Source organism: Eumetopias jubatus, unplaced genomic scaffold (assembly GCF_037043125.1).
Source record: "Eumetopias jubatus isolate StellerSeaLion01/CBP00866 unplaced genomic scaffold, mEumJub1_p1.0 scaffold_4, whole genome shotgun sequence".
NCBI classification, from domain to species: Eukaryota; Metazoa; Chordata; class Mammalia; order Carnivora; family Otariidae; genus Eumetopias; species Eumetopias jubatus.
Genome location: NW_028274810.1, coordinates 82642458 through 82859198, shown reverse-complemented (window position 1 = coordinate 82859198; position 216741 = coordinate 82642458). Strand labels below are relative to the sequence as shown.

General features: G+C 50.3%; 16 protein-coding genes across 26 annotated transcripts; 10 read left to right on the top strand and 6 right to left on the bottom strand.

Moving 5' to 3' along the window:
- The first annotated feature begins 1834 nt into the window (after positions 1-1834).
- Positions 1835-16690, top strand: TXLNA (taxilin alpha). 3 transcript variants are annotated; one of them, XM_028113810.2, is made up of 11 exons: positions 1835-1941; positions 2484-2693; positions 3559-3897; positions 5582-5673; positions 8037-8207; positions 9518-9712; positions 10344-10463; positions 10698-10772; positions 11478-11570; positions 11981-12076; positions 13207-16690. In XM_028113810.2, exons 2-11 carry the CDS (start codon positions 2516-2518, stop codon positions 13531-13533), a joined length of 1686 nt encoding a protein of 561 aa, XP_027969611.1. In that variant the 5' UTR covers positions 1835-1941; positions 2484-2515; the 3' UTR covers positions 13534-16690. The 3 variants fall into 3 exon arrangements, with proteins under 3 accessions (XP_027969611.1, XP_027969612.1, XP_027969613.1); XM_028113811.2 differs by having other exon boundaries at positions 1845-1981; XM_028113812.2 differs by lacking the exon at positions 2484-2693 and having other exon boundaries at positions 1847-1981.
- A 2823-nt stretch (positions 16691-19513) lies between these two features.
- On the top strand, positions 19514-24388 carry CCDC28B (coiled-coil domain containing 28B). Of its 6 annotated transcripts, none has more exons than XM_088022514.1 (6): positions 19514-19870; positions 21040-21230; positions 22386-22552; positions 22661-22869; positions 23071-23093; positions 24195-24388. In XM_088022514.1, the coding sequence occupies exons 2-6, from the start codon at positions 21067-21069 to the stop codon at positions 24247-24249; spliced, it is 618 nt and encodes a 205-aa protein (XP_087878640.1). In that variant the 5' UTR covers positions 19514-19870; positions 21040-21066; the 3' UTR covers positions 24250-24388. The 6 variants fall into 6 exon arrangements, with proteins under 6 accessions (XP_087878640.1, XP_087878643.1, XP_027969687.1 ...); XM_028113886.2 differs by having other exon boundaries at positions 19538-19870; positions 22676-22869; XM_088022518.1 differs by lacking the exon at positions 19514-19870 and adding an exon at positions 19969-20156 and having other exon boundaries at positions 22676-22869.
- Positions 24389-24525: 137 nt separating this feature from the next.
- TMEM234 (transmembrane protein 234) lies at positions 24526-36752 on the bottom strand. 2 transcript variants are annotated; one of them, XM_088022519.1, is made up of 5 exons: positions 36680-36752; positions 36238-36389; positions 35349-35415; positions 33452-33544; positions 24526-24782 (listed from the first exon to the last, which is right to left on the bottom strand). In XM_088022519.1, the coding sequence occupies exons 1-5, from the start codon at positions 36693-36695 to the stop codon at positions 24634-24636; spliced, it is 477 nt and encodes a 158-aa protein (XP_087878645.1). In that variant the 5' UTR covers positions 36696-36752; the 3' UTR covers positions 24526-24633. The 2 variants fall into 2 exon arrangements, with proteins under 2 accessions (XP_087878645.1, XP_027969691.1); XM_028113890.2 differs by lacking the exon at positions 24526-24782 and adding an exon at positions 32465-33178 and having other exon boundaries at positions 36680-36751.
- Positions 24622-27367, top strand: IQCC (IQ motif containing C). Its single transcript, XM_028113882.2, is given in 7 exon segments — positions 24622-24728; positions 25149-25292; positions 25516-25756; positions 26013-26122; positions 26241-26716; positions 26718-26804; positions 26806-27367. Coding segments are annotated over 7 exon segments (1368 nt in total). The 5' UTR covers positions 24622-24686; the 3' UTR covers positions 27074-27367.
- On the top strand, positions 27837-32439 carry DCDC2B (doublecortin domain containing 2B). The gene is made up of 9 exons (XM_028113891.2): positions 27837-28108; positions 29064-29115; positions 29553-29629; positions 29857-29988; positions 30282-30428; positions 30542-30581; positions 31193-31328; positions 31704-31807; positions 32064-32439. Exons 1-9 carry the CDS (start codon positions 27840-27842, stop codon positions 32157-32159), a joined length of 1053 nt encoding a protein of 350 aa, XP_027969692.1. The 5' UTR covers positions 27837-27839; the 3' UTR covers positions 32160-32439.
- Positions 36694-44546, top strand: EIF3I (eukaryotic translation initiation factor 3 subunit I). Its single transcript, XM_028113885.2, has 11 exons — positions 36694-36816; positions 36910-37002; positions 38322-38409; positions 38939-39004; positions 39915-40064; positions 40145-40272; positions 42444-42554; positions 42676-42765; positions 43337-43410; positions 44118-44210; positions 44371-44546. The coding sequence occupies exons 1-11, from the start codon at positions 36694-36696 to the stop codon at positions 44450-44452; spliced, it is 1098 nt and encodes a 365-aa protein (XP_027969686.1). The 3' UTR covers positions 44453-44546.
- Positions 44547-44619: 73 nt separating this feature from the next.
- Positions 44620-51124, bottom strand: LOC114217099 (myotubularin-related protein 9-like). The gene is made up of 11 exons (XM_028113883.2): positions 51037-51124; positions 50566-50886; positions 50280-50388; positions 49915-50040; positions 49627-49800; positions 48914-49140; positions 47296-47457; positions 46980-47121; positions 46677-46897; positions 45018-45169; positions 44620-44939 (listed from the first exon to the last, which is right to left on the bottom strand). Exons 2-11 carry the CDS (start codon positions 50748-50750, stop codon positions 44809-44811), a joined length of 1629 nt encoding a protein of 542 aa, XP_027969684.2. The 5' UTR covers positions 50751-50886; positions 51037-51124; the 3' UTR covers positions 44620-44808.
- A 2245-nt stretch (positions 51125-53369) lies between these two features.
- On the top strand, positions 53370-54661 carry FAM167B (family with sequence similarity 167 member B). The gene is made up of 2 exons (XM_028113889.2): positions 53370-53757; positions 54407-54661. The coding sequence occupies exons 1-2, from the start codon at positions 53497-53499 to the stop codon at positions 54635-54637; spliced, it is 492 nt and encodes a 163-aa protein (XP_027969690.1). The 5' UTR covers positions 53370-53496; the 3' UTR covers positions 54638-54661.
- A 2774-nt stretch (positions 54662-57435) lies between these two features.
- On the top strand, positions 57436-82741 carry LCK (LCK proto-oncogene, Src family tyrosine kinase). Its single transcript, XM_028113884.2, has 13 exons — positions 57436-57552; positions 73405-73514; positions 73792-73873; positions 74067-74157; positions 74390-74488; positions 74620-74723; positions 74877-75026; positions 75318-75470; positions 75618-75797; positions 78413-78489; positions 78582-78735; positions 78819-78950; positions 82087-82741. Exons 2-13 carry the CDS (start codon positions 73410-73412, stop codon positions 82287-82289), a joined length of 1530 nt encoding a protein of 509 aa, XP_027969685.1. The 5' UTR covers positions 57436-57552; positions 73405-73409; the 3' UTR covers positions 82290-82741.
- Positions 82742-86885: 4144 nt separating this feature from the next.
- HDAC1 (histone deacetylase 1) lies at positions 86886-118041 on the top strand. Its single transcript, XM_028113700.2, has 14 exons — positions 86886-87014; positions 92311-92423; positions 104577-104694; positions 110531-110605; positions 111966-112104; positions 112564-112705; positions 113730-113822; positions 115011-115119; positions 115202-115342; positions 115848-115956; positions 116051-116181; positions 116461-116613; positions 117106-117154; positions 117430-118041. The coding sequence occupies exons 1-14, from the start codon at positions 86966-86968 to the stop codon at positions 117455-117457; spliced, it is 1449 nt and encodes a 482-aa protein (XP_027969501.1). The 5' UTR covers positions 86886-86965; the 3' UTR covers positions 117458-118041.
- A 166-nt stretch (positions 118042-118207) lies between these two features.
- MARCKSL1 (MARCKS like 1) lies at positions 118208-120592 on the bottom strand. Its single transcript, XM_028113701.2, has 2 exons — positions 120320-120592; positions 118208-119484 (listed from the first exon to the last, which is right to left on the bottom strand). Exons 1-2 carry the CDS (start codon positions 120404-120406, stop codon positions 118972-118974), a joined length of 600 nt encoding a protein of 199 aa, XP_027969502.1. The 5' UTR covers positions 120407-120592; the 3' UTR covers positions 118208-118971.
- A 9479-nt stretch (positions 120593-130071) lies between these two features.
- On the bottom strand, positions 130072-133330 carry LOC114217113 (uncharacterized). Its single transcript, XM_088023020.1, has 4 exons — positions 133238-133330; positions 132778-133032; positions 132417-132501; positions 130072-130291 (listed from the first exon to the last, which is right to left on the bottom strand). The coding sequence occupies exons 1-3, from the start codon at positions 133285-133287 to the stop codon at positions 132423-132425; spliced, it is 384 nt and encodes a 127-aa protein (XP_087879146.1). The 5' UTR covers positions 133288-133330; the 3' UTR covers positions 130072-130291; positions 132417-132422.
- Positions 133331-141379: 8049 nt separating this feature from the next.
- On the bottom strand, positions 141380-143444 carry FAM229A (family with sequence similarity 229 member A). The gene is made up of 3 exons (XM_028113572.2): positions 142074-143444; positions 141846-141992; positions 141380-141645 (listed from the first exon to the last, which is right to left on the bottom strand). Exons 1-3 carry the CDS (start codon positions 142208-142210, stop codon positions 141543-141545), a joined length of 387 nt encoding a protein of 128 aa, XP_027969373.1. The 5' UTR covers positions 142211-143444; the 3' UTR covers positions 141380-141542.
- Positions 142373-144639, top strand: TSSK3 (testis specific serine kinase 3). The gene is made up of 2 exons (XM_028113573.2): positions 142373-142949; positions 143712-144639. The coding sequence occupies exons 1-2, from the start codon at positions 142805-142807 to the stop codon at positions 144371-144373; spliced, it is 807 nt and encodes a 268-aa protein (XP_027969374.1). The 5' UTR covers positions 142373-142804; the 3' UTR covers positions 144374-144639.
- BSDC1 (BSD domain containing 1) lies at positions 143532-170089 on the bottom strand. 3 transcript variants are annotated; one of them, XM_028113569.2, is made up of 11 exons: positions 170052-170089; positions 169729-169789; positions 164425-164541; positions 161886-162053; positions 159986-160040; positions 157133-157248; positions 156639-156707; positions 156392-156470; positions 154888-155367; positions 147988-148091; positions 143532-144326 (listed from the first exon to the last, which is right to left on the bottom strand). In XM_028113569.2, the coding sequence occupies exons 1-11, from the start codon at positions 170060-170062 to the stop codon at positions 144291-144293; spliced, it is 1296 nt and encodes a 431-aa protein (XP_027969370.1). In that variant the 5' UTR covers positions 170063-170089; the 3' UTR covers positions 143532-144290. The 3 variants fall into 3 exon arrangements, with proteins under 3 accessions (XP_027969370.1, XP_027969372.1, XP_027969371.1); XM_028113570.2 differs by lacking the exon at positions 143532-144326 and adding an exon at positions 145253-146554; XM_028113571.2 differs by lacking the exons at positions 164425-164541; positions 169729-169789; positions 170052-170089 and adding an exon at positions 163356-163581.
- An 18323-nt stretch (positions 170090-188412) lies between these two features.
- On the top strand, positions 188413-211800 carry ZBTB8B (zinc finger and BTB domain containing 8B). Its single transcript, XM_028113549.2, has 4 exons — positions 188413-188474; positions 194635-195629; positions 207094-207272; positions 210653-211800. Exons 1-4 carry the CDS (start codon positions 188413-188415, stop codon positions 210968-210970), a joined length of 1554 nt encoding a protein of 517 aa, XP_027969350.2. The 3' UTR covers positions 210971-211800.
- The last annotated feature ends 4941 nt before the right edge of the window (positions 211801-216741 follow it).

The window sequence follows — 216741 nt, the reverse complement described above, 5'->3', positions numbered from 1 at the left end:
TTTCTTTTACAGCAAATGAGAAAATAACCTTTAACCCATGTTTCCCAATTTTTCTTACTCCTCGCCTGCCTACTCTACCCAGCTGGCCCGTGTAGGCCACTGTTGATCTTTCTAGCTACACCATTCTACCCCCTTAACCCCACACATGCCTTGTTCTTATTATCTTCTTTATCTCTGCCTAGAACACCCTCTTCCCATGGGAACCCATCAAGGCCTGATTTATATGTTAACTCAAGAGATTTCCAACATGTTTTTCTGGAAATAATCAGGGCCTTAGTTGGGAGACACCTGGATTCCCAACATTTCTGGCTTGAGTTCCACCTTTATACTATTATACCATATTCTCAAGGTTACCTGGTAAACAGACTAAGGGATGAGGAAGAGCACTGCCCTTAAGTCTAACTGGGGAAAATACTGAACATCCTTAAAAGCCCCAAAACAGTGCTCGATTTGCACAATTTCATTCTCTGCCTTCGCTGCCCCGGACTGATGCTGGGCTTTAGGACTACAATTTAGCCAACAGTTCTTACAATGGTCATTGAATTGTAAGCAAATAATAACATCCATTACTAATGCTGTTACAGAGCTCTATCCAGACCTAGGGAGCAGGGACAGACTGCAGAGCACTGGGAAGGCTCTGAAGTGACCTCTGTGTTGGACCTCAAAATACTGTTTTTGTCAGAAGGGCATTTTGGAAGCTGGAATAGCACCTGCAAAAAAACTGGGAAATCCTGGAAATAGTAAAAGTATAGTGGGAGCAAAAAAGAGGGCATGGTCAGGATTGGCTGGAAACAAGCCAAACCATTTACACATTAAATTCCAGGCACATGGGTTGTTGGCTTTATATTCCATTATCTATAGGCAGCTGAATAAAGAACTGTGATCTCACATTTGGAAGAAGTTTGGGTTTTCCCCCTTTAGCTCCAAGTGCAGCTCGGATTTTGTCTGTAGAGGGTGGACCAGTCAGAGAAAAAGTTCAGGAATCTGCTGAAGCCAAACTTCTTGCAGAGCCCCCTCAGCTCCTTCCAAAGAGGGACTCAGGCTGGTAATGGAAAGTTGGGGGTGGGGAGTAAATAATTTCACCAAATTACCTTCACTCATCCTCAGGGAAAGGGTACCATGGTTATTCTGGGTAGGAGTCAGAGTAGTCCAGGAGTTAAAATGGGTACTGTCCGAGACTGGTTTTGAATCCCTGCTCACACCACTCAATAGCGATGGAACAAGTAACTTCTGCCTTACTGTCCTCAAATGCAAATAGGAATAACAAATAGTACTAATCTTAGTAAGTAGTTACGAGGATTGAGCTAGTAGATGGAAAAATGTACACTAAACGCTCAAAGAACTATTGTTATGAAAAGTTTTCATTTGAATACGGAAAATGAGGCCCTGGGAGAGAAAAGAATGCCCGGTCACACAGATTAGCGATGAGGTTAGGACTGGAATATAGGTCCGATTCCCAGCCCAATATTCTATCCCTTGTCCTCAGAGTTCCTAGTCATAGATGTTCACAGCAGACGGTAAGGGCCGGTGGGGGTGTGCAGTAAAGAATAGCCAGTCGCAGGGCTTTGGACCTGAATTATAACTTCACGATAGGAACGAGATGGACTCGAGTATTTGTGCAGAACGACTAGCTCCTTTCAGACCTCCTGGGCATCCGGCTCCCAGAACTAAAGTCCTTTCTACTGCACCTTGGGAGTTGCGGGGGGGAGGGGGGGGGGGTCAGCCCCGGTGCATGGCGGGAGGTGTAGTCCTTTCCCTCCCCCGCTTTCCCAACTCACCCGCCTCAGAGGCCGCCTTCGCTTCATCTTTCCCAGCAAGCCCCGCGAGAGCTCCGGCTATTGATTGGCTGCGGCAGGAGCAGGCGGCTCGGCCGGCAGCGGTTACCCAGGGTTTCCGGTGCGAGGCCAGAGCGGGCGAAGCTGTCGGGAGGTCGGCTGTGAGGTGTGTGTCGCGGAGGCTGGGCGGACTAGGCGACCAGAAGGTCTGTGGGCCTGAACGCTCTCGGCCACTGGGGGAAATCATGCCGATTCCGCGCAAGGGCGCGGGCCGGGGGGACCGGGTTGGGGCCTGTGCGCATGCGCGGGCGGGCGGGGCGCGCGGGGCGTGGGTGGCTGCGCGCGCGGGGGGGACCCACGTGGGGCCTGGGGGGCCGGGGGAGGGATGGGAATCGAGCGTCCCGCCACGTCAGTCTCCGGCCCTGAGCCTATCCCGCGCTCTGCCTGTGGTGAGGGGGCCGTGTAGTGCCGGGAAGCGGCTTCGAGAAAAAGGAGGCCTCGCCTGCCCTACTTCTGGAGCGGCGCCCCGACAACCTGCCTGGGCGCGCCGTGCTTCCCTGACCGGCCTGAGACAGAACCGTTGGCTCCCTCCGGTGAAAGCCAGCCAGTGTGTGCTAAGAAGCTTTGTGCACCCGGTATTGGGATTTCGGCTCCAAGCTGTGAAGAATTTCGAAGTCTGGAAAATAGCGAGTGTGCTTGTTTCTATAGGATCTGCTCCCAGCCTAGCATTGCAAACCACAATGAAGAACCAAGACAAAAAGAATGGGGCTGCTAAGCAGTCGGGCAACACTTCCAACCCAAAAACCAACCCAGGGCAAGCGGAAGCAGGACCAGAGGGAACCCAGGGGCGGCCCAGCCAGCCGGCTCCTGCGACAGAAGCCGAAGGTTCCTCCAGCCAGGCTCCGGGGAAGACTGAGGGTGTGTGCCAGCTCTGCTTTCCAGCGGGCAGGGGGAGGAGTTTGTGGTGCGCCAGGGTAGCTTCTGGAGTTGGAGGCCTCTGCCGCTGTTTACCCAGGAAGGAGGAAATGTAGAATGAGAGGGCGACCGCGCTGAGTCTGTGTCACCCCCAGATCCCCATTTCCCGAGGTTGGGGGGACGTTGATATAGCCTCCCACTCTAAGCACGGGAACAGAAGTCTTGAGAGAAGGCTTTGACAGGGTTAAATCAGGTGGCAATCAAATGAAACATTCAACCAGCCAGCCCAGGTTATAAATACTACACACACACACACACACACACACACACACACACACACACACACACTCACCAGTGGGTTACTGCTCTTCATATTGGAGGCCTTTCTGGAACTTTTTTTTTTTTAAGATTTTATTTATTTGTTTGACAGATAGCACAAGTAGGCAGAGAGGCAGGGAGAGGGAGAAGCAGGCTCCCCGCTGAGCAGGACTCGATCCCAGGACCCTGGGATCATGACCTAAGCCGAAGGCAGCCGCTTAACCAACTGAGCCACCCAGGCACCCCTGGAACTTTAATAGCCAGAAATAATTTTTGTGGGGAGGAGAAGGGGGATGGACTAGATGTTGAGCTTCAGGTACATGCCATCTCTATGTGCTGGTTGCTTTATTTCCTTGATTTCTTTCACACTCACAACAGACATGGTGGGCAGTAATGGGAAATAATTATATCATTTTATAGGTGAATAAACTGAGGCTTAAAGAAGGTAGGCAACGTTTAACCCAAACCAGTAAGTTTGGGCCTGAAAAATCCCAGCCAGTGGAATAACCATCTTGTTTCTCATTCTGCCCCTCATCCTGCCCTGCTGTAGGAGCACAAGCCAAAACTGCTCAGTCTGGGGCCCTCCGTGATGTCTCTGAGGAGCTGAGCCGCCAGTTGGAAGACATCCTGAGTACATACTGTGTGGACAACAATCAGGGGGGCCCAGGTGAGGATGGGGCACAGGGTGAGCCTGCTGAACCCGAAGATGCAGACAAGCCCCGGACCTATGCTTCGCGGAATGGGGAGCCTGAGCCAGAGACCCCGGTAGTCAATGGTGAGAAGGAGACCTCCAAGGGGGAGCCGGGCACAGATGAGATCCGGGCAAGTGACGAGGTCGGAGACCGAGATCACCGAAGGCCCCAGGAGAAGAAGAAAGCCAAGGGTCTGGGTGAGCAGAGGGCAGCTACTGGCGAGGCTGGTGAGGCGGGGGAGTTTGGACCTGACATTCCTTGGGCTAACCTGCTCTGCCAGGATTCAGAGGAAACTACTTTCCAGAGCAGCAAGTCACATTAGTTTGATCCAAGCCAGGCTTGCGGGCCATAGAACAGAGGCATGTAGGTTGTTCACTGCACAGGGGCTTCTGGCCTTGGGAGTAGATGAAAACCAAAATCTACCCTGCTCCATCTTTGAGAAAATGGAGAGCAGGAGGCCTGTGTGGGCTCTTGTGTCAGCCAGCACTATTTCTAACCTGCTCTGTGAACTTGGGCAAGACCTTTTCCTTTCTGGTGCTTAGTTTTCGCTTGTCTACAGTAAGATTTGGACTAGACCAGGGCTGAAAAATAAGCCAAGTTAGGGGCGCCTGGGTGGCTCAGTCGTTAAGCGTCTGCCTTCAGCTCAGGTCAGAATCCCAGGGTCTTGGGATCGAGCCCTGCATCGGGCTCCCTGCTCTGCGGGAAGCCTGCTTCTCCCTCTCCCACTCCCCCTGCTTGTGTCCTCTCTCGCTGTGTCTCTCTCTGTCAAATAAATAAAATCTTCAAAAAAAAGAAAAAGGAAAAGAAGCCAAGTTAGACAGGGGATCCTATGAGGACAATATGTTGCCTATTTCATCCAAAGGGGTGATTGCCCTCTGGTCCCAGCATGCTGACAGCATGTAACACTACAAGCTAAGTGTAGCCAGCCTTTTCTTTTCTTTTTTTTTTTTTTTCCCCTTTTATGCAGAGTTACTTGAAATCTCTCTGGATTTTTAACAATTGGCAACTAATATGCTAGGAGGCAAACAAAACCCACGTGTGGGTTGGATCTGGCCTGTGTGCCAATGCTTGCAGTCTCCACACTGATCTTTTGGGCCTCTTGGGGTTACACTTCAGGAGCTGGGTGCTGTGCTGTGCACAGCAGCCCTCCAGGGAGACAGAAGGAAGAGCCCTTGACTCAGGCACAGACAGTGAGAGAAAGTTTTGGGGGAGCAGGTAGTGTGAGTGTTAAAGAATCAAAGGTAAGTGATATACCCATGTCTTAGTCCTTACTTCCGCATTTTCTGCCTGTCATCCTAATTGAAAGATGGTTTTTTGTTTTTGTTGTTCCTTAATCTTGGGATCAAATATTGGAAGATGCATTCTTTTTAAAGTTCACTGTTTGGGAGGGAACAAATAAAGTTCACTGTTTGGCTGCCTCTGTTGACAAGAGTTTTAGTCGTTCCCAAGGAGAGACCTATTCCTTTTTTGCATCCATCCTTTTTCAGAAGGGCCTTCCCTGCGTCGACAAGTAGCACTTGGCCAGTGGGATGTCTTTTTCCCTCCTGCTGGTAGAGCAGGCAAGTTTTTTTCTCCCACCCCCAGTGTTCACCACGGAGTCTCCACATAGCCTCAGTCATTTGTCTGTCAAGCGGTTGTTGAGCACGTCCTCTGAGATGGGCACTAGGGACAGTACCAGTCAGCACTGGGGTGACAGGAATAGGCAGAAGTGAGTTAGCGGCCACCCTCATGAAGCACACGGTCTGACGGGATGGCAGCCAGTTCAACAAACAATATAAAGTATAATGGTGGAGGGCTGCCTCGAGGCCTAAGAGTGTAAGCGGGGGCCTGGGGAGAGCCCCAGAGAAAGGGGTCCATGCTTTCGCTCCCTGTGCTTTGCAGGGAAGGAGATCACGTTGCTGATGCAGACACTGAACACGCTGAGCACCCCAGAGGAGAAGCTCGCAGCTCTGTGCAAGAAGTATGCCGAACTGGTCAGTTCTCCCCCTTCTCCTTGCACCCGCCCTGTCTCGGAAAGTCAGCAGGCCACCTGGCATGGGGTTGAGGGTGCAGGGGCAAGTGGGTAGCTTAATTCCTGTTCAGCCTCTCTCTTGAGTCTTTTCCACATCTGTTAGTGGGGAGTCAAGTCCCAGCTGGCCTCTTCCAGGCCGACTGTGAGAGGAGACCCTTCACGTTCCAGTGGTAGAACCCTGGCTTCTGGCCCCAGTCCCAGATAGCACATCATCTCACACCTGTGTGCCTCAGTGTGCGTCTTCCCAAAATGTGGAAATGCACAGCGCCGTCCTCACACTTAGAATTAGCGCTGGTCATGTGATATTCTCTAATCCGAATCTTTCCCTGTTTGTTTAAAATGTCCATTTGATCAAATCAGGGTCTAGAGGAGGTCCATTTAATGCATTGGGTCCTTAAAACTGTTTTTCCTTTTACTCCAAAACAGGCTTCATCTTACTGCCAACCTTTTTCTCATGACATTGACATATTGCAGATCGGTTGTCCTGTAGGGTGCCTCACTTTCTCGCTTTGTGGTGGCAATTAATTTGTTCCTTTATCTCCTTAGTTCCTGTAGATAAAGTGGAAATTAGCTCTAGAAGCTTGATCCAATCCAAGTTCAACACTTTTGATAAGAGCTCTTCATAAGTGGTACTCTGTAGAGAAACACAGTGTGCTCCTCCCACTTTTAGTGATGGAAGCTTGCCCGCCGGGTTCAGGTGGGGCCACCCAGGTTTCTCCCTTGTTAGGTTGCCATCAGAATTTGAATGAATGGGTTCATCCGGGGTCATTTCCTGACTACTTATTTTTAACTTCTTTCACTTTATTCACATTTATTAGCTGGAATTCTCCTATAGGGAATTTTTCTCATTTGTAAAATTGGGAAAATCACACCTGCCTGGTGGGGTGATTATAACGATTAAATAAAGGACAGGATATGAAAAAGATACCACCCCTTCAGAGCGAGCCAGGGAAGGACTGTTGAAGGGAGGAGTAGCTGAGTCACTAGAGTGATGTTCTCAAGTAGACGAGGAGGGGAGGGCCAGAGCGGGAGGGCGGGCTGTGGTAGGAAGCGTGGCTGGGTCCTGGTGACTGGAGGAGAAGGCAGCTGGAGGTGGGTGGGCAGAGGTGGAGCTTCTGCCCCTGTGCCTCTGGTTGCTTCCATTCTCAGCGAGATGAGAAAGCTAGTTGTTGCTGGGGCGGAGGAGAGTTGAAAAAGGAGGTCGACGAAACACTTCTGTGGACTGACGTAAGGAATATCGTCGGGCCGCGTGGCGGACAAGGCTCTGCCCCAAAGGGGTGGTCGCGAACTTAAAGTGAGATTCTTCAGGCAAGGCTGCTTCAGTGCGGTGTAGAGGAATCAGAAGGCTGGTGTATCGGGGTTGGAGTTCTGCTACGACAAAGGGGCAAGAGAGTTGAGGGTATAAGAAATCAAGGACAGGTAAGAAGGTCAGTGATTATTTAAAGGAGAGTTCAAGGAAAGTTGGAGGACGATTGGGTCATTGGGTTGGAGGTCCACTATGGTAGACTTCCTGGGACCAAAGGCATTGGGAAGGAACTAGAACGATAGGTGATAGTGGTCCTGCCCTGGGATGAGATAAGGGAGGTGCATGTGCTTCTGGGTAACGACAAAGCCTGGATCTCACTGTCCAGGACAGGAACCGCGAGCTAATTGAAATGTGGCTAAGTCTGGATTTGAGTGTGCTGCGAGCGTAAGATACACATTGGATTTCAAACATCTGAGGAAAGGGGAAGAATAAAGTACGCAAATTTTTTACATTGGTTGCAGGTTGAATATTATAATAATAGATACTAGATTAAATAAATATTAATGTGGCCACTGGAAGGGTTGTCATTACATAATTGAGTCACACTGTATCCGCGTTGAATGGGCTCACAGGAGGGTAGCTGATCTGGGGGGGAGGACAGGGTCTGAGGAGGAGGTTAAGATCTGTCCATAATGAAAAGGCCAAAATGATAACAGCAATCACACTGAGGAGAGAAATGGTGCAGAGTCTCGGAGCAGTGAGAGGGAATGACGGGGGTCTGTTGAGTACAAGAAGGGGTGGTGGGGGTCTCATCGGAGGGCATGAGTGTCCCAAGAGGTGAGAGTCTTGAGAACTTTGTCTCTGGTCAGAGCAGGGAGAAGCTGGGGTCTGCAACCTCTGCAGCCCTGCTTTTCCCGAGGGCCCGTTTCTGTATCCCTGCCACGGGGCCCTCCGGGTTGTCGGAGAGATGCGAATCACCTGCACGGTGTCCAGCTGGAACCGTTAACTGGAGTCGGGAGAGGGCCGGGGTCCCCGGGGAAGAGCCCCACATGGCACTTCCTTGCCTTGCCTGTCCTCAGCTGGAGGAGCACCGGAACTCCCAGAAGCAGATGAAGCTGCTGCAGAAGAAGCAGAGCCAGCTGCTGCAGGAGAAGGACCACCTGCGTGGGGAGCACAGCAAGGCCGTCCTGGCCCGCAGCAAGCTGGAGAGCCTGTGCCGTGAGCTCCAGCGTCACAACCGCTCACTCAAGGTGGGCCGGCCCCTGAGACTCGGCTTCCCTTGACTTCCACTCTTCTTCGGTGGGCTTTCCCCCTTAAAAAGTAGCACGGGCTTTCCCCAGAGACATTGGTGTCCCCGGTAACGCCCCTACCTTAGCGGCAGCTTCTTAGAACCCCTTGACCCATACTCGTGTCCGGTAAATGAAGGCTGAGGTGCTGAGGGAGCCCGGGAGGCAGGCCTTCCGTATTGTCCAGTTTGCTGGCAGGCAGCTCCTCTCCCAGCCTTGGTCGGTCTGGAATACTGGGACTTTTCGTCCCGCTTCTCCGGGGGTGGGGTCAGTCTGGTTAAAGCCCAGTCACTGCTATGACCTCTGGATCCTTTGTCTATTTCTTACAAATTTGGATCAGCAAATATATGGTATTTTGCAATGTATTTTGCTCATTTTTAGTTTGACAGCATTTCAACTTTAAACTTGGTATGAGAGATTCAGAGGTGACGAAAGTCTAGCAGATTAAAAGTGACAGTTGCCCACCCTCCTCAGCCCCAGTGTCCATCAGAAACCACTGGGAAGTCCACCTACTTAAACACGAGTTCAAGTACAGCCTGCAGACTTGCCTGCGTCTGTACGTGCTCCCGCGTGGGGTTCTGTATAAACGGAGCGGTCGTACGTGTATCGTTTCACATCCCCTTCGGTCTTCTCGCTTCCCAGAGTGAGTGCGTAGCTCTCTTTTCTCAGTTTATTTAGGGCTGTCTCATTCTGTTTGACAGCATTGTTGTATGCATATACGGTATTTTATCAGTGCCCCAGTTAAGGAATTGCGTTCTAAGTTTACACTACTACATACATAGAGCTACAGTGGAAGTTCTAGTTATGTATATATCCGTGGCTCATTGTATACAATTTATCCACAAGATAAACCTCAGAAGTGAAATGTTTGGGTCAAAGATTGTGCACATTGTAAATTTTAATAGATTTTGCCAGATTGCCTTCCCACCAATAGTGTGTGCATGCCTAATTCTGCACAATCTTGCCAGCCCTGGGTACTACTGTCAGGAGTGGGGGTGAGAGGTGAGAAATGAAAGTGCAGAAGCAAGTCTCCTTAACCTGAGGTCTGGAAGAATGGGCTTTGGGAGATCCAGGTTCCTCTAGAATGCCTGCATCATTCTAGGGAGAGAACTTCTCCCTTGCTGTCACGATAGAGGGGTCCATTGGGAGCCCCATCGCAGGACATCTTGGAACCTGGCTGCTCCTCACTCTGAGAGCAGAGAGGGTTGTCAGTACAGACCATGGCTGGCTGGGGAGCTGTGGCTGATGGAGCTGGCGCTGACTTCTTTGCCCAGGAAGAAGGTGTGCAGCGGGCCCGGGAGGAAGAGGAGAAACGCAAGGAGGTGACCTCACACTTCCAGGTGACGCTGAACGACATTCAGCTGCAGATGGAACAGCACAATGAGCGTAACTCCAAGCTGCGCCAGGAGAACATGGAGCTGGCAGAGAGGCTCAAGAAGCTGATCGAGCAGTACGAGCTCCGGGAGGAGGTAAGGAGTCCTACACAGCCACCACCCACCTCCAGGCCATCTTTCCTTTCCTATTAGGAACGTAGGTGACGTCCCCACGTGCCTTTCCTCAGCTGCTTTGATCTTTGAAGCCACACTGAGTCCACCGCCTCTTGCTGTCTCACCTGCTCCCGGCCCCCAGGGCCCCTCCGGCAGTTAGGAGTGCCTTGGAATTCGCACATCTAGTCTGGGTCTATAGATGGGGCAGATCTTTGCCAACGGAGCTAAGCTGTTGTGTTGGTGGAGGTGTCGTTTTTGTCCTTTCTTCCCATTTACAAGGGAGTCGGGCTACAAAAGTGAGGGTTGTTAGCCCAGCGGAGTGATCTGGGGCCGGAGGTTTGAATGTATTTATTACTTGACTTCCTGGGAGCTGATTTCATCCCTCTGCCCACCCAGGACTGACTGGAGAGAAACAAGGTGAGATTGGGAAGTAGACCTCCCAGGGACGAGGGGCCCAAGTGCTGTGGAACATGAGGAGTCCAGCGTGTCAGAGTGAGATGGGAGGCTGGGCAGGGGACCGTGGTCTCTGCAGATGGAACGTCTCTGTAGCCGCCAGGCCTCCCTGAGAAAGGGAGCTGCTGACAGGTGGCCCTCCCACCATGCTTTCCTGCAGCATATCGACAAAGTCTTCAAACACAAGGACCTGCAGCAGCAGCTGGTGGATGCCAAGCTCCAGCAGGCCCAAGAGATGCTGAAAGAGGCAGAGGAGAGGCACCAGCGGGAGAAGGATTTTGTGAGGCTTGGGCCCTGAGGGTGGGGAGTCTGGGAGGAGGCAGGTTGGGTTCTGGCTCAGCGCATAGTCAGTTTTGTCAGGGAGAGGTTGCCGCCTGGCCAGACCAGGACGTTGCTTCCTCAGACAGCAGTCAGAGAGCAGGAAGCTTCAGTGGGTCCTGGGGCATATGGCTAAAAAAGACCAAACAGCCCCTAGGGGCTTCTGATAGGATCTGGGGTCCTGTCTTGGAAATAGCTCCTCAAAGAGGCAGTGGAGTCCCAGAGGATGTGCGAGCTGATGAAGCAGCAGGAGACCCACCTGAAGCAGCAGGTGAGACAGAGTGGGTCCTGATCCTGTGCCTCTTGAGGTCCCCTCACTGGGCCCCATCCTGGGGGAGGGAAATGAGACCCTCGTTCTAGGACCACCTTGACTGCTGTGTGACCTTGCTGAGCCTTTGTTCTCTCTGGACCCGCCCAGCACCTGTGGTGGTGACCAGGTGGCTAGGTGAGCTTGAAGGACTTCGTTCCTAGTTGGAAGTGTGCTGCTTTTGAGGAGGCAGGGACGGAGCGGTTGTTTTTAATTACATTAATTGTACTTAATTTCAGAAGAAAAGTTTGAAAACATACATAGAGGCAAAATATGTCACCCCAAATCCTGTTTTCTAGGCTTGACATTTTGGATTCTGTCCTTCTAAATACATAGTTTTTGTTTTGTTTTAAAGAAAAATGGTATCTCAAGTGCCTGAGTGGCTCAGTCGGTTAAGTGTCTGCCTTCAGCTCAGGTTGTGATCCCAAGGTGCTGGGATCGAGCCCCAAGTCTGACTCCCTGATCAGTGGGGAGCATGCTTCTCCCTCTCCCTCCACCGCTCCCCCTGCCTATGCTCTCTCGCTCTGTCAAATAAGTAAAATCGTTTAAAAAAAGAAAAAAATGGTATCTCAATAGAATTGTTGGGTCCGAGGTCCAAGGTTGGGTCTGTGTTAACCAGAAGTGCCCTCCAGAGAAGCCTAATCTTATCTCGGCTTCTTTCTCACCCAGCTGGCCCTATACACAGAGAAGTTTGAGGAATTCCAGAACACTCTTTCCAAAAGCAGTGAGGTGTTCACCACATTCAAACAGGAGATGGAGAAGGTAACAGTGTCCAGGCTGGGTGTGGCTGCAGGGGCACACTGGGCCTGTCTTCCAGAAGCCCCAGCCCCTGGGGTGCCTCCTGGGGAGCTGTTTACAGTAACAGTGTGATTGATACCAAGGGTGGGCTGTAAGGAGAGATCCGAGCCTTTGCCCACCTCTCGAGGAAGCATCACTGATACGTGCGTCCTCCAGGTTGTCCTAGAGAAGGGGCAGCCTTGTCATTCCTTGGTGGTGGTGGCGGCGGCATTTACCTTGAGATGTCCCAAGGTGGCACCAAAGGCACTGACTGCACCCGTAATACCTTGCCCTCTTGGGACTGTTCCCCACCTTGGAGACACAGATGCACAGATGATAGATGCACAGATGGTCTCGCCCCCTGACAATTTCCTTCTTTCTGTCCTATAACCCAGATGACCAAGAAGATCAAGAAGCTGGAGAAAGAAACCACCATGTACCGGTCCCGGTGGGAAAGCAGCAACAAGGCCCTGCTTGAGATGGCTGAGGAGGTGGGCTGCGTGTGCTCTGCAGCTGGAGGGGGGAGGGCAGTTTTTGAGTGTTGGGCCCTTTCCTCTGCATCCTACCAGTAAGTCATGCAGGTGGCCTGAGATGGCACTGGGACTTACGTGTCTGTCTGTCCAAAGGCACTGCCAACTGGGAAATGGTGAGCCCAGTGGTAGGTCTGCAGTAGAAGCAAAGAGAACAGATGGAAGAAAGAAATACAGGAACCGGAAAACCAAGGAGTATCAATGGTGCACACAGTTCATATGCAGAGTAGCTCAGCTAATTTGATTTCATGGTTTGAGATGGAGAAGAGAGGAACTAATTGCTAGAGTAGCTACTATATACTAGACCTTCCTAAATGTTTTAGGTAATGGCAGTTCATTGAACCTTCTCAAGATCTTTGAGGTTGATGTTAGCCTTTTTTTTTTTTTTTTTTTTAAAGATTTATCTATCTAGGGGCACCTAGGTGGCTCAGTTGGTAAAGCATCTGACATCTGACTTTGGCTTAGGTCATGATCTCAGGGTTCTGGGATCGCCCCAAGTTGAGCTCCCCATTCAGTGGGGAGTCAGCTTGTCTCTCTGCCCCTCAGCCCCTCCCCGCCCTTGTGTACATGTGCATGCACTCTCAAATAAATAAAACCTTAAAAAATATATTTATTTGAGAGAAAGCGTGTGTGCAGGTGCATGTGTGAGCAGAGGGGAGAGGCATAGGGTTGGGGAGAGGAGAGAATCTCAGGCAGGCTCCTTGCTGAGCACAGAACCTGATGTGGGGCTCCATCTTGCGACCCTGAGATCATGACCTGAGCCGAAATCAAGAGTCGGACGCTTAACCGATTGAGCCATCCAGGCACCCCAGTAGGCCATTTTAACAGATAAGGAAAAGGTCCTACTTTGTGTTATCTGGCAGATAAATGGAGAAATAAATTGTCTTCAAGCCACGCCCCTTCTCGGTGCCACACTGCCCCCCTACCAGCAGCCATGTCTTGGCACACACCAGGGCTGTTTCACTAGGAAGGGACCAGCTCTTGGCTCTGGTCTGCTCCCAGTATCATTCAAGTGTGAATGTTTTCTACCATGTGACTCTGTGGGGTGGGGGCTTGATGGTGTGGCACTGAGGCCCCATTTCTCTCCCTAGAAAACACTCCGGGACAAAGAGCTGGAGGGCCTACAGGTGAAAATCCAGCGGCTGGAGAAGCTGTGCCGGGCGCTGCAGACAGAGCGCAACGACCTGAACAAAAGGGTACAGGACCTGAGTGCTGGTGGCCAGGGCTCCCTCCCTGATGGCGGCCCTGAGCGAAGACCAGAGGCTGCAACCGCCTCCAGGGATCAGGGTTGTGAGGGTCCTGGGGCCCAGTCACCAAGCTCCCCGAGGGTCACAGAAGCTCTTTGCTGCCCTGGAGCAGCGAGCACAGAAATGCCCGGCCAAGCAGGGCCCCAGGAGTCCACCTCCACCACCGCCTAGGGAACCTGGCACGGGGGGCGTGCTGGGAACGGAGCAAGCAGCCCAGCCAGGCCTGGCCCAGGCAAGGCTCCCACCGCTAGGCAGTCCAGTGCTGAGGCCCAGGGTGCTCCGACCTGGCTGACATCTGACACTTTGCAGTTTTGGATTTTGTGGGTCAGTTTTCCATACGTATGGCATATGTGCAAGGCCTCCTACATTTCTATATCTAAGTGGAACATGGGCTTGCACTGGAGGTGGGGGTGTGCACGGGTGAAGTCACTGGCTCTTCTGTGAGCTGAAGAGTCTTAAAGAGGAGCTGCCATCTGTAACTGCTGTCACAGTGAGCTGGCAGGACAAGTGACTTGAGCATTCCCCTGTCTGACTTGAGGCTCAGATCCCCCCCCCTTCCTGCCCTTCAGGGCTTGTGACAAATGACACACTCAGGCCTTGACTGTGTTTCCCTCGTTAGCAGGGCTTGGGCAGCTCTGGCTTTCCTAGCTCCCCTGGAAGCTCCTTTGCTTCTCTTAACCTGGAGAAGGGGGTCCCTGGGCAGGGCCTGCAGAGCTGGGGATCCAGCTGCTGTCCTGCTTTGGACGGGGGACCTGGAGAAAGTTGCTGTGGGCTGGTACACGGTTAGGGAGCCCTCAGGTGATGCCAGGACCAGGCCGGCGATGCTTTTCAGTAGCCTTATCATTCACAGGTGCCTCTCTAGCCTGCACAAATGATTGACAAGACATCACCCAAAGGATGCTTTCTGAAGGTTTCTGTTTTTTGTTTTTGTTTTGCACATGACAGTGTGTGTATTGATCTGAGGAAGAAGGAGGGGTGCTGGCGCAGTTGGCCTCCAGTGCCCCCCACCCTCAACACCCCACCTGGTATCTTTGCCATGTTGGTGCTGAGCTTTCCTGTCGGTGAAATCAGATTGCGGTTAGGAGGAAGAGAAGGGCATCTGATGGTTTTGCCACAAGCTTGCCTATGTGTTTCAGTCCTGGGAGGCCACTGCTGATGCCCATCACCGCTGTCTCCATGTGGCAGTTGCTGGGCCCCGTGCCCAACTGTCCCCTTGGCTTTTAGGAGTCTGTTTCTGCTTCTAACCCCACCGTTAATGTGCAATCCTTGAGATTTGCCCTGGCCCCATTGCCTAAAGAATAAGCTGAAGTATGTCCTTGATATCTCAGTTCCTGTGTGGAAGCCCCCAGCTCTTTGTCTGACAGCTGAGGGACAGAGTGAGACTTGACAGTTGATGAGCCTCAGAAATCCGCAGGACGGCTGCAGATACTTGGGTCTGGTGCCCCCACACTCCCCCAGTACTTGCTGCTCTAGACTGAAAGTTTTGCCAGTTGCATATTCATCAGTCTGTACAGAGCAATTTTCTGGAACAACTGAATGAGGCACGGGTTGGGAAGCTGGGCTCTGGTGGGCTTGAGGTCCTACACCCGCCTCTAGCCAGGCCTCGGCTGCAGTGTAGCTGAGGGAGCTGTGGACCTACAGGCACAGGATGGTGGAGCTTTGGTTTCTTGCTGGATTTCCTTGAAGCTAGTTCATTATCCTGCAGGTCTGTTCATCTTCAACAACCAGCCTGCTCTCCATGCCTTTCACTTCAGTCCCTCACATAAACAGGTTCATGAAGGGTGCTAAGTGCGCGTGAAACATGTTAACGACTTAGACCAGAGATGGCACGGGAACGGCACACCGTTTTTCCTCTGCCCCCATGGCAGGAAGCAGTGCTTGGCCTCGGAGTGTTTCCCGCTAATCCCTGCTGTAGCCTGCTCTCAGGACCCCCCTGGCAGCCAGGAGGAGTGTTGAGACCTATTTGCCATCCCTGGCTGAGCTCCTGCTCTCCTGTGAACAAGTGTTTCCCTAAGATCTTGCCCTCTGAAATGGCTATATCTGGAATGGTCCCTGGATCTGCCGTGTCCTTCCCCAATAAGGCCTTCTTCCCCCCTCCCCCCCCCCCCGCCCCGGCCTTGTGTCAGGCTGAGACACACACAAACTGCCAACCACGTACAGGCTGTGCTGCACTCTGGAAGCGCAGGGAAGAGGCAAGCTTCTGCCTGCCCGGTTTCAAGAGCAGGAGGCCTGCAGTAGCCCACACGATTGCCTTGCTTGCTTCAGCTACCTCGTAGAGCCCATGGGGTTGAGGGGGACGACTGTGGGAGCCCAGGGTGGTGGTGTGGGGGACCACGGCATAGCCGCCCCTAGAGAGCCAGTGTAGTTACCGTGGGGCTGCAGTGAGCAAGGTGGCCCCAGCCAGGCTTCCTGCATCCAAAATCCAGGCCCTGGGCAAGTAGAACCTTTGCCCTCAGTTCCAGCCATGTCTAGGCGTACAGGCCAGGCTACAGTTAAGGCTCCCACTGTCCCTTTCCCTCTTCTCTCCATTGACCAAATCACACTAATCACTACAGCTGTTCTGCTTGTTCTGCTTTCCAAAGTCCGCCCAGGTACCTGGGGCCGCCCTCGCCAGCCATGAGCCCGGGCCAGATGCAGGGAAGGTGGCCTATCTGGATGAAGGCCAGTATCTTCCTCACCAGGGCAGGGCCCGAGCACATGACCTCAGTTTTAGGACCAAGAGCTGTGTTGGATTCTTAGGTTGCTAGCGTTTCCTCCAGGGGACCATTGCCGGTGAGGCTCACCGCCCAGAGCCCTTGGCCCTGCTGACGTAATGTGTGCCCCGGACGTTGCTGGGCTGAGAGCCTCATGTACACCAGGTTCCCGAGAGGTATCGGCAGCACTTAGCTTTCATTTGTTTTCCATGAGGTTTTTGGACCATGGGCTGAGCTCAGGCACTTTCTGTAAGAGGATGTTCTGTCTGTAAAGATGGTTATCTCCGCTCCCATTTCAGTGGCCCTGCTGAGGGCCGACCGAGAGGCCAGTGGAACTGCCCTGGTGGCTGTGGGGGAGGCCAAAGCCTACTGAGCTGATTCTCCAGCTGCTGCCCCAGGCCTCCCACCTGAGCAGCGCAGAGGCGGCCGCCCCAGGGACAGCCGGGCACCTGCCTGGGGGAGGGGTGCTGCCTTCTGTCCCTGTAACTGCTTCCCATATGGCCCGACCTGGCCACCCAGATTTGTTTTAAAGCTGTGCTGACAGCCTTTTTTGGTCTCCTTTTGGTATTCACAACAGCCAGGGACTTGATTTTGATGTATTTTAAACCACGTTAAATAAAGAGTCTGTTGCCTTACTTGTTTCCTGACCTTTGTGGTCATTTGGTGCTTCTGGATCCACCTAGCCATCGCTGACTTGTCTGGATCCGCTGCAGAGCCTTTGGCTGTGCCATATCGTGCATCTTCCAGAGTGCCCCCTGCCTGCCAAGTCACCACAGGCAAATTCATTTGAGCTGTCTGAGCAGAGCCCGGGGCAAATTTGCCAAGATGCTCAGATACATAGAAGCATCAGCTTTCTTTCATTCAATGAAAAGTTGCCCCTGCCCCATGAAGGGTCAGGATAGTGATGAAGAAAAGATACTTTTTTTTTGAGTGCTCCCTGTAGGGCGCCCAGGGGGCTCGGTCGGTTATGCTTGCTCTCTTTCTCTCAGAAACCTTTTTTTCTTAAAGATTTTATTTATTTGACAGCGAGAGAGGGAACACAAGCAGGGGGAGTGGGAGAGGGAGAAGCAGGCTTCCCGCCGAGCAGGGAGCCCGATGCGGGGCTTGATCCCAGGACCCTGGGATCATGACCTGAGCCGAAGGCAGACGCTTAACGACTGAGCCACCCAGGTGCCCCTTTGAAAAATCTTTAGAAAAAAAAAAATCTCTACACCCAGTGTGGGGCTTGAACTCATACCTAGATCATGCACTCACATGCTCTACTGATTGAGCCAGCAGGCGCCCTGGAGAAAGATACTTTTATTTATTTATTATTTTTTAATTTTTTTTTTTTAAGATTTTATTTGTCAGAGCGAGAGCGCACAAGCAGGGGGAGCGGCAGGCAGAGGGAGAAGTAGACTGTCCGCTGAGCAGGGAGCCTGATGCGGGACTCGATTCCAGGACCCTGGGACCATGACCTGAGCCAAAGGCAGATGCTTAACCAAATGAGCCACCGAGGCGTCCCGAAAGATAACTTTTTTTTTTTTTAAGATTTTATTTATTTATTTGAGAGAGCACAAGCAGGGGGAGAGACAGGGAGAGGGAGAAGCAGACTCCCCGCTGAGCTGGGAGGCCAAGATGGGACTCGATCCCAGGACCGGGAGATCACAACCTGAGCCATCATAGGCAGACGCTTAAGCATCTGAGCCCCCCAGACGCCCCCCGAAAGATAACTTTTAGATGAAGAAACAGTGGTGGTGCTGTGGAACCATAAAGGAAGCCCCTGTCCCCTTCAGCAAAGAGCTAGAGGTGGACACCTGGAAGGGCCTTATGACCCAAACAAAGGACAGGTAAAAGTCTGACAACTTGATTTAGTAGTGAAGTAGTTCACCTAGAAATGCAGGTGCACAGGAGGGTAGTGGCAGGAGGTCACCAGGGGTCTGTGTGACAGGTTAAGGAATCTGGGCTAGATCCAGAGGACAGGAGAAACCACTGAAGGTGTTTAAACAGGACATTGAGAAGATCCATGAGGAAGGCATAAGGTAAGGAGACCAGAGATGTAGGCATAGGCCAATTGAGGCCCAAAATCAGGTGGCTGGACACTGTCATCACTGCTGTTCAGGGCTGTCCGCCATGGGCAGTATCCTTTGGTATTGGCCTACCTGTGAATTCCTTTGATTTTGTACCTTCCTTGAAAAGACCACATCATGCAGTTCTGAAGAATGGGCTGGGTTTTTACACATTCCTGCTCACCCTGCCAACCTAGGTGCAAAAGTTGGGGCTCCTGTACCAGCACCCTATTCTCTCTGGAACCTGGGTTGGCCTGGCACAAAGGATGGTATGTGAATGCCCAACAAACAGCAGAGACAAGTAAAGGGCCCTTCCCTCCAGGCCTCCACAAGCAGATGTGTTCACACTGGCTGTGACTGTCCCCTCGGAGCCTCTGCCCCTTCTGATCAGAGTCCAAACAGGTTGATAGTTTTCTGGGCTGGCCACAGTCAAAGATGTTTGGAAGGAGTCCAGGGAGGCCGCCCCAACTCTTGAAGCTCCCATGCCAGCATCTCTGAGGATAGCTTCACCCTAGGGGGTGCTCCTGCACCTGCCACCACTTTCCTGGAGGAGCCCTGGTGCCCCTCTAGCAGCTGGAGGAGAGCAGCTTACCCCTTGTTCTCTCTGCCTTTGCAGACCCCTCCCTCCAGCCTCTGGTTATTGAAAAAGTCCTGAATTAATGTCTCCCCTTCTGAAACAGTCTTGGTGTTGGAAGCACCTGGGAAAGGTGCCTGCGTGGGTGCCTGTGGAAACAGAACCCATCCCTCCCTAACTTACCCGGAGGCCCAGGTCCCAGGAAGCTGCTCCTGCCCATGGGAGGGGAAAGGGGACCGGGGTGCTGTGAACATTGCCCTGGGGCAGTTATTTGGGACCGCAGGGCAACCGGGCCAAGGATAAGCCTGTCTCCTGTTGCATTAGATTGTTCTCTGGGGACCTGAGCTGGGAGCCTCTGCCAGGTCTTTAAATAGCTGCCCCATTGATCTGGCCTCCCAGGCAGCACGGCAGCGCTGGGTCAGCCTCCTGGGGGTTGGGGTCAAGTGCCAGGTAATCACACCAATTTCCCTCTGACCTGATGCTCCCCACACGTGTCTCTTAGACCTGGGGGTGGGGAGGGAGGAGGCTTGGTCCCATCACTTCATCAGGCGCTGAATATAGCCCCCACTGCTTACCAGCGAGAAGTGTCTGGGTATCGTGGGGTGAGTAGTATTACCCTCAAAAGACTATAGTTTACTTTTGGCAAATGGGATGATGACACTATCTTCCTGCAGGATTGTTATGAGGATTAAATGTACGTAAAGTGCTTAACAGGGGACCCAGACTCAATAGGTGGTTATCTTCTCTTGCAGTTTCTTCCTGCTGCTGCTGCTTACAGGCTTATGTATATATATCTTGTATGCTTATATATATCTTACATGCTTATGTACATTTTCTGCCCCCCATCCCTATCGCCCCACCCTGGCCTCCTGACAAAGCCACCACCATTTTGTAAGGGACTATAGCTTCTCCCCAAACTGAGGGGAAAGTGAGTTTTTTAGATTGCCAGCACACAACCAACGTTAGTCACCTTAGCTCAGCTGGGGAGGTAAAGTCAAGTGAGAGGGACAGCCTAGTAACTGTTGTAGGCTCCTCCCATCTTATGCATCCCAACCGCTAAAGAAGGTCACTTTCTCTTTAAATGCAAATTACCTCCTCCCAGCTCTACTTCCACCCGCTCGGCTCCCCAGGAGGAGAGCGCCGATCGCGGAGGGAACGGCCCCGAAGCCTCGCTCCCGACGCCACACCTCCAGGTCAGTTGCCCCCTTCCAGGGTGTGTGGGAGGGGATGCGGAACGTCTCGGGCCTGACGCTCCATTTTGGATCCTGGCTCCCCAGCTGAGCGATCCTTTTGGCACATGGCTTTGAAGACTCCCCATGGGAAATAGATCCCAGATGGCCCCCAGCCATTCCTGGGGAGCAGGGGCTCCTGCTCCAATTCTTCTATCAAGTCCTTAATTGGGCCAAGCTGCTTCAACGCAAGACGGAGGACGTGCTCCGGTCTCCCCTCCACCACACCCCCCTGGGGCTGGCCAGCCAGGTGCCAATTTCAATGCTGATGCCCCCAGTGGCGCCACCATCCCAGAGTCGGCAGCCTGGAGCGAGCAGCTTGGGAGAGCCCCTGGAAAGAGCCCCCGGGCCTCCTCCGGGAGGACCGCGGCCGACCTGAGGCTTAGGGGGTGGAGCTGGACCGGAGCTGAGCAGTTCCAGCCACAGGCCAGCCATTGTTGGAGGCCGAGACCGCCAGCTGCCCGACTACCCACCCCACCCTGGCCGCAGCGGCAGGGAGCCCGTCCCAGAGAACTTCTGGGAGTTGCCTAATGTTTCGGGTTGGGGGTGGGCGGAAGAGGAGGGATGCCAGTGTCCGAGTGGGCAGGGGGATCCCACAGTGAGTGCCCTCACCCATCCTCTGGAGGTGCCTGCCCGACACTGAGGTCTTCCCAGGCTCCCCCATCCACACCTTGGTCACCTCCCTTGCCGACAAAGTTTGTCAGCATCTGCCCGGACAGCTGATTAAATATATACAAGAGGACCTGGTGAAGACACCCCTAACCGTCCACTGGCCTCCTGCTGGCTCACAGCCTCACTGCCTCCCCCTCCGTTTCCTCTGCCAGCTTCCTGACAGGAAACCCCAGCAGCAGCGGGACAACAGTGTCTGGTCCAGCCCTTCCAGGCAGCGGCCAGGTTTTCAGGCCAGCGCTGGAGGGCGGGGGGTGCCTTGGGTAGGCCCTGGAAGGTCCTTCAAATACACATCCAAGACCCCAGCGGAAGGGCGCCGGCACCTGGGCCTGCCCATCCTGGACAGAGGAGGGGACCGAGGCCCTGGCAGTTATGAGGGGACAGGGGGAAGGTCCCAGGGCCCTTCCTGTGCAGCTCTCAGGGGTGGCTGGGTGAAGTGATGGCTTTGCCTCTCACTATCTCAGTGGGACCTGAGGCCCAGCCGGCATCCAATGGAGGACAAGAAGAAGAAAAGGAGTCCCAAGCCCTGCCTGACCCAGCCAGCCCAGGCCCCGGGAACACTACGAAGGGTCCCTGTGCCCACCAGCCACAGCGGCTCCTTGGCCCTGGGACTCCCTCATCTGCCGTCCCCCAAGCAGCGGGCCAAGTTCAAGAGGTGGGTACAGAAGGAAAGCAGGGCAAGGAGGGAGGGACCCCACCCCAATTCTGGGCTGAGCCCTGTGGGAAGGAAGGTAAAGACAGCCTTAGCTTAAGCCTTAGCCTTAGCAACAGTTAATGCCTTCCCTGGGGCTGAGAGAGAACTCAGAGATGCCTCAGCCCCAGTCTGTGCCCTCAGGTGCAGGGGAAAGGCTAGATGGGTGACTGGGATCTCACACCATGCTGATGCACCTCAGAGCAGGGAGTGAGCGATGCTGCCAGGAAGAGAGGCTGTAGGGCACACTGGAGACAGAGAGAGAGAATGTCTAAGCTGAGGGACTTGCCTGACATAAGTATGGAAGAAAAATATTGCCTGGGAGGTTCTCAGTACCTGGGTGGTTCCACAGCAACCACAGGTGGTTGGTGGCCCTCAAGTGTCATGGAGCAGGAGATGGTAAGGGGAGACTCAGATGTACAATATGAATTTTTGCTTAATTTTTCTTAATAATTGGGGATTTGTATCCTACCATACAATGTCTCCATGTTTGTTTCCCACGAAACACAAGGTGTTCTTTCTCCCGTGACTGTGCCCCTCTGTGGCTTTGCACACTACCTGCCTGAGAGATCTGCCTGGGGATGGCCACGGTGGGGTGTCGCTGAAGCTCAGGGCTGGAGCAAGAACAGTAGGAAATGCAACAGGAAAGGGGGAGCAGGCTGAGAAGGGTCCTTCAGTGTTATCCTGGGGACAATGGAAAATTCAAAACGGTTTTGAAGAGGAGAGGAGCAGAAAGACATTTTGGGAGAGGTTAAGATGGCTGTCGTGACAATAAGGAGTAACTGTCCCCAGGGAGGACAAGCGATTCCCCCAGGGCCGTGGAAGGAATGAGCGCAGGGCTCGGACAGGAACCCAAAAGCCCCCCTACAGGCCCAATTCTGGCTAGGAGCGTCATCTGAAGAAAAAAGACTTCCTTTGACCTCTTCTCCCTACCCCTGCTCACCCACTCCCTTCCCTTCCCAGTCCTGGTGCCCCAGGGCAGGGCTGCAAGAGCAAACATCCGTTTCTGTTCAGGAGTAGATAGGAAGATGAATTAGCGCAGAGACAGAGGGCATAAAAAAACCTCCGGGTACCTGGCCGCCCCCACCCTGTGACCATGGTCATGCCCACCCCACCCAGGGTAGGCAAGGAGAAATGCCGCCCGGCGCTGGCCGGAAGCGGGGGCGGCTCTGCAGGCACACCCCTGCAGCACTCCTTTCTGACCGAGGTGACGGACGTCTATGAGATGGAGGGGGGACTGCTGAACCTGCTCAATGATTTCCACTCGGGCCGGCTGCAGGCCTTTGGTGAGTTCCCACCAGGGGCTGCCTGAGAGGGGTATGTGGGTGGGGCTCGAGGGCCCGGTCTCTGGGCCATGGCTGGGGCCAGGGTCCCAAGGTGCTCCCGGGGCTCAGACGGGTCTTGTCCAGGGAAGGAATGCTCCTTTGAGCAGTTGGAGCATGTGCGGGAGATGCAGGAGAAGCTGGCCCGGCTGCACTTCAGCCTGGACGTGTGCGGGGAGGAGGAGGAGGAGGAGGAGGAGGAGGACGCGGTCACCGAGGGGCTGCCCGAGGAGCAGAAGAAGACGATGGCTGACCGAAACCTGGACCAGCTGCTCAGCAATGTGGGTCAGGGCTGGGTGCTTCTGTTCCCGGGGCCACTGGGGGCTGGGGGAGGTACATGATCCCAAAGCTGTTCCCGGCCCCTGGGTGAAAAGCTGGGGGTGCATGGAGCCCCAACCCCTACCAGAAGATAGCTTACAGAGCATCTGGGGCTGGGCCTGGTGCCTCTCCTGACAGGAACCTCCTTTTCTCTCTGTTGACAGCTGGAAGATCTTAGTAATTCTATGTATCCTTTCCAGGGGACCCTGCTGGTGTGTGTGTGTGTCCACACCTCCCACAGACAAAATCAGTTTCTTTCTCCCCACCACCCTCTAGGAGTATTTACAATATAACCAACGTCTCTCCTTTCTGTCCTACTGAAGCAGAATTAGTCACAAACTGCCCCCCAGGCAGAATTGTCCCAAATATCAGGAGAAAGAGAGTTACAGGGAATGTGATTTATCCACTTAGGAAGATCCTTGCAAGTGAGGCCCCTGGCTGGCTCAGTCGGTAGAGCTTTTGGGACTCTTGATCTCTAGGGTTGTGAATTCGATCCCCATGTTGGGTATAGAAACTACTTAAAAATAAAACCTTTTGGGGTGCCTGGGTGGCTCAGTCGTTAAGCGGCTGCCTTCGGCTCAGGCCATGATCCCGGGGTCCTGGGATCGAGCCCCCCATTGGGCTCCCTGCTCAGCGGGAAGCCTGCTTCTCCGTCTCCCACTCCCCCTGCTTGTGTTCCCTCTCTCGCTGTCGAATAAATAAATAAAATCTTTTAAAAAATGAAAATAGAACCTTTTAAGTCACACTAGTGAAAAAAAATAAAATCTTTTTTTTTCTTTTAAGAGAGGGAGAGGGGGTAGGCAGAGGGAGAGGGAGAGAATCCCCCTGCAGGGCTCGATCTCACAACCCCGAGATCATGACCTGAGCCAAAATCAAGAGTCGCACACTTCACTGACTGAGCCACCCAGGCGCCCCCAAAATGAAATCTTTAAAAGAAAGAAAATCTTTGCAAGTACTTTAGCTGACACCAATCCATGGCAAAGCTTGTCTGATGTCTTCCTACTCTTTCAACATTGAATAATTATTTTCACTGATTTAGATTATCTCCCCATCTAGTCTCAGCCAGAAACAGTGCGGGTGCACGTACCTGCAAGATCTAGACCAAAAGAGAAGGGAGTAAGCTACCTATAGCAAGAAGGGCGGGTGTGGGCTGCAACCTGGACCACGGATCACCCGAGTCCTCCGACCCCGCCTCTTTGTGCAGTTGGGGAAACTAAGCCGGTGCAGGATGGACAGACAGGGCTGGGAAGACTGGGGTCCAAAGCATCGCAATCCTTGACTGGCACAGACAGAAGTTGCACCTGGCCGAGAACGCCGAGCCTGAGGAGCAGTCAGCTGTGTAGGTGTCGGACCCAGGCCCAGACTGCCCCTCTCATTCCCTTCAAACTGTGACCTTTTATGGACTCGATCGGGTATTCCGCGGCTCCCCAGGTGCTACGGGGGAGGGGGGCACTGGATGGCATTAAACCAGAAAAAAAGAGACACCGGCTCCGTCTGCTTCCTTCCCTCCTTGCGCCTTCACTCGGCGAAGGCCCCCGGAACCCGGCCTCCGCAGAGACACCCCTCTGCGACACACCGTGGTTCGGGCGGTCCCGCTCGGTGTGGCGGGGGTGGGGGGTGGGTCTGGAAGTGGGTATTGGGAACCGGCCCCCCGAGGCTGGCCGCGGCCGCGGGAGGAGCTGAGTTGCCTTGGAGACGGCAGGGCGGGGCCTTGCGTGCGGCGCAGACTAGTGACGCAACTGGCAGGCGCCCGGCCAGCCGCGGGTCTGTTGGCGCCGGGATGGAGCGGGAGCGGTTGATGCGGAGGGTGTCGGTGCTGCAGGTACGGAGCGGGCGGGGGGCGCACGATTCCCACCACGGGATCTCGGATTGGGACCTTCGAACGAGATGAGGGTACCACGTTCAGTCACCTACCCTCGTGTCCGCCTCTGGAATTACCGTCCCACCCCCACCGCCCTGAAGAATGCTGGGACCACGGACCCTCACCGGCCTTCCACTCCCACCATACACGCTCCTGCGGGATCGAGGAAGTGGTGGGAAGGGCCTTAAATTCAAGAGAGGGATCCAGTCCGGCATCCTCCCTTGAACCCCCGGAGACTGTCCTGACGTACAGCATCACCCAGCCTTTTCCCGCGGCCAGAGCCCCTCTTTGTCCCTGGGACGACCTCTCCAGGAAACCCCCCCAAATGCCCCCACTTGTGCAGTGATAAGCATTTTCTTTCCCCCTTATTCTCCACGCCAGGCCTGCGTCCGGGGCTTCTTGGTCCGACGCCACTTCCAGAATCTGCGAGCTGAGTATGAAGCTATTGTACGAGAAATCGAGGGTGATCTGGGCACGCTTCAGTGGACAGAGGGCTGGATTCCCAGGCCCCAGTTTCTCCCAGCGGTAGTATACACCCCAGTTGAAGAAGCGAGGGGTAGGAGGGACCTGGAGAGGGGATTCAAGGAAATGGTAGAATCCACCCTTCCTGTTGACAAGCTTTTCTCGATGGAAGAGACTGCACTCCTCACATGCCAATCCTTAATCCTTACCACCTTGTATGCTAAATCTTGGCACCCAGATATTTGGAGGGTTTAGCTGTGAGGTTCTCATACTTCTGATTTCTCAGAAGGCAAAATCCCATCGGACCCAGAAACCCCAAGGGAGGGCACCAAATCCAGAGCAGGAACTGCGGAGCAGCTTCTCATGTAAAGAACCTGAGAGAGAAGCTGTCTTGGGGGAGGTGATGCTGAAGAAGTCAGGAGACAGCTCTGCAAACTCAGGAAGTCTTCTCTGCGGAGGTGACAGCCCTTGGCTTCGGGATGAGCACAGCAGGAAAGCCAGGAATCCCAGCCAAGGGGAGACCAGAGGTACGTCAAGGATGGAAAACCCAGGTACCTCTGTGCCTCAATTCAGGGCAAGCCCCTGACCTGCTCTGGGCCTCAGCTTTCCCATATGAAAAGTAGAAAGGCTTGTGCTCCATGAGCTGCATCCCTCTCTTTCTTCCCAGTGCCTCGTTAAGGGCAACTCGGGGGTGGGCAGGAGGAGAGTGCCAGGGCTTAAGGGTAGCCAGTAGCCAGTGTGTACCCCTAAAGCCTTCTCCCTTTTTTCTTCCCTCCTTCGCAGAAGCTGCAGGTCTAGGACTGCCCCGCAGCCAGACTGAGCTCCAGTACCACCACAACCACTTGGCCATGGAACTACTGTGGCTACAACAGGCCATCAATAGCCGTAAGGAGGTAGGCACTCCCTTGGAGCCCTGCACATTTAGGGCCAAGGGTGGGGGTTAGGGAAAAGCCTCCTGCTCTGTGCTCAAGCAGTCCTGCCTGGTACAGTGTCTGTTCTCTTTCCCAACAGTACCTAATTCTCAAACAAACACTGACATCCCCAGAGGCCAGCCAGCCTAGAGACGAGCCCAGCGTGTGCCCAGACCGCAGGGCACAGACCTATGAGAGGGCTGGGTCACAAACAAGCCCACCACTGAAAAACCAGTCCTACCGAGACAGGACTGCTAGGGAGCCAGACCACGTGGATGACTGCTGGAGGCTCAAATCACCACCCCGCAAGTCCCTGGAAAGACTGGCCACTACAGACAAAACCACTGCTGGGGTCAAGTACAGGGACCCATGCTACAGGAGGGCTGTGCCACAGCTGCCCACACCATCAGATAACCAGGCCTTAGAGGGCAGGCTCACCAAAGAGCCAGACCATGGGGAACAGACATTTGGACAGACCTGCCCGCAGCTAATGACCGTCCTGCATGACCACACCCCCAAAGGCCTCAAACCTAGGGGCTCCTGTTCCGAAAAGGCCTGGACCCGGATGCCCACACTGTGAAGTCCCAGATATTGAGGACAAGTCTCCCAGGAGGCCAGAACACAGAGACCCTGATGGCCAAAGAGCTAGGCCACGGAAGTTAGACCTCAGAGGACTGTGGCATCTGGGATGAGACCTCGGCAGAGCATGGTGGCCAGGGTATCTGGAAGACTAAACCAGCTAACGGCCAGCTCTCTAGTGAGAAAAGCTCCAGGGATAGAACCGCCAATGAACCTAGCCATGAGGAAGGGAAAAACCAGAGGACTGTACCATGGCGATCAAGGCCGTCTGAGAAACTGTCTTTGACAGGGTCAGCCCACATGGGAGAGGACCACTGGAGGGACAGGCCATGGAAAACAGGACCACCAGGCTAGGCCCTGGGGAGCCAGGGGAAGACCAGATTCCAAAGTGGGGTGCTATGAAAGGGTGATGAGGGAGGCAGGCTTCATCCTTGCTCCCTGGTACCAGCTCTTCCTTCTGCCCTTGACTGTTGGTGGCTAATGGGGCCAAGAGAAGCTGGAGCAAATAGCTGGCACCAGTAGGAGCAGAGGGAGAACATACTTTCATCCTCTGCCTGTGGTTTAATCCAGATTTGGGGATAGGGAGTTTCCTGGGGTAAGTAACGTGGGGAGCCTAATGGAGAATAAAGATTTCTCATGGATTCTGCACCTGGTTGCATTCATCTTCTGCCTCTGTCCAGGATAGACACTGGGCCCTCTTGTTCCTTTCCTGCTGGCATGGGGCCCCTTCCCCAGGGCTGGCTGGGAGCCACAGTCCAGGAGCAGATGGGCCATCCTTGGGAGCAGTCCCCAAAGCTGATCCTCTTTTGAGCTCAGCCCTTGGGCTGCAGAGTGGCAGGGAGCTTCTGCGGATTCTTCCCTCTATCCAGTATTAGAACATCTGTGCTTCGGTGTGTTCCCCACCACTGCCTCTCTCACAGGGTCTTCCTTCCAGTATAGTGATCAGACCCGCCCAGCTCTCGGGAGGCCCCACCAAGGGCCGGCCAGATGAGACCCTGAAGGCCCTGCAGTGTCTCCCGCCCTCCTGGTGAAGGGGCAGGATTCCACTTCTGACTGGCCCTGCTCCCAGCCTGCCTTAGTTGCCTGGCAACGGCTCTGCGTCTCTCGCTGAGGACACACCATGGCCGGTGGTGGCAATCCAGCAGCCAAGAGGGTGGTGGTATACCGGAACGGGGACCCCTTCTCCCCAGGCCGCCAGCTGGTGGTGAGCCAAAGCCGCTTTCCCACCCTGGAGACCTTCCTCTGTGAGGTGACCTCGACTGTGCAGGCCCCGGTGGCTGTGCGGGCCCTCTATACGCCTCGTGGTGGCCACCCTGTCACGGACCTGGCCGACTTGCAGAATGGAGGGCAGTATGTGGCTGCTGGCTTCGAAAGATTCCGCAAGCTACAGTGAGTGGGCCGGGGCTGGTTAGAGCCACGGGAGGGAGGGAGCGGCAAGAGCAATAGTATTCATGTTCAGGGCTTCCGGTGCATGTGCAGGCACCGTGTGTGTTCTCTCCTGGAATACAGCAGCCCGACTCGGGGGCGGTCTGCTCCCCGCTCTTTAGAATGGGGAATCAAGACAGGCTGAGTAACCTGCCTCAGAGTATACAGGTTACAGACAGCGAAGGCACAGCTGTAGGCCAAGTATGACACTGATGTTTATGCCCATCACAGTCAGGACCAGGCTTCGAGGAGAACGTTCTGCAGCTGGAGCCCCTTTTTCCAAAGGCTCTCCTTGATTGGATCCTCTACCACCACCATCACCAAATGCTAAATCCATCCATCGCTTCCTCCCTGTTGTGATTAGGCATCCTGTGCTCTCCATGGGCTGGGGCCATCCCCATTTGCAGGGTGGGGCCATGCCTTCCAAGATGGGAGAAGAATTTTGAGTATCTGAGTTCCCAACTCAGATCTGGCTTCTAGGTGCTACTCAGCTGTCCCCTGGGGTTGCTTATGGTAGCGTAAGGAGCAAGGGGTGGGAAGCCACACAGACTTAGAATCTGGGCTGTCACTTACTTCCGTGTTACTGTAGGTCACATAACTTTCTCTGTTACAGAAAATGAGATGAAAGCTCGTGAATGAGAAAATTTCTGAGACAGAGTATGATGCTTAATGAACTAGTTTCTCTTGACCTTTAACCTTAACAGTTTGCGTCTGAGCTCCCAGTCCAGATGGTCAGCCTGGTGCTGGGCCCTAGGGCAGGTTCAAGGGCCAGCATCTGTTTCTGGACAGATGTCTTGAGACTCTCCCGGTGGGGATGGACACCTGGTAAGCTGTAGCCCTAGACCCTCACTCTGGCAGCTACCAGGGTGTTGAGGTCTCAGGCTCCCCAAGATGAACTGTGACCCATCTGTCCTTTCAGCTATTTATCCCCCAGACGGAAGGATCCAGGTGGGAAGGGCAGCAGACTACCAGTGAGTCCTGGGGGAGGCTGGCCTCCAGCCCTGTCTTCTCACCCTTACTGGGATTGCCCCCAGTTTCATCTGGGAAATCAGGGGCTCTGGAAATAACAGGATCTGTCAGGTCCCTGGGGGCCACTCTCCACATCCACTCTGGAGCCAGCTGCTACCCTCCCTGGGGTACAGGGTTTCAAGACTATCCCTTGCTCCTCGCCCAGCCTTTATCGCCAGGCTGTGGTCCCCAACGGAAAGAGAAAGCTGTAAAACATACGGGGGCAAGGTGGTGGTTGGAATGTGACTACGGGGAGGTAGAATGTTCCTTTGGTGAAAGGTGTGACCCATCCCATCCCTCCTTGCCCTCTCCTTCACTCACCCTACCCACCTTGGACTGACCCACCCCTAGCCAAAGGCTTCAACTCTCTCCCGATCTGAGGGCCTGCCTTGGGTTTCAGGGTCCTCCTGTGACTCACCACCCAGGTGACGGGACCCTTAGACCGCGACCACCTGCAGGTTCCTCCCGCTACATCCAGTGAGTGCCGGTGTCGGGGAGCAGGAGCATAGATTTTGTTTCAGTGAGACCAAGAAAATGTGGGTGGGTTTGCTCCCAGAGCCCCTGGTCCCAACATGCCCGATGGGTGAAAACAGACCAATGCCCCGGTTCGTAAGACCATCTTCCGGCCCTGTGCTGCCCTTCTTCCTCTCAAGTGTGGGGTGTTCCGGGGACCCCACTCCTTACCAGACTGCTCTTTGTCCCAGTGTGTTCAGGAATGGGGACCTGGTAAGTCCCCCATTTAGCCTGAAGCTGTCCCAGGCTGCCAGCGAGGACTGGGAAACCGTGTTGAAGCTCCTGACTGAGAAGGCCAAACTGCAGGCCGGGGCTGTATGCAAGTGAGTGTGGGCCCCAGGGAGGGAGCCTCCCTGCTGGTCCTGGCTGTCCTTGCGGACAACAAGGTGAAAGGAAAGCACGTCTCCCCAAATGGGACTTCCTTCTGCGACACAGGAAGAGGCCCCCACAGCTGAGCCCCTGGAGCCAGGGCAGAGCCGAGGTGACTGGCCCGGGTGCTCGGAGGGTCAGCGGCCAACGCGTACCTTGGCATAGCCGCACCTACCCCATCATAGTCTGCCGAGTATGAAGAGGCATCTTGTCCACTGGCCTTTACCCACCTACCTCTCTCTCCCAGACTCTGCAGCCTGGAGGGGCTCCCACTGTCAGCAAGAGAGGCTCTGGTGAATGGCCATTATTATGTGGCGGTCGGAGAGGAGGAGTTCCAGGCCCTGCCTTATGTGGAGCTGCTGGTGCCTAGCCCCTCACTGCCCAGGGGCTGCTGGTACGGACGGGTCAGGCGGTGGGGTGGTGGGGCGGCAGGGTAGAGCAGAGGAAACGACCCTGATCCCATGCCTGCTCTGCCTACTTACTATAAACCCTTTGTTTTCATTGCAGGCACCCCCCAGACCCAAAGTCTAAGCCACACAAGCCGCGGGTAGGTGACAGGGGAGGCCATGGGAGGCAGGCAAGGAGGTGGGTGACTGGCTGACCTCTCCTCCAGCTCAGGCTCTCTCCACATCGCACTGCATCCTCTTGTGGAACACAGGTTACCCCTCCCATTTCCCAGAGGAGGCATTCAGGTTCCCCAGAGTGAAGTCAGCTGCCCAGGGGGACACAGGTCTTGAGTGGCAAGGGCCAGACCAGAAGCTGGGGACAGCTCAGCCTGGCTCGATGAACACCTGTGGACTCTGCTGGCCAGGCAGCCGCTGGGAGAGAGAACTGGCCTCTCTGGCATAGCGGGGTCCAGCTCCCCAGCTGATCCCAAGCCTGAGCCTTCCCAAGAGATGAGCCAGTGAGCACTCGGCGGGGGTCGGAGGACACGGCCTGGCTTCACTGGGCCTCTTGAGTGCCAGGCACCAGCGGCTCTGTCCCTGGATAAGGCAGCCTGATGGGAAGAGGGAGCCAGGAGGGAGGATGCAGGCTATGAAGACGGAGGGCATCTCTCCCCAGCTCCCACAGGCACCAGGGGCATTTAAGCTTGGCCTGGTGGGAGAGAAGGCAAGAACAACCATCACCCCCAGTCCAAGCCCAGTATGTCCTCTACAGGCCCAGGGCCACAGGGCACAGGCACCCCAGCCCTCTCCAAAGGAACCAAGCCACATTGAGCCATCTGCTTTCTATGCCAGACCCCAGCAGGCCATTCAGCCAAGCAACAGGCTCCCCACGCTCTCATTTCCCTCAGGTGAGGGGACCCTAGGCCCTTCTCACCCTCCCTCTGACAGTGACACAGAATGGTCCCTGTTGTGGGAGAGGTCCATGGGGGCAGAATGCCTGGGGACAGAGCTGGCCCTGACCTCAACACAGATCTTTCCCGCTGCCCCATGTGCACATGCAGTCCCTGGCTTCTTTGTGGGGAGCTGGCACTATGAAATGAGGCACAGGGAAACTTCAGGGGTGGGATCTGGAAGGGATGGGGGCCAATGGCCCGCCTCAGAGCTACCCTGCCAGCCTCCAAGGTAGTGGGGACTGTGGAGGGGACGGGGCTGGGAGGGAGGGGCAAGGAAAAGGCTCAGGGCTCCTCAGCACGGGCATCCGCCGACACCGCCTCCTTCGTCAGGAGTCAAGGGAGTGTACGAGACTCTCCACCCGAGGAAGGAGACAGCAGGGGCCCAGGAAGTGGCAGATGATGAAGACACCTGCACGGAGGAACCCTTGGATCAGGTGGGTGGGGGCTGCAAGCAGTATGTTGGTTCAGGAGCTCTGAGCTGGAATGGCAGCCTGGGGTCCCGGGAGAGCCCCCGCCTTGGGACTGTGAGCAGACCTAACTCTCCAAGCCCGACCTCCTACCTTGTTAAATCAGAGGGCAGAGCAAACCTGTGAAGTCTCTTCCTTTCCTGGGGTCAGAAACTTCAGCTGAGGGCTGGAGGCGACAAGGGACGCTAATGCTCCGTTCTCTATGGCCTTCCGCCTCCTCCAGAGGGCAGCGCAGATGGTGGGCGAGGCCCTGTGCCTGGAAAAGCAGCCTGGGGCTGGGGCAGCGGTCTCAGCCTCAACCCCGTCTCTGCCACCTTGAGAGCCGCTGTCCAGCCAGAACCTGGGGTGGCCACTCTGCAGCCACGTTTTATCCTTGTCTCCAACAGCCTGTTCCAGGGGACCCAGTGCTGCCCCTGGGCTCACAGGATACCCTGTAGCCCCCTCAGCCCAGCCCTACTCTTCTGCTCCTAAAACCACAGCCCAGAGCAGGGCAGCCCTAGCCATGGAGACCATGTTCCTATGGGGTTCTCTGGTCAGAGACAGGAGGAGCCAACCGAGCTTGGGGGGAGGCTACAAACTTGGGAGCAGGTGTGCTGCAATAAAGGAATACTTAACTGTCCTCCGTCTGTTCGGTGCAGATTTATTTGAGGCTACCCCTCGCCGGGCACTGCACCACGTGGCGGAAGGGATGCGGTGCCGGGGCCCCAGGCTGTCTAAGAAGGGCAGGCAGTTGAAGATTTCCACCCACCTTCTAGGTGGGCCAGGCAAGGCTCGTAGACTGCTCATCTCCTCTACACCTGCCATTCCGACGTCCCTTCTCCCCCTCAGGTCCCTGCCTCAGCCAGCCAAGGCCTCTGGCAGCCCTGAGGCCTCCTGTTTGCATCTCTGGCACAGGCGGCTGGCTGTCTCCATGCCGTCCGTGGACCCAGCTGCTGTGACAGTCTGGATGGGGCCATAGTGACGGCGGCTGGGCTAGGGGCCTGACATGACAGCACGAGGAGAGCTGCGGGGCAGAAAGGTTGCTGGGGAGGTATGAAGTCTCTTGTGCTAAATCTGAGCAGCTGAACAGATCTCTCACTGCGGTTCTCCTGTGAGAGCCACCACGAGGTAGCTATTCATCCCCTAAGAGGTGAGGACGCTGAGGCTCAGAGGGGGAAGTGCTAGGTCCGTGTGCTCACTGGCTGCGCCTCACGGCTCAGGGGCTTCCTGGACACAGAAGGGCTGGAGGGTGGCGTCGGCCCACTCAAAGGGCAGACAGCTGCCCCTGGGTCTTGCTCACGGAGCTCATGACGCAGAGTGCAATCCCCACCACGGTGAGCATCATGCCTGTGAATGCTCCTGGGAGAACGGGCAGAAATTGAGGGCCTGAGCCCAGCCAAGCTAGGAGGAGCTGGTGCAGGGCTGAGGGACCAGTGCAGATGGGGTCTGTCCCCAGAATGCCCAGGGGAAGGAAACTCTGATGGCCACAGGAAGCAGGAGAGCTGCTGAGGAAAGGGGAGGGATGGGGAAAGATCCTCTCCTTCCCACCCATGGAGCTAGCTCTGGGAAAGGACTAACTGGGGTGGCGAGGCCCAAGGAGTGGCTTCCCACGCTTGCAGTGGCCTGACTTACCTTTTCCACCTACATCTTCTCCGAGGACCTTCCCGACAATCAGTGTGAAGACGATGGCCAGAGAGTTACTGATGGGCACAGCTAGGGTCAGATCTGAGTGATCAGAATGAAAAAAAAAATCTCTGAGATGCCAAAAAATGCCTTTCTAGGCACAAAACACGTTTTATCAAGACAGCCTGTTAAAAAAAGGGGGGGGGCACCTGGGTGGCTCGGTCGGTGAGGTTTCTGTCTTCGGCTCAGGTCATGATCCCAGGGTCCTGGGATGGAGCCCCACATTGGGCTCTGTGCTCAGCAGGGAGCCTGCTTCTCCCTCTCTCTCTGCCTGCCTGTCTGCCTCCTTGTGCTCTCTCTCTCTCTCTCTTTCTCTGTCAAATAAATAAATAAAATCTTAAAAAAAAGGTATGTCATTTTCCTGATGAAATCGCAGCAAAGCTCAGGATTCAAACCAGGTTTCCCGACTCTAATTCGGTGCTCCCTCCACTCCAGCACGAAGACCCGAACTATAAGGTGGACTGGGACCACCCTGGTTCGCAGATAAGGATGAGGTCTTTGCACTCGAAGAGCTCCTGAGACCGCAAAGATATCGGGACAGATAGGCCCCAAAGCCAAAAGGAGGCAGTAGAATGAATGTAACAGCACAACCACCATTTATTAAGTGCCAACTGTGTACACATCTCCTTCGATCTTCACAACAGCACTGAGAGAAGAGCATTATCACTTTGTGTAAAGGAAACAAAAGCTCAAAGACGACACATATATTGAGGCAAACCGACGACTTAAACCAAGGTCTGCCGGACTCCAAAGCCTGTGCCCCGACTGAACTAAACGGAGATGGACAAACAAAACAGCTGGTGAAGCCCATCAGGCTCCCCGCGGAGCCCGATGTGGGACTCGATCCCAGGCCCCTGGGATCATGACCTGAGCCGAAGGCAGATGCTTAACTGACTGAGCCACCCAGGCTCAGTCTTTATTTTTATTTTTATCACCCTTTATTTTTATTTTTAATTTTATTTTTAAGCAAATGCTATGCTCGAACTTATCCTCCTGAGATCAATAGTGCATGCTCCACTGAATGAGCCAGCTAGGCGCCCCTAAACATAACTTTTATATGCACTAGGAAACCAAAAAATTCATCTGATCTGCTCTGCAACATTTGTTGTATTGCGGTAGTCCGGAACCAAACCTGCAATATCTTTGTAGTACGGCTGTAAAGTATCTTTTTTTTTTTTAACTTCATTTATTTTTTTGACAGCGAGAGAGGGAACACAAGCAGGGGGAGCAGGAGAGGGAGAAAGAAGCAGGCTACCCTCTGAGCAGGGAGCCCGATGCAGGGCTCGATCTTAGGACCCTGGGATCATAACCTGAGCTGAAGGCAGACGCTTAACGACTGAGCCACTCAGGCTAGTACAGTATCTGATGCAGCAGAGGACAGTCAACAATCAGGGGGAGGAAGGAAATACATACTTACTGAGCTCCTGCAGTGTGTACCAGCTACTCTGCTAGATGCTTCCCATACACTGAATTTAATCCTCTCAATGCTACAAAAACCATCATATAAAACCAACACTCAAATAAAAGACTTGCTCAAGGTCAGGCAGGTAGCACACCGTGGAATCAGGAGTGTCAAGGCCAGCCGCTGGCACAGCGAAATGAACCTCCCCTCTGACTCCACTGCTGCACAAGACCACCAGGCTTCAAACCAACCCAAGTGCCTGGCAGCATACTCATAATAGGCCCACTGCGCCCCAGCTGCTCAGAGAAGAGGGTGCAAAGAGGGAACCAGAGGTAGTGGGCTCTCCCTCACTCATGGCAACAGGGTGTTTCAGGCCCCCTCCCCAAGTGACTCTTCCAGGTGGCCTCCAGCACTGGGCATAGCAGTTCTAAGTCAGAGACCCACCTGTTGATGCCAGGGTGAGGTAGTAGAGAAGGGAGCCACACTGGTTGAGGAAAAAGGGCATCAAGTACTGGAAACAGAAGAAATCTGCAGTCAGTGTGATGCTCAACTGAGAAGCACTGCCTTCTTTGAGCTTCTAGATAATGCCCTTCCTTGGAGGAAGCTACAAGGAAGCTTCCTTACAGCTATAACGGTCCCAAGAGTGGTTAGCCCTCTGAAAAGGACCCTTCCAGAGCAGGCAGCAAGTTACTGACTGAACTCCATGCCTCTGCCTTGAATGCTTCTCCCTCAGCCCTGCTAGTTCCCATCCTCCCCATCCCTCAAGTCCCTGAATGCCAATGTCCCTCCCTCCAAGAAGCATTCCTAGAGGCTCCTAGCTCCAGCCTCCCTCCTGTGAACTCAGGAAGCACTTAATCAGTACCTCTCTCGTGGCCCTTAGTCCTGAGAGGTGGTTCTGTCTATGTCTTGTCTTTCCCACTAGCCTAGACTGGCAGCACTGGGGTCAGAGGTAGTTCTCCATATCCTTCCTTATCCTCCCTCCCCAGGGTCAATTTGAGCCCCAAGTCCTCCCATGGAAGGTCTGTTGGAGGGATCACCAATAAAATATTATTAATAGCACCCATAGATTGAACACTAATTACGTACTGGACCCAGTGTTAAGTGCTCTATGTGCCTCACCTCACTGAATCCTCACAACTGTCCAATAAGATGGTTACCATTAACATTCCCATTTTACAGACGATGAGACTGAGGCTCAAGGAGGACAAGTGACTCGTCCAAGAGCTTCTAGCAAGTAAGCTGGTGGGGGGCAGATTCTGACCCAGCCTTGTTTGACTCCAGAGACCAAATTTTTAGCAGCTATGCGCGAGAAAGGGTCCATTCACAGACACACCTCAGTATTCAAGAAGAGGGTCTTCATCTCCTGCAGCAACTGCCGGGCCCAGGTCCGCTCATGAACCTGCTGCAGGCGGGAGGAGGCCCGCTTCAGCAGCGGCTGTGTGCCACCCCACAAGGCGGCCACCAGCACCAGGGCCAGCACCTGTCCTGGATGGAGATGCGAGTGACCCTCCCCCCCCCCAAAACCGCTGCCCGCCGGCCCGGCCCTCCTCGGGCCTCCCCTCCCCAGCCAGCCACCCCCACATCCCTCCCTCGCTCTCCGATGCGCCGGGTGCGATTGGCGGGTAGGACAGGCCCCGGGAGGCCGGGGAGATGGGTCCGAGAGCCCGGAGTCTGGGGTTCGGGCAGGGGTGAAGGTCAGGTAGTGGAGGTGGGGTGGGAAATGAACTCCGGGCAAGGTTTGGGAAGCCCCTAGAGGGGCGGGGCCGCCTACCCACCAAGAGACGCCGCCATGGCAACGCCGCTCCCTCCACTTCCGGGACCGAAGGGGCGGAGACCCGTAATCCGGAAGTGGCGCCAAAGCCTCTTCCGGCCCTACTCACGTTGCTTCTTTCCTCGCGTCAGCGCCGGGATGGTGAGTTCCCCTGAGTTGGGGTGTTAGCGTGGGGGTCTGGGACTGGGGCAGGGGCCGATCCTGGGCGCTGACTCACCTGTCCTGTCCCCACAGAAGCCGATCCTGCTGCAGGGCCATGAGCGATCCATTACGCAGATTAAGTACAACCGTGAGGGAGACCTCCTCTTCACGGTGGCCAAGGACCCTGTGAGCGTCGGCAGCGGGCGGGCCGGCGGGATCTTGGGGCGGAGGGAAGGTGTCGGGAGGGGACGAGTTCATTCTGCCCGGGCGAGGGGTGGACAAGCCGTTTTTGCCGTGAGAAGGGAACCAAAGAGCTCCTCCCCATTAGGAGAGGTAGGGAGAGACCATCCCGGGGTAGGTGGGCGAGAGCATTATACTGGGAAAGAACACTGTTGGTGGTGGGAGGAGTGGCCGGGAGAAAAAGAGCAAGAGACATTATGGAAGGGAGATGGGGACAAGAGTGATTATTCTTCCAGGGTAGGGGAACGGACCACCTCTAGAAGGGGAAAGCAGATCCTTGGACAGTGAGGGACGACAGAGGACTACTTTACTGGAGGTGTCCCTGGTCTCATTTCAGTAGGTCCTTCTGGGCCCCATCCTGCTTTTCACTGAGTGCAAACAGTCCCTCACTTAACTGCCTTTTGAGACACCTCCGTATGGAAGACGTTAACTCTCTTGGCTAAAGGTGGGAGTTCGGAAGCCAGCCGACCCGATTTGAATCCTGAGCCCTGCATCCGAGTAGCAGTGTGACTTTGAGCATGTCATTTAACCTTTCTTAACTTGGTTTCCCTTTTTTTTTTTTTAAGATTTTATTTATTTATTTGATAGACAGCGAGAGAGGGAACACAAGCAGGGGGAGTGGGAGAGGGAGAAGCAGGCTTCCCGCCGAGCAGGGAGCCCGATGCGGGGCTCGATCCCAGGACCCTGGGATCATGACCTGAGCTGAAGGCAGACGCTTAACAACTGAGCCACCCAGGCGACCCTTGGTTTCCCTTTTTATAAATTATGGGTACTAACGGTAACGCCCTCCTGGGGTTGTCTTCAGGGTTAAATGAGATTATTCAAGTAAGAAGCTTACACAGTAAGTACGTTGTGCATATTAGTGGAGAATTGTTAGTCACTTATATTCTAAATTCCTTAGACATCATTTTATTGAAGCCTCACAGATACCCTTTGAAGAAGGCATTATTGTTGTGTCCATTTTACAGACAGGAAAATAAGCTCAGAGAAGAGAAACACTGTAGTGGGGGTTTCGGGAAGGACTGGGACAAGGGCATGTAGGTCTTTTTGCAAGCCCCCTGACTGCCCTGCCACTTACCTGCAGGAAGGAGGAAAGTCCAGGAGTTGGTCTTTTTACCAGGAACCTGCTCTTTCCCAAGAGATGAGCAAGAGAGGGCAAAATCTGGCCTGTCTAGAGGCTGCTGAGGGTTCCTGGGGAACCTCTTAAGTAGGAGGCCATTGCCTGGGATGCTTACCATCTGTCACACTGTCATTGACTCCTCCAGATTGTCAATGTGTGGTACTCTGTGAACGGTGAGAGGCTGGGCACTTACATGGGCCATACTGGAGCTGTGTGGTGTGTAGACGCTGACTGTATCCTTGTCTTCGCTCTGAGTCTGTGCTCCCAGGGTCTGCGAGCAACAGAGAGGCTGCCGACTTGGAGCTGGGAGTTTGGGATGCTATTGTGGGTCTAGGGAATGATACCTATTACCTAATCCCCAGTCCCTTCTTCACTGGTTGAGGGAACATTCAAGACGAGTTCTGGTTCTTTTTTTTTTTTTTTTTAAAGATCTTACTTATTTATTTGACGGAGAGAGAGAGAGCGAAAGCAGGAACACAAACAGGGGGAGTGGGAGAGGGAGAAGCAGGCTTCCCGCCGAGCAGGGAGCCCGATGCGGGGCTCGATCCCAGGACCCCGGGATCATGACCTGAGCTGAAGGCAGACGCTTACCAACTGAGCCCCCCAGGTGCCCACGAGTTCTGGTTCTAGATGAGGGGGTTCGAATGCTCTGAGGTAAGAGAGGAAGAAAGGCTGGGGCTGAATGGGGAGGTAATTCAGTTGGTTTTCCAGGAGGACGAGGGCTCAGGTGAACTCAGTCATGTTTCTTAACACCCTCTTCAGGGGACACCAAACATGTCCTCACCGGCTCAGCTGATAATAGCTGTCGTCTCTGGGACTGTGAAACAGGTAAGCCTGGATCATTTACTTTTTCACCAGACAGTGAGGATCTACAGCGTACCTATTTAGGTGAACAGGTTTTGGGGAAACAGAGATAAATCCAGAGATGGCTCCTGTTCTAAGGAACGAGAAGGAGACAAGGAGAAGACAGACAAGAAAAGAGGCGGTGCAGTAGGCTGTAAGGCACCTCAGAGAAAGCACAGAACATTGTGGAAGGCCAGAGTGGGGGCAGCTGACTGCCTGGAGTGGGGATGGGAGCAACCCGGCAAGGTTTCCCAAGGTAAATGTGAGAGCTGGGGCTTCACGGATGAGAAAGAGGTCATCACTTTAGCACATTCTGGAGTGAAAGCATGGCAAGTGTCCTGTCCAGGTCATCTGATCTGACGGGACCTCCTGCTTCTTGGGGGATGCGATAGTCAGGAGAGAAGAGGCGGCAGGCTAGGGTCAGAATAGACCTCGAATGCCAGACTCAGGAGCTTGGCTTTGTTCTGTAGGAGTTGGCATGCTGTGGAGGTCCTTGAGCAGGGAAGAGTATGTTTCATTTTGGCGAGCTCAGGTAGCAGCGGGGAGTATTGGAAGAACAGACCGAAGACACAGGAGCCTATTAAGCTGCTCCATCTAGTAAATATTTACTGGGCACCCGATTCTGTGCCAGGCTGATGCTAGGTTCTGGGGACATGCGGAGAAATTTGAGCAGATCCTTGTTCTGGAGGAAGGCATTCTGAGGAGAAGACAGATGTATTGCTACGCACTGCTCACGTAGCAGCAGGATGTCTGAGGAGAGATGGTGGGGAGGAGGTGGTGGCGGGCTGTAGTCACTAAAGCAGGAGACACAGCAGACAGGAGGACAGGCAGATGTAGAGTGTCCTCCCCTCGGTGGCATAGGGCAAGGGGTAGCCCAGACTCTGCCTGTCCCCAGGGAAGCAGCTGGCCCTACTCAAGACCAATTCAGCTGTCCGGACGTGTGGCTTTGACTTTGGGGGCAACATCATCATGTTCTCCACCGACAAGCAGATGGGCTACCAGTGCTTTGTGAGCTTCTTTGACCTGCGGGATCCAAGCCAGATCGGTGAGCCAGCGCTGGGGGTTTGGGACTGGGGCTGGGGTGAAGGGCGCAGCTCCAGAGCCCATCTCCCCCCCCCTCCACAGATAACAATGAGCCCTACATGAAGATCCCTTGCAACGACTCCAAGATCACCAGTGCTGTTTGGGGACCCCTGGGGGAGTGCATCATCGCAGGCCACGAAGGCGGAGAGCTCAACCAGTATAGCGCCAAGGTGAGGGGGAGGCTGGGGCCCATGCCCCACAGAGTGATTCCCTTCAAGAGGCAGAATAGCGCAGCAGTGAAGAGCAAGGGCTGGGTTCGAACACAGATTTCACCACTTTTTAGTTACATGAACCCAGGCAAGTTACTTCACTGAGCCTGTTTATCTGTAAAATGTTGCAAGGATCAAATGACATCAGGCGTTTGAAAAACTTGTCACAGAGTACTCTGGATACGTTCATAGTGATCACAGGGAAGCCCTTTCCTGCCGCCACTGAGTGCCAGGCCTCGTGCTGGGCTCTGAGGACAAGACCCTGCATCAGACGTGGGCCCTGCCCCCAGGGAGCCAGACTGGCAGCTAACACAGGAGTCGGGTTGTGAGTTGTGCCGCCGTAGAGGTCTCAGCCAAGTAGAGAAAGTGCCCTCTGTCACAGAGAAGGTGACCCGTACATTAACCCGTGAAGAATAAGTGGAGCTTCAAGCAAGAAGAGAAGGCCATTCCACGGAATGGCGGAGAAAACAGTGCACACAAAAGCACGGAGTTAAGGGAATGGGAGGTTTGTTCAGAAGAGAGTCTGGGGCTGTTGGGACACAGTGTTGGGGAAAGTGAATAGCGACTAGATTTTTTTTTTGAGTGTCAAGAGGTAAGGAAGAGTTTTTCTTTTGGGCAGTAGAGACTCTTTAAATGGTGACTGGTGATCAGATTTTTCTCTTTAGAAAGCTTTTGAAGGCTTAGTTCAGAGAATGGACCTGAATGAGGAAATAGCTCTGGGGACATGGAGCCCCTGACAGAGTCAAGAGATATTTAGGGGTGACTGATGAGATGGGGGTAAGGAGAGGGACAAGCCGGCCTGTCTTGGATTCTCATTTGGGTGCCCGGGTTCCTGGGCAATGCTGGCATGTACTACCATAAGGATTAGTCAGTCACTCAGCAAACACTGACTGTAGTCCACTAGGCCCCAGACCCACCTGCAGGAAAGGAATGGGAACCAAGGTCAAAGGCGTACATAATGCTTGGTGCCAGCACCTAGTGGAGCTGTTCTGTGCCTTCAGATAGGCCTGACTGCAAAGCTGGTGCTTACTCCCTGAAATACAGGAGCCAGATAGGTCCCTACCATGTGTCCACATTGATGGAAGAGACAAAAATACATCCTTCTCACAGAGTAGGTAAAAATCATTCAGGAAAGGGGCGCCTGGCTGGCTCAGTCAATAGAGCATGAGACTCTTGATCTCAGGGTCGTGAGTACAAGCCCCGCAGTGAGCGTAGAGCTTACTTAAAAACAACAACAAAAATAATTCAGGAAAGGAAAAGAAAGGTCTCTGAGGGTCTGCTGTGTGTGAGGCACAGTGCTCACAAGGCCTTTTAATCATCTAATAAATGTCTGCAGAACACAGGCCACGTTCCTGTCACAACAAAGTCAAATGAGACACAGTCCTGGTGTCCCTACCGTGACCCTGGGTGGTGGGCCTTTAGTCGTCTTGTTTTGTAGAGAGAGAAATTGAGGCAGCAACAGGTGCTTCTGAGGGCAGCCTCTCAAACTGTTCTTTGTACGGTACTGGCTAGCAGGTTGCTGTGTGGGAAGGGAAGTCAGGAGATGAAATGGCTCTTTGAGAAGATCTAGAAAAAGCTGGACATGCAGCAGTCCCAGTGGACTGTGACCCCCACCCTGGCTGGGCAGGGGGTGAGCTCAGGCTCTCTGCATCTTACAGGTTGCAGCGAGTCACATCACCCCTCTGAACCTTACTTTCTGCCTTTGAAAATGTCCTTTAAAAGACCCACTTCATGGGGTTGGTGTGAGGATGAACAAAGTCAGGTGTTGAGCGCGTGGCACAGTGCTCGGCAAATTGTGACTATTCACAATCCGGGGACTACAAGAAGGAAGTGAAAACGGCTCTCCCCTTGTGACGTGCTGATTAGTTCCTAGGTCCATAGATTTGTCACCAGAAACCCGTGTTTTCCTAGCCTGACTAGCAGTGTTGAAGTGTGTACATGTGGGACAGGTTGGGATGGGGGCTTGGGCTCGGGAGTGGGGGGTGAATGTTGGTTCAGGGGATACTTAGGCTCACCCGCCCTAGACCGCCCCCCACCCCCGGCCCGGACAGGGAGCAGTATAGAACCCCAGCAGAGCAGGGGGGCTGGTGGAGTTCAGGCCGCCTGGACCCTCACTCTTTTGCCTTCCCCAGTCTGGAGAGGTCCTGGTGAATGTTAAGGAGCACTCCCGGCAGATCAATGACATCCAGTTATCCAGGGACATGACCATGTTTGTCACCGCCTCTAAGGACAACACAGCCAAGGTGAGCCTGGGTGAGGAGTCTGGAAGGGCTGCTCCCACCCCCTGCAAAGCTTTCCCCTTGCCCAGCTTTCCCTCAGGAAGACTCCTGTTACAGATTTTCTTCCCCTGTCTTCTCTCTCTAGCTCTTTGACTCCACAACTCTTGAACACCAGAAGACTTTCCGGACAGAACGTCCAGTCAACTCAGCTGCCCTCTCTCCCAACTACGACCATGTAAGGGAACCCCACCTGGGCTTCCTGCTGACGCCTTGAATGCTTCCAGGACCTAGGTGTTCGTCTAGCAATTGAGATAGGAACTCTGTAGGAAATAGTGTCAGGTAGAGAGGAGATTACCAGAGCAATGAGAAGGCCGAATGATCGGGAAGCCCCAGAGGGCAGGGCAGGAGGTAACTGAAGGATCTTTTTGGGCCTGCCCTTAGCATCATCTCAGTCTGATGTGCTGAGTACTCATGTACTGAGTACTGATATACTCAGTCTGACGTACTAATATAAAAGCTTATGGGCGGGGCGCCTGGGTGGCTCAGTCGTTAAGCGTCTGCCTTCGGTTCGGGTCATGATCCCAGGGTCTTGGGATCGAGACCCGCATCGGGTTCCCTGCTCCCCGGGAAACCTGCTTCTCCCTCTCCCACTCCCTTCACTTGTGTTCCCTCTCTCGCTGTCTCTCTCTCTCTCAAATAAATAAATAAAATCTTAAAAAAAAAAAAAAACTTACGGGCTGAGAGTAAAAACGGAAAATGGACTTGCCTGCCCTTCGGGCCTGTCTAGAATTTCTTCTTCCCTTCAGGTGGTGCTGGGCGGTGGTCAGGAAGCCATGGATGTAACCACCACCTCCACCAGGATTGGCAAGTTTGAAGCCAGGTAAAGAGAGAGCTGACGGGGGCACCTGGGTGGCTGAGTTGGTTAAGCGTCTGCCTTCGGCTCAGGTCATGATCCCGGGGTCCTGAGATCCAGCCCCGTGTGGGGCTCCCTGCTCAGTGGGGAACCTGCTTCTCCGTCTCCCTCTGCCCGCCGCTCCCCCTGCTTGTGCTCTCTCTCTCTGTCAAATAAATAGATAAAATCTTAAAAAGGGGGGCTCTTCCAAATTGAAACCCCACAGAGTGTCTTTTGTGATGGACACAAACCATACACCTGAGGAGACTTCCTTGTTTCATTGCCTGCTAGGAGGTACAGCCAGATTTGTGGCCTTCCTGTGACAAGTGTGTAGCATAGCAGTTAGCGAGCATGACCATGGGCTCCCTCTGAGGCCCTGGACCCATCCTTGTGTCTCTCTGTGCCTGGTTTCCTCCCCTGTGTACTGGGGACAGCGATAACATACTTCCCTCATAAAACCGTGCAGATTAAATGCCCGAGTTAGTACTTGCTGCCCAGCACATAGTAACGAAGTGTTAGCCGCGATTGCAGGCAGACGCTTGGGTCCAGTCTTAACCCTTCTCTTATTTTGTTCCCATTCATTCTCCCTCATCCCTGTTTCCCCACTTTCTGCTTTGCATTTGGGGAGCGGTACATCCAACATGTCTTGGAAGGAGATGGAGAGTGACCTGTCTCTTCCCACCACCCTCCTCCAGGTTCTTTCACTTGGCCTTCGAAGAAGAGTTTGGAAGAGTCAAGGGTCACTTCGGGCCCATCAACAGTGTTGCCTTCCATCCCGATGGCAAGAGGTAGGGCTCCATGCAGGGAACTGAGCTCAGCCCTGCTCTGGCCTCTGGCCCTTTCCTGTACCCTGCCCCTCCTCCCCCCCCCCCCCCCCCCGGCCCCTGGGCCTGCCTTCCCCCAGACGGGACACTTGACTGGTCCCTGGCTCGCTCGCTCTCTCTGCAGCTACAGCAGCGGCGGTGAAGATGGTTATGTCCGCATCCACTACTTCGACCCACAGTACTTTGAATTTGAGTTTGAGGCTTAAGAAGCTTGGATCTCCATCAGGACCGGGGGACGTTTCTGGACCAGGGCTCACAGAAAGTTTTGGACTCTTGAGTAATAAATTCGTTTGGAAATAAGTGGTTTCTGGTCAGAAATTTTGTGGGGACTGTGTCATCCTTTTCCCTCCTCAGTGACACCCCAGCGAGCTGATACCAGTCATGGGGATCTTTATTAGTTATTAGTTAGACCTTCTCCCTACGCTATAGACACCTCAGACCTGGAGCTTCAGTATGTTTTGGACGAGGCTGGGTTGCAGGCACCCTCATCCAGGGTCCAAAGGTGCTAAGGGACCTGGAGGCATCTCTGGAACATCTCAGCCACCATCCAAGGAGCCAGCACTTAAAGTCGGGGCTCAGAGGCTGAAACTGTTGGCTCACAGCCCTCTGTCTTCTTATCTGTCACTATTTGCCACACCTTCTCCCACGCTACCTCTGAAGGTTCAGGCGGGCGGATCCAGCGCAGAAAGAGGCCTGAGGAGGAGGAGGGCAGATAAGGAAACTGAGCAGAGGGGCTGGCTCCCCAGGGAAGGAGGTGGGGTAGGGGGTCACCTTGCCACAGTCGCAGGGTCTGGAGCTCCACAGAGGGCCAGATGGCCAAGGGATTGGGGACGTAGAGCGGGTTCCGGAGTTTCCGTTGCTCTTTTGGCTGGTTGAGCCCAGACCACAAGGAGTGGGTTCGAGTCCTCACTTCACACAGGCATCTGTAGGGAGTGAGTTTCCAGACTCAAGCTACACCTTCTGGGATTCTGGACTGGGGACCCTGGTTAGGTGGGTGACAGCCACCCTGGGGGCAGTGATAATCTCTCCTTTTTCCTGCAAATGTTCTTGCCAGTCAGATCCTGTACTGAGCACTGGAATAAAGTAGAACAAGACAAAGTCCTAGTTGTTCAGGAGTTCATTGAGCTCTGCCTGGAAGCCTCAGGGGAGGTTACTGAGAATGTGCCACTTGGGCTGGTTCTGTCCGCAGAAGCTCACCAGATGTGCAAAAGCATAGAAATACTTAGGGGAGGGAAGACAACAGGGCCAAGAGCAAGAAAATGGGAGAGGGCCCAAGTGGGCGTTGGTGGGTTTTTGTCTTTTTCTTTTAAAAAGAGAGAAAAAGCACAAGCAGGGGGCGGGGGGGCAGAGGGAGAGAGAGAATCAAGCAGGCTCCACATCCAGTGCGGAGCCCACTGTGGAGGCCGACACGGGGCTTGATCTCATGACCCCGAGATCATGACCTGAACTGAAATCGAGTCGGACACTTAACCAACTGAGCCACCCAGGTGCCCCCTGTTGGTGAGTTTTTTAAACTGGTGATAGAACAGTGAGGCGGCTGTTCCCACAGCCCACATGGAAAGAGTCTGGACTGGGGTCAGTAGGAGGGGCCTTTGCCAGGAAAGGACAAGGTAAGAAAGCTTTAGGAGAAAGGCTGTATATGAAGGGCAGGGGAGAGGGAGATACATCGAGATAAGAGTTTCTAACCGGGGTGACCCAGTAATGGAGTCAGTGAAAACAACATTGGGGCGGGGGGTGGTTGAGCAACAAAAGTGAGAAGGGGAGTGAACCCTCCCCTCATGTCAGACGGATGAGAGAAAGATGGCTTTGGGGGGCTTGGGAGCATATGCACCAGGCGAACCAGACCGTAAGAACAGCCACAGCTGGGGTGCCCACGGGCCAGGCTCTGTGCCAAGCACTTCGCATGTTTTAACCCAGCTAATCCACACATAGCCCCAGCCCCCAGACATGCCCGCTGCTACTAGAAGCCTCCTTGCTACTAACAGGAAACAGGTTTCCTATGATCACCAGCAGGTGAGTGATGGAGCCGGAAGTTAAGCCCAAACAATCTGACTCCGTTTTCAACCTCTACTCCTTTGCTTCACTAGAATCAACTCTGCAAAGTGGTAGAGAGCCCCAGAAATGACTTATTCGGCAGGAACTTCCCCCTTCAGTCCTTGTTTTTAAGCTAGGGGTGTGTCTGCTCTTGGCTCTGAACAGAGTGGGTAGGTCTGAAGGACTGGCCGTGGACCCATTCAAATCTGGGTTTGCAGAAGTTAGGGGGAAGGGTGAGATTTGGAGGCAGGGGAGGAGAAAACACTGGAGTTTTCCCCAAAGAGAAACTCATCCAAAAGGGAAAGATGTCTTCTGGGACCTCGGTGCTGACACAGCAGGTATTTGACCCTGGCCTGTGCCCAGCCCCTGACCCACCTTGACACCCCCTTCGCTCACCTCTCCTTTTCGCTGCTGCAGAGGAAGGTGCCAAAAGGGGAGGCATAGGCGTGCTCAAACAGGGCCAACAGCAGCCCCTCCCCAAACTCCAGCGACAGCGGGAACTGGTGGCCCAGCTGCCACACGCAGTCCAGGAAGAGGAGAAAGGTGGGTGCCTCGTGCTTGGGGCGGGCATGGGAGAAGGCCGAGTGGGCACAGCGCAGCTGGAAGGGGTGGCCGGCCTGGGGAGGGGGCAGAGCGATGGGCACAAGGAAGCAGGGTCTCTGGATAGAGGGGCAGGGCTGGGGCTGAGCAGCCACTTACCTGGATCCACTCCCGCTCCACCAATTCCTGGAATCCAGCCATGGTCCGGCTCGAGGGGTCCAGGATGAGCTGGGCCAGCGAAGTCACCAGCAGGGTGCTGTCCGTGCCTTCAGCCCCATGCACCAGGACGCAGGCCCCTTCCCTGTGGGCCAGGGCTGTTAACAGTAGCCAGGCCTTCCCAGCCTGGGGTGGGCGGGCCAGGAGCCAAATGGGCCCATTTCTAGGCTGTCCGTGCTTACTGAGACATGGTTGTGTGCCCAGGGATTGAGGGCCCTGCCCGTCCGCCCTGTTCTTTGCCTCGTGGCAGGGGGCTTACCTCCCCACGCCCTGGGCTGCTAGGCAGGCGGTGCTCAGTGCCTCCTTCACATGTGCCAGCCAGTGGCAGGCCTCTAGTTGACTGAGCCATCGGTCCATGCTCTGCTCCAGGTCTCCACAGGCCTCCACCAGGCGCACGAAACTCTCCTGTAGGGGCCATCCCCTGCACAAGTGGGAATCTGGTCATCCCATCTCCACCCAAGCTCTGGTGAGCACAGCCTGGGAACAAGTGCTCCAGACCAACGAGGCAGACAAGGAACCCTCAGAGGAACCCATCTGATAAGAGGGACACAGGACCATTTGGGGAGCCCACCTAATCTGATGGAAATGGTTCAGGATCTTGGAGGATTCCCCAATCTGATGGAGGAGACCCCAGACCCCTTGGGGGAGACCTAGTCTGTTGGGGGGTACCTGGGGAGGGGTCACACAGCCCTCCTGGGAAACAATGCCCTGGGAAACCCCCACTTTGATGGAAGCATCCCAGTGCCCTTGAAGTAGCCCAATCTGATGGGAGCGACACCGTACTCCCCGGGGAGCCCCAGTCTGACAAGAGAAACACAACACTCTTACGATTCTGGTACCTGCTCCTGCTTCCCAGGAACTGCCCTGCTCAAGATCACCCATGTGACCTCCTGCCAGAAAATCTCATGGAGACTTTTCCAGCCCTGAGTAAAAGCCTTCAGTGGCTCCCCCCTGCCTTTGGGATGAAGTCTAAGCTCATAATGATGGCATTCAAGACCTTTGCTCTGGTCCCTGTCACCCCTTTAGCCCCATCTCTCTCTGCGTCTAGCCCACAGGCTACACGTCCACCATTCTGAAGTGCTTGCAGCTCCCCAAACAGGACAAATGACCAGGAGCTCTGCCCCTGGGCACCTGCCTTTCCTTCCACCTGGAATGTTCTGCTCTCTGGCCAACTCCTCTTCCAGGTGCCAGCTAACACCTCCAATTCTCAGGGAAACTTTCTTTGTACTCCCTACACACAGGAGAGGGGCGCCTGCTCTGTGCTGCCGCTCATCACCCTGAACCCTAACTGCCCATGTACTGCTGATCTCCCAACCCCGTCTGGGCTGGCCACCGTCCCAGCCTCTGTGCTCAATCAACATTGGTTGAATGAAGGAATAAACAGTTTTGTATTCTGGACAGGGGAGCAGTCCACTCTCCTCAAAGCACAAAAACTCCCTGAGGACCTGCTCTCCCTTGGTACTACCATCACCTGGATAGACACAGCTGTGCAGGTAGAGCCCTCAGGGGAGGGCTGGGACCAATGGGGAGAGAGGTGTGGGTGTGTGTGAGCGTGTGTGCATGTATGTGCATGTGTGTGTGTGGTGAGGTTGTTCGTGGAAGACAAATTCCAGTTTAATGTAAAGAGAGGCTTTTTCTTTCCAGGCAGGGTTGGGGGTGCCTAGAGAGAAATGAGCTCTGGGGGGGGGGGGTGTGTGTGCAAGTGGGGATGCTCACCGGATAGGATGGCTACTCAGAAATGCCTAACAGTCAGTCCCCAAGGTTCCTGGAAGACACCCCCTACTCCTGCTACCCTCCCCCTCCACCACACACACACACTCGTCTGCCCGAAGAGTCCGGTGGGAGAGCGCCCAGAAGAGGACAGAAAGGCCTCTCACCTCTCCAGGGGCCGGTGCAGCCGTTTCCAGCCCGGGTAGGCGGCTTTGGCCTCGGTGCCGCCGCCAGTCACGCGGGCCTGTTTGGCGGCCTGAGCCGAGCGCGTGTCCAAGATGAAACCCCGGGCTCCAGGGCGAGCCCCCGCCAGCGCAGCTCGCAGCAGCTCCTCGTCCTCAGCGCAGCGCCTTTTCTGGGGACCAGTCAGGGGCTGGCTGGAACGGAGCAGCACCTGCGGACGGGGACTCCACTCCGGAAGCCATAGCCACCCAGCCCCGGCCCGGGTACGTCGCTCGGGGAGCCCCTAGGGAGGGTCTACACACTAGGGCGGGTCCAAAGCCTGGCAGGGGCGGGCTGGAGCGCAGGGACCCTAGCAGCGGAACTTACAAGGCGCAGGGCCCGGGCTTGGGTGGGGTGTAGCCGGAGGGGAAAGGGACCTGAAGAGTAGACCTTGGGCGGATCCAGGGTTGACAAAGACTGGACTAGGCTCCAGGAACCCGAACGGCCGGGGACGGGGCCCAGATTGGCAAGACTCCGTATTGGGACAGAGGGGCGGGGTCAGAGTCCGGGGAGGGCGGAGGGAACGGAGGGGGCGGGGCCAGAAAGAGCAAGAGCCTGGGCGGCCCGCGCGCGGCGAATTGGCCGGGCCAGTGCAGAAAAGGGCCAAGAAAGGACGCAGTTGTTCCTAGTGGCGGAGTCTGGGGACGGGCGGGCTCACGGTTCCGCTGGGAGCGTGGTGGTAGCTGAGCACAGGGAAGCGGCCTCCCTGGCGGAAGCGGGCGCAGCGCGCCAGGGCATCGTCGTCTACCGCGCGAGGCACGATCACCGCGCGGGGGTAACTGGGGCACAAGCTGAAGTCCTCGTTCACCTCGCTCAGCCGCCACGCGTTGGTCTGCGGCGCACGGAGAGGCAAAGGCCAGGTTAGGGCACTCAGTGAGCGCCCGGTCCTCACGCCCCTCCCAGGCCCGGCGCTCGCACAACCGCGGGCCCCCACCACCGCACCCACCTCGCGAGCTACTCGCTTGTAGTAGCGTTCGGGTGGGTGGAAGTGCCAGGCGTCGCCCAGTCTCAAGCCCTTGGGACGGTAGAAGAACGGAAAGGAAGTGATGACCGATTCCAAGGACGACAGCGCCTGGGGAAGGAAGTCGGGGGATCGGGGCAAAGTCGAAATCTTCTCACCCGCGCGCTCCCGGCCCCTGCGCTCCGCAGCTTCCTCCTCTGCACGTACTCTAGACCTCCCTGCATCCCTTGCCATTAGCTGTGTTCCAGGATAACGCTGGATGCTGAGTCTCCCTGCGCAGTAGCCCCTGTTTACTCCCGTCGTTACGAAATAGGGGTAGCTTAAGGGCCTCGGGAGCACCGCTGGCGTACCTCGATGGAACGGGCGATGTCCAGCGTGGCTTCCACGCCCTCTATGTCCAGCTGCAACACTCGCAGGTCCTTACAGCGCAACGTGATGGTGCCGGAGTCACCCGAGACCCTGGGGATGGACGAGCTTAGGCTTAGTATCCCCCGCCCCCCACCAGCGGAGGAGAAACGAGTTTATTAGGATTGGACGCAGTGCAAGGGGGTACCAGTTCCAACCGCGCTTGCCCTTCCCCCTCCTCCGCGGAGCCGCAAGCTCCGCAACTACGGGGACGCCCCCGCCACGTCTCACCGCTTCTCGATGGAGTCTACCCTACGCAACAGCAGCAGCCACAGGTCTGAAGTCGCCTGGGGCCCCGGCGACAGCAGCAGGTGGTGGCCGGTGACGCATAGCGTGCCACGCAGTGGGGGCGCCTCCGGACCCCGCAGGAGCTTGGCTTGGGCCCGGCCGGTACGGATCAGCTCCGAGAACTCCATTCCGTCTGTGGTGGGCCTGGGGCCCAGAAGAAGGACAGACTCCCGGAGCGTCAGGCGGGGCGAGCGCGGGCTCCGAAAGGGACAGGAACTGGCTGGGCAGCTGGCGACGCCGGCAGGACAGCTGTTAAGGAGGCCCCTTGGAAGAAGGGATCGAACAGTTTCACAGGAATTTTCCCCTCCTACTGCCAGCACCTCTGAGCGAGGACCCCGGCCAGAACCTGTGAAGGAAACCTCAATTTCATCTATCTGTGAAATGGGGAGAATAATCTTGCTTAAAGCCCTTTACCTCGTGCCTTGGTCTCAGGTGGCAGTCAACATTTTTGTTTTGTTTTGTTTTTAACCTAGGTGCCGGCACTCTCACTGACTTAAAAAAGAAAAATTACCGTCTCTTCTTTTGTACCCTGGTGGCAGGGGTGGAAAGGGTGGGTGTGAAACTGGGAACTGAGTGCTTCCTCCCCCTACATCTGAGGCTGGGTGGGGGAAATCCCTTAGTCCACCTTAAATGCAAGCAGCTGTGTAGCTGGTGCCCCTCCCCCACCACAGCTGGAAGTCCCTGTCTGAGGGCGCCCTCTACGGGGGCCACTCCTGGTTTAGTCCTGCCCTCTCCTCTCACTATCACTCCATCCTTCAACCAAATATGAATTGCCCATTCACCGAGCTGGCCCCTGTATGGGGACACAAAGATGACTGAGGAAGGTTCTGTTCATTAGGATTTTCCGTCTGGCAAGAGACACACCCAAGCTGGTAAACTACAAGAGCTGAAAGGATTTACTGGAGGACCCATCCATCCATCTATCCATCCATCCAATTTTTCTTTCATTTCTTTTTTTTTTAATTCTTTGATTTCTTAAACACTGATGCCTATACTGTGTTAAGTGCTGATTACTAAGAAGAAGAAGACAGACATCTGCCTTCAAAGGGCCTTTTGGTGCACTAGGTTCTAGGTTTGTGTGGGTGTGGGTGTGGGTGTGTGCGCACACACGTATGCAAAACCCTTCTTTTAAAAAACACACAAAGAGGGTGCCTGGGTGGCTCAGTTGGTTAAGCGACTGCCTTCGGCTCAGGTCATGATCCTGGAGTCCCGGGATCGAGTCCCACATCGGGCTCCCTGCTCGGCGGGGAGTCTGCTTCTCCCTCTGACCCTCTTCCCTCTTGTGCTCTCTATCTCTCATTCTCTCTCTCTAATAAATAAATAAAATCTTTAAAAAAATAAAAAATAAAAAACACACAAAGAAAAGAAATCATAGGTGGACACCCATAACGTAAACATAAAATTGGAATGATCTGTGAAAGGAACCAGACAGAAAAGAGTACGAATTGGGGGCGCCTGGGTGGCTCAGTTGGTTAAGCGACTGCCTTTGGCTCGGGTCATGATTCTGGAGTCCTGGGATGGAGTCCAGCATCGGGGGTCCCTGCTCAGCGGGGAGTCTGCTTCTCCCTCTGACCCTCTGACCTTCTTCCCTCTGGTGCTCTCTATCTCTCATTCTCTCTCTCAAATAAATAAACAAAATCTTAAAAAAAAAAAAAGTACGAATTGTAAAATTCCAGAGCAGCTGGGATGGGAATTCATTAGAAATGCAAATTATCAACCCCACCCCCCCACCGCCACGTGTCTCCTTAAATACGTTTTCCAGGAGATTTCCATGCACGCTAAAGTTTGAGAACCAGGGCTCCTGGGTGGCTCAGTTGGTTAAGCGTCTGTCTTCTGTCTTCGGCTCAGATCATGATCCCAGGGTTGAGCCTTGCTCAGCAGGGAGTCTGCTTCTCCCTCCCTCTGCCTCTTCCCAGCTTGTGCACGTGCTCTCTCTCTGTCTCTCTCTCTCTCTCAAATAAATAAAATCTTAAAACCCCAAAACACATTTAAAAAAATAAAGTTTGAGAACCATTAGGAAGTACACAAAAAGGCAAACTAATCGTTGCTGTCAGAGATTGGGAGAGTAGTGACCGGCCAGGGGCATTCCTGGATGCCGGTAATGCTCAGTTGTTCCATCTGGGTGCTGGGTACACAAGTGGGTTTAGTTCGGGAGAATTCAGCAAGGCTTGTCATTACTTATGATGTGTGAAATTTTCTGTGTCTGTTATTTTTCAATACAAAGTTTAAAAAAGGGAACAGCTCTGGTTGAAGCCCTGGGAGGGGCAGGGAGAGGGAGGGTCTAGGAGCCCATCTACAGCTCTGCCCTTATCCCATACATAGTCCTTGAGGGATTTCCAAGGGAACCTAAAGGTCCTTAGAGTACAGCTTGAAATCATTGATCTGTCCCAACAGAGAGTCCATGACATGTCCAAATGTCATGAGGACAGAGGGCAGCTCATCAGCCTTCTATCCATTCCCCACCCCCATTAACTTGGGTCTTGGGAAGAAGGCCAAGACTCTAGTGTGGATGATGCTTTTCTCATCCTGGAGCAACTTCCTTTCTGGGAACAGGGTGTCTCCTTTTGGGCAAAGACAATAAAATTCATCCAAGGGGCCGGAGGAGCCCAGCTCCTCCGGCCCCCATCCGGATGGCATCACGTGAATCCCGGGTTAGCAGGCCAGGAAAATCCCAGCCCTTGCACACTCGGCTTCCCATACCTCTCTATTCACCCACCCTGACACACTCGGCCTCCCTGACCCACCTTGAACATTCACCATCACACACTCCCTGGCACAGTTCTGTCACCCTCGGCTCCTGCCGACACCCCCCAGCCATACTGCCAACCTTTCCCAGAGCTGTAGCCTTGCCCCGTCACTCACCCCAAACCCACCATGTCCCTGGGCCCACTGGAATTCCAGACAGTGGGTGAAGAAAATGAAGAGGATGAGGAGGAAGAGAGCCTGGACTCTGTGAAGGCACTGACGGCCAAGCTGCAGCTGCAGACACGGCGGCCCTCATATCTGGAGTGGACAGCCCGGGTCCAGAGCCAGACGTGGCACAGGGCCCAAACCAGACCTGGGCTGGGGGGCCCTGGCGCCCTCTGCGGCTTCGACTCAATGGACTCTGCCCTTGAGTGGCTCCGACGGGAGCTGGTGAGTCGGGTGGGGTGGGCAGTCATCCTTAGGACCCAAGAACCAACCGTGGGTGTGGGGAGGGGGTGAGGGTGGACCTCGCCTCCAGCAACTGCCCTACTCCTGTGGCTTTGCCCTGGGGCTAAGGAGCCGTGAATGAACTTGTCCAGCGATTTATTCAGGGAGACTTGCTGAAGCAGGATTCCATCCAACCTACCTACTACGGACTACTCCTGTGGCTCTGGGGACAGAGCCCTGCCCTTTGGGGCCACCAGTTATAGATGGGGAAGGCATGGTCTCCCCTACTCTGGGAATTGCTATAGCTCAAAGGGGCAGTGCAGGACAAAATGAGGCACTGACCACACTGTAGGCAGAATCTGAGAAGGCCAGCATTACGCAGGTGGCTCTTAACCCAATATGTGCAAACAAAAGGATGTCTAGCCTCTAAATTGGAGACTGCTGTTTAGTTGGCCTGCAGGCACCTGTATTTGTGTAACAATCGCTCCTTAGTTTTACAGCAAGATCTGAGCGATGCGGAGGGATCCAGCTGGGGCGAGAGGGGGTGGGGAGGACACAGCCGGGGCAAAGACCCAGGTGTTGGACAGGAAGGGAAGACTGACGCGAGTGGCGGAGGACCAGTGCGCAGTCTCACGCCCCCTCTCGGCCGCAGCGGGAGATGCAGGCTCAGGACCAGCAGCTGGCGGGGCAGTTGCTTCGGCTGCGGGCCCAGCTGCACCGGCTGAAGGTGGACCAAGCCTGTCACCTGCACCAAGAGCTGCTGGACGAGGCGGAGCTGGAGCTGGAGCTGGAGCCGGGGGCCGGCCTCGCCTTGGCCCCGCCGCTGCGGCACCTCGGCCTCACGCGCATGAACATCAGTGCCCGCCGCTTCACTCTCTGCTGAGGGCACCTGCGTGCCTCCTGAGACCTCCTGGGAAGGAGGAAGGGAGGGGTGCCTCAACGGCGCCAGCACCTGGCAAGGGGTGGTGGGAGGGTTGGGGGGTCACTCAGTTCTCTGGGAGTATAAAGCCCCAGCATCCTGTCACCCCTGCTGCCCTAGCTTGGGGAGAGGACGTTGGAGGAAGGGGAGAAGCTCACAGACCCCCCCCCGCCCCGCAAGCTCTTCAATAAAGGCCCACTCTGCTTCCATCAAGGTCTCTGCAGTCATTTTTTCAGGCCCAAGGTCGCTGTGTGTTTGTTATCTGTAGCTGGGGCCCGGGATTCCACTGCAGGAGAGAAGGCCTGGGTTGCTGTGGAGATGAACAGATGGATCCTCATCTCTCCCCCAGCTCCAGCACTGTATCCCTCTCTTACCAAGTTCAGAACTGGGCAAGAACTTGAAATTCTAAATCACCCCTATGGCAGGTGACAGGTCAAGGGGCAGCTGAAGAATGCAGGACCTGGTAGACCTGAGTTCCAAGCCAGCTCCACCATGCATTTCTTTTCTTTTTTCAGAATATTTTATTTATCTATTTGAGAGTCAGAGAGAGAAAGAGAGAGAGAGAAAAAAAGAGAAAGCCCAAGTAGGGAGAGGGACAGAGGGAGAAGCAGACTCCCTCTGAGCAGGGAGCTGGATGTGGGGCTCGATCTCAGGACTCTGAGATCAGGACCTGAGCTGAAGGCAGACAGGTTCACTGAGCCATCCAGGTGCCCCTCCACCACGCATTTCCATCAGACCTTGAGGAGGTCCCTGCAGCTGTTTGTTTACCTCTCAACGGGAAATGTTACTATGCTACTTCTACTCCACAAGTAGTTGGGGATGTCTTCAGTGAGACAATGCTTAATAACACTCAAAACCGGGGTGCCTGCGTGGCTCTGTCGGTTAAGCGTCTGCTTCTCCCTCTGCCCCTGCTGCTCCCCCTGCTTGTGCTCTCTCTCTCTAACAAATAAATAAATAAAATCTTAAGGGGCACCTGGGTGGCTCAAATGGTTGAGAGTCTGCCTTCAGCTCAGGACATGATCTCCAGGTCCTGCGGTCAAGCCCTGCATTGGGCTCCCTGCTCAGAGGGAGTCTGCTTCTCCCTCTGCCTCTGCCTCTCCCCCTGCTTGTGCTCTCTCCATCTCTCTCTACTGAACGAATGGAATCTTTAAAAAAAAAAATAATAGATAAATAAAATAAAATCTTAAAAACAAACCAACACTCAAAACCCACGAACTGCCTCTTCCTCATCCTTGCCCTCACCAGTGGTAGCAGTACGGCTGTGCAGAGGCCCAGAGACGGGCAGGGCAGGGCTCTGGGTCACTCTGTGGGTTTTTAACATTGTCTCTCCTCAGCCTTTGTTTCTCTAGTACCCGCTTTGTCTGACTTTCCAGCTCAGGCTTCCTCTTCCCCCCACCCATTTCCTGTCTCCCCCTTCCCTCTGCAGCTGAGGTGCACAGAACATCAGCTTCCACCTCACAAACCCCAACAATGCTCTGTGGGCTCCCCTCCCCCAACCTGCTCAATAAGTGTAGGCTCCAGTGGTGGTAACTGTGACACATTCATACTTTCCTGGGGCCGGCGGGGGGTGGGGTGGGGGGGTGGGCAGGGCCCAGCTCTGATGCCTCATAGAAGCCACCCAGGGTTCCTCATAACACTGGTGACCTGGCCCTTAGCCTATGATGGGTGCCACCCTCAGCCTGGCCCCAAGGGAAAGGGAGATTCTGGGCCTGCTTGCTGCCTGTGACTAGGTTCCTGTCTCCTGCCTCTAACAGAAAGGCCTACCAGTCAGCTGCCTGCACCTGGGTGCCCGGGCAGGAGTGTTTGTCTTGTCTCTCACCTGTTGCAGAAGATGGTGGCAGGGGCGCCTGGGTGGCTCAGTTGGTTAAGCGTCTGCCTTCGGCTCAGGTCATGATCCCAGGGTCCTGGGATCGAGCCCCCGCATCAGGCTCCCTGCTCCGCAGGAAGCCTGCTTCTCCCTCTCCCACTCCCCCTGCTTGTGTTCCCTCTCTCGCTGAGTCTCTCTCTGTCAAATAAATAAAAAAAAAGAAGAAGAAGAAGAAGATGGTGGCAGGCCCTACATTTCTCGCAGGGGCTGTGGCTCGCCTCTCCCTGAATTAGAAGTCTCGCTCTAATTAGTGGGTGTTGTCCTGCCCTCTGCCCACAGCAAGGGCTGTAACTCGGTAGTCTTGAACAGGCTTCAAAGGGGTTGTCCTGCCTGCTTCCTTAAACAGCTTGCTGTCTAGCATTCTGTCTCTAAGGAGGGTGTTAGCTACCCTCTGACTTTAAAAAAGTTACTGTCCCTTGCCCTGAGATGACATGACTGTCGTTAGGCCGCCATGTTAGCCTGACATCTGACTGTAACATACGGTGTTCGGCTCACCAACTATTTAGCAGGGAGAGTGTTCTCTCCTCTGACTGAAGTGGAGTTATCTTTGCCCTCTCTAGACTGTAACGAAAGGGTCACTCAGCTTTCAGACCGTGACGGCGGTGCCACTTGTCTTTCACCAAAAGCTGAGTGTATGTCTGCTTGCCCCTTGCTCACTGGGGTATAAAGGCTGCCCTTGAATCTCTCATCCAGGTACACCCTGGGGGGCAGGAGGGAGGTTCCATTAAAGGTCCTCTCTTCAGCTCCTCAGGAGAGATCTAGGACCCCCAGGGGCTGAGGAGTGGGGGGCTATGGCAGCAGGAAGCTTGGGGTACTGGAGGCTTGTGGTTGGGCTGCTGGGGCCCGGTTGGCTGCAGAGCCCTCAGGAGGAGGCAGGAAGTCAGGGTGGGACGTGGGCGCGCTGAGACAGGAGGTGGCTACCTCAGTGAAGGGAGCTGAAACTGTGTGTGAGCAGCCAGGCTAGGCCAGGAGGACCATGTGAACGGGGCCAGGGGGCTCCTGGGCTGGGCAGGTAAGGAGTACTGGAGCAGGGGTCTAGGGACTGCAGTGGGAGGCCCGGCAGCGGGGGCTGCATCTGGGCATGGGGCTGGGCCCCTGGGCATTCAGCAGCCCTACAGGCTGGGGGAGAGAAAAATCTTGCAGGAGGTCAGGTGGGTGGTAGGCAGTGCTGCTGGTAAGGAGTAGCCTTACCTGAGTAGCCATTGGTTCTGGCCCCTGCCACACTGACCACCACCGGTCCCTACCTCGCTGGGAGCCTTTTCTTGGAAATCTGGCACATGGACTGTCAGGTATTAAAAAGGCCTTCAGAAATCCCCAAGTCCAGGGGCGCCTGGGTGGCTCATTCTGTTAAGCGTCTGCCTTCAGCTCAGGCCATGATATCAGGGTCCTGGGATCGAGTCCCGCATCGGGCTCCCTGATCAGCAGGGACTCTGCTTCTCCCTCTCCCTCTGCTTCTGCCCTCCCTCCTAACCCCACTCGTGCTCTCTCTCTCTCTCTCTCTCAAATAAATAAATAAATAAAATCTTTAAAAAAAAAATCACCAAGTCCAGTCCTGATCCCATGATGGATGAGCCTCCTGAGGCCCAGAGAGGACAAGCCCTCCCTCCCCACAGTCACTCAGCAAGGCAGAGGTAGAGCCAGTCCCTGGGAGAAGGTGATGGCCTAGGCTGGGCCATCACCATCCATGGGGCAGGGTGATGGTCAGGCTTGAGTCCCGGGACCCAGGAATCCTACTGATTGCTGGGGCAGACGCCAGTGACAAGAATCTTCTGAGTGAGAGAGAGAGAGATTGAGAGAGAGAGGAATCACCCAGAACATCCAGATTGACACCTGAGAAGTGATTTTAGGCTCAGTGACCAGCAGTGCTGGAGAGGTGGAAGTGTCTTCTGTTGGAAGTGGATGGATATGTGAGGGCATGTTTATCATCTGGGTTGGGGCCTCCAGGGCGGAAGTATCTGACCGGAGGCTGGGTAGTTGAAGGACAGAGAATGGAAAGGGAAGGGCAGAGGAAGGGCTATTTTTAACCGAGACAGGGGTGCAGTTGGCCCTGGGCAAGGAACGTCTGCACTTCCATCTGGAAAGTTGCCATTCCTGCCCCTGCCAAGTGTCACAGGTTGTCCCCTCCACTTGGTTCTTCTGGCTTCCATACCCCCCCGCCAATGTGTGTGTAGGACCAACTGGTCTTGCTGATTGCTGCTTCAAACCCCAGGAAGGTGGAGGCCCAGGAAGGCATCGTCAGCTATCTGCCCATCCCCTCACTTTCTTCTGAGCCTTCAGTTTACGGGGGGCATCCCCATGTGAACCAGACTTTCCAGGTTTCCCTTGCCCTACCCTCTGCCATTGGAGTTTTTCTTGACATACAATTTCCACCTAGTCAGCATGTCCCAGCCTTTCTCTTGTCTCCAAGTCAAAGGCCTGCAGCCTTTTGTGGGGGCCGGAGAACACACTGTCTCTCCCTGTGCTTCAGGGGGGCTCATCTGCACCCTGAATCTGCACCCTTCTCATCCAGCATCTGCTGATAGATGACTCAGGGTCCATTGCCCTCGTGGCTCAGGGATGGAGGTTCTCCTCAAAGGGTAAAGGGCCAAATGATGGGGCAAGAGAATGAAATGAGGTTCTCAGAGAACAGAAGACTTCCCTCAGGTGATCTGGAAGGCTCCCTGGAAGAGTCAACACAGTTCTGGGAAGGACAAAGGCCCATTTTGGAAAGTACTTATGACATGAGCCCAGGTCACTGTCCCTAGTTTCTGTTTCTTGGGTACCATGAGGGCATAACAAGACCAAACGCCAGAGAGTTAATGGGTATGATGTAGGGCAAAGAACACAGGTTTCAGGGTCAGGCTGACCCAGGTACAATGCCGATTCTGCCATTTCCTTGAACAGTATTGACTTCACCTCTCCAGACTCCAAATTCCGTAAAGAGGCAAAAATAAATCTCTCCCTTACAGAATGCGTGTGTGGGGACTTTGTGATGTGCCGTGGGTTGTACCTGACACACAGTAGGTGCTTAACAGAGGTTAGGCAGCCTTCCTCCTATAAATGGGGCACCAAAGGGAAGGTTTTTCACACCCAGAATTATTATACCTACTCAGCACCTTGGCCGGCCAGCAGACCGCTCATTCCCTCACACTTGTGGTGTGGCTTTGCAAATGAGCTTGTTTCCTGTATATAGTGGGTGTGAGAGAATTCTAGACTGAGCCACAGGGTCTGCCTTAGAGGAGAGTCCCACACACATAACTTCATACACACACACACACACACACACACACACACACATCTTATCCCAAACACCAGACATATCATCAGAAAATGTCCGTGTGCAGGTATGGGCAGAAGCAGAGGCAGGTTCTACACACACAACACACACTGGATCTCACAAATCTGTACACACCCCCACAGGCTGATGACTTCAAGGTCAAGCTCAGTTCAGTGAAATCAATGCTGAGGGGAGCTGGGGGTGGGGGTGGGATGGGAATAGGCAAGACCAGGGTACCATCCAGGGAAGTGGCCTCCAACAACAAGCTTTGGCATTGGCTTTAAAGTAGCTGGTGCTGCATTTCCAATGCTTGTTCTAAAGAACACCAGTTCCATGAGGCACCTGGCAAGAGAACGGTTCTAGGGCCAAACCAACATGGCCTCAGCTCCAGACTGGCCCATATTAACTTCCTGGTCAATGTCAGCTTGTTAGCACTCTGAAAACTCCCCAAGAGATGGGACCTGATCAATTCTGTCTAACTCAGCATTTCCTAAACTTCCTTGGTCCCAGAAGCCTTTTTTCCTGGATGACCCATTCATTCCATGCCTACCTTTCCTGAGACAAGGAGAGGAACGGAAGGGTAGGCTCTGCAGCGAATCCTCCTCAAATGATTGTGTCTCTTGGCAGAGTTTCTGGGTCGGTGGTGGCTTGTTGTTTTTTGTTTTTCAACTACAAAATTAGCACATGGCCTGTCGTTAAAAATCCAAACAATACAGGGCGCCTGGGTGGCTCAGATGGTTAAGCGTCTGCCTTCGGCTCAGGTCACGATCCCAGGGTCCTGGGATCGAGTCCCACTTCGGGCTCCCTGCTCCTTGGGAGCCTGCTTCTCCCTCTGCCTCTCTCTCTCTGTCTCTTTCTCTGTCTCTCATGAATAGATAAATAAAATCTTAAAAAAATATATGTGTATATATAAATTTTTAAAAAATCCAGACAATACAGAGGCATAAAAAGAAATATAAGAAACACAGCCCCCTCTGGTCTCACTGCTGGGATGTGTTCACTGTGAACAATTTGGTGTGCATCTTTCCAGATTTTCCTACGGACGGCTGCAGCCGAGTGTAGTGGTTAAGAGCCCCATCTCTGGGGCGCCTGGGTGGCTCAGTTGGTTAAGCGACTGCCTTCGGCTCAGGTCATGATCCTGGAGTCCTGGGATCGAGTCCCGCATCGGGCTCCCTGCTCAGCAGGGAGTCTGCTTCTCCCTCTGACCCTCTTCCCTCTCGTGCTCTCTCTCTCATTCTCTCTCTCTCAAATAAATAAATAAAATCTTAAAAAAAAAAAAAAAAAAAGAGCCCCATCTCTGGAGGCAGACCAAGTTTCAACTCGCCACTCCGCCACTTATTTGTTTGTTATGAGGCCTTAGACAAATCGCTTCACCCTGTTTGTGCCTCAGTTTTTGCATGTGTAAAATGGGGATAAGAATAGCCTTTACGTCATAGGATTATTGTGAGAATTACATGAAAACATGCAAATAAAGGCTTAGCACAGAACCTGGCTGAAAAGAATCCCTAAATATACACATTTAAATGAAATAGGCTTCTATGCTACATTCTGTTCTGTAACTTCCTTGCCATGTTTTTTTGTTTTGTTTTGTTTTGTTTTGTTTTTTTGCTTGCCCTGTTATATCCGGGATGTCTTCCCGTGTCACTACATGGAGATCAACCTCATTTTTAGTGATTTTAGCTAAACGTCAACTTGGTAAATGGGTGGCGGTGGTGATTTTGCAAAGCTCCTTCCTGACAAGTACGGCTGTTTTGTGTTGCCAGTGTTGTTGTGAGTCACAGACAGTACCAGTCACTGAGCTGAAGACAGGTCTATGGCCTCCTGTGACATGGAGTATCCTGCCAGAGAGGGCAGGGCCCAACGGACAGGAACCTCTCTATCTGCTCACCTCTGTGTCCCCAGCACTAGATCAGAGCCTGGCACATAGAAGTACCCGTTAAATTTTTGTCAGTAGGCTGGCCAGTTAGGAAAATGGTGCCTCCTCTAACTCACCAACAGAGGTCTAAGCCCAAAGTTCCGTCTCACATTGCAGCATGTCCCGAAATAAGGCTTGTGCCTCTCTGGCGTGGAGTGATTTTAGGGGGTAATGAATGTGAATTTACATATGATATTATGTGTTTGTTTTAATGGATACTGATTTCTATCTATGGCTGGTGATACTGGTTTTCCATTTATGTATGGTAGCAAAGTTTCCATTTTAGGTAAATATATTAGGTGAAAAGGTGGTATTAAAGGTGAAAAGGTGGTCTGTGGAAGTGCCCAAAATCACAAAGGAGAATGAAAATGATTGATAACTGCTAATGTTAGCATTTAGACTGGAAAATGTTTAAGGCTGATGCAGTGAAATGCGCCTGCTAGCCTCAAATAGCAGTTAGAGTTGACCTTTAAACAACAGTGGGTTTGTGCTCTGACCACACGTAGTCGAAAATCCACATATAAACTTTGATTGCCCAAAAACTCAACGACAGTTGACCGTCGAATAATGCGAGAGTTTAGGGGCACTGACTACCAGCGCAGTCAAAAATCCACGTATAACTCTGATTCCCCAAAAAACTTTACTAATAGCGTACTGTTGACCAGAGCCTTACTGATAACATAAATAGTTGGTTAACGCATATTTTGTATGTTATATGTCTTATATACTGTATTCTTAAAATAAGCTAGAGAAAAGAAAATGTTATCAAGAAAATAATAAGGAAGGGGCGCCTGGGTGGCTCAGTCGTTAAGCATCTCGGGTCATAATCGGCTCAGGTCATAATCCCAGGGTCCTGGGATCGAGCCCCACATCAGGCTCCCTGCTCAGCAGGAAGCCTGGTTCTCCCTCTCCCACTCCCCCTGCTTGTGTCCCCTCTCTCGCTGTCTCTCTGTCAAATAAATAAAATCTTAGAAAAATATATATCTTTAAAAATAAGCTAGAGAAAAGAAAATGTTATTAAGAAAATCATAAGGAAGGGGCGCCTGGGTGGCTCAGATGGTTAAGCGTCTGCCTTCAGCTCAGGTTATGGTCTCAGGATCTCGGGGTCCCGGGATCCAACCCCGCATTGGGCTCCCTGCTCGGTGGGGAGTCTTCTTCTCTCTCTCCCTCTGCTCCTCCTTCTGGCTTGTTCTCTCTCTCTCTTGCTGTCTTCAAATGAATAAATAAAATCTTTAAAAATTTTTTAAAAATTAAAAAAAAAAGAAAATCATAAGGAAGGCAGAGCCCCTGGCTCAGTCGGTAGAGCACGTGCCTCTTGATCTCAGGGTTGTAGGCTCGAGCCCCATGTTGGTTGTAGAGATGACTTAAAAAGAAAATCTTTAAACAAAAAAAGAAAGAGGGGCGCCTGGGTGGCTCAGTTGGTTAAGCGACTGCCTTCGGCTTGGGTCATGATCCCGGAGTCCTGGGATCGAGTCCCACATTGGGCTCCCGGGTTGGCGCGGAGCCTGCTTCTCCCTCTGACCCTCTCCCTTCTCATGCTGTTCCTCTCTCTCTCTCTCTCAAATAAATAAAATCTTAAAAAAAAGAAAGAAAAAATTTCAAAAAAAAAGAAAAAGAAAATCATGAGGAAGAGAAAATACATTTATAGTATTCTGTAAAATATCCACAAGTAAGCAGAGCCATGTGGCACAAACCCATGTTGTTCAAGCGTCAACAGTGTTCTCATTTATTTAGTTCTTAGCATGTATCGAGCCCATGATAAGCACTTTATGGGATCATCTGTATCTCACAGGTAATACCTACAGCATCTCTACCTGCAGGTCCCACTTTATTTTTTTTCCCAAGGTTTTATTTCCTTATTTGTCAGAGAGACAGAGAGAGCAAGAGAGAGAGCGTGCAGGTAGAGAGAGCGGCAGGCAGAGGGAGAAGCAGACTCCTTGCTGAACAGAGAACTCGATGTGGGGCTCGGTCCCAGGACCCTGGAATCAAGACCCGAGCCAAAGGCAGATTCTTTTTTTTTTTTAATTTTTTATTGTTATGTTAATCACCATATATTACATCATTAGTTTTTGGTGCAGTGTTCCATGATTCATTGTTTGTTCATAACACCCAGTGCTCCATGCAGAACGTGCCCTCCTCAATACCCATCACCAGGCTAACCCATCCCCCTACTCCCCTCCCCTCTAGAACCCTCAGTTTGTTTTTCAGAGTCCATCATCTCTCATGGTTCGTCTCCCCCTCTGACATACTCCCCTTTTCTTCCTCTCCTGTTATCTTCTTCTTTTTCTTTTTTCTTAAAATATGTTGCGTTATTTGTTTCAGAAGTACAGAACTGTGATTCAACAGTCTTGCACAATTCACAGTGCTCACCGTAGCACATACCCTCCCCAATGTCTATCACCCAGCCACCCCATCCCTCCCACCCCCAACCACTCCAGTAACACTCAGTTTCTTTCCTGAGATTAAGAATTCCTCATATCAGTGAGGTCATGTGATACATGTCTTTCTCTGATTGACTTATTTCACTCAGCATAACACCCTCCAGTTCCATCCACGTCGTTGCAAATGGCAAGATCTCATTCCTTTTGATGGCTGCATAATATTCCATTGTGTATATATACCACATCTTCTTTATCCATTCATCTGTCGATGGGCATCTTGGCTCTTTCCACAGTTTGGCTATGGTGGACATTGCTGCTATAAACATTGGGGTACACGTACCCCTTCGGGTCCCTACATTTGTATCTTTGTGGTAAATACCCAGTAGTGCAATTGCTGGATCGAACGGTAGCTCTAATTTCAACTGTTTGAGGAACCTCCATACTGTTTTCCAGAGTGGCTGCACCAGCTTGCATTCCCACCAACAGTGTAGGAGGGTTCCCCTTTCTCCACATCCCCGCCAACATCTGTCGTTCCCTGACTTGTTAATTTTAGCCATTCTGACGGGTGTGAGGTGGTATCTCATTGAGGTTTTGATTTGGATTTCCCTGATGCTGAGCGATGTTGAGCACTTTTTCATGTCCAAAGGCAGATTCTTAACCGACTGAGTCACCCAGGTACCCCTGCTGGTCCCACTTTAATTCCCATTTTGCAGATGAAGGAATGGAGAGAGTCTCAGAGAGGTTTATTTTTATTTTTTCTTATAATTTTTTAAGAGATTTTATTTATTTATTTGATGGGGGGAGCACAACAAGGGGAGCAGTAGAGGGAGAGGGAGAAGCAGGCTCCCTGCTGAGCAGGGAGCCCGATGTGGGGCTCAATCCCAGGACCCTGGGACCATGACCTGAGCCTAAGGCAGAAGCCTAACCGACTGAGCCACCCAGGCAGCCCCCAGAGAGGTTTAGTAAACTGCTCTGAGGCCTTCTGCCAGTGAGTGCCTGGGAGGCCTTGGGATTGACCTTGTGTCACTCAGACATTGATATGGTGAGCTGAGACTCCATGACCTGCAGACTCCCAGAACCTTAAATAAAGCATCATGGCTTGCCAAGTTGTAAGTAAGGCTCCGTCCATCCTGATAAAACCCGCATGTCACAAAATGTGCACAGAAGTCCACAGGGAGCAGACTCACTAAAAGGGATTAGCAGTACATACAAGTTACTAGTTGGAGGGCCTCTACCAAAAATACCAGCTTTAGCATCACTGCTCTGTAGCCCATTTTTCTGGCGATAATTAACTAACAATCAGTTTTATGGTCAAGCCACTCAGATTTGTGAGAATAAATCCATCTTGTTTGCATTGAAGAGAAAGCTTAACTTTTTGTTCTCTATGGTTAAAAAAAAAAAGAGTTGTTATATCACAAAGGAACACATGAAAAAGGAGGGAACTCAGAACACATCCCTCTTTTACCCATTAGAAATCTTTTGCCATGCCTACCAACCCTGATTCTTGAGTACGAGGGACGAGGGACCCGTGTGGGTCACCTCCAAACCCAAGGCTCTTCATGGAACATATACAACTTTGCTAACAACCAAATCTCGGCCAAAGTAAAAGATCAAGAAAATGTTTTAGATGATTCCCGACCAATTTTGCCACAAAGTCGCCCAGGGCACCATGATGGTCTGCCACGCGATAGCCTACCTGCTCTTGGCTAAGAAACCCGGGCAAGAAGCTGGCACACATTATGGACAGAATGTTAGATAAATGAATAGCTTTTATCTAAAACGGGTTTAAAGGAGGAAAAGGGTTGCCTTTTTTTTTTTTTAAGGGGACACAACACATCCTAGGCCCAGCCAGCTGAGATAATGTCTATGGAGTTGATAAAGGTGAACGAATTGGCAAGAATTGGAACTCATGGTGATATGAACCCTAAACAGGTCTGGGTTCAGATGATCCAGGCCAGGAGCTGCACGTAGCCTGGGATTTTTGATCAGTTCTACCAAGTGATCAGGGCCACTGCGTGTATTGGGCACTATGCTGAGGGGCACGAAGGGGTGGGGACCGAGGTCCAGCCCTCACTCTACTCTCCAAGTGTAAAACCCCAGGGAGGGGTGGCTCTTTATAATTGGCACAAGGTGCTCTGTGGACCACGGGTAGCTCTGAATTTCACTGAGAACATAACAGACCCTGAGAGGAGGTCTAGATCTACAAAATCCCTGCTATTGACCTTGAATTCCTAAGTTGGGAGAAGAGAATGTCCTTTGTCATTCACCTCAGAATCCACCCTCATTGCTGGTTCTGAGAACCCTGAGGATTCTCTGGATCTGTTTTTTCTTCTTTTTTTTCTTTCTTTCAGACAATGAGACATTTGTTTATTATTTTTATAGATTTTATCTATCTAATTGAAAGAGAGAAAGAGAGAATGAGCAGGGAAGAGGAGCAGAGGAAAAGGGAAAAGCAGACTCCCTGCTGAGCAGGGAGCTTGATCCTAGGACCCCAAGATCATGACCTAAGTCAAATGAGTCAGTCGCTAAACCGACTGAGCCACCCAGGTACCCCTGACAATGAGACATTTATATTAAGATTTAATTTTGATTTTCTTTTTACTGACCTCATTTATTAACCTGGTTAGATCATTTTGGCTACCCAGTAATTTTTGTCAAACTAAGACGAGAAGGATGAGACCCACATTTTGTATAAATAGATGTATCCATATATGACCTCACAATTACACAGGGACAAGCGCAAACTATGCATCCCCCCATTCTGTGATACATCCATCTGCACACACAGCCTCAGACAAACCCACGGGCATGCACACAAAAGCATGATGCTCACTGAATCATATGCCTTCATATACACAGTCTTGCACTCACCAGTCAGGTAAATGTACATTCAGAAGCATGCATTCTAGGTGGAAGGAGAATTGCCTTGGAGAAAAAGGCCTTTGTTAACAGCACAATGATCAAATTTTTTTTAAAGATTTTATTTATTTATTTGAGAGAGAGCGAGAGAGATCACAGAGGGAGAGGAAGAAGCAGACCTGCCGCTGAGCAAAGAGCCCAATACGGCGCTCAATCCCGGAACCCTGAGATCATGACCTGAGCCAAAGGCAGACACTTAACCGACTGAGCCACCCAGGCGCCCCATGATAAAATTTTTGTTAAAGATTTTATTTATTTATTTGAGAGAGCGAGAATGAGAGAGAGAGAGAGAGAGCACATGAGAGGGGGGAGGGTCAGAGGGAGAAGCAGACTCCCCGCTGAGCAGGGAGCCCAATGCGGGACTCGATCCCGGAACTCCAGGATCATGACCTGAGCCGAAGGCAGTCGCTCAACCAACTGAGCCACCCAGGCGCCCCCCCATGATAAAATTTTGATGAAGAGTGGCTCCCCACCCTGTCAGACCTGCCTCCCTGCCCTGTTTCCTCCATGACCTCTCAGGATCCTCCACCCGCTTTGGTCTTCCCAGGGAGTGAAGAGTAGAGGAGGGTACCTTGATAAAAGGAGTAGGGACCTGATTTGAGTTTCGCCTCTGCCTAGAGTCCTCACGTGCTCTTGGGGAAATTATGTAACCTCTCTGATCCCCCAGCTTCTCCATCTTTTGTTTTTTAAGATTTTATTTATTTATTTGAGAGAGAGAGAATGAGAGATGGAGAGCGCGAGAGGGAAGAGGGTCAGAGGGAGAAGCAGACTCCCTGCTGAGCAGGGAGCCCCGATGTGGGACTCGATCCCGGGACTCCGGGATCATGACCTGAGCCGAAGGCAGTCGCTTAACCAACTGAGCCACCCAGGCACCCCCCAGCTTCTCCATCTTTTAAAACAAGGCTGGTAAAGTACACTAGTGCTTCTAAACTCTTCCCTCCCAGACTCCTTGGCCCCTTCCCCTGTTGTACTCCCCACCCTCCTGGGTCAGGGATCTTGTGATTTTGAAGTTTTTGCCTACTAAACTACTTCGTTTAAGTACTCACTTTCATGTTCTCTAATTCAAATTTTGATCAGAGACAATCAGCATGCACTGAAGAAAGAGTAATATAATTCGTCAAACTAAGAAACAAATTACAGTACAATTTAGGTTTTTGTTTGTTTGTTTGTTTTGTTTTTTTTTAAGATTTTATTTATTTGACATAGAAAGAGAGAAAGAGAGAGGGAGAGCCAGAGAGACAAGTGGGGGAAACAGCAGAGGGAGAGGGAGAAGCAGACATCCTCCCCCCACCCCCCAAGCAAGGAGCCTGATGCGGGGCTCAATCCCAGGACCCTGAGATCATGACCTGAGCCGAAGGCAGCCGTCTAACTGACCGTCTAACTGACTGAGCCACTCAGGCGCCCCTCCCTTTAGGTTTTTTAAAATACTGAAATAACCTGCAGGCCTCCCACATTATCCTGGGGCCTCCCAAGAGCATGGAGCTCCCAGTAGCTGGGAGCCACTCACCAAAATCATCTCTGGCATTGCCAGATCCTACGGTCTCATGCTTGCTGCCAGGCCCTACACTCCATAGTTCACACTTTTATAGAGGGCAGGATCTGCTCCCTGCAGCCCGAGAGCTCCAGGACCACACAGCAAGCCGTGGAGGAAACACTAGGGGTCAGCTTCCCAGAGGAGTTAGAGCTCCTTTTGGCTTAATCAAGACACAGCTTGACTTTTTCCTCATTCCTGGCCCCAGTCTTTGGGAACGTCAGGTCCTCTCTGGGAGGCCCAGATTTAGTCCAGGAAATAGGTCTTGTCTGCGTGCTGTCCTGGACCCTGGCCCGAGGCCTTGGGGCTCTTTTCCCCTTCTCCCCTCCCCGAATGACCAGGTACCAGCTTCCAGCCCTGTGGTTTGCAGTCTAGACTCCTGGCCCTTCACTGGCCTCTCCTCCCTGCTGAATCCAAACTCCTTCACTTACCTCAACCTCAAGCTTTTGTCCTCTCTCTCTTACTCTTCTCTGAAGCCTCTGAGAATGTCAGCCTGGAAGGGACCTTACAGATCTAAGTCCAACTCCAGCTAATGTTGGTGTTCTCTCTACAATATAACCAACCTGTGATCTTCCAAGGTCCGTTTGAGTGTCACAAAAACAGGATGCTCACGGCCTCACTCGATAGCTCAGCTCATCTTAGGCTGCTTCCAGATGGTTATCAGTGCTTCTCTGGAGGCTTTTGCTGCTCATTAGTTCCTAGCCATAATAGAATTAGGTTTCAAAAAAGCCATTGGCAGGGGCACCTGGGTGGTCAGTCATTAGGCGTATACCTTCAGCTCAGGTCATGGTCCCAGGGTCCTGGGATCAAGCCCCACATCGGGCTCCCTGCTGAGCGGGAAGCCTGCTTCTCCCTCTCCCACTCCCCCTGCTTGTGTTCCCTCTCTCTCTGGGTCTCTCTCTGTCAAATAAATAAATAATCAAATCTTATTATTTAAGGCAGACGCTTAATGACTGAGCCACCCAGGCGCCCCAATAATAAAATCTTTTTTTTTAAGATTTTATTTATTTCTTTGACAGATAGAGACATAGAGAGAGAGGGAACAGAAGCAGGGGGAGTAGGAGAGGGAGAAGCAGGCTTCCCCGTGGAGCAGGGAGCCCGATGTGGGGCTCGATCCCAGGACCCTGGGATCACGACCTGAGCCGAAGGCAGCCGCTTAACGACTGAGCCACCCAGGCGCCCCTCCCAATAATAAAATCTTTAAAAAATAATTTATTTGTCAGAGAGAGAGGGAGAGAGAGCACAAGCAGCGGGGGAACAGCAGGGAGAGAGAGAAGCTGGCTCCCTGCTGAGCAAGGAGCCTGATGCGGGGCTCGATCCCAGAACCCTGAGATCATGACCTGAACCAAAATCAAGTCAGGCGCTTAACCGACTGAGCCACCCAGGCGCCCCATAAATAAAATCTTAAAAAAAAAAGCCATTTGCAGTCATAGATGAATGGTTGAGCAGGACTTCTCAAATGTCTCTCCCCCACATTCCAGGACTCCTAACAGTAGAGGGGAGAGTGAATGTGTACCCTTTTCCTTGAAAGTCTCTTGATTTGGCTTAAAATTCCACGTACGTTTTGCATGTTCCTCCATAATAGATCTGTTTGTTTAACTATATGAATAAGATCAGATAACACTCATGTTCTAAGAAGATGTACACCCATGACTTCTGGTACCCATGACGGGTTCTGAGTATCTCAGTTTAAGAAACATGAGTTTCTAGTAAGGAGGATTATTTACCAATCCCATTCTCCCACCCTCCGAAGTAGGTGCTGGGAGGGCAGAATGAGCAGTGATGGAAGTCTTTCTAAGCCCTAAGCTAAGCTAACATTTGTGTAAGCTTATGAGAAAGGGATGATGATCCCCACTGGACAGGAAAAGAAAAGTGAAGCTTGGGAAGAACGATTTCAGCAAAGTCATATAGTAAATGTCAGAACTGGGGTTTGAACTTAGGTCTCTGACTCTGAGGCTTGTCCTTGAGTCTTTTTTTCTTTTTTAGTTGAAATGTAATTGACATGTGTCCTTCAGTCTTGCAAACCCCAAAATCTCCATTACTCCCCACTTCTGCTTGGTCCCAGCATGTATTAACATCTCTAGCTTTGTTCTGTCCCAAAGAGGTTGTGTGAGTTTAATTTTTTAAAAAAGATTTATTTATTTATTTATTTTTAGAGAGAGAGTGTGCCCAAGCCAGGGGAGGGGCAGAGGGAGAGAGAATTCCAAGCAGACTCCCCGCTGAGTGCAGAGCCCGAGGAGTGGAGGGGGGCTTGATCTCACAACCCTGAAACCATGACCTGAGTTGAAACCAAGAGTCAGAAACTCAACCGACTGAGCCACCCAGGTGCCCTGCGTGAGCTTAATTTTTTTTTTTTAGGATTTATTTATTTGAGGGAGTGGAAGGGGCTGAGGGAGAGGGAGAGAGAAACTTAAGCAGACTCTGCACTGAGTGGGGAGCCCGAGGTGGGGCTCAATCTCACAACCCCAAGATCAGACCTGAGTCAAAACCAAAAGTTGGACGCTCAACCAATTGCACCACCCAAGTGCCCCCACGTGAGTTTAATTTTAAGCAGGTCTCTCTGGGCCTCCGTTTGCTCATCTAAAATCAGAAGTTAGACTTGGTGATTTCTAAGACCCCTGTAGATGGGAGAGTCTGTGCATGAACCCTACACATACCAACATTTATTAATGACAAGTAGTTCTGGCTGCTGGGACATTCAGGCAAATAAAGCACAGCTTCTGTTCTGAATGAACCCCCCCATCTCATCAAGGGGGTGGGAAAGGCAGTGGGACTGGCACATCAATCCATCCAGTCATGGCACTCAGTGCTAACTGACGACTGTGTCTGAGTAGAGTGTTGTAGGAACAGGGTATTGGGAGGGCTTCACGGGGAGGTGATATTTGAGCTGAGCCCTAAAGGTTGAGTTAGCTCAGTAGGCAGACAAGAAAGCATTCATGGTAGGGGAACCACATGTGCAAAGGTATGGAGTAAGAAAATAGTAGGGGATGTTTGGGAAAGGCAGGGGTAGCTCAGAATGAAGGTTGTGTGAGTGTGTGTGTGTGTGTGTGTGTGTGTGTGTGTGTGTGTGTATCAGAATAGAGTGTGGAGGTGGATTTGATCTTGATATTAAAGGGTCATGGGGGAGGACCTGGGTGGCTCTGTCAGTTGAGTGTCCCGCTCTCGGTTTTGGCTCTGGTGGTGATCTCAGGGTCATGGTGTTGAGCCCTATCAGGCTCTGAGCTTGGCAGAGGGGTCTACTTGGGATTCTCTCTCTGCCACCTGCATGTGCTCTCTCTCTCTAGAATGAATAAATAAATCATTATTTTTATTTATTTATTTTTTTTATTTGACACAGAGAGAGCACAAGCAGGGGGAGCAGCAGGCAGAGGGAGAGGGAGAAGCAGGCTCACTGCTCGATCCCAGGACCCCAGGATCATGACCTGAAACGAAGGCAGACGTTTAACCGTCTGAGCCACCCAGGCGCCCCTATTATTTTTTATTTTTAAAGATTTTATTTATTTATTTATTTAAGAGGGAGCACGAGAGGGAGAAGCAGACTCCCTGATGAGCAGGGAGGCCAACCCGGGCCTTGATCCCAGAACCCTGAGATCATGACCTGAGCCGAAGGAAGACACTCAACAGACTGAGCCACCCAGGTGCCCCAATAATTTTTTTTAAAGGGTCATGGGGCTCTTGGGTGGCTCAGTCAGTTAAGCTTCGGACTCTTGATCTTGGCTCAGGGCTTGATCGCAAGACTGTGAATTTGAGCCCCGCTTGGAGCCTACTTAAAAAAAAAGGGTCTTGAATGGTAAATTGAATTTTACTGAGGACTAGTGCTTTCTAAGCCGTTCTGAGGAGCAGCCCTAGGGAAGGAGGTATCTCAGGACTCCTAGGGGCTTCACAATGACGTCTCTGCTCTGTTTCAGGCAGAACAGCCCCATTTTTACCTGCTTTATCTATGAGGTTCTGCTTGATTTCCATCTGACAAAAAGTTTGTCAGATTTACATATGACAAAAAGTTTCCACTGCTTAAGCAAACAAACAAATAAAAAAGTTATGGCCAATAGCAACACTGAAGGGTTTTCTGCTGGTGAGAATCAGAACCCTCTGAAGGAGGGGTTCCTGGGCGACTCTGTCGTTAAGCGTCTGCCTTCAGCTCAGGTCATAATCCCAGGGTCCTGGGATGGAGCCCCGCATCCGGCTCCCTGCTCTGTGGGAAGTCTGCTTCTCCCTCTCCCACTCCTCCTGCTTGTGTTCCCTCTCTCGCTGTGTCTCTCTCTGTCAAATAAATAAAATCTCTAAAAAAAAAAAAAAAGAACCCTCTGAAGGAGACTTGTTCTGGGGAAGGCTGGGGCCTGATCTCTGACATTAGGGAGCAGGAATCTCTTATTCAGCTTCCTGAGCCAGAGAGGGGAGTTGTAATTAGGAGGTGGGGCATACACGCCTCTCTGGTAGGGGAGGATCAAAATTTAGGGCTCCCCCAGGGCCTGGGGAAGTGTGTGTGATCTCTAGTAGGTAGTCCTCTAACATGGGGGATGGGAGGAAAGAGAGGGTTGGGGGAGAGGCAGGAAGTGGGCAACTAGGCTAACAAAGGTATCTGTGGCGGTTTGCCCATCCCAGGTGGGAGGGCGGGGCTTAGGGCTCAGTGGGGGCCCATGTGTGATTTTACTTGTGGCCCCGGGGCTCAGAGAGAGCACCAGTAGGGAGCTCCTTACCCGACCCACTCGACCCATTTCAGCTTTTCTGTGGCTGGTGAATGGGGATGGGGGCCTGACAATCTCAGGTACTTCCGGAAATTCCCAGGGCAAGGCCCTAGGATGTCTAATGTTGGGGAAGTAGATCTTAGGGGAGCCCCTTCAGCCCCCTCTCCATTGCCCCAGGGACCATGGGCTGTAGCTGCAGCTCAAACCCTGAAGATGACTGGATGGAAAACATCGATGTATGTGAGAACTGCCATTACCCCATAGTCCCACTGGACAGCAAGGCCACGGTAAGAGGCAAGACGGGGGACTTGGTGAGGGAGTTGGGTGGAGTATACAAGCCAGAAGGAAATGGACCACCACTGGAATAACAGAGTAGCCCTTTCTCCTTGGAAAACAGAAAGGAAAGGAGGTCCAGAGAGGGGAAGGGACTCTCCTGAGTAGTCGGCAAAAGCAGGGATAAGACCCAGCCAAGCTGGAGAAGTGAAAACAGGGCAGCGGGGAAGGGAGCCAGGATCTGACTCAGGTTCTTGCTCTCTGACCCCACTTTCACCCCCCACTCCACAGCTGCCCATGTGGAATGGCTCTGACGTGCGGGATCCACTGGTTACCTACGAAGGCTCCAACCCCCCAGCCTCACCATTGCAAGGTGACCTCACAACCAGCAGGGCCTGAAAGTTAAGGGCCATGGATCCTCGGCTGTGGGCCTCCATCTCCCTATTCACTCTCTACCCAGCCTTGCCTCTCTTGCCCCCGGTCTTCTCTGCTACCCTGTAATTCCTGAACTCTCTGCTCCCAGCCTAGTCCAGGCTGGTTCTCCCTGACGCCCTCTGTCTTTCCAGATAACCTGGTTATCGCTAAGTACAGCTATGAGCCCTCTCACGATGGAGACCTGGGCTTCGAGAAGGGTGAACAGCTCCGGATCCTGGAGCAGTGAGTGCCCCCTCCCCGCCACCCATCCTTGCCCTACCGGAGCATGGGAGGGAGCAGGGATTCCCTGTATCGCGGTCCCTGACTGGCTTGCAGCGGGGGGCCCTTGGGACAAAATAGGAGGCTCCAGAGTGCTGGGCTGGAGGGTGGGGTGGCATGGTGTAACGGGGGGCTCTGAAGGTTTCCAGCCCAATCCAAGTCCAAGGAGACCCCACCGACGGCCTCTGTCGCGCAGGAACGGCGAGTGGTGGAAGGCGCAGTCCCTGACCACGGGCGAGGAAGGCTTCATCCCCTTCAACTTCGTGGTCAAAGCGAACAGCCTGGAGCCGGAACCGTAAGTGGGGACTCCCGGGGACGAAGGGTGGGAGCAGAGGTGGGGTGCTAGGGCTGGTGGTGAATGCTTGAGGGCGATGGAGGAGGAACTGACGAACCACAGTCGACGGCCTTCCCTTCTGCCTTGTGCAGCTGGTTCTTCAAGAACCTGAGCCGCAAGGACGCTGAGCGGCAGCTCCTGGCGCCCGGGAACACGCACGGCTCCTTCCTGATCCGGGAGAGCGAGAGCACCGCGGGTGAGCCGCCGGGCGGGGCCGGGGCCGGGGGCGGGGCCGCAGCGCCGAGGTGTGGGCCGGGTGATCCCCGGGAAGGCGCGCGGGCCGGGGGCGCCCCTCGCAGGAGGCCACCCTCCGGCTCTTCTGCATTCGTTCACCGATTCTTTCATCCAGGATCGTTCTCACTGTCCGTGCGGGACTTCGACCAGAACCAGGGAGAGGTGGTGAAACATTACAAAATCCGTAACCTGGACAAAGGCGGCTTCTACATCACTCCCCGCATCACTTTTCCTGGCCTGCACGAGCTGGTCCGCCATTACACCAGTGAGCCCTAGCAGGGGCCCCTCAGACGTGCTCCTGAGGCTCCTTCACCTGTGCCCTACCAGCCTGCCTCCCCTAAGTCCCTCCCAGGGGTGCCCTCCCCCCATCTTAGTATGCTCCTTCATTCCCCGCAGTGGGCGAAGTGCGGTACCCGATAGCCCAGTGTCGGGTGACAACCCCACGCATCCCCTGCCAGTCCATTTCCCCTGGACGGGGACTTGGCCCGGTGGGGACTCACGGGGACACCCGAGTCCGCCGTATTGACGGCCCTAACCCCCTCCCTTGTGCTCGCAGATGCTTCGGACGGGCTGTGCACGCGGTTGAGTCGCCCCTGCCAGACCCAGAAGCCCCAGAAGCCTTGGTGGGAGGACGAGTGGGAGGTTCCCAGGGAGACGCTGAAGCTGGTGGAGCGGCTGGGGGCTGGCCAGTTCGGGGAGGTGTGGATGGGTGAGTGAGGCCCCCCGGGACTGCGGGGGAAGGGGGAAAGGGGAGTTGTCCGCTGAAGTCGTGAGACTCCTGAGACAGCATCCGGGCCAACTACCTGGCTCCGGGGGCTCGGGCTCCCAGTGATTCCCCAATCCCTCCCTGCCCCAGGGTACTACAAGGGGCACACAAAGGTGGCAGTGAAGAGCCTGAAGCAGGGCAGCATGTCCCCCGACGCCTTCCTGGCCGAGGCCAACCTCATGAAGCAGCTGCAACACCAGAGACTGGTCCGGCTCCACGCGGTGGTCACCCAGGAGCCCATCTACATCATCACGGAATACATGGAGAACGGTGGGTGCCGTCACTGTGATCAACTGCTGGGGGGCGCTGCCATCTCCTCTGCCCCTGATAGAAGATGGAGGAGATCTGCCTTTTCGCCTGGCTCAGCACCGAGGGCTTCTCGTTTTCCTGGGTCCCTAAAGACTCATCACTAGAGACGGGAAGAGGGTGTGATGTCTGCCTGTCTGGGAGCCCAGTCTAAGGTGGCAGGCAATCGAAGAGCTTTCACTTCTCATCTTCCCTGACCTGCAGTCCTACCTTGATCTTGGGATGCTTGTATTTTTCAAGTTTTTATTTACTTGTTTGAGAGAGAGAGAGCGAGAGCGAGAGAGAGAGCGAGAGCGAGAGAGAGAGAGAGAGAGAGAACAGGCAGTGGGGAGAGGCCGAAGCAGGTTCGCCACCCAGCAGGGAGCCCAGCTTGATCCCAAGACCCTGGGATCATGACCTGAGCCAAGGCAGATGCTTAACCCATGAGCCACCCAGGCGGGCCAAGATGCTTGATTTCAAATGAGTGGGTCTCTAGCCCTATTTCTCTCTTCCTTTTGTCCCTGACCCTTGGGAGGGCAGATCTGCCCCAAATCTCTCTTTTTCAGTTCTAGGTGAGCCCCTTGCCCTCCCTTGGACTGATTGAGAGCGCCCAGAAAGGTGGATAGAAGTTTCTAGCTCCCCCCAAAAAAAAGTTTCTAGGTCCAGCTTTGTCACCAGTTTGCCGTGACACAGGCCAAGTCCCTGTCCCATCTCTGGTGCTCATTTCCCCAGAGTATAACATCAGAAATCTGGACGGGCTTACCCAGAAATGATTTAGAGTAGTCATTAAGGGCTCTAGAATCACCTGCCTGTGTTAGAATCTTGCTTTCACGATTGTGTGGCCTTGGGCCAATCACTTCACTGCTCTGTGATATGGTTTCCTCATCTGTAAAATGGTGATAATAATGGTATAGTAACTTTCTCATAGGGCCTTTGTGAGGATGAAAGAGTCAGTGTATATAGAGCAGGTAGAATAGTGTCTGCAATATATTAACTGCTCAGTAAGTTTGTGTTGTCATCTGGCTCTGATTCTTTGGGCGTATAAGATCTGTCCACCTTCCAGGAAGGGAAAAAAGCTCTCTCTCTCTTTTTTTTAAAGATTTTATTTATTTGACACAGAGAGAGAGAGTGAGAGAGAGACAGCACAAGCAGGGGGAGCAGCAGGCAGGCAGAGGGAGAGGGAGAAGCAGGCTCTCTGCTGAGCAAGGACCCCGATGTAGGGCTCGATCCCAGGACCCTGGGATCATGACCTGAACCAAAGGCAGCCACTTAACCGACTGAGCCACCCAGGCACCCCGGGAAAAAAAGCTCTTAATTGGCTAATGGATTCTGGAAGTAGCAAATAGGTTTTACCCTGTGGGCCAACTTCAGTTGGTAGTTGCTTAGAGTTCTGTGTTGAGGAGGATTCTGAGGTTCATTGGAAACGAGTGCTGGGATTGATCAGCAGCATCTGCCATGGATCTGTTGTAGGGGTGGCAGTACATACCTCCATATTTGCTGTGTCTGGGGGAGCCTTTTATCTTTGGTGACTAATTCAGCGCCCGTAGTGGGGATACTTAGGTTGTTGCCATCTTTACACAGGGTTTTAATCTCTTGAGAAGGGCTAGCAGTCACTAGCTCCGTTCCAGCAACTCTCAACCCTGGTCTTCCCCTAGTCACCCTCTGCTCCCAGACGTGGTCCCTCAGCCCCCCAGGCACCTCTTTCTATACTCTATTCAATACCTTCAGCACACATTTATCACTGCTTACTTTGGACTGGGCACTGGGAACATGGACGGACAAAACAAGGCTCCTGCTTTCAGGGGAAGTTCATTTTCATTATGTGGCACAAACTCTAGGAAAACCAGAGTTTTGCCACAGGAGAGTTCCAGCATGTCACGGGGAATGTAGATAATGATGCAACTTATTAGGCCTGGTAGGGTCTAGAGAGGCTTCCTAGAGGAATAGTCTAGCTGAGCCATGAAAGAAAAGTAGAATTTTTAGCAGACAGAGATGGGACAAAGAGACTTTGAAGTGAGAGCCCAGTGGTCTATGTGAAAAAAATCTCAAAATTGTCTAGAGTAGGTGAAGTGAAAGAGGCAGGAGTGGGGGCGGGGCGCCTGGGTGGCTCAGTCGTTAAGCGGCTGCCTTCGGCTCAGGTCATGATCCCAGGGTCCTGAGATCGAGCCCCACATTGGGCTCCCTGCTTGGCAGAAGCTTGCTTCTCCCTCTCCCACTCCCCCTGCTTGTGTTCCCTCTCTTGCTGTGTCTTTCTCTGTCAAATAAATAAAATCTTAAAAAAAAAGGGGGGGGAGTGGGGGAGAGAAGAAACTACAGTATGGACCATGCAGGGCTTTGGACACCTAGCTAAGGAGTCTGGACTCTACCCCATTGGTGACAGGAAGCTTACAGACTTCTCCAAGCATGCTCCATCCTAGGCCCCAGGAAAAGACTTCATAGATCCTGGGTACCTTCACCCTGAACGCACACTTCTCCATTCTCACCCCTTATTCTTCTTTCCACATGTCAGATACTGCTTCTAGACAGCCAATTAGGGGAGAAGGGTCTGGGAGCTTTCTGCTGGGGCAACTTGAGTGAGCAACTTTTGCTTCTGCTCACAGGGAGCCTGGTGGATTTCCTCAAGACCCCCGCAGGCATCAAGCTGACCATCAACAAACTCTTGGACATGGCAGCCCAAGTAAGGAGACTGGGGAGGGGCTGGAGAGGCGCACAGCCCAGTGGGATAAGGATGTCTCGCCCAGGGCTGCTGACCTCCTACCTGGTCTGCAGATTGCAGAGGGCATGGCATTCATTGAAGAACGGAACTATATCCATCGTGACCTGAGGGCTGCCAACATCCTGGTATCTGACACCCTGAGCTGCAAGATTGCAGACTTTGGCCTAGCACGCCTCATCGAGGACAACGAGTACACAGCCAGGGAGGGTAGGTGTATGATATAAGGGAAGTCTGGGGCCTGCAGGGTCTGGCCAAGCAGACCCAGGTGACCTCACTCTGCCTCCCTCCAGGAGCCAAGTTTCCCATTAAGTGGACAGCACCAGAAGCCATTAACTACGGGACATTCACCATCAAGTCAGACGTGTGGTCTTTTGGGATCCTGCTGACGGAGATTGTCACCCACGGCCGCATCCCTTACCCAGGTCAGGGCCAAGGGCAGGAAGATGAAAGAGTGTTCGGGAAAAGCAGCAAATCCATGTCTGTCCACTCACTTCATCTGTCCCTGGTTCAAATTCTGAATCTTTCTAGCTGCTTTTTCCGTATTCACTCAGGACTCCAGCATGCCCAGTCAGGTGCCATGTCTCCCAGGGCTGGCTTCCATGTCTGTCTTGATTTCTCTCCTCCTTCAATAATCGCAGCTCTTTTCTTAAGTTCTGACTCGGGCAGCCTAGGATGGTAGAAGTGGATCTGGCTCAGGAGGGAAAAGGCCTGCCTTTATTACCAGATCTGCCACTGATGCTAACTTTCTGTTTGGGTTTGATCAGATCATTCTTTCTCTCTCCATCTGTAAATTATGAGGTTAGAATAGTACCTGGCCCATACTAAGCACTCAAGAGTGTTAGGTTTTATTATTATTTTTAAAGATTTATTTATTTATTTTAGAGAGTGAGCGAGCTGGGGGAGGGGTGAGGGAGAGGGAGAGAGAGAATCTCAAGCAGACTCCCCACTGAACACAGAGCCAACTCGGGGTTTGATCTCATGACCCTGAGATTAAGACCTGAGCCAAAATCAAGAGTCAGATGCTTAACCGACTGAGCCACCCAGGAGCCCCTAGGTTTTATTAATAATCATCATTTTGGGCAAGTGACTTCACCTCTCTGAGCCTCAGTTTCCTGATATGAACAACGGAGACTATTTGTGAAAGAGCTTGACTCCCAGTAGGTACTTACTAAACACTGACTTCCCTTCCCTCTGAAACTTTCCATCTAAAGAATGAGAGAGACATATAAATGACTAATTCCTACCCTCTCCCATCCCTTCCTCTAGCCTGCAGACAAAGTCCTTTACCCCTGAATTCAGCCAAGACAGATGGAATTTTTTGAAAGGAACTTGCTAGGAAATTCTGGGGAAAGGAAATGGAACACAAAGGGGAGAGAGGTCACAGAGTACAGTGGCCGGATATGCAGAAGCTTCCCACATCCCCAGAGCACTATGTACAGAATTTTCCTCCTAGAAAGGTAAAGGCACCTTAGAATCAGGTGAGAGCCTGAAGGACTACTATGCCCAGGATTGGCCCCATCACAGAGTCCAAGGGCAGCACGGGGGCTAGAACCACGTTGCAGTTATCCTGCCAAGCATCCTTACTGCTCCTCCACTGTGCCCACAGAGGTGGACCCATGGAGAATTTCTCTGTTAGAAGAAAAAAAAGCATGGGGCACCTGGCTGGCTCAGGTAGTATAGCATGCAACTCTTGATCTCAGGCTCATGAGTTCAAGCCCCATACTGGGCATGGAACCCACTTAAAAATCAATAAATCAATAAATCAATTAACTAATTAATTTTTAAAAAGATAAAAAAAGCATTGAAAGCATGGTGATAATTGGCAACTGACACATGGCTTCAGGGTCAGGGAGACAATGGGGAGTAATGGTGACCTGGGTGAACTTGCATCTGCTCCAGAAGATGGTTGCTACTAAGACATAGGGACCCCCAAAACAGATCTTTTCTTTTCTTTTTTTTTTTTAAGATTTTATTTATTTATCTGACAGATAGAGAGATAGCAAGAGAGGGAACACAAGCAGGGGGAGTGGGAGAGGGAGAAGCAGGCTTCCCGCTGAGCAGGGAGCCCGATGCAGGGCTTTATCCCAGGACTCTGGGATCGTGACCCGAGCCGAAGGCAGACTCTTAACGACTGAGCCACCCAGGCGCCCCCCCTTTTTTTTCAAGATTTTTAAAATATGTTCATTTGAGACAGACAGAGAGAGAAAGAGTGAGCATGAACAGGGGAGAGAAGCAGAGGGAGAGGGAGAAGCAGACTTCCTGCTGAGCCCGGAGCCTGATGCAGGGCTCCATCCCAGGACCTGAAGATCATGACCTGAGCCAAAGGCAGACGCTTAACCATCTGAGCCACCCAGGTTCCCCCAGATCTTTTCTTTTTCAAGGGAAGCCAAAACTTGGAATTTTAGGAAAATTTGCCTATATCCAAATATTGATGATTGATTCAAATTATTTAAAAACACAGCAGGGCGCCTGGGTGGCTCAGTCGATTAAGCATCCAACCCTTGATCTCAGCTGAGGTCTTGATCTCAAAGTCCTGAGTCCAAGCCCCACACTGGGGAGCCCACTTAAAAATAAAGAAATAAAAATAAAAATAAAAATACGACAGGGGTCAAACCAAAGTATGTCTGTGGGCTATATTTAGGCTGGGTGCAGACTATGTGTTTGCATCCTTGACTCTAGCCATGGGTATTTAATTCCCTGGTCCATGTCCTCTAATTTCCTGGTTTTAAGGGATGTGGCCCCCAAATTATTTAATCTGGGTCATTGAGGGGCCTGCTGAACCTCCCTTATGCAGAGTCTGCTTTGCTGGGGTCCAGGGCCCATCTGGCTTCCTGATGCAGCATGTCATGTGCCTGGCCCCAAAGCCAGAGAAGCCTCACCCTTGTGTTGTCTGTGGACTCCCATGCCCCTGGGCCCTGACCACCCCATCTTTCCCCACCAAATCATAATAATCACAGATATTCTTCATTCAGCATCTCCTCTCCAGGCCCTATATTTGGTGCCTTATATGCACTGTCTCATTCAATTTTTTTTAAAGATTTTATTTATTTTATTTGAGAGAAAGAATGAGAGAGAGAGAGAGTACATGAGAGGGGGGAGGCTCAGAGGGAGAAGCAGACTCCCTGCTGAGCAGGGAGCCCGATGCTGGACTCGATCCCAGAACTCCAGGATCATGACCTGAGCCAAAGGCAGTCGCTTAACCAACTGAGCCACCCAGGCACCCTCTCATTCAATTTTCATAACAGCTGTATGAGGTAGGAGCTACTCTTAGGTCCATTTCCCAGATGAGGAAACTGAGGCTCAAAGAGGGGAGATGGCTCACCCAAGGTCTCACAGTCAACATGTACATGTTATTGGGTGCTTAAGCCACAGCCGACACTCCAAGTGGCGTGACTGAGATTTGGCGGGTACCTGAAGCATATGGTCTTATTATTGGTGCAGACCGAGATCATTTTGGATTGGTGCTCACACTGTGCCAGTTAAATATTCTGAACATCACCCCTGCCGTGGGTGTCTAAAGCCTGGAGTCTTGATATTGTTTCTCCCATCAACTTCTAGGGATGACCAATCCTGAGGTGATTCAGAACCTGGAGCGAGGCTACCGCATGGTGCGACCTGACAACTGTCCCGAGGAGCTGTACCACCTCATGATGCTGTGCTGGAAGGAGCACCCAGAGGAACGGCCCACCTTTGACTACCTGCGCAGTGTGCTGGAGGACTTCTTCACAGCCACAGAGGGCCAGTACCAGCCCCAGCCCTGACAGACCTAGCTGGCCATGGCCCGGAGCCCTCCCTCCATCTAGCCAACCTGGCTGGGGGTGATGCAGTTCTTGTGTCATACCCATGTGGCCTATGCACATGTGGACTCTGCGTGTGAATCCCACCCACGTGTGGCACATCCACTTCTTGTGTGTTATACGGGGGTTCAATAGTTGTGTGGGCTTTGCACAGGTGTCTTGTGCATGTGTGGTATGTGTATATATGTCTTGGGCACCTGTTCAAGTCGTCCCTTTGCGGGCCGTTCTACTTCCCAAGACCACCAGAAAGAAGAGCGACGCCTGTGATTGACACCAGCTTCTGCCCACCCCCTTTTCCTTTCCCCTAGCCATCAAGAAGCTCCTTGAAGGCTGGGACCTTATCTAATACCTCTGTGTGCTCCTCCTTGGTGCCTGGCACACATCGGGAGCTCAATAAATGACTCTGTGTTGATGAAGATTGTACATCTCTCAGCTCCCCACTCCTATCTCCTCTTCCTTGGGAGGGAGGAATGGGGGTTCAGAAGATGGAAAATAAGTCACCCTGAATTGGGGTGAAAGATGGGATGAGGGGATGTCTGAACTTTTTCCAGCTCTGCTGATTTGGGGGGCTAAGAGAAAGTTCCTACACTTTGCTGTATGGGTTTTTTGAACTCCTTCAAACCCCCACCCCAAAGGATTAAGGGTGACCCCTACCCAGAACCTCCTAGGGAGTGGGTGTGTCCCAGGACCCTTCCCTCCTGTTATATAAGGGCAATAGCACTTTTTTACAGCTTCTGATTCTGGGACTATATTTGTACTCAGATACATTTTGTTTTGTTTTAAATCTTTTATTTTTAAAGATTTTATTTGACAGAGAGCACAAGTAGGGGGAGCGGGAGAGGGAGAAGCAGGCTCCCTGCTGAGTAGAAAGCCCAATGCAGGGCTCAATCCCAGGACCCTGGGATCATGACCTGAGCCTAAAGCAGAAGCTTAACCAACTGAGCCATCCATCCAGGTGCCCCCTCAGATATGCTTTGATTCACCTTCAAGATGTTTTTAAAGATTTTAGTTATTTATTTGTATTTATTTATTTTTAAGATTTTATTTATTCATTTGTGAGAGAGAGAGAACAAGCAGGGGGAGAGGCAGAGGGAGAGGGAGAAGCAGACTCCCCGCTGAGCAAGGAGCCCGATGTGGGACTCGATCCCAGGATCCTGGGATCATGACCCAAACCGAAGGCAGACACTCAACCAACTGAGCCACCCAGGCGCCCTAAAGATTTTATTTTTAAATAATCTCTATACCCAGCGTGGGGCTGGAACTCACAACCCTGAGATCAAGAGTCACATGGTCTACTGACCGAGCCAGCCAGGCGCCCCCAAGATGCTTTTAAGCATTGAATTAATTCACTCATCTGGCAAATATTTATTTACTTATTTATGATTTATTTATTTATTTGAGAGAGAGAGAGCATAAGTGGGGGGCAGGGAGAGGGAGAGAGATTCTCAAGCCGACTGGGCGCTGAGTGCCAAGCCCCACATGGGGCTCAATCTGAGAACCCTGAGATCATGACCTGAGTGGAAACCAAGAGTTGGACTCTTAACCAACTGTGCCACCTAGGCACGCCTTGGCAAATATTTATTGAACATCTGTGTGTTTGACATGGTTCTGGGTTCACAGAGTATACAGTAGATAAAGCAACCAAAATCTCTGTCCTTATGGAGCTTACATCCTAGTAAGGGAAGACAGACAATAAACATCGTAAAGAAGTAAATGATGTGGTATGCTACAAGGTGCGGAGTACTAAGGGGAAAATAAAGCAGGGTAAGGGGAATCAGGAATGTCATGTTTGGGGGAAGTGTGCAATTTTAAACAGGGTGGTCTGGGAAGGCCTCATTGAGAAGGTGACATTGAACAAATATTTGAAGGAGATGAGGAAGCAAGCCACGTGGCATGGGGGAGGAGAGGCCAGGATGAGGGAACAGCCTGAGGCAGAAGCTCCTTTGGCCAGCACAGAGACACAAGGTCCAGACAGGGGGCCTGAGGGGTAGAGATCCTATGGGGCCTTGTGGCCTTTGCAGGAACCATTTTAAGGAGACTTTGCGGGGATTTTTGCAGAGCCATGACATGACCTGACTTACATTTTATTATTTTTTAAGCTTTATTTTTTTTTTTGAGAAAGAGTGTGTGTGCGCATGAGCGCACGCACACACACGAGTCGGGGGAGGGGCAGAGGGCGAGGGAGAGAGAATCCTATGGTTCCATACCGAGCGTGGAGCCTACCAAGGGGTTCCATCTCACGACCCTGTGATCATGAGCTGAACCCAAATCGAGTCAGACGCTTAACTGACTGAGTCACCCCAGCGCCCCATGATCTGACTTACATTTTAAAAGAATGGCTGTTCCTACTGTCTTGAATGTTAACAGAATGAGTTAGCAGTCAATTTATAAAACTGGGGAGATTTTGCATAAAACTACAGATTTCTGCCTTCTCTTGAAAAAAAATAGCTTGAAGATTGGCTTCACTGGGCTTACCTGTCCTCGTAGAGCTGAGTAGTGGCCACCCCCTTCAGGTAGGGCTTGAGCTCTTCCTTTGCCAGAGTCCCTTTTCCAGACAGTGAAACTGAGTATTAGTGGTTATTTATCATCATGCTCGCACTGTTGTTCTTATAATGAAGAGGAAAATGAAATGTTTTTCACCTCTATTTCCATTAAAAAGTGAGGGAAAAAAAGATACCTGCAGATGGCAGTGTGTTTGAGGAAAGATGGAGAAAAGGCATTATTGCCTTATGAAAGTGAAAAAGAATCCAATTTTAGAAATATGCAAAGCACCTGAATCAAACTAATATAAATCCACTTATTTTTATACCACCTGCCTCACCTCTGGAAGGATCTGAGTTTCTGATTCCTGTTCTGCATTTTATAAAATGCTGCCACACCCATGACCTCTTCTGATCCCCACCCTCCTCTTTGTCTGGCTACTGTGTGCAACCATAGAGTTGGTGAACTTTGTATTCTTATCCTCTCCATTTTACAAAGAGGGAAGTGGGGGTCAGAAAGGTTATTAGCCAGGAAGCAGCAACACAGAGCTGGAAACAGGGTTTATTCCCTGGCCCTTTAGCTGTTTCTATAATAGAATTGCCCAGTCTTAGATATTCTGTTACTTTTATAATTAGTGGCCCAAATGCAGTTTTCAAGTGAGGAACACAAATGCCCAAGCACTCTTTAAATTGTAGAGGCATAGGGTACCTGGATGGCTCAGTAGATTAAGCATCCAACTCTTGATCTCAGCTCAGGTCTTAATCTCAGGGTTGTGAGTTCAAGCCTCCTATTGGACTCCACGCTGGGTGTGGAGCCTACTTTTAAAATAAATAAATAAATTGTAGAGGCATAAAAATGTATCTTATCAACTATAGGACCTGAGTTTGTAACTTACTTGGCACACAAATAGTAAGTACTCACTAAATATTAATGCTGTTGTATTTAATTGTTTTAATAGCTCATCACAGTGCTTTTCAGTCTTTCACCTTTCAATAATGAACAGTTGATGATTGATCAATTTAGTGCAGTGATTGTCAAGGGTAAGGTGGGAGCAATTTTACACACACACACACACACACACACCTTGCCCTGGGGACAGTTTTGCAAAGTCTGGAGACAATTTTGGTTATCGCAACTGGAGGTGGGAGTGGAGGGTGCTATTGGCATCTAATGAGTAAAGGCCAAGGATGCTGCTAAACATCCTACAATGCACAAGACAGCCCCCTACAGTAAGGAATTATCCAGCTCCAAATGCTAGCAGCTTCAATAGCTTGAGAAACCCTGCTCTATCTAGGGTAAGAGAACGATCAATTTCCTCTTGTATAAAGGCACTCTTCAGTCCTCCTGGGTGACTGCATCAGGGAGGCAGGCTTTGGAATAAGAAAGGCTGGGTTCTGCACCTTCGTTACAGTGTCTCTGTTGCACAGTAAGCGTTCAAAAAATCTATACTATTGAAGGTTGAATTTAATTACTAATTGTGTGACTCTGAGCAGGTCAAAAGATCTGAAGTTCATTATCCTTATCCATAAAAGGGGAATAAAAAGCCTCTTCCAAAGCTGTTGTGAGCAATCATTGAGATAAACGTCGATAAAGCTGTTGCACAGTACTTGGCCCACAGCGGTTTTCTTTCCTTTGTAGTTTATTTCTCCTTCTTCCAAACCCACGTTCTAATCCACGTTCAGCCCTGTCACTAGCTGAGTGACCTTGTGCAAGTCACTTCCCACACACACACCCCCCACCCCACCCCGTAGACCTCGGTTGAGTCTCTACAAAATTACAAAGTTGGCTTCTGATCTCCAAGCACGCTTCCAACACCGAAATGGGACCGTGAAGTGTACGGATCTGCTTTCTTCCCCCGGGACTAATGGTACGGTCCCCGGGCAGCTCCCCCACCCCCCTGTCGCAGACCTTGGTACAGGCCCAGGGGGCCCTCGGCTGCCTCTCGGGGCTGCCCTTGCCCCCTGCCGAGTTCCGGGCCGTCCCTGCACAAGCTGATTGGCTGGAGCCGTGCCCGGGCTGCGCGGCTATAGGTGAGTCCGGGAGGGGACGGGCGGAGCGGGCTGGAGGCCCGCCCCCTCCCCCCTGGGTCGGACGCTGCGCGGAGCCGCGGGCGGGAGGCCGGACGGACCGACTGACGGGAGGGACGGGAGGCGAGCAAGATGGCGCAGACTCAGGGCACCCGGAGGAAAGTCTGTTACTACTACGACGGTGAGCACCGTGCGCGCGGCGGGGGCGGGGCCGGGCCGGATTCGGGAGAGGGAGGCTGAGGAGATGCGAGCGGGGAGGCTGGGAGAGGCTGAGGCGTTGGGGAAAGGCTGAGAGAGGAGGCTGCGAGGAGGACGAGGCTGAGAGAGGAGGCTCAGAGGAAAGGAAAGCGAGGCAGAGGGAAGAGGCTGAGGGGAAGGAGGTCGAGACTGAGGGAGGAGGCTCAGAGGAAAGAGGTCAGGGTGAGGGAGGAGGCTGAGAGCAGGAGGTCGAGGCTGAGGGAGGAGGCGAAGAGAAAAGGAAAGGAAGTCGAGACTGAGGGAAGAGGCTGAGGCTGAGGCTGAGCGGGGGTCTTGTGGGGAAGCCTGGCGTAACTTGATGGGGGGGGATTCTCAGGAAGCCTGATGGGGAGAGTTTGAGTCGGACTCCTGGAGGGGAGGCTGAGTCTGAGGGGGGAGGCAGGATCTGGTGGAGAGGGGTGCAAGGATATGTTTTCCTGCCGAGAATACAAAGGTCTTCCTCTGCCCCTTTGCTTCCTCATCCTTTTTGGTGAGAGTCCTGCAGGAGTCACCACCTCCTGTCACCAGCCTCCCCTCCCCCAGTCTCTGAGCTGGGCCTGCAGTTGCTGCTGGGAAATGGGGCCCCTGGGCTTGGAAGGAGAAAGATGCAACCTGTTAAAACAGACTTTTTCATTTAACAGAAGCCTGTGGAGCAGCTTACTCTGTACTAGGGACGTTTAGGTGCTGGGGCCATGGGGCCGATCAGGTCACTTCTCATCTTCCTCTCAGTCTGGAGGGGGAGATGGGCAGTGACAGAATTGCTCTCCAGTATCAGGCTGGGATAAAGGAAAGCTCAGAGTGTTTTGGGAGCACAGAGGACAGGCACCCAGCCTAGCCTGCGGAGTCGGGGAGGGACGTGCCATCTCACTTAGGACCTGAAGAACAGGAGTTATTAGCCAGGCCCAGAGAAGGCAAAGATGACATTAAGTTTAGAGGTAAGAGAGAGGACAGCATTTTTGAAAGACAGCAGGTGTGTGTACAGTATGGCTGAGGCATAGGTTTGAGAGCAAGAGTGTAGAAGGTCAGAGGATAGGGTGGAGGGAAAGGTTGCAAGTGATGAGGCTGGAAAAGTAAATGGGGACCAGATCATGAAGGGCTGGAGACACTATCTTAAGGAAGTTGAACTTTATTCTGAGTGCACTTGTGAATCATTGAAGTTTTATGCAGGCCGGTGACATCATCACATTTATACCTTAGAACTGTTACTCTGAGACAGAAGTTAAGTACACAAATGTAGGGGTAAGGAAGAAGGCAAGGATCCCAAACTCCTGGGTTGGGCAGTTTGATGGGTTTGGACAAGCATATATCAGTTGATACTTTGGGTTTTGTATTTTTAAGAAATATTTGTTGAGGAGCACCTGGGTGGCTCAGTTGGTTAAGTGTCTTGCCTTCAGCTGGGGTCATGATCCCAGAGTCTTGGAGTCCCGGGATCTGAGCTCCCTGCTCAGTGGAAGGTCTGCTTCTCCCTGTCCTCCCTCTGCCCCTTCCCCCGCTTATGTTCTCTCTCACTCTCTCTCAAATAAATAAATAAAATCTTTTTTTTTTTTTTTTTAAAGAAAGATTCGTTGAGGGATATCCCTACTGGGGGATATCCAAGTAGAGGCATCCAATAGATAGTTGGCCATTCAGGTCTGCAGTTTAGAAGATAGAAATGAGAATATAGAGATTTTTGGTAGTTGTCAGCTTACAGATGATAATGTTAGTTACAGAAGAGGATGCGATCACCCAAGAAGTTGTACAGGGTGGAAAGAGAATTCCCAGGTGGAATTTTAAGGAAGTGGACTGAGAAAAGTCTAGTGCCCTTCATGCTCTGTACTCCCCTGTCATAGCGCTTGTCACTGTGTATTGGAATTGCCTGTTTACTTGTTCATTCTTCTTAGACAGTAATCTCCTTGGGGAATGGGATCGTGTCTTATCTAGCTCTGTGTGCTCAGCCCCCAGAACAGTGCCTCAGTCATAGTGGGCTCTCAATAAATACTTGCCGATTAAATTGTACAGAGGGAATGTAAGTGAACCAGAAAGTCTTTTCTTTGTTGTTGTTGTTTTTTTTTAAGTAGGCTCCATACTCAGCATGGAGCCCACCGCGGGGCTCAAACTCATGACTGACTGTGAGATCAAGAGTCGGACAGATGCTTAACCGACTGAGCCACCCAGGCACCCCATGAACCAGAAAGTCTTGAGTTAGAGTAGCCAAAAGAAGGAGGGAGTGGCCAGGTGTTGGCAAGAACTGTTTCTTGTGCACAGTTTGGAAGTGAAGCTAGATTGCAGTCTATTGAAGAATGAATGGATGGGTGAAGAGAAGATCTCAGATTGAACCCTTTTCAAAGGAAGCTTGGTTGGGGCAGAGAGAAAGGGTTGTTTATAAAAGGGGATGTAGTGGCTGAGGGTTGAGCATATTCAAAATCCGAATGGAAAGTAGCCAGAGGGAGTGGTTGAAGATACAGGAGAGGGGGGCTGGTAATGATGGAGGTTCCTGAGGAGGCCAGATGAGATGGAAACCAGGGCACAGGGAGGGACACTAGCCTTCAAGGGGAAGTTTCTTCATGTTGGGAGGAAAGGAAAAGTTCAAAATGCAGGTACGTTGGATCTGGAGAAAGTTGAGGGAGTCTTCCAAATGAAGTAAGCGAATATTCCTTTTCCTGTGAGTGGGGGAGGGCAGTTGGAAGAGTAGGCATCTCAAAGAGAGATAGCTGTTAAGTAGCTGTTGTGAAAGAGGGAGCTAGGAAAATAAATTTGGAAGGACTGCTGGGCAGTGGTGAGGGCCCATTCGAGGCTAGAGCCTATGCCTTTTTAACCATATCAGTTTGCACAGTTTTGTGATCTCTACACCGTAGTTTAAAGTGAGAAAAAGTGGAAAGACCTTAGTCTTTAGACAAAGGAGACTTCCTAATTTTTGAGAAACCGCTTGTGAGTTTTGCAATGAGGTCACCAGCTTGGGACCCAGACTTAGTTCTGCCCTTCAGAAGCTTTGCAGTATTGGGCAAGTCACTTTACCTTTGTAGGCCTCAGGTCACTCTCTTATAAAACTGAAAAACTGTGAAGAGTGGGAAAAGCTCTCCAAACTATAAAGGTAGTATCTAAATAGAAAAGATTATTTCTTTTAAAAAAGTCTCTCAGCAACCGGATTAGAAGCTGTTGAGAAAAGGATGGTGCCTCTGGGCCCCACCCTCAGGTACTCCCCTAGCCTTCTAGATAAGTTATCTTAGTTCCCCAAGTCTAAGCCTTGGCTGAATTCAGGTTTGATAGGCAGGGGAGTTGCTAGGGATTAAGGCCCAGGCCAGAGACATGGGTAAGCCAGGAATCCAATTACGTAATGGTAATAGTCATGTTACTGTCTGCCTTCAGATTGGGTCTGCATCTGGATGTCTCAGCCAATGCCTTGAGAAACCTATTCTGATAATCCCCATGTAAGGTGGTCTGAGGGTCTCTGGCAACAAAATTTCCTCCTGCCTTCTCTGCTACTGCATCTCAGTCTGTGTCTGTATGAGACAAGGGCCCCAACTGAATGCCACCAAATACTGTACTCTGGCTTGTGGTTCTGGCCGAGAGCACAGTTCTTGCCCTCAGAGGCCTCACTAAGATTAAGAGAAGAGGGTAAAAGGACGTTGAGTAAAAACTAAGGAAATTTGAATAAAGCATGGGCTTTTAGTCAGTGATACTGTGTCAGTGTTGCTTCATTAATTGTAACAAATACTTATTTTATCATGTAGAATGCTGATAATAGGGGAAACTGCCTGTGGGGTGTCTGAGAACTCTCCCGTACTATCTTTGCAATTTTTCTATAAATCTAAAATTGTTCTAAAAAGTAAAGTCTATTAAAAAGACAGAGAAGAGGGTGAGATCCTAAACATCCAGCTGTTTAGAAGTTTCCCGTTGTCCCCAGCCATGTCTATGACAAAGAGCATTGGAGCGTGCTTTGGATGCTCTTGGTAGCATTCCCCACAGTGCTTTGCTCCCTGGAATGAAGATTGTTGCTGACACCACCAAACCACGATGCATAAGGGGTTGGGACCTTCTTTTCACTGGTGCTCAAAGATCTGCCTCATCCTGATGGACTTCTAAGGAGAACCTTGGGTGTGCAGTTCTCTCAATTTTTGTTTTGTTTTGTTTTTTTAAGTAAGCTCTCTGCCCAAAGTGAGGCTTGAACTCATGGCCCTGAGATCAAGAGTCGCATGCTCTAGTGACTGAGCAGCCAGGCACCCCCACTTGATTTTTGTAATATTTGTTTGTTTGGCTTTTTTAAAGATTTTATTTATTTGAGAGAGAGAGAATGAGAGATAGAGAGCACGAGAGGGAAGATGGTCAGAGGGAGAAGCAGGCTCCCTGCCGAGCAGGGAGCCCAATGTGGGACTCGATCCTGGGACTCCAGGATCATGACCTGAGCTGAAGGCAGTCACTTAACCAACTGAGCCACCCAGGCGCCCTATTTTTGGAATATTTGTGCCAGGAACTTTGTGCCAAGGAGATTCACAGAGCCTTCTAGATTAAGTGCAAACTGAAGTAGATACCTGGGAAACCCAATGCAGCTTTTACAATACTGGATTTGGAGTCAGATGAGTTGACCCCTGCATCACTTGTTAGTTGTGTGATCTTAAATAGGCACTTAACGGGGCGCCTGGGTGGCTCAGTCGGTTAGGCGACTGCCTCCGGCTCAGGTCACGATCCTGGAGTCCTGGGATCAAGTCCTGCATCGGGCTCCCTGCTCGGCAGGGAGTCTGCTTCGCCCTCTGACCCTCCCCCTTCTCATGTGCTCTCTCTCTCTATCAAATAAATAAATAAAATCTTTAAAAAAAAAAAAAAGAAAATGAATGTAAATGTGCTTTAACTCCATAAAGTGTTACAATGTGAAAGAGGTGAACTGTGACTTATAATAATTCTGAGTGGTAGTGGTTATTTTTCTGTTGTGGGAGTGAATCCTTTGGAGCTACAGTGAGGTGAGTCACCTCACTGCCTGCTCTTCTCCAGTAAGCTTTGGAATGAACCTTTTACACTGTCTAGTGCCTGTGGGCTAGACTTACATCCTTAAGTGCTGACCTCCCCAGAGCCCCCTGCTTTTTTTGTTTGTCTGTTTCTGTTTTGTGTTTTTTATTTTGGAGTTACCCTTCCTTGATGTGGGTAAGGATCTTGGAGACTAGAAAGAAAGAGAAAGAATTTGACTAGGAGATGGTTATAAAAATTCCTGGATTCTCCTGGGAGTGTGTCTAACTGTGTCACTGAAATTGTCACTCTTTCTTCTTCAGGGGATGTTGGAAATTACTATTATGGACAAGGCCACCCAATGAAGCCTCACCGAATCCGCATGACTCACAATTTGCTACTTAACTATGGTCTCTACCGAAAAATGGAAATCTATGTGAGTTACTGGGAGCCCCACCACTCCCTAATCCCATCAACTCTGGTCATATGTTATTCATCTCATTTTCTCAACTGCTCATTCATCAAATGTGTCAAGTGGCTGTTATGTGGCAGACACTGTAAATGATAGAGATTTCTGTTTTTATTTTTTATTTTTTTTAATTTTTAAAAGAGTTTATTTATTTATTTATTTATTTATTTATTTATTTATTTGACAGACACAGCGAGACAGGGAACACAAGCAGGGGAAGTGGGGGAGGGAGAAGCAGGCCCCCCGTTGAGCAGGGAGCCCGATGACACGGAGCTCGATCCCAGGACCCCGGGTTCATGACCTGAGCCGAAGGCAGACACTTAATGATTGAGCCACCCAGGCACCCCAAGAGATTTCTGTTTTTAAAGGGTTCAGTCCAGTGCTAGAGACTGACAGTTACACAAGTAAATTGTACTACAGTCTGTAAGTGCAACAATTAAAGAATGTACAAGATGCAGAGATAATGGGAAGTGAAGGAGGAAGGGAGCCTTGGAAAGTTTCCTGGAGGTTCTATCTGAGCAGAAATTTAAATACTGAATAGAATTTAGCCTGGAGTTCAGGAGGGGACTGACATTCTAGACCAAGGGAAGAGTGTAGACAAAAAGGCGAAGAGGTGAGAACAGTGTGGTGTGTTTGGGGAAACTATAAGTAGTTTGGTGTTCAGGTAGTGCTATAGTGTAAAGGTCACAGGTGTGAGTGGGGGAACCTAGAGCTGGAGAGGTCAGCAAGGATGAGATGTGCTGTACTATGTAATAAGCAATTCTGATGGGCCAGGATCAAAAAAATCCAATGCCTAAAAAAAAAGAGTGGTCAGGACTGTGTTGAATTAGACAAGTCTCCAATTACTAGAGAGCATAGACTGTAACTGCCTAACTCTCTCTGTTCCAGCTGATTTTTGCCCACCTACCAGTTTTTAATTAATTGAGATTTCATTTATTTATTTGAGAGAGAAAGAGAGCACGAGCAGGGGGAGAGGGAGAAGCAGACTCCACACTGAGCAGGGAGCCCGATGTGGGGCTCCATCCCAGGGCCCTAGGATCATGACCTGAGCCAAAGGCATACACTTAACTGACTGAGCCAAAGGCATACATTTAACTGACTGAGCCACCCAGGTGCCCCCACCTACTGGTTTTTAAAGAGAAGCTAGAAATCCACATTATTATGTAATGTGGGGCCTGATCTCAAGACCCTGAGATCACATCCTTAGCTGAAACCAAGAGTTGGATGTTTAACCGACTGTGCCACCCAGGTGCCCCAAAGATTTTTTTTTTTTTTTAAGTAATCTCTACACCCACTGTGGGGCTGGAACTTACAACCCCAAGATCAAGAGTCACCTGCTCTACTGACTGAGCCAGCCAGGCGTCTCCAGGTAATGGATTTTAAATCAAAGAGAGATAAAAACAGGCATGCATTTTATTTTTATTTATTTGTTTATTTTTAAAATATTTTATTTATTTATTAGGGAGGAGAGAGATAGTGAGTGGGAGGGAGAGGGAGAAATAATCTGTATACCCAGTGTGGGGCTAAAATTCACAACCCTGAGATCAAGAGTTGCATTGCTCCACCAACTGAGCCAGTCAGGGGCCCCCAGGCATGCATTTTAGAAGCAGGGAAGCCAGTTAGGAGGCTGTTGCAAAGGTCCAAATGAGAAAATAAAGAAGGGCTGAGGGCCCATGTCGCCTTATGGTTAGAGCCTAAGAGTCTGGTTAAAGTCTGTGCCGGCAGCTTAAGTAACTTAGCAACAGCAGTATCCTTCCTTACCATTCCAGAGACTGAAAGGAGATGAGTCTTCTGTCTCAGATGGCCCTGTTATGTCTCTAGAGCTACTGGAGGCAGCTGGGGAAGCAAGGAGGGAAGGTAGAGGAGCAGACAGACGTTGGGACCAGAGAGCTTTTTCAGGTGTGAAAGGCATCTGGGAATGAAAAACATAAAAGGTAGCGGACAGAGGTTTTGAGGGACTTTAGGGAGCAGACTAGCATTTAGATAAAGAGAGGATACCTGAATGTGGAATAGTGAGCACCAAGACCTTCTAGAGCTGCCTCATACACATCTTTACCATGCTAATCTGGCCCCAGCCTGCCTCCCTTCCTGCCACTCCCCTCTCAGAATCCTCGTAAGTCGGCCAGATCAGATTCTGCCTCTGTCCACCCTGTCCTGACTGAGAGGATTTACTCTGCCCAGTCCTATTTTACTCATCTTTAAAAGTTACCTCAAGGGGCGCCTGGGTGGCTCAATCATTAAGTGTCTGCCTTCGGCTCAGGTCATAATCCCAAGGTCCTGGGATCAAGCCCCGCGTCAGGCTCCCTGCTCGGCGGGAAGCCGGCTTCTCCCTCTCCCACTCCCCACTGCTTGTGTTCCCTCTTTCGTTGTCTCTCTTTCAAGTAAATAAGTAAAATCTTTAAAAATTAAAAAAAAAAGTTACCTCAAGCCCTCTTTCTTTCTTTCATTCAATAGATTTTTATTGAATACTTTCCTACCCCAGGGACTATATTAACCTCCATGAGTGATATTAAGATATTAAAAAATGGATCCTATCTTCAAGTAATAGGAAAAATAGACTAACATTTATTGAAGATTGCTTAGGTGGTAGGCCAGGGCTACCTGTTATTTCATGTAATCCTTATTGCAACCCTAATTTATAGATGAGAAAACAAGGTCAGAGAGGATAATTAATGTGTTCAACATCACATAGCTATTAACAGATGAGGTAAGACTCCAACCCGGATCTCTCTGGTTCCAGGGTCTTTATGTGTCCATTTGTCCTCTCCCTGTTCCTAAGCAATATATATATAGGCTTCATGCCCAGTGTGGAGCCCAGTGCGGGGCTTGAATTCATAACCCTGAAATCAAGATCTGAGCTGAGATCAAGAGTTGGACGCTTAACCAACTGAGCCACCCAGGTGCCCACCTAAGCAATATTTTAACAAGAAGCCTAGAAGTAGATGGTCCCCGTTTTTTTTTTTGATGATGTCATAAGGGACCCAGGCTTATTCTACCCTGCTCAGCCATCCTTACCTTACTGATTTTTTTTTAAAGATTTTAGAGAGAGAGCAAGCGATAGAGGGAAGAGGCAAAGGGAGAGGGAGAGAGAGAGTCTCAAGCAGATGCCCCACATAGCGTGGAACCTGATGCAGGGCCCGTCTCATGACCCATAAGATCATGACCTGAGCCGAAATCAAGAGCTGGACGCTTAACTAACTGAGCCACCCAGACACCCCAGCTTATTTGATTTTATCCTTTTTTTTTTTTTTTGCCTTGAAATCCCATGATAGCTGTCTCAGCTCCAAGTATCATGTGTTTGTACAACAGAATACAAAGAGGAAGGGAACTGGAGGCAAATGGATCATTCTCCACTATTCCTACCCCACACTCCCCCCCTTTTTTTTTTAAGATTTCATTTTTTATTTTTTGACAGAGATAGAGACAGCAAGAGAGGGAACACAAGCAGGGGGAGTGGGAGAAGCAGGCTTCCCGTGGAGCAGGGAGCCCGATGCGGGGCTCGATTCCAGGACCCCAGGATCATGACCTGGGCCAAAGGCAGACGCTTAACGACTGAGCCACCCAGGTGCCCCTCTCCATTTTTTATTACAGAGAAAAACCCTGGGCGCCTGGGTGGCTCAGTTGGTTAAGCGACTGCCTTCGGCTCAGGTCATGATCCTGGAGTCCCAGGGTTGAGTCCCGCATTGGGCTCCCTGCTCAGCAGTGAGTCTGCTTCTCCCTCGGATCCTCCGCCCCCTCATGCTCTCTCTCTATCTCATTCTCGCTCTCAAATAAATAAATAAATAAAATCTTTTAAAAAATAAAAAAAAAATAAAGAGAAAAACCCTTCCCAGAAGTTTCCCAGCAGATTTCCCCTTAAATCTCATTGAGTCATTTGCCATCCTTAGACCATTCACCAGCAGTTGGCTTAGACTAATCACATCTGATTCCTTTGGCTGAGTACATTAACACCCAACCAAATTGAGATCTGGTTAACAAGAAGGGAGAGAATGGCTCTTTGGGAAGCATCTAACAGTGGCTGTCATAGAGATAATAATACCTTATTGGAAATTTCTTCATCTGTAGGTATTATTGTAAACTTCTAAAGCAAAATTCCAGTATAATCTCTTTCTTAAATCTCTAGACTTGTTCTGTTTAATGTGATCCATTTCCTTCTCTGGCCCTACCTCTCCATTGAGTATGAATCTTTGATCCTCTCCCCCCAACAGTGTTTCTGTGCATTCATCCCTTCTATCTTCTCCTTTCTCTGGGCTGTGATCCTAGTATTCCTTTCCCAAAGCACAAATAGCCATTTACTATCTCCTTAAATTGATGGCTTTTGAGAGTCAGTCCTGGAAGAAGCTCCTTAGACTTCTTATAGAAGTTGCTGTATTCTGGGTTATCTGGCTGGCTCAGTTGGTAGAGCATGTGACTCTTGATCTCGGGGTTGTAAGTTTGAGCCCTATGTTGGATGCAGAGATTACTTAAAATCTTAAAAAAAAAAAAGTTGCTGTATTCTATCTCGGGGTTGTAAGTTTGAGCCCTATGTTGGATGCAGAGATTACTTTAAATCTTAAAAAAAAAAAAAAGTTGCTGTATTCTATCTCTATACCTGAAGAAGACAAGTTGAAGTCTTTCACACAGTTGGTCCCTCCCCCAATTCTGCCTCCACACATCTAATTAATCTCTCTCAGAATCTATATCCTCATTTTTCATCCAGGAACCTTCCTATTTACATAATCAACAATTCTGCTCTCTTCCTTGCCTTGGATGCTAATTTTGTATATTCCCAGGCTTCTTATTCATCGCCTTCTGTTCTTTTGTGCTTTTTTTAAAAAATGTTTTTATAAAATATTGAGTAGATATGAAAGAATTTTTATAAAATATGTGGAAGGTATAAAGAATCACAATACAATTAATACCGCCTAGTTGAAGAAAACAAACATTGCCATGACTGCTAAAGCCCCGATATGCCCTTCCCTGATCCTGTCTGCTCTCTTCCCCAGAGTTAACCTCTGCCCTGTGTTTGGGGCTTATTATTTCCTTGCTTTTTAAAGATAATTTTACCAGCATGAATTCTTAAACAATACATGTTCTAGTTTTACATGTTTGAATGTTATGTAAATGGAGTCCTACAGAATTTATTATGTGACTTGCCTTTTTTGCTCAACATGTTCCTGAAGAGTCATACATGTTGATGCACATAGCTGAATTTATTTTCACTGAAAGAATATACTACAGGACATATGCACATATTTACCCTTATTAATGTCAAAATGGTTTCCAGTTGCCAGCAACACGGAAGAATTGCAGTTGCTCTAAGTCCTTGCCAACACTTGATTTTGTCATGTTTAATTTTTTGTCAGTTTAGCTTGGCATGAAATGATATTTTACTGTTGTTTTGATTTGTATTTCCTTGATTCCTAGGGAGACTGAGGATCTTTTTTATGTTTATTGGCCATTCAGGTTTCCTTATTTATTTATTTATTTTTTAAAGATTTGATTTATTTATTTGACAGAGGCAGCGAGAGAGGGAACACAAGCAGGGGGAGTGGGAGAGGGAGAAGCGGGCTCCCTGAGGGGCTCAATCTGCTGGGATCATGGGACGCTGGGATCATGACCCAAGCTGAAGGCAGATGCTTAACTGACTGAGCCACCCGGGCGCCCCCAGGTTTCCTTTTAAGGTCCCTTTTTTTTTCTTTCTTCTTTTTCTTTTTAAAGATTTTATTTATTTATTTGACACAGAGAGAGAGACACAGCGAGAGAGGGAACACAAGCAGGGGGAGTGGGAGAGGGAGAAGCAGGCTTCCCGCAGAGCAGGGAGCCCGATAAGGGGCTCGATCCCAGGACCCTGGGATCATGACCTGAGCCGAAGGCAGATGCTTAACGACTGAGCCCCCCAGACAGCCTCCAAAGTCCCTTTTCCAGCCTTTTACCTGTCTTCCTGTTTGATTGCCTGTTTTTGTTTTAATTGGACCCTAGCTATACAGAATTGGAATAAACATTATCCTTGGCTCATAAGCATCAACAGAAGTTACATTTTTGGTCTTCTTTTTAAAATATGTATTTTACTGTTTGTTTATTCATTATTAAATATTTTAATGGTGCTACGGACATCCGTATTCCTACACCCCAGTCACTCTCCAAATTTTGTGTTTATTATTCTCTTGCTTTTTAAAAAATGTTTAGCCTGGGCGCCTGGGTGGCTCAGTTGGTTAAGCATCTGCCTTCGGCTCAGGTCATGATCCCAGAGTCCTGGGATCGAGTCCCGCATCAGGCTCCCTGCTCCTTGGGAGCCTGCTTCTCCCTCTGCCTCTCTCTCTCTCTCTCTTTGTCTCTCATGAATGAATAAATAAAATCTTTAAAAAAAAATGTTTATCCTGTGTGTATATGCCTAAACAATATATAGTAATTATTTACATGTTTTTGAACTTTTTTAAAAAAGCCACGCAGGCACCCCCCCCTTTTAAAGTTTATTTATTTATTTTTAATAATCTCCACACCCAGCGTAGGGCTCGAACTCATGAGTCTGCTTCCCCTGTCCCTCTCCCTTTGCCCCTCACCCCCTCCCCTCTTATCCCCCCCTTAAATAAATAAATAAATAAATAAATAAAATTTTTTTTAAGTTGTATCCTCTTCGAGCTGAGCCAGCCAGGTGCCCCCTGTGACTTGCTTTTATCACACAATATTATGTTAGTAAAATCCATCTACCTTGCTGCATATAGCTGTCGTTCTTCCATTTTCCTCTGTTGAATAATTTTTTGTTATTATGCTTCAATTTATCCCTTCTCCCATGATCTTAATTTGTATCTCATTTTTTAATGTTGGGAACAGTGTTTTGAATATTCTTGTACATGTCTCTTAGTATATGTATGCAAAAGTTTCTTTTGGCTGTTTCTCTAGTACTAGAACTGCTGGACTGTAGGGTATATGAATATTAAATGCCATGTTGCTTTTCATTGTGGTCAAATGAATTTATACTCCCACTGACAACGTGTAAGTGATACTTTGAGGGGCACCTGGCTGACTAAGTTGGTGGAGTTGTGAGGCTCTTGATCTTGGGGTTATGAGTTCAAACCCCACACTGAGTGTGGAGATTGCTTAAAATAAAATCTTAAAAAAAAAAAAAAGATACCTTGATTGATATCCTTTCCTATACTTGGAATTAGACTTTCAATTTTGCCAACCAAATGAGTATAAATAGTATGTTATTGTGGTCTTGATTTGCATTTCACTAATGACCAATGAAAATGAGTATCTTGTCATATGTTTATTAACCATTTGTATGTCCTCTACTGTGAAATGTCTTTTCTTTTGCCCATTTTCCTTTTTTGGGTTGTTTGGCTTTCTTTTTCCTTTTTTTTTTTTAAGATTTTATTAATTTGCGAGAGAGAGAATGAGAGACAGAGAACATGAGAGGGAGGAGGGTCAGAGGGAGAAGCAGACTTCCTGCTGAGCAGGGAGCCTGATGCTGGACTCGATCCCGGGACTCCAGGATCATGACCTGAGCCGAAGGCAGTTGCTTAACCAACTGAGCCACCCAGGCGCCCTGGCTTTCTTTTTCTTACCAATTTGTAGTAGCTCTTTATTCTAGTATAGATAGTCCAGTATCAGTATATTGCTCTAAATATCTTTTTTTTTTTAAGATCATTTATTTAAAAAAAAATCATTATTTTAGAGAGAGAGTACATGGCAGGGAGGAGCAGAGGGAGAGAGAGAGAGAATCTTTAAGCAGAATCTGTGCTGAGTATGGAGCCTGATATGGGTCTGGATCCCATGACCCTGAGATCACTATCTGAGCCAAAACCAAGAGTCAGACGCTAACCAACTGCACCACCCAGGCGCCCTGCTCTGAATATCTTCTATTCTGGTTTTGTCTTTTCACTCTAATATATCTTTAATGAAGAGAAATTCTTGATTTTAATATAGGCATGTTTATTAATTGTTTCCTTTATAAGTGCTTTTGTGTCCTAAGAAATCCTTCCCTGGGGGTACCTGGCTAGCTTAGTCAAAAGAGCATGCAACTCTTGATCTCCAGATTGTGTTTGAGCCCCATGTTGGATGTGGAGATTACTGAAGAAAAGAAAGAAAGTCCTTCCCAACTCTTAAGGTATTCTCCTAAGTTCATCTTTTAAAAGCTTTTTAGGGGGCACCTGGCTGGCTCCGTCAGTAAAGAGCATGTGGCTCTTGGTCTTGGGGTTGTGAGTTCAAGCCCCCATGTTGGGCAAAGAGCTTACTTAAAAAATAAAAACAATTAAAAAAATAAAAGCTTTATAGGTTTGCCTTCACATATATGTATTTACTATATCTATAATTGATTTTTATTTTTTATTTTTTATTTTTTTTAAGATTTTATTTATTTATTCATGAGAGACAGAGAGAGAGAGAGAGAGAGGCAGAGGGAGAAGCAGGTTCCCAAGGAGCAGGGAGCCCGATGTGGGACCCGATCCCAGGACTCTGGGATCATGACCTGAGCTGAAGGCAGACGCTTAACCATCTGAGCCACCCAGGCGCCCTATAATTGATTTTTAAATATGGTTTGAGGTAGGAATCCACTGAAATTTTTCTCCCATATTGCAGCTGATTTACTGAAAAGTCAGTTGTTTCCCCACTGACCTAAGTGCCAGCTCTTTTATATATGAGATGTCCATATTTGTTCATTCATTCCACAAATACTTAAAGCACCTGCTTTGTGCCAGGCACTGTGTATGGGTCTGTTTCTGGGCTCTGTGTTCTGTTGACTTGATCTGCTTATTGACCCATATGCCAATACCCAGTGGCTTAATGGTAATAACTCTTCAGTAGGTCTTGATATCTAGTAGCACAAGTCCTCCCACTTTGTTCTTAAAAAAAAAAAAAAAAGTGACTTGCTATTTGCCCTTTGTACTTCTATATAAATTTTAGAACTCACTCGTCAAGTACTACAAACAAATCTGCTGGGATTTTGGTTGTAATTTTATTGAATCTTTATAGCATCTTAGGGAGAATTGATATTTTGAGAATATTTAGTCTTTGAGTCTATGAACATGGCATATCTCCATTTATTTAGGACTTTTTATTTTACTTTTTATTTATTTTTGTAATTAAGTCTTTTTATTTAATTTTTTATTTTTTTAAAGATTTCATTTATTCATTAGAGAGAGAGAGAGAGAGTGAGCATGAGTGGGGGGAGAGACAGAGGCAGAGGGAGAAGCAGACTCTCCGCTGAGCAGGGAGCCTGATGTGGGGCTCGACTCCAGGACCCCGGGATCAACCAACGGAGACACCCAGGCACCCCATTAACTCTTTTTAAATGTCTTCCATAAAGGCTTCTTTTAGCTTCTTTATTATAAAATATAATACATGTACAGAAAAGTATATAAAACACGTGCAATTTAACAAATTGATATACAGTAAACCAGCATGTAAACACCAGCCAGTGCAAGAAGTAGAACCCTACCTATGCCCCTTCCTGATCACAGCTGCTTCTCTTGCTGCAGAGGTAACCAGAATCCTGACTTCTATTAATTGCGCCTCACTCTTCATAATTTAATTACCTAAATATGCATCCCTAATACAATATAGTTCAGTTTTGCCAAACTTGATGTAAGTGGAATTATACAATATCTGTTTTTTGTAGTTTGTTCATATTAATTGCTATGTAGTATTTTATTGTAGAATATACCATAGTTTATTCATTCAGCTGTTGATGGGTTGTTGAGATTTTGGCTATCAGTCTAAAGTTTTATAAATTTCTCCGTAAAGGTCATGCACATCATTCATTAAATTTTTTTCCCCAAGTATTTCTTTTTAATGCTCTCATGAACTGTATCTTTTAAAAATTTTACTTTTAGATTGTTTACTGGTATATAGAAATGTAATGCAGTTTTTTTTTTAATTTAAACATATATCCAAGGTCTCTAAATCTCTTTCTGCTATTCGTTGTTTCTGTGAGCCCTCACTCTTAGTGCTTTGTTTCCTTGCATGTTTTGTGATTTTTTTTTAAAGGATTTTATTTATTTATTTGAGAGAGAGAACACAAGCAGTGGAGAGGGGCAGCCGGAGAGGAACAAGCAGACTCCCCACTGAGGGGGGAGCTCGTCTGCCTCTGTCTCTCCCCCCACTCATGCTCATTCGCTCTCTCTCTCTCTCTCAAATGAATAAATGAAATCTTTAAAAAAATAAAAAATGAAATAAAAAGACTTAATTACAAAAATAAATAAGAAGTAAAATGAAATAAAAATAAACTAGAAAGGACCCTGAGATCATGAAGGCAGACGCTTAACCAACTGAGCCACCCAGGCGCCCCTGCATGTTTTGTGATTTTTGACTGTGAGGTCATATTTCTTGGAACTTTGTGGCCTGGGATGAAAATAGGTTCTTAGAGCAAGATTTGCTTTTCCTTCATAAAAGAGGCAGCTTTTGAGATGGGCTTGTCTTTGTTGAATGTAGTAGATCAGGAGTGCGGAATTAAGGGTGGCTTCTGTCTTGAGTAATTGGGTGGATGGTGGTGAAGTTGGGAACCCTGGAAAAGAAGAGCATAAGAGAAATAAGGCGGTGGATGCCGTCAAGATTATGGCGGAGGTATAATGAAGGTGATAGGCAGTGGATTGAAATGGAAGTCAAGAAAGGGTGGAGTTAAGGATTATACTTAGTTTCTCAGCCTGAGTGGATGTTGGAGTCATTAACTAAAATAGTACAAGAGAAGTCTGGAAGTGAAGTGAAGTTTGAATGCCTCTGAGCTCTCTATAAGTTGTTAGATTCAGGTGAATTTGAAGTGCCTCTAGGATTCACAGGTGGAGCTGGCTGAGAAGCTGTTGGAATTGTGGATCTGGAGCTCAGAGCAGAAATCAAGATGGAGTGAGTGTGGGCAGGTATCTATGCAAAAGAGATAGTCAAAGCTCCGTCCACAACATTGCCATGAGGGTAAAGGGCTTAATATAGTAAAAACAACTTAGTATTTGGAGCCAAGTCTTGCTTCTTTCACTGTGGGTGTGTTATATAAAACAGTCTCCATCTTTTAGTCTTACATCCCTCCTTATATTAAGTGAGGATGAAACAAGAGTCAACTAGTGCCTGCAGCCAGACCTCTGGGTTTCTAGTCCAATTTACCAGCCGTGTGACCTTGGGCAAATTACTTAACCTCCCTGTGGGCAAAGTGAGGGTACTAAGAGCACGGAGTTTAAGAGGTTGTTGTAAGGATCACAAAATAGCATACAGTGCCTGGCTCAGGGTAAACAATGTTAGGTGTGTATTGAAAATTCTTTAAAAACTAGAAAGGTATTGGTAGTTAGAAAAGCAGAGGGTCATCTTAGATGAAGACCTATCTTTAAGGGATGACAGGAAGAGTTTTTTTTTTTTTTTTAAGATTTTATTATTTATTTATTTATTTATTTGAGACAGAGAAAGAAAGTGAGCATGAGAAGGGGGAGGGGCAGAGGGAGACAGAGAAACAGACTCCCGGTTGAGTGCAGAGCCTGACACTGGACTCGATCCCAGGACCCTAAGATCTTTACCTGAGCTGAAGGCAGATGCTTAACCGACTAAGCCACCCAGGCGTCCTGAGAAGAGAATTTTTAAAAAGAGGGAAAGATGAATCAGAATGTTAGGATAATCCAGAAATTACCATGTCAAGGAAGCTTCAGTGGGGAGGGTATGATCAGATTTGTTGGTGTGATGATGATTTATGGAAAGATTTCCTATTTCAGTTATTGTTAGTCACCCTTTTTTCTTGAACTCTTGGAGCCATTTGGCCCATAACTATATATTGTTATACTTAATATTAAAAAGAAATAAGACTTTGTAAAGCACTTCATAATTTACAAAGAGATTTAACATCTCATCCAATTCTCACAATCCCTGTGAGGTAGAAGTTGCCTCTATTTAGTAAATGGGAAAATTGAGGTTCACTAGGTAGACTTGTAAGCAACAGAGCCAGAGTTGCAGTCAGGGTCTTCTGATACTCTCTCCTTTGATAATCTTATGTGCCTAAATAGATCGTAAGTTTCCAGAGGCCTTAATCTAATCAATAATTTTTTTTTTTTTTTAACCTTTACAGCACCTAGCTCAGTGCTGGGCAGATACAGGTGTTCAGAGCAGACTGAAGACTGACAATTGGCAATGGTCGGGAATAACGCGTCCTTTCTCCCCTCTGCCCTCTAGCGCCCTCACAAAGCCAATGCTGAGGAGATGACCAAGTACCACAGTGACGACTACATTAAATTCTTGCGCTCCATCCGCCCAGATAACATGTCCGAGTACAGCAAGCAGATGCAGAGATGTAAGTCCATTCTGTTCCCTCCTTACTCTCGAGGCCCCAGTTGGATCTGCCTTTGAATTGCAGAGGTCTGCCCTGCCTTCCCTAGTATCTCCCATTCAGCAGACACCTGATTTCCCCTGCCTCTCAAGGATGCCAAAGTGCTGCTTTTTTCTCAAGTCTAGTTTTCCTTGTATCTTGATTATAAGGAATAGAGTTTGATCTTTGTCTAGTTCAGTTCACAACACGATGCCAAGGAAACTGTGAATGTTGTAATGGAAAAAGCACTGACCTGGGAGAGGGACACAGGAGATACAAGCCCCAGCTCTGACTCCTAACTGACCAGGCAGGTCATTTGCCCTTAGATTTTTCTTTTGTAAAATGGACTGGGTGTCATCCCTTACAAGTATAACTGCTCTCACTTTGTGAGTATTAATTCAGAATCGAGTGGCCACTTAGAACAGACTCTAGATGATGTGATCTTTGAGTTGAGGTGATTCTGTCTCTGCTTCCTGAGACTTGAACCCCAGAGCAGGTAGCGTCTCAGAAGCTACACTCAGTTTGTAGGAATCATGGGGATTATTTCAGCTGTGGGAGAAAGTGTGTTGAAATTTGGGAGGAAAACTATCGTATCTGACTTCTCCCTTGTGTTTTTTTAGAAATTACCTCTCAGCACCTAATATCTCATACAATAAAACAAGGAAACAACATTGTCCAGAAGAAGTTTTGATTAGCTCATAACAGCTTATTTCAAATATCAGCAAATCTGTGGCACTTGTTGCTACTGGCCACAAGCTAGTCTGATTCCCAAGGCAGAAAGTTTATTTGTTACAATAATTGTGTGGTTGTAATGATTACAGAACCACAGAGACCTTTTTTAAAGCATCAGGCTTCTTTACCACTTAAAACTCCAGGAGCTGCTGCCCCCTTGAAGTGCAGTATTTGCTCTTTGAATTGACAAGATCTTATTTGCTTCCAAGATGAGACGAATTCCTTCCTTTGCTCTAAATGGCTTTAGGGCTTCTCATAACCTATTTAGGCCAGTGATCAGGCTCCACTGTCAGCAGAGAGGATTCTCATTAGGGAAGCAGCTTGGTGTTGAAGCAAGAAAATGAGCTTTGATGTCTTGGTTTGAATCCCTTCACTCTGCTACTTAGCTGCTGTGTGTTCTTAAGCAAGTCCCTAGCCTCTCTGAGCCTCGTTTTCTCTTCTTTCTTTATTTAGTTTTAAAGATTTATTTATTTGTGGGGCACCTGGGTGGCTCAGTCGTTAAGTGTCTGCCTTTGGCTCAGGTCATGATCCCAGGGTCCTGGGATCGAGCCCCTCATCAGGCTCCCTGCTCAGCAGGAAGCCTGCTTCTCCCTCTGCCACTCCCCCTCCTTGTGTTCCTGCTCTCGCTCGCTCTCTGTCTGTCAAATAAATAAATAAAATCTTTTAGAAAAAAAGATTATTTTAGAGTGCTTATGCAGGAGGGAGGGGCAGAGGAAGAGGGAGAGAGAATCTCAAGCAGACTCTGCTACTGAATATGGAGCCCAGAGTCGGATGCAGGGCTTGATCTCATGACCCTGAGATCATGACCTAAGCCGAAACCAAGAGTCGGGTGCTTACCTGACTGCACCACCCAGGCACCCCTGTTTTCTCTTTTTTAAAAGGAAAACGGGTGCCTGCGTGGCTCGGTCAGTTAAGTGTCTGCCTTCAGCTCAGGTCCTGATCCCGGGGTCCTGGGATCGAGCTCCACATTGGGCTCCCTGCTCCGTGGGGAGTCTGCTTGTCTTTCTTCCTCTCCCTCTGCCCCCTTCCTCGTGCATGCTATCTTTCTCTCAAATAAATAAAATCTTAAAAAAAAAAAAAGGAAGATAATAGTGCCTACTTCATAGTGGAAGTTGAGGGGATAAGTGAGGTAGCACTGACTGTCAGTGAAGAGTAACTTTTGCTGTGATGACATAGTACTTTCATTCTTTTATTTTTTTAAGATTTTATTTATTTGTCAGAGAATGAGAGAGAAAGAGCATAAGCAGAGGGAGTGGCAGGCAGAGGGAGAAGCAAGCTCCCTGCGGAGCAAGGAGCCTGATGTGTGGGACTCAATCCTGAGCCGAAGGCAGTATTATGACCTGAGCCGAAGGCAGACGCTTAACTGACTGAGCCACCCAGGCGCCCCAACTTTCATTTTCAAATCTATCAAGGCAGACATAAAATATTAGGCTCTGAGGAATGCCCAGCTTTGGGTCTGGCTCCGTTTGCTCCAGTCTTCCTGAAACTGGCATTCTAAGGTTGTGCATTAAAAAATTAGGTCTGGGATTTTCTCTCATTGAAGATGTGTTAGGAAGGGTGAGGCTCTCTAAGGACTTTCACGCACCTTCCTGACTTGATTCATGGGGTTATAGAAAGATGTCACTTAGTGAAGTGCTGTATAACCAGGGATATTTACAGAGACAATAACAGGGATGTGGAAGCTGAACTCTTATTATATTTACCAACACCTAACCTAGGAAGTTATACGTGTAATAAGACTAAGTAAGTTAGGCTTCCTTGCTCTTGGCTAGAATGTAATAAATGTTTTGTGGTCATTTTGAGACTTTGAGAACCTTGATCAGAAGTTCTTTTTTTTTTAATATTTCATTTATTTATTTGACAGAGAAAGACACAGCAAGAGAGGGAACACAAGCGGGGGGAGTGGGAGAGGGAGAAGCAGGCTTCCCGCTGAGCAGGGAGACTGATGCGGGGCTCGATCCCAGGACCCTGGGACCATGACCTGAGCCGAAGGCAGACACTTAACGACTGAGCCACCCAGACGCCTCTGATCAGAAGTTCTGACCTAATATTTTAATTAGTTAAAATGGGACCATGATGTACAGTAGGCTCCCTGACAGTCTGGTGTGATCTGCCCATTTACAGTCCGTCCTCTGTCAGCCAGCCTTTGCCTGCCAGGGAGTTCATGGCCTGCTGGGCTCAGGCCTTCTTAAAAATAATAATGAATAAATGAAATGGGTTCGAACATCAATAAATGCAATTTAAAAAAAATTTTTTTTGCCAGATAGTTTATCAGAATGTGAAGCATGGTGGAAAAATGATAAAGGAGAACTACGGTGGCAAAATTTAGAGACATTGTTGTCCATTTTATAGATACATAAACTGAGGTGAAATGACTTTCCCAGGGTCACCCGGCAAAGTAGTGGTAGAATGGAGAACAGAACTCATTTCCTAATTCTGGAGTACTTTTAAATACATTGCATGTAAAATATTTCAGACACAGACACAAAAGTATAAAAAGTAATAGAATGAGTATCCAAGTACCCACTACCAGCCTTTCTTTCTAAGAGAAAAAACATTACCAATATAGTTGAAGCCCCCCTGGGTGCCACCCCTTGATCACACACCCTTTGTCTCCTACCCTTCACTCCACCCCAGTACAGCACCACAGTGGTGGAAGGCCTCTCTCGTACACTTCACTCCACCCCAGTACAGCACCACAGTGGTGGAAAGCCTCTCCTGAGTCCCTGTTTATCCCATGCATCTCTTTCTGCAGTGTGCTTTTTACCACCTTCTCCATCTCCCTCCGCTCTCCCATCTCTCACCCGGTATTGCGCCCTTCAGTCTAACACCAGCCTAAGAATAAGAAAGGTATTTGTAGTGGAAAGAGGGAAACCCATTGAAAAGTCCTACCTCGTTTCAGACATTAGCCCAAGTGAGGGTCTGCACTCCCATTTCCCCCCTTTCCATCTCCCAGTCACACAGCTCGTTGAACTGAGAATAATGGGCTGGCTATTTGAGCCACATGTTGGTTTGGGGCCTGAAGGAAAATATTTTTTTCTCCTATCTAAAACAACCATCTCGGGGCACCTGGATGACTCAGTCGTTGGGCGTCTGCCTTCGGCTCGGGTCGTGGTCCCGGGGTCCTGGGATTGAGCCCCGTGTCGGGCTCCCTGCTCTGTGGGAGGCCTGCTTCTCCCTCTCCCACTCCCCCTGCTTGTGTTCCTGCTCTCGCTGTCTCTCTCTCTGTCAAATAAATAAAATCTTTAAAAAAAATAAAATAAAAAATAAAACAGCCATCTCTTGGGGCACCCAGCTGGCTGGCTCAGTCAGTAGAGCATGAGACTCTGTCTTGGGGTTGTGAGTTCCAGCCTCACGTTGGGTATAGAGCTTACTTAAAAATAGTAACAATAAAAATAAAAAATAAATAAAACAACCATTTCTTCCCATGGTGGCTCCACATCCCAAATGGGAATATAAGCAAAACTCTGGAAATCTAGGCAGGCCAAACCCAATGAAGGAGGAAGCAGCAGGAGGGGGGCAATTGGTTGCCAGTGGATAAAGAGCCTGGCCCCAGGGACCAAAGTTCTTATTGACACAACCTCCCAGTGTTTACCTGGGCAGTGGGGGTGAGAGCCACGTACTGCTCACCCCCACAAGCCACACTTCCTCGGAGCACTTGTCTTGGCAGGGCACCCTCCACAAGTTTAGGGCAGTGCCAGAGTCGGTAACACTTGTGGTTATTGCAGACTTTGAGCTTCGGCTGTCTCTCAGAAGGTTACCACGGTCTGAGCTGGGCTCTGCTCCCTGCTCTACTTGAGGAACCCCAGCTGATAGCAACAGGTGCAGTAGGAAGGCTGGGGCAGGGAATAGCCTACCCTGCCTCTAATTTCCTGTGTATCATTCATGTCTCAGTAGTTTCCCTTTTTTTTGAGATTTTATTTATTTGAGAGAGAGAAAGAGCCTGGGAGTCTGAGGGAAGGGGAAGGAGGGAGGGAGAGGGAGAGAATCTCAAGTAGCTTCTCTGCTGCACACGGAGCCCGATCTCACAACCAAGAGCAGGACACTCAACCAACTGAGCCATCGGGCAACCCCTAGTAGTTGCCTTTTCTGGGAGGGGAGACTTGGAGCCCTAAGGTTCCTCTCTAGCTCTGTGACCCCACAGCCCTCAGGTGTGCTTCCATTCCTGCCTCTCAGGTAATTCGCATCACTGTTTGCATGTGTTTCCTCATTACGTGTTAGTTTGTACTTTTGCCCCTTTAGGCCTGAAATAACTTGACTCCAGTTGTCACTTGTAGGTGTAGTAGAAAGAGCACTGGACTGTGGGAGTCGAGACACCTGGACTCTGATTCTGGCTCCGCCACTGCCTGCTTACTAATTCTCCGGATCTGTTTGTTCCTGTGGACGGTGGCGTTGATGTGTCTTGTCCAACTCATGGGGTTGTGATGAGAACCAAATGAGATTGTATAAGAAATTATTGGGAAGAAGGCCAGAGTATATTTTCATGGGCTTTTAGGGCAGACAGACCAATGCTTAAATATCGCCTCTGCTATTTACTAGCAGTTCACCTCTCTGAGCAGGTTTCCCTATTTATAAAATAAGACCAAATCCTGTCTCAGAAGGTTGGAAGGTTGTATGAGGATAAAGGACATAAGGAATTTAAAGCCTTTAGTACAGTGTCTGGCACATTAAGCGTTCAGTGGATGATAGTTATGCAGGTCTCAGTTCTTCCCTGCCTTGTTGGTCAGCTGGAGTGAGATCCAGAACAAACCCAGGAGTAAGCAGCTCAGTTTTTCTCCCTCAAGGAAAGAGCCAACATTTTCTAAATACTTACTTGCTATATTCTTCCCCATATAAGATTTCTATTAATCTTCTCAATGTTTAGGTGAGGCGGATATCATGATTGCTAGTTAAAGGTAATGAGCCAAAGCTGTGAGAAGTTAAATGATTTGACCCAATCACAAAACCAGTAAGTAGTAGAGCCTGGACTAGAACCCAAGTCTTCTGAATCCAGATTCTATATCCCCCCCCCCGCCCCCATAGGCTCATAGATGTGTAAACAAAAACTAAAGGAATTGTGGAAACTAACCTTTCTCTTGTGTCTTTTAAGTCAACGTCGGTGAGGACTGTCCAGTATTTGATGGCCTGTTTGAATTCTGTCAGTTATCTACTGGTGGCTCTGTGGGTAAGGAATATACTTCCCTCCTCACGGGCTGTGCTGGGTTGTACTAGTGAGGTCTGCCTTTTAGGCCGCTATCCCAGTGGGACTGATCTGTGACCCCATAAAGTGGTCCTGTGAGTTTTTACCTTAGGTCTTTAAAATATCCTCTTGTTCAGTCCTAGCCCAGGTTCAGTGTCTGACATGGTACTGAGGGGTGTCCTTGACTGTCCTCTCCTACAAGAGATCTTATATACTGGAATTCCCTGCAGACCTCATGGGGCTGTGGAGATACTGTACCTAGAAGCAATTTGCAAACTGCAAAGTGCTATGAAAATGGGAAATGTCATCATCTGTGTCTTACAAAAGACCATAGTAATTACCTTTAGAGGTCAGAAATACTCCCCACATATCTCCCCTTTCCATTATTAACTTCTAGGTTACCTCTACGATTACTCTAAGCCCTTTCTTAACAAATACATATTTTCCTATGATCATTGTTTTCTGTCCTCTCCCCATTCCCCCAGCTCCCAATATAATCTCAGAAAACAAAGATGTGCACAGGAAAAAATTGCCCACAATCACATTGTCACAAATAATTGTTATTACCATTTTGTTGTTTGTACATCCATTTTTTTTCCTGTGTGTATATATCTGGATATAACATATACATCTGTATTTTACAAAAACGTGTCACATGCATATAGTTTTGTGTCTGCATCTTTTACTTAGTAAATCTTTAAAATTTCTTTAGCTCTAGTAGTGTATAGCATGATTTCTAGTGGCGACATGATTATTCCATTTTATGGACCAACTTCGGTCGATATAATCAGTCCCCTCTTGTTGGATCACTTGGCTTGTTCCATATTTTTATTGCCATTAAAGTTACACTGTTGCAAATGCACCTGAATACACAGGTGTGTATTTCTCTCACTTCTGGGGCCTGTTTATTCTTTGTGCTCCTAATACCTCTACTATCTTCACCATTTTTTGACCATGAACCCCAGTAAGAAATACATTTACACTTGCAGTCGAGGTTGTACACACACGTTCTCGCTCTGAAGCCAGTTTCACAGAAGAGCATTTATCTTTACTGTTATTTTGTCCTAGTTTGTTTTATTTAATACATACACACACACTAATCGTGACCCACTAAACCAGTTTTAAGGCTTACTGATGGGTTGCTAGCCTCAGTTTGGAAAAAAGTTGTTTAGAGTAGCCAGTGTCCTATTTACTCCCTGTTGGAGTGGGGAGGAGGGAGGGAGAGGACTGGCCTGTGGATCGGACAGTCCCGTTGTCAGATAGGTCCCACCTCTCACCGGGTTTCCTGGGCTTCTTGGGGAAAGGGGAGAACGGCTTGCTAACTTGTTCACTCTCCCACACACAGCGAGTGCTGTGAAACTGAATAAGCAGCAGACGGACATCGCTGTGAATTGGGCCGGGGGCCTGCACCATGCAAAGAAGTCTGAGGCATCTGGCTTCTGTTACGTCAATGATATCGTCTTGGCCATCCTGGAACTGCTAAAGTATGCCTGCCTGGCCTTGTCTCTTGGAGGAGCACCTTAGGCCAGGTTCCCACTTCCCTCTCCCCCTGGGCTTGCCTCCCTAGTTTGCTTTTCCTAGCGGTGTGCTGGCTAGGATGTGTTCAGTGAGTGTCTCTGGCCATCCTCTCCTTGACGGAGTCCTGGTTTGATCTGAGCCCACGGCAAGATCAGGGGCAGGCGCTGCTCAGATCCTGCCTCCAGAGTGTCCCTGTGTGGCTGGAGTTGACCCTGGCTGTAGAGTAGGAAGATCGGACTTGGTCGGCTTGGTCAGGCCTCTGGAGACACCCTGCCGCTCTTCCACCTTCCTTCAGCCAGTTTCCACGTCTCTGGTGCTTAGAGATACCTGAGGGAGGCAGCCAGCCCGGTAAGCTGGGACCTGGCGCCCTTGGCGCGTCCCATTCCCAGAGAGCCCCCAGACCCCTGACCCCCTTCTGATCCTAGGTATCACCAGAGGGTGCTGTATATTGACATTGATATTCACCACGGCGACGGCGTGGAAGAGGCCTTCTATACCACAGACCGGGTCATGACTGTGTCCTTTCATAAATACGGAGAGTACTTCCCAGGAACTGGGGACCTACGGGTGAGAACTCCCTTCAGGGGCCTACCAACTCACCCTCAGCTACCAGCTCTAACTCTCCTGTCTGGTGCCACCAGAACACCCGTCCTGCCGCTTCTGCTCTTCAGAACGCCATACCCCAGCCTAGGGTACCTGCCCTGGTCTGCTTCCCTCCCTTATTCTGGAGGAAGGGAGTGATGGGGCCCAAAGAGTTGGGAGGGATAGGGGTCGCATGACTCATGACGGGTCCCTCCTGGCCATAGCTAAGTTACATGACACTCCTCAGATGTCCCAAATGACTTGAATTTTAGGCTAGAAAACATCAGGTTCTCTCCCATGGGCTAGGGATTGGGACCCTTATGGACCATCTCAAGAGTTCTTAACCTTCCCCTTTGATCATCTGACTGAAAGCTACGGACTCTGTCCCCAGGAAAGTATAGGAAATCTTTTGTATCTGATACTGAGTAGTTAATTAAAGACACCTCCCTTTACTGAAGCCCATCAGTAGACCTCAGGATAAGAGTCCTTGGAAGCGAACTCATCAAACTGTTGTATCTGCTTCTATTAGCATGAATATGAAACCCGCCCTTTATCATGTGGTAACCCTCTGGTGAAAAAGTGGCACGAATTCATTTGTTTGCTGTGGCATTTGAATAAGTGGGCATTTCCAATTTTAAGGAACTCTTCTACCTCTGGGGAGGAGAAGTTGCCCCAGGGTGGGTGTTATTTCTGTGACCCAGCCACCAGCAGCTCCAAGCCAGCCCAAAGGTAGAGGTCTTGTGCTGTGGGGTAGGATAGTCCATCCCTGGCTCCATAAACCATTCTCAGCCTGGGCGCAGGCTCAGTGGTGTGTCCAGAGATACGAGCTAGACTTGCCCAGGAGAGGGCTGGTATTAACCAAGATGCCCCTGTTCTGTCCCTGCCTCCGCTGCCGGGCTCCACTTGTCTCTCTCAGAACCAGTGCCTCTGTCCTTAGCCTTCCAGTCCCGTCCTTGAACTTCTTCCTGGCTTCATCTTTCAGTTTTACTTTACTGTCCCTCCTGATTAGGATATTGGGGCTGGCAAAGGCAAGTATTACGCTGTTAACTACCCGCTCCGAGATGGGATCGATGACGAGTCCTATGAGGCCATTTTCAAGCCGGTAAGTGGCTTATCCACCACCTGGGCTGCAGTCGGGCTTAGTCTAAGGGAGGGGTAAGCTGAGTACGGCCAGCATACCTTAGGGGCCTCTCCGGCCCCTGAGAAGCTGGTTGGGAAATGAGATGTGTTTTAACCCCGGATTGTATGCTGTGTGGTCAGCTGGAGGAAGGAGATTCATCCAAATATTTATTGATGCCTTCTGTGGGTCAGGCCCTCCGCTGGATACAAGAATATCTAAGACATGAATCATGCCCCTGAAGACCTCACAATCTCCATCGTGGGAGGCAGGCACATAGACGACAGCATGTGGTCATTACTGTTTTTGCAGGATGAACAGAAGGGCGGGAGACAAACCACTGCCTGGGCTGGGGAAAGGGTAGTCAGAGATGATTTCATAGAGGTGGTGATATTTGAGCTGGACTCTGAAAAAGTTGCCCATGCCCAAGAAGGAGATGGAGGCTGGAGGGCGGGGGTGGCATTCAGCAGGGGAGCACAGCACCGGCATAAGCACAGGGGCGCCCATACGTAACTGTCTGTAGGCCAGTAGGATGGGTGGGAGGGCTGCTGGAGGGTGTGGTAGGAAATGTACGTTGGGGTCAGTATTTCAAAGGGAGCTTTGAATGCCAAGCTGAGGAGTTAAATCTTTGCCTGCAAGCCACAAGGAACAGTTAACTGGAGTACTAACCTAGTGAGTTCAGGTAGTCAGGTACCCATGTATGCCTTGTAGTAAGGGTGACAGCAAAGCCCAAAGTCTGGTCTTTGTCTGGGGCAACATCAGAATCTTGTCAGGGAAAGACAAAAGTGAGCGCTCCCTCAAAATATGAGGCTCAAAGTCTGCAGGACTGAAGGTGTAGGGCAAATGCAGCTAAGGGTCAGAAGAAGTGGTCCTGGAGTTTGGGCAGTGAAAGAAAAGAAGGGAAAGCTTGAGGGAAGGATGAGGAGGCCCTTCTAGGTTCAGCATTACTAGGGCTAGAAGGATCTTGGAGAGCCTTTCAAATCGGAAAAGTGAAATCCCAAGTAGGGAAACAAGAAGTCCAGACTGATGTTTCCTCTTTACCAGCCAGCATGAGGGAGGGTGGGAAGGTGGGAGTAAGTGATAGGGAGCAGAAGGACTGCACCCACCCTTTGCAGCCCCGAACGCCACATAACTTTTCTTAAAGCCAGTGGTGACCAGGACGTGTCCTTCTAGGTCATATCTAAAGTGATGGAGATGTTCCAGCCCAGTGCAGTTGTCTTACAGTGTGGCTCTGACTCCCTGTCCGGGGATCGGTTAGGCTGCTTCAATCTGACCATCAAAGGTGAGACCGTGTAGCATAGGGACAGGTGGGCAGGGTCCTGCCGGGTGCTCCTGTAACCCAGCACCCCTTTCTCCCACCAAAGGGCACGCCAAGTGTGTGGAGTTTGTGAAGAGCTTCAACCTGCCCATGCTGATGCTGGGAGGGGGCGGCTACACCATCCGCAACGTGGCCCGCTGCTGGACGTATGAAACAGCCGTGGCCCTGGACACAGAGATCCCAAATGGTAATAGCTCCAGGGCCAGGTTGGGCCGGGCAGAGCTGGAGCGCATGTGTCCTCAAGCTCACGAGCCCTTTCCCATTGGCCATGTGGCCTCTCCTCTTCTGATACTGGTTGTTGATTCTCCTGCCTATCCTCTTGTGATTGTCAGACCATCCGTTTCTGCTGAGTCCCTTTTTGACCCTGTCCTCTCTCCTTCCCGCTTCTGGTCTAGACAGAATTATCAGTGGTTATTTATAGCTTTGGAATTTCTACTCCGTAGTGGAACTGGGGTAGTCAGTGAGGAAGTGCTCCCAATGAGCACCGCCTAAATTTTTCTAAACCCGGGGCTGTGCCTTCTAATTATGTGTTTGTGGATACTGGAGAATGGCTTTAAAAAGACTGAAACCTGGTAAGTACCCAAGTACTCTGTTAGATCGTTGGGTTGACAGTTCCAGATAAACCTACATATGCTTTTCTCAGGGTCCCATGGCAGCCAGGTCTCTTGACTCTTCTCTCCTGCCCCAATTAGAGCTTCCGTACAACGACTACTTTGAATACTTTGGACCAGACTTCAAACTTCACATCAGTCCTTCCAATATGACCAACCAGAATACCAATGAATACCTGGAGAAGATCAAGTAAGTATGTCCCCAGACACCCCCTGACTGAAAATTCCAGGCTCTGGTTTGTCCCTAACCAGAGCCCAGCCACCCTCTCTACCATTGGCCATAGACAGCGACTGTTTGAGAACCTGAGAATGCTGCCCCACGCACCTGGGGTCCAAATGCAGGTGATTCCTGAAGATGCCATTCCAGAGGAGAGTGGCGACGAGGATGAAGAAGACCCTGACAAGCGCATCTCGAGTAAGACCCAGACCCAGGGGCCGGTACCTGCTCAGTCAGTAGGCAGCTCTGACTTCCCACCACTGTTCTTGGTTCCACGTTCCTCCCAAGCTACCCATCTGTTGAGAGACCCAAGTTCTAGTACTTGGGACAATTTAGGGAGTCTGATTTTCCTTCCCCTCTTCTTGGTCACCCCTTCCCTCGGTGTCTCTTGGAGGATACACAGGGAAGCACTGGGCACAGACCCTGAGGTAAAGCTAATCTCCTGCTGTCTCACCCACATTTCCCGTTGCCCCCCAGTCTGTTCTTCTGACAAACGAATTGCCTGTGAGGAAGAGTTCTCAGACTCTGATGAGGAGGGAGAAGGTGGGCGCAAGAATTCTTCCAACTTCAAAAAAGCCAAGAGAGTCAAAACTGAGGATGAAAAAGAGAAAGACCCAGAAGAGAAGAAAGGTGGGTTTGGGTCACACCCAGACTTGGGTCGTGAGCCCCAGACCAGAGAGGAGGATGAATCTGTGCAGGGCACTGGGAGGAGGGAACAGACTCAGGCCCCGCCTTCTTTGGGGTTCTGCCTCAGCTCCCAGAAGCAGCAGGGCCCACAAAAGAATGAAACTCAATTTGTCATCTCCACTGGCTGATTGAGCCCTGCCAGGCCTGGGCTCCCCGTGGTCAGGAGTGTGGCTCTCACATATGATCCCAAGCCCTTTTCCCAGCATTTCACCCCAGTTTCCCAGGGGGCTGCCTCCGCCCATTGGGTTCAGGCACTAGCAGGCTGGGAAACCGGTCCGACCTGTTTCTCAACAGGGCTCAATGGGAGGGCCTGGGATGGGCTTTTCTCTCTTTATGTCCAGCGAGCTGTAGTGTTGGGGAAGGGGTTTTAGGCTAAGATTCCAAGGGTTCTTCTGGAGGGGAGCCCTTGGTCATCCCTGCACTCTTATGTTCTAGAAGTCACAGAAGAGGAGAAAACCAAGGAGGAGAAGCAAGAAGCCAAAGGGTGAGGAAGGAGCTGTCGGCCATCTCCCTGGCCTTGGAGCACCAACCCCTTTGTCCGCTAGGCTGAGGAAAGGCGCAGGGACAGCCGGTGCAGTTTACAAAGACCTCTTTCAGGGACGAGTCTGTCCGTCTCTGCGGTTCTAGGCAGAGCTAGGAAGCCCCAGCCCTGGGCAGTCACCTGGGCAGCTGGGGTCCTATAGAAGTCATTGTCCTCATGTTTTTGCCCCAAGGCCTCTGGGGTGCATTATCTCATGCCAGTCTCTGCTCTCTCCACAGGGTCAAGGAGGAGGTCAAGTTGGCCTGAGCAGACCTCTCCAGTTCTGGCTTCCTGCCAAGTTCCCCACCTTTCTCCCACAACCCCTCAGATTTTATATTTTCTATTTCTCTGTGTATTTATATAAAAATATATTAAATATAAATATCCCCAGGGACTAGACAGGAACCAGGGCCCTGAGCCCAGGGCACATGTTATGAGTGAGCTTTTCTGGTGGCTGCCTTGCCACCACCCTTCCCCAGTTCTTAATTTTGAACCATAAGGGGTGCCGGGTCTGGAAGGCATACTCTTAAGCAGCCATGGGACAAAAATCCTGAAATGCCAAGTGTCTGCTTAGCTTTGGAAAGGTGCCCTTACTGAGCATTCTAAAAGGAGTGGCTGGGTCTTCAGGGACCCGCCCCCCCAAATCAGGCTCCTTAAGGTAACAGCCATTTTTAGATTGGTTCTGTTATCATGCCTTCCCACTGGCCCCGTGTGAGCCAAGGAACTCCCACTGTCTGCCCTCTATCCTCGCCCAATTCTGCAGGTGGAGACTGGTAGTCTAGTACCCTTTTTGAGATACTATTTTCATTTTCGTGAGAATCTTTGTAATAATAAAATGGTACATTTCTACATCCTCCTGAGCTTGTCTCCTAGCAGTGTCCCTGAGAGCCTGGGCAACCCCCTGAACAACAAAACAACCCCACAAACTTACCCCTCACCTTAATCCCTCCCTGAAGGGTTGAAGTTAACGGATCTTCTCACCCTACCCCCAGAAGACCACTCATTAAAAACCACTACTAAAGGGATGACATTTATTCCTTTTCCAAATGTTACAGTAAAACCAGGTGGAAGAGAATGGTTTTAGCAGTTAGAAAAAAAAAAAAAGTACAAATCTGGGGTTTGGCCATTAAAAGTTATTTACAACAATGGGAGGGGGAAAAAAGACAACAAGAAGTTGTTTCACATTACAGACCTCCCCCCCCACCCCGAAGCCTAATACTTGCTTACCAAGTCAAAAAAGAGACACAGTCGATTCACAAGGTGGAGGTTTGAACTTGAGTAAGACATTTATAAAAACCTAGACAGGGGCAGTGTCCTCCCCAGCCCAGGTGCCACTAGGCACAGCACAAGAGACTAAAAACTCAACAGGAGGGGGAAGGCTGGACACTCAGGGTTTGGGAGTGTAGGCACCCCACATCTGGCTCAGGGATTTGGGGGAGTAAACAAAACCTACTTGGAAAAGAATTGGGGAAGAAAACCAGCAATTGCCTTCTGCAGGGGTGGGGACAGGAGAGGTAGGGCCAGGGGCAGAAGCATTTCACATCACTAACCTAACTCGGGAAACTGCAAGGGACCATCTTCAACCGGCCTTAAGAGGAAGGCCAGATGGATGATGGGAGAATCCACAGGAGGGAAAAGGAGAGGGAACGTGGCTGGGAGGGGGCAACAGCCCCTTCCTTTCTGGGCACAGGAAGGCAGCCAGGGCACCAGGTCCAGGCAGTGACCTCACAAGGACAGCACAGTTTTTGCAGCTTAGAGATCACCCACCTGCCCCCACCCAGCTACTCATTCTGCTCGCTGGCAGGTGTAGGGCCACTCTCCGGCCCCGAGGGAGTGGATGGCTCTGCAGCCTGGGGCCCTGCCTCTTCTTCTGTGTCTCCTCCCTTGGAGGCAGCACTAGCCTCTGCCCCCTTGGCCTGGGGCTCCTGGCTCTCGGGGGTGGCAACAGCCTTCCCTTCCTGGGCTGTGCCTTCCTCGCCGCAGGCACCGATCTCCCCCTGCTCCTGCTCTTCCTCTGTGGGTGAGGAGGCAGACGAATCACCCCCACCCTCCTTCCGATTTCTCTTGAAGGACAGACCACTCAATTTGAAAGGCTTCTTGAAAGAGAATTTCTTCTTCTTCTTGGGGGTCTCCTTGGCGGGGGCATCCCCCTTGACCTCAGCGCCCTGGCTAGGGGGTGCTGGCTCGATGGCATCGCCAGTGGCCCCGGCTGCCTCCTCTGTTCCGTTCACGGGGGGCGACTCCCCTTCACCCTTGGGGGATAAGTCTCCATTGCTTTTCACGTGGCCATTCTCCTGCAGGGCAGAGGAGACAGCAATGAGGGCCGGGGCTCTACCCCTCCTCCCCCAGCCCGCCCCTGACCCCTTCCAGGCAATGGGATCCCGACTCTTCTGCAACCGGGGAGGCTGGTTGTAGCCTCACCCACACCGGGATCCCGTCAAACATCTCCCTCCTGTCCTCACGAGCGCGGGGGCCGAGCGCGCAGAGGCCGCGGCCGGCAGGAGGCGCTGGGGTCCCGTGGCCCCCCAGCCACCTCCCCCGGGGCGCGCTCTCCATTCGGCGGGGACCCGCTCGCGGCCACCGATTCCCGGCGGGCGGGCGAGCCCAGCAAGCCGACATCGGGCGGGAAGCCGCCCCGGGGCGCTCTTCTCCGCACCTGGACGGCCCATTTTCCCAGCCTCCCGCTTTGTGTAAACGGCCCCCCAACCACCTCTCCCTCACATCTCCGCTCCCCACTAAAAAAAGGTTGTGAGCCACCGAGGTCGGGTCTGCGGGTGGAGTGCCCTCCCCCACCCCCCCCCCGGGCACCCGCCCCGCGGCCCCTGGGCGCCCCCTTGGCGCGGCCCGGCAGCGCCTTTGTTCCCCGCGCGGCACTCGGGGCGGCCGGGGGGCAGCGCCGGGGGCCGGGGCCGCAAACAAAGAAGGCGGCGGGGCCGGGCCGGCGCCCCCTCCCCGCCCCTCCCCTCGCTTCGCCCGCGGGGGCTGCGGCGCCGAGAACAAAGGGACCGGGCGGGGGAGGGGGCGCCGCGTGTCCCGGGCCGGACAAAGCGCGCGGCCCCGGCCCAGGGCCCCAGAAGGGGCGAGGTGCGGGAGGAGGGGGCCAGGTCGGGCCATGGCGAGCGCACCCACCTGTCCGTTGGCCTTAGCAGGGGAAGCGCCTGCTGCCTCCTCGGCGGTCACGTCGCCCCGGGGAGCCTTGGAGCTCTGGCTGCCCATGATGGGGGGTCTGCTGGGGGGGGCGCCCGGGGCCGCCCCGGGCTCGCGCCGCAGGGGATAGTTCGGCCGGGTCGGCCTGGCCGGCGGAGGGGTGGGGCTCGCGCCTGAGGGGGAGGGGTATGGGGGGGTAACCGAGCTGCACCCCCTCTCGGCGCCCGACCCGCTAGCTGCGCCCGCCACCGCTCCGCTCCGCGCCAGAATGCCGCCCGCCGCCCGCCGAGCCGCCTTATATATGCGCCCCGAGTCGGGGCGGGGCCGGACATTTAAATGAGCGCCCAATCGAGGAGCAGAGGCGGGCTCAGGTCCCGGGCCCCGCTGGCGCAGTGGGCGACGCCAGCGGTCTGGTACCCCCAGCCCACTCGCCTGCCCCGGACGGGTGGGGTCCAACGTGGGAAGGGGAGAGGCGGGTCGTTCAGCGAGCTGGGCAGAGGGGAGCTCCTAGAGGAAAGGGAGAGCAATCATTCCCTCCTCTCACCGCCCACCTCCCAGGGTGGACGCCCGAGCTCCTGGAGTGGCCCCCAACGCCTTGGTTCTGCACTGACAGCCCCTGTCAATCCCCCCCCCCCTCCTTAGAACTCTTCGAAGGGCTCACATGCCCAGACTCGTCAGAGGGCTGGTCCTGAGTTGTGCTCCGGAGAATGTGGTCATAGAAGCCGCAGGGCCCCGCGCCGGGATCTGCGCCGCCTCAGGCCTGGAGACCCGTCACAGGTCCCACCCACGTCCCTGCCTGCCTGTCCGGGTCAGCCTGGAGGGTCTGGCCCGCCGCGGAGTCACTCTGGTCAGACTGGTGAGGCCCGTCCCTCCTTTCTCCTCCCAGTCCCTTGGCAGCCAGTCACACCGAGCCCCCACAGACCAGCTCACCCTCTCGGTCCCTCCTGCCCTCAGCCTGGACCCATTACAAAGCCCCGGCTAGGGCGGTCCTGTGACCTTGAAGGGCTTCTCCAACCCCATGTGAAAGCTGAAGAGTCTGAGGCTCAGAGACGTTGACATAACCTGTCTGATTTGTCAGATGCTCTCCCCCCACATCTGCTTCCCCACATCTGGGCTCCCCAAGCAGGCAGAGGAACTCCAGGAGGGGATTCAACAAAACTTCAAACACTCCAGTGGAGGGGTGGGACATCACCAAGGGTCCTGGGACAGCCCCTTGAGGACAGCCCCCAGGGCTGCCCAGCCTTAGCCTCCTGCCCTGCCTGACAGTCAGTGAGCCTGGAGGCAGGGGCAGAGAGCCGGTGGCTGGAGACCCTCCAGCTCCAGTCCCCTGCCACTTCCCCTTCCCCTGGTATGGACAGGTCTGTGGGAACCCCAGAGTCCTGACTGGCCCTGGATGTGTGTGTGTCCGGTTGCCTCCCCTCAGCCCCCAGGAGGAAGGGGATGGGGGCTGGAGGAAGGAAAGTGTTGCAAAAGCAAGGCTGTGTCCTGGACAGCTCAGCGCGTCCCTCCCTCCCTCCTTCCCTCCTACGGGTAAGGCCTCCCGGGAGGCCTGAGGCTGTGAGGTGTGGAGACACCCCAGGGCCTGAGGAATCAGGAACTCCCCACAGATCTGACCACAGAGGGGCGGAGGAGGGCTGAGGTGGCATCTACATTCAGCACTCACCCCTGTAGCCTCTAGCCTCACCCTTACTCTGAAGCTTCATTAATACCCACCCCCATTTTCCAGACTGGGACACTGAAGTTCAGAAAGGGAAGGGGACATGTCCAAGGGCACACAGCAGATGCCAGTAACTGAGGGTGAGGAGGGGTTTGGAAAGACCTACTAAAATGAGGTGGGGACAGTGAAGAAGCCCCTGGAAAAATTCTCCATTGAGATCTGGGATGGCCTGGTCAGAGTGGGAGGTGAGAAGAGCCGCTTTGGGATAGGAAGGGCACCATGCCCCACTGCCACTCACTGACAGAACGGTGCCTTCACCCACTGCCACTAAGGGATGGGCTTCGTGACCTGCATCTCTGTCTCCACCACAATAGGGAGCCCACAGTGCTGCCAGGCACTGCCCGCACCGGCTGGCAGGGCTCAGATGGAGGCTGTGCGGGTCCCGGAGGCTTTGGGGTCAGAGGTTAAGAGCAGATGCCAAGCGTCCGGACTTCCAGGCTCTGCACCGAGGGGCTGACAGGCAAATCCCAAGAGGAGAGATGAACATCAGAACTACAGGACCCTGAGTTTCCAGAGCCCCAGAGGGAATCTGGGCCCCAAGGGGAGCTCTACCTCTCCCACCGGACATCGCTGGAGGCTGGGGAAGTGTTGTCTGGGAGCCCAATCCCTCAGTAAATCCAGGTCCCAGCAAAATCTGGTTTCTGGAAGAGGGAAGAGGCTTAGGATGCTGTGGGGGTGAGGGGGGTGGTACAGCGGCCCCCACGGCCTCCTCCGTCCACACTGTGGCTCCTTCCTTCCCAGCTGCTGCTAGCCCAGACAATGCGCCCATTGTTCTGGGTCTCCAGGGGCCTGTGTGCAACTGTGTGTGTCTGTCTCTCTCTGTGTGTGACTGTGTATTGCTCTGTATCTGTCTGTGTGGGAGAGACTTTGTGACTGTGTGTGTGTGTGTGTGTGTGTGTGTGTGTGTGGCCAGGTGTGCACGTGTGTGGTTGTGTGAGTCTGTATCTTTGTTTAGCTGCCGTGTGTTCAGGGTGAGAGAGAGAGGCTTGGTGACTCCTGGCGCCTCTGACATTTTCTGGGTGTGTGCCTGCCTGTCCTTGAGATTGTGTGTCAGTGACTGTGCCTGCCTGTGATTGGGTGTGCAACTATGGGTGTGTGTGTGGCTGTGTAAGTATGTGGATGGAAAAGTGGCTCTTTGGTGTTTGTGTGTCGGCTGTGTGTGAGGCCGTGGGGGTCAGAACCTCTCAGGTATGGGCTGTTGCCAGGACCGAGTGGCAGGGAAAGGAGGACAGGAAGGGCATGGTAACTCTGGGATGGACGGGGGACAGGCAGCCGTAGAGACTAGAACCCCCATGTTTTCACACGGCCCCCCGACGGTCCCAGTTCTCCGGTGGGGCCTCAGCCCCTGGCCCTGGCCTGAGATGCTCCTAGCCTCCCTGGATGGAAGGGAATGAGTTTCTTTGGCAGGAAGCCCAGGACCTCAGGAGAGCCACAGGGTGGGGCTGAAGGTGGGAGGAAGGCAGAAGAGAACATGGCCCCATAAACGTGCACTTTGAGGTCTCTCAGGGGGCCCCGCGGTGGGGGTCAGATTAGATGCCAGGTGAGCTGTGAGTCAGAGGTGGGGGCTGGGCCTTCCTAGCAGAGAGACCAGCACTTGCCCAGGCCTGGCGAGGGGAAGAGACATCAGAGAATGGCTAGGTCCCAGTGGAGGCCTCAGGAATGGTGACTTGGCAAGGCCTGCTTCCCAGCCCCAGCCACCCCATCTCCTTCTGGGGACCATCAGCTGGACCAGGAGACGTCAGTTTTGGTCTCTGCGCTGTAACGGTGAGCTACGGCTCTCTCCTTGGGCCTCAGTTTGCTGGTCTGCGCAGTGACAAGTCGGGCTCCGTGATTCATACTCACGAAGACGAGAGTTCCTCCTTCTGCTCACAAGTGGCAGGGCACCAGCTGTGAGTCACACGGGGCCCCTGCCCCCAGGGGTTTCCCATCCAGGGGGAGAGACTGGCAGTGCCTTCAGGGGAGAAAAAGAGCCAGACCGGGCTCCGTTAAGGGCCCTGGAGGCTGCACGAAGGAGGGGCACATGGGCCAGGGTTGGAGGAAAAGTTTAAGGAAAAGTTTAGAGCAGGACAAAGTGGGAACGGCAAACCATCTGGGGGAGGGTGGAGGTGGAGAGACAGGCCTAATCCGGAGCAAGGTTTGGGGACAGGATCCCCAGGACTCCATGACTGGCCGGCTGCAGGGTTGGGAGGGGGTTGGGAGAAGGGGGTGACCATGTTATCACCGGCATTTCTGTTGTGGGTGACAGCTGGCCAAGTGGATCCGTGGACTGAGACAGGAAAACGGAGAGAAAGAGAACCTGGTGCGGGTGGGGGGGTGGGAGGGGCTTGCGGAATCGAGCCTTGTGGAGTCTGAGGAGCCCGGGGAACATTCACGAGCACATCCAGGAGGCAGCGCATAGACACGCCATCAGATCGCGTTTCCTGAGCCAAAGGCCAGGGCCCAAAGCCTGGCTAGTGACCTCACAGGGACAACAGACAGTAGGTTTTAAGTCAGAAGTGGCCCCAGGAAATCTGGGCCTCTGGATGCTGCTAGATGAAGGTAAGGGGAGCCAAGCTGTGCGTGAGGTCACCTAGGACGGCCCCGGGCCGTGAGGGGTGCTGCCATCGGAGGTGCAGCAGGACAGGGCCCCTGGGAAGGAGTCTGGGGCAGAGCCAACAGAGACGGGGAGGAAAAACCCCAGAGCACAGAATCATGGAGATCCTTGACCACTGGGGAGAGTTCTGAGAAGGGGGGAATGACCACACACAACAATAGTCACAGTTGCTAGCGCTGCTTACATGTCAACTGCATGCCAAGCCCTGTGCCAACTGCTTTCCATGCCTTGTCTCCTGACCTGCTGAGATCTCCTGACCCCTCATTGTTCCCGTTTGCGAGGAGGAACCAAGCCCAGGGGGGCGGGATGTGCCTGCAAGCAGCGGAGGTGGAGGTCAAACTAGCAGAGGGTGGTTTTCAGGATCTCGGAGGAGCAGAGCAGTGCTGGGTTTGGCCAGAGGCGTTCACATCGGGCCCGCGAGGAGTAGGTAGGGTGTCAGCAGCGAGAGGCCAGGCGGCCACAGGCTCGGGAACCCAGGGACTCGACTCCCCAGCATCCTGGGTACGTCGGGTTCTGGGTTGGTCCGCAGCCTCCCTGCCAGTCATGGGCCTTGAACCTGGGGCTGGGTCCTGGGGCATCTTAGGGGCTCTTCACTAGGACCCCCCCCATTCCACCAGTCACCAAATCACAGGGACAGGGATTCTGTAGGTTCCCTTTCCAAATTTAGGCCAATCAGCCCTCTTATTTCTTCCTTCCTCTCCCTTTTCCCTCGGTCTCTGTGAGCGAGCATGAGCGTGTGTGTGCACGCGTGCGTGCGTGGGGTGGTTGTGTAACCTGGCCGGGGCCCAGTCACTAACCGAGCTGGCTCTCTGGGGCTCAATTTCCCCAATAGCCAAGAGGTGTGTCATCGGCTCAGCTGCCTATCTCCCCCAGGCTCGGTGAGGTCACCAGAAATTCAACCCAGGTGCCCTGGGCTGCCTGAGCCTCTCCCTTCCCCCTTCCCTCCCCTCTTCCCAACTTTCAGTTTCTGTTCAGATCCTGGGTACCACTGGGGAAGAGGCGGCCAAACGGGTGGAATGTGGATTGCTTATAACTTTCCAACCAAAAATCCCCCCCCCCCGGGGGATTCCCTTTAAAAGGGAAACTGAAACCCTGTCAGCGTCCAGCCCCCAGTCCCACGCCTTCCTCTCCACACTGCTCAGACCCCTCATGTCTCCCATTCAGCCTCTTCCTCCAAATGATCTAGACCCACCTTGCAGCTTTTTGACCCCTCCCCTCGCCTGGCCTCCCCATGCGCACCCCGTAAAATGAGGACACTGGGTGCCACTTGAGGCTGTGGCCAGAGTTCAGTGGGGTGTTTTTGTGTTGAGACAACCGGTGTGACAAAGCATCACGTCCTAGCTGTGTGGCTGGAGGCCCTCTCAGAGCCTCAGTGTCCTCAGCCCTAAAGTGGTAACGATAATAGCCAGGTCTCGGGGTAACTGTGGGGTAAGGAGCCAGTGCCAGCAAGTGAAGGCCTTTGACCCATCACCCGAGGCACAGAGCACGTGCGAAGCAGCCAGCAACATTCTCAGGTGCTACTGAGGGAAATGCTGGGCAAGAATGCCGCACCAACTTGGCACTCAACAATGTGCCCATTCCCTTCCCGGCCTGGGGGAGAAGGCGGGAGGCCAGGAGCTCCCTGAGACGACCTTGCGTCCCCTCCTTCAACGTTCTTCTGGGGCCAGGGGTGGAGGGACTCACCGGGCTGTTCCGAGGATGCTGAATTTTTCAGAAGGAAATTTATTTGGCTCAATCAATTCCTTACATGATGAAGGAGTCTGTCTCTCTCCAGAACCCTGAGGGATTCTCGCCCTCTCCTCTTGCAACCCCAGAAGTGTCCCACTGGGACCTCCTCTTAGTGACTTTTCCTAGAAAGACATGCTAGGAAGCCCCCCTCCAATACATCTGTCTGTCCCCTCCTAGCCTCTCCTCAAACTCTCCTTCCCTCCTGTCTGCACAGGGGGGCCTGATTTCCTGGTGACACAACCTGAGCACTCCAGGTCCTGCCTCAGGGAGACCAAGCTTGCGGCCTCATCCCTCCCTCTTTTTCTCCGGCTCACTGAACTTCGACTCTATTGGCTTTTCAGCTCCTCAGAGTGTTGAGCTTCTCCCGCCTCAGGGCCTTTGAACATGCTGTTTCCAATGCCTAGAATGCCTCTCTCCACTTCTCCACTTGCTGAATTTCTACTCTTCTATCTCTCTCTCTCTCTCTCTCTTTTTTTTTTAAAGATTTTATTTATTTGAGACTGAGAGTGAGGGAGAGAGAGAGAGAGCACGGGGTGGGGGGGTAGTGGGAGGAGCAGAGGGAGAGGGAGAAGCAGACTCCCCTCTGAGCAGGGAGCCGGATGCAGGGCTTGATGCAGGGCTTGATGTGGGGCTCCATTTTGGGCTTGATCACTGGGACTCCGGGATCATGACCTGAGTCCAAGGCAGATGCACTGACTGAGCCACCCAGGCGCCCCTCTACTCTTCTCTTAAAACCTAGATCAAACCACTCCTGAGGACTTCCAGATTCCACAGGAGGAAGAGAGGCTCTCCCCACCACGTAACCCATACCTCTGGGCTTAGGGCTCCCACTACTCCGTTGCCCAAGCCAGGCACCTGACAACCGCCCCCTTCAACTCATCATCCCCCTTCCTCCACCTCTAGGATGGCGGCCCTTCTCCCCTATGCCCGGGGCCTACACCACAGCCGCCTTCTCACTTGTCTTCTGTCCCACGTCCAGCCCCTCCACCTGCTCTCCTCTACCTCAGGGCCACTTTCCAATAGAGCGTGCTCAATAAATATTTATTGGCTGTTGGAGTAAATGTGCCAAGGAAGGCACGAAGGAGTGAAAGAAATGTCAAATCGAACATGTCCCCTTGGCTTTAAACCTTGCTGTGGCTTCCTCCTGCCCTCGGGGTGGCTGCACCTTCTATTGAAGGTCTTCACCATCTGGTGCCCGTGGCACACTCTGGACTGTCCACCAAGCCATAACCTTGCCCTCCTTCCTGCTGTTATGCAGGCAGTCCCTCTGCCTGGATTGTCCATGCCAGGCAGCACGGAGACACTGGGTCGTTGCAGTCACTCAGGCAAGACAGGATGGGGACCTGAACTAAAGGTACAGGGTGCACGGGGCGCCTGGGTGGCTCAGTCGTTAAGCGTCTGCCTTCGGCTCAGGTCGTGATCCCAGGATCCTGGGATCGAGCCCCGCGTCAGGCTCCCTGCTCCGCGGGAAGCCTGCTTCTCCCTCTCCCACTCCTGCTGCTTGTGTTCCTTCTCTCGCTCTGTCTCTCTCTGTCAAATAAATAAATAAAATCTTTAAAAAAATAAAAATAAAAATAAAGGTACAGAGTGCAGCCCACACCAGCATTTCCAGAGCTGGGCCTGTCCCCAGTGCGGGGGCTTCCAAATGTAGCTTTGGAGTTAACATTCAAGATGCCCGTTAGATGCCCCATGGAGATATCAGGCTCACTGTTAATGGGTCCATGAGCCTGAACTGAAGAGTTTGGGGTGCCCCAAATTTGAACAGGACTGGATGGAATTCACCAGAGAAGGAGTGGCTCAAGAAGATAGCTCCAGGGGCTCACCAACATTTTGACTCTGGAGGGGAGCCAGCAGGGGCATTCAGCTGCCGGCCAGTGAGAAAAGGGGAGGTCCAGGAGCAGGGGTGTCCTGGAGGCTGAGGGAAGCAATGGTTTCCAAAAGGAATGAGTGACCCACCATGTCAAATACTGCTGAAGGGGGAGGAAGATGGAGGGAGAGAGGTGTAGGCGGTGTTCAGGGGGCAGTAGGGGTGGGACTTAGGGAAGGACTAAGGACTGAGGGAGTGAGTGTGTGAGGAGGGAGGACAGAGCATGGTGCCCAGGGAGGGTCCAGCTCGGGGAAATGGGGGAAAGGAGCTGCCCACGGAAGCCTAGAGGAGGAGTGGTGGAAGGCATGGAAACGGAGAGGTCAGTTTGGGACAGGTTGAGGTGAGGTGACTTTGGGATGTCATTAGGATCAATGGGTCTAGAGCAGTCTGTGCTGGAGAGGAAGATGTGTGTGTGTGTGTGTGTATGTGTGTGTGTGTGTGTGTGTGTGTGTGTGTGTGTGTGTGAGAGAGAGAGAGAGAGAGAGAGAGAGAGAGGAAGTCTATATGCTGCTGACTGAAACCTCTGTCTCTAGCCTAGATCTCTCCAGGACTCCAGAGACCCTTGGAGATAACACTGGATGACCCACAAGGACCTACGAACCCAGGAAAACAGGCCCCGGTGGACTAGAGGGGACAGAGTTGTTGGCAAGAAAATCAGGGAGAGACTGGTTCAGATGAAAGCAATAGTGGCCGGAACTAGGTGAGGCCAGAGGGCAGAGGAGGAGAAGAGAACATCCAGAGACAATCAGGGAGCAGAGAGCACCAGGGACAGGGACTGGATCCCATGTGGAGGGAGAGGGGCTGGAGGTGGAAGGGAGATGGTTCTAGGAGTCTGCTCCTGTGGGGAGCTGGAGTGGGGCGGCCCTGTCCTTACCTGTTATGTGACTGAAGTCCCCACAAAGGGCATGGGATGGTCATACATGGGCCTCATGGGATGGGGAAGGGGGCTGCTGTTGACCACTGAGTGGATGAGTTAGGGTAGCAGCCCAAAGACTCCCTCATCCAGCCATCAGCAGCCTCTGCGAGACCTTTGCAGGGAGGCTTGGGCAGGATCCACTCCTGGCCTCAGCCCCAGGTGGAAGCTGGCAGAGTGTGTAAGGGGGGGGCGGTACAGGGACAGGTGCCCTGACGCCTTGGATGTGGTTGAGGCCCAGAGACTACTCACTGCCCACCAGCATCGACTCTGAGACTCCCAGAAGGGCTTTAGGCCTGGAGATGCCATGAAGGGACCATGTCCCACTCTTGCTTTAAACCTGTCCATGGTTCCCAACTTCCTCCTGGAGAATGTCCAACCCCTTGCTTAGGCGTTCAAGGTCTTTGAAGCTCCAGGCTCAGTTAGCCTCATTTTAGGCAGAGCCCCACTGGCTGCCCATCTCACAGTTCCCTCAGTGGGCTGACCATTTCAGCCTGTAAATGACCGAACCTTCCCCTGTGCTGCCCATTCGGCCTGGAGTGTTATTCCCTGTGTGTGCTTACCCAGTGCCTGCCCGCCCGTTAAGATTTAGCCCAAGGAACCTCTCCGGAAGTCTTTCCTGACCTACTGGAGGACTCACTGTGCCCCAAACAAACTAATATCACCCTCCTGTGGCACTTTACTGAGCTAGCCTATGTCTCTGTTTTTCTCTTGCTATGGCACTGTGGTGAGGGCCTGGACAGCAGGAGCCAGGTCTGGTTCCTCCATTCTACCCCACTGAGGGGGTTCAGGGCGGGAGGGTGGAGATGGGGGCAGCGGAAGGGCCAGGAGTGACAGCAGATGCCCTCCCAGCCCTGTGGGCTCAGTCTAACCCAGGGTGTGTGAATGGGGAGAATTGAAATGATCACCTCCAAAGTAGAGAGAGCCAGAGAGACGCAAAAACTGCTTTATTTGGGCAGTGAAGGGCAGAAACATGGAGATCCCAGGGGAGAGGGCAAAGGTGGAGGATCTTCACCGACAGAGAGGGATGCAGGATTTTGCAGTGCTCCCAGGACATCTTCCTGCTCATCCTGGCTTGGCTCGAGTCAGCCTCGGGACCATCATGCGATGAACCTGAAGCCTGTCTCTCCAAATCCCTGGAAGACAGACATCTATGACACTCCTCTGCAACCCTGGAGCAGAGGTGTGTAGCTGGGCACCCCACACTGCCTGGGATCACACACAGCTCCGCCACCAAATAGCTGGGTGTCCTTGGGCAAATCACATAATGGCTCGGAGCCTCAGTCTCCTCCTCTGAGGACACTGGAAACAACAGTGGTACCCACCTCGTAGGTTTGTGATAAGTCTTAAAAAAGAAAATGCATGCAAAGTGTTAGCACACTACCTGGCAGAGAGTAAATGAGCAATACACATTAGCTGTCAGGAGATCTGCGTTCTGGGGCTCCTGGGTGGCTCAGTTGGTTAAACAACTACCTTTGGCTCAGGTCATGATCTCGGGGTCCTGGGATTGAGCCCCGCATCGGGCTCCCTGCTCGGCAGGAAGCCTGCTTCTCCCTTTCCCACTCCCCCTGCTTGTGTTCCCTCTCTCACTGTGTCTCTCTGTCAAATAAATAAATAAAATCTTTAAAAAAAAAAAAGGAGATCTGGGTTCTGGTCCCAGTTCTGCTCCATTTTCCTCTCTGGGCCTGCCTGAGTTTCTGTCTGTAAAATGGGGTGTCGAAGGACTAAAGGAGAAAATGGATGTGGCAGAGGCTTCTAAGATGAGCGATCACTCTGCCCTTCTCAGGTCCACCTCCCTGCGGCTGCAGGCGGGTTATCACTCCCACTCTGTCAGGTCTTTACTGGGCTCTCTGTCCAGGCAGGTCTCCTCTGCCTGGAGGCAGAATGAGAGGAAGGACTGTGGTTAGATAGCATGAAGGACTTCCTGCCGGGCTACAGGATGCTACCCTGGGAAGGAGCCAGAGGTCATGGGACTGAGGCTGCTGGGGAGAGGGCCTGCTTCCAGGGGAATGGCCAGGCCAGGCTAGTGAGGCCAGAGTAGGCCAGGGGGTGAATCAGCTCAGCAGTGACCTTACTTCCAGAGGCCCTGGAGGGGCGCTATTTAAACCTGTCTTCCGATTCCCAAGATTACAGAGACAACAAACAGAAACAGACACACAGCAACAGGGATACTCCAGGGCAGACAGTCAGAGGCAAGGGGCCACGCACCAGACATGGGCTGTTCCCTCCACTCAGAACACTCTTCCCAGGGTCTGGAGTGGCTGCCCCTTCATCCTTCAAGCCTTGATCCAGACTTACCTCCTCAGACAGGACCTACCAACCCATGCATTCATTCAACATTTACTGAGCCTCGATTATGAGTCAGGCACTGTTCTAGACAAGACAAAGTCTCTGCCCACTCCATATAAAGTAGCACCTGGCCCACCTTGTTCTTCTCAAACCCAGTGCATTATTTATCTCTGACGTCTTTTTATTGTTTCTCTAACCAGAATATAAGCCCCATGAGGGTAGGAACTTCAATAGTTTGTTTTACCAATGTGGACCCGATGACTCAGAGTATAAACCCGGCACAAACTAAAATAGGCCCTTGATAAGTATTTGTTGAATAAATTAAACGGACATAGAGATCAGATCAGAGATAGATGGACACCCAGAGACACAGCCATGCTCAGAGGTAGATGCAGACATTCAGAGACGCACATAGGATGACTGCCAGGACTGTGCCTTCAAGGCCACCCGAGCCTTCCTTTCTCAGGTCATTCAGCTTGGTTGCTAGGCAGGAGCCTTGTTTGGAACTCTTATTTTACATTATTATTATTATTATTGTTATTATTATTACTACTACTACTAGTTTAAAGTAATCTCTGTGGCCAAGGTGGGGCTCAAATTCAGGACCCTGAGATCAAGAGTTGCATACTCTCCCGACAGAGCCCGCCTGGCGCCCCTCCATTTTACTTTGTTAGGAGCCTTCTGATGAACAGAAATTTTATTACAGTCAAATCTGTCAATCCTGTAAAAACTGTTTCTGGTGGTCAGAGAAAGGAAAGGATGAATAACCCGCAGAGTCCCACGGCCGGTCCGAGGGGCCCTTCCCACTGCGGCTCAACCCCTCCAGGTCCTGGAGTCAGAGAGGCAGCGGCTGTCGGGGGCCCAGCCTGGTGTTTATGCCTCGCCCTTCCCCCCACCATCTCCTCTAGGCCTCGCCCCTGGAACCCCGCCCCGCCCCCATCGGCCGCGCCCTCTTTGGGCCCCGCCCCTCACCGGCTCTCACGGGCGCAAGGGAACTAGATGTCTCTTCCTCTTGCCTAGGAATTGGTAGTTAATATTCTGCCATCGGTGCTTCCATCTGGAGGGAGGGAAAATTGGGCAGACAGGATGGGGGCAAGGCACCGACCCCCCCCGGGTCTACGCCCATTTGGCCTAGCCCCGCCCCTTCCTTCCGCTCTCAGCAGCCTCAGGCCCCGCCCTTCAAACCCGGTTCCGCCCCCTCCTCTCGCTCCCAGGCACCGTCAAGCCCAGCCTTATCCAACCCCGGACCGGCTCTGGGCTCTGGGGGTCCGCCCCTCCGCCACAGGCCCGGCCCCGCCCCCTCCAGGGCCTCCGCCCCGCCCCGCGCGCTCACGTGAGGCGCGGACGCGCGCTGTAGCAGCTGGGCCAGCGCGCCGACGGTACGTTGGCCAGGCCGGTGGCCCCCGGCAGCAGCACCAGGTTGCGCGTCGGCCAGCGCCAGGCGGCGCCCGGCGGGCGGCTGCGCTGCGGGCTCAGCCAGTAGTCGCCCAGGCTGCGGCGGGAGGCGGGCACCGGCAAGGCCGGGCCCCGGCAGCCCCAGAAACACAACTCTTGGTCCAGGCGGTGCGGGGGCGTGGCCCGGGGCCGCCTGCGGGGGAGACCGGGGCAGCGGTCACCTCGGAGCACGACGGGCGTGGAGAAGGGGGCTGCCTCGGATCCGACGCGGCGGGGCCTGCGTCGGAGTCACTCTTGGTCGAGGGACTATTTAGAGGGACAGGCCCGAACGCCTCCTCCCGCAGCTGCTGGACCAGGCCCCTTTAGCCCGCCGGCGCCCTCCCCGGGGCCCCCCTCACCGGGACAGAAGAAAATTCACCACGAAGTGGGCAGTCTCGGTGAATAGCATGGCGTCCAGCCCGCGGCCCGGCTTCGGCCTCTTAAATACCTGCCGGGGAGGAGGGGGGAGGCCTGAAAGCCCATAGTCCCCCCGGGACGGCTGTTTTTAGCAGGAGGCATCAGCTGGCAGAGCGGGGTGGGGGAAGCACCGGCCCCTCCGGCGGGTGGGGTCTAGTCCATGGTCTGACTTCACCAGCCGCTTTGGTGGGAGGGGGCCAGGCACCAGATTTCCTGAGACACTACTTCCCCCCCACGCCAGCCCAGGATGGCAAAGGTAGCAAGAGGGGGACCGAGGACAGTAAGGTCAGCTGCCGGTTAAACCTCCATCCCACCCAGGGGCCTCCAGCCTCTGTTTACAGACAGACCCCTGATGGCATGCTGAGGCAGAACCCACACCTCGGGCTCCTGGGTGGCTCAGTTGGTTAAGCGACTGCCTTCAGCTCCGGTGGTCATGATCCTGGAGTCCGGCGATCGAGTCCCGCATCAGGCTCCCTGCTCAGCAGGGAGTCTGTTTCTCCCTCTGACCCTCCCCCGTCATGTGCTCTCTCTCTCAAGTAAATAAATAAAATCTTAAAAAAAACCCCGAAAAACCCACACCACAAAAGGTGGCTCTGCTCTCCCAGGCATAAGACCTCCCACCTCTGCCTCCCAAGGCCTTCTTGTAAGAGCTTTTTCCCTTGCTCCAGGACACTTTCAAATGTTAGAGGCAGAAGGCTCCTCATTCACCTCTAGTTCAGGAGTTCTTATCTGGAGATATTCTATGAATGAACTTTTGGGGATCCAGGACCCCCTAAACTGTCTCAAAGTTTCAAATACACATATGTTTCTAGGAAGAATCTAGAAAGGATCCCTGACAGCATGCCCCCCCTCGCACCCCAAAGAAAAAGTTAAAGGCTCTTGATCTGGTCCAACACCCTCGTTTGGGAGGAGGGGAAACTGAGGTTTAGAGAGTGGTCGAGAAAAGCCAAAAGTAAAATCCAGGTTTCATATAACTCTGCCTACCCCTACAGGGGGTGAGACAACCCCTCTGTGCCCTTGTTCTGAGCAGAGCATGGGGTTCAGGGCTCAGAGTCCAGCCTGGGCCCTCCTCCCCGACCCCCTGGGGATCCAGAGGAACGTGCTGGCCCAGCTCCCTTTCCCACACTGCCAGTTTGGGCTATTCCCCCCCCTCCCCCCAGTGACTCACACTGGCAGCTGGGGAGAGTGGGCAGCTGTTCCGAGCCCCCAGGGCCCAAAGCAGGCCCTGACTTGCCCCCCAATTGTGCAGTCCTATTTGGGGATTTAACCTCTTGTTTTCCTTCCTTAGGGAATCTCCCTCTCCTCATCCCTTCCTCTTTTCCCTGTCTCCAACCTTTCCCTCCGTGATGGCTCCTTCCCAGCAGCAAACAAACAGGCTCTAGTCTTTCCTATCTCTGAAAAAGAAGGAAGCCCTTCTTCAATGCCATGTCCTTCTCCAGCTCCCCTTCACAGCCAACATTCTTGAAAGAGTTGTGTACACACGCTGTTTCCACTTCCTCATCAGCCCCTGCCATCTGGCTCCCTCCCCCACCATTCCACAGGAATAGCTCCTCAAGGTCCTGTGGGGACCTCAAGGTCCCCACTGACCTCCTCGCTGCTAAATCTAAGGGATGGTGGTGAGTCTTTATCTGACCTGACTCCTCAAGCAGTGGCTGACTTCAATACAAATTCTCCTTCCTACTTGAAATACTTCTGTGTCCTTGTTTTTCTGGACACTGTGCACTCTTGATTTTCTCGCTGTGCCATCGTACTGGCTGCTACCACACAGCAAATTTCTCATCCTTTGCTCACTGCCTAATCATGTCCTAAGGAAATCTCATTGGTTCCCATGCCTGGGGTGTCTGCCTCTGTCAGAGACTCACTTCTCTCTTTCAGCCTTCATCTGTCTTCTCTGCCCCACACCTGTCTCCTGGCACCCCTCCTCCCTCCCTCCCCCAGATGTCCCACCTCACAGGAAACGTGCCTCACACCTGCCCTTCTTCCCATCCAGCTTCCCTAGCTTGGCCATTTTCTCAGTTGCCAGAACCAAAAATCTGGGTTTTGTCGTGGGATCTTCTCTTTCCATATTCAAGCGGCTATGAAATCCTATCCTCTCCAGGATATTTTTTTAAAAGATTATATTTATTTATTTTAGAGAGAAAGAGGGGGGGGCGGAGGGGGAGAGAGAGAGAGAGTCTCGAGCAGCCTCTCCCCGAGCACGGAGCCAGACTGACTTGGGGCTCTATCCCACCACCCTGAGATCACGACCTGAGCTGAAATCAAGAGTCTGCTGCTTTACCAATTGAGCCACCCAGGCGCCCCCAGGACATTTAAAAAGTCCCATTGCAGGGCGCCTGGGTGGCTCAGTCGTTAAGCGGCTGCCTTCAGCTCAGGTCGTGATCCCAGGGTCGTGGGATCGAGCCCCGCATCAGACTCCCTGCTCCGCGGGGAGCCTGCTTCTCCCTCTCCCACTCCCCCTGCTTGTGTTCCCTCTCTCGCTGTATTTCTCTGTCAATAAAATCTTAAAAAAAAAAAAAAAAAAAAGCCCCATTGCTCCTCTCCATTTCCACCACGAATGAATGCCTGGTCCAAGGCCCCCTCGCCTTCCCCCTGGGGGGGCCGCTGCAGCCTCCCAACTTGGCTCCCTGCTGCCACTCTCTATCCCTTATGTGGTCTGTTCCCACAAAGCAGCCAGGGTTGTCTTTCCAGAACATGAGTTTGTCTCTCTGCACAATGTCTTCAGCACCAAGTTCACCCTTGGCACCTACTGGTTCCGGTGCCAGGGACATTTCCTCCCCCCATGTCCTCGCCTGGGTCACTGCTGCACGTCTCAGCTCCATTGTCCTTTGGGGAACCATCCTGGGCCTCCTAGCTGGCTCTGCTGTTCTTTCTCTTCACAGCACTGTGGCTTCTCCTCTGTGGACTTACCAAGCACTTACTAGCTAGTCTAATCTGTAGACCTTCTACCAACTCCTGAGCCCTGCCATGCTAGGCCCCTGGGATGTCAGGATGAACACGACAGAGGCCCTGCCCTCAGTGAGTCCGTAGTGTAGTGGGGAAGGCAGACATTCGCCAGGGATCAAGGAATAGCTGAGTACACAGTGGAACAAGCAGGTGCCATGAGAGGGGAAGGACAGGTGGTCAGAGGAGCCTTCTGGGAGAAGGGACAATTGGTGGAGATCTGAAGCGTAAGTGGGGTTGGGAGGCAGGCTGTTCCAGGCAGAAGGAACAGCATGCTTAAAGGTGGAAGAATGTTAATGTGAATCACTGAGAGGTGTCTGGTGCGGCTGGATAAGTGATGTAAAGAAGCCATCGATGAGTCTTAAATAGGAGAATGGGATGGCTGGGTTTGTGCTCTTTATAAATAACTCTGGACTAGAGGCATCAGGGAAGGAAGCAGGGAGTCTGGTTCGGAGGTTGCTTGGGCAATGGTGGGCTCCTGATTCAGGGTGGGGGCAGGGGAACTGGAGCAGAATGGACTGTGGTTGCCTGGACAGAAGGTGAGGGCAGAGACAGGGAATGAGAATGTTGGTGGTGGCCCCACCCCGGAGGGTAGGTCGGGGGAGGCCAGTGGGCAATGTGACACCCATATCCCTGTGTGTCCAACCCACCGACTTAGCTGGTGTCTGGTTGCCTGTTGTCTTCCTGTGGGCCCTCATCCATCCTTTTCCCTAGAAGAGCAGATCAATGCCCAAGAGGCAGAAGGCTGCTGTGAAGGCTTAGGAGGAGGCAGAGGGGAGGAGAAGGGGAAGTTGGGTCAGAGTCCGGATGTGACGAGGTTTCAGGGAAAGTGGCATCTGGGTTTCCTCAGAGTCTGGAAATTCCACTCTCTCTGGCTCCACCTTGAGATCCCCCCTCTCCAAATTCTGAGATGCTCAAACTTGGGAGCCCAGTCCTTGGAAATCCTCTCTAGGCTCTCTAGGGACTGTGAGTCTATATCCTAAGGTCCACATCCACTGATGGGTCCCTAATGTCAGTGCGCACCTCCCAGGAGCTGGCCTGGTGCCCATGACCTGCATGATCCCATGCAGTCCTCACACTTGCCCTTGGAAGCACTGGCTTATTTATCCCCATTGTACAATGAGACTTCCAGGGCTTAAGGAACTAGCTAAAATTCCCACAGCTTAGACGAGGCAAAACGAGGATTTGAACCAACGTTTGACTGACATCAGAGACTGCTTTTAACTCTGTGCTATATTAAGCCTGTCGACCCCCTGGCTGATTGGCTCAGGAAGGGAAGGAGGCTTTGTGGGGTATTTGCTTGTGGTTGGGGTGGCTGCCCCCCCCCATATCAAGCAACAGGAAAGGGTAGTACTGACGTCAATTGTTGCCATGACGATACAGCAACCTTTTCCCTGCCATCTCCATGGTAACCTGGGGGTCCATCTGTACTTCGCCCCCTCCTTCTAAAAGGGGGTCCTTTAGGGAGGGGCTAGCTAATAAGGTGTCTGAGAGGCAAGTGAGGGGAAGCCGTGATTGGAGTATGCCCCTTTCCCCAGGTCCCTTCCTATTCCTTGGGCTCAGAGAATAAGGTTGGGATCAGGGGGTCCTGCCTTGGGGTCTGGGGACAGCTGGTGAGGGTGAGGGAGGCAGCTCTCCCTTTCCCATCTGGGGATTCCCCTGGAAATGCCCCTCAACCAAGTTCCTAGGCTCGTGAGCAGAACTGCTGGGAAGTTGGCAGAGGGAGGCAAGAGGGATTCCCCAACCCTCTCCAAGGCTGGACATCACCCAGGCCCAGGGGACCTGACTGGCTGGCTCTTGGCTGCCCCTTGAAGCCAGGGGTAGGATCAGCGGCAGCCTCTCTTGCTCGAGTGCTGGCTGTGCCGGAAATTCCTGCCTGGTGCTGTACGTGCCTGAAACCTCCCAGCAGGTGTCATTAACCCCATTTTACAGATTTGGGAATGGAGACTCAGAGAGGCTAAGTAAGTGGCCCAAGTTTGCGCAGCTAGTAAACGGCAGTCAGGACTCTAAGAGTTTAGGCCAGTGACTTTTCCAGGGGGAAAAAGGAAGAAACAAAGAACAGGATGGAAAAGGAGAAAAGAAATAGGAGAGTGAGTGACTCAGGTTGGAGCATGTCATACTGTCACCTATAGAACAAAGCTCAAATTCAAGGCCTTCTTGATCTAGCTTTTCTTCTGTTACATCATTGCCAGATCCCCTCAATTCTGAGCTCTGCAAGGGCCAGGGATCTGTCAGATTCAAGCCTAGGTTCTCAGCACCTGGTGTAGCCCAGATAGGTAGGTGCTGGAAGAAGGTGACCGAATTGACTTCCTGGAACGTGCACTGCACTTTCCAGCCTCCAGGCCTTTGCGCACAATGTTCTGTCCACCTAGTGGAACTAACTAGCCCCTGGGCTGACCCCTCCAGGCAGGGTGTATATCTGAAATCTTTGCATCACTCACTATCCAAGCATACGGAGGATGGCTGGCAATAAGTCTTTTCTTTCTTTTTTTTTTTTAAAGCTTTTATTTATTTTAGAGAGAGAGCGGGGTGGGGGGGAGGCGGAGGGGGGAGTGTGGAGCCCCATGCGGGGCTTGATCCCACCACCCTGAGATCATGACCTGAGCCAAAACCAAGAGACGCTCAACTCAACCAAGTCACCCAGACACCTGTCTTTTTTAAAAAATTAAAGTTTACGTATTTATTTAAGTAAGCTCTATGCCCAGTGTGGGGCTCAGACTTACCATCCCGACATCAAGAGTAAAAAATTCCTCCAACCAAGCCAGCCAGGTGGCCCCCTAATTTTTTTTAAACCAGTGAGGAAGGGACTTGCTGGCGTGAGGCCTCCTGCCTGCTAGGCTGTGTGAGTTCCATAAGGGCCAATGCCTGTGGTCCTTCAAGTTCACTGCTGAATCCCCAGTGCCTTGCACAGGCCTGGCTGTTGGACTTGTATTGACCAAGGCAGGGACAGAGCCTGAACTAGAACCCAGTGGCCTGACTCCTGGTCACACTGTCCAAGGCTCCTCATTGCCATGGAACAGAGTGTCACCCTGGCTCCTGCCACTGTCTCTCTCTCAGGGCTTCTTTCCCTCGACGGATACCCAATCTTTACATAAGCTCTCTCAGCTCCCGGAATGTTTTTTCTCCATCTCTGCCCATTATTTTCTGGTGATGCGGTCCATCACCCGGCCATGCTTCCACCCCAAGGGTGGATTCTGGGGGCCCAGCCGGATCAATCATAGTCTCGCATTTCCCTGACGATGGTAATTGGCTGAAAGAGTGCGCATGCGACTTAAAAGAAGGGCCAATCACTGCCCTTCCCAAGGTCAGGTAAACTGAGAGTGGGAGAAAGCCCCTCTCTCATTTGCAGATTTCCAAACTGCCACAGGCATGTTCCCTGCCCAAAGGAGATAATCGGGGTTGAGAGATGAGCAAAGGGGTAGTCCTGGTGGGCCCCGCCGACACCTTGGTTCCTACAGTTCTTCCTTTAAGTTTACGTATCTGGAAAGCTTATATCCTTCCGAGCCACTTGAAACAACGTAAGTTAACTTCAGTTGCTTGCAAAGGAGAGACCTCATCAATACAGAGGCCAATAATTTTTTTCTCTCTAAAATTACAAGGGTCTTCTAAGGAGGGCGTGACTGTTTACAGGGAAGAAGGCCCTTTTCCGGCAGAGCAGTAGCGTGGGTTATGCTGGATAGGCTTTGCCTGGATGGAGCTCGATGGGGATCGAAACAGCTAGATTACTCCACCTAATAGAGTGAACTGAGAGCCCTGGGGGCTCTCTAGGAATTAAGGGTGGAGGAGGAGAGGAGTGAAGAGGAGAGGGAAGCCAGCACTGCGGCCTGAAGCCAGGGATTCTTCTGGTGGGTGAAAGGGAAAGAGAGGCATGGGAGGGCTTTCAAGAAAGAGGGTGTTTGAAGGACCAGGCACCGAATGGTCAAGTCTAAAATCCTCACTTCGAAGTAGACCCCTTTTTGGCAAACGTGCTCTCCTTTTTTTTTTTTTTTTAAGGTTGCATTTATTTGAGAGAGAGAGAGAATGAGAGACAGCGCATGAGAGGGAGGAAGATCAGAGGGAGAAGCCGACTCCCCGCCGAACAGGGAGCTTGATGTGGGACTCGATCCCGGGACTCCTGGATCATGACTAAGCCGAAGGCAGCCGCTTAACCACTGAGCCACCCAGGCGCCCCCCTTTTTTTATTGTATTTTTATTTTACTTTTTTTAAAAGTTTTAAATTCCAGTTAGTTAACATAGTGTAATATTAGTCTCAGGTGTACATTATAGTGACATCCTCTCCTCTTTTAATAAGTCTCCTACATTTGGGACTGCCTGGGAGAGAATTTATGTGGAAACCGAGAACGGTGGTCCTTTTGGGTGAGTGTGGGATTTTGAAGTACTCTAGGGAGGGCTGGGAATTCTACCCCATGTGGATTAGGGGTGTTAAGTCATTTGCATTTAGATTTCAGGGGACAGGAGACTGAACCTGACCTCTGGGTTATGTGTATTTTTTCCAATATTAAAATAATACAGGCTCATTAAAGCAAAACTGGAAAGTGGAAAATACTTCTTCAGCTAAATGCTATACTTCCAGGCAGCCTTGGGTCATGGATGGATTTTAGAGGAGTGTGCTAGCCTATCAACCATCATCTGGGGGAACCCGGGCAAGTCTCTCAAGGCTGTTCCCTCACCTGTAAAATAGGAACGAGAAATCAAGGTTTTTCAAACGACTTCTTTCCCAGTCTTTTTCTGGTCCCTGGGAGGCCCCTAATGCGAGGTGCCCAGGGTCACAGAACAGCAGGTAGCAAACTCTAATTCCATTTTGGGAGCGTTAACTGGGCTGGTGTGGGTGGCCATTCTCTTTATTCTGAGTTGTCGGTCCAACCGCTCCAGTCCAGAGTTTCTCTGGACCCCCGAATCCGGCACAGCTATGGGAATTGCTTTGGGAAACCGAGGAGAGGGATGAGGAGAAGGATGAGGGCAGGGGCCGAGGGGAAAGGTAGCCCTGGAAGGGGTCCGGACCAGAAGGAAGTGGGGGGAGGGGTTGGCGCGGACGCGGAGGGCGGGCCTCTAGGGCTGGGTCCAAGGGAGGAGGCAGCCGAGGGGAAGGAGAGGAGCAGTTTGCGGGCCGATCGACGGGATAGACATACACGGCCAGCCCGGAGTGGAAAGAACAGTTTATGCTGTGCTTTATTAAAATGTGCATCATTCTTTTATTTTAAAATGTGCATCATTGTCTCGTGCTCGGCGCGCGCGACCTCAGCGTGCTGGCCCGCGGCGGGCCTCGTCCCCGCCCGGCTCCCGCGGAGCCGCCGTGCGCAGGCGCACTCAGGTGGCGCGGGCCCGGGGGCTCCCGCCCATGGCCAGGTAGACGTCGATGGGCACGTGCAGCAGCGTCAGGCAGTGGCAGCCGGGGCAGCGTCGAAGCGGCCTGGGGAAAGCGGGACCCGGCCTCTGCTGTTGGGAACGCGCCCGGGGAGTGCACCCGGGCCATCCCCCCCACCCCTGGGGTTCCGCGGGGCTCTGACGCGGGGACGCGGTTCTGGGCAGGGAAAGTGTACGCAGGCGGTCCGGACGCCCGCGCGGGGAGGGGCGGCAGGAGGGGCTGCGGGGGGAGGGCGCCGGCCTCACCTGACCGGGTTGTGCTCCGTGGCTACCGGCTCCGGGCTGTTCTGGGACTCGGGGGCGGCGGCAAGGCCAGGGGAGTCTCCGGCCTCAATGGGGAACCTTCGACCCTGCGGGGGCTCCTGGGCACTCATGTCCAGGCCCCGGGGCGCTCTGCGCGGGGATTGGCGGTCAGGCCGCTCCCGGGACGCCGGGCGCCCCCTGCCCGCGCCCGCCCCGTGGGCTGTTGCTCACCTGCCGGAGGCCGAGGCCGGTCCCAGGCTGGAAGCAGCTGCCGGACCCCTGGCCGCGGGAGGACTCTCCGGTCCAGGCGGAGCCGGGCAGGTGTCTGCGGCGCGCCGCGGCCGGGACGTCGAGGGGGCGGGCTGCATTGTGACCCGGGCCGCGGCGCGCTGACCTCACAGAGCCCGTTCCTCTCGCCGGGAACTCCCCCCTCGCCGTGTCGGGCCGCCCGGCACTCCGCGCGGCCGCGAGACGGGTCCGGAAGGCTCCGGCCATGGCGCCTCGGTACCGGACCGGGCAGACCCCCCCCCCCCCCGGCAGCCCGATGGGGGTACAGGAGGCGGCGTCCACGAAAAGGAGCCCGTGATCCCGGGCGGCGCGCGGACGCCCCGGAGCGGGCTGCGACTCCCTGCCTGGCTGGGGGACGGGGGCGCGGCGGTGACTTAACTCGTGCTGGGTTTGGTGGTGGTGATGGTGAGGGCAGGTAAGGGCACTGACAATTTTGGCCAAGGGTCACACAGCATTTACATCACAATTGGGCCGGAGTTTTTAAAATGTCTGGCCCTCTCCCTCCCCACCACCCGTGGCTGCTGTGTCCAGACGGAGAATGTTCTAGCGCTGGGGGCGGCTGCGCATGAAGTCCTTGGGGGGAAAAGGAGCAGGCCAAGGGCGATGGTGGAGTAGAGCTGCCTCACAGAGGCAGCATGAGCTGAGAGGGTGATAGGAAGGAGGCGCTAGACAGCATGGAGGACTTTCTGCTCTCCAATGGGTACCAGCTGGGCAAGACCATTGGGGAAGGGACCTACTCAAAAGTCAAAGAAGCATTTTCCAAAAAACACCAAAGAAAGGTGGCAATTAAAATTATAGACAAGATGGGAGGGCCAGAAGGTGAGCTGGGGCCCCTTTGGAAGAAGGGAGGATTGGTTGAGGTGGGTGGGCACTTCCTCCAGTGGGAAGGATCATCCCCTCCTCCCCTTTAGTCTGGAACCAAGGAGTGCAAGAGAGTTTGTGGCTCTGGGGCAGGTCGTGGGGGGTGATGGGGGGGAAACAGAAGGATGCTGGGAGTCCAGGAACCTCGCACCTCTAAAACCCAAGATTAAAGTGGCAGGAGGTAAAGGGCCTCAGAGGCACAACCCCAGCCTGCTGGGCCTTCCTTGTTCCAGGAGGGGGACGGAGATGGGCAGAGAGGCCATGGCCTAGGCTGGCAGAGGGTAGGAGCTGCTGCCAAGGCAGGCAGAAGTGGGAAAAAGGCAGACAGGACTCAAGGGAAGAACTGTGGGTCAGGAGGCAGGGGTGTGAGGAGTTGGCTCACCATGCTGTGGGCAAATCAGGTCTCATAACTGAGATTCAGTGGTTTTGTCTAAAAAAATCCCCAAAGCACTTTGATATCCATGGCCTCACAGGTTGCCCACAGCAGTCCCTGAGGGTGGCAGGGAGTCATTCCTTTGAATAATAAATTAACTACAAACATAATAGCAGTGAGCATTCTTTGCAATGTCCAAGCAGCTAGACATTTAAGACTGTTAATGGGAACCAAGGCACCAGACCCAGACACGGTGGGCAGACAGAAGCTGGAAGGCGGGAGGCAGGAGTTAAGAGTTATGCCTTTCTGGACTTGATACCCCCTGTCTTTTCCCCTTGTTTCCTCAGAATTTATCCAGAGATTCCTGCCTCGGGAGCTCCAGATTGTCCGTACCCTGGACCACAAGAACATCATCCGGGTGTATGAGATGCTGGAGTCTGCCGACGGGAAAATCTACCTGGTGATGGAACTGGCTGAAGGAGGGGATGTCTTTGACTGTGTGCTGAATGGGGGGCCGCTGCCCGAGAACCGGGCCAAGGCCCTCTTCCGTCAGATGGTCGAGGCCATCCGCTACTGCCATGGCTGTGGTGTGGCCCACCGGGACCTCAAATGTGAGAACGCCTTGTTGCAGGGATTCAACCTGAAGCTGACTGACTTTGGCTTCGCTAAGGTGTTGCCCAAGTCACGCCGAGAGCTGAGCCAGACCTTCTGCGGCAGCACAGCCTACGCCGCCCCCGAGGTGCTGCAGGGTGTCCCCCACGATAGCAAGAAGGGGGACGTCTGGAGCATGGGCGTCGTCCTGTACGTCATGCTCTGCGCCAGCCTACCTTTTGACGACACAGACATCCCCAAGATGCTGTGGCAGCAGCAGAAGGGGGTGTCCTTCCCCGCTCATCTGGGCATCTCGGCCGAGTGCCAGGACCTGCTCAGGCGGCTCCTGGAACCAGATACGATCCTCCGGCCTTCAATCGAAGAAGTTAGTTGGCATCCATGGCTAGCAAGCACTTGATAAAAGCAATGGCAAGTCCTCCCCAATAAAGCAGGGGAAGAAAGCAAACCCAAAAACCCGCTTCTAAGATGGTGATATATATTTTACACTTGAAGTTTACTTCTATCCTAAAACTTACCTACACCCTCCCCAAGCCTTACTTCTCTTTCCCTTTAAAGATCTTCATGCAACCAGAGGGCCTCGTTCAGACTTCCCTTTTATTACAGCTAACAAGTGATTTTCACACAGGTGTTTAACTCAGATTAATGGAAAAAAAAAAAAAAAAACAGACCCCAGAATCATACACACACTGGGGGAGGAGAGGGGAAAAGTGACCAAGAGCAACTGGAACCACCACTGTTGCAACTTCCTTTCCAAATAAAAGCAGAAGTGCTGGGAATGCAGAGACTCCTTGTCTTGGTGAGAGGCCTGCTGGGGGCCCGGTCCCTGCCTCACCCCAGAGTCTAAGCTGAGTCTGAGGTGAGGACAGAGGACTTCCTTGAGACCCAGACCACCCCTCCCTGCCTGCCCCTGCCCCTTCCCCAGGCTCCACGCAGGAAGCCAGCCTGCACACTGTGTCCGTCCTGCCCTGCCTCCAGGGCAGCTGCTGTTGGGGACAAGAATAGACCCCCAGACTTCCAGCTTCTGTTGAATCTCTTTAATGCTGTTAACGGCAAGTCTGGAAAAGGTTCAGAACAAAGTTCTTTTTCTTTCTTTTTTTAATTACAAAACTAACAGCTGTTAGAATCTTTTTTTTTTTTCCCTTTTTTCTTTTCCTGGCTACAAAATACTCTGGGGAGATGCATTATAATTTAAAATATATAATATTGCACAAACAACCAAAAGGTTAATTAAACTAAAGAAATAATTACAAAGAGAAAAACCCCATCCCGTCAAAAAAAAAAAAAGATTCAACATTCTTTCCATCCCACCCCCCCACTGAAGGTTTGAAGTGGAAGGGACCACCACTCTCTTGGCAGACCTGACCACAATCCCTTTAGAATCATTGGTAAATACACCAGATTATGTACCAGAATCACCAGAGCAGCATCATGAAGCACCAGGGTCTCCAGGAATTCCTGCAGCCCCTCATTCCCCCAAGAGAGGAACAGCTTTACCAGAGTGAAGGGTGAGAGCCACAAAGACTGGGTCAGTCTTCAGGAAGAAGAGCTTTTGCAGAAGCCTGATGAGAGTCTCAAGAAGTTCACCCCCAGCATTACCCCTTCAAGCCACAGAAGGGCTGAGGTGGAGAAGTTGGGCTTACCAGAGTTGTAAGTACTCGGCTTTGATCGCTGCTCTGTACCGCTGGTAGCTGGCTTGTGTCCTAAGCTACAGGGGGTCGAGGTGGGTAGCTGGTTGGACAAGGTATCCCACCAGGCAATGCACAGAAGGGCCTGAAGTGACCCCCTCCCTTCTTGGGGAGGGGAAGAAATGCAAGAGCAGACTCTTGCAGGTGGCACAGCTGGGCTAAGGACTTGGGTGCGTCCGACATGAAGAAGCCCTGGGAGAGGCGTTGGGGACATACCAGCCTGGGCTGGACAGAAGGAAGGAGGTGGGAACTCAGGGTTTGGTCTCTAGATTCGGAACCGCAAGGAACCTTTCTGGGAATGGAAAATGCCTGGGAGGGGAAGATCCCCAAGAGAGGCAAGTTTCCCAGAGACGAATGCCTCTTACTCACTGGGCTAGAAACCAGAATGTGCTTGCCATCCTGTCTAGCCAAGGACAGGTGGGATGGCCTTCCTTGCCTGCCTATGGGTGGACAGAGTGTTGTCTCAGCTTCCTCCAAGACACTGGTGCCTAGCTTCTGTCTACACAGGTAGAAGGGCTAGAATTATCCCTTGGGACTTCCCAGCAAGAGTCCCTAAGAACAGTGGGTGTTCAGCAGAGAAATGTAGGCTCTTCTGGTGAGGAGGGGTAGGTCTCCTCCCCCTTGAGTCATCCTATGGTTGGCACAAGTCAGAGTTCCTGGTTTGGATTTAGTGAGCCCCTTCCCAGATGTGAGCAGAGGCCCAAAGGACCAGCAAGGAGCCACCCAGAATCTGCACCCGAGCTCTGGTTGACAGAGGCCATTGGGGGGACATTCTCAGTCAGTGTCTTCCAGGGCTGGGCTGAGACGAGCGAGGGGGTGGGAGGTTCTGTGGGCGGGGGAGCTGCACGCTCTGGCTCCCCTCATTCCCAGTCCTCCCATTCTACATCTTCCAGCTGCAGACAGGAGGGGATAATGGAGAGCACAAACACATATTTACTCCTCTGAGTCAAGCCCAGACCCAACCTCCCCTTGCTGCCTCCATTTACAGATAGCCTCCCCCACCCCGCCCAGCCCTGTCTTGGGCCGTACCCTCCTGCCCTCTGTGAGAGTGAACCACTGTCTTAAGGAATGTATCTGGGGAGCAGAGCTATCCTCCACCTAAGGGGTGGGTCTGCTGCTCTGATCATTCCAGACCCAAAGGAAATGCTTCCATCAGCCAACACTGGATGCCCCCAGGAACCGCGTCGGTCAGTCCCTGAAGGAGAACTGGAGAGGGGCACTGCCATGAGGGTGCTCACAGGATCTTCCTCAGGGGCTCCAGCACCCTACTCCCCCAGCTGAAGTCTCCCCAGGGAACTTTCTATTGGCCTGCTGTCAGCTGATCCTGGGTACGAGAGGTGGTAGGAGGTGGTAGAATGACGCTGCTTAGGTATACAGCTGTCAGGTTTTACCGAGGGCCGCAGAAATACAGGAGGCATCGAGCCCCTGGGACATGAGAGGGGATCAGGGGCCTTCTCTGCCCTGGGCATAATGAGGTCACAGGAGCCAAAGACTCTTGGGTAGCTCTCTCCCTCTCCCCAGGCTTCAGTTTTCCAATATGAAAACCGAGGCCCTGCCTGTCTCTCTCAACTGTTCACCTCTTTATAGCAGGTTCATAAGCTACAAGATGGAAGGAATCATGTAGTTCTTGTGTGACTGTGGAAGCAGCACGGACTTGAATCAGACATCTGGCCTGGAGCCTCAGTCCTCTGTCACTTAGTAATTGTGAGAGCTTTTCCCCTGTCTTCCATTCAAAATGACCCATTCTTGACTTTGGCAGGTAATGAAGCATAAGAGTAGGAAGGCCTCTGAGCTTTCTAGCTGGATGGGTTTTGTGGCAGCTTCAGTAATGTTCACCACCTGCTCCCATGTCCTAGGCACGACGCCTAACATATCTACATGCATTGTCTATCACAGCTTACAAGCTTCTAGGGCCAGTTCTAGGTTTTCGATGGTGAAACAGAAGCTCAGGTTAAGTGACTTGCCCTAGATCACACTGTCTTTTGCCCCAAGGCCAGGAAATCTGTTCGGGACCATCCCTGGGGACCATGATGTGGGGCAGGGTTTGGAGTCTACATTTTTTTTTTTAGCAGTTCCTCAGGTGACTTTCAGTCAGAGCTAATATCAGGAACTCTCCCACTGTCTACCCTGGAACTGAGGGGAAGCAGAGCCTGCTGATGGGAAGTGTTCAGGGCCCTGAGTGGGAGGCCCCAGCACCCTTCTGGAAGCTGCCATCTCAGCGAGGAGCAGGGATCCACCCTTAGGGGACGGTTGGGCCTGATGGGGAGAGTCCTCACACACTGGGATCATTGAGCTTGCTTCCCTGAAGCCAACCAGGCCCACTCACCTCCCCAGAGGCATCCACTTTGGAGAGTGCCATCTGCACTTCCTCTTCGGTCATGTCCAAGTCGAAGTCCTTTTCCCAGTCCTCGCTGATGTCCGTGCTTGAGCCTGGGACCAAGATCCACAGTGTGAAAGGTGGGAAGGGGTATGTCTGAACAGTTTGTAGCTGGGGGTGATGGTGCTCTTTAAAAGGGCCTGGCAGGGACGCCTGCGTGGCTCAGTCAGTTAAGTGTCTGCCTTTGGCCCAGGTCATGATCCCAGGGTCCTGGGATCGAGTTCTGTATCGGGCTCCCTGCTCAGCGGGGAGCCTGCTTCTCTCTCTGCCTGCCGCTTCCTCTGTGTGTGTTCTCTCTGACAAATGAATAAATAAAATCTTAAAAATAAATAAATACAAGGGCCTGGCAAATATACAACAAAGGTCTTAATATTCTGTTGTCACTCTGACTCAGTGATTGTATTTTTAGGAATCTATTCTAAGGAAAAACGCTGGATTCAGTCAAAGATTTAGCCAAAAGGATGTTCACTGTAGTGCTGTTTATAGTGATAAAAATTTAAAAAAACAACTTGCGAGTTCACTGATAGGGAATTAAAAAAATAAATAAATGGTGTGGTCACATGATGGAACATTATGTGACTTTTAAATGTTAGGCTGCAGAACACTTATACATGTGGCAAAATAGTCTAAAACTATTAAGTGAGAAAAAGGAAGTTACTGTAGTAGAGAAAGCACTCTGCCCCAGAGGCTCCCCAAAGCCACAGACATCTTCCAGAAGACATAAACCATGAACCTCTTCCTGTTCACCTACTCCACTCTACCTTCACTGACCTTGCTAGTCCTGAAACACATCCTGCCTTAGGGCCTTTGCATGGGCTGTTCCTTATACCTAACTCTCTCCTCAGACATCCACAGGCCAACTTCCTTGCCTCCTTCACACCCTTGTACAAACCATCCCTACCCCGACTATCCTACTTTATTTTTAAGTTTTTTTTTTTTTTTTTTTTTGAGACAGTGAGTGAGTGAGCATGAGCAGGGCGGGCAGAGGGAGAGGCAGGCTCCCCGCCGAGCAGGGAGCCCAATAAGGGGCTTGATACCAGGACCCCCAGGACCATGACCTGAGCCTAAGGCAGATGCTTAACCGCTTAATCAACCAGCCACTCAGGCGCCCCCCCAAACCATCCTCTTATACTTGAAACCCGCCCACTCCCCTCACTCTGCTCTACTTGTTCTTTGTGTCCACCGTATTTATCAACTTCCGAATTCATCACATCATGAGACTTAGTTTGCTTATTTCTAACAGAGGTACTGGAATGTGCACTCCCTGAGGGCAGGGATCTTTGTTTTTGCCAAGTGCCTTGAATACAGAGTTTGCGCTCAATGAATATACATGGGACCCTTTTCTAAAGCAGGGTCGGCAGACTACAGCGCAGGGACCAAATCCAGCTTACTGCCTGCTTTGGGAAATGAAATTTTGGAGCATAGCCATTGCCATTTGTTTCCATAATGCCCATGGTGGTGGCTTTCCTGCAACAGCAGCAGAGCCAAGGTGTCGTGTCAGCCCGAAATATTTGTGATCTGGCCCTAGAGAGAAAAAACCTACTAATCCCTGCTTTAGGTGATTCTGAGGCCTGCTAAATTTGGCAATCACTGCTCTAAATATTCACATTTGGGCATGACTTCTTATAGGCAACATAAAAAAATGTATACATGAAAGTTATTACTAAGAAGAAAACGACAAAAATAGTTTTATAAAAGTACATGCGGAGAAAAGTATATGCAGTATGATTCTCTTAAAAAAATATGCTGAGATGCTGGTACATATAGAGAAAAGATGCATAACATACCCATAAAAATACTAACGATAGTTACCTTTAGGTGATGAGGTCAGCGGGTAATTTTCCCATTCTTTTTTTTTTCTCCCCCCAAAGTGAACATACACTACTTTGTATTTTTTTCCTGTCTATTAAAAGCACCTTCAAAAAGAGTAGGTCCCTGATCTCTCAGTGGCATGACCTATAAACATGTCCTTGCTTTTGCTTGCTCAGCTTGCTCCTCACCAGGCACTCAGGCTCTGACACTAACCCCCCCCAAGCACCCCTACATTCCTTATAAGGGGTCTTGCACTGTTCTCCTTCCTAGCCACCTGGCTAGCCACCAGCATCCTTGTAAGATCATTCATGGTCAGGAGTGCCTGGGTGGCTCAGTCGTTATCTGCCTTCGGCTCAGGTCATGAGCCCAGGGTCCTGGGATGGAGCCCTGCGTCGGGCTCCCTGCTCAGCAGGAAGCTTGCTTCTCCTCTCCCACTCCCCCTGCTTGTGTTCCCTCTCTCGCTGTGTCTCTGTCAAATAAATAAAATCTTTAAAAAAAAAAAAAAAAAAGGATCATGCATGGTCTCTGGAGCCAAGAAGACCTGGGTAGAATCCCTACTTTTTTATCTATTGTGTAGTCTTGGGTAAGTTATTTTGGGCTTCAGTCTATTTATAAAATAAGGATAAAACCACCCTCTTTGTAGAGAACTGCATGCACAGACTATAATGCAGATCCTGTCTCCTCACCCCCCTCATTCAGCTTCCGCAGGTCCAGGTAGTGACCCAGAATTCTGCATTATAAATAGGTACCTGGGTGATTCCTTGTAGGCCTGGGCCTGCAGTTCTGAGATACAACAGTGTTAAGAATAGAGGTGTCAATGTGAAGTGCATGTGCATGTACACACAGTGGGAATTTAACAGACAGGGCTGTTAGTGGCACTGTCTCCGAGGTAAGTCATTTTGAGTGTGGCCCCACGACTGGCCAGGGCAGAACGGCAACCGAGACCCAGTTCTTCACGCGCCACGTCCAAGTCTCCCTAGGCCTTCAGGACACTCTGGTGGCACACACCTGGCTATCTGTCAGTGCAGGCTTCCTGTGGGTTAGAAGGTGAACTCCTGGCTATTCCTCATCTCAGAGCTGGGGCTGTGGCCGTGGCAGCTTTCCCTGACCTCAGGTTGCCCTTCAGGAATGTGAAACTCTCCTTTTCAGCCTTTAAATTCGAGGGCAGCCCTTCCAGGGGTGGAAAACAGAGTATCAGCTTACAGTTTTGAGGCACTTCACATCCACCCTCTGAGGTGGGTATTAACAGTCCCAATTTACAGAGGACGAGATGAAGGCTTCGAGTGATGAAGGCTTCGAGGGGCAGAGATGAGAATCGGGGCTTTCTTTCCCATGTGCCTCCTCTCCCTTCCTGTCCTGTCACACGACAAGAGTACTAAGAGCTCCCTGACACTGTGCGCACGGCAGAGAACGGATTTAGGCCAAAACAATTTTAAGCTTTCATGGAGTTTTACTGTTGTTTTAAGAAAGGGGAGTTTTCAGGTGATTACTAACCTCCCAGTGCTGTCATTCAGCTCATTTTATTCTGTTTAACTACAACTCTATTTTCCCAGAGAAGAAATGGGAGGCAAAAGCCACTCCCAGGTCAGTCACTGGGGAAGGAGGGCCTTGAGCCCAAGGGCTTCTTCTAGTTCCGCAGACCACAGGCCTGTCCCCGTCTCTCCTCCCCCTTCCTGCTGAGGGAACCTGAGCAGGGTAAGTCCAGTCTCTTAGATTACATGGATCTTGGGACAAAGTGCAGGTGGGAAGCAGCTCTGCAAAGACAGTAACTGCCCCAGGACCTTGGTGAGGCCACCCCAGGAAACTCTGCTGCATGCAGGGACCAAGCTCTTCTATGTCATCTAAGGATATGGACATAAGAGGGAAAAGGAGTCACTGTCTCCAAGCCTTCATTCTTTTAAGATTCACTCTCTCTACTCTGTTTGCACTATGCCCCCCTAGTCCAAGACCCTGGCTTCCCCTAAGTGACAACTGCTTCTGGTGGGTCTTCTGCAGCGACTCCCCAGCCCCCCTGCATCCCCTCCCCCGAGTGTGTCAGAGGCAGGAGGGCAGAGTGATGAAGAGCTCGTGCTGCAGCTTCCCCTAATCTCATTTTGTCCCATTTCAACCCACCACTCATTTTTCTGATCCCACTCTCCCATGGCCCAATTTCCCCACAACCACTACCTCAAACGGCCCTTTGTACCACCAGGCCAGCAACCCCCCACCGCCTTTTGGGTCCATCACCTACTCTTCACCTTCCTAAAGTACTATTTTACACTTTTCTAAATACTTAGTGGGTGAGTGCTTGATCTCCGTTTCCTTCCAGTAAGTAAAAAAATGGGGGAAATTACCTAGATCTCTTGGGCTTCTGTGAAGACTGAATGATATGCATATCCAGTGCTTAGCGCAGAGCTATACAGACATATAGAAAGTGCTCAGAGATGGTTCCTTGTTATCATTTCCCCAAAGCAGGGCTCTACTTAGATTTCTTCCCTGAGGACCTATCATGAAAGTTACCCCCAATTTATAGAGGAATAAATGGGGCTTAGAGAAGTCACATGGCTTAGGAGCAAGGTTGGGATTTGAACCCAGAACTGTCTGAACCCCAGAGCCTGAGCCCTCATCCTCTACACGTAAAGCTCTCAGTACCGGTCAGGCATATAATGTGAGCCAGCATGCCCTGCTGCTTTATGGCACCAAGTCCAACTTTCCAAGTTCGGCTTAAGGCTAAGCTCCTAAGTTCTATTTCTGAGCTAACCCATCCACCCTTCTTGTTCCTCCCTCTCCTGGGAGGTAATACAACAAAGTGGGCTTTCACCCCCGCCCCGTGTGCCCCGTGGCCTCTGCTATCGGGACTTGGTAGGCCCCTCAGCCGGGACTACCAGTCCCCCACACCTGCCCCAAACTCTCCACCTCTCCTCTACAACGCCTGTCTCCTTGGTCAAACAACCGCCGGTGCCCCAAGGTTCCTTCTTTCTCTGAATTTCTCCGGCACCACGCCTGTCCCATACTGCTTCCCGCTTCATCATAAAGCCTGCTGCTTTTGCCCCTCCCTCCTCAGTGCCTCATAAAGAGCGGGTAGGAGCTCAATGGATGACCTCACTGAATCAGAGCCAGAAGGGAAGCATTGTGTTGGAAATTGGAAACCCTACCGTTTCCAGCAGGGAGCAGGGAAGGGTTGGGGTGGGGCCAGCTTCCCTCCCATTGCAGCAAACCAGTCTCTCACTGCACCAGTAGGCGTGGGCTCACCTGCTGGGCAAGTTTTGTGGCTGACTGGTACTGTGTGTTTAGCAGAGATTGTGTGTGTGTGTGTGTGTGTGTGTGTGTGTGTGTGTGTGTGTGTGTGTGTGTGTGTGTGTGTGTAGAGGGCTTGCTGACAATCGGCTGTGTGTGTGTGTGTGTGTGTGTGTGTGTGTGTAGAGGGCTTGCTGACAATCGGCTGTGTGTGTGTGTGTAGGCCTTGTGTAGAGGGCTTGCTGACAATCGGCTGTGTGTGTGTGTGTAGGCCTTGCTGACAATCGGCTGTGTGTGTGTGTGTGTATGTGTGTGTGTGTGTAGGCCTTGCTGACAATCGGCTGTGTGTGTGTGTGTGTGTGTGTGTGTCGGCCTTGCTGACAATCGGCTGTGTGTGTGTGTGTGTGTGTAGAGGGCTTGCTGACAATCGGCTGTGTGTGTGTGTGTGTGTGTGTGTGTAGGCCTTGCTGACAATCGGCTGTGTGTGTGTGTGTGTGTGTGTGTGTGTGTCGGCCTTGCTGACAATCGGCTGTGTGTGTGTGTGTGTGTGTGTAGAGGGCTTGCTGACAATCGGCTGTGTGTGTGTGTGTGTGTGTGTGTGTGTGTGTGGGCCTTGCTGACAATCGGCTGTGTGTGTGTGTGTGTGTGTGTGTAGGCCTTGCTGACAATCGGCTGTGTGTGTGTGTGTGTAGAGGGCTTGCTGACAATTGGCTGTGTGTGTGTGTGTGTGTGTGTGTGTGTGTGTGTGTGTGTGTAGAGGCCTTGCTGACAATCGGCTATCTCTGAAGAGGTATTCTGGATGTGGCAAAAAAGTCAACACCAGAGCTATCATTGTCCTTTAATTCCAGGAATTAGAGAGGTTCCCCTTTGACAAGAAGTCAGTCTCCAGTCTAAAATTCCATTATACAGATAAGAAACTAAGCTTTATTATTTAAGCTGGGTCACAACAAGTTCATGAGTATTCATTTATTCTTTTTTCAACTGTACAGAAGTGTTGTTTATATGTTTCATACTTGTAATAATGCAGTAAGCTTAGGAAAGCTAAATGACTTTTCTGAGGTCACCCAAGGGAGAAGACCTCTGTCATCAATCAATGCCACCGGGATTTCCAACCCAGCATAAGACTGCATCGTCCAAATGCATGGAAACTGGCACAGTATGGTAGCTAAGCACATGGGCTCCGAGTCCGAGAGACCCGGGTCTGAATCTGGGCCTGCTACTTCCTGGTCATGTGAATCTGAGCAAGTTAGTTAACATTTCTGAGCTTCACTTTCTTCACCTATAAAAGTGGACAATAATACTGACCTCACTGGGCTGTGAGATATAATGAGAAACGAAGTGCAATATAACACACTAACCTGGCACAAACCTTATTTTATCGAACCTAAGACCCCAACGATTGTTAAGATGCACCCTTATTTCAGAAAGCAGGTACATTTTGGGGCACCTGGGTGGCTCAGATGGTTAAAGCGTCTGCCTTCCACTCAGGTCATGATCCCAGCGTCCTGGGATCGAACCCCATGTGGGGCTCCCTGCTCAGTGGGGAGTCTGCTTCTCCCTCTCCCTCTGCCTCTCCCTCTGCTTGTGCTCTCTGTCTCTCAAATGAATAAAATCTTAAAAAAAAACACAAACAGGTACACTTTAAATGGATGAAATATGGTAACAACTACTTAATAGATAGCAGCTGTCATCACCATCAGGATCACAAATGAAAGACAACTGCTGCTGGGACCCTCCCAAGGAATGAGGACACAAGTCTGCCTCTGGGGTAGCAGCGCTCGCCTGCCCCTCCCCCCCCACTGGGCTGTGGCCTTGACTTACCTTTCTTTCCATTGTTAGAGGGTGTAGACTTCCCACTGTCCGAGTTCAGCTCAAACACCCGTAAGTCTGTGAGTACCTCCTCCCTCAGAGTCTCTACTCTGGCTGGAGGCCTGGGCTCCGGGCCGCTGGGGCGGCCAGCAGGGGGCTGGGGCTTGAACGGAGCTGGGGGCGGGGGTCCAGTCTCACCCACATCTACAGTCAGGCCCTGTTCCTCCAAAGATGCTTCGAGAAGCTTTTGGGACAGGTCCTTGGGCGGCACCGGTGCCTCAGCTGCAGTGGCAGGTTTGGCAATCTGTGTTACAACGGAAACGCTCTCGCTGCTCTCTGACGGAGTCACCTCTGCAGGAGGCTCAGCTGGAGGCACCGGATTCTCTTCACAGGGGCTCAGGGGGCCAGGTCCTCCTTCAGGGGATGGGCAAGTTTTGGCCACAGGAACCTTTGCCTCTTTTGGAGATGTGGGTGAAATGCTCACAAGCTCCTCTATCGAGAGAGAAGAGGAAAGAGGGCTATGTGCCCTGGTCAGCCCCAAGACAACCTTGGAGCTCTCTGAAGACAGACCTCAGGTTCCTGCCAGAGCTTACTCTGGTCAAGACTAAAGGGTGCCAGTTTCCTCACCCTCTCCCCATCATGGTTCATCCGCAGATAACCCCTGTCGGTCAAAGTCTCTCCTACCCACGAGGCCTAGCATATGTCTGGCGGACACTCAGCTTCTGGCGACACAGCCCAAGATGGTATTATAGGTTAGAAAGTTAAGATTTGACAGTGAATCAGTTCTGGGTTTAGGGCAGGCTCTGCTACATTCTCAGTGTATGATCTTGGATAAGACACTTAACTTTCCTTAATAAAGAAAGTAATAAAGAAAACAATAAATGTGTTAATGGCATGCAGGTGGCTCTAACATACTATCCTAAGCCAAGCTACCAGACAGAGGATGCGCAGCTACCACCTTAAGCCAACAGTTTTCAAACCTGGCTAAGCCATGAACTTTACCAGGGGAGCTTGTTAAAAATACAAGTTTGGGGGTGCCTGGGTGGCCCAGCTGGTTAAGCGTCTTGACTCTCAGCTCAGCTTTTTTTTTTTTTTTTCTCAGCTCAGGTCTTGATCTCGGGGTCACGAGTTCAAGCCCCACGTTGGGCTCCTGTGCTGGGTGTGAAGCAAAAAACAAGTTTGGCCACATCCCCGAAGAGTCTCATTTAGAATGGGGGGAAGGGAACCTGGAATTCCAATAAGCAACCCAGGTGACTTTGAAGGGGCTGGTCCATGGGCTGGCTGGGGAATCTGCCGCTCCTGACACACGTGATTTCTGTACCTAAACCAGGAATTCCATCAGCCCAGGCAAACGTTTCCTTGTTAGTTCAGCCTATCCTCAGCATGTACAGACACGGTATACATGCCCTATACTTCCCTGGGTGCCAGGTCTCTCCAGTGCTCAAGAGAAGGCCAGACGGTCCCCAGAGGCACAACAGGACCTATTACTTGGCCATCACCTCTCACTATCTCTTACCTTCTTCCTCTTCCCAGCCAGGCTCTTCAGAGATGCTCTGTTCTGCCCGTTGCTTCAGGGCATCCCTCCGGGCCTGCTCCTGAGTGTGGGGGGAAAAGATGGCCAGAAGCAGTCAGGGCAAGCTCTTCCCAGACCCTGGCCCTGATCCCAGAGCTCTTGGTACCCTATGCCCCTTCTTCCCTCAACAAAATCCAGCCTACTTCCCCAAGGGCTGAGTGGAGGACCTCCCCAGGCCAGGCCAGCATACCTGCTCTAGTTGATGGACTTTATAGAAATACCGATGCCAGAATTCTGAATGGGAAACAGCTGCTGGGACCTGGAGGGAGGGGACAGTGGAGATGAGACTTTGGGAGTGGTTGTTTAGGGTCTGTGTCCCCAGCCTTATCAGCCTGCCCCCAGCTGCCCTGGATTTCAGATGTGGTTAAGTGGCTGAGCAGTTTTTCTCAGAGCACTTACACCCTCCACCCCCAGACCCACGTTCCTGGCCCAGCTTGGCCAAGGAGGGAGAACAGAATTCCCATCAGGCCTTGCTGGCCCTTCCATTTCTCACATGACTGCCAGAAACCTGGCAAACCGCTTTACCCATGTGGATTCTTGGCTCAGGACCTGGCTGGTCTGGCTCTAGAGGGTCTCCGACTGCTCTCTGGGCCAGATGACTCTGCAAGGACTCTAGATATGTCCCTCCAACCTCCCGACACCTGAAACCGAAGCTGGGTGAGGTCCTGCCCTTTGGGACCTCACCATCTTGGTATAGAGTGCCCGGATGGAGGGGCTGCCTGCAAGGAGCTCTGCGATCTCCCCCTTCTTCTCCTCTAGGCAGAACTGGGAAAGCCAGGCATCAAACAATTCCGGGGGCCCTGCAGAGGGACAGACACTGATGGTCAATTTCCTAGGTCTGGAGAGAGAACATTGGGCCTACAGAAAACACACCTAAGTGTGGACAAGGACAGTGAGGAAAGCTTAAGGTTTTTTTCAAAGCCATTTGGCCAAAGGTGGGGGTTCAGGAAGGGTGATGGGGTAGGTAGGCCTCACTGGTACCACGGCAAGGCACCGGAAAGTGATCTCTAGAATGGGCTGCCGTCTGCATGTTCTCACATGCCTGCTTGCTTTTTAGCCCACTACACTTGGCTACTGAGCCCCCTCCTCTCTGAAACCGCTCTTCTCAGGTCTCCAGGGGCCCCATGTTTCCAGTCTAAAGGCTACTTCTCTGCCCTCCCTCATGTGACCAATCCATCTTCTGATCCTGGGAGCCACTTGTCCTTGTGAACGCCCTCTTCTCTCCTGGCTTCTCGGGCTTTTGTGATTTTCCTCCCACCTTTCCAGTTGTTCCTTGTGAGTCTTCAGTGGGTTCCTCTTTTCCTTTCCTTCTCTCTTCTCATTCTCTTTCATCTCCTAAGATAAGCTCCACTAAGCCACAAGTTACCACCTCTCCCTCCCCCGACAACTCTTCAGTCGGTCTTTGCAGCCCCAGCTACCCTTCTGGGCTCCAGATCCAGGGGCCCAGGTGTCCTCTGGACACTTCTTCCTGCTCAAGTGCAGCAAACCCCGTGTGTGCTCATGTTCTTCCCTCCCAAGCTGTCCCACCTAGTTGTCCACCAGAGCCCTGGGTGCCCTCCTGGCCTCCTCCTCTATCGATTACTCTGAATTCTACTTCCTCAGTGTCTTCTGTATGCACACTGCCCTCTTCATTCCACCTGCCACTCCCTAGGTTCTGGCCTTACCTCTGATGTGGGGATTCCTACCAAGCCTCCTGCACAGTCTGCCCATCTTCTCTATTTTACCCTTTACAACCACGCTTGATGATTCTTCTATAAAATGCAAAATCGGGGCACCTGGGTGGCTCAGTTGGTTAAGTGACTGCCTTCGGCTCAGGTCACGATCCTGGAGTCCCGGGATCGAGTCCCACATCGGGCTTCGGGCTTCCTGCTCAGCAGGGAGTCTGCTTCTCCCTCTGACCCTCTTCCCTCTCGTGCTTTCTATATCTCATTCTCTCTCTCTCTCAAATAAATAAATAAAATCTTTTAAAAAAAATGCAAAATCTACTCACCCAGGCCTCAAAACCCGTCAGTAGTTCTCTAGGGAGATTAATTTATTTTTATTTTATTATTATTATTACTTTTTTATTAAGTAAACTCGTATGCCCGACATGGGGCTGAAACTCATGACCCTGAGAACAAGAGTTGCATGCTCCACTGACTAAGGCAGGCAGGTACCCCTCTAGGGAGGGCTTTTTTTTTTTTTTTTTTAAGATTTATTTATTTTAGAGAGAAAGAGATCGTGAGCGAGTGAGCAAGGGGGGGGAGGGACTAGAGGGAGGGAGAGGGATAAGCAGACTCCTCTTTGAGTCTTTGATCTCAGGACCCTGATCTCACAACCCTGAGCCAAAACCAAGAGTAGGAGGCTCAACCGACTGAGCCATCCAGGTACCCCTAGGGAGGGCTTTTTCTTATTGTTATGTTAGTCACCATACAACACATCATTAGTTTTTGATGTAGTGTTCCATGATTCATTGTTTGCGTATAACACTCAGTGCTCCATGGAGAACGTGCCCTCTTTAATACCCATCACCAGGCTAACCCATCCCCCCACGCCCCTTAGGGAGGGCTTTTTAAGCTAGGATCCAAGGATGGGCTTCAGAGTGTCAAAGAATTCCCCTACTGCATTATAAAATTTTGTGGACAGAGGGTTTGTCACTATCAACAGATTTTTAAAGACCTTTGTGACTAAAACAAGGTTAAGAACCGCTTGCGGCATTTAGAACAAAAATCAAACTGCTTAGTCTGGCCCCCAAAGCCCTTCCGATCTGGCCCCCACCTGGCCCCCACTGGAAATTCTCACTGCCTCCTTCCCTCACATGCCCCTCTTCAGCCTTCCCCAGTGCAGAAGCTTCAAATGTCCTGTTGCCACGCTTGAACGCCCTTCCCCCACTGCTAAAAGTAAAATTAGTTTACTTCTTTTTTCTTTTTTAAGTAGGCTCCATGCCCAATGTGGGCCTTGAACTCAGCACCCTGAGATCAAGAGTCGCATGCTCCACTGACTGAGTCAGCCAGGTGCCCCAAATTAGTTTACTTCTAATTCATCCTTAAAACCTCAATCTGAGTGTCACCTCCTAGGTTCCCCAGGTTGGGCCAGGTGCTTCCCTTCCGGGTTCCCGTCTGGGGAAGCAGCACTCCGTCCCTACTATCGTTGCTTTGTCCTCAGTTTCCCGTTTCTCTTTCCTAACAGCACATTCCCGGAAGTCTGGACTGGGGTGACGGTTTGACTCATTTCGGAGTTCCAGTTCCCAGCCTGGGGCCTGCTGCATGGCAGGGGCTTGGCAAACAAACACCCAAGAGAAGGCAGGCAGGCAGCAGGGTTGGGATGGGGCCTGAGTGGAGGCTGAGAGAGTGGAGCAAAGTCTCTGCAGACCGGGATGAACACAGTCCAGGTTCACGGAGGAAAAGGGACTGACAACCCATCCTACCACACGTAAGGTGCACTCTAGCCCCACTCTGGTCCCGCCACACAGGGGGTGCCAGGCCAATGCTATCAGAGGCAACAAGGGTGCTCATCCCAGACCCCCTAAAGCCTGCCCCCTCACAGCTACCCCCTCACCATCTGGTTCATTGCAGTAGGTTGCCGGGTCTGACTGCAGGCTATAGAGGCGAGCCTGTAAGAAACAAAGAACAGAAATTCTGGAGTGCTAGGTGGAGAAAACATCTCCTTTCTGACAGCATACCCTACCATTGTTGTTAATTTAGGTGCTTTGAAGATGTCCCTCCCCTACACATTTAGTACCATAGGAAGTAAACCTCAACCCAGCTTCTCTCCTGCTGGCTGCCAGACCCACAGGGCACTTGTCAGGTCACCCTATGGCTAGAGAGTGGAGCACTGGGCTAGGAGTGCAAAACTGGGGCTTCCAGAAAAATGGTCTTTCCCCTAGTATTCTACCTTGGGAACTAAGAAAATACAGTGTAAGCAAACTACAAAATTGTATGTATAAAATGCTTTTGAACTATGTGAAACTTGAAAAATGTTAGTTCAAATACATTAATAAAGTCCAAATTTATGGGCAAATTTTGAGGTAGCTCCCCCAAATTAAAACCATTCATCAAGAATTTAATTTTTTTTCTTTTTTTAAAAGATTTTATTTAGGGGCGCCTGGGTGGCTCAGTCAGTTAAGCATCTGCCTTCGGCTCAGGTCATGATCCCAGAGTCCTGGGATTGAGCCCTGAGTTGGGCTCCCTGCTCCACGGGAAGCCTGCTTCTCCCTCTCCACCCCCCCCCCACTTGTTTTCCCTCCCTGTGTCTCTCTCTGTCAAATAAATAAATAAAATCTTTAAGAAAAAAAAAGATTTTATTTATTTATTTGAGAGAGACACAGCACAAGCGGTGGGGAGGGGCAGAGGCAGAGGGAGAAGCAGACTCCCCACCGAGCAGGGAGCCCGATGCAGGGTTTGATCCCAGGACCCTGGGATCATGACCTCAGCCAAAGGCAGATGCTTAACTGACTGAGCTACTCAGGTGCCCCAAGAATTTCTTAATTTCACAGCCAGTCTGCCAGATGAATTATCTGCTGTGTTCCCATTAAGGCCACAGGAGTGACAAACAGAAAACCTCACCTTCCTTCCTCAGTATTATGTGAAGCAAGGGCTGGCTGTCTAAATCAGAACTTCAGCAAGGGGCTTTGTGATTCACTGCTGTTATAATTTAAAATCCTACAATTTAAGAAATTTCACACTTCCACTCAAATGGTCACTAAGTGGTGGTATTAATATTAGTGCTGAAAGATAATGCTTGAAAAATCATTATGTTTGGAATGGAAACTCAATGTGGTAAAATGCTACTAAGGCCAAACTGCTGTGACATCACACTGTGAATTTAGGAGAAAATACCCCATTAACCGTAAGAAGTAATGCTGAGGAGATAAAATGTTTAAGAAATATCCTGTCACTGTTGTTGACCTAGGTGCTTTGAAGACATCCTCCCCCCATGCATTTATTCCCACTAGAAATCAACCTTCACCCCAATGCTGAGAGTATCATGCCCGTACAGCATTCCTTATTATGGCTGAAAGCTGAAGGGAATCCAAATGTGCAACGCTAGGGAAATGACTGAATAATGATGCTACTTTCACTTGCAAGAATTTAAAGACATTAAAATGATGATGATTAAGAAAGATGCTAATATTTTTTATATATTTTTTTCAGCAGGTTACAAAATTACATGTATAAAGTGCCTTTTTGGTTAAAAAGAAAAAATCCAAACTATCTTTACCAATGCTAGTAAACAAAAAGAAATGACAGGTTAGAAACCAACGAGAAATCAGTGATTCTCTCTGAGGGATGGGATTATGGATTTAAGAATCATTACCTTCTTGCTTACTAGTATTTTCCAATTTAGTTATATACATGTATTTATTTTCTGGCCTGAACATGTACTGCTTTTTGAGTGCACACAGGAAGCTAGAACCCAGTACTATTAGGCACCTGCAGGGGAGGCTGCTAATGAATACCTTGGTGCCATCATAGGGCTCAGCTGTGCCAGAGGGTGTGCCCATCAGGGTGATGACATCGCAGTCTATGGTTTTGTCCGGTGAGGGAGCAAAGGTGTCGGAGATCACGCCTAGGAAGTCAGATAACCCCTTCTTCATTTTCTCTGTTGCCCCCGAGGAGCCTTCAGTCTGCAGAGAGAAGCGGGCAGAGGAAACAGGTGGCCCAGGAGCAGGCTGCAATCTAGGGGATGGCGTACTGAGGGGTGAAGCATCAGGGGCAAAAGTGTGCTCTATGAGTGGGGACCAGGGAGGTGCTCACAGCCTCTCACCCTATCTCTGGGGTTGGAGAAGGACAGAGGTAGCCAGGGTTCTCCCGAACACCAGATGGGGGTGTGGAACAGGGCCCCCGTAGGCCTGGATAAGTCAGAGCAGAACTCTCTGACTGGCTATTTCATAAAAATTTCAAGACCAGGGGCGCCTGGGTGGCTCAGTCGTTAAGCGTCTGCCTTCAGCTCAGGTCATGATCCCAGGGTCCTGGGATCGAGCCCCATATCGGGCTCTCTGCTCCGCGGGAAGCCTGCTTCTCCCTCTCCCACTCCCCCTGCTTGTGTTCCCTCTCTTGCTGTGTCTCTGTCAAATAAATAAAAAAATCTTAAAAAAAAAAAATTTCAAGACCAGTCAGGCTGATCAAAAACTGGCAGGAGAGGGGACGCCTGGGTGGCTCAGTCGGTTAAGCGGCTGCCTTCAGCTCAGGTCATGATCCCGGGGTCCTGTGATCGAGCCCCACGTCTGGCTCCCGGCTCAGTGGAGAGCCTGCTTCTCCCTCTCCCTCTGCTTGCCACTCTGCCTATTTGTGCTCTCTACCTCTGTCAAAGAAATAAATAAAATCTTAAAAAAAAAAACAAAAACTGGCAGGAGAGGATGCATGTCATACACACTCAGTGGGGGAGAGGACCCACAGGTAGAGTGGTGGGAAAGGTCCTAGTTTTGGAGACCTAAACCTCTCTGAGTCAGTTTCATGATCTGTAAAATGCGGGTACACAGACTTCCTTCAGAGGGCTGCTGTGACAAATAAAAGGTAAGGCATGTACAATGCCTGGCATATACCAAACAGCAGTATTGTAATATTACAATTTCATCATCATCGTTCAGGAAGTAGAACATTTTGTACGAAAGGTTGGGGAAATACGGGCAGGATAAGAACAGATATCCCTGCCCAGAGACAAACCTGGGACCAGCTGAGGGCCAATGTATGGATCATCTAGAAGGGGCAAGTGGGACACCGAGCTTGAGCCACACTGGTCAGACTGGCCTTGAAGCAAAGCAGAGATGGGATGCTGATAGGGCCAGGCTCTAAGCCTCATGGAAACCATAATATTTACTCCTGATGAGGCTATCCAGGCATTTTGCAGAGTGCTGGCACATGCTAGCACAGAAATACAATCCATGAATGAAGAAAAGGAATGAATAAATGGAAGAAACGAGTGGCACCTGTGCTACTGGCTGGACTCTAGCAGATCAGCAGGGTTACTCCTTGTCATCCATGCTCGTCAGCAGCTGTGACTAGCAGGCAGACAGTATTTTACAAGAAGAGTCAACCAAATAAGGTTGGTTGAAAGAACTCCAAAACATGTTTCTCATAACATGGCCTCTAGTCACAAGGCAATTGGTTCAGCTGGTGCTCAGACGAAGGAAGTGCAATTGTCCCAATACTAGAGGAGAAACTGTTCAAACAAAACCTGTATATTATACCTCATCAGAAGCTTGAGATTTGCAGGGATAGCCAACCATACACAACCTTCACTTTCACACTAACTTTAGAATCTAACTCCCATCCCACAAGAAGATTCGGCTACATGTCTTTGGTTAATAAAAACAGGGACAGTAAGAATGTAAGTTGGCACAACCTTTCTGGAGGGTAGTTTTGCAATAAACATTAAAAGGCCTAAAACTGTACTCATCCTATGATCCTTTCCAGTATTTTATTATAAAGAAAATATGAAGGGCAAAGATTTAGCAATCGGAATGTTCACTGTGGCTCTGTTTAGAGTACCAGAAAAAAAATGCAGTAGGAAACCAGGAACTGGTTGAACGTACAGAACAAAATAACAGGACATTTATGATGCTGGAGAGCGAGGTTTGCAATGATTAAGTCAGAAAGTAGGTTACAAGACATGATATTCATTGATTCCAGTTTTGAAAAAGAAAGTGGACATAAGAAACATAACCCCAAATATTAACAGTCATTCTCTCTGGGAGATGGAATTATGGGTGTCTCTAGGTCTTTCTTTTTCTTTTACTTACATGTATTTTCTAAATTGTCTACAATGAATGACTTTGCTAACAGGAAAGCATTTGCTAAAACAACACAGAAACGGGAAAGCCTATTAATACTAATTCTATGTAGCTTGTTTGCCCGACAGACACAATTCTTTCAAAGTGGGAGCCTCTGGGGAGAAACAGTCCCTTAACAGTAGATAGGCTGGGGCGTCCCCACCAGGGGCCCAGGGCAGGTCAGGCTGTGAGGGACAGTCACTCAGAGGGGAGAGGCAGTACTCACAGCTAGCTTCTCCTTGACTACGCTGGCTGTGGCCGCAATGGTGCAGGCCGTGTCATGCTGCACCACCTGGGTGAACTCTGTCAGGTCTCGCTTCATGAACTCCAAGGCTTCGGAGGACTATGGAAGACAAGAGAGGGATGACAGAGCCAGCTGGCTCCACTACCCTTTGTTCCTGTTCCCTGGACTTCTTCCGGCCCAGACAGACACATGGAAAACTCAGGTGATGCGCGAAGTCTAGGCACAGAAACAATGCTTGCTTGTCCCGAGTCCCTGACCTGGGATTACCAAATAGCAGCGTACAGAGGGGCTTCCTGCCGTTCTGAGAATGGGGACGGCCCTCAGCCCTGGCACTCAGAAGCTCTGTGGCCACAGGTAATTCTCACCTAGTCTCGGTTTTCTGTAAGATGAGGGAGGTGGCCCAAGTCAGTGGTTCAAGGGCAGGCTGGGGAAGGGGGCACATGTCGTCTGGGAACAAAACAGAGTCTGATGCGTTGCTTTAAGTCATGACGTTTGTTTCAAATTTCAAATAACATGAAGAAAAGGTGTGTGTTTTTTTTTATCAAAGGGAAGTGTTTCTACTTTTAGTTTTTTGTTGTTGTTGTTACAGGGAGATTCAGTTGAAATGAGGCAGTATGTGAAATTATTTGTCTGAAAAGTTTAATGAACATGTCGCATTAGTTTAGAAAGCAGTTATGAGTGATTCTTGACAATTTAATACCAGTAAAAAGGTGTGTGATTTTTACATTCAACAAAGGGGATGTTGCGAGAAATACTGGACTGGATTCTCTCTGAGGGGTTCTTGGTTCTATCACTCCAGGATTCTATTTATCCGTAGAGCACAATGGAGATTTGCTTCTGTTGGACTGACCTGCGGCTGCTCAGATGGCATGAGACAGCAGGCCCTCAGCTCTGGTCTGAGTCTTGCCCTGCTTTGTTTCACCCTTACCCACTCTGGGGTACCTTCCCAGACTACCTCTGTGTTCGCCCTGGCATGCCTTCTCATTTTACACATGGGATAATCAGCTGCAGTGTGTGTGTGTGTGTGTTTGTGTGTGTGTTAGCATTTTGAGGGTTCTTCTTTGGGGAAGGGGTTCTTCTTTGGGGAAGGGCCTGCTTAGTTTTCATCAGCCTGGGACGTCTCTGAATGGGACAGTGTCGTCTATTGGCCTGCCTAGTTTTCATCAGCCTGAGATGTCTCTGAATGGGGCAGTGTCGTCTACCGGCCAGAAGCTTCTGTGGGAGTGGGAATCATGTCTCCATTTCAGACTCGGGGCTCCTTAATTGGGGCGGAGGGGTCATTTATTAATGTGCTCTGTCCACTCTGCCATCACCTTGGTCTAGGCCAACCTGCTCTTTCAAATGGACTCCTTAGAGGGTGCATCAGAGACCTCTACTACACTATCCCTGTGCCACCGCTGGGAGCTTCACAAGTCAGAGAGGTCAGAGCAGACCAGATTGCCCCTGCTTTACATTCTTCAGTGCTTACACAGTATCCTATGAGCAAGGATAAAATCTTTACCTTCACTTCCAAAGCCCATCTCATCTCACCTCTGGCAGACTCTCAGCCCCTACCACTGTGTCCCTCCCTGAGCTCTAGCTGGCTTTCCACAAGTTTCTCCAATGCTCTAGCATCCTCCCTACCTTCAGGGTGTCTGAACACACGATTCTAACTCTTTGAAACACACAAGTGAACAAACACAATGAATGAACCCCCTCACCTGGTTAACTCTGGTTCTTTCTTCAGATCTATGCTTAAATGTCACTTCCCTAGAGAAGCTTCCCTGATGCCACCTCAGATTAGCTTGGTTCCCTGCTTCCCAGGGCACCTGCATGTTCTCTAACATTTGTCATGCTGTAGGCTTATTTTTTTTTTTTTTAAGATTTTATTCACTTATTTGACAGAGACAGACACAGTGAGAGAGGGAACACAAGCAGGGGGAGTGGGAGAGGGAGAAGCAGGCTTCCCGTGGAGCAGGGAGCCCGATAGGGGGCTCGATCCCAGGACCCTGGGATCATGACCTGAGCCGAAGGCAGACACTTAACGACTGAGCCACCCAGGCGCCCCTGTCATGCTATAGGCTTATGATTGCCCGTTCAATATCTAGCCTCCTGGATAAACGGAGTTCTGTGAACATAGAGCCTGTGTTTTTTGCTCACTGATGTTTTCCCAGGATGTGGCATAGAACCTGGCATAGAGTAGGTGCTCAAAGAAAGTTTGCTTGTTAAATTTACATGTACCAGGGCAAATTTTAATTATATAACCACTGCCATGGTGATGTGATGAATGGCTGTCTGCCTCACTAGACTGTGAGCTCTGAGGGGACCAGAATGAACCGACATGGTGCCTGCTCTCAAGAAGGTCATCGTCTACCCGGCAAAATGCTCACATAACAGTGTCAGTGTACAAGAGCAGAGTGGTGATCAGTGTTTTATCAGGAAGTTGGAAAGACTCGGTGAAGGGAAGCCTGGACTGAGCACCTAAAAGAATGAGCAGGAGTCAGTAAAGGAAGCCGGGGCACTGCAGGGCACAGGGTTTACTGAGGCCTCTGAGCATTTCAGTCCTAATGAACATTCAAGGTAAAGCAGAAGTAGTTGGGAAGAAAGCTGGAGAGGCTCCCAAGGGCAACTATGGTGGGCTGGTCGGCCCTGTGGGTGACGAGGAGCCACCAAGAGTTTGAAGGAGGTGGGACATGATGACATCTGCATTTTTCGTAGGTCACTCCAGTGCCTGGCCTGGAGTGCCATGGATAGGTCCAAAAGTGACAAGATTAGAAGACAGAGGAGAACCAGTCAGGACGCTGCTGTAATAGTTCAGAAAAGAAAATAAAAGAATATGAATAAGGATAGTGCTGGGCTGGATGAAAGGATGGGACTGATTCGAGAAATATTAGGCGACAAAGGTAGATTTAGGGATTAAATAGATGTGCTGAGCGAGGGCAAGAGAGAGTCAAGGAAGAGCCACTGGCTGCTAACCTAGGTGACGGGGTAGATGCAGTGCTGCCAACTCAAGACAGAAAATGTGGAAGGGGGAGAAGGCTTAGAAAGAAGATGATGACAGTGATTTTGGTCATGTAGCATGTGTGATGACAGTGGGCTATCTGGGACAGTTGTCCAGCAGGAGCGATTCTCAAACAATAAAGCTCAGAGAAAAGGACCAGAAATCATACTATCAGGAAAATGGAGGAGGTCACCCAGGAAGAGTTTGTAGAGGCAACAGAGCAGTAAACTGAGGACAAGACCCCTCAAATACCACACCTTTAAGGGGCAGGAAGGGAAAGTCATGAAACAGTCAGGAAAGAAAAGCCTGGAGGTGTGGAGAATTGAGAGAAGCATGCCACAAAGCCAAAGGAGTAGAGTTGCAAGAAAGAGGGAGTGATCACTAGTATCAAATGTAGCCGAAAGGACCAGCAAGATAAGAGCTGAAAACCACCCGATGGATTTGGCAAGTGGTAGGTGAAGCTGAGTGTGTTTACAGATTAGCTTACACGTGAAGGCCGCAGGGATGGGGAGGGAGTTACGAGAGATCATGTTGTTGACCTCAAATATAAAAAAGTAGGAGGGGTGTCTCCTAGAGGTAAAAGAGGAAGTAGCTGAACAGAGCACTTGAGGGATGAGTTAGGTTTGGGGAAAGTTTCAGAAGATACGGGGAAGAAAAGCAAATCAGAGACTGAAAAAGCTTGCTGGGGGGAGGGGGAGTGTTCAGGCCTAAATAAGCTTGGGGAATTTGTGGTTGGACCAAGGAGCAATGACTTTCTTTATCAGTGTCTGTGGGTAAATGCAAACACGCATATACACTGTAGGAGGAGGTAAGGAGCAGAGGAAGAGAGAGTACAGCACCATCTCAGAACTGTAGTCTCTAGGGCAATGTATGCTAAGGGGTGCAAGGGAATCGAGGGTCCTGGGAACTGAGTAGTCTAGATGGAGCTGGGATGGGAAGGCAAGGGGGAAAGGGCAAGGGCAAGGCCAGGAAAACACTGAAAGACCAAGGGAAAAATGGAAGTAAAAATGGACTGCTGGTGTTTAAGAGGTTTCCCCAGCACCCTCCTCAGCACTTAATAAAATAACTGATGCTTATATGCTACTTACAGTGTGCTAAGTATTGTTCCTGGTGCTTTACACACATTATTATTTAATCCTCACAACAGTACTATCAGGTAGGTGTTATTAGTACTCCCATCTTGCAGATGAGGAACTGAGGCCTAGAGAGGTTAAATAACTTGTCCAAGTTCATATAACGGTAACTAGCTGAGAGGGAAATTTAAGTCCCCTCTTTCTGAATGGGGAACTGTCAAAGGCAGAAACAACACCCACAACCTTGCTTCAAACAGGGAGCTCCCCAAGAACGAAGATGGAAAGCTAACCAACTATCTATTTTTCATGAGTTATGGTAGGACCAGCCTTGAGGGAAACACACACAGGAGGTCCTCGTCCAATACTTGCTGAATGCATGTCAGACTCTCCTTCCAGGAGATCGCTCAACAGCTGAGGTCCTTTGAAGTCTTTTCAATTAAACTTCAGTGTGAAATTCTCTTAGTCCTCATCAACAACATAAACAACTCAGGGCATATTCTCAGATTTGCTAGGCTGTAGCTGAGAGGGCTGAACGGGAGCATGCAGGCTAAAGGAGGTATTAAAATGCTCCTAGAATAGAGGACTGATTTAACCAAGATCAGAAGCCTCCTGGAGTCTGCCCTGAAGCAGGACTTGCCCCAATTTCTTGAAGTAAACAGTAATTAACTTTTCCTCCACAATTCACTTGGGCTGGTTTTGACAAACTAGTATGGAGTGGAACAGAAACACACGACAGCCTTGTCCATTGGCAGAGCCAAGGCTCACTCACCCCACAGGAATTGCTGCCTCCTCACTAGACTGTGAGCTTTGTGAGGCCCACGATAGCATCTGTACCCTCAGGACCTGTCAGAGAGTGCTAGCTGTGGCATTCTAGTATTTGAATGACTATAGTAATAAGTTTCTATTGCAGAATTCTTCTTCAAGGCCTAGATCAAAGGTTCTCTCTTCTACGAAGCTGTGAATTTCCTGCGCTGGAATAAACTGCTCTTCCTATGGATTCCTACAAAAGGGCCGCTCCGGCCTTTAAAACAATCTATATTTCACCGTGGCTAGCGTCACATTGGTCGGAGTCGGGGGTCAGTCCTCCCTGAGACCAACAGCGGATAACCGCAGGGCCCGGGTGGGCCTCATCTCTGAGGCCCAGCGCCCACACTGGTCGGGCGGGGCCGCTCGGACCTGCTTGCATGAGGCGGCGCGAGACCCTGGCGGAGGAAGGGCGCCGGCCCGGCTTACCTTCTCCTTGACTGCCTGGTAGCTCTGCTGCAGCCAGCTCCGCCACCAGCCCACGTCCTCCCTGTGAAGACAGACATATCTGGCGGCCCTGCGGTGCGACTCTTGCCCGCGCATGATCGGGTCTCAGTTTCTCCCAGAGACGTGGTCCGCGGGCTGACACTTGGCAGACCGCTTCCCCACCCTTCACACTGAGACTCCGCCCCGCCCTTTCAGCTCCGTCCACTCCCAGGCTGGCCTCCTGTTCCCCACGGGGACCCTGGCCCAGCACCCCAACCCTGGGAGAATTCAGGCCCCAACGCCCGAGAGCTGGATGACGGGCTCACCCTTCCGCCATCTTGCCTGCATGACATCACCACTATTTACTGACCTCTGACTTCCGACACGGCACCGCCCCCCCAAGCACCGCCCCAGAGCGCTCGGCCCAATCCTCGCGCTGACACCGCCCCCAGCCCAATCTCCGCCCCGGTCCATCACTAGGCCCCGCCTCCTTATGCTCGGTCCACTCTCTGTCTAGAGTTCGCTCTTAAACTCCGCCCCTGAACTCTCGGCCCAATCCTCACTCTATTCGGTTCTCGGGTCCACCCCCAAGCGTTAGCCTTACCCCCACCAACAACTACTTTTTAATCAACGGACTTCGGTTACGGTGGCTGCCGGGGGCCACGTCCGCGGGCCTGGTCCGCAGAGGTGTGGGAGCAGAGGGGAGGAAGGAAGGGAGACGGTCTGGAGCTCGAAAGTCTGGATCCTAGAGCGCAGGGCTAGGACCACCCCCCTTTATGAAACAAGCCGCGTAGCCGCTGCTTGGGTCTCTTCGGGCTAATTCAACAAGTGCAGAGCGGGGCCCTGGGCCAGGGTATGCAGGTGTATGGAGAAAAATTCTTCATCGAAGTTGACTTCGATGCAGCCTCTGGAAGGGCTCTGAGGATGTTGTGGAGACAGACACACATTGAACTACCTCAACTCTTGGCAGCCCAAACCAGAACTTCGCGAGCTGGAGCTGGACATGGATTGACTTGTGAAAGGGAGACAGAGACTTTCTGGATCTGCTACCCATCACATTCCATCGCCTCTTGTCTGTTTAGTGACAGAGCTTTAGTTTGTTCCTGTCATACCTGCTGTTTTTCCCATCTTAAAAGCGTGGAAACCCTCTCCTAACCCGACACCCTTTCCCTAAAACCCCTTTACAGCAAAACTTCTGTAAGACTTGGCTATACTCACTGTCTCCAACTCCCATCTCTTCCTATTTATTGAATTCACTTCAGTCAGGTTTTTGCCTCCCCACAATCCGTTGAAATAACTTTTATTGGGATGCTAAGAGCAATGACCAAGTTTCAGTCTTTATTTGGACCATCAGCATCTCTCTTGACACAGTTGATCACTTTCCTCCTTTTAAAAAAACACTTTAATCACTTGGCTTCCAGGACACCAATGCACTTCTGACTCTCCTCCTACCTCACTGGCATCTCCTTCTCACTGTTCTCTACTGTTTTTTCATTGACCTCTTGTTGCTGGAATGTCCAAGCCTCAGCTCTCTCCTTTTTTGTGCCTGTAATCATTCACCAGATGATCTCATCAAGTCTTATGATTTTAAATGCCTTCTATACACTGGCTACTCTCAGATTTTCTCTTTAACCTACACATCTTTGAATACCAGGATCATTATCTCTATTTGGTTGTATAATAGGCATATTAAACTTAACATGTCCCCCAACTCCTGATGTATCAACCTCAATGTCCTGCAAACTTCCCCAAAGCTGTAAATGGCAACCTCATTCCTCCAGTTCCTCAAGCCAAAAACGGGGAGGGGGGGATATTGTTTTTTAAAGATTTTTATTTATTTATTTGTCAGAGAGAGAGAGAGAGAGCACAAGCAGGGGGAGCAGTAGAGGGAGAGGGAGAAGCAGGCTCCTCACTGAGCAGGGAGCCCGATATGGGACTCGATCCCAGGACCCTGGGATCATGACCTAAGCTGAAGGCAGATGCTTAACGACTGAGCCATCCAGGCATCCCGGGTGGGGTAGGGGGGAATATTTTTTTATCTCTGTCCTTTCTTACTCCAAAGCTAATTCCTCGGCAAATCTATTGGTTCTACCTTTTATGTATGTATGTATGTATGTATGTATGTATGTATGTATGTATGTATGTATTTATAGGGAAAGGGCGGGGAGGAGCAGAGGGACAGGGAGAGAGAGAATCTTAAGCAGGCTCCACACCCAGCCTAGAGCCCGACACAGGGATCCATCTCACAACCCTGAGATCATGACCTGAGGCAAAAATCAAGAGCTGACCCTTAACTGTGTTGGCTATACCTTTAAAACAAAACCAGAATCTGGTCACTTCTTACTATCTCCCCTGCTACTATGTAAATCCCAGCCACTATGTTTCTCACTTAGATAAACTCGAGAGCCTTTTAACTGATATCTCTGTCCCACTCTTGCCTTCCTATAGTATAGTCTTAATTCATCCTGAAAGTAATGTCTTGAAAAACATAAGAGAATGGGAATGTAAAATGGTGCAGCTGCTGTCGAAAACAATATCGTGATTCCTCCAAAAACTGAACATAGAATTACCATATGATCCAGCAATTCCCCTCCTTGGTATATGCCCAAAAGAATTGAAAGCGGGATTTTTAAAAAAGATTTTATTTATTTATTTGAGAGAGTGAGTGAGAGAGAGAGAGAGAGAAGGAGCATGGGGAGGGGCAGAAGCAAACTCCCCACTGAGCAGGGAGCCCAACGTGGGGCTTGATCCTGGACTCGGGATCGTGACCTTAGCTGAAGGCAGACGCTTAACCGACTGAGCCACCCAGGTACCCCGAAAGCAGGAGTTCTTTTTTTTTTTTTTAAAGATTTTATTTATCAGAGAGAGAGAGACAGGCAGGCAGAGGGAGAAGCAGGCTCCTTGCTCAGCAAGGAGCCCTACGTGGGACTCGATCCCAGGACCCTGGGATCATGACCTGAGCAGAAGGCAGATGCCCAACCAACTGAGCCACCCGGGCGTCCCAAAAGCAGGAATTCTAACATATTTCTACACCCATGTTCATCACTTCATTTTCTCAATAGCCAAGAGGTGTGAGAAACCCAAGTGTCCGTTGACGGATGAATGGATAAACAAAATGTGGTATATACATACAGTGGAATATTTTTAAACCTTAAAAAGTAAGGAAATTCTCACACAAGCTACGATGTGGATGAATCTTGAAGACATGTCAAGTGAAATAAGCCAGTCACAAAAGGATAAATATTGTATGATTCCACTTATATGACATACCTGGAGTAGTCAAAATTCATAGAGACAAAAAATAGAGTGGTGGCTACAAAGGGCTAAAGGGAAGAGGGAATGGGGAATTATTGTTTAGTAATGGGTTTGGAGTTTCAGTTTGGTACAATGAAAAAATTCTGGAGATGGTTGATGGTTTTGGCTGTACAACAATGTGAATGTACTTACTGCTACTGAACTGTATAGTTGAAAATAGTGAAACTGTAAGTTTCATGTTCTATTTTATCACATTAAAAATTTTATAAATCAGATCACAATCCTCCTCTGCTCCAAATTCTCCAATGTCTACTTATTTCACTCAGGGAAAAGCTGCTAAGTCCTCACAGTCTCCTTTAAGGTTCTATGTAGTTGGACTGACCTCAAACTACTGGTCCCTTTAGTCACTCTGTTCCAGCTGTATTGGCCATTTTGATGTTCCTTGAAAGTTCCCAGCACTCCCCTCTGACTCAGGGACCTTGAACTTGTTCCCTCTGCTTAGAATGCTCTTACCCCAGATATCAATGTGCTTCAAACCTTCACCTCCTTCAAATCTTGACTCGAATATTGTCTTTTACCCACTCCGAACACATTATTTAAAATTGCAAGTTGCATCCCTGCATTCCCATTCCTCTCTCCTGCTTAATTTTTTTCTCCACACCACTTACCATCATCTGATATACTATATATTTTTACTTTAAAAAAAACAGAAAAAACCTGTCTGCCTCCCTCTGACTAGAATGTGACCTCCATAAAGACAGGGATTTTTTTTTAAAAGATTTTCTTATCACTAGAGATAGGGATTTTATTTTATTTATTATTTTTTAGGTAAGCTCTACATCCAACGTGGGACTTGAACTCACAACCCCAAGATCAAGAGTCCCATGCTCCTCCAACTAAGCTAGCCAGGTGCTGCCAAAGGCAGGGATTTTTGTTTGTCTTGTTTACTTGTCTACCCCTAGCACCTGGAACAGTGCCTGGGGCATAATAGACACTCAATATTTGTTGAGCAAATGAAAGAATAAATGTAAGGAGGGTAAGGACAAAGACAGGACTAATTTGGAGCAAGCTGAGGTGGCTAACATGAGAAGGGAAAAGAGGAGGGTAGAGGTGAAGCTGTAAAGGTCATTAGCATCCAGATTCCTGAGATCCTTGGATGCAGGGCTAAAAATTCAAACCTAATCCATAGACAGAGGGGAGTCACCGAAGGTTTACGATTGTGGAACTGGCTTGTGCTGTGAAGGTGTTGTGACCAAGTGACCAGGTTCTACTGTTTTTTTTTTTAAAGATTTATTTATTTACTTATTTGAGAGAGAGAGAATGAGAGATAGAGAGCACGAGAGGGAAGGGAGTCAGAGGGAGAAGCAGACTCCCCGCTGAGCAGGGAGCCCGATGTGGGACTCGATCCCGGGACTCCAGGATCATGACCTGAGCCGAAGGCAGTCGCTTAACCAACTGAGCCACCCAGTTGGTGTTCTACTGTTAATAGGTCTAATGGTGTTATTTATTAAACAGGTGAGCATTTTACACAGTGTACCTTGTGTGATCTTCTCAGTAACCCTACGAGGTAGAAACTATTTTTTTTTAAAGATTTATTTATTTATTTTGAGAGAGTGAGAAAGAGAGAGAGAGTACATGAGGGGGGGAGGGTTAGAGGGGGGAGGGTTAGAGGGAGAAGCAGGCTCCTCGCTGAGCAGGGAGCCCGATGCGGGACTCAATCCCGGGACTCCAGGATCATGACCTGAGCCGAAGGCAGTCGCTTAACCAACTGAGCCACCCAGGCGCCCCGAAACTATTTTTAATCTCCATTTTGAGGAAGCTGAGATTGAGAGAGATGGAGTGACTTTCCCAAGGCTCATTTGAACCTCAGGCTGTCTAATCAAGTTTCAGCACATCTCATATGTCTTAACTTCGTCCAGCCTCCTGTCCTGCTTTCCATCCAGACGATAAGCTGCAGACAGGCAAGGACTGCAAACTACCCTTTGTTTTGTTTGCATTATCCCAGTGCCCGACCCCAGGCCTAGCGCAGCGCTTGCCCATGAGGTCCTCAGTGTGTGTGGACTGAGTGGGACCTTTTGCTTGGATCTCTGGTCCTCCTCATCTGCTTGTCCACACACCTTGTCTTTGGCTCCCTTCACCGCTGGCCAGCAGATCTGGGTTCAAATCCCAGCTTAGTTGCTTCTCAGCCATGTGGACTTGGGCAAGTTAACATCTCCTGGCTTTATTGTCTTCATCATTAAAATAGGAATACTACTCCTGGTTGTTGTAGGGATTAAGTAAAGTAAGTAAAACAAGAAACACATCATATGACAAAGTCCTTAATGTGGTAATTATTATTGTCTTATCCCTTTACCCCGTCCTCAGAGTCTAACACAGTGCTAGTCACTGGTAGAGGGTTTATAATCATCTGTTTAGTTAAACAATATTTTGCAAGAACACTTGATTATGATTAGCAGAGGTATATGTTTTAATCCTGGGTTACGGGTATTGGTCACTTTGGCTCTCTGGAACTGTTTTTTCACCATCCTTGGGATCTCTACATTTTCTCCTAGCTCTTAGATGAAGTATAAATGTATAAATTCGGCCCATCCCTGGCCCTCAGACCCTCCTTTAACTGACATCTCCCCTCCTGCCCCGCTGGACCCCTCTTGGCAGATGATTCTTGCTCCAGGATCTGCCTGGTTTTGGCTCCCAGGGAAGCCTGACATCCCAATGCCACCAGGTGGTGCTATGGACTCGTTCAGGTGAAGCAGGTTGCCAGTCTCCAGGCTGAGCAGATGGGAGCAGTCCTACGATGCCCTCCAGCTCCCCTAGAGAAGCTTGGCTTCCTCTGTGGAAGGCAGCTAGCCCTGGGATGATCCTGGGAGGTGAAGTCTCCAAAACTCACCCTGGTTCTGCTGGGGAGATTCCTGCACAGTGTTGGCAGCAGGACCCGCTATATTTGTGGGACTCTGTGCAAACAAAATAAGAATGCCTAAGTGGCCAGTAGAGGCAGCATAGGACATGCCTAAAAGCCTGCAGAATGGTTCTGGTTCAGCCTTCTAGAGCTGACTTAAAATTTTAGGAATTTTATGAGCTGATTGTTGAACAGAGCCGTTATAAAAACTTAAATTATATAAAAATTATATGAAATAAATTATATAAAAACAAAGGTGATAAATACCCCAAACTCATCACTATATAATTATTTTTACACATTTCATGATCATCTATGCTTTTGAAGTGGCTTACGTTTATTGTGCCTATTTGCTTCCCATCTCTTGCCTACTCTGCGTTCAGTGATGTCACACTGGTAGTTTAAAATCGAGGAAGGTTGGAGTGTTGACATCATCAAAATCTACAAACACCACAAATCATGTCCTGCCCCCACCCCGCCCCAAAGGCCAGTTAAACTTTTACCAGTACACCCTAGGTCCTGGTTGTACTCCTAATGTGTACAGCAAACCTCTCTTCCCTCCGGCCACCCATACATTTGTGTATCACTTTATAATTTGTAAAAGGGAACATTTTTGTGTGTGCTGGGCACTGCTGTCTCATGTAACTCTTAAGAGTATTGTGGTACGGAGAACAAGAACAAAGCATGTTGCCACGGCAGAGCTGATGACTTTAGCTCCTGGGATGGCTGTCACCAAGACTCCCAGAAGGTGGCGCTGTGGTCTGACTCAGGGAAGCAAGCCACATTCCCTTTTCTGTGCTTCTGTCTCATATTGAGAAAATGTTAAATAATAATAATAATAATAATAATAATAATAATAATAATGCCTTTCCAGCAGCCTCCAAGATTGTTCTTGGGACTCCACCAGAAGCCTGCTCCCTAGCTATACCTAAGACTAGGTAGAGGAAAGATCTAGCTCCCTGTGCACCTGTAGGAAACAGCTGTAGATGAAAGCTGGCATTTCCTTCCTACCAGAACATCAGACAGTGAGGGTCTCCCCCAAAAGGGAGACTGGAGTTGGATCCTTTAGGAATTCAGGAAATGCCAGCACAAAATATGATGCTTTGGTATACTGATTATTTTGAGCCTTGCACCTGAAAAAAACAGCAAATTGGGGGAGAGGCTTTCTCTGAATTCGCCCTATCTGCCCAATGACAGATCCTTCAAAAGAAACTCAATTGTCTTAAATCCCCTCCCCTGGATCAACCAGGGAAGATTGACTTTTATCATAGGAGAGACTAGAAGTTGACACCACGCCCAGACACACTTTGCCACAAACCATCATATCCCCCCTGTCTTCTTCTAAGGGCCCTTAATTTACTCTCTCCCCTAAGTGGCCTACATCTCCCCACCCCTTCCCCTAATAAAATGCTATATAAACTCTCAAATCCCATTGCTTTTTGGGGGTATTTCCTTTTTTCCTCTCTCTGACCCCGACTTGCATGTAATATTAAAAGTGAATAAATTTGTATTCATTTTCTCCTATTAATCTGCCCGTTATCAGTGCATTTCAAAGACCCAGCTACAGAACCTAGGAGGGTTGAGGGAAAGTTTTTCCTCCCCTGTAATGTGGGGGGCCCAAACATTAACAGTCCTATGTACCCCACTTGCTGCCAAACACATATACCCTATGTCCCAAACTTACATTTGCTTCCTAAGTAAGCAGAAAGCAGCTATGACTGCTATAATTAAAACACCCTTACTCCCCAAGGAAGGAACTGCAATGCCTTGATGTTCCTCCTCTAGCTTTCTCAAAATCCTTTCTCAAAAATCTGCAATCTGGGATGCCTGGGTGGCTCAGTGGATTAAGCGTCTGCCTTTGGCTCAGGTCATGATCCCAGTGTCCTGGGATCGAGTCCCACATTGGCCTCCTTCCTTGGCAGGGAGCCTGCTTCTCCCTCTGCCTGCTGCTCCTCCTGCTTGTGCTCACTCTCTCTCTCTCTCTTGCTCTCTCTCTGACAAATAAAATAAAATAAAAATAAAATATTTAAAAAAAATCTGCAATCTGTGACTAACTGGTAAGGTTAATCTCTGTACACAAGGGCCTAGAGATCATCGTAGGGGAAAGGGAGAGGAAGGAGAAGTATCTAACACATGTACATGTACACATCAAGGATGGAAGTTCAAGTAGAGGTTATAATCCTCACCTCCATAACCCATTTTAAGGCTGATCTGGTGGGGCACCTGGGTGGCACACTCTGTTAAATGTTTGGCTGGGGTCGTGATCTCAGGGTCATGAGATGGGGCCCGGCTTTGGGCTCTGCACTCGGTGTGGAGTCTGCTTGAGGTTCTCTCTCCTCCCTCTGCCCCTCCCTCTTCTCTCTCTCTGTAAAATAATAAATAAATTTTTTTTTAAAAGGCTGATCTTGTATTTATGACTTTCCTTCTTCACTCTACCTCTTCCAGGTTTCTTCTGCCTGGACAGCTAAGTTCTTAGCCCACAGAAGAGACCCAAGCTTTTATTCCTGAGACATCTGTGCCCTGGGGGATCCTCTTGTATAGAACTGCGGCAGCCTTTTATTGACTGTGATCACAGAATTTGGACTAGGAATAGGATCATTAGAGCATACAGTTAAGTTTTTTTTTTTTTTTTTTTTTTTTTTGAGAGAGTGAGGGAGAGAGCACACAAACAGGGGCAGAGGGAGAGGAAGAAGGAGAAGCAGATTCCCCTGCTGAGCAGGGAGTCTGACATGGGGCTCAATCCAGGGCCCCAGGACTATGACCCGAGCCAAGGGCAGGCGCTTAATGACTGAGCCACCCAGGCACCCCCAGTTAAGTCTTTCACTGAGCCTCCTTGCCCTGACTGTGTGGTAACAACTTATTTCCCCTTGATAGCCAGAGATTTTGACCCCCGAAAATACTTTGATTTCTCCTTTGCTTGTCTGTTCAGTGGCATGAGGTGTTCAAAATGGCTGAGTGGTAGTTTCAACTTCCAGTTCGGTGGGAAAACTGTCACGTGGTGAAGGCGTTCCTCCCTTGGACACTACAAGCTTTTAACACACCTCTCTTCTCTATAGTCTCATGAGGCCAAGAAGCAGGTAGTATTTGACTGTGCCAAGAAGTTTTATTGTAGGGCGCCTGGGTGGCTCAGTTGGTTAAGCGACTGCCTTCAGCTCAGGTCATGATCCTGGAGTCCCCGGATCAAGTCCCACATCGGGCTCCTTGCTCAGTGGGGAGTCTGCTTCTCCCTCTGACCCTCTCCCCTCTCATGCTCTTTCTCACTCTCTCTCTCACTCTCAAATAAATAAATAAAATCTTAAAAAAAAAAGAAGTTTCATTGTGAGGGGCACCTGGGTGGCTCAGTCGTCAGGCGTCTGCCTTCAGCTCAGGTCATGATCCCAAGGTCCTGTGATCGAGCCCCGCATGGGGCTCCCTGCTCTGCGGGAAGCCTGCTTCTCCCTCTCCCACTCCCCCTGCTTGTGTTCCCTCTCTCGCTGTGTCTCTCTCTGTCAAATAAGTAAATAAAATCTTAAAGGAAAATTTAGTTTGAGGGGTGCCTGGGCAGCTCAGTCATTGAGTGTCTGCCTTTGGCTCAGGTCATGATCCCAGGGTGTTGGGATTGAGCCCCACATCAGGCTCCCTCCTCGGCGGGAAGCCTTCTTCTCCCTCTCCCACTCCCCCTGCTTGTGTTCCCTCTCTCGCTGTATCTCTCTCTGTCAAATAAATAAATAAAATCTTAAAAAAAATGTTTCACTGTGAGAGGAGCCACTCCTACATCCAGCCCCTTGGCTCTTGAGCTGCTATCCGGCTGAAGGAGAAACAGTGCATGCCCTGGTTCGGAGCATTCCTGTACCCGGTGGATGGCTCTCTGGTTCACAAAGTGTGCTCTAAGAGCTGGTACCTTACTTGGGCCTTCAGTAGGCCTTCTTGACATTCTAGAATGCTGACTAATGGAGCACATGGTAAGCCCAGTGAATCCTGCAGGTGTCAGCTCAGTATCTCACGTCTTTTCTTGTGAAGTGACTTCCATGGTCAGGAACAACATCTTGTGAGATAATGAGACTGTGTATGAAGTGCACAGATGGAGGTTCTGGCAGAGGCATGCAAGGCAGGAAAAGCAAATTCAAACCCAGAGTAAGTACCTCTTCTAGTGAGACAAATTCCCCATAAGGGACAGGGTCCTATGTCATCCATCTGCCACAAGGTAGTTGGCTCGATTCCTCAAGTTATGACACCAAATCAAGGGTCCAGCGCTGGGTGCTGCTGTGGGCAAACTGGGTGTCAGTAGTAGTGGCTGCCAGATTGGCCTTGGTGAGGGGATGGCCCTCTTCTTCTTCTTCTTTTTTTAAAGATTAATTTATTTGAGAGACAGAGAGAAAGAGAAAGAGAGAGAGCGTGCACAAGTTGGGGGGAGGGGCAGAGGGAGAGGGAGAGAGAAACTCCAGCAGAATTCCCGCTGAGCACAGATTGACGTGGGGCTTGATCTCAGGACCCCTGAGATCCCGACCTGAGCCGAAATCAAGAGTGAGACGCTCAACCAACAGAGTCACACAGGGGCCCCCGGACGTCCCTCTTCTTGAGCCCACTGAACAAGAGCTGGACTGGCTGGAGGAAAAGGCCATCTACTTAACATCCACAGATCATTCTAGTTGCTGACTATTAAAAGCTTCCCTCAGGGGCACCTGAGTGGCTCAGTCAGTTAAGCGTCTGCCTTTGGCTCAGGTCATGATCTCAGGGTCCCAGGATCGAGCTCGGCATTGGGCTCTGTGCTCAGCCGGGAGTCTGCTTCTCCCTCTCCCTCTGCCTCTCCCCCCTGCTCATGCTCTCTCTCTCAAATAAATAATAATAATAATAATAATAATAATAATAGTAATAATAAAGCTTCCCCCACGGTAGAGGCCTATGATGAGCATTTGTATGGCATACCTGCTGTCTCATGATCAGGGACCATTCTAAGAAATCTATCTTTCCCAAACCTCTTTGTCATGAACTTCCAATCTTGCAAGACTCTCAGCTGCTCAAATCATTAGTCACTGCCCATGAACTGGTATAGATCCTGACCTCAGGCCATCTCTCCTTCCAGGCAAAGTGGGTAATGAGACATGCGGCTTACAGTTCAGCCTGCTGAGGGATTTTCTTCCCCACTATCCTTTGGGGCCACGTAACCATTTCCATAAAGCTATTTCTTGCTGTTTCAGAATCTGTCATCAGAAAAAACCAGGCTCTCATATTTTTTCCTTCACAGTGGAGCCTTGCTGCAATCACTCACCTAGCTCGGAACTACTGGCCTGGGCCTATTTCAGCAGGTCTATCCTTGCTCCTTTGTCTCCAACCTTTTGTTCCCAAGTCCCTTTAGTAGTTTCCTCCAGTAGCCACTGCCTAGGATTCAGTGTGGATCCTAATTTCAGGCCACCTCTCCTTCCAGACAGTGGAAACCCACAGGCCCCACTCCCTCCCAGTTCTGCCACCGGGACTACTTCCTTCTGCTGCTCTCCTTCAGAGTCATCCTGAGAGGGCTGCTCAGGCCACAGCAGTTCATTTCTGGCTGGTGCCAGGACACACATGAAGTCATTCCACATTTCTTTCCTCCCAGTCACCTGGGTTGAAGTCACTGTGGCAGCTTGGCAGGAATGGACACACTGGGAGTGAGAACACCCTGCCCATTGCCCCATTTGGGGCTGTTGAGGCCAGGTTCTATTGGGACCATTTCCCCTTGAGGACTGCTGGGCAGAGGGATCGGGCGCCCGTCGGATCAATGGGTAGCTCAGGATACAAGGTCACCTGGGGTGCCCTTGGTCAGGTGTGCAGTCCACAGGAGCCCAGCAAAAACCCAGGAGCTATTCCTCAAAAGAAAAATACTCACTTATGAAGGAAGCATGGCCTTTTACAGAGGGCTCTCAATGTCTATGGTCGGCCCCGTAGAGTGCCCTGATTCGCCTCAAGCGCTCTGAGCCATGGTCTGTTCAGTCACGAGGGCCAAAAGGCTGAACTCCGTGCACGGTGTGGCCTGGATCAGGTAGGGAGGCCTCTTTTGCCCTCTCTGGCTCTGTGCCTTATTCAAAGCTGGAGACTGGCTAAAAAGTAGGAGCAGTGCACCGGGATGCTCTATGTTGCCTCCAAAATCCAAAGAGACCCATCAAGCCCTAGGGCTCCTTCTAAGAGGAAAGAAATCCAAAGTGCAGCAACCTGTCCTTTGCTTGGAAGAGAATGTCCCGAAGGGTCTCAGAACATGTGACACTCAGAATTTTAATGAGGTGGCAGGGTGCTGTATTTTTACTGGATTTATCTTCCATTCTTTGGCACCTGCTATTTTCTTTCTTGGGTTCTTTCTTTTTTTTTTTTTTTTTTTAAGATTTTATTTATTTATTTGACAGAGAGAGACACAGCAAGAGAGGGAACACAAGCAGGGGGAGTGGGAGAGGGAGAAGCAGGCTTCCCGCAGAGCAGGGAGCCCGATGTGGGGCTCGATCCCAGGACCCTGGGATCATGACCTGAGCCGAAGGCAGCCCCTTAATGACTGAGTCACCCAGGCGCCCCCTCTTTCTTGGGTTCTATCAACATGGGGCCACCAGTGTGACAGCCTGTGGGATGAAGGGACAGATACCTGGATTGAGTCTTGACCTCTAATCCGTCCTCCTTCTACTTGAGGACTTGTAAAACTAAGACCATGTCCCGGTCTCCCTTAGAGCTAAGGTTCTGGATGTAAATTCAGTTCCTTCAAGTAGATGCACCCACGCGAGATTTGGGAAAGCAGAAGTAAGGCAGATGTCATCTCTCTGTAGCAGGGGCTACTGGCAGATCTGCTTGAAATACCTGGAGCAGTTTCTGTTTTACAGGTGATGGTAGGGTCAGGCTCCGACAGACTAAATTAGGGCATTCAGCAGCAAGGTTGGCTTTTCTTTGAGGCAGGATTATAAGCTAATTGCTTCTTATGTATTCTTTGTCATAGTGGAGAAAAATGCATTTGCCTGATCAAGTTCTGGGGGTGGTCCTGATATACGACCTCCCAAAAGTTACAGCTGGAACGGTATTTGCATTTGGGGGGGGTCACCATTTGATTAAATTTACAATATTCTTCTGCCCTCAAGACTATCTGTCTTTTCCACTTTCCAAACAGACTTGGATATAAATGTGACAGAAATCACCACCTCTGCCTATTTTAAATCTTTCATGGTGGCATTAATCTCTGTGATGCTCTCAGGATCTTTTATTTTAATTTACATTTTATGGGAATGAGGCACTTCAATGACTTGTAGTTTGTTTTACCTATCCTAAAAACTGCTGACCTATGGCCTGGGAGCTGGTGTAGGATTCTGCTAGTAGTTTAAGATATTTATTCTAATTATACAAATGAGGAAAAACTAGCAGATGGATTTGGGGGGCTACATTTATCCTTGAGTGGACTTTGGTCAAAACTCCATTCATTACCTGACTCTCTGTGCTTCCTGTTGACTCTTGGTATGTAGCCTCTCACCTGTCCCTCTGTGATCTCCCCTGGACTGAGGCCCAGAAGCCTGCAAACTACATTTCCTAGACTCCATCAATAGCTGGGTCCCAGTTAGGTTCTGACAATGGGAGGCATTTGGTAATCTTTAAAGTTGGGAAGAAGGGAGAAATCTTTCTGCTTCGGGAGGTACCTTAGCTTTGGCAGCAGTGGGTCCTCCAGCATTTTGAGTAGTGAGTGTGGGGTTGTAGCCTTCAGCCCAAGAGCAGTAGCAATTTCCTGGGCTCTGGAAAGATGCTATCTCTCTCCCTCACTCTACAACATTTCTAGTATCCTTGTGACCAAATCCCTTCATTAAATTCCTCTCTGCTTGAAATATGTAGGGTGGTCTCTGTTTTCCTGACTGGACACTGATTCATACATTTCCATAAAGCCCATACTCTAGTGCAGTTCAGAAGCATTGTGGGCATTCAGGAATTAGTGTGGCCATTGTCTGATTGTTCCCAAAAGGTCTGAATATTTGTGCACAAGTTTTTTGGAGAAAGACAGGAGAACGACTCATGGTAGGGTCCTGCAGTGTTATTGTTGGATCTTTCCTTGAGGATCCTTAACTTTCTTTTTCTTCAGTGGTCTAGGTACCTGAACTTACTCAGGTGTGGGAATTGGATGAATGACCAAAATTGTCTATTGTATCAAGATAGACCTTTGTTCACCAATAATGGAAAAAAAATTTTTTTTCTGTTACTCTTACAAAAATTAAGGGCAACCCTCTTGGGTCCCTCCCTCTTCAGGAGCTTTGTACTATCACTTTGCTATTGCTCAATAAACTTTGCTTTGCTGCCCACAAAAAAATTAATAATAAATAAATAAATAAATAAGGTGGGAATTCAGTAGGCTGTCCATGATCAGTTAGTTGTTTCCAAAGATCTCTGTGGATCAAGCACTTCCCACTTCCTATTTGTTGGGTAACTGCCACCACCTGCCCTCCAGAGTCCTTCCATCCTCCTTGAGATGAGAGTGCATTTCAATTATAAGACCCACCCACTATCATTCCTGGCTTAGAAATCATGGTCAGTCAAGTGCTTTTTAATGATTTGGGCAACCCCCTTGTCAATTGTCCTCGAGCTTTGGTAAAGGAGGTGAATTCGGGGCCTTTTCAAGGGATATAATTTTTGGGTTGGTCAGCAAGATGCATTTACAGATTCAGTAAATCATCCTGACTCCTGAGATCATTGAATTTATTCCTCCGGTTTATGACAAGAGATTTCCACTGTCATTCAAATTAATGACTGGTCGGTACTGTATGTAGGTTTGCATAAACCAACACTTCAGATTACTAGAATAACAGCTACCAGCTGTCAGGGCAAGCACACTGGATGCAGAGTCTCCAGTGAGTACACTCAAACCAAGAAATTCATTTTGATCTGAAGTTATATTCAGGCTTTTCTTAGTTAAGTATCCTTCAAATTCCCCTCCATAAGAAATCACCTGTTTTTTTCATGCAATTAAATAGCAGATTCTTGCAATTGTTTTCTTTGGGCAGAGCTCCTTTTTCCCCTAGTTTTTAATCTGCTTTTCATCCTCCAGGACATGTTATGTGTGGTTTTTTTTTAAAGATTTTATTTATTTATTTGAGAGAGAGAATGAGATAGAGCATGAGAGGGGGGAGGGTGAGAGGGAGAAGCAGACTCCCCACGGATCAGGGAGTCTGATGTGGGACTCGATCCCGGGACTCCAGGATCATGACCTGAGCCAAAGGCAGTCGCTTAACCAACTGAGCCACCCAGGCGCCTAGGACATGTTATGTTTGGACTTGGGTTCTGGCCAAGGGTCAAGAAGGGACTTAAGTGTTCTTTAGCATTGAGGGTTCAATCTTATCAATTAAGGAAGGATCAAATTCTTCAGGTAAGGGAGGAGTTGAAAACTTCCTCGGAGCTGAGGAGACAACACTACACTCTTGCTAAAAAATTTAATCCAGTCTCACAATCTGGATTAAATATATTAGAGGACTTTTTCTTAATTGACCTCCACTTAACTGCCTTGCTGAATTAATGATACTCTCTGTGACTGCTTTTTCTCCACACCTTTTAAAAAAATTACAGTAAGGGGAGTAGGGTGATGGGTTAGCCTGGTGATGGGTATTGAAGAGGGCACGTTCCGCATGGAGCACTGGGTGTTATGCACAAACAATGAATCATGGAACACTACATCAAAAACTAATGATGTAATGTATGGTGATTAACATAACAATAAAAATTTAAAGAAAAGGAAAAAAATAAAAATTAAGGTAAAATCCACCTAAAATACAATTAACCATTTAATAGTGTACAATTCAGTGGCAGTTAGTGTATTCACGATGTTGTACAACCACCACCTCTTTCTAGTTTCAAGCGTGGGGCTTTTCTGAGTGCAGAGCTCTGTGCAACTGCTCAGGTGGCATACCCATTAAACTGGCCTGCCTGTCACCCACCCCCTCACCCCAGGGGCCATCCTCCTGTTTCTTAGGCATGTACCAATCTGTTTTTAGAGCCTTCCTACCAGTTCTTCCCCTACCTGGAATGCTCTTCTGTTTAACCTTAACATGGCTCACTCCCCATTAGAGTCTCCACTGAATGGTCACCAACTGAGAGGCCATCCTTGACCATCAACCTAACATAGCCACCAAATCAGATCACTTTGTTAGATCACCATTTATTTATTATTTTTTAATGAACACATAATGTTTTACTTGTTTCAGGGGTACAGGTCTGTGATTTATCAGTCTTACACAACACCCAGTGCTCACCATGGCACATACCCTCCCCAATGTCCATCACCCAGCCACCCCATTCCCCCACCCCCCACCCCTCCAGCAACCCTCAGTTTGTTTCCTGAGATTAAGAGTCTCTTATGGTTTCTCTCCTTCTCTGGTTTCGTCTTGTTTCATTTTTTCCTCTCTCCCCCTATGATCCTCTGCCTTGTTTCTTAAATTCCGTATATCAGTGAGATCATATGATAGTTGTCTTTCTCTGACTGATTTATTTTGCTTAGCATTAATACCCTCTAGTTCCACTCATGTCCTTGCAAATGGCAAGATTTCATTTTTTGATGGCTGCATAATATTCCATCACACACACACACACACACACACACACACACACACACACACACACACACACCTTCTTTATCCAGTCATCTGTGGATGGACATCTGGGCTCTTTCCATAGTTTAGCTATTGTGGACATTGTTGCTATAAACATTGTAGTGCAGGTGCCCTTTCGGATCACTACATTTGTATCTTTGGGGTAAATACCCAGTAGTGCAATTGCTGGGTCATAGGGTAGCTCTATTTTCAACTTTTTGAGGAACCTCCCTACTGTTTTCCAGAGTGGCTGCACCAGCTTGCATTCCCACCAACAGTGTAGGAGGGTTCCCCTTTCTCCTCATCCTCGCCAACATCTGTTGTTTCCTGATTTGTTAATTTTAGCCATTCTGACTGGTATGAGGTGGTATCTCACTGAGGTTTTGATTTGTATTTCCCTGAACCCAAGTGATGTTGAGCACTTTTTCATGGATTACGAACTTGTTTTAATTCTTTGCCATGCACTTCATTTATTCTCTTTGTTTAGTTGTTTACTTGTTTATTGGCCATCTCCCCTAGTTATGGGTTGAACTGCGCTCCCCTCCATTCCTGTGTTGAAGTCCTAACCCCCAGCACCTCAGAATGTGATATTATTTGGGAAACAGGATTGTTGCAAATGTAATAATTAGTTAGTACGAGGTTGTACTAAGGACACCTGGGTGGCTTAGTCGGTGAAGCGTCTGCCTTCAGCTCAGGTCATGATCCTGGGGTCCTGGGATCAAGTCCTGCATCAGGCTCCCTGTTCAGCTGGGAGCCTGCTTCTCCCTCTCCCTCTGCTGCTCTCCCCACTTGAGCTATCCCTCTGACAAATAAATAAATGAAAATCTTTAAAAAAAAAAGACAAGGTTGTACTAGAGTAGAGAGAACCCCTAATCCAATACGACTGGTGACTTTATATAAAGGGAAATCTACACACAGAGATATATACAGGGAGAAACCTTGTGGACACGAAGACCGCATCTACAGGCCCGGGAGAGAGGGCTGGAACAGATCCTCCCTTCAGAGCCCTCAAAAGGAACCAACCCTGCTCCCACACCTTGACTTCTGCTTCTTCTCCTTTTTAAGATTTTATTTATCTATTTGACAGAGAGAGAACGAGAGCAGGAACACAAGCAGGGGGAGTGGGGGAGGGAGAAGCAGGCTTCCCGCGGAGCAGGGAGCCCGATGTGGGGCTCGATGTGGGGCTCGATCCCAGGACCCTGGGATCATGACCTGAGCCGAAGGCAGATGCTTAACAACTGAGCCACCCAGGCGCCCCCACACCTTGACTTCTAACCTCCAGGGCTGCGAGACAATGAATTTCTGCTGTTTAAGCCAGTTTGTAGTATTTTTGATACAGCAGCCCCAGGAAATTGATACACCCCCTAAGAGAACTCAGCTCCCCGTGGATGGCAAGCTGGTTTGTCTGGTTCACAGCTGTCCCACAACAGGCTTGTGTTGTTACTGAGCACCAGGTACACCGCTATCTAACCGTTTCACTTGTGTTCGTGAACCTGAAAGTTTTTCAAGGGAAGAGAGCGTTGCGGTGTTCAATAAAAACGTGTTGAGTGGATGAAACCATTTCCCTCATTTCCAGAATTTCTGCGGAGCGCCGGCCAGTGAAATGTGTGTGGACTGATAGGTCAGAGCTCTTATTCTCCAGGCCGCTTTAATGTGCACAACGTGCTTTCAGCTCTCCGGACAAAGACACCGATACTTCGCAGGTCCCTCAAGTGGGACTCAGAGAACCCAGCCGAGCTCCAGCCTTCTGCAAGCGCCGGTCCTTGGTATCTCGGTACTTGTAGTTTTGTCCACTATATCTTTGCCCAGGCAACGAACGCTGAGACCACAACTCCCGTCACCGCGCGAGCACTGGCGCCGTCAGAGCGCAGCCTCCGGAGGGGGCGCGGGCGCCATTGACTAACCTGCAGGCCGAAGGGCCCGCCTTCCTAAGCCCAGGAGCCCCTGTGATTGGTCAGCTGCCTCGCCTCTCATAGAGGGGGCGACAGGTGAATGAAAGGGGGGCGTGTCGGTGCGCGGGGCTCGGCGGCCGCGCGGCTGGATCCCGCTGAAAGGTGAGAGCCGAGAAGTGGGTTCGCGCTGCAGCTTTCATTGGTTTGGGGAGGATTCGGGGCTCCCCAGGAGGTCGGCCTTGGATGGAGGGAGCAGGCAGGGAACTCCCCTCTCGGTGGGCCTCCTTTGGACCTCCCGGCCCTGGCTACTCCCGAGACCCCCGCCGCGCGAACCTGAGCTGGATGACCGACCCTCCCTCCCCTCCAGCTTGGGGAAGGGTGGCGTGGCGCGGCGGCAGCTGTCCCCCCTTCCCTGGCATTGGACTGTCCCCCCCCCCCCCCGTCGTCCAGCTGTGTGGTCCTGGCGTCCGCCCATTGCGATGGTGCCGGTGGGCGAGGGCTCGGCCAGACTGGGGCAGTGCTCACCGCAGCGATGGTCACTTTGTCCGCAGGAGGCCACGGGAGGGGCAAGGCCACAGTTCCCCACCCTGGAGCCAAAGACCGGCCCAGTAACTAGTTCCCGTGATCTCTGCAGGGTCGTCTGGCTCTGGAAGGGGGCGGGGGGAATCCCCTTTTCTTGGGAGCAGTTTAGCAGGTGAACCGAAGATGCAGTTGACCCTGAAATTTTTTCGGTGGAATTGGAAACTCTTCTCCTGTGTCGTTCCCTTCCACTCCATGCGTTGGGAGAGGAGTGACTTCCCCAACCCTTCGGGGAGTCAGGTTGGCATAGTGTTTAGCATGTCAACTCTGGAATCAAACCAATTTTGGTTCCAATCCCAGCTTGGGCGTGTTAGCTATAAATTTGGGAACCTCAATTTCCTCCCCTGAAAAAGAGAGTACAACGATTTTATCTACTGCATTGGGTTATTGTGAGATAAAACTTAATGCTTGTAAGATACTTCTTACAGTGCTTCATGAGGAGAGGTATTCAGTAAATGCTAGCAATTGAGCAGGGTTTTTTTTTTTAAGATTTTATTTATTTATTTTAGAGAGCGAGAGAGAGAGAGAGCGAGAGAGAGAGAGAGAGAGAGAGAGAGCGCATGAGCAATGAGGAGGAGCAGAAGGGGAGGAAGTGGGAGGGGGAAAGAATCTCAGGCTGACTCTGTGTGGAACACTGAGTGGAGCTGGACCAGGGGCTCCATTGATCTCACCACCCTGAAATCATGACCTGAGCCGGAAACCAGTAGTTTAATGCTTAACCAACTGAGCCACTCAGATGCGCACCTCCACCTTTTTTTTTTTTTTTTTGATCAGGTTTTCATTATTCTCAAGTTGGTAAGACTGAAGGAGTCTTGTCAGAGTTTGGTGGAATTCATCGCTGGTTTTGGTGCCTGAATGAAGACAGTTGTGGGATCTGGGTAGGAATCCCTGGGGAATGTGGGAGTGTGTTGCAGGTGGTAGTGTTGGCATCTGCTCTCTCCTGGAGGACATGCACTGTAGTTGGTTCCTTTTTCTATTCCTGGCATCTTCCTTGTATGTAGCTAGTCACTGTTGAATTGAACTGGAACAGTGAGAGGGCTTGGGGGGGGGGGGTGGTCCCTGCCAGAGTGTGGATAAATGTACTTCTGACAGCAGTATACCCAAAGAGCTTCTTTCCAAGGAGAAAAAGTGTCCCAGGGATGCAGGATGCTGAAGGCAAGTGATATGAATAATGATTTCCACAGTATATGCCAAGTATAGGCTTGGGGACAGACTTGCAAAGTTAGGGAGTATTTATATGACCCAGTAGAATCTAGATTATTTACAGCGAGAAAGCCAAAGGAGATGGGTTTTGGGTACTATTTCTGGAAAGGAGCATCTTCCAGTGAAAGATAGAAGTGCCCTGGGAGGGGCGCCTGGGTGGCTCAGTCGTTCATTAAGCATCTGCCTTCAGCTTGGGTCATGATCCCAGGGTCCTGGGATCAAGCCCCGCATCCAGCTCCTTGCTCAGCAGGGAGCCTGCTTCTCTCTCTCCCACTCCCCCTGTTTGTTTTCCCTCTCTAGCTGTCTCTCTCTCTCTCTAAGAGAAAGAAAGAAAGAAAGAAAGAAAGAAAGAAAGAAAGAAAGAAAGAAAGAAAGAAAGAAAGAAAGAATGGAAGAAAGAAAAGAAGAAGGAAGGAAGGAAGAAGGAAGGAAGAAGGAAGGAAGAAGGAAGGAAGAAGGAAGGAAGGAAGGAAGGAAGGAAGGAAGAAAGAAAGAAAGAAAGAAGTGCCCTGGGAGAAGGCCCTGTAGATAAAACCATTCTTCAGGCCAAGAGTTGTTGTGCCTACACTGGTTTATCTCCCTGGTTTGCCAACTACCTTATCCCTCTGCCCCTCTTCCTTTCCCCCCTTTGTTTAAAAAGAAAAAATGAAAGCAGTACATACACATAGTAAAACACCCTAACAGTACAGAAAGTTTGAAAATGAAAAGTGAAAGTCCCTCTACACATCTCTTACCCTTAATTCTTCTTCTCAAGTATATCTGCTATTAACTCTTGCTTGTATAACCTAATGGGGGAAAATCATGCATATGTGGATGGGATTATACAGTACATTTTGTTTTGCATCTTGCCTTTTTCTCTTAATATATCTTGGTGACCTTTCAATAATGAACACATACAACTCTAGCTCATTAAAAACATGGTTGCATAGTATTCACCTGTGTGATTGTACCTCATTGATTTAACTTGTCCCCCATTGGTGGACATTCAGATTATTTTTACTTTTGCACTAGTACAAAAACCTGGTGAATGGACATCTCTGAACTTGTAATTTGATGTTTTTTGACAACACATCCTAAAGGGTAAATTTTTACGTTGAAATTTCTGGGACAAAAGAAATGTGCGTTTTTAAAAGTTTTACATTTAATATTTAAACTTTTTTTAATTTTTGAGAGAGAGAAAGAGAGCACGCACATGAGCGGGAAGGGGAGCAGGGGCAGAGGGAGAAGGAGAGAGAGAGAATCTTAAGCAGGCTCCACTCCAGAGCCAACTAGGGGTTTGACGCATGGCTTGATCTCGCAACCCTGAGATCATGACCTGAGCCAAAATCAAGAGTAGATACTTAACCGACTGAGCCACCCAGGCGCCCCAAAAGAAATGTGCATTTTAAGTTTTAATAAATATTGCCAAATTCCTATCTAAAATGGTATTCCAGATTATATCCACATCAACATTGGATTTTAGCACATTGAAAAATGTGATTTTACCAGTCTGATAGATTTTCTTTCAGTTCTTTTTTTTTTTTTTTAAAGATTTTATTTATCTGAGAGAGAGAGAGAATGAAGAGGATGGGGAGGAGCAGAGGGAGAGGGAGAAGCAGACTTTCCGCTGAGCAGGGAGCCTGACCCCAGGACCCTGGGATCATGACCTGAGCCTGAGGCAGATGCTTAACCGCTTAACCGACTAAGCCACCCAGGCGCCCCTTTCTTTCAGTTCTAAAGAAAAGTAGAGTGTGATATTGAAATGTTGCATTTTCCTATATCTCATTTTTCCCTTCATAGTCTGATAGCCAAAGGCAATGGCAGGAACTGCCTGGAAGGCTTGGTTGGAGCAGTCAGAAGAGGTGGGAATGACAGTGAAACCTTAGTCCTGTGACAACTTTCAGGGTTGATATTTTTGGGAATTGTGCAGATATCTGACAGTTCTCTACCTTTCTGAACCAAATGTTAATTTTAACTACTTTGGATAAAAAAAATTCCAGAAATTATGACATAACTTCCTTGACTTTAAAATGAATATAACAGATAAGAATCATCTTGATGACTTAGGCCCATCAATGATAGCCCCAGGCTATAATTTAGTGCTGTCCTTAGGCCATTTTGAATATGTAGGAGCATTTAATATGCTTAGCTACATGACCTCAGGCTGAAATTTTGAAAAAAATTCCTGGATCTGTTTTTTAAATAACTTTTTTACCTTTTCCCAGCTGTCAGTTCTTACCTTTGTCAGTTTACTTGCTTAGAGACACTCCTTCACTTCTCTCCCTGATTGGTTGTCTAGTTTCTAAACTTAATGCATCACTTGCTATAAATACGTAGAAAGTAGGTGTGGACGGCCACTCAATAAGGTTGTTGATGGTCTTCGATGAATCTAGTCTGTGCAGTTAGTACATAGACCTTGGGGAGTCTGTTTTGCCAGTGGGAGGGCCCTTTTTTGGGGGAGGGAGTGTCTGATTTCTGGCTAGGTGAGGTATTGTTGTGTTGCATTTATAGAAAGGAAGAGTGCTAAGGAGTTGGTTGTGGTTGGCAGCTCTAACTAGGCCTTTTGTGATTCCAGTAGAGGGAGATGATGTACTTGGTTGTAGAAACTTCTCTGTGCTCCATGGGTCAGTATGGAAAAGGGGTAGTGGATGGATTGTTACCGAAGCCCAAGTTCGGCTGCTTGTTGCTCAAGAGGCCAATACTCAAGAGAGGAGCCCAGCCACCTGGGGAGAAGGCAGACTCTTGTCCAAAAGCCAACTCCGAGGTTTCTGCCTGGCCCAGGGATTTTTAAAGGGGTTTAATCAGTTAAGGGAGTACGGTGGGCTTTGACATTTCTTGATGATGTGCGGCTCAATGATGCTAGCTACAGAATTATCTCAGCACACAGAGGTTGTGCAAGAAGGTCTGGCTCCTGGCTACCCTGGAGCTGTGCAAGAGTACTCTGATCTTTCTGCAAAGGAGGGCAAGGTCTACAGATGAGGTCAGTACAGTCATTTGTGTGACCTTAAAAAAGAAAAATGTTTTGTTAAAAGATTGCCAGGCTAATCAGAAAGCTGAGGCGGCTTCAAACAGACTTGCTGGCCTCTGTGGCCTGGGAAAGTTCTGGTCCTTCATTTTCCAAGGCCAGTGGTCTGCAAATCTCAAAGAAAGTAAATTAGTTTGTGTACAGATCAAGGGCCTTAGGTCAGTAAGCAAGGGGTTGTGTTAACTTGAAGCAAGTTAACCCTTACTGTCACAGGATGGCTCTGTGGTTTGTGTGATGGGAAAAGATTGAGGCGAGAGCTCAGAGAAGAAGGTCAGCATCTGTCTTTCTCACCAGCAGAAGGGTTTTAAACTTGATTTATACCTGTTCTACTTAGCAGTTAAGAAAGGAGTCTTCCTTTGTCCTTAGCCAACCTACTTTGTCCAAAACACTCTGCCAGCTGCTATGGGGGGTAGCAAATGAGATAAGACATGGCTCATGCCTTCAAAGGCTTGGAGTCCACTGACAGACAAGGGCCAGGACATAAAATTCGATGGAGTGAACCAAGGGTAGTGGAGTCCATCAGTTGGGAGTCTCTCATTCGTAAGAGATAGAAAACCCAACTCAGACCAGCTAAGGCAAAAAGAGACTTAATTGGCTTCTGGCCCAGCATGAACTGGGGCTCAGAGGGTGTCCCTGGGCTCCATTTTTTGCTCCTGCCTGAGCTAGACTGTCATCTTTGTCGGACTGGTTCCCCTGGTGGTGAGACAGGGACATCCTACATGCCCACAGAGTAGACAGTGCTCTTTTTTGGAACCTTCGGTAAACCTGTATTGCTTTTCATTGCTCTGACCAAGCCACATGGCCATTTCTGAGCTAATCACTGCACTCAGAAGGTGGGATGCCTTGATTGTGTTAGCCTCTGTTTATATCTAGAGCCTGGGGATGGCACCAGCTTGATGCAAAACACCTTGGCCAAAAATGAGGGAAGGGTGGATCTCTCAAAGCCAGAATGGGCACTAAAAACATAAGAATGATGACTGTATGCTGGCTAGCCCAAGAATCCACCATGCTTCCATGAAGGGATGATAATAGGGGTGTGCTGAGACAGGCGAGTACGGTCTCCAAGTTCCGTGTCAGGATTGAGCTGTAAGTATTAGATTTGGGTATTATCTATATTCTGAGTCTTGAGGAAAGTATAGTGTAGGCATAAAAGCAGGAACTCCAGGGGATAACTGACCTGGTTTTGAGTCCTGGCTGTTACAGCTGGGTCATCTCCTACCTTCTCTAAGCCTCAATTTCCTTACTAGAAATATGGGGACAGTTTTATCATCGGGTTTTTATAAAAATTTATTGAGAGCTTCCATGTAAAACGCTATGTACTATGCCACGTGCAGTTTGTTTAGTTGTTTTTGTTGTTTTTCATATCTTAACCCCATTGGACCACCTCTGATTTTTGTTAGATCCCAAAATAGCCCATATCATAAAGACACTATTGAACTGGTGTTTTGGGAAGAATGAAAAAGAAAAATTAAAACTGAACATCTTATTTGTAAGGTTGGGATCGGTGAATTAACTGGAAAAAAAAAATCTTGGCAGAGATACAGGCCACTCCAGAGAAGCAGCAGCTGGTGGAGAAATGGAGATGCAATCCTATTATGCCAAGCTCTTGGGGGAGTTGAATGAACAGCGAAAGAGGGACTTTTTCTGTGACTGCAGCATCATTGTGGAAGGGCGGATCTTCAAGGCCCACAGGAACATTCTGTTTGCCAACAGTGGCTACTTCCGAGCCCTGCTCATTCACTACATCCAGGACAGCGGGCGGCCCAGCACCGCCTCGCTGGACATTGTCACGTCCGACGCCTTCTCCACCATCTTAGACTTCCTGTACTCTGGGAAGCTGGATCTGTGCGGGGAGAATGTGATTGAAGTTATGTCAGCGGCCAGCTACCTGCAGATGAATGATGTGGTGAACTTCTGCAAGACGTACATCAGGTCGTCCCTCGATATCTGCCGGAAGATGGAGAAGGAGGCAGCTGCGGTGGCGGTGGCCATGGGGGCTCACCAGATTGACGGTGGAAGCCCCAGTTCAGGCAGGGAAGGGACCTCCTGTGATACCAAGAGCTTGGCCTCCTTGGCAGCCAAGGGAGAAGAGAGTGTGGACTGTCTGAGAGAGTCCCCTTGCACTGACTGCCGGGGCTGCCACCCGCTGGGACTGGTGGTGAAGGACCGCCAGGGCTGTGGCCCAGCTGACGGTGACCTCTCTATTCTGCCCAAACAGATAGAGCCCAAGGTGGAGTTTGAGGCCGACGAGGTGGAGGTGGAGGGTGGTGAGCCGCTGCAGCCTTATGCCGCGCCATTCAGCCTGGCCCGCGTGGCCGAGGCTTTGCCCGGTGGCCAGGCTGTGGACTTGGCCTACAGTAACTACCACGTGAAGCAATTCCTGGAGGCACTCCTGCGCAACAGTGCTGTCCCCAGCAAAGATGATGCGGACCATCACTTTTCTCGGAGTTTGGAGGGAAGACCAGATGGTGCAGGAGGAACCATGAGTTCCATGATGGATGTCCAGACTGACTGGTATGGAGAGGACTCAGGTGAGCTCCATGAGCATTCAGCATCTCTGCCGGTCCTTTAGCATGCACACCTGGGCCTCTTTGGCTCCTATCATCATGATCATTGTCATTGTCACTGCCATTACCGTCACTGTCATCTCCACCACCATCATTACTACCACATTACCACCACCCCCACCAAGCGGTGGTCATTGAGCACCTGCTGTGTGCAGGGCATTGTCTCTTCCTCTATGGTAGTATTTTACCTCTACAACTAGAGTGTAAGCATGCTGAGGGCAGTCTGAAGACGTGGAGAGAACCTACTGTCTTCTACTAATAAGCAGTGGGACTTGGGTTAAATCAGTCAGTCTCTTTGAAGCCATTTTGTTCAGGAGATAATCATCCCTGCCTTGCCTTTATCATAGGGTTAAGGACCAAATGAGAAGGTTCTCAGAATTTTTTCTCACGTATGATCATATATTCCAGACAGGTAAGAAATTGATACTTCTCTGTGTCAGCCATGGTGCCCAGCACATGGTCGACAGGCACGTAGTATGTCATGGTCAATGGTGCTACCTACTTGAGAATATCTAAAATGAGTTGGCATTTGGCTTTATGTGAGTAAGTTTCTTATATCCTTTGGTAGGCTTTTTTTTTTCTTTTAATAATTAATGTTGATAACTCCAAAGACATGTGTGTTTTAATTAAATCATCAACCTTAAACTAGCTTTTATATCAAATATTTTCCTTTGGTAGGCTTTTGTGTTTTAAGAGAACTTGGTTGTTTTCCTGAACAACTCTGAGAGATGAGTTGACATGACTAACTCCTCTTAACAGGTGGGGTAATTGTGTTGTAAAATGTCTTGTAGGAGATTGAAATAGACTTGGCTGCCACCTTACTGATGAAAGTACCCTATAGCTTCCAGAACTTCAAGCCAAGAAATTAATGAATCCCAGTTTAAATTCACCCTTCAATACTGAGCAGTGAAAGTATTTTAGATAAGGGAGATCAGCCACTTTTATTTGTTATTAAATGGCTGTCTTGAGACATTTAATTTCATTTTTTAAGGCAAGAACACTCTGTATGTCTGATTAAAACTAGGCTTGAAAACTCGAAAATGCTGTTTCCAATCCTCAGGGACACTGGCTTACCCAGCATTTAGAAGGTAGTGGCTGTTTTCACGAACACACCGTGGGAACGGGTTGAAATCTCATTTCCGTGCATAATAGCACTTCACAGACGGTGACCACCCTTTCACACCCATTAGACCCTCATGAATTTGGCAGAAGAGTGTGGAGAAACTGAGACCCACAAGGGTTTGGTGAATTTCCTAAGAGTGCAGAGCTAAAACAAGAAACCTGGGCTGCCTTCATTTCATTCGAACGAACTGTGCAGGCAGCACAAATGAATAGAGGATTTCAGTGCCACGAGTTTATCTTTCAACCCCTCTGCCTGTAAGCGCAAGCATCAAGAAATAATAATGCAGCCCAACTCCATCTTCATTCAAGTCCTGTCTGTCTACCTGTCTGTCAAGTCAGGTTTCCAACTAGATGGTGCTGTGGACAAGGCAGCCATCCTGGCCCCTGGCCATGCCTGTTGTCTGCCAAGTTTTGATCCCATTCACATGGCTCCTGGGTAAATTTATTCCAAATGCCAAGGCACAGAGTAGGACTGATGTGTTTGGTCATTCATTTATTTGCTCAAATATTTGAGGACCTTCCTGGTAAAGATACAAAGATAGTCAGACATGGATCCAGCCCTCAAAGAGCTGGTGGTGTCTTAGAGGAGGTAAGGTATGTGTCATTGGCATCACATGAAAGAAAGACAGTAGGACTGGAAGACAGATGGAGGTGTGGCTTTCCCAGTGGTCCAAAAGCAGACCTGGCTTCCGCCTGGGAGATCAGGGAGGCATTATGAAAGTGGCATCCGAGGGTAGGAAGAGGAGAGAAATTGATGGGAGTCAGATTATGGAAAACCTTAAATGCTAAGAGGTGAGGTTTTGTCTGTAGGCACAGGGGAATTTTTTGGTAGTTACTGAGCTTGGGAGGAGGCAGGTTCTGTGCTTGGGGGAGATTAATTTGGCCTTACCACCAGATGGCGTGGAGATGGGAGACAAGGGCAGGGAGACAGCCAGGAGGGTGTCGTGGTAATTCTGTATCCACATTGCTCACATCTGACATAAGCAGACATGGTCAGGTCATAAGGTCCTCCTATCAGCCCTCCTCCCCCAGACCTCCCAACCCCAGCTCCAGCACCTCCCACTGCTTCTTGGAAGGTTCATCTGCAGTGGCTACCTCCACTGTTTTACTTCCTACTCTTTTCTCAGCCCACTGCAGGCTGGCTTCTGCCCCCTGCACTCCATCTACCCTGCTGCCATGAGGTCAGCCACGCATTTCTAGAGCCAATCCAATGAGTGGTTTTCAGGTCTTATCTTACTTGGCCTCTCTCAGTAGTTGACTCTGCCCTTTCTCTCCTTCTTGAAATTCTATCTTCCTCTGGCTTCTGACACTACGGGTACCCATTGCTCTGACCTCCGCCCATTCCTTTCCAGTCTCATCATGGGGTCATTTAATGCCAGTGTGTCCAGTGTTCCATCATTGGCTTGCTTCTTCAACATCTTATCATTCCTGCCCATTCATTCATTCATTAATCAGTTTGTTCTCTGTATTTATAGATCTGATTCTGCTTTTTGTTTGCTTATTCATTTGTTTTTTATTTTTTTATTTTCATTTATTTATTTATTTATTTATTTATTTATTCATGAGAGACAGAGAGAGAGAGAGAGAGGCAGAGGGAGAAGCAGGCTCCCAAGGAGCAGGGAGCCCAGTGCGGGACTCGATCCCAGGATCCTGGGATCATGACCTGAGCCGAAGGCAGATGCTTAACCATCTGAGCCACCCAGGTGCCCTCATTTGTTTTTTAGATTCCACATATGAGGGAAATCATATGGTATTTGTCTTTCTCAGTCTGACTTATTTCACTTAGCATAATACCCTCTAGGTCCATCCATGTTGTTGCAAATGACAAGATCTCATCCTTTTTTATGGCTGAGTAATATTCCATTGTGTGTGTGTGTGTGTGCGCGCGCACGCGCGCGCGCGCACGCGTGCGTGCACATGTGCGCACACGCACTTTACATCACATCTTCTTTATCCATCTGTCAATGGACACAGGCTGCTTCCATATCTTAGCTATTATAAATAATGCTGCAATAAACATAGGGGTCCATATATCTTTTCAAATTAGTATTTTTGTTTTCTTTGGGTAAATTCCCCAAAGTGGAATTTGAGAGACCTCTATACTGTTTTCCACAGTGGCTGTACCACTTGGCATTCCCACCAACAGTGCATGAGGTTTCCTTTTTATTCACATCCTTGCCAACACTTGTTATTTCTTTTTGATTCTAGCCATTCTGACAGGTGTAAGGTGATATCTCATCGTAGTGTTGATTTGTATTTTCCTGATGATTAGTGATGTTAAGCACCTTTTCATATGTCTGTTGGCCATTCTGTATGTCTTCTTTGGAAAAGTGTGTCTATTCAAGTCTTCTGCCTATTTTTTAATCAGATTGTTGGGTTTTTTTTTAGATTTTATTTATTTATTAAGAGAGAGAGTGAGCATGAGCAGGGGGGAGGGTAAAGGGAGGGGGAGAAGCAGACTCCCTGCTGAGCAAGGAGCCCAATGTGGGACTTGATCCCAGGACCCTGGGATCATGACCTGAGCCGAAGGCAGACACTTAACCAACTGAGCCACCTAGGCGCCGCAATCAGATTGTTTTTATGGTGTTGAATTGTTTAAGTTCTTTATATATTTTGAATATTCACCCCTTATCGGGTTTGTCAGTTGCAAATACCTTCTCCCATTCAGTAGATTGCCTTTATTTTGTTTTGTTGATGGTTTCCTTTACTGCACAAAAGCTTTTTTTTAAAGACATCTTTTTTTTTCTTTTTTAAAATATTTTATTTATTCATTTGACAGATAGACACAGAGAGAGAGGGAACACAATCAGGGAGAGTGGGAGAGAGAGAAGCAGGCTTCCTGCCAAGCAGAGAACCCGATGCAGCGCTCGATCCCAGGACCCTGTGATCATGACCTGAGCAGAAGGCAGACGCTTAACGACTGAGCCACCCAGACGCCCTGCACAAAAGCTTTTTATTTTGATGTAGTCCCAATAGTTTATTTTTGCTTTTGTTTTTTTAAAGATTTTATTTATTTATTTGAGAGAGAGAGAGAATGAGAGAGAGAGAGAGAGCATGAGAGGGTCAGAGGGAGAAGCAGACTCCCTGCTGAGCAGGGAGCCCAATGCAGGACTTGATTCCGGGACTCCAGGATCATGACCTGAGCCGAAGGCAGTCACTTAACCAACTGAGCCACCCAGGCACCCCAATTTTCGCTTTTGTTTTCCCTGCCATAGGAGACATATCTAGAAAAATGTTGCTATGACCGATGTCAGAGAAATTACTGCCTGTGTTCTCCTCTAGGATTTTTATGGTTTCAGGTCTCACATTTAGTTCTTCAATCCATTTTGAGTTTGTTTTTGTTTGTGGTGTTAGAAAGTGGTCCAGTTTCATTTTTCTGCATGTACCTGTTCAGTTTTCCCAGCATCGTTTGTTGAAGAGACTGTCTTTTCCCATTTGTATATTCTTGCCTCCTTTTTCATAGATTAATAGACCATATAAGCATGGGTTTATTTCTGGGCTCTCTATTCTGTTCCATTGATCTATGTCTCCATTCATTCAATCATTTAACAAATATTTATTGAGCACTTACTATATGCCAAGCACTGTTCATTGGAGTGAACAAAAGGCAGTCCTTGTCCTCATGGAGCTGACATTCCAAATCAGGGAGACAGACAATAAACATATAAGTAAGTATATAACATGAAGAAGAACTAAAGCAGGGGAGAGGTTGATAGTGAAGGAGATGCAATTTTATTTAGTGTTGACAAGGAAGGCCTTTCTAACAAGTTACCTTTGGGCAGAAACTGCAAAGGAGGAAGAGAGCAAACTGCAAGGTAAATCAGGGAGAAGAACATTCTGGGCAGAAGGAAGAGCAAGGTGCAAAGGCCCAGGTGCAGGTCACAGTTGGCAAGTGAACTAGAGGAACAGCAGGATGCTGCTGAGGCTGGAGTGGAGTGGGTGTGGCAGAGTGCTAGGGGATGAGGTTAGAGAGTTTGGTTGAGGGCAGACCAGGTGGGGCCCTGAAGGCCATGAGAAGACCTTTGGGTCTTCCTCTGAGAAGGGACACCACTAGAGGGTCTCAGCCGAGAGTTCTTGAAGTGACATATCTTAAAAGCATTCATGTGGGTAGTGTATGCCATAACCTCCAGAGTGGTTTTCTTGGATAGGACTCTACTGCCTCTCAGGGTCGAACCCACCAGATTTCCTAATGGCTTGTATGAGTGGTATGAGAAAAAGAGAAGTTAAGGGTGACCCTCTGGCTTTTAGCTGGAGCAGCTGACTTAAACATGTTACGTTTGTGATGCCTCTTGGATCTTCAGGTGGAGATGTTCACTAAGCAGTTGCATCCTGTATGCTTGGGGTTCCGGGGGGAAATCACAGCTGAGCTCTACATTTGGGAGTCATTAATGGGTCCATGGAATTTGAAATTTATATATCCCATGAACTTATGGCTGTAGAAGGAGAAGGTAAGAGATTTACTCATTGCGCCCTGGGGAACTCCAGCATGTAGAGGTTAGGCAAATAGGGCCCAGTAAAAGAGACCAGGAGGGGGCAGGAAGGGAGGTAGGAGGAGAATCGAGAGTGATGGGTACTAGGAGGAGAAAATGTTTCAGGAAAAAGGAGAAATTGACTATATCCAGGACTACATGTAGGCAGAGTGAGAACTAATCATTTGGGGAGGTCATTGGCGGGCTTGACAAGAGTAGTGTTGATGAAGTGGAGGCAAGAGACCAGAGGGCTTGAAACAGAGCTGGGGAAATAGAGGTGAAGACAGTGAGTATTGATGCTTCTTTCAAGCATATTTGCTGTGAAGGGGACAGAGAAATGCATCAGTAGCTGAAGGGGCATATGAGGTCAAGGTTTTTATGAAGGTGGAGGATCTAAAAGCGTGTTTGTTTACTGGTGGGAATGATCCAGGAGAGAGGAGGCTAACTGGGTAGAAGAGAGAGGGACAGTTGATAGAGCGAGGGCAGACGGGGTCCCTGTCCAAGTGGTGGGGATGGTCTGGCTCTGCATGTGAGGAAGCACATTCGTTCATAGGAACAGGAGTGGAAGCAGACTGTATGTGTTCATGGGGGAGCTTGGGGGTGGCTGGGAGCATGTGGAGGTTCTCTTCTGATTGCTTCTCATCAGGTAAAGAAGCAAGGATAGGGGCACCTGTGTGGCTCAGATGGTTAAGCATCTGCCTTCTGCTCAGGTCATGATCTCAGGGTCCTGGGACTGAGTCCCACATCGGGCTCCCTGCTCAGGGGGAGCCTGCTTCTCCCTCTGCCTCTGCCTCTGCCTCTCCCCGCTCTGCTCATGCTCGCTCTCTCTCTCAGATGAATAAATAAAATTAAAAACAAAACAAAACAAAACAAGGACAGGGGAAAGGGAGGAGACAGTGGGGGGCGGAGACCTGAGCAGAGGGAGGGTATGGAACGGTCCCCGAGGAGAGTGGGAGAGAGTGAGCCAGGGAAATAGGTGGGTTTTTTTTGTTTTTTTTTTTGTTTTTAGATTTTATTTATTTGACACAGAGAGAGAAATCACAAGTAGGCAGAGCGCAGGCAGAGGGAGTCCCTGACTGAGTCCCTGACGGAGCCACCCAGGTGCCCCATATTTTGGGTTCTTGGGCAGATATTAGTGCTCAGAGGGTGATGGTTAGATGGATTCGAAGTGAGACCAGAACACAGTGGTGTATTTTTCACCAGTGATGTTAATTTGTCTTGTTTCAGGTATGGAATGGGCACAGATTTGTGTTTAACCAGAATTTAGGTTTAGCCAGGTGAACACAGAGGAAGAGAGAAGACCCAGGCAGTTAAGGATGGATGTGAAAGAGTGATTTCAGTGATGGATTGTGGGCACTAAACTGGGGAAGGAGAGGCATGAGGCCCCAAGGAGATGAAGGACAGTAAAATGGCGGCATAGTCCATGGTGTGGTTCTAACCGAGAAGGGACACTTAGGGGGTGAGCTGGAAAGATACGAGATAGTGGTTGGGAAGTGGGATGCTTGATATGTAGGCTGTGGAACAAATGCAGTTATTGGAAATATCTAGGTATGGGGCCATGATTCTCCCTCTCAACTATACACTAGGCAGAGTGTTTTAAAAATCTGATGCTTGGGATAGAGATTGGACATCAGTTTTGTTTTGTTTTGTTTTTTTAAGTTTCCCAGGTGATTCTAATATGCAGGTGGGGTTGAGAGCTCTTGGTCTAGGACGGGATAGCTGAGGTGGGGTGGAGAACAAGGTCTTTGGAGGAAAGGAGGTCAAGGAACAGAGAGGCCAGGGTGTTGGAAGGGTCATTTGCGGTACTCACACCAAGAGTTATGCCGGGAGTTGTATTTGAAGGCAATGTGATCAAATCTCCACAGAATGAGGAGGTGACCTCAGGGCTCCGGGAGGACTGTAATGAGATATAGCTGTACTATCATTCGATGCCGTGAGCTTCCGAGGATCTTAAGGTTTTTGAGGATGGAGGGAGGGGCAGTGGTCTGGAGATGACAGTGAAGCACGAGGGGGATCCTACTCACCTCCAACTCAGAGGTGTCACGGCGGTGGGGTAAGGGAAGCAGGGTGCTCCGGGAAAGGCCAGGCCTTAATTAAAGCAACCACTCCAATTTCCTGAAGATTCTTAAAACTGTATTCTTCCCTCCTGTGCCTAAGCTCCAGATTTATCTAACCCAGATATGCCCCTCATGGATGCTCTGGGCCACCCCAAACATAGTAAAATCCAAACTGAACCTGTCATTCCTCTAGTACCTGCTTTTCCTCCTGTGTTCCCTACCTCGGTTTATTCCACCATCATCCATCAGGTCAGCTAACCCACAATCTCTGTCATTTTGAATCTTCTCTTTCCCTTCTTAACCTCCCACGTGTGGTCATCAAGTGCTGTCCATTTTACCTCACATGGGTATCCCCTCTCCACCTGGGTCCCTGCTTTAGTTCATGACATTTCTCATCCTCTCTCACGTGTACTTCCCACCTTTAATATTGCCTCTCTTCAGTCCTTCCCCTACAAGGTTCCTGGAGGGCGCAGTCAGTTAAGCGACCCACTCTTGGTTTTGGCTCCGGTCGTGGTCTCAGGGTCGTGAGATACCCCCACAACGGGCTCTGCCTTTCCTGTGGAGTCTGCATGAGACTCCCTGTCCCTCTCCCTCTGCCCCTCCCGCCCTGCACTCTTTCTTCCTCAAATAAATAAATACATCTTTGAAAAAAATTAAAAAGAAAAATCCTTCCCCTGTACTGTCTTCTGAGGGATCTTTCAAAACTCAGATCTGACCCCATGTACTTCCCCTGCTTAAAATTCTAGCCGCTTACAGAATAAAGTCCAAGTTCCTGAACATGTCAGAATCATGAGGGCAGGATTTTTATCTTTTCCGTTCACTGCTCTATCCCCAGGGCCTAGGACATAGCCCGACATTTAACAGATGCTCAGTATAAATTTGTTGAATAAATGATTGACCATGACCTTCACAGTCTGGTTCTCGGCCCTTCCGCAGCCTCATTTCTCATCCCCCCCTCCCCTCTGCTTTATATTCTGTTTTCTTATTTACCTCTATGCCTAAGCATGCGTTATTTCTCTGAGGTACCTTTCTTTTTTTTTTTTTAAGATTTTATTTATTTATTTGAGAGAGAGAGAGAGAATGAGAGAGAGAGAGAGAGCATGAGAGGGGGTAGGGTCAGAGGGAGAAGCAGACTCCCTGCTGAGCAGGGAGCCCAATGTGGGACTCGATCCCGGGACTCCAGGATCATGACCTGAGCCGAAGGCAGTCGCCCAACCAACTGAGCCACTCAGGCGCCCCTGAGATACCTTTCTCTGTCTTGAACTCCTGATGAACTCCTATTCATCCTTTAAAACCTTGCTCAAAGATCACTTCTCCTGTGAAATCTTCTCTGAACTCCTAGAGTGAATTCATTACTTCCTTGTCTATGTTTCTTCATCACTTTGAACTTTGCACGTGTTACATTATATTGTGTGAATTTGTTTACATGTCTTTCTTTCCTTCCAGACTTAACTTCTTGAGGGAAGAAATGGGTGTCTTGGTAAAGGTGGACCTTATTAAGAGTGTCTGGCATGTTAATAGGCATTCAAATGAATGGTTTTATTGGTGAGATCAGACCATGAGAGAGGAAGGAAAGTGTTGTGGTAATTCTTACTTTTCTTTTTTTTTTTTTTAAAGATTATTTATTTATTTATTTATTTATTTATTTGAGAGAGAGAATGAGAGACAGAGAGCACGAGAGGGAAGAGAGTCAGAGGGAGAAGCAGACTCCCTGCTGAGCAGGGAGCCCGATGTGGGACTCGAGCCCGGGACTCCAGGATCATGACCTGAGCTGAAGGCAGTCGCTTAACCAACTGAGCCACCCAGGCGCCCTAATTCTTACTTTTCTGATGGAGATAGAGTTAACAGTTGGTTTTTCTGGGGACTAATGCTGGGCCCATTTGACTTAATGTTTTTGTAGATAATTGAGAAAAGGTAAAGTCTAATGCCAGGCTGGTGGGGCTAGATGGCAGGAAGATTCCACAACACCAGAGGAGTGAGCAAGAGACTGGATCTCAGTCCCAGTGTGCTCAGTGACAAAATAATCCAACATACGTATGTAGCGATGAGCCAAGAGCTGCTGCTTTATTGTAGGAAACAGGTTTTGAAGTCACTATAGATGATGCAGAATGTTAGGCATTATCAGGCTGGGAACTTGAAACCAGAGAAAATAACCTCCACCCTTGGGTTGGGTTGTGTTGGGAATGATGTTGGGTTCTCACTTGGGATTCGGCTTGCCAAACTTTTGGCAGCACCTCCGAAAAGATAAAGCCCAGGTAGGTGTCCTGGGAAGGTCCCAGAGAAAAGGAGTTACTACAGTATTGAGAAAAACCACAGAGCCTGGGCTGCTTCATTGATAAAGAAACACCAAGGAGAGGGTGATGGTGACAAAAACGGCTGACATTCATGAGCTCTTACCATGTGCGAGGTGCTGTGCTGTAGGTATTACTTCATTTCATTCTTACCACAATCCTTTAAGGTGGGAACTGTTATCATCCCTATTTTACAGATGAGAAAATTGAGGCAAAGAAAAGTTAAGGGAGATGTCCAAAGTCATACGGCTGGTAAATGGTGGAGCAGGACCTTGAACTCAGATTTCAATGCCTGGAAAGCCTGAGTCACTAGTGCCTTCCTGTATGATGTGAGATGACCAAAGTCTATAAAATCCTGAAGGGTGTACATAGAGGGGACACATCTTGGAGTGCTGCAGTGAGGGTAACTCAGGAAACTTGAACAGTTTTTGTATATGGGGGGGATAATCGTGTTGTCACCTTAATGGTTGTACGAGCAAGGTAGGAAAAAAAACAAAGAGTTGGAAGAAGATTTAAGTGAATCCCTGGATGTTTGAGGATTTCAGATCTATAGAGTTAATACGAATTCCAGCTGAGGGTGTACATCGCAGTACACATCTTCTGTGCATGCCTGGAAGCTCTTCTTAGGCACTCCTGTCATAGAAAGGATAGATCCTGATCCAGGGGTCTGATTCATCATCACAGAGGGTTCCAAATTTTTGAGGGTCATGAAGTCAATTCAGGAGGTCATTGTTGATCAGTTCAGGCTGCCACAGCAGAAATACCCCAGATTGAGTGGCTTAAATAACAGATTTGTTTTCTCGCAGTTCTGGAGGCTCAGAGTACAAGATCAAGATGCTGGTAGGGTTGTTTTCTTCCTGGCTCACGATCTACTACCTTCTTGCTGGTCCTCACATGGCCTTTCGTCTGTGCATGAACAGAGAGAGAATGAGACCTCTGGTGTCCCTCGGATTCTAAGGACACCAGTCCTATCAGATTAGGGCTCCACCCTTATGACCTCATTTAACCTTAATTTACCTCCCTATCTCCAAAAATAGTCACCTTGGAGGTTAGGGCTTCACTGTATGAATTTTGGGGGGATGCAATTCAGTCTGTAACAGGGTCTCCATCAGCACTGCCTTAAAGTGAAATCAGAGACAATAGACACTGTCAGAGTAAGTGTTATTTTGGGAAGCTTTTCCAGTTATCCCCTTGAAGACATGTGAATTCTGAGGTTGTAATATAACCTGTGTCTCTAACTGCGAGCCATAGAGAAGTTTAAAAGCTGGTACCATATGTCATTCCTTGCAGCCTTATATCAGAAGCCCACTTTACCCTCTGGCTGATTGGGAGCCAGACAGAGACTTGGAATTTGTAGTGTCTTGCTCTTAGCTGGTGGTAAAGATGATGTCCTCCCTCTGGATCCGGACTGGCAGAATTCCCCAGGTCCCGATCACCTTTCGGAGGGTGGCCATTGTCACTGATGCTTACAACCCATTTGGTTCCCCAGGTGACGTGCTGGTGGTCCCCATCAAGCTCCACAAGTGTCCTTTTTGTCCTTACACTGCCAAACAGAAGGGCATCCTTAAGCGGCATATCCGCTCGCACACAGGTGAGCGGCCCTACCCCTGTGAGACCTGCGGCAAGAGGTTCACGCGACAGGAGCACCTGCGGAGTCACGCCCTGAGTGTAAGTATCTGGGCTGGAAAATCTCTGGTGGTGAGGGCAGAGGGGATGGAGGGGAGGGGGCTCCTGACATTTGTCTAATGCAAGGGTGAACCAGCCTGCCTTTTACTTCTCTGTCCACTGGAGTATTTTCAGAGAATTTTAAACATGTGTTTCTACTAAATTAAAGCTGGGTTGGTGGCACTTAGAGAAAGTTAAAACTTATGTAAGAGACTAGTTTCTTAGACTCAAGAAAGTTTGTTTTTTGGTTTGGTTTTTTTTAGATTTTATTTATTTGACAGAGAGAGCACGAGAGAGCACAAGCAGGGGCAGCTGCAGAGGGAGAGAGAGAGAGAGAGAGAGAGAAGCAGGCTCCCCACTGAGCAGGGAGCCTGATGCGGGGCTCGATCCGAGAACCCTGGGATTGTGACCTGAGCTGAAGGCAGCTGCTTAACTGACTGAGCCACCCAGGCGCCCCCAACTCAAGAAAGTTTAGATCCTGGTCGGGGATGGTTGTCATAAGGCAGAGAACAATGGGGTGTAGACAGGGGATTGTGGGTCTGTTCTCACCGGTGTGATGCCAAAGGTGAGAAAAGTGCATCCTTAGTTTTCCACCCAACCCCAGTACCTGGATGTGGGGAAAGCATGTGCCACCCTTTCTAAGGCTACCTGTGGGCAGCAAAGAGGACTCCAGACCCAGGGGACCTCCCCTCCCACTGGCTTCCCCCTGCGATTCTGTCTCCCATGTGAGTGATTAATTCCCACCAGCTAAGAGGCGTTCAGGCCATTTAGGAAGGCATTGTATTTAAGATCATCTTTGAGCAAGGCAATCAGTCTTTAGAAAATCAAACATAAAAATGGTTTGGACTTCAGAGGACACTATCAAGAATGTGAGAACCCACAGAATGGGAGAAAATACTAGTGAATCATTTATCTGCTAAGGATCTAGTAACCAGAATATACAAAGAACTCTTTCAGTTCAACAATAAAAGACAAATAACCAAATTAAACAATGGATGTGAACAGACATTTCTCCAAAGAAGATACACAATGTCCAATAAGAACATGAAAAGATGCTCAACATCACTAGTCATTAGGAAAATGCAGATCAAAGCCAACAGTGAGATACCACTTCAGACACACTAGGATTGTTATCACCAAAAAGCAAGTAATAACGAAGTGTTGGCAAGGATGTGGAGGAATTAGAACATTCATACACTGCTGGTGGGAATATAAAATGGTGCAGCCACTGTGGAAAACAATCTGGTGGTTCTTCAAAAAGTTAAGCATAAAATTACCATAGACACCAGCAATTCTATATCTAAGTATATACCCAAGAGAACTGAAAACGTACATTCTCACAAAACACATCTGCACACAAAGGTTCATTGCAGCATTATTCCTATAGCCAAAAAGTGGAAACAACCCAAGTGTCCATCAACTGATGCATGAATAAACAAATTGTGGCCTATCCATACCATGGACCCTCATTCAGCCATAACATGGAATGCAGTTCTGATACATGCTACAATGTGGATGAACCTTAAAAGCATTACACCACGTGAAAGAAGCCAGTCACAAAAGGCCACATCTTGTATGATTTCCTTGATAAGAAATACATAAGATGGGCAGACCCATGGAGATAGAGTAGATCAGTGGTTACCAGGGGCTAAGAGGCTGGCGAATGGGAGGGGGGTGGCTGTTATTAGGCACCTGATTTCTTTCTGGGGTGATGAAAATGTTCTGGAACTAGATGGTGGTGATAGTTGCACAACCTGGTGAATATACTAAAAACCACTACATTGTATGCTTTTATTTATTTATTTTATTCTTTTCATTTATTTGAGAGAAAGAGAATGAGAGGCAGAGAGCATGAGAAGGAGGAGGGTCAGAGGGAGAAGCGGACTCCCCACCGAGCGGGGAGCCGGAGGCGGGACTCGATCCCAGGACTCCAGGATCATGACCCGAGCTGAAGGCAGTCACTTAACTGACTGAGCCACCCAGGCGCCCAAATTGTACGCTTTTCAAAAGTGAGTTTTGTGGTATGTGAATTGTGGTTTTGAAAGAATCCAGATTTAAGTTAAGTACAAGGTTACTGGCCATCTCCACTCCCAGGGCTGGCCCCAGCACCCCTGTCTGAGAATGGCCTCTTCTCATAGCCTCAAGTTTTTGTCTGTCTTTTCTTCCCCCCCAAATTGTATCTCCAGTCTGTCTTGGCAGCAGTAGGTTCCTGGTACCCCGGAGATAGTTTACTGGTTGGAATCTTTATTCCCTCTATTTTTCCATGTTATAAAAGGTCCAGTCTACCGCAGCCCGAAGAGGTGGTTTTCAAAGTCCCTGTCAGGTTGCAAAGGTCATGGACATAGCCAGGTTGGCTAAGGGTTTAGTGTAGAAAGCCTAGGAGACGCCCTGGAGGCATTTGGCCAGGATGTAGTGGCAGCCCCAGTGAGCTGAGTGTTGTGTCATTGGCTGTTGTCCTCTGTCATTTGTCTCTTGTGTGCACCCTGCATCCGGAGCTCTCCACAGGAGAGACTTCGGTTCACAGAGCCCCTGTGGGCTGGAGCTCCTGAAGAGGGCGCACATTAGATAGATCCGTATGCAGAGGGGCCCTGGGGCTACTGCCCTAAGGAGGAACTGCGTGGGGTAGGAGATCAGGTTCTTCTAGTTTGCAAAGTGCTTCTCATAGGTAAGGAAAGCATTTATCGAAAAAGAGGTAAGGACGGAGAAGATACCATCTAGGAAGTCGGCCTCCCTAATAACTGGACAATCCCAGGTACGTAAAAAGCCATAGCTAAAATCCTCAAGCGTTCCCTGAAGGCCCTTTCTATGCCAGGCATAGTTTTTTAGTAACAAATGTGACAGAGAACATGAATGAGGATAGCCCCTGCCTTCTTGGAGCTTATTATAGTCTAGGGAATTTACTAACCATTTGTTAGAAATTCAACAAAGGCGGGGGGGGGGGGGGGGGGCGCCTGGGTGGCTCAGTGGGTTAAGTGACCGGCTCTTGATTCGGCTCAGGTCATGATCTCAGGGTTGTGGGACTGAGCCCCGAGTGGGGTTCTGTGCTCAGCACAGAGTCTCCGTGAGATTCTCTCTCTTCTTCTACCTCTGCCCCTCCCCCTGATCACTCTAAATAAATAAACAAATAAAATCTTTTTAAAAATTCAACAAAGGAAGGAGGATAGGCGAGAATGTATATCTGGGGACCTAAGCTGGCCCAGAGCCTCTGCGAAGACTGCCTTCAGAGGCATTAATAGCCGGGCAAAAGGCTTGGCGATGGGGAGGCGGCACGTTCCTCACCTGCCCGATGGCCTTGGGGCGGAAGCACCTTGGTGAGGCGGCGGCTGTGGCGGGGGGCGGGGGGGGGGCTGGGGGTTTTTTACTGTGTCCGCGTGTGATTTCAGGTGCACAGATCCAACCGTCCAATCATCTGCAAGGGCTGCAGAAGAACCTTCACGAGTCACCTGTCCCAGGGCCTGCGGCGCTTCGGGTTGTGTGACAACTGCACCTGTGTTACCGACACACATGACGAGGAGGACGAGCTGATGCCCGTCAACCTTAGCCTGGTGGAGGCTTCGTCGGAAAGCCAAGAAAAGAGTGACACGGACAATGACTGGCCAATCTACGTGGAGTCTGGTGAGGAAAACGACCCCGCCGGAGAGGATTCTGATGGCAGACGGCAAATTCAGCCCTACTCGTTGGATCGAGAGACACTTACGTAGCAGTAAATTTGGTGGGGGAGAGGTTTTAGAATCGGTTATTGCTCATTCTGCGTTCGAAAGCCGCCATTTGTCCAATTTTGTGGAACCCCGAGAGGAACATTTTTTTCACCATTCCTCTACTTGCATTTTTGTTAGATTACATAACGAAGGTTGGATCCTGTGAGTCGAAGGACTAATGACTGCTTAGTGGAATGCCCTTGGTTTCAGAGGGCTTTGCTGAGTTAATTCTGAGTGAGTCAAGGCTGGCCCCAAGGCTCCCCATTCTTCCTGTGGTGCACCCAGACTCTGGTTCGGAGAAAGATAAGAAAATCTCCGTGCTTGTTTTCACATTGTCTCACATCTACATTCCTTTCTTGTCAGCCTTTTTCTCTGTAAAGGTGGGCAAGAATAGCTTGAGACCAGTCTCTCTCTTGCCAAGCCTCTCCTAATGGATTCCATATTTTAGTTTTCTGGTGAAGTCTTCATGACATCAGGTAGGCAGGGATGTTCAGCTGCATGATTGTAAAGGTACTTTCTAACTCTAAGGCTGCAGTTCTAATGGCTGGGAGTATTTATGTGCACACACACACGGAAATGAGCTGAGAGGCTCCTGGGGTACTCTGACTTGCCCAGTTGTATTAAACTTTAAGTTAGCCCTGGGAAGGGAGCCTGTGAGCCCAGGTCTGGGCGGTTTCCCTGTCTGGTTTGGTATTTGACAATTCTACACACACAGATCACCTGTTTTGTGATCATAAAACAAGTCATTTGGGCGAAATTCAAAATACTCCTGCTTTTCCAGCCATTTTCCAGAGTCGCTGTTGTGGAGCGTGGAAATATAGCCACTGCTGAGTTTTCTGCTTTGATTATGAATAGAGCTTTAATTGGAGGGAAAGTGCAAGCCTATATGAACAAGTTGTATTTCTAAATTGTTTACCTTTTAAAATACCCTCTGGAGGGAAAGAGAAGGTTGGTAGAAGAACAGGTTTTTAAAACCATTCTGCTTTTCACCCACTTTGCAGCCATGTGTTTATTCTAATGGAAGAGGCTATACTTCTTTAAAAGACCGAAGAGCAGGAAATATTAGGGATTAAAGATATTTAAGGCACTTTCATAATTTTGTCTTATGTTAAAGTATCCAAAATGGGCTTTAAAGGAAATCACTTTTTCTTCCTTTTCAAAAGGTGGCAAAACCCCCTTTCTTTCTGCCTCCTGAACAAAAAGCCAATTAAAAACATTAGAAATTGGTTTGTGAGTGTTAGTCATTGGAGTTCAAAAGGTGTTTAAACCATACTCCTCAATAGAAGTGAGAACTCTAGAATAGTGTTACTCAAACTGTGACCCCCAGACAGCTGGCCTGTGAATTCTTTGATACCAATCCACACAGTAGGACCACCTGTTGGCTGCAGTAGGTTAGAAATTTTAAAATGGTCTTTTGCCACAGATAGTTTGAAAATTATTGTTCTAGATCAAGAGTAACAAACTGGAAATTATCAAGGACCAGAAACACTTTTCATTCCTGAAATGGAAATATTAGTTAGCTATTCTTTTCAAGGAGGGATCTTAGCAAAAGGGAAATCTAACTGGTTGTGTATAAGGTGTGCTTTGCAAGGAGTTTTGTTTGATATTTTTGCTCTGTTTAAATTATTTCTAGTGTTTTTTTTTTATTTTTTATTTTTAAGTAATCTTCACACCCAACATGGGGCTCGAACTCACAACCCTGAGATCAAGGGTCGCATGCTCCACTGACTGAGCCAGCCAGGTGCCCCATTTCTAGTGTTTTAATGTGACTTTTCTACCTCACAGTTCAACTTCTCTGCCCACTTTCTCTGGTAGAGGAACGATCCTCCTCAGTGACTCTATGACCTGATCATATCGCTGGGTGCAAAGTAAATTTACATTAGCAATTTCACTAAGACGGTGACTTTCACCTGGGGGTGATTTTTGTCCCCCAGAGGACATTTGGCAATGTCTGGAGAAAGTCTCAATTGTTACAACTCAGGACAGGGTGCTGCCGGCATCTGGATAGGTTGCTGCTAAACATCCTACAGTGCATAGGACGGCCCCTTAGAACAAAGAATTATCTAGTCCAAAATGTCAAGTGTATCAAGGTTGAGAAACCTGACCATAAGATAAAGTAAGATATTTAAAAAAAATTTTTAAAGTTTTTATTTACTTATTTGACAGAGACACAGTGAGAGAGGGAACACAAGCAGGGGGAGTGGGAGAGGGAGAAGCAGGCTTCCTGCGGAGCAGGGAGCCCGATGCAGGGCTCGATCCCAGGATCCTGGGATCATGACCTGAGCTGAAGGCAGACGTTCAACGACTGAGCCACCCAGGCGCCCCTAAAGTAAGATTTTTTTAAATGACCTTTAATGAGTGAACTTAATTTTGTGTTATATTTTAGGTTACCTTTTACCTTCATAATATTTAGTAGGCCCTTATGCTCTCATTTCCAAGTTTTGGAAAATAGTGGAATTAGTAAAATGGGGAGCTGAGGCCAAATTGTTCATAACTTGCCCAAGCTCTGATTTGGTCTGTGATGTGGAAACTTAGAAATTCTGATCTCATACTCCTAGAATGATTACTAGGCTCTGGTCATTCTATTACATTTTAAAGTAGGAAAATCATGGGAGGAAAATGGAACATGAAGCTTAATATTTAAATGATTCTTTTTTTCCATAATGTCTCCAATTGTTGCCTTCCTGGTTGGCTGTTTTGAGTTTGGGTGGTGACATTAGTACTAACTGGATTGCTGAATTCTATCACTTTTAATGGAAATAATCACTTTGGACTATTAGATTGTAAACTGTCCTCTGTTTTAAATTTATATTCACATTTGGTGGTCAATATTTATAACTGCACAGTGCCTGAGGTTTAATTAATGGAGTTGGTGATATTTTTATAAGTAAATTCATCGTCGGGCCCAACACAGACCATTAAGGATTCATTTTACATCTGGCATCTTTCTGGCACTTTCAATCCAAGTTCACAAAGGGATTCTTTGTCTTATATTAGATACATTGCATGGGCTGGAACAGAATTCTTACTTGTAATGGAATTTAAAAATGGCATCCCTGGGAAGTTGTTTCTCTTGGGGGAAGGGGACATGCTTTCATAGCAAGGGTTGGAAAGGAATGTAAATAAGGCCTGTATCTGTAATAGACTAAGAAATGACATAGAGCAACGTGACTTCTAGTCATTTGGCGGATAGATGCCATTTTGATGTAAATATTTTGGTGGTCGCTACCTGGTGGTCTGCAAAATGTGAAATTGAGTATTCTGGAGCTTCAGAATACGTGATGGGTTTTTATTGTCGTTCATTGGTGTTGTGAACAAAGCCACATGTTGGCTGCATGTGCTGATTCTGAGGGCAGTGGGAAGACTGGAGTGGCCTGTGGTCAACTGAGTTCAGACTGCTTCATTGGGCTGAGAAGTTTGGCTTGTGTGTCTCTTGTGCATTGATGATAGAATTACCTCTGTGAAATCTAGTGTTAACAGGGTGGGGAGGGGCAGAGCGTTGGGGTGTGAAGTTTCTATTGCACTCTCTTTTGAGCTTTACCATGGTTCTTCCTGTCGCTCTTGGTCTCTTGTAGCTTGCCTTGTGTTTTGTGCTGTCTTCCAGCTCCAAAGAGGGCTCTTTATTCAGTTGCTTATGATGGGCAGTGTTTTCGTGGATTTTTGTTCAGGATTTCTGCTTAATATTGCTATGCTCCTCAAACCTTTCATTCTAGTGTGGGCAATGGAATTCTTTTCGTCAGAGAATGCTTCTGTAGAGAGAGAAATGAAAAGTTTTTTGTTTGGCAGGAGTAGTTTGGTTGTTTTCCAACATGCCCCTGGTTTTATTATTTATTTATTTATTTATTTATTTATTTACATGCCCCTGGTTTTAAAAGGTGACACTAATTCACACCATTGCGATCAGATGATATGGGACCTTCATAATTGGAGGACTTCCAGCATCTGTTCTGACCCCCGGGGAGATTATTTAGCTACCCCCAATTCTTCATTGACAACTATGGTTTGGGGGAGTGATTTTTATATCCATCGTTTGACTTTTGGATATTTGTCAGTAGCATATTAAAAACCAGGGGGTTAGGATGGAATTATGTGCTTGAGGGAGAAGGCTTAGTAGGAACAAGCTTGGGGATTTTAAGGAAGGCGTCAGTTGGAGCTATATGTCTCGGTGACACGTAATGGAGATGGTTTGTCTGTCATGCAGACAGGGATGGGTATGATCATGATTTTGGGGGAAGCAAAAAACCATGCCAGACAGTTTCACATCTCTCATCGTCCCTGTGGAGCATCTAAACAAAACAAAACACGAAGCAGGCAGTACCACAGTGGTCTACTTAGGCTCAACTGAGCATTTAGAAATATTCACACTCATAAACTGCCACCCTCGGTCTCAGAGGCACTTGGATACAGGACGGGAAGCGCCGCTCACCAGGAGGGCAGAACCAGATGTCGCTCTTCTGTCAGAGTCCCTGTAACTGTCCATGTGTCATAACTTTCGTGCAAGGAGACAGACCCACATCAGACAAGGCTTAAAAGCCTCTTGTCTCATGGGAGCAAGTGTCCATTATAACAATGCTGTAGACATAGTTTCCAGGGTCCCTGCAAGAGATATGTCCATTCCAAGGGTCACTGTACCTGTGGCTTCCTAGCAGGTAGACTTAGAGTTCTCCCAGTCTGGATGCAGTTTACCAATTAGGGATCCTTTTTTTCCATGTGTAATGATGCCAACAACATAGCTGATATGCTGCTCTTTATTAGGTTGCCGGGGGAACAGAGCTAGAAAGTTAACCGAAGGTCAAATTCTCATGTGGAAGGAGTAAAAGTTTCTCTTAATCCATTACCAAACAGTATGCTGAGCAATTGCCCAGCAGATACCCCACCTCGTTCCTAGAAAATGTAGCCAGAGGAATTTCCTCCTAAAATAGAGCCAACACCAACTCATCTTCCTCTCTTGAAGAGTGTTCGTTCTTTGTGTTTAGCTGCTTGTGGTTAACACACTGTGGGCAGATTCTGCTGAGGTGTGTGTAAGAATCGGATAAATAGTCAAAGCGGTCCCACCAAAATGTCATACATCCTTTAATAGGATCCATCCTATAATAGGATCCTATCCTATAATAGGATCCATCCTATAATAGGCAGGTATAATATGACATACTACAAGGACGTTATTGGATGGAAATTTGTGGGGATTCCATCAAATCACACACTGATGGGAACCTATGTTCTCCTGCCAGCCACCGAACGCAGGCTCTCGGTAGAGACGTGCCTCTTACTGCTATCACGTGGTGCTACTCTTGCCTGCTTCTGTTGCTCTTGGAAGATCAGTAAGTGGATATCGCTGGCTGTCTACCCAACAATTATTTATGGAGTCCTTCCTATGTGTCAGGCACTAGGGGTGCATCAGGGAACAAGCAAAATCCCTGCCCTCAAGGAATTTGCAGTGAGTGAAGAGGGAGACGAGCAATTAAGCAGCTACAACACAGGTTTGGGTGTGACAGTGGGCAAGGATGACAAGGGTACTCTGAGATGCTTGGGTAGAGCACCTAGCCCAGTCTCAAGGCCTCCAAGAAGGCTCTCTTGTCTAAGCGACTGTTACCGTGGTCCTTCCCATCCAGTGCACTTCTGTCTATCTTGGGATATAATTTACAAGCAGTTTAAATAGTTTCTGACTTTTCCTGCCTTTTCCAAACACAGTGGCTTTAGACATTAACAATGTTTAAATGAACTGTTTTATTCAGGGATGTAAAAATATTATAAGCATTTCAGAATATCCTAGT

What these genes read in the sequence shown, in the direction of transcription:
- TXLNA (XM_028113810.2), top strand. Translation starts at nt 2,516, where the DNA reads ATGAAGAACCAAGACAAAAAGAATGGGGCTGCTAAGCAGTCGGGCAAC. An exon ending in GCAAGAAGTATGCCGAACTG is followed by an intron (nt 5,674 to 8,036) that starts GTCAGTTCTCCC and finishes GCCTGTCCTCAG; the next exon opens with CTGGAGGAGCACCGGAACTC. An exon ending in TGCTTGAGATGGCTGAGGAG is followed by an intron (nt 12,077 to 13,206) that starts GTGGGCTGCGTG and finishes TTCTCTCCCTAG; the next exon opens with AAAACACTCCGGGACAAAGA.
- CCDC28B (XM_088022514.1), top strand. Translation starts at nt 21,067, where the DNA reads ATGGAGGACAAGAAGAAGAAAAGGAGTCCCAAGCCCTGCCTGACCCAG. An exon ending in TGGACCAGCTGCTCAGCAAT is followed by an intron (nt 22,870 to 23,070) that starts GTGGGTCAGGGC and finishes CTCTGTTGACAG; the next exon opens with CTGGAAGATCTTAGTAATTC. An exon ending in GAAGATCTTAGTAATTCTAT is followed by an intron (nt 23,094 to 24,194) that starts GTATCCTTTCCA and finishes TGACTGGCACAG; the next exon opens with ACAGAAGTTGCACCTGGCCG.
- DCDC2B (XM_028113891.2), top strand. Translation starts at nt 27,840, where the DNA reads ATGGCCGGTGGTGGCAATCCAGCAGCCAAGAGGGTGGTGGTATACCGG. An exon ending in GGTTCCTCCCGCTACATCCA is followed by an intron (nt 29,630 to 29,856) that starts GTGAGTGCCGGT and finishes TCTTTGTCCCAG; the next exon opens with TGTGTTCAGGAATGGGGACC. An exon ending in CTAAGCCACACAAGCCGCGG is followed by an intron (nt 30,582 to 31,192) that starts GTAGGTGACAGG and finishes TGTCCTCTACAG; the next exon opens with GCCCAGGGCCACAGGGCACA.
- EIF3I (XM_028113885.2), top strand. Translation starts at nt 36,694, where the DNA reads ATGGCAACGCCGCTCCCTCCACTTCCGGGACCGAAGGGGCGGAGACCC. An exon ending in TCTCTGGGACTGTGAAACAG is followed by an intron (nt 39,005 to 39,914) that starts GTAAGCCTGGAT and finishes GCCTGTCCCCAG; the next exon opens with GGAAGCAGCTGGCCCTACTC. An exon ending in TCAACCAGTATAGCGCCAAG is followed by an intron (nt 40,273 to 42,443) that starts GTGAGGGGGAGG and finishes TGCCTTCCCCAG; the next exon opens with TCTGGAGAGGTCCTGGTGAA.
- TMEM234 (XM_088022519.1), bottom strand. An exon ending in CCCTCTTCTTGAATACTGAG is followed by an intron (nt 35,416 to 36,237) that starts GTGTGTCTGTGA and finishes TTCTGTTTCCAG; the next exon opens with TACTTGATGCCCTTTTTCCT. An exon ending in CCTCACCCTGGCATCAACAG is followed by an intron (nt 33,545 to 35,348) that starts GTGGGTCTCTGA and finishes CTGATCACTCAG; the next exon opens with ATCTGACCCTAGCTGTGCCC.
- LOC114217099 (XM_028113883.2), bottom strand. Translation starts at nt 50,750, where the DNA reads ATGGAGTTCTCGGAGCTGATCCGTACCGGCCGGGCCCAAGCCAAGCTC. An exon ending in CTGCACCGGCCCCTGGAGAG is followed by an intron (nt 47,458 to 48,913) that starts GTGAGAGGCCTT and finishes CCACTTGTGCAG; the next exon opens with GGGATGGCCCCTACAGGAGA. An exon ending in TGCAGCAGCGAAAAGGAGAG is followed by an intron (nt 45,170 to 46,676) that starts GTGAGCGAAGGG and finishes CACTCCCTACAG; the next exon opens with ATGCCTGTGTGAAGTGAGGA.
- FAM167B (XM_028113889.2), top strand. Translation starts at nt 53,497, where the DNA reads ATGTCCCTGGGCCCACTGGAATTCCAGACAGTGGGTGAAGAAAATGAA. An exon ending in AGTGGCTCCGACGGGAGCTG is followed by an intron (nt 53,758 to 54,406) that starts GTGAGTCGGGTG and finishes TCTCGGCCGCAG; the next exon opens with CGGGAGATGCAGGCTCAGGA.
- LCK (XM_028113884.2), top strand. Translation starts at nt 73,410, where the DNA reads ATGGGCTGTAGCTGCAGCTCAAACCCTGAAGATGACTGGATGGAAAAC. An exon ending in CAGCTCCGGATCCTGGAGCA is followed by an intron (nt 74,158 to 74,389) that starts GTGAGTGCCCCC and finishes TCTGTCGCGCAG; the next exon opens with GAACGGCGAGTGGTGGAAGG. An exon ending in TCTTGGACATGGCAGCCCAA is followed by an intron (nt 78,490 to 78,581) that starts GTAAGGAGACTG and finishes CCTGGTCTGCAG; the next exon opens with ATTGCAGAGGGCATGGCATT.
- HDAC1 (XM_028113700.2), top strand. Translation starts at nt 86,966, where the DNA reads ATGGCGCAGACTCAGGGCACCCGGAGGAAAGTCTGTTACTACTACGAC. An exon ending in AGTCTGTTACTACTACGACG is followed by an intron (nt 87,015 to 92,310) that starts GTGAGCACCGTG and finishes TTTCTTCTTCAG; the next exon opens with GGGATGTTGGAAATTACTAT. An exon ending in GCCATCCTGGAACTGCTAAA is followed by an intron (nt 112,105 to 112,563) that starts GTATGCCTGCCT and finishes TTCTGATCCTAG; the next exon opens with GTATCACCAGAGGGTGCTGT.
- MARCKSL1 (XM_028113701.2), bottom strand. Translation starts at nt 120,406, where the DNA reads ATGGGCAGCCAGAGCTCCAAGGCTCCCCGGGGCGACGTGACCGCCGAG. An exon ending in CTGCTAAGGCCAACGGACAG is followed by an intron (nt 119,485 to 120,319) that starts GTGGGTGCGCTC and finishes TCTGCCCTGCAG; the next exon opens with GAGAATGGCCACGTGAAAAG.
- LOC114217113 (XM_088023020.1), bottom strand. Translation starts at nt 133,287, where the DNA reads ATGCTATTCACCGAGACTGCCCACTTCGTGGTGAATTTTCTTCTGTCC. An exon ending in GTGAATTTTCTTCTGTCCCG is followed by an intron (nt 133,033 to 133,237) that starts GTGAGGGGGGCC and finishes TCTCCCCCGCAG; the next exon opens with GCGGCCCCGGGCCACGCCCC. An exon ending in AGCGCGCGTCCGCGCCTCAC is followed by an intron (nt 132,502 to 132,777) that starts GTGAGCGCGCGG and finishes CCCTCCCTCCAG; the next exon opens with ATGGAAGCACCGATGGCAGA.
- FAM229A (XM_028113572.2), bottom strand. Translation starts at nt 142,210, where the DNA reads ATGCAGCCCGCCCCCTCGACGTCCCGGCCGCGGCGCGCCGCAGACACC. An exon ending in CCGGCCTCGGCCTCCGGCAG is followed by an intron (nt 141,993 to 142,073) that starts GTGAGCAACAGC and finishes ATCCCCGCGCAG; the next exon opens with AGCGCCCCGGGGCCTGGACA. An exon ending in ACGGAGCACAACCCGGTCAG is followed by an intron (nt 141,646 to 141,845) that starts GTGAGGCCGGCG and finishes CGCTTTCCCCAG; the next exon opens with GCCGCTTCGACGCTGCCCCG.
- TSSK3 (XM_028113573.2), top strand. Translation starts at nt 142,805, where the DNA reads ATGGAGGACTTTCTGCTCTCCAATGGGTACCAGCTGGGCAAGACCATT. An exon ending in CAAGATGGGAGGGCCAGAAG is followed by an intron (nt 142,950 to 143,711) that starts GTGAGCTGGGGC and finishes TTGTTTCCTCAG; the next exon opens with AATTTATCCAGAGATTCCTG.
- BSDC1 (XM_028113569.2), bottom strand. An exon ending in ACCAGGCAGTCAAGGAGAAG is followed by an intron (nt 164,542 to 169,728) that starts GTAAGCCGGGCC and finishes TGTCTTCCATAG; the next exon opens with TCCTCCGAAGCCTTGGAGTT. An exon ending in AAGTGGATGCCTCTGGGGAG is followed by an intron (nt 144,327 to 147,987) that starts GTGAGTGGGCCT and finishes CTTCGATTGAAG; the next exon opens with GCCGGAGGATCGTATCTGGT.
- ZBTB8B (XM_028113549.2), top strand. Translation starts at nt 188,413, where the DNA reads ATGAAAGGGGGGCGTGTCGGTGCGCGGGGCTCGGCGGCCGCGCGGCTG. An exon ending in CTGGTATGGAGAGGACTCAG is followed by an intron (nt 195,630 to 207,093) that starts GTGAGCTCCATG and finishes TTGGTTCCCCAG; the next exon opens with GTGACGTGCTGGTGGTCCCC. An exon ending in TGCGGAGTCACGCCCTGAGT is followed by an intron (nt 207,273 to 210,652) that starts GTAAGTATCTGG and finishes GTGTGATTTCAG; the next exon opens with GTGCACAGATCCAACCGTCC.